Source organism: Bubalus kerabau, chromosome 23 (genome assembly GCF_029407905.1).
Source record: "Bubalus kerabau isolate K-KA32 ecotype Philippines breed swamp buffalo chromosome 23, PCC_UOA_SB_1v2, whole genome shotgun sequence".
NCBI lineage: Eukaryota > Metazoa > Chordata > Mammalia > Artiodactyla > Bovidae > Bubalus > Bubalus kerabau.
Window position 1 is genome coordinate 11,029,925 of NC_073646.1, and position 288,358 is coordinate 11,318,282.

A 288,358-nucleotide genomic window follows, 5' to 3' on the forward strand; every position below is an offset into this window, starting at 1 on the left:
TCATGAGCACTTGCTCCATTCTCAGGGATCCACTGCCATTGTTGGTTGCAGTAGCCAACTTCCGTGTCTGGGCAGTGGGACACGAGCCATGGGAATCGCACACGACTTTGGTTGCTGGTGTGCCCGAGGGTTTCCAGACCTTGTAGGGCGTATACATTCACATCCTCTAAGGGCAGGCCTGTGGCTCTAATTTTCAGCAACTGTCTTACAGCTGCCTGACCTCCCCAAGCTCTCATCTCCTGCACCAGAGGTCACCAGGCTCACTAGACCTGGAGTGAAGTGTCGGGGAGTTTGGGGCCTCTTTTTCTCAGTAACTTTCTTAACTCCTGGGACTTCCCTGGTCATGGAGCTGGATCCCACGTGCCACAACAAAGACCTGGCTTAGCCAAATAAAAGTTAAATTTTTTAAAAAAAGTGCTCCTTTGCACATAACTTTGCTTTGCCTCTTAGCTTACTGTACAACTGAGTGTGTGTCCTCTGGGCAGAAGCGAAGAGAAAGGAATGGGTTTTCCCTCCGGGATGGAAGCAGGGGGTCAGAGCGCTTGCTGGCGCAGCCACTCACCACACTGTGGAGGCGGGTCCACAGGCACGAGGCCCCTGGCACACACGTGGACGTAGGCGGCGGCCAGGGTGCAAGCAGGCTGGCGCTCCTGGGTGCCACAGGTGTCCCGGGCGCACAGGCTGAGGAAGGGTGTTGGGTCCACCTGAAATCCGGCACCTAGAGTCAATGTCCCTGCCCACCGCACCCCGGGGAGTAGCACAGAGGAGAGGCATAGGCTAGATCGGGGTGAGGGCCTCCTCCGTCCCACGGTCCACCTGCTGCATGGCCTCTGCAGCCGCACACTCACCACTCCGAAACAGCTCGCCAGGCTGGAGTGGGGGTCGTGGAAGAAGGCTCGGCAGGTGGGGCTCTGTTCCGGGCATGCCGGCCGAGTCTTCTCCACGGCTCTGCAGTCACCAGCCACCTGGGGGTGTGAACACAAGACTCAGGCCTCCTGCCTGGACCTCTGTCTCATGGGCGGCTCCACTGAGTGCCCCAGCCGCAGGAGGGGACCACCACCCCCTTGGCCTAAGATGGAGAACCTCTGGAGCCCTGGAGATGAGGTTCCTGCGCTGCTCGCGTGCACAGCCAATCCACACGGACGGTTCCCTCTCCACCCCCATCATCCTAGTGATGACACCCAGGCCCGCGGAAGGGCGGGCTGGCCAGTGGCTCACCTGCCAGGCCAGGGCGAACTCCTCCAGGCTCTTGGCCACCGTGCCGTCCGGCAGCATCAGCTCATTGCTGGCCTCATTGTCATTGGTGCCCAGGAGGCCGGCGGACAGGCCTGTGGGACAGGGAAGGCAGGACGGGCCATGAGAGCCTGCTGGCCAGGGTTGGGGGCATGGCCAGACCCTGTGTCCTCCAAGGCTGACCTCCCTAAACACCAGCCCTAGCTGTGAACCTTCCCTCCAGAGGGAGAGGAGAATAAGAATGGTGAGGGAAGCGTCTGTTCCCCTCCCAGGCCCTTCCCTGTCCACTAGCCCTCTTCCGAGTGGCCGGGATGCAAGCTCTTCGGTGTTCCTGGGACGCCCCAACCAGGTCAAGGGGAGAGGGCAGAACATGGGGTCAGAGCCCCGGGCTCAAACCCTGGTGCCGCTGCTCGAGGCTGGGGACATGGGGGTGAGTAAATTAACGTGGGTCACCTGTCCCAGGGGACAACAGTAGGGGGATCAAAGGAGAAGGAGCTGACCATGCAGTGTAGCTCCTAAAACAGTGCAGTGGTCAACCAGCCGGCTGCATCCAGAGTTGTACACCCCTCAGTTTGATCACTGGGTCAGGAAGATACCCCCTGGAGGAAGGCATGGCAACCCACTGCAGTATTCTTGCCTGGAGAATTGAATGGACAGAGGAGCCTGGCGGGCTATAGTCCATAGGGTCACAGAGTCAGACATGACTGAAGCGACCTAGCATGCACGCACTCCCTGAGGTAGGGCCTCTCCTAGCACTGACCGTGATCAGAGCTGGAAGAGATGGGCTTTGCACTTCTTCCAATTCTGGGCTGTTCTGGTATCTGCTCAGGTTGTGAACCCCAAGGACCAGCAGAGGCCCAAGAGCATCCCTGGGCCTCCCACCCTCACCCTCCCAAGGACACGAAGTAACTGCCTGCTGGGATCGGTCAGCCTCAGCCCCGGAAGCTGACTGCACCAACTCAGAGGCTGCCAGCGGGGGCCCAGACCCACCGTGCTGCCAGACGCTCAGAGTCAGGCTGCAGAGGCCGGCGGGGACATCACAGGTGATGGAGACGCCATCCTCACTGGTCAGTTCAATCCTGGGGTCGTCCCTCCTGGTCTTGGCAGGAGGCAGGTCCCTGTCCAGACAGCTCTCCCTGGGCAGGGAGTTGCTGTACAGCCTGTAGGTCTGTGGGCCAGACAGGGGCTAGGACAGGCTCCACAGGGCACACACATGTGGACGTGGCAGGAGGCAGGAAAAGTGGCCGGCGACCTTCCCACCCTGCTCGCCAGGCTCACCTTCAGGCTGGGGTAGAGGGCGAGGATGGTGTGGTTCAGCCCCACGGTCAGCGATGTGAGCCCCGAGCCCGTCCGGGTTAGCATCAGCGAGAATGTGTCGTGAGCAAAGTCCTGGGCCAGCAGCAGGCTGCCACAGTGGTCACCAATGCCCCACACCTGGCCGTCAAATGTCACCATATACCTGGCCCCGGCCACCACGGCGTGGTCTGGAGAGAAGCAACCAGAGGCAGGGTGAGGGGGCCCGCTGCGCCGGCTGCGGGGTGGGGGTGGGGGCCCAGAGCCCACAGGGCAGCCCAGGGTGTCCAGGGCCTGCTCCTTGGCTGGTGTCCTCAGGGGCAGCCCACCTGGGGAGTGGGGTCTGTCTCCAGGAACCCCAGCTTCTAGACAACTTGAGCTCTAGGGATGCCCCGAGGTGAATAGTCTACAGCCAAGTCGGCAACAACAAGGAACCGAGGCGGGGATGCACGTTTTAGCACTGGGGACCCTTGGAAACTCCGGGTGAGAAGCCTGGGCACATGTTACATGATTCCGTTCATACAAAGTTTGTAACAGGCAGATCCACAGATGGAAAGTGGACTGGGATGTAGTTGAGGGATGGGGACAGACAGCTAAGGGATGCAGGGTGTCTTTTGGGGGTGAGGAAGGTTCTATAGTTGACCATGTTGATGGATGCACACCAACCACTGAATCGGACACTTTAAATGGATGACCTGCAGCCTCCCAAGGTGATAGAAATACACAGAAACAAATGGGACCTGATCAAACTTACAAGCTTTTACACAGTCAAGGAAATCATAAATGAAATGAAAAGACAACCTACAGAATGGGAGAAAATGTTTGCAAACCGATGTAACCGACCAGGGCTTAATTTCCAAAATATAAAACAGTTCATACAGCTCAATATAAAAAAAAAACAAAACCCAAACCCAATAGAAAAATGTGCAGAAGTCCTAAATAAACATGTCTCTAAAGAAGAAATAGCCAACAGGCACATGAAAAGATGCCAAACATCATTAATAATTCAGGAAACACAAATCAAAACTACAATGAAACACCATCTCACACTGGCCAGAATGGCTACCATGAAAAACTACCAATAATTGCTGGAGAGGATATGGAGAAAAGGGAACCCTCCTATCCTACACTGTTGGTGGGGATGTGAGCTGATGCAGCCACAGATGGAAAACAGTATGGAGGTTCCTCAGAAAAGTGAAAATAGAATTACCATACGATCCAGCAATCCCACTCCTGGGCATATATCCAGACAGAACTCTAATCCAAAAAGATACATGCAGCCCTGTGTTCATAGCAGCACTGTTCACAAGAGCCGAGACATGAAAGCAACCTAAACGCCCATCAACAGATAAACGAATCAGGAAGATGGGGCGTGTGCATACAGTGGACTACGAGCCATTAAGACGAATGAAATGATGTCACTTGCAGCAACACGGACGGACCTAGAGAGGGTCATCCTGAGCGAAGTCAGACAGAAAGACAGATATATCCTATATGGAGAATTTTTTTAAAAAGTGATGCAAATGAACTTATTTACAAAAGAGAAACAGATTCACAGACTTAGAGAATGAATTCACGGATACCAGAGGGGACGAGTAAGGGGAGGGACAGTTAAGCGAGTTTGGGATGGACATGTATTGGGTTGGCCAAAAGGATCGTTTGGGTTTTTCTGTAAGATGTTACAGAGTGAACTTTCTGGCCAACCCAATACACACCACTATATTTAAAATGGATGACCTACAACAAGGACCTGCTATATAGCACGGGGAGCTCTGCTCAATATTATGTAACAACCTAAATGGGAAAAGAATTTGAAAACGAGTAAGATACACGTATGGGCTTCCCGGGTGGCTCCACGATAAAGAATCCACCTGCCAGTGCAGGAGATGCAGGGTTGATCGCTGGGTCAGGAGGAGCTCCTGGAAAAGGAAATGGCAACCCACTCCAGTACTCTTGCTTGGGAAACCCCATGGACAGATCAGCCTGGTGGGCTGCGGTCCATGGGGTCGCAAAAGAGTCGGACATGACTTTGAGACTAAACAACAAGATACATGTACACATATAACTGAATCACCTTGCTGTCCGCCTGAAACAAACACAACATTGTTAATCAATATACTCCAATATAAACAGTTAAAGACAAATGCCATACATCATGAGCATGTGGAATCCAAAATATGACGCAAATGAACCTGTCTACAAAACAGACGCATGGACACACAGCACAGATTCACTGTTGCCCAGGGGGAGGGGAAGGGGTTGGGATTAGTAGATGCAAACGATTACACGGAGAATAGATCAACAATGTCTGTATGTATAGCATAGGGAGCTATATTCAATATGTATGTATGTACAGCATAGGGAACTACATTCAATATCAATAACCATAAATGAAAAGGAATATTTTAAAAAAGCATATGTATAACTGAGTCACTTTGCTGTACAGCAGAAATTAACACAATATTGTCAATCAGTGACATCCATACTTCAGAAAACAAAAGGATTTACACCAGGTTCCACACCTTTGCCTCCAAACTGAACTAACCACATCATTTTATTTATAAAGATGAATACAAATGGCATTTTTCCATTTGTCTCTCATTTCTTGTCACCCTTGACGGAAGGTCAGAATTTGTTGAATTGTACCCATGGTTCAAAAAAGACCTGGGTAGCAGGTGGATTGTAACCTCACTGAAGCTACGGAAAAGAGACACGTTCACTATTTTAAAAAAAAGTACAAAGGCTCCGTCCCACAGGAGGGAGGTGCCGCTTGGGCCAGGCCCTGCCCTCTTCACAGTGAGCAGAAGGTGTCCTGAGACAGGGCAGTTCTGACCTACCGGGCCAGCAGAGGAGCAGAGGCTTGGGTAGGGAGCAGATAAGAGAAGCCCCGTCTGTCGAACACACACCCGGGCCAGCCCATGATGGCCTCACGAGGAGGGTCCCTCCGTCAGGTGTCAGAGCCGAAGGTCACAGGCCAACCCCAGGTCACACACGTGGAACCCAGGGACCAGGCTATTTCTGGTTGCCCCGCTGCCTGCCAGACAAGTGACCCTGACTCCAGCGGCTCCCACCTGTCTGCATTCCCACCTGTCCTCACCTGTGCGATCACAAGACGCCCCAGGCTACACACCACTCCTTGCCAAGCCCTGCCCACCGACTTGAGACCCTCCCAGGTGCCAAACCCATACACCTGTTACCTCCCAAGTGAGCCACGTTGCCTCTCCGGGTGGCAGAGAGGTGGGACGGCTCACCAGCACACACTCGGAGGAGAGAACGCAGACTCCCAGGCGGTCCCAGCCCCTGGAGCTGTGTCTGCTCCTGGCCCTGCCTCTGGCCCGAAGTCTTGCCTGACAGTCTGGACTCGATTAGTGGCCTTCTGGCTGCAACTGGAGGTCTGTTTTATGCTTTTCCTGCAGAGTTCCCCCCGGAGGGAGCTGGCCTGGTCTTCAGTCACTCGCCATGCCTCCGTGCTGGGCTTCAGGCTCAGGCTGTGACTTTCTGGACAAATGCCTTGGATCCGCAGCCCAGCCCTAGTCCTGTGTGACCCTGGGAAGCCCAGTAACCTCGGCATTCAGCCTGGGAGCAGAAGGGCCCAGCGCCGTGATGCTAGGGTGTCCCTGTACCAGCAGGGGATGGTCCCACTGTCCATCTGTCCCTGCCAGGTCACGCCACTGCATCCCAAAGGGCAGAGGGGCTCCCAGAGAGGACTGCAGGACTTACATCCAGAGGGGGCCCCCAGCAGGCCGCGTTTGAGCCGGTGGTACTCGGCCAGCACGTTAGTCCCATACAGCGCTCGGAGTGGCCGCAGCATCAGCTCTTCCACCAGGTGGCTGGTCACGCGGGCCACATCCAGGGGCTCATCCCCTGCCGGCAGCATCGGCAGCATTACCACCACCTCGCGGTCCCTGGAGGGAGCACAGAGGAGCTGGGAGACCCCAGCACAAAGGCCTCCTGACCCTTCCCAAAGTGCCTGATGGCCCAGGCCTCTGAAAGTCAGCTTGCCTCAGTGGGGTGTCTGGAAGGCAACTCAAACTCAACAGGCCAGAAAGGAGCCCCACACCACCCACTTCCAGCACAGCAGGCTGAACAACAGCCCCAGAAACGCCCAAGCTGCTGAAAGGCTACATCATCTTAGGTGGCCAAAGGGACTTTGTAGGTGTGACCACACAAAAGATTCTGAGATGGGTTAACCATGTGGCCAGTGGAATCACAGTGGACCTTGTAAGAGGCAGGAGGATCAGAGGAAAGATACAAGGATAAAGGTCAGAGGGGAGAAGCTGCTACACTGCAGGCTTTAGAGACGGAGGACGGGCCACGAGCCAAGGAAAGGTGGCCAGTGGAAGCTGGAAAAGGGAAGAACCTGAAATGCATTTTGAAATTCTGACCCCTGGAACCACACGATAATACATCTGTGTTGCATTAAGCCACTGAACTTGTGGTAATTTGCTACAGCAGCCATAGGCAACTGGAAAAACTCTAAGCTGATCCCTGTACCCCAGGCACCCCCCTTACGCCACAGATGAACCCTCCACCCTTTCAGTCATCAAAGCCAAAACCCTTGGAGTCATCCCCAGCTCTTCTCTTTCACCACCTGCATCCAACCTGTCGGCCAGTCCTCCAGGCTTGTTCAGCATCTGACTGCCTCACACTCCTCCACGGCTGCCACTGCCCGGTGCAGCCACCCTCCCATCTTGCCTGGCCCATTCTAAACTGGGCCCCCCACTTCTGTCCCCCGCTTCCTGCCCCCAGTCTTTATTCTCTATATGGGCGCCAGAGGGATCTTACTAAATGAAAGGCAGAGCATGTCCTTCCTCAGCTCAAAACCTCTTGTGTATTCCAGAAGCCCGTTATCTCCCTAACTCCTCCACCCTCCGCTCCAGCTCCCCCGGCTTCCTTCATATTCCTCCGGCAGCAGATGCATTTGCTCCCCCAGGCCTTTGCACCGGCTTTGCCCTCCTCCTGGAACTCTCTTCCCATGGACTACACCCAGCTCACTTCCTCGCCCTTCAAGGCTCAAATGCTGCTTTCTCACTGAAGCCTCTCTCTTTAAAAATGCCCCCATCAGTGTCTTCCCTTGCAGTCCAGTGGTTAAGACTCTGCACTTCCACTGCAGGGGCCGTGGGTTCAATCACTGGTTCGGGAACTCAGATCCTGCATGCTGCACCACTTGGCCAAAATAATAATTCATTAAAAGATTAACGTTAAAAGAATGCCCCCATGTCCTTTTTTTTTCCTGTGGCATTTAGATAACATACTAGCTCAGGGGCTTCCCAGGTGGTACTAATGGTAAAGCACCTGCCTGCCAGTGCAGGAGACGTAAGAGACATGGGTTTGATCCCTGGGTTGGGAAGATCCCCTGGAGAAGGGAATGGCAACCCACTCCAGTATTCTTGTCTGGAAAATTCCATGGACTGAGGAGCCTGGCGGGTCACAGTCCATGGGGTCACAAAGAGTCGTACCCGACTAAGGCGACTTGGCACACGTACTACCTCAAAGGTGGGTAGACTGTGGTCTGTAGCCAAATCCAGCCTGTGTCCTGTTTTTGGACAGCCTACAAGCTAAGAATGGCTTTGACATGTTCAAAGAATTCTTAACAGAAACAAAAGACCAAGGCTACATGAGGGGCCAGCTAGCTACAAAACCTGTACACATCACTCTCAGGCCGTTTACAGGAAGGCTTGCCACCCCCGAGGGGCAGATAACCTGGTCACTGTCTCCCCAGGCAGCCAGGGGAGGGCCAGAACCTGTCCCACTCACCACTGCGTCTGCAGCATCTAAAACCCCACCTGCTCAGAGAGAGCGCTTGTAACATATCTGCAGAATGAAGAACAGACCTCAGTTCTCTGATCTGTAAAATGGGGATGAAAATGCCTCTGGCAGGGAAGTGTATGAGGTGGAAGGTGTGCCTGGCGTGGGGCAGGGCCTCGGAGCGGAACAGTCACCTGGCCGAGAAGCTGTACAGGTCCAACAGGAGTCTGCAGAGCCGCCTCAGTGCCCGTGAGAGCACAGCGTCGGCCCAAGACAGCATCTGGTGGGCGGCCTGGACAGGGTGGGGGCCGCGAGAGCCGTCAGGACCATCCCTGCCTGAGAGGCCGCCTCCCGCCCCTGCGCCCCACCTCACCAGCTCCAGGGCGCCCCCTGTGGCCTCCAGCGCTGCCCCGAGGGGCCCGGACCCCCAGGTGCCCGGTGTCCTGGACACCCAGGCCTGCAGCTGCCGCAGGGCCTCCTCCGCCCGCTCCCGCCACACGTTGTCCAGGGGCTGCACCGTCACCTCCAGGTAGGCGTCCTTCAGCGTGGCCAGGGGCCCTGCAAAGGCAGCCACGGCCCCCCGTGAGGCCTCCTGGGCCTGGTGGCAAGCGCAACACGGCTGGCCGCCTCCCAGGCCCATGCAGGGAAACCAGCCCGCCTCTCCCAGATGACCTGGGCCCCCAGGAAGGAAACAGAGCCTGCAACCTGGAATGAGGTGGTGGCACTAGACACTGTGGACGTCAACCCGGCAGGCCCAAGACTGCCCGTCTGCAAGGCCCGTTCTCCAGGGTGGCCCCTGGCTGGATTCTGGGGGAGTCCTACCATTCCCAGACCTAGTGAGAGGGCCCCCCTGGGCCTGGGGTGCAACAGACAACACGCTGAACACCCCCTGTCCTTCTGTGAGTCTGGGACGTCGGTCTGTGCCAGGCAGGGGCTCCCACCTGACCACCCCGCGATGAGAAGCCTGGGTGCAGAGCCTCTAGCGAGCTCCCTTGGGCAGTTGATGCCTGACACGTGTTGTCACAATCTGAAGCTGGGGGCGGTGAGGGCGTCCTGTGTGCCCCCACTGGGGAATGAGTCTGGGAGCTCGTTGTGTGTGGGGAGTCTCCCTGGAGCCTCCTTGACACCTGTCCCTCCGCGGCCTGGCTCTGTATCTTGGCCCTACGGCTGCGAGTGCAACTCCAAGCTGAGAGCCGAGTCCTAGTGAGTCATCGAGGCCAGGGTGGGCCTGGGATTCTGACTAGACACACAAGCAGGGGTGAGAGGATGCGGAACGGCCAGTCTGGCCCAAGCACCGGCCAATCTCAGGGTGGCCGCCCTGGTGCTGGGCAGGGTCCTGGGGTCCCCCACTGGGCCAGCTGTCAGCCCTGGTGCTCCTGGACCCTGGGAGAGGCTGGAGGGTCCCGGTGTCGCCAGGAGGGCGCTAGGGACAGCAGCCGTCACAACCGGTGTGGCCTCCCTGGTGCTTATCACAGAGCCAGAAACAGGCCCTGGAATCTACAGCAGCGGGCTTCACAGAAATAAAAGCTGTACGCCCTAAAGAATTCAGGCAGAGACTGAGGAAACTCGGGCAGAGGTCCCAGAAGAAATAAGGTGGTGAACATGAGGGATATGAGCTCAGAGACCTACAAGAACGGACGCGGCTGGCTTCCCAGGTGGCTCAGTGGTTAAGAATCTGCCTGCAATGCAGGAGACGCGGGTTCGGTCCTCAGTCGGGGAAGATCCCACATGCCGAGGAGCCTGTGCAGCGCAACTATTGAGCCTGGGAGCCGTAACTACTGAAGACCCCTCAGCTAGAGCCTGTGCTCCGCCACGAGAAGCCTGTGCACCACAGCTAGAGAGCAGCCCCCCGCCCCGCTCGCTGCAACTAGAGAAAAGTCTGCCCCGCAACAAAGACCTAGCACAGCCAAAAACAGAAATAAATCAACAGAATTATTCTTTAAAAAATGGACACTGCTCCCCAAGTCTGAAGGGTGTAGGTCCATGAGAAATAAGGCAGAGGACTCTAAAGTAAGTTGGGGTGCAGGCCCGCTGGAAATCTGGTGGCCTTCCTGCTTGAACCAGGGCCCCAAGCCAAGTGTGAGGGGCCCAGGTCAGGGGTCCTGGGGTCAGGCATGGGTCGGGGGCCCTGGGGTCAGGCGTGGGTCGATCAGGGGCATGGTCACACCCCCTGCCCCTGCACTCACGTTCTAGCTCCTTCCGCAGCTGCTCCAGACCCACCCGCAGCCTCTCCAGGGAGAGCGGCATGTGGAGGGTGAGCGCCCGCCCAGAAGGGCTCAGGCCCCACAGCACGGCCACCGCCCGGCCGCCGTCCTGCACGGCCCCCAGCCCCGCCTGGCACAGCCGCAGAAGCAGGCTGGCCATGCCATCCAGGGCGCCCGCTGGCTGCACCTGGGCGGGGGAAATGGAGGCCAGATCAGCGTGAGGGTCTGGGGCCACCTGTACCCCTCGTGTCCTCAGAAGGGGCCCCAGACAGAGCAGCGACCCCACCCAGCCCCACACTCCCTCCCTTCTCCAGTGACACCCCAAGTGCACTCTACCCACCAGGCGCTGGAACCGTCTCACGTAGGCGTCCAAGCTGTGGATCCTCTCCTCCAGCCCTGCTTGCATCTGGGACCCGAGAGCAGCCACCCTGGACTGCGGACACAGAGGGACAGGCTGGCCCCCCGGGAATGCAGCGGGCAGAAAGCGTTTGATGCCAGCAGCAGGGCTGCGGACCCACGTGCCACGCTACGGGCTGTCTGCCTCCACTTTCCTTGGCTCCGCTGGACTCTGGGAGCCTGGGCCTGTGGCCTTGGGTGGGGCTCAGGTGGGGGTGGTAGGAATGGCCACTCCTCCCCCGCCCCCAGCCATCTCACCTCCAAGTGGCCCAGCAGGGTCCCCTGGCAGCCGCGTGCGGTCAAGCGGAGGCTCTGGTTGGCAGCCTGCAGGGTCAAGCGAACCAGCGGCTGGACGGGCTGCCCTCGGTCCCGGAGCAGAGCCTCCACCTCCGCCGCCTGCCTGTGGGCGCAGGCCCGCAGCAGCACGCTCTCCTCTTGGCTCCCTGGGGCCAGGAAGGGACCTGCTGTTGAGCCCAGGACTAGTCCATCCGCCTCCCAGCTGCCCACTCCTCTGGTACTCCATAGCCTCCTATAGCTCCCTACTTCCCACAGGCAGAGTCTCAATGGCCCTGGGACTTGAGGGCCTCAAACTGAGCTGCCTACGTCAACCTTCAGACCTCCCCCACTCCCAAAGCCTGGTTTCTTCCCCATCCCCACACCCACCTCTGATCCAGATCCAGGTGGCCATGAAGAGCTCCTCTCCTCCTGGCTGGGGAGGCCACAAAGCCCTACCAGGGTTGCCTTTGACTTTTGAGCTCGCAGCACCCCAATTTCTGACTTCTCCTGGGCCAAGTTGAGCCCCACCGAGCCACACCCAGCGCTTCTACTCACCTTCCTCGTGGGCCACCGAGGCTTGGAGGCAGTTCGGGGCCCGAGACACTGACAGCCTCACTTTCTCATCCCCGTTGTCCACGCTTCCCTCCAGCTGGACCAGGCTTTGAGAAGCCGAGGTGGAGACGCGGCCCAGCAGGCCAAGCCACTGAGCTTTGGGGCCATGGAGCTGGGGGAGGGGGCAGGGGCCTGAGTGGGACCTGGCCCCTGCCCTCTGCTGCCCCAGACCTGGGGAGAGGTGGCTGGGGAGACTGAGGTTGAACCTTCTGGGGGAAAGGCAATGCCCACCCCACCCCATACCTTCAGGAGCAAGCGCTGGGTCCCCCTCACCCAACGACCCGGCCACAGGCCTCAGCTCATGCTCATGCACACTTGCTCAGTCATGTCCGACTCTTGCAACCCCATGGACTGTACCCCGCCAGGCTCCTCTGTCCAAGAATTCTCCAGCCAAGAATACTGGAGTGGGTTGCCATGCCCTCCTCCAGAGGATTTTCCCAACCCAGGGATCGAACCTGGGTCTCCCACATTGCAGGCAGATTCTTTATCATCTGAGCCACCAGGGAAGCACAGGGCTCAGAATCCCTACCGACTGCATAAATGCTTATTAAAATCCACATCCAGGGACCTAACTGCGCACGGATACGGCATCCGGATGGCTTAAGAATTCCTGATGCTCAGGCCTTACCCCAGAGATTCTGACCTAACTGACTGGGGGAGGGGCTGGGCCCTGGCATTTCAACATCCCCAGCACCTGGGTGTCTCTCCCGCCCGGTGAGGTTTTCCGTATCTGCAGGAGAACCACTACAAATGTCTCTGCAAGGTCAAGGAGACATTGTGGGTGGTGCCTGGCATAAAGGCCAGGCCACTGAGCAGTTAGTCCCAGCCCCTGTAGCCACCAGCCTGGACGGGTGGTTGGTGCAATCACCAAGTTGCGTCCCACTCTTAGCAACCCCATGGATCGCCAGTGGAACAACTGACTGGAACAACTCATGACATACCGATAAAATAGTTCCGAATGTGTGTGCTCAGTCGCGTCTGACTCCCTCGCGACCTCATGGACTGTATGCAGCCCTCCAGGCTCCTCCATCCATGGGACTACCCAGGCAAGAATACTGGAGTGGGTTGCCTTTTCCTTCTCCAGGGGATCTTCCAGACCCAGAGTGGGGCAAAGTCAGGAAAACCCTCAGCGGCCTAAAGGGAAGGAACCCTGAGGGAGACCCAGCGGGGAGGGGAGGCAACAGGCTGACTGAGATGCATTTGTGGGGGAGGGGAGCCCCCTCAGGCCTGAACTCAGCTGCTCTGTATTCTGGTCCAAATACTGCATCTCCCAAGCGGTGCAGCCCAGAGTAAGTGTGTTACCCCAGTTTCAAAATCTGTAAGATCAGATGTAGAACAGTGGTTCTCAAGATTTATCAGGAATCAGAATTCATGTGTGTGTGTGTGTGTGTGTGTGTGTGTGTGTGTGTGTATTTGTGTGAATGTGTGCAGGAGGTGCATTATAGGTTGAATTGTGTTCCTCAAAAAGATCTGATGGTTCTAACCCCTGGTACCTGTGAACGTGGTCTGTTCTTTGCAGATGAAATAAATTTGCAGTGAAGTCATATAAGGACACCTAAATCCAATGACTGGTGTCCTTATAAGAAGGCCAGGTAGGGACTTCCCTGGTGGTCCAGTGGCTAAGACTCCATGCTCTCAGTGCAGGGGGCCCAGGTTCAATTCCTGGTCAGGGAACTAGATCTCACATACCACAGCTAAGACCCGGTACAGCCAAATAAATAAAATATTAAAAAAAAAAAATACTGGAGTGGATTGCCATTTCCTTCTCCAGGGGTCCCGAGTTCAATCGCTGGTCAGGAAACTAGATCCCACATGCTGCAACTAAGACCCAGCACAGCCAAATAAATAAAAATAAATATTAAAAGAAGAGAAGGCCATGTGCAGACAGAGGCAGAGACTGGGATCATGAAGCAACTCCTGGATTGCTGGCGGCCCCTAGCAGCTGGAAGAGACAAGGAAGGATTCTTTCCTGGGGCTTCTAGAGGAAGCACGGCCCCGCTGACACCTTGATTTTAGCCTTCTAACCTCCAGAACTGTGAAAGAAGAAATCTCTGTCGTGTTAAGGCACTCAGTTGGTGGCTAATTTGTTAGCCCTAGGAATCCAATTCAGGGTGCTCACAAAACATGCCGTTTCCTGAGTCTCCTTCCAGCAGATTTCTGAGTGGGTGGGAGGGGTGGCGCCCAGGAATTCCTGGGAGATTTCACAGCTCGGGCAGTGAGCCTGGTGCGGTGCCGGGGCGGGGGTGTCAGGCGTCGGCAGACCACACCTGGGGTGTTCCTCGTAGATGGCCTCCTGCGTCTGAGCTCCGTCCTAGGCACTGAGTGGCTGGGGCCCCAGCAGCTGGGGTAAGTGCCTGCCCCCCCGAATTTTGTCCCTCTTCTCCATTTGGTGTGAACACCAAACCAGGCTGGGAAAGCCCTCCCCATGCCACAGACCCCGAAATAGAGCAGAGAGGGCATGGGCAAGGGAGAAGCGGTCAAAACCAGCCACCCACGGGCTCGGGATGGAAGCAGAGGGAGCAGCCGCTCCCTGACCACCCACTGCGGGGAGACGTGAACCTTGGGGCACTGGGATTACACATGCGGGGGTGGCTAGCAGCCTGGCTGGCCAACAGAGAAATGAGAGCCAGCCTTGGCAAGCCTCAGACAGGAAAACGCTTCTGAAACCATCACAACTCCTGGGCTCGGAAACAGGGGCTGGGTGAGCTCCAGACACAGAAACGCCTCGTCTAGCTCTGGACACTGGCAGGAAACGCCCATCACATGAGCACTTCCTGTGTGCATGTGCCGTTGAGAGCTCTGTTTCTTTTTTTCCCAACACTTCTGCAGAGGAGGTGGGATTGTTCCCATTTGACAGAGAGGAATACTGAGGCTTGTAAAGGGCAAGTCACAAGGTCAAGGTCAGGGAGACACAGAGATAGGCATATGGCAGAACTGATGGGGCACCTACTCTATACCCATGCTGTGTGGGTGGAGAGGAGGGGTGCCCAGAACCCCACTGACCGCCTTATGAAATATATCTGGCCCCCACTTTCAGGTAAGGAAATGGGGCTCGGAGAGGTCCCTTTCCAATACTGTTTGGCCAGATGAGGGCAGGGCAGGTATTGAACCCTTTCTACCTCCCTGGGCTGCCAGGAAAGGGAGAGATAAGAGAAGACTGAGCCAATAACAGCCAATAATAATAGCAGCTGGAGTTTCCCAGGTGGTGCAGTGGTGAAGAATCCACCTGCCAATGCAAGGGACGCAGGTTCAATCCCTGGGTCAGGAAGATTCCCTGGAGTAGGAAATGGCTACCACTCCAGTATTCTTGTCTGGAAAATTCCATGGACAGAGGAGCCTGGTGAGCTACAGTCCATGAAGTCACAGAGTCAGACATGACTGAGTGAGTGAACAGACACAATATAAGAAGCTAATCCTTAGTGCTGGCTTTGTACCCGGCACTGTTCTAAGCAACGTACACGTCAAGATATTTAATCCCTATGATATTAATCCCATGGGAGGTAGGACAGGTGCAATGATTATCCCCCACTTTACAGGTGAGGAAACTGAGGCACAGAGAGGGGAGGTAAATTGCTAGCTAGGAAGAGGAGGGGCTGGGGTTCAAGCCCAGGAAGTCCAGCCATTGCCTCTTGGTTATGGGAAGGGCTGGTGTTGGGGCAGCAGAGGAGCTGTTTTGTCTTGGTGGCAGAGGGCTGGGGGTCGGGGGTGGGCAGGCTCAGGGGTTCCCACTACAAGTAAGCTCAGGCCCCCTCCGTGTGCCTGTCTGCAGTTCCAATACTGGCCACTAGATGGCAGGGCTGCCCAGCCAGTGGTCGTCCACTGGCCAGACAGGGACAGATGGCCATCAGGGTCTCTTCCTCTGGGGCGGGCAGGCACCTTACCTCCAGCTCCCCAAAGTAGTCACGCGTCCGGGGCCTGCTGTGGTTGCGGAGCATCAGGCTGAGGTGCAGGCCGTGATCTGGGTCTGGGGCGAGGCCCAGCTGGCATCTGGAGTGTAGCAGGAGCTCACCGCTGCCCAGGGTGTGCTCCCCAGAGACTGAGAGTGCCTGGAACAAGAAGGCAGGGATGTTGGTGGTCAGGGAGGCACAGGAGCACAGCTTCCTCTCACTAGGCCCTGGTCCAGGCGACAGCCCCTCACGCCAGGACAGTCACAATAGCCTATCCCAGCCTCCACTCCTGTCCCACTCTATAGCCCCTCCTCCATTTTACCTTAAAAAAAAAAATGCAAATCAGACACTGTCCCCATGCTCAAAGCCTCTGTCTTCCCATTGCACTTGGAGGAGAAGCCGGTCTCCTTGGCGGGTCCTGTGGACGTGCATTATCTTCCTAACCTCACCTCCTTGCCCTCTCTGTAAAAGCCACCCTGTGTTCCTCAAACATCTATAAGCATGCTCTGGCCACAGGGCTTTGTACTGGCTGCTCTCACCGCATTCTGCATTCGTCCCCTCTCCCTGCTTCGTTCTTTCATAGCATTCACTACACCTGTCTTGTTTGTCTTCTTCTACCCATGGGACTCTGAGCTTCGGGAGGGCGGGCACCTGGTCTGTCCCTTTCACCATCCTCGTCCCTGCACCTAGAACAGAGCCTGGCATAAGAAAGACCCACAAATGCTCTCTGAATGGATGGGCAGGTTGGGGGCTGGCAACTTCGGCTCATGGGCCAAATCTGGCTCACTGCCTGTTCTTGTAAATACGTTTTTATTGGGACTGGCCATACCCCTTCATTTACACGTCCTCCACGGTGGCCTTCACGGCAGAATGGCAGACTTGAGTGGCTGCAACAGAGCCCATATGGTCTGCAAGACCTGACATATTTACTGTGACTTCCCTGGTGGCCCAGTGGTTAAGAATCTGCCTGCCAATGCAGAGGACATGGGTTCAGTCCCTGGTCCGGGAAGATCTCAGTTGCCACGGAGAAACTAAACCTGGGCGCCAAAACTACTGAAGCCCTGGTGCCTAGAGCCCATGCTCTGCAACAGGAGAAGCCACCACAGCGAGACGCCCGTGCACCGCACCGAGAGAGTGGCCCCTGCTCGCCGCAACTAGAGGAAGCCCTCACGCGGCAACACAGACAAAGACCAAAGACCCAGCACAAACAAGAGCAAATTTTTTAAATAAATAAAATATTTACTACCCAGCCCTTTGAAGGAAAAGTTTGTGACCCCCGGGACTGTTAGAGAGATGAGAGGGTGTGGGGAACGGGAAATGGGAAGGATGGATGGATGGAAGGATGGATGGAAGGGAGGAGGCTGGAAGATGGGGAGGATGAAGGAATGGATGGGTGAATGGGAAGATGGATTGGAGGGTGGGTAGATGGCTGGCTGGCTGGCTGGCTGGCTGGAAAGATGGGTAAAAGTGGGTGGAGGAAGGCAGGAAAGAACAATCAACTAGCTAACGAACCCAGGGGAATGTTGGGGGATAGGGGTCCCAACCCCTCCCCCTAACAACAATGAAGACAGCAGCTTGGTTTACATGTCGAGCACTTTCCCAGTGCCACATCTTAAATCTCCCCATCACCCCACGTGCTGGAACCAACTAAGTCTCCCATCCCTCAGATGAAACACCAGATACTCAGAGAGGACAGCGCCCTGCCCGGGGCTGCCTGCAGGCCTGTGAGGACCCGTAATGACGGGACCCGGCTCCCTCACTCACACCCCTGCCCTGGGTGGGCACCCTCCTCTCTCTTTACCGCTGGATCCCTGGGCCCTTCCCTGGGGACAGACTCACCGTGGGCAGGTGGCAGAGCCCCAGCCGCAGGGAGTGGCGCACCCAGCGGGCATGGTCTGTCTCCACGTCTCCCCAGAAGCTCTGTGTGGAGCAGGCGGCCCCGAGGACGTGCTCCAGCATGGCCTCTGCATGGATCTTGTCCGGGAGGGATGGCTGGCGCCTCTGGAAGGAAGAAGGCATCTTGGTGTGGGGCCTCATCTCGGAAGAGAGAAGGAGACCCTCATGAGAGGAGAAGAGGTGCCAGGAACCCCATCAGAGCCCCAGGCAGCCCCACAGTGGGCGTTTACACTCCGGGCAGGACCTCTGTTGGGAGACTGAGGGGCTGTGGGCCTAAGGAAACCCAGAAGGGACAAGGGCACTTCCAGGCCAGCTGCCCTCATCTCTCCACGGCCCAGCCCCTGCCCCAGGCTCTGCAGAGCAGCACTCAGTCCATTAGGAGCCCCAGGCAGATGGTGACGCTGGTGAGACCTTGACCCTGACACCTCTGGGAACCTGAGCTCCCCACCTCCCCCCACCCCTCTCTGGCAGCCCACTGGGTTCACCCACTCCTCTGCTCCCCGAGCGCCCGCCTCATGCTGGGCCCCTTGCTTTCCTGACCTCCCAGTGCTTTCATGACATTACAGTCAGGGAAGGATACTTTGTACCCATTTCACAGATGAGAAAACCAAGGTTCGCAGTGGAGAAATGAATTGCCCAGGGCCCCCCAGCACAATGAGCACTTACACCCAGGACCCTAAGGCCCCAGAGTCAGGCACTTTCTGCAGCCGGTGGGGCCACCCAGCTCCCCAGGCCTCACCTCGTAAGTCAGGTTCTGCCGCACCTGGCGTCCGTCCCAAAACAGATCCAGCCACTCGCTGAGCACAGCTGGGGTCTGTGTTAAGGCCCCACAGGCCCTGAGGGCACCCAGGCCCCAGGTGTCCTGGAGCTGACAGGGAAGAGGATGTGGATGTGACTGGGGCACAGGGGGGCAGCACAGGGCCCGGGGTTTGGGGGAGCCCGGTGCCAGGTCGGGAGGGCAGGCAATGCGTACCTGCCCCAGGGAGGCAGCCACGCAACCATCCCAGGAGGTGCTCTGCGTCGAGGACCTGTTGGCCCAGGTGAGCTGCAAGGCCAGCGGCTGCCCTCCGTTCCAGGCAAGCTGCACCTGCGTGGAGACATGGCCAGTGGCAGGTGGACGGGAGAGGTGGGATGGAGGAGAGGCTGAGGTCCCCCCATCTGTGTGTCTTGAATCAGCAGGAGGGGGAAGGTGGAGAAGCTAGTGGTCTCCCTGCCCACCCTCTAGGGGATGGAGGCGGCAAGCAGGAGTTGAGACAGTGACTTCTCTTCTGGCTCATGCCTGTAAGAGCATAGAGCCACGTCCAGACTGCAGACCAGAAGTGTTTACTGGGTGGAAAAATCCCCATTCTCAACACCTAGACTCATCATTTCCCAGGGCAGTAAAATCTGAGCCCCTCACTGGGGCCTGTGGCTTGAAGCCCTAATCCCCAACGTGACAACATCAGGAGGTGTTGGAAGGCGATTAGGGTTAGATGGGGTGGGATGGGGAGGTCATGATGGCATCCATGCTCTGTAAGAAGGACCCCACAGAGCTCTCTCCCCAACTGTGAGGACACAGAGAGAAGGCTTCAGACCAAGAAGAGGGCTCTTACCAGAACCTGACCGTGTTGGCCCCTTGATCTTGGACTTCTAGCCTCTAGTCTGTGGTTTAAGCCACCCAACCTGTGATGTTTTGCTATGGCAGCCCCGAGCTAAGACAGTTGGTCTCCCTGCTCACCGGCTCCCACCCCATCATTTCCTCCGTGCTGGTCTTAACTGCCTCTGGCTCCTCCTGAAGCTCCCAGCCTGTTCCCACCCCAGGGCCTTTGCACTTGCTGCTCCTCCAGCTCGTCTGGGCTCCTCTTCATCCGCGGGTCCTCAGCTGACAAGCCGCCTTCTCCATGAAGCCCTCTCTGACCACCCCATCTAAAGTCCCCTCCCCACCAGACTCCAATGATTCTCTTAGTACCCTCCTTACTTTCTTTATAGGGCTTATCACAACTCTTAATTTTTTATTCATTCATTCTCTTGAGTTTTGGTCTTTTTGCCTGGCACACACTGGCCTACTCTCTCCCATTTCATAGAAAAAAAAAAAAACACCTGAGGCTTAGAGAGGTGCTGAAGACTGCCCAGAGCCTCCCAGTCAGATGCAGAGTCCAAGCTGCCCTATGTGAACCCCTGCAGTGACCAACTAAACCAGCGCGTCCATGATGAACCAGACATGCTCGCGAACTGCTCCTCCCACTAAAATGAGCTTTATCAATGCAGGGTCTATGCCTGCATCTCAACATGACCTGGAACACATTAGGTGCTTAATACAGTCCCAGTGAAGGAATGAATGCATCAAGGCCCCCCTGGGGTTCCAAGCTTCAGGACTCTGTGATTCCAGAGACGTCCTTGTCTCTGATGAACAAACAAGATCCTCCTCCCCTGCACGTGGTCCCAGATGTCCCACCCGTGGCCTCAGCCATGCGGCTCACCCACCCCCAAGAGCCGTCTACCCAGGGCCCTGCGTCTGCTCCCTGCTCACCTGCCGGCTCTGCCTGCCGCCCCTGCTCTCAGCAAGGCCACTGGCCTCGGCCTGCCGCCAGGAGAGGCTGAAGGGGTGAGCCAGGGCCAGGCGGGCGGCCAGCTTGCCCTTCCCCAGCCGCAGAGAGGAGGACAGCGCCACCTGGGGAGGGGACAGGCTGAGCGGGAGGCCTCCTCCAGAGAGGCCCTCCCCACCACTCAGCGCAGGTCACCTCCTTCATCAGGGTCAAGGGAGTGAGGGCTGCTGGCCCACCACTGGGGGAGGCCCTCTGGGAGCTTCAGCCCATTTTTCAGAGGAGTAAGTTGAGGCTTGGAGAGCAGGAGACAGGGACAAGCATATGACGCAGAGGGGACTGGGGGTTAGAGGCATTTCATGGATCTGAATCCCAGCCCTGCCTTTCACCAGCCCCATTCCCCTCTGAGCTCAGTTTCATCTATGAAACGGGGCTGGGGTGCCTGGCACACAAGAGGCCGTTGCTATGCATCAGCCACTGGTCTTCCTGTTATCATCCAGGTGGTGCTGGGACCCAGGCTCCCTCCTCCCCGCCAGTGCTCCTCCCGTGGTCCTTTGGGGACCGGGGCTCAGCCCAGTTGGCCCCATAATGCTCCTGGGCAGGGCAGGGCCCCGAGTGTCCCACTCAGGCCACAAGGTGGGCTTCCCAGATCCCCTTCCAGCCCAACACCTACCTGGTCCTTGCCGTCCCAGCCCACAACCAGGTCATCCTGGTGACGGCGTGTTGAATGCTCGGAGGTCAGGCGGAAGCTGCAGTGCCGTGGCAGGGGCAGGAGCAGCAGGTGGGTGAGCTCCACTGGGCAGGGAGGGGCGTACAGGGAGGGGGGGCATCAACTTGAGGCCAAGAGGGTGCCAGGCACCACTTTGGGGCCACACACGCACGTAATCTGCACAAAATTCAGAAGCTGTCCCCTCACTTGGTCCCCATGCCACTCAACAGTCCATCAGCGTCCCCATGAGAGCCCCATTCCAGGACTTCTGCAAGAAGCCTTGTATCTCCTCCATCAAGAGGTGGAATTTGTTGCCCTGGCCCTGGAACCTGGGCTGGCCTCGTGACTGGCTTGTAGAATTTGGCGAAGTTGACACTGCAAATCCCCAGCTTTGGCCTTAAGGCCTCAGCTCCGTCTGGCTCTCTGGGACCCAAGCCCAGCCATCATGAGATTAAACACAGGCTGGCCGGCCGGACGCTGACACCACACAGAGGAGAGTCTGGATGTTTCAGCAGAGACTGTCCCGGACTAGGCGACAGCCAACCAGCCCGCGAACAAGTAAGAAAGTGCAGCCAAAATCAGCAGCACCACCTATCCAAGTTAGGGCCTGACCCTGATGCATGAGCAAGACCAGAGAGCTGCCCACAGGCTCGTTAGCAGTGATGAATTCTTACTACTGTAAGTCACTGAGTTTGGGGTCATGTGATACACAGCAGTAGCTGACAGATACGCCTTCGGATATCACTCTCGGGCCCCTCACACACATGATTACCCCGGCCACTTTGAATGCTCCACACCCGCCTGGTCACACTCAGCTGCCCTGTGCTCTCGTTCCATCCTGGGGTACAACACAGCTCATTGCTGAGGCCTCACGGCCTCCTTGCCCTCGATTTTCTTCCTTCGTCTCTGAAGCCTGAGTCCAGCTGCCCTGACCTCCGGCACTGTCTGACTCCATCCCATAAGGCCACCAACTGCTCCTGCCTTCCTAGACCCCCCGACTCCGCTGCAGACAAAGACCACCTTTGAACCCTCTTGAAGGGGGCTGTCACTACATGGACGCTGGGGAGCTGTGCCCAGAGACAGTGGCTCTAAGCTGGTTCTCAAGGCGTCATCTGGTCACCAGTCCAGGAGCACTGACCACATGCAGAGCCGCAATCCCTCACTCCCTCTGACCCTGACCCGCTGGTTTCTGCGCTCAGTAACCACACAGCAGGGTCCACAGGCTGCTCAGCTCATCCATGGGCCCCCGAGCGTGCACATACTCACATGCGCACACACGGGCATGCACAACAAACACTGCCTTGACGTGCTGAGAATCCTCTCTTTTTCTCTGCTTTGCAGGGCACACATGTGGCAACCCTGACCCCAGGGAACCCCACTGGGCCACCCAGCAAGCCGTGCCCGCCCCGAGCCAGGGTCTGCACTACGTCTCCCACTTGGCAGGCCAGCAGGTCCGTTTCTGCTCTGTGTACGCAGACTCCTCAAACACAAATTGACAGCCTGTGTGTCTGCATGGCCCTTGGGGATGGGGCTGTTTCCTGGAGGGCCTCAGGGGGTCACAGGTGCCCTTGCTGGGGCCACACTCACCTCCTTTGCCAACCCGCAGTCTGTCAGCCTCAGCTTGCAAGCCCTCGGGGATGCAGGGGGTTGCCACATTTTCCACACGCTAACCTTGCCCTCTTGTCTTATCACACTCAGGATAAACCTCAACTCCTTGTCAGAGGCTGAGACCCTGTGTGTCCTGGCTCCCCTAACGTCTCCCACCTCATCTCCTCCCCTCTGCTCCTCCCGTCAGTCCACTCCAGCCACACTGACCTTGCTGCTATTGTTCCAGCCACAAAACCTATTCCCACCCCAGGGCCTTTGCACCTGCTGTTCCTCCTCTTCCGCCCATGATGATCTCCCCAGAGCTTCACCTTCTTGTCACTCGGGGCTCAGCTTGAAAGTCACCTCCTGAGACAAGCCTTCCCAGACCACCCACCTGGAGGAGCTCCACCCCCTCCATCCCCAAAACCAAACCCTGCTTGTTTTTATAGGCGTTCTCACTCCTGGAGACACTCTGATGTTATCTTGTTCAGTGTGTGTCCCTGCTCAGAGCCCGCATCCCTGAGATCTGGGACCTGGGCCATCCTGCTTCCCAATGGACCCCCAGTGCCTGGGATAAGCGAGCACTCAGTGATGATGCTCTGAGTGAATAGGTGAATGTGTGGCACCTGGGAGACTCACCCTGCAGACCAAGAGTCCCAGCGGGCTTGAGGAAGGGCATGGAGAGGCTCCCATTGAGGCGCCCCTTGAGGGCCACGCCCTGCCCGTCCCACAGCACCACGTGGTGCAGGACTTGGGTGCCACGGGCTCGCTCGTATGAGGTCTGAAGGACCAGCTCCCCAGGAAGGGCGTGGAACTGGGGAAAAAAAAGATGGAGCTGGGTCACTGGGGACCCCAGCTCATGTTCCTGCTGAGGGTAGCAAAGGAGAGAAGCTTTCAGAAAAGGAAAGACAAGAAGCAAAGCTCTAATTGTTTACCGAGCTAGTAGATAACATAACAGAGTGGAGCAAGGGGGTGGAAGGGCTATGACAAACCAGAGGCTGACGCCCCCTGTAAAGAGGACAGCCGCAACTCAGCTCCACTTCCAAGCTGTGTGGCCTTGGGCTAGTTCCCAACCTCTCTGAACCTCAGTTTCCTCGTCTATAAACTGGGGTAAGAATAATAGTGCTGACTTCAGTGAGACAGGGGGAGTGATGTGCTCAGCTCAGGGCTGGACCCATGGACGGTGCCACGAGGGGCTGCTGTGGTTGGTAGAAGGATTTCTCAAACATTGAATGAGCTGGTGTGATGTTCCTGACCCAGGGCTGGGGGTTGGGGGACAAAGATAACCAAGACTGACCGTGGCCCTTCAGGGACTCCAGGCTGGTAGGGAGACAGTCACAGAATTAGGAAATGATGGGGCAAGGTGACAAGAGAAGCCATGGAAGATATTCAAGGGGGAAAGGAACACAGAGGAAGAGGCTGCTTGGCAAAACAGGGAAGGGCATTCTAGGCAGAAGGAACAGCCTGTGCGAAGGCTCAACAAGGGGCACTCTCCCTGCTGTTGGGTGCCACAGGAGGATGGTGGAGGAGACTTTCAGGGGAAGGAAGGGAGTTTACTCTTAAATGTCTCTAAAGCCCATCACCACTGCCCCCATCTTGGTCCAAGACACCATCATTCTTGAGACCCTCAGTTCAGTTCAGTCACTCAGTTGTGTCTGACTCTTTGCAATCTCATGGACTACAGCACACCAGGCCTCCCTGTCCATCACCAACTCCCAGAGTCTACTCAAACTCATGTCCATTGAGTCGGTGATACCATCCAACCATCTCATCCTCTGTCGTCCCCTTCTGCCTCAATCTTTCCCAGCATCAGGGTATTTTCCAATGAGTCATTTCTTCACATCAGGTGGCCAAAGGACTGGAGTTTCAGCTTCAGCATCAGTCCCTCCAATGAATATTCAGGAGTGATTTCCTTTATGATTGACTGGCTTGATTTCCTTACAGTCCAAGGGACTCTCAAGAATCTTCTCCAACACCACAGTTCAAAAGCATCAATTCTTCAGTGCTCAGCTTTCTTTATAGTCCAACTCTCACATCCATACATGACTACTGGAAAAATTATAGCTTTGACTAGACAGACCTTTGTTGGTAATGTCTCTGCCTTTTAGTATGCTGTTTAGGTTGGTCATAGCTTGTCTTCCAAGGAGCAAGAATCTTTTAATTTCATGGCTGCGGTCACCATCCACTTGAGACACTGCTCATGGCTTACTCACAGGTGCCTCTGCTGCCCTCTGTAGGTCACTCACTACACAGCAGCCAGAGGAGTCTGAAAGCACCCTTTGGATCAGGTCCTCAAAGGCCTCCAATTTCAGGGAGGATACAATCCCAACTCCTCTCTGTGGCCTGACGCACCCTGTATGATTAGATTCCCACTCCTGCCTGCTCCTTCCCCCTCACCCACTCTGCTCCAGCACAGTGGCCATTCCTCAAACGTGCCAACGTCATTCCTGCCCCAGGCCCTTTGCACGTCTTATTCCCTCTGCCTGGAAGGCCCTGTCACCAGGTTTCCAAATGGTTAACGCAGGCTAACTCCATTGTCACCTCCTTAGTGGGGCCTTTGCTGGCCACCTAAACAGCTCCCCGGTCATTCCCGCTCACATCACCCCATACTGCAGGCAAGTTCTTCACCATCTGAGCCACCAGGGAAGCCCTTTTCTATAGTAGGTATCAGCATCTGGTATATTTTTCTTATTTGATTTTCTTTTCGTTGTTGATCAGTCTCCCCACTTGTGGTTGTTTCTTAGTCTCCAAGTCGTGTCTGATTCCTGCGTGACCCCAGGGACCATAGCCCACCAGGCTCCTCTGTCCATGGGATTTTTCAGGCAAGAATAGTGGAGCGGGTTGCCATTTCCTTCTGCAGGGGATCTCCCTGACGTGTCTCCTGCCCACGTCGCTGATGCTTTGCAGTCGCAGTCTCCCCACTAGACTACATCCGATGAGAGGATGGACTCATCAGTCTGCTCTAAGCAACATCCCCAGCTTCTGGAACAGTGTCTGGCCTGGCACCTAGTAGATGCTCAGTAAATAACATGAAAGGGAGGGAGAGAGGGAGGGAGGGGGGAAGGGAAGAAGGGACATTGAGACCGGCTGAGAATCCATTCCAGCAAATTTTGCCCACATCAAAGCCCTGCCTTCAGTGGATCCTCCCAAGAAACTGGACAATTCCTCTTTTCTCAATGGGCTGCCCCAGGAACATCTCCCCGTCCCCCCGCCGCCAAGCCTGCCCTGGCCTCCTCCACGCACCTGGGGGAAGGTCTGCTCCAGCTTGATGATGTTGGTAAGGATGTTCTTAGCAGCTGTGAGCCTGGCGCCCATGTGGAAATGATGCTCCTCCACCATCAACACAAATGTGCCCTCGGCTCCACCCTCAGAGTATCGTAGCTGGGTCAGAAGGAAAGCAAGGTGGATTTCCTCAGCCAAGTCTCTGACAGAACATTCAGGAAGGTGCTGGAAGTAGTCTCTGCCTCCCAAAGCCCCCAGACTTAAAGACCCACAGCTCCCTGGATGAGATGCATTGGGATGATGTGAGGTCCAGGGAAGATCCCCTGGAGGAGGGCATGGCAACCCACTCCAGTATTCATGGACAGAGGAAACTGGTGGGCTGCAGTCAATGGGGTCGCAAAGAGTCAAATATGACTGAAGCGACTTAGCACGCATGAGGGTCCTAAGCTCAGGTTAGACCCCCAGGTGTGGCCAGGACAAGCATCTCCCATGCCATTCATGCTCTAACACTGACTTGCAGGTGGCGACCAGCCTGCAGCAGACAGGCATTCTAATTATCACTGTAAATGGGAGGGGGCAGTCTGGAGCAGAGGACGGCACGCAGACGGTGCATCAGACAGGCCGGGACCCAGTTCTGGCTCTTCCAAGCATGGGGTGAGTGACCTCTAGCTAGTTCCGTACCCCCGAGGACTTCACTCTCTAACCAGATAAACTGGGATGATGAAACGCACTGTATTAATGTGTTGATATGGACCCTATGTGAAATCATGTGCTCATTTCCAGGCTGGTTGAAGAGCAGAATCACTCAGGGCACACGCTAGAACTATAGACTCTGGGCCCCCACCTAAGACCTGTAAAAAAGAGAGCCTCTAGAAACTGGGTCAAGAATTGGTATTTCTAAGACCTCTCCAGAAACATCATTAATTTAGTGACTCCCCTGTCAAAAACGTCCAACCTGAATCACACCTTACACAAGCAATCTGACAAATTCAAACAGAGCATTTTTGCAAATGATTGCTTGGACACTGCAAAATCATCCACACGAAAGCTTTCTTTCTTTTTAAAAATTGAACTATAATTGATTTAGAATATTGTGTTAGTTTCAGGTATACAGCTTCAGATTCTTTTCCATCATAGGTTATTATAAGATACTGATTACAGTTCCCTGTGCTATACAGTAAATCCTTGTTGTTCAATACAGGAGTTCTTCTTTAAGGTGGTTAATGATATGAAATGTTTAGGGGGAAGTATATCAGTATCAGGAACTTACTTTGAAATGCATTAAAAATTAAGATGGGTGGAGAGCTGTGTGATAAAGTAAAGTGAAATATGAATGAAAAAATCCAGGTGACAGGTATATGGGTATTCACGAGGAAGGTGTTTGAATCTTTCAGTGTCTGAAAAATATAATAATAAAATGTTAAAGGAAAGAAAAGTAGGTGGTAGGAAGAGAATCGCTAGATGGGGGTCAGTCTTTGCGCCAAATTCAGCTCACTGCCTGCTTTGTAAATAAAGTTTTACTGAAACACAGCCAAGCCCATTTATTTACATATCGTCTACGGCTGCTGTTTTGTTACAATGCAAAATTGAGTAGTGGCAGCAGAGAGAGTATTGGGTATAAAGGCTAAAATATTTATTATCTGGCCTTTTACAGTAAAAGCTTGCAGACCTCTGTCCTAGATGTTAAGAAACTAAAGAGACAGGAGAACTGAATGCCCGGGGTGATCTTGAACTGCACCCCAGATTTAAAACAAACAAAACAGCTCAGAAGGACCTTATTGAGAAAGCAGAATTACTGCTCAACTGGGAATTTTTATGATGAGCTGTATACTCAACAACGACATTATGTCACATGTTAAATTTCCTGAATTTGGTAATTCTACTGTGTTATACAAGAAAATACCCTTGTTATAGGAAACACCAGCTGCAGTATTTATGAGTAAGGACATGCCTCCAGAAACAGCTCAATATTAGTCACAGTACAAAAATATGTGTGTGAATATATACAAGTATATAACCTATGTAAGTATAAATAGAAAGACGTGGCAAGATATTAAGACTTGGTGATATAAGACAAATACCAGGGATGTTCGTACAGCGAGGTGACTGCCGTTAACCCTGCTGGATGATATATCTGAGAGTTGGTAAGAATGGTACAAGTGAACCAGAGTCGCAGATGCAAGAAAGAAACTTACAGTTACCAAGGGAAAGGAGGGATAAACCGGGAGGTTGGGACAGACGTATATGCACTGCCAGAGATGAAATAGGGAACTAGTCAGAACCTACTGTATGGCACAGGGAACTCTACTCAATACTCTGTAGTGACCTTATACGGGAATAAAATCTAAAAAAGACTGAATATATGTATATGTATAACTGATTCACTTTGCTGTACAGCAGAAACTAAATGTGTAAATCAACTATATTCCAATAAAATTAATTTTAAAAAAGAGAGTGAAGAGATCCTGTTGTCATCACAAGATTTTTTTTTTCCCTTTTCTTTTTCTCTCTCTCTCTGAGATAACAGATTTAACTAACTCTTTACAGTCATTTCACAGGAGATGCAAGTCAGATTAATGTGCTGTACACACTAACAGTGCTGTACGTCAATTACATCTTAATAAAACTGGTGGGAAAACCAGTTGGTAAATGGTCACTGCCCTATAGTAGCTTTTCTATAGGTTGGAAATTATTGAAAAGAAATATTGGGGAAAACTAAGAGGTTCCCTGAATGATGGTGAGTGAAGTCTGCAGAGCTCTGAGATTATGTGTGAGGTGCTGGTACGCAGCCTGGCACACAGTAGGTGCTCTATAAACAAAGTCAGCCTGGGCCAAGGCCGGTGGGGGTGCTTTTTACAAAGCTGGGTGGCTGGCAGGATAAGGAAGCGGCCAGCTGGTGTGTGTGTTCACTCATCCACTCATCCATCCATTCATTCATTCCCTGTCTCTCACTAAGCACCTACTATGTGCTGGGCCCTAGGCCAGGTCCTGGGCACAGCTTCCAGGATCTCCTGCTTTGGGGAGGAGAAGCAGACAGGAACAAACAGTGGCAGCACCAAGGGAAGGGGAATCGCGGCTCTCACAGGCCCTCCTGTCCACGCCCAGAGCGGATGCCTGAGACAGCGATATCCCGGGGTTCCAGGTGAACACGGGACTTGCGGATACAGGGCAGGAAGCCATGCAGAGGCTGTGCAAAAGGCAGATGGGGCACCTGGGAGGGGAGGCTGGCTCAGCTCAAAGGCTGCATCATCTGATCCAGTACTCAGAAGCATGCCAGGCTGGGGGGAGGCAGTGCCAGGCACTGGTGGGAGGCAGTGCCAGGCACTGGTGGGCAAGACTCCGCTGGCTCCTGGGGGTTTCATGGGCCCCATTGGGGGCTGCAGGGCTGGCCCAGGAATGTAAACCCAGGCCTGTTTGGGAAACCTGGAGCCAGGGGTTTCTGAGGGTGGCCCAGCAGGGCCTGCTGCAGGCTGGGGGACACATGTGATGTGTTAACACTCCGCAGTGGCGGGGCCAGCCTGCGCGGCCCCCACCCGCCCCGGGCAGGGCATCTGGAACCAGTTAGGGGCTCAGGGGTGGCCGGGACATGGTTACCTTGGCTGAGGTGGAGGCTCTGCTGGGGCAGCGGCCGAGGAGGACGGGGAGGTGATGCCGGCCGGAGAGCTGCAGCTCTTTGCTGGAAGCAAAGAAGGCATGAGAGGCCTGGCTTGAGGGCGCCCTGTGCAGGCCAGGTCGGGACCAAGCCAACTGCCCCAGCAGAGGGCTGGAGACCCAGAAACATGGCAGCAACCCAATGAAGGGCTATTAACATGCCCGGAGGCCTGACAGCCGTGGGCTGCAATGGTCAGGGCTGCAGCGACCCGCGCTTGCATTCCAGCTTGGCCTCCGCCTGGTCCTGGCACGGTGGGCAAGTGCCTCCATCTCCCCTCCAGCACAGGGGCTGGGTGGTACTCAGCGGCAGGTCTTCTGTGGGCCCACCCATGGGGCCTCCTCGCTTTGGACAGCGAGCTTTAAGCCTGGCCCCCTCCTGCAGCCCTGGGCTCACAGCTCCCCCCCTTGCCTCCTCAGGCCTGGCACTCACGGCTCCCCATTGCCACCTGCCCAGGGGCTGCCCTGTCCGGGGGTGCCCCTACACCACGTGTGCCAACCTCAGCACGGCTGACACCGTGGGCCACACCAGTCATCGTTGTGGCCTGACCCGCGCATTACAGGAGGTCTGGCAGTAGCTGTGGCCCCCGCCCGCGAGAAGCCGGTAGACCCCCCTTCCTGGCTGTAACAACCGGACCTTTCCCCAGACACTGCCCAATGCCCCCGGGTGAGAACCGCTGGTCTATATCATTACCAGCAGCTTCCTCATCGCCCTCCATCACCTGGAGCCTGGTGACCCACCTGACTTCACGGCACCCCAGAAGGTTCCCAGACTGAAGAGCCATACTAGTTACTACTATTCAAGGCCTGGGATGCATTTAGCTTGGGAGAATAAGAACTCCTCATTCGTATCCTGAGCCCCAGAGGTCAAAGATGTTTTATTAGCTGTGTGACCTCGGGCAAGTCACTTGGCCTCTCTGAACTTCCCTTGCCACCTCTGTGCAGTGGGGCTGTGGGTCGGGTGCTCAGCTGAGGCCTCTCCCTCACCCATTCCTCTTCCCCTGGGGCCCCCAGAGTGTGGCAAAGCCCTCACCTGAGTGCCTGGTTGTGGCCTTGGATGTTGAGGACCAGGCTGGTTTGAGAATCGCATGTCAGCTGCAGGGAAGAATGCATCTCTTCCTTTTCCCAGAGCTCCCGGAACAAGAGCTGAAGAGGGAACAGGACGGGTTGAGGGTGGGGGGGGGACAGGCTGGGAGGTGGGGTGGGGGGCCTGAGGACCCTCACATTCCTTTCCGCCCACCAGCCTGGCAGGGCAGATGCCCATCAGACTCGGCCCCATCTGCCCACCCTTGGATGGTAAGGACCCCTGGGCAGGCCTGGCCGGCTCTCTCACTGCAGCCCAGGTTGCCAGCCATGGGTCCCCAGTGTCCACCTGTACCCCAGACATCGGCAAAGAGCCGGCATCCTACAGACCTCCCCACCATCCAGGCTAAGGGCAGGGAAAGGGGATTCAGATGAAATGCTGCTCAGCTGTGGATCATGGTGACTCAGACCCTCTGTGGGAAAAGTGACATTCTGGGTCCCTGGACTCCGGGAATTGCCCCTCCTCCCACGGCAGAGGGGAGTGAGGGGCAGGAGGATTGCCGGATAGCCCCAAACAGAAGGCTGGAAAAGAGACTTGGATGTATGTGCTCCATGGCTCATGAGGGAGAGGGAGGGCCCCACTAAGCAAGTTGAGTTCACACCAAGTGATACTGGCCCACTGCATGGGGACTCAGCACAGTTCCTGTCTTAGAGGGTGTGGGGGTGCATCTCAGGGAAGGACCTGGTACCAAGTCTGAGCCCCTGTTTTGATGCCTACTTGCTACATGACCTTGGGCAGGTCACCGAGAGACGGACCTGTGACCCGAGAATGCTGATGACTACAGCGGCCAGCATCACCGGCAGCATCAGAGAGGCAAAGGCTTCTGAAGCATCGGCTCGAGCCACACACCATCCCAGGGGCATCACCGGTACTGACTCGCTCCATCCTCACAACCCTCACATTAACAGTACCAGTATTATCCCCATTTCACAGATGAGGAGACTGAGGGCACAGAGGGGCTAAGGAATCTGCCCAAGGACAGCTAGCAAATGACAGAGCTGGGACTGGCCTCCAGAGATGGCATGCATAACAGCTGTGCTGCTCTGCCTCTTACTGGGTGTTAGGAGATAAGCCAGCGCATATAGGACCCTCAGAACAGTGCCAAGCATGCAGTAGGTTCTGTACAAATGCAAGCTGGGCTTTGATTCTGATTAAAAGGCGGAAGCGTGGAAAGGACACAGGACCAGGAGCTGGAACGCAGGTGCAGGAGCCCATCCACACTGGCCCCATGGCGGGGAGCACCGAGGCCACTGGTTACAATTATCATCATTATTAATAAAGCCTTTGCAAACTGTAAAGTGCTGGACAGACACAAGGCAAGACCATTCGCATCAAGTGTGCACACAGTGGTCCTCTGCCCCTGGGAACAGGATGGGCATTGACAGAATTAGCAGGGGAGTCTGCCCCTGCCTGGGCTGGCCACCCACGCCTCACCTGGCTGGCAAAGGGCAGGCCCAGCCTCCGGAGAAGAGGTGCCGTGTGGCTGACATTCACCACCAGCTCCAGGGGGCCATTCACTGGCCGGGCCACCAGGGCTGCCGCGTCCATGCTGATCCCATCGTCCCCACCTCGGAGGACCACACGGGCCTGCGTCTGGGTCTCTAGGGACAGAGAGTGGCAAAGGCTGCTGGGAAACGGGGTTCATTTCCCTTTCCAGTTTAGGGTCGCACCCTGTGGATACCAGTGAGACTGACCTGGGCGAGCCTTTCACCTCTGAGTCCGTGACAGCATCAGTCGTGAGGCTCCCCCCGTCTTGGCCTGGCCAGCTCCTCCTCACTGGGGTCACCGCTGCTATGACACCTCCTCCGAGCAGCCTCCCCTGACTGCCCCTCTAAAGTACCTCCCAGCCCGTCCTGCTTCCTCCCTCGCCAGAAGGTCAGCTCCATGAGGGCAGGACCTTTATGTATTTCCTTCCCTGCTGTGACCCCAGCACTTAGTACCACCCCAGACACATCACAAGTGCCCAGAACCTAATGAGGGAGTGAACAAGCCAATGATGCTTTTCTCCAGGGTTAATACAAGATCAAATCAATATCAAATGATACTGACCTGCAGCTTGCCTGGCCCAGACAAGGGTCTGCACCCTCCCCCAGCATGTGCGGGCATCTCTTCCAGTCCCCTGCCGCCGAGCTAGGCCACAACTCAGCTCAGCAGACAGAAGAAACTCCTCCACCAAAGGAGATTCTGGGATCTCGCCCAGCCCCATCACCTGGGAGGCCCTCCTTGGCAGACAAGGACAAGCTGGCAACTCTGAGCCTCAGTTTCCTCACCTACAGCGTGGGCATAGGCCACCACCTCAAGAGACATCGCCAAGATGAACTAAGATAACACAAGTGCGTGCTGGGCACACAGTAGGTCTCATGAAGGGTCTGTCTCCTTCCTTTATTATGCAGTGTTCACCCATGTGCACCCACTATGTGTGGGGCACAAGTGGAGAGTGAACACACATCCAAGGGGACTCAGTCCCCTTGTGCCTGGGGAGGTTCCTGATTGTGGGGACACCAAGAATGTTGATGGGCAGAACACGCCCCCTGAGAGATAGCAGTTGGGGGGGTGAGAGGCCACCGTGGCTGAAGGCCAGCACCCCAGGCCTCCTGGCCCGGGAACTGGGGCCGTAGGGGATCATTCCTGGGACACCTGTCCCATCACTGACCCACCACAGCCCTGACAAACCCTTCCTCAGAGCAGTCTGTGAGACAGTCCCCTGTCTGATCCAGGCGCCTGCTCACCCTGCAGGAGGCTGAGAACCAAGGATGGAAGAGTTTGAGGCCAGAAGAGGACCATCCAGGAGACTTGGGGCCATGCAGGGATCCTGATCTCTGCCATCTACACGGGATGGCGGGGGCGGGGGTGGATCAGAGGGTGGCTCTGGAGTCATGCTGCCTGGATTCATCATGAGCCAGCTGTGTGGCACCGGATAAGTGACTCAACCTCTCTGAGCTTCTGTTCCTCCCCTGCAGAACGGGGATGGTGCTACTCACCACTCCCTCATATCTGTTCACTCAACAGATGATTAACTGATCACCTACTATCTGCCACTCTGCAAACAAAGAGTGGAGTGTGGGGTGGATGGAAGGTGGGAAGTGAGAAATAAGAATATTTAAGAAGTGAGTTACACAGCTTGTTAGAACAACAAAGTCTGGGAGAGAGGTGGGGAGAGCTGGAGGGAGAGGTGGGGGTGCAAATAAATAGGGGGAGAGGCAAGGCCTCAATGAGGAGATGACATTTGAGAAGTAGGTGGTGAGGGACTGCTTCCTGGTTTCTCCCACAAGGAGTCATGTGGGGAAGAGCATTCCAGGCAGAGGGAACAGCCTGTGCAAAGGTCCTGAGGCAGGAGTAAGCCTCATGTGTTGGAAGAATATCAAGGAGTGCAATGAGCAGGGGCCAGGAGAGAGGTCAGAGGGTCTGATGACCCAGAGGCCCCACTGGGGGCTTCAAGCGTCCCTTGGTGTGATCGGGGTTGTCGAGCAGACTCACTGAGCTATGTACTGAGAGCTTGCCTCAGTGATGACATACGCGGTAATCACTCAATCAATGCCAGCTCTTGGGACTTCCCTGGTGGCCCAGGGGCTAAGACTCCACAGTCCCAATGCGGGGAGCCTGGGTTTGATCCCTGGTCAGGGAACTAGATCCCACCTGCTGCAACTAAGAGCTCGCATGCTGCGACTAATGATCCCACGTGCCACAGCTAAGACCCAGTGTGGCCAAATAAACAAATAAAAATAAAATTCCTCATTTAAAAAAAAACAAACCAAACAATAACAAAAACACTGACTCTTATTACTGTTACCTTCCCTTCTTCCTCCAGTATGGGTTAAACTATTTCCCCTTAAAAATTATGTTTGAAGCCCTAACTCCCAGGACCTGTGGATGCGCCCTTATTTGGAAATAGGATTGGTGGCTCAGTTGGTAAAGAATCCACCTGCAATGCAGCAGACCCGGGTTCAGTCCCTGGGTCGGGAAGATCCCCTGGAGAAGAAAGTGGCAAGTCATCTTGCCTGGAGAATCCTATGGACAGAGAAGCCTGATGGGATACAGTCCATGGGGTCGCAAGAGTTGGACACAACTTAACGACTAAACCACGAAGCAAGCCAAGGTGAGGTGCCAGGTTGGGATGGGCCGTAATCCAATGGCTAGCATCCTTACAGAAAGAAAGGCAGAGACTCGGGGGCAGAGACCAGGGTTATACAGCTGTAAGTGCAAGAATGCCTGGGGCTACCGGGAGCTGGCAGAGGCCAGTAAGGGTTGAATCCTAAAGACTCTGGAGGGAGCATGGCCCTGACCACACCTGATTTCTGACTTGCGGCCTTTAGAAGTTGGGAGAATAAATTTCTGTTGTTTTAAGCCACCCGTTTTATGGTACGTTGCCTTGGCCACCCTGGGAAGTGAATACCCGCTCCTTTAAGAACCAGGTTCCAAGGCCAAGGGCATCCTGGTTAGCCCTGGAACTCAGGGTCACGCCAGGCCTGAGGCTGGCGGGCAGGTGTCGGTGTAGGGGGGCCGACTCCCGATCCCGGGCAGGGTCCGCCGCCTTACTCTGCATCTGCAGCTCGGCGCCGAGGCGGGCCTCTCCCGGGAACCCCGCCTGCCGCAGGGCCCAGCTGTTGTGCTCGCTCCAACCAGAGAACTCCAGGCGCCCATCGCGGAGACGGCAGCTCACGGAGTAGTTCAGAGATGTGGACCCTGAGGAGACGCGTCCTGAATTCTCAAAGCCAGAGCTGCTGCTGGCAACATCCACGGAGACCTGGAACAACACCCAGGAGACACCGGACCACCCTGAGCAGAGAAAGCCAGCCTGGCCCAGCGAGGACCCGCTCGCCCAAACCCTGGGGTCTTGTACCATCCACACCACTGGGGTGGGAAGAACCAGGGCCCTGAGAGAGCAGGATGGAGGAACAGCTGGGTTACACTTGGCAAACCACACATGTGCTGTTTGGCACTAGAGGGCGGGGAGGTGCCTGCTGAGGAGCGATTGCTCGTGGGTAACAGGGCTCCCATCTGGCGGGGGAGGTGAAAATGCTCTGAATTAGAGAGTAGCTACACAAATTTATCAGTGTACTAAATACCTAAATTGTACAGTTTAAAATAGCTCAGGGGACTTCCCTCAAAGTCCAATGGTTAAGAATTCGCCTTCCAATGCGAAGGGTGAGGGTTCAATCCCTGGCTGGGGAACTAAGATTCTCATGGGCAAAAAACCAAAACATAAAACAGAAGCAATATTGTAAGAAATCCAACAGAGACTTTAGAAAATGGTCCACATAAAAATATCTTTTAACAAAACAAAACAGTTCAAATGGTAAAGATGTATTTCACCCCAACAAAAGTTAATACTTTTTTTTTTTAAAAAAAACCTTTTTCTCAAAAAGTTAAAAATATACAACTGGGAAGACTTTAGACAGGGTGTGAGCTCTCTAGGTCCCCTTACCGCTCACCTGATACACTGGAGCTCTCCACGGGGCCCCAGAGGCTCTGAGTTTGCAAGTTCCCCACCAATGAGCCTGTGAGTTAATCACTGAACCACAACAGCACATTAGCCCTTACGATCAGAACACACAGTGCGTGGCAGCAGGTGGCGAGCAGATTCCTGCTTTAAGTCGCCGGCTCTATAAGGCAGGCAATGGCAACCCACTCCAGTACTCTTGCCTGGCAAATCCCATGGACAGAGGAGCCTGGTAGGCTGTAGTCCATGGGGTCGCTAGGAGTCAGACACGACTGAGCGACTTCACTTTCACTTTTCACTTTCATGCATTGGAGAAGGAAATGGCAACCCACTCCAGTGTTCTTGCCTGGAGAATCCCAGGGACAGGGGAGCCTGGTGGGCTGCCATCTATGGGGTCACACAGAGTCGGACACGACTGAAGCGACTTAGCAGCAGCAGCAGCAGCTATAAAGCGGGAGGTGTCACTCCATCGCTCAACCATGCTGACTGAACACCTACCACTCGCTGGGTCCTGTTAAACCTTCGGAGGCTGCCACACGTGAGACAGAAAGAAATGTCTGAACTGTTACATTACCACATGGAACTTAAACACCAGCAGTGGGAGTCAGGCTGGGACAACACCAAAGGCATCACGTGTCGGATGATGGGAAGTCGATGGAAAAGAGAAAGCTGGGGAGAGGCGAGGAAGGGCATGGCACAGTAAAGCTGCAGCTACAGAGGCCTCTGGTCCCAGTTCCCCCTAACAGTTGGTCTTTGACCCCAGTTCCTGGCACAGAACTCGTACAGCTTTGTAGACTGAGTGATGGGGGTGACAGAAGAATATGACACGGAGCTCATAGGTCCCTTGGAATTTCCTGGGTGATAGGAGAGTCTTTTGTTCTAATGAGGTGATGCTTTAGGGGGTTCCTGGATGAGGGCTTGGCCAATCGAAGTTGATTTCAAGGGTTTGACTACACGGTGGGAAGGATGGACTAGGCATTGTTTGCCAAGATGGAGAAAGACAGGAGGGGCCGCTCTGGGGGGCTGGCCTGTCTGGTTTTGGAACAGCTAAAGTCGGAGGTGCCTTGCCAGGCATCTGAGTGGAGATACAGTGGGCAGGTGGGCCTACTGATCTGGGGTTCAGGGGAGGATGAGACGGGGGACACGGCAGTGCAGATATGCCACTGATATGAGAGACCAGATAAGACCGTGAAGGGAATGTGTATGGACAACGTGGAAAAAGAGGGCTGAGGACGAGCTCTGGTCTGCTGGGAGTGGGGGAGGGGGCTCTAGAGGAGAAGAATGTGTAACAGTCCTGGGGGCGCGGCTGGATGAAGGAAATGAATACTGGAAGTGAAATGTGAAGGGAAAGTCACTCAGTCGTGTCCTACTCTTTGTGACCCCATGGACTGTAGCCCCCCAGGCTCCTCTGTCCATGGGATTCTCCAGGCAAGAATACTGGCTTGGGTGGGGCTTCCCTTCTCGAGGGGATCTTTCCAACCCAGGGATAGAACCCAGGTCTCCCACATTGCAGGCGGATTCTTTACCAGCTGAGCCACCAGGGAAAAATGAGTATCAGCAGCCCCAATTTCCAGATGTAAAGGCTGAGGCTCAGAGGGAGGTCTGAAGCTTGTTCTACCATCCCCTTGTCTCGGAAGTACTTCCAAAAAGGTTTGTTGAATGAATGATTTCCATTATCACTGCCGCTCACCAAGGCTGACCTGAAGGGCCACCCTGTCCTCCACCCACAGCGTCTGCAGTGCAGGCATGCTGTGCTGGAGTCTGCAGCCCAGGGAGATGTGCCCTGGCCACCGAGTGAAGGTCAGCTCCTCGGATACATGTTAGGATGGAAGACGTGGGACCAGGGCCATCAGGCCAGTTCCCAGCCCCACCAAGCCCCCCCTCACTCCGGCAGAGCCCCCACCTCTTTGCCATCCACTCCGACCCGCAGGGTGTGTCTGTAGCTGGGCCCGAGCCTCTCGTTGGTCAGGTACAGCAGGATCTGGGCTGGGAGGGCCAAGGGGTTGGGCTGAGGCAGGTTGTGTGTGAGCAGCAAGTTCACCTCCTGCTGGGTCTATAACAGAGCGAGAAAAACCAAGACTCACGTGAGAGATCACCAAGAGATATTTGCACACCCATGTTCATAGCAGCACTCTTCACAATAGCCAAAGGGTGGAAGCAACCCAAGTGTCCACTGATGGATAAATGGATCAACAAAATATGGGCCATTCATACATACAATGCAATATTATTCAGCCTTAAAAAGGAAGGAAACTCAGTAGAGCTGGGGGTGGGGGCGGGAAATGAGGAGTTGTTGTATTGTGGGTGGTTTCCGTTTTGCAAGATGAAGAGACTTCTGGACACCGATGGTGGTGATGGGTGTACAACCACGTGAGTGTATTTAATGCCACTGAACTGTGCACATGAAAGTGGTTAAGATGGTAAATTTTGTGTGTGTATTATATCACAATGAAGATATTTTTAAAATAGAATCAAAATGTACTTACTTAATTTAATTAATTAAATATACAATAAAAAACTAGACACTGCCCAAATGCTAATGGATAAGATGTTCGAACAGATGAATCGTGATACCAGCACACCATGGAATACTATACAGCAGTGAAAAAGGATACGGACCACGTGAATCCCACAAACGTCATGCTGAATAAAAGGAGGCAGATGCAAAAGTGAGCAGGCTGTGTGCTTTCGTGACCATGACATTAAGAGAGTCAGATGAGCGATGGCTCCTGGGGAGTTAGGAAGGGGAAGGGGAAGCTGAGGGACTTCTCCTCGGAAGTCTCATTCCTCTACTCATGGACCCTGAAGCTCTCATCTGCCAGGGTCCTCTCTGGATCTCAGCTGGTATCCAAATGCTTCTCTCGTCAGGAGCACATGGCCCCGGCATCCCAGGCCATCCTGGTCTGCACCCTCACCTCGGTGGTACTGAGGACAAGCAGCCCCCGTAGTGTGCTGGCATCCACGGTGACCAGCACCTGAGCGTCCACGGCCGTGGAGTTCACCACAATGTAGCCGGAGCTGTTGACTCGGCCTGGGACCCCCAGGGCCTGGAAGGGTTGAAAGAGATGAAAGTAGGGCTTCTTAACTAGGGTGGGTCTCAAGTGGGCATCAGGGGTCCCATGATCTCCCTTGAACTGAAAACAAAATGGGGTGCGGATGTGCCCACATAAGTCTCTACAGGAGATGGTTTGTGACTTGGGTCAGATTTTAGGAGTGCCAGAGGGCCCCACTTCAGTAACCCTGCACTGTCAAACGAGCTTCCTCCGGCCCCCTTTCCAATTCCCCAAACCACAAAGATCGCATCTTTATGCCCAAGCATCCCGTGCTTTTCACACATCCCGTGAAACCAACTGGTGAAGAGCCTTAGAACACTGGCAGCTCTGAAACATGTATTTCCCCTCCTCTCCTCCCCCAACCCCTCCAACTCCCCTGGCCCACAGAACCCAGACACCTGCTCCTGAGAGGCGATGGGAGCCTGCTCAGGAAGCAGGCTGCAAGGCCAGCCCACATGGGCATCTCCCTAGGCTCCGCCCACCAGTGCATCGCCGAGCACAGGGCAGGTCCATCTAATCATGACAGTGGAGGAGGTCACTGCACCCATCTACGATGATGACTCTGAGGCTCCGGGAGGAACAGGGATGTGCTCAAGGCCACCAGGGACAAGGGACAGAACCTTAATTCACAGTCTGGGCTTTCTGGCCTCACAGCTGGCCTTCCAGTACCTAGGACAGCTGCCCCGCTTCACCCGCCTGACACAGCATTTGACCCTATTAACCCTTTCCTCCCCAGTCTTGAGACCCCTTTCTCCCTTGGGGTTCCTCCTCCTCCTGGCTTGTTCTTGGTACCCTTGGCTGTTTCCTTCTCATCTTTCCCAGCTTTGCAACCTGAGTGCTTAGTCTCCACCTACCCCACAGCCATCTCAGCCAGTCTGTGACTTTTTTACGAGTTTTTTTCTTTTTTGATGTGGACCATTTTAAAAATCTTTATTGAATTTGTTACAATTTTGCTTCTGTTTTATGTTTTGGTTTTTGGGCCCTGAGGAATGTGGGATCTTCACCCCCTGGCCAGGGATTGAAACTGCACCCCCTGTATTGGTGTCTTAAGGCGAAGTCTTAACCACTAGACCACCAGGGAAGTCCTCAGTCTGTGGCTTTAAATGTGACCACCAAGAGGAGGAGACCTCCAGTTCAGACCACAGCTGACCTCCTGAGAGCCCTGTCAGATTTAACACATCCAAAAAGGGCCTGTGAGTCAGTGACACCCCCTTCCCAACTCTCCTTCTCCACCCACGTCCTTCCTATCACCAGGAACAGCAGCAGCCCCAGTCCTCTTCTTACACAGTCGCCATCTGGCTCCCCTATTTCTCACACCCACATCTGACTTCTTTCCAATCCTATCTCTCCACCTCCGTGATGGATCCTGAATCCAAGGGTGCTCCCACCCCATGGGCTTTTTATAAAACAGAAGTCAGCAAACGCCTGTCCACCAGCCGCATCCAGCCCGCTGCCTGCTGTAAATAAAGCTTTATTGGAACACAGTCATGCCCATTCACCGCATACTGTCTATGGCACATTGCTCTACAACAGCAGCACTGAGTAGTTACATCAGCGGCTGAATGGCCTGCAAAGTCTAAGATATTTGCTATCTGGACTTTCATAGAGACAGTTTGCTGATCCCAGTCCTAGAGAATGCCCTTCCCTCTCCAGCTCTGCCTCAGGGCCTTTACACTGGCCATGCTCAGAAAATCCTTTCCCCTTGGGACTTCTCTGGTGGTCCAGTTACTAAGACTTCACACCTCAGTGCAAGGGTCCTAGGTACGATTCCTGATCAGGGAACTAGATCTCAAATCCCACAACTAAGAGTTTGCATGCCACATCTAAAGATCCTACATGCCTCAATTAAGACCCCATGCAACCAAATAAATAGAAATAACTATTTTTTAAGAAAAGAGAAACCCTTCTCCCCAGGTACCCACAATCCTACTCTCTCCTCTCCTTCAGGTCTGTGCTTAAATGTCACCCTGTTTGGGGGACCAACCTTGACCGACATACAAAACTGCAGTATCTGCCCTGTTTTTCACGACCCCCTTTCCCACTTTCTCTCTCTCCCTAGCCCTCACCCCTGTGTAATACACTCCACAGTTCGCTGATTTATCCTGGGGTTGCCTGTCTGCCCCAGGGAGGCAGTCATCTCTGCCGTGTTTACAGCTGTATGTCTAGGCTTAGAGGAGGTTCTCCAGTCCTCCAGGGTTCACCCCATCTCTCTCACTTTGGCAGTGGTTAAAAAGGAGGGTTCCCGCCTGGAGACCCTGGTGCTCACCCCTCGCGCTCACCCCTCGCGCTCACCCCCGGCACACATACCTGCAGGCCCTCGCAGGAGCTCTCGGCCACCACCCGCCACTGCAGCCGGCGGTCCAGCTGCAGCTCACCACTGCCGTGAAGCTCGCAGGCCCCCGTGTGCAGCTCCAGGCGCAGCCGGTGCCCGGCCTCCCACCCACACTGGATGGTCAGCGAGGTCTCCGGGGGAAGCGCAGGTGCAGGCAGCGTGGGCCTCAGTTTCGCTTGGAGTGTGGCCTCGGATGGGTGCAGGGTCACCGCCAAGGTCAAGGAAGCAGTCTGGCTGGCCGCTGCAAGGACCCCTGATGCTTCTGCTTCCCCACCCAAGGCCTGCAGGGAGTCGCTGAGCTGTGTCTCTGCTGGGGGGCCCAGGCCCTGCTGGACCCCAGAGAGAGGGGTCAGAGGGTGGTCCCACACCAACGAGTGGCCCAATTCTCCATCTTCAGCCTTCTTCCTCGCCCCCGCTCCTCTCCCATTACAATAACAACAAAACTGCAGCTTCAACCACAACACACAACAGTTGTCCATCAGAGAACACTCAGTACACACACAGTCTCATGCTGAGTGCTTCATCAGAATGTTCTCTTTTCACCCTATTCCAACAACTCTGAGATTAGTAGTTACTAGTCCCCATTTTACAGATGGGAACACTGAGGCTCAACAAGGCAAAGTCATTGCCCAGAATCACATAGCTAATAAGTAGAGGAGCTAAGGTCTGAACCTGATCTGTCTTCAGTCTGTGCTTCACCTCTCTGATGTCCACTAGGATAGTCACTAACCACATGGGGCTGGTTCCATCTAAATTAAAATGAAGTCCGAGTAAGAATTCAGTTTCTCTGTAGCATGAGTAAAATCATCTTAAGCCCTCAGTAGCTCCCTGTGGCTAGTGGCTACTGCCCTGGATAGCAAAGAACATCTCCATCATCATAGAAAGTCCTAGTGGGTAGGCCTGCTTCATCCCATGATGCAGTGCTCTCTTGTGGACCAATCCTGTGTTGCCCTGATTAACAGAGACAGAACATCTGCCGGCACCCAGCCCTACGCTCAGGGATGCTGAGTGGACCAGACCCTGTCCCTACGCCCAGGAAGCTCCATCAGGAGACACAGGGCAGGGGCCTGTGCCACTCAGACAAGGGCACCAGCCCTGTCTGCTGACCTAGACTCCAGCTTCCCCCTTTCCTGAGTCACGGGGTCCCCTTCCCCCAAACATCACAGAACAATCCTCAGACTGTCTCTTGGCTCAGATAGAACCCAGCCTGTGGTTTTTAACAGGTTATGAAACCAAGATGCAACTGTTTCCAACTGTCATGAGAAGAGTTCCTCTCATTCCCTTCCTGCTCTTAAAATTTTACTAAAAAGAGACTCGCATAAATTCTGAGCCTGTGGTCCTCAAGTTCCATGGCGCTGCATGCCTCTAATCTCACCCAGCCTCGATCTCCTCATCTGTCAAATGGGAACATGGGATGAGAGATAAGAGGGGTCAAGTGTCCAACAGGGCTTTGGGGAAATAGTAGCTGGTCTCGGGAAGTCCCTGGAGGGGGTGTCAGCCAGGCTCAGGCCTCAAACTGACAGGAAGCTCCTCTCCAGGCACCTCGCTGGCCTGCTATACACACCTCCAGCAGTGGGCAGCCCGGCTCGGTGGCCAGCGTCCATGTGCTCTCGTTCTCAGTGTGTTGCTCCAGGGCACCAAGCAGCCGGCACGGCCCCATCTGGAGGGACAGGGAGCTGCGGGGGGTGGGGCCAGGCTGGACGGTCAGGCTGATGGCACTCCAGGATGGCAGGCCCAGTTGGCCCAGGAGGGGCAGGGAGTGGGTCAGGTGCCCCAGGACCAAGGTCTGGGGCCCGCAGGTACGGGCCAACTGCAGGTGGGCATCTCCACGGTCACTATGGAAGTCCGTGGTCAGGTCGAACTCGCAGGGGCCCCAGCTTAGGCTGCCCTCGGAGCGCAGGGCCTGCGGGATTCCTGTCGCCTGGAATATAGAGAAAGTGGTTGGATTTCAGGTGAGTGCCAGAAGCCAGGTGGCGCTAATGGTAAAGAACCCGCCTGCCAATGCAGGAGACAGAGATGCGGGTTTGATCCCTGGGTCGGGAAGACCCCCTGGAGGAGGGCATGGAAACCCACCGCAGTATCCTTGCCCAGAGGACCCCATGGACAGAGGAGCCTCGTGGGCTACTGCCCATGGGGTCGCCAAGAGTAGGACACGACTGAAGTGACTCAGCAGAGACACACACACCAGAAGTCAAGGTGGGGGAGCTGGAGACGCGTCTGGGTGGGAAGAGGGCAGCAGTGGCCCCACGGCCTAAACTCTATCAGCACCTCCTTCTGCAAGGTGAGCGATACCAAGGGTACCCCATCGAGAGATGTGGGCTCAAATTCCCGTTCTACCACTAACTCGGTCTCTCCAAATGCACGGACTCAGTTTACCCATCTCTAAAATGGGAGTTGATCATAAGTTGCTGGGAGATGGAAGTAAGTTAATCCTTGTGAATCCAGAGCCAGGCATCCAGAAAGCACTGGCTATTGGAATGAGATCACGAACATCAATGTACACTTGCTGGAGGGCAGAGACTTTAAGCAACCCGCTCCACTGGGGCCTAAGACACACCCAACATGGACGCACAGACCCAAGATGGGAATGAAAGGGTCCCCCCACCTCTCTGGGCCCCAGGGTATCATGGGGGACGAGGGGGTACAAGCAGCCCTTTCCCCTAGGGGGTGAGGATTCAAGGGGCCTCAGAGAGTACTCAGCATTCATATTATTACTCTGCACTAGTCTTATTCTTACTCCTGGATCCTTAACCCCAGGGATGCAGGAAGTGAGATATAAGAACAGAACCAACTTGAACCACAGAAAAGATGCGAACCAGTGTCTCAGGAGGGCCCTTGGCAAAAGAGGAGAAAAATTGAATTCTGGTCCTGTTTTTGGCTCAAAGCTTTACAGTCAATGAGTCCCCCAGTTTAAGTGACAACAGCAAAAGAAAAAAATAGCCCAAAGTTTCCCATGCTGAGTGCAAAGCTGGGCATACAGTAGGTGGTTAATGATTTATAAAGGGAGGTGGGAACCCACACTGACATGTGGGGCAGGGGGCTTACCTCCAGCAGAGGGCAGTGATTCACCAAGGCCAGGGTCCAGTTGTGTGTGACGCTGGCCTCTGATCTGAAGTCCCCACGGGCGGTCAGGGTGCACAGGCCCAGGGCTACCTCCAGCTGGGCCCGGGGGGGTTCATCTCCCTCCACGGACACTCGGATGTGGTTGTTGGAGGGGACTCCCAGTGCCTGAAGTGGAGGCCACGCGTGCTGGAGGCCAGTGTCCAGATGAGCACGGTGGCCGCAGGCTGAGTGGATGTGGGCTCGGGCGAAGGTGTCCCCAGACGATACCTGAGCCACCAGTCTGGCCCCAAAGGTGTGCACCAGGAAGGAGCCGTTCAGCGTCAGCACAGCTGGATTCTGCTGCCAAGAAAGGCCAGGTGAGGGGTCCCTCCAGAACCCCATGAAGTGTGCCCACTGTCCGTTTGTCCACAGGCGGTCACGAAAGCCCTCATCCTCCGGGGGCATCCACCACCTCTCTTCTCTTTGAAGAGCTGAAAACAGCCTCCCGGGGTGGGTGGGGGGGGCGGTCAAGAAATCTAACCATTGAGAGCAGTTTGGGGCCCCTTATGCCCCCGTCGCCTCGGGCTTTCCTGGTGGCTCAGATAGTAAATAATCTGCTTGCAAGGCAGGAGGCCTGGGTTGGATCCCTGACTTGGGAAGATCCCCTGGAGAAGGGCATGGCAACCCACTCCAATATTCTTGCCTGCAGAATCCCATGGACAGAGGAGACTGGCAGGCTACAGTCTATGGGGTCACAAAGAGTCGGACACGACTGAGACTGACAGAAACAAAAAATGCCCCCTCCCCTGAGGTTTCTGTTTTCTCCTCTCTTTTCCACAATAGAGTGCAGGCCTCTCAACCTCTCTGGTCTGGACATGTCCCTCTTAATGCCCCAAATGGAAGTTACTTGTGTCTCTAAGTGGTATATTCTCAGGACCTGGGGTTCTGCAGGGCAAAGTCTGCACCCACAGGACAGAACTAGGAACTGGCCCTCAGCCCCTTCCTGTCACCCAGCACTCTGCCCCAAATGGAAGTCACTGTGCCTCTAAGTGGTATAATTCTCAGGATCTGGGGTTCTGGGGGAGTCTGCACCCCCAAGACAGAACCAGGAGCTGCCCTCAGCCCCTTCCTGTCACCCAGCACTCATCTGTCTGCCTGGGGTGAGGACAGCGCCTCTGGTGATGGGGTGAACACACATATCAGCTCCACCGCGGCCAAATGGAGACCACAAGAGGAGCCACGGAGCTCGGGGTGGCCTCCCATGGGGCCAGGGCATGGTTCTCCTGCTTGGATGTCACTGGCGTGCTCCAGGACTGAGGAATGCCCCCTTTCTAGCCCTTTCCTGGAATTCCAGGCCATGACTCTCAGAGGCAAGTTCCACCCATTCACAGCTCCTGTCCTAACCCTCCTGCGCAGTGAGTCCTTGCAGCAAACACCCTCCCCTCCTGCCGCTGGCTCTGAGTCTTTCTCACACGTGTAGCTATTCATTTCACATGCCCCCAGTCTTACGTTTCCTCTGGGGGGAGGCAGCTCATCTGTCCCTTAAGACCCCTTCAATCCTGCCATCTTGGTTAACCCTCCTGCCATCTAGGCCACTGTGCAACCCTAGGAAGGTGACTTCACCTTCCTAAGCCTCAGTTTCCACATCTGTAAAATGAAATTATGATTTCCTGGTAGCTGAAACCAGGGCAAAAGAGAGGGTACCCAACTGAGATGGCACTTAACGTGCACTGGTCCACTTCCTGCTCGACAGCGTAAGGTAGGGACGTACTGTATACCGCCACCTGCAGTACACAGATGACAAGGCTGAAGCTCAGAGAGGTTAAGGCCTGGCTAAGTCACACGGCAGGTGAGTGGCAGGCGCGGGCAGAAAGCTGTGGTAGTTTGGTTTTTCTGGCCCTTGTGTCTCCCTGTGTCGGGTGAAGCCGCTGCCACTACTCAAGCTGGAGGCATGAAAGCATCACACGCTTTGTGCTCACAGAGGGCACACTGGCAGAAATCGTCCTCCCCAAGGAGGTTCCCTCTACCTGGACAGCCAGGTGGCGAGCCCACAGCACTGGTTCCCAGGGCCCTCAGGCAGTGCCCCAGGTGGGACACCCAGCAGCACCCATTCAGCACCTCCAGATTCGTGTCTCCCCGGTCCCCGAGCAGGTCGGTTCCTTGGGCTGGCTCCTCCAGGGGAACCAGCAGGCAGCCAGGCCAGGCGAGTGTGCACCTCCCCCAGGGCCATGCCCAGGGCTATGCTCACTGGCTGGTACCCGCACAGCCAGCTGGGCTGAGAGCTCTGCTGGGCCAGCCCTACAACCAGCTGTCTGCTCAGCTGCCCACAGGGCAGCCCTGACGGGTCCACTTCACCCACAGCTCTTGGTCCAGGAGACACTGGGCCCCGCTGGAGATGAGGGAGTCCAAGCCCTGCACGTGGGCCTCCCCACCAGGCTTTGCCTTTGAAGGAGATAACCTAACTGTTCACTTGGGCCCTGGCCCGGGAGAGCTCAGAGCTTCATGGGCTGGGCTGAGGCCCAGCCTGGGCAGCATGTGTGCCTGTAAGGCCCATGCTCCGTCTTCCCCGAAAGGCCCAGATATGCCTGTCACCAGCCCAGACCCCCCCACTCCCACCCCCAGGGCAAAGGCTGGCTTGAAACACTTGGATCCTGGGTCCTTGTCACTGTATTTATAGAAGGAACCACCCATCCGCTGTCAGGCTGGGCTGGGAGCCCAGATGCAGGTCCCTGGGGATGCTAAGGGCTTGCAGGAGGGCACTGTGCAGGTCAGCCTGGCAGTGGCCACCAGCCTTCCCTAAGCCATCCAGCAGGAAGGCCTTGGTGCTCAGACTGTGCCTGCCCCTCCCCAGCCTTCCCCGGAGGCAGACCACCATCTATCTCTGCTGCCCTGATGGTGACAGAGACCCTGGTACCTCAAGAAGCCACCCGGCGATGTACCTCCCAGCAAAGCCCTGACAGCTAGGCAGGCATGACGTCTCCTCTGCAGTTGACCTAGGATGGCTAGCGGGGTGGGCAGGGGGCATGTATAGGCATGAGGTATTTTCTCCAACCTTGACCCTGGACAGAGTGTTAAGATCCAATTGACCACATCTCCCCTAGTGAAGGTCTCCCTGGGAAGATAACCCTCAAAGAAAGGTTTGTGCAAAATGAAGTGCTAACCCACAGCATCGTCACAATCGGAAGTAACCAGAGCTCATGTCCTCACAGAGCCTGTGCACCAGGCTCTCACTGGTTCCTCATTGGATCCTCAAGGTAACTGTGGGAAGCAGGCATTATTAACAGTCCCATTTTGCAGATGAGAACACTGAGGCACAGAGAGAGTAAGCAACTGGCCTGAAGTCATGCAACTGGTAAGCGATGAAGCAGCTTGGCTTACGGGCCGCACACCTTGCTCACTCATCCTGCCTCCCGCACACTCTGGATGCCATTTAGCCACACCAGTGATGGGCACAAAGGTGGTTTCCTGTTTTTCGTTCTTGAGACCAATGTAAAAGATAGCTGGCCAGTGTTCCAGGTTTCCCCAAGGGAGGTGCTCAGAACATGAACTGATGGGTGCGAGTCTCAGTGGACCAGATAAACCCAGAGTGTCTCTACTCCACTGCCACTTACAGGGGCAGGGGAGGGAGCATTAACAGGAAGAGAAGATAAGTGGGCAGAAGAGAAGACAGGGTGGGGAGGAAGAAAGGAAGGGAATGTGGATGAATGGGAGGGGAGGGTGGGAGGAAGGGAGAAAGGATGAATGAGAAGAAGGGAGGATGGGAAATTTGGTGCGAGCCTGGGAGGGAAGTTGGGCGGGGCGGGGGTAGGGGGCGGGGCAAGCTGATGGAAACTGGGTAGGTTATTAGAGAAGTTGCAGAGGCAGTGAGTCTGGCTTGGGCCCCACCCACATGCAGACCTAAGGGTTACTTACCTGGAGGCTCACGAGGCTGGGGTGCAGCCCCAGGGTCAGCTCCCGACGGTCACCTGCTCCCCTCCTCTCCTTGGCTCCACCAAGTTCCTCGCCATCCACGCTCACCACCAACCCCGCCTCCAGACTGGGTCCCTCCAGCTGGGCAGAAGCACAGGTGTGGGTGTCCCTCGGACCCACTCCTCCCACGAGACCCCGGGCCTAGCCCTCTCACCCACCTGCAAGTGTCCACGGCCGTCCACGGAGAAGGGGAGGCCCCAGCGCCCGAGGCTGGGCACCGTGTGGTGGAGGCTGGCGCGGAGCTGGCTGCCGGGTGCACTGGTGGCCACGCCCTCCAGGCCAAGGGCCGCGTCCAGCTGACCCCCGGAACTTCGCAGCATCACGCGCACTGAGAAGTTGGAAGCGACGTGGGTGTGTGACAGGAGTATCCCTGCCTCGGAGGAGAGCCCTGGGGGCGAGAGGAACCACAGAGATGGCATGCCCCACGGGAGCCAGAACAGGGTCCCTGACAGCCCGCCTTCTCTCTTGAGGGTCCCCTGAGCCCTCAGGCGAACTCGCCTCCCAGATCCTTCCTAAGACCACAATGGCCACACCTGGCAAGTAATAGGCCCCATGTCCCCTTTGGATTCCTCGCTCCCTAAAGGTAGGGATGGGCTCTTAGGAAGCAGGGGTCTGATCCTGTGCTCTCACCTTGCTGCACCTTCGGGACCCCCCAGGCCCATGGAATTGTCCCCAAGAAGCTAGAGCTGGGGGTGTCTGAGCTATTTCCTAAGTGCGGTGCCAAGAACATCCTGGAAGTCCTGCTAAACCAGGTTTCCAAGCCCAGAAGCTGGACTGGGGGCGGGGAGTCCTGGGAGGAGGGGCAGGTGGCCGGGGCTATCTGCCCTCCAGTTTGGAGGTGTGTCTGTGGCGGTGGTGGTGGTGGTGGTAGCTTAGTTGCTAAGTCGTGTCTGACTCTTTGAGACCCCATGGCCTGTAGCCCGCCAGGCTCCTCTGTCCATGGGATTTCCCAGGCAAGAATACTGGAGTGGATTGCCATTTCCTTCTCCAGGGGATCTTCCTGACCCAGGGATCGAACTCACGTCTCTTGCTTGGCAGACAGATTTGTTACCACTAAGCCACCTGGGGAGCCTGGGTGTGTCTGTACTGGGTTGCAACTGGTGTTCTGGCTGAAAAAGAGCCCAGGGAAGATGGAGGCACTGGGAGAAGGTGGTGGGGGAAGGAAACAGAGCTGGGAGGTGGATTTAGGGACTGGGGGCTCTAAGTCCCTTGGTTGCAGGCCCTGGGAGTCTTCAGGGAAGGAAGCCACTGGGCTCTCTCAGCCCCTCCTACCTGCCTCACTCAAAGCGCTGATGTTGTGACTCAGGCTGCCAGAGAGCTGGCTGTGCCCGGGGTCCCAGGTGCAGACCCCACCCAGAGCCAGGCTGGCCGTGTCAGCACGGAGGCTGGCCTGGCCCCCGAGGCTCCCCGTCTGGGCCTGCAGCCGCCCGCTCAGCCGGAGCTCTCCCGGCAAGGCCTGGCTGCTGTTCTGGGCAAGGATGCAGGTCACACTGTGCATGCTGGTGCTGTTCCCTGCCCTCTCGTGCTTGTCCCGCAAGAGGAATCCCAGCACGGCTGAGTCGGCAGTGACCTTGACAGTACCTGCAAAGGATGGGAAATAGCCTGAAAAAAGAAGGGGGTCAGCCCAGGGCACTGGGCTGCTTTGGGAAGGAAGGAATAGAACCCAGGGGCAGGAAGTTCCTAGATCCATGATGTAATGTTAACTCATGTCAGAAAGAGCATATCTGAGAACAGGACCAAATGAAATCAGCTTCCCCTGCCCCCAGGATGCTCCGAGGACCAAACAACCTAATTCACAAATAAAGCAGCTTTGGATAAAAGCAGTAAGCCTGATAAAGCATGTCTGTTAACACCAGTGCTGCTGAATCCTGCTCGCAAGAGTCACATATCACCATGATGGAATGGCCCCATTTTACAGGCAACAAAACTGAGACCTGGGAATTTTGGAATTTTAGGAAGAAAAAAATTGCTCAGAGGTCTCTTCCACCCACCCGGAGAAAAAGATTCCATACCCTTGACCCAGGCCATACATAAGTCATGCATTAGGGATATTCTCGCTCTTATCAAAACCATTTAGGTTTCCTGACCCCCAACAGTCTCCACCAGGGCCTTAATGTGGTCCAAATGCCCAAGTTCCTTCCTGTCATTCAAGTGACTCAGGGGTCACTACCTCCAGGAAGCTTTCCTTGACCCTTCTGCAGCCACAGGCCTTGTTAAACACCCTCGTTCTATGCTTCCAGACACCGAGCGCATGCTAAACTCTGTCACAGAGTACTTTCCATGCAGAAAGAACTTTCTCACAGAATCTTGCAATCATCTTTTTTACAGATTCTTTACATTGTAGGGCCCTATGTCTCCATGTCCTCTAGGAGGTTAACCTGTGTCCTTATCTGGAAAACATGGATAATCAAGAGTAAAACTTCACTTGATTACTGTGAAGAAAACTGAAATAATGTCCATGGAATAGTATAGAATTCAAGAATAAACCCACCACAGATGCTCAGTTGATTTTCGACAAAAGTGCAAAGTAGAAAAAGGACAGTCCTTTCAAAAAATGTGCTGAATTGACTGGAAGTCCACATGTAAAAAAGCTACCACGAACCTTGCCAAAACCTATACACAAATTAGTTAAAAACTGACCACAGAAGAAAAGGGAACCCCCCCAACACTGTTAGTAAGAATGCAAACTGGTACAGTCAGTAATAGAGAACAGTATGCAGGTCCTTAAAAAAAAAAAGAAAATAGAACTACTATATGATCCACTCTTGAGCATATATCTGGAAAAGATGAAAACTCTAATTTAAAGAGATAAATGTACCCCAATGTTTATAGCAGCATCTAAGGATAGCCAAGATCTGAGGATCCATTCGGAGAAGGCAATGGCAACCCACGCCAGTACTCTTGCCTGGAAAATCCCATGGACAGAGGAGCCTGGTGGGCTGCAGTCCATGGGGTCACTAAGAGTCAGGCACAACTGAGCGACTTCACTTTCACTTTTCACTTGCATTGGAGAAGGAAATGGCAACCCACTCCAGTGTTCTTGCCTGGAGAATCCCAGGGACGGGGGAGCCTGGTGGGCTGCCATCTATGGGGTTGCACAGAGTCGGACACGACTGAAGCGACTTAGCAGCAGCAAGGATCCATTAACAGATGAATGGATAAAGAAGATGTGATACACACACACACATACACACACGATAGAACATTACTCAGCCATAAAAAGAAAATATTGTCATTTGCAGAAACATGGATGGACCTAGAGATTATCATACTAAGTGAAGTAAGTCAGACACAGAAGACACAATTAGAGAAAAGTCCAACAGCAACAAAGACCCAGCACAGCCAATAAATACATAAAATCACTTTTTTTAAAAAAAGACTAGCCATAGGTATTTTCAAAATACATATCTGATAAAGGACTTGTAAATGATTCCCACATTCAATAAGCACCCAAGCAACTCAATGTTTAAAATGAGCAAAAATTTTTTTTGTTTGTTTTTTGGCCATGGCACCATGAGGCATGGGGCTCTTAGCTCCCCAGCGGGATCGACCCTGCACTGGAAGCTCAGAGTCTTAACCTCTGGACCACACGGGAAGTCCCTAAAGTGGGTGAAATGTCTGAACAGACACTTCACCAAAGAAGATTTACAAGTGGCAAATAAGCCTATGAAAAGATGTTCAACAAAATTAGTCATTTGTGTGCTTAGTCGCTCAGTCGTGTCTGACTCTGAGACCCCATGGACTGTGGCCTTCCGTCTCCTCTGTTCATGGGGATTCTCCAGCCAAAAATACTGGAGTGGCTTGCCATGCCCTCCTCCAGGGAACCTTCCTAACCCAGGAATCGAACCAGGGTCTCCTGCACTGCAGGCAGATTCTTTACCAGCTGAGCTACCAGGGAAGAGGGAAATCCAAATTAAAACCAAAATGAGATACAATTACAAATCAATTAGAATGATAAAAATGAAACTCAAAGCCGAAAACTGACAATACAAATTGCTAGCAAAGACGCAGAGCAACTAAGATCCTCACACACTGCTGCTGGGAGTAGAAATGGTACACCAACTCTACAAATAGTCTGGCCATTTCCTATAAATATATACTTGCCATACAACACAACAATCCCATGCCTAGGTATTTACCAAAGAGAAATGAAATCACATGTTCCCACAAAAACCGGTAGACCCACGATGGTTGAAGCTTTATTCATAACTGGATAATTGGGGGCTTCCCTAGTGGCTCAGCTGGTAAAGAATCCACCTGCAATGTAGGAGACCCTGGTTCTATTTCTGGGTCCGGAAGATCCGCTGGAGAAGGACAGGCTACCCACTCCAGTATTCTTGGGCTTCCCTGGTGGCTCAGCTGGCAAAGAATCTGTCTGCAATGTGTGAAACCTGGTTTCAATCCCTGGGTTGGGAAGATTCCCTGGAGAAGGGAATGGCTACCTACTCCAGTATTCTGGCCTGGAGAATTCTATGGACTATATAGTCCATGGGGTCACAAAGAGTTGGACACGAATGAGCGATTTTCACTTGCATTCATAATTGAAAATACTAGAAACAACCCAAATAGCTTTCAGCTGTGAATGGATAAACTGCAGCACTGGGACTTCCTTGGTAGTCCAGCAGTTAAGAATTCTATGCAGGTTCACTCCTGGTTGGAGAACTAAGATCCCACATGCCATGGAACAACTAAGCCCATGTGCCCAACTACTGAGCCCGTGTGCTGCAACCAGAGATACCATATGCTGCATCTAAGACTCAATGCAGTCAAATAAATAAGTAAAATATTTTTAAAGCTGCAGCATATCCACACAATGGAATACTACTTGCCAACAAAAGGGAGAAAACGACTGATACATACAACTTGGCTGAATATCAACCACATTACGTAGGGCAAAAGATGTCATACTCAAAGTTTCCATACGATACGATTCCATTCACTTGACATCTTGGAGTGGCCCAAGCTACAGGGACAGACAACTGGGTGGCTGCCAGGGACTGGGGGTGGGGCAAAGGCTAATGACAGTGAGCAGCAGGAAGGAACTTCTTGGGGAGATGGAATTGTTCTGCATCTGGAATACATTGGTGGGTACACCACCAGTTTATCAGAACTGAAAGGGTTCTTCCCTGTATGTAAATTGTGCCCCAAGAAAGTATACCTCGATAATTGCCTTCTTTGGAAGGCAGAAATAGAGACACAGACGTAGAGAACAAGGTATGGATGCCAAGAGGGGAAATGAGAGGGTGGGATGAACTAGGAGACTGGTATTGGCATATATACACGGCCATGTATAGAACAGGAAACGAATGAGAACCTCCTGTGTAGCACAGGGACCCCTACTCAATGCTCAGTGGCCACCTAAATGGGAAAGAAATCCAAGAAAAGGGGATATATGTATAGGTATAGCTGATTCACTTTGCCGCACAGCAGCAAATAACACAACGTTGCAAAGTTGTTGTTGTTTTTTAAATAAAGCAATATGTGTTAAGATCAGCATGAGAGTCTGTTATCAGCTGCAAATGACAAACTTCAGAAAGATGAAGGGGAGACCACCAGTGTAAATCAAAGTAAACTTGAGAACAGTACCCTGACGTAACTTTCTTGATTTGATTAAGTTTTTTCAAACCTATGTCATACAGTCTTAGGTATTTTATTATGCAATTTGCTTTCTTTAAAAAAAAATCCATTTTAAAAGTCGTTACTGAATTTGTTATAATATTGCTTCTGTATTATGCTTTGCTTTTTTGGCCAGGACGCAAATGGGACCTTAGCTCTCTGACCAGGCATTGAAGCTGCACCCGCCTGCGTTGGAAGGCAAAGTCTTCACCACTAGACTGCCAGGGAAGTCCCTGCAATTTGGTTTTGCCACAATTTAACCAATTAGGAATTAGGAGGGTTGGTGTTAATATTACTCCAAGATGAGAGAATGATTCTATTTCCCCGAGGTTGGTAGAAAAGCAGAGTCTTTAGTTTCTGAAAAACTGGGCCCTGGACAGATGTTCAGCCAGGGCATGATGGGCAAGGATATTTGGGCAAAAAATCCCTTTTTGTGAAATCCTGACTTTTGGAACCTTGCAGTTTCACATAATCAAAAAATAAACACACAAAATTGATAGATTGGAAACTTGAAAATGGAATATAAACAGAAACCAGTGAACCAATTGTATTTCAAATGATTAACAGCATCACACAGGATGAGTTGGAGATCAACGCCAACTAATGTTTAAATACCATGTTTGTATTTATTTTTTTGTGTTGAGTCGCGTCCAACTCTTTGCAGCTTCATGGACTATATACTCCACCAGGCTCCTCTGTGCATGGAAGTTTCCAGACAAGAATACTGGAGTGGGTTGCCATTTCCTACTCCAGGAGATCTTCCTGACCCAGGGATGGAACCCATGTCTAGTACCTCTCCTGCACTGGCAGGCAGATACTTCACCACTAGAACCACCTGACAAGCCCCGTTTGGATTTATACCCTCAGAAGAACTCGAAACAAATACCGAATTCTAGTTAAAAGGCTTTGTTTCCTCAAAGATATAGGTTAGTAATTCTGACTACTTTCTATGTATTCTGGGGCTGAACAAATAACTAAATATATTGTGGATAAGTAGAGCCAGATTTCTTGCTGTTGAAGAGAGGAATAAGAAATATGAAAGGGGGGAAGAAACAGAATGAACTTTTTCATGATGGACTGGAATTAAGAGCATCAGTATGAACTAGTAATTGTAAACTTATATACCTATAGACAGAAAAGATATGTGTGTATGTATGTACACATCCATCTATTTTCTTGGTCTGTTCATTCAGAAGGCCTAGAAAGACTGATAAACACATCTAGATCCCAGATCTTAGTTTTTAAATACTATTTTCGCACAAAAGGAGTCAGGAATCCTTGGAGAAATGGCTTGTTCCATATTAGGGAAAGTATAATGTGAGACTGAGACTTTTTTTGGCCATAAAGGAAGAAGTGGCCAAGGTATGATAGGGATATATCAAAAAGACACAGGAGATTTATCTCCATTAATGGTGGGATGGTGGGGACACTTCAATTGAGTAACCCTCTCAAGGTAACAATTGCATGTTCTGGACAAAATATATGAAACAATCATCTGAAGTGACTAGAGAGTGACAATGGAGGGGAGTTAACACTTGGAGGAAAGGACCAGCGATAGTTGAGCTGCATGTTTTTATTCTTCTTGGTGCCAAGAAGGATGAGCAAAACTCAGACAGAAATCCATGGTCTTACCAATTACAGAATCAGAGAACAGAGTTCAGGGTGATGACAGCAAATGGAAAGTGAAGTGAGAAGTTCCAGAGAGAACCACAGGGGAGAATCCCAAATTCTATGTATGAAGTCTGTCCAAAGCTAATCCTTGAACAAGGGTGGGACAGACTTCTAAGCAGACCTGCTAAGATAAAAGAGTTGAAAATTATTTCGACTGCAGCCCACCAGAAGAAAGACAGAGTCTAGATTTTGAGACCAGCCAAGTTTACTGCATGCTAAAAAAATTTTTTTAAATAATAATACTCTTCAGAGAGAGAGAAAATAATCAGTCTTAACATCACTTAAAATGTCCAGAATACAATCTCAAGTTACTCAATGTACACAGAAATAGTAAAATGTAAATCACATTTAAGAGAAAGGGCAATCAATAGTCAAGGGAGATCAACCTGAAATGATCTTGACACTGGAATTAGCAGACAAAGATTTTAAAACAGCTCTTATAACCATGTTTGAAAATATAAGGAAAATACTCTTGTATTGAATGAAAACCAGAAATAAAAATAACCTAGTGGTGATTCTAGAACTAAAAAATATTAAATCTGTGATTGAAAAAAATTATTGGACAATCTAAAAATTTTTTATTGGGGGGTGTTTGGAGAAGAAAGAGCTAGTGAACTTGAAGATAGACTGATAGATATTTAAAGCAAAGAAAAAAGGACTAAAAAGATCAACAGAGCTTCAGAGATCTGTGGAACAATGCAGAAACTTCTAAAACATGTGCAATTGGAAACCACAGACGAGGACAATGAGAACTGGTCAGAAAGAAATCTTTGAAGAAGCAAATATGAAAGTTTATCCAAATGTGTCAAGAAATATACATTTTAAAAATATACTTTAAGAATTAAGGCAAAATAGGACCTTTTCAAATAAATAAAAATTAAGGAGACTTATCGTCAGCAAGCCAGCCTTCCAAGAAATGCTACAGGTGATTCTTCATACTGAAGAGAAATCATACCAGAAACTGTTAAGTAGAATGTGAAAGAATATACAGAGGCATAGTTGAAAGAGGAATAGATAAGTTAAAACTGAGTTCTAAAAATTCTTAAAATCATCAGAAAGAAGGCAAAAGAAAATAATAACAGAGGAAGAAAAAGTATATGATAAAGTAGAAAACAAAACAGCAAAATAGTAGACATAAATCTAATCATATCAATAATCATGATAAACATAAATCAACTAAATACTATAAAAAAGCAGAGACTGTCAGACTAGATATATAAAGCAAAATTCAACTGTATGTGGGCTATAAGAAACGTACCTTAAATATTAAGGAAGTAAATATGTGGGAAGAAAAAGGATGGAAATATATATATAGTACAAATGCTAAGAAAAAGCAAGAGTGGCAACATTAACATCAGACAAAATAGACTTCGAGACAAAGAACTGTGGGAGAGACAGCAGTCCATTTCCTAAGGATAAACCTGGCCACTAAGAATAATCATCACATATGCTTATACACCTAATACCAGTATGCCATGCACATACATGAAGCAAAAACCAAATGAAACAAGCTAGAGAAACCCACATAGTCAGCAAGTTTACCACCTTTCTCTGCTTGATACAATAACCAGGCAAAAAAATTCAGTAAACGTATATATCAGAACAATACAGCCAAGCATCTTGACTTAACTAACATTTATAGAACATTACACCCAACAACACTACAGAATACAAATTCTTTTTATTGCATAAGATGTGTTCACAAGATAGATATAGACTGGCCTATAAAACAAGTCACAACAAATATTAAAGGACTGATCCTACAGAAGAAATCCTCTGGCCATAACGAAATTAAATATTAAAAAGCTATCTAGAAAAATCTCAAACATTTGGAAATTAAGCAACAGACTTCAAATGCATGGCTGAAAGAAGCAATCATAAGAGAAATCTGAAAATATTTTAAAATAAATGATAATAAAAATACACAACATCAAATTTTGTGGGATGCAGCTAAAGTAATATGTATGGTTTTACATGCTTATATTAGAAAAGGAAAAAGGTCTAAAAGTCAATGGCTTGAGGATCTGCCATAAATAAATCATAAAAAGCACAGCAAAGTAAACCCAAATTAAGTGTAAGAAAGGAAATAATAGAGATAATGTCTGAAGTCAATGGAATTGAAAAGAGACAACAAGAAAAAAATAACAGAACATTTAAAAGAATAACATTTGGTTCTTTGAACAGATAAAAAAAATTGACAAAATCCTAGTTAGACTAATAAGGAAGAGAGAGACGAAACATAATAACGACTGTCAAGAACAAAAGCGAAGGTATCATTATAGATACCTTAAAAAGATTATAATACATATAATAAACCACTACAAATATGGCTGACATCTTAGTTGAGATGGACAAATTCCTTGAAAAACAGAATTTACACAGAATGATAAGGATGAAATAGAAAATACACATAGATTTATAAATCTATTCATTTTCTAAAAAAAAAAATTCCACAAAGAAAATTCCAGATGGCTTCTCTGGTAGCGTCCATCAGACAATTACAGGAATGTTCACACCCATCTTGCACAAGCTCTTTCAGAAAACAGAAGGGAATAAAGTACTTCTCAACTTGTTTTATGAAGTTAGCATACAAAGGGAAAAGATGCTTAACAGGGAAGAAAGTTAGCAGACACCACTTTAACCAAATGATCGAGACTGATGTCACCAAGAGCATAGGGACAAACTCACACCAGGTGGCACCCTGCCAACAAGGCTTTTTTGAAAGTAGCCATGTAAGGAAGCATCCGGCAAAGCCCACATGAGGGATATTCCACAAACCGACTGCCCTGCACCCTTTGAAATGTGATCATGAAAGAGAAAGAAATACAGAAGAACCGATCCGGAATAAGAGACCAAAGAAACAACACAACTAAATGTAAAGCACAATTCAGGATTTTCTTTTACTATAAGGGACATGATTGGGACATCCAGTGAAATCGCAATAAAGTCTGTAGCTAACAGCAATATATAAACGCTAATTGTCTGAGTTAAGAACTGTATTGAAGAATGTACGATAATGTCTTTATTTTTTTGGAAATAAACACAACTATTTAGGGGTGAAGAACTAGTACGTCTGCAGCTTATTAAAACACAGTTCAAGAATTTAAAAAATTTTAGGGACTTCCTTGGCAGTCCAGTGGTTAAAAACTCCATGCTTCCTTTGCAGGGGGTGTGGGTTTGATCCCTGGTTGGGGAACTAAGATCCCGCATGATGTGCAATGTGGCCAAAAATAAAAAAATTTGTATGCAAATACTAATGTTCTATACACACATATACACAGAGGGAGACCGAAAAAGAGAATAAAATGATAAAGCAATTGTGATAAATGTCAATAATTGGTGAAGCCAGGTAAAGACCCTCTGGGATTCTTTGTAATCACTTTTCTTTAAGTCTGAAATCATGTCAAAATAAAAAGTATTCAATGTAGCCACTCTGAAAAACAGTATAATTCAAAAAGCTAAAAATTGAACTACCAAGTGGTCCAGCAAATTCACTTCTGGGTATTTATCTGAAGAAAATGAAAGCATTAATTAGAACAGATATATGCACCCCACTTTCATTGCTAAATGAAATCATTCATTTCTAAATGAAATCTAGAATATATCCTTCATTACTAAAGGAAATCAGTCCTGACTTTTCATTGGAAGGACTGATGCTGAAGCTGAAACTCCAATACTTTGGCCACCTGATGTGAAGAACTGACTCCTTGGAAAACACCCTGATGCTGGGAAAGATCGAAGGCAGGAGGAGAAGGGGACAACAGAGGATGAGATGGCTGGATGGCATCACCAACTCGATGGACATAAGTTTGAGCAAGCTCTGGGAGTTGGTGATGGACAGGGAAGCCTTGCTGCAGTTCATGGGGTCGCAAAGAGTTGGACACGACTGAGTGACTGAACTGAACTGAACCTGCATTGCAGCATTATTTACAATAGCCAAGACATGGAAGCAACCGAAGCGTCCATTGATAGATGAATGGTTAAAGAAGATGCGTATATACATACATAATGGAATACTACTCAATCATGAAAAGAATGACATCTTGCCATTTTCAACAACATAAGGGTATTATGAAGGACAAATACTATATGATTTCACTTATATATAGAATCTTAAATAAGTGAACAAACATAAAACAGAAACAGAGTCAAAGATGCAGAGAATAAGCAGGTGGTTGCCACAGGGGAGGTGGGCCGGGGTAATAGGTAATAGGTAAAGCGATTAAGAGCTACAAGTTTCCAGTTGCAAAATAAATGAGTCATGGGTATAAAATGTACAGAATGGGAAACGTAGCTGATAACTATGTGATATCTTTGTATGGTAACATATCCTAACTAGACTCATCCTGGTGATCAGTTTGAACCATACAGAAGTATCCAGTCACTATATTGTGTAACAGGAACTAAGAGTGTTGTAGGTCAATTACATTTCAAAAACAAACTCATAAAAAATGAGATTATTCAATAAGTAGTGCTGGGAAAATCGGACAGCTACGTGTAAAAGAATGAAAGTAGAACATTGTCTAACACCACATACAAAAATAAACTCAACGTGGATTAAAGACCTAAATATAAGACCAGAAACCATAAAACTCCTAGAGGAAAACATAGGCAGAACACTCTGGCATAAATTGTAGCAATATTTTTTTGAGTCTGTCTCCTAAAGCAAAGGAAATAAAAGCAAAAATAAACAAATGGACTCTAATTAAACTTGAAAGCTTTTGCACAGCAAATGAAACCATCACCAAAACAAAAAGACAATCTACTGAATGGGAGATAATGTTTGTAAATGATATGACCAATAAAAGGTTAATATCCAAAACACATAAACAGCTCACATAATTCAACATCAAGAAAAGACCACACAATCTGAGTAAAAAATGGATAGATGACCTAAGTAGACATTTTTCCAAAAAGGACATGCAGGTTTGCCAATAGGCACATGAAAAGATGCTGGACATCATTAACCATCAGAAAAATGCAAATTAAAACCACAATGGATATCATCTCACATCTGGCAGAATGTCTATCATCAAAATAATAATAATAATAATAAATGTTGGCAAGCATGTGGAGAAAAAGGAACCGTTGTGTACTGCTGATGGAAATGTAAATTGGTGCAGCTGCTATGGAAATCAGTATGAAGGTTTCTCAAAAATTAAAAATAGAACAACCACATGAACTACCAATTCCACTCCTGGGTATATATCCAAAAAGAAAAAAAAAAAGAAAATATTAACTCAAAAAGATATATGTATCCCAATGCTCACAGCAGTGTTATTTACAATGGCCAAGATACGGAAGCAATTCATTCATCAACAGACAAATGCATTAAGAAGACATAATACACACACACACACACACACACACGAATACTACTCAGCCACAAAAAGGAATGAAATTTTGCCATTTCCAACAATACAGATGGACTTGGAGGGTATTATGCCAAGTGAAATAAGTCAGCCAGAGAAAGACAAACACTGTATATCACCTGTATGTGGAATCTAAAAACTAAAACAAACTAGTGAATGTAACAGAAAAGAAAAACAGACTTAGAGATATACAGAACAAACTGGTGGTTACCGGGGGCGGGGGCGGAGAGGGAAGCAGGATGGAGGATTAAGAGGTAAAAGCCATTATGTACAAAGTAAAAAAGCCACAGGGATATATCATGTAACATGGGGAATATAGTCAATATTTTATAATAACTTCAAATGGAGTATAACCCTTAAATTGTGTCACTGTGCTGCTCAACATGTAACTTATATAATATGCTTCAATTTAAAAAAGGTCACATTTATGGTTATCAGAGGTGGGGGATGGGGTATTGGATGAAGGCAATCAAAACGTACACGCTTCTTGGAGGGAATATAAGTTGGTACAGCCACTGTGCAGTTTGGAGCCAGGATGGAGGGTCTTCAAAAAACTAAAAATAGAATTACCATATGATCCAGCAATCCCACTGCTGGGCATATATCCGGACAATACTATAATTCAAAAAGACACATGCACCCCTAAGCTCACAGCAGCACTGTTCACAAGAGCCAAGACATGGGAACAGCCTACATGTCCACTGACGGATGGAGAAAGAAGACGTGGTGCACATACAATGGAATACTGCTCCTTCTGCTAAGTCACTTCAGTCATGTCTGACTCTGTGCGACCCCATGGACGGCAGCCCACTAGGCTCCCCCGTCCCTGGGATTCTCCAGGCAAGAACACTGGAGTGGGTTGCCATTTCCTTCTCCAATGCATGAAAGTGAAAAGTGAAAGTGAAGTCGCTCAGTCGTGTCCGACTCAGCGACCCCATGGACTGCAGCCTTCCAGGCTCCTCCGTCCATGGGATTTTCCAGGCAAGAGTACTGGAGTGGGGTGCCATTGCCTTCTCTGAATGGAATACTACTCAGCCATAAAAAGAACAAAATAACATGGCACCCCACTCCGTACTCTTGCCTGGAAAATCCCATGGACGGAGGAGCCTGGAAGGCTGCAGTCCATGGGGTCGCTAGGAGTCGGACACGTCTGAGCGACTTCTTTCACTTTTCACTTGCATGCATTGGAGAAGGAAATGGCAACCCACTCCAGTGTTCTTGCCTGGAGAATCCCAGGGATGGGGAAGCCTGGTGGGCTGCCGTCTATGGGGTCGCACAGAGTCAGACACAACTGAAGCGACTTAGCAGCAGCAGCAACGTCATCTGCAGCAACACAGATACAACCGGACACTACCATACTAAGTGAAGTAAGTCAGAAAGGGAGAGACAAATACCAAATGATATCACTTATATGTTGTATCTAAAATATGACACACATGAACCTATCCATGAAACAGACATGACTTAGCAACTGAACAACAGCCAAGGCAAAACAGAAAGAGAATCACGGACACAGAGCGTAAGAACAGATCTGTGGTTGTCAGGGGAGGGGGCTGGAAGAGGGATGGAGTGGGACCTTGGGGTTAGCAGAGATGGATATATCATATAACATCATATAATGTTATGTGATTAGTGACAACAATATGTCACTATGTTATATGTTCACTATCCTATGATAAACCATAAGGGAAAGGACATAAGAAAAAGAAGGTATATATAACTGAATCACTTTGCTGTACAGCAGTAATTAACAACATTGTGAATCAACTATAAAACATTTTTTAAAAGGTTCGAACTTCCAGTTATAAGATAAAGAGGTTACATGCATTGGAGAAGGAAATGGCAACCCACTCCCGTGTTCTTGCCTGGAGAATCCCAGGGACAGGGAAGCCTGGTGGGCTGCCGTCTATGGGGCCACACAGAGTCGAACACGACTGAAGCGACTTAGCGGCGGCAGGAATGTAATATGCATGCTCAGTCACTGAGTCCTGTCTGACTCTTTGAGACCCCATGGACTGCAGCCTGCTAGGCTCGCTGTCCATGGGATTTCCCAGGGAAGAATACTGGAGTGGGTTGCCATTTCCTCCCACAGAAGAATGTAATATACAATATGAGAAATATAATTAACATTGCTCTATGTCATATATGAAAATTAAGAGTATAAAATCCTAAGAGTTCTCACCATAAGAAATTTTCTATTTCTTTAATTTTGTGTCTAAATGAGATGATGGATGTTCACTAAACCTACTGTGATTATCATGTCCTAATGTATGTAAGTCAAATCACAATTCTGTACACAAACTAATATCGTGCTACATGACAATTATATTTCAATAAAACGGGAAGAAAAACAAATTGTTAGAGGGACTTCCCTGGTGGTCCAGGGTGAAGAAACTGCCTTCCAGTGCAGGGGATGTGGGTTTGACCCCTGGTTGGTGAACTATTCATTGGAAGGACTGATGCTGAAGCTGAAGCTCCAATACTTTGGCCACATGATTCAAAGAACCGGCTCATTGGAAAAGACCCTGATGCTGGGAAAGATTGAGGGCAGGAGGAAAAAGAGGCGACAGAGGACGAGATGGTTGGATGGCATCACCAACTCAATGGAAATGAGTTTGAGCAAGCTCCAGGCGTTGGTGATGGACAGGGAAGCCTGGCTGCAGTCCATGGGATCACACAGAGTTGGACACGACTGAGTGACTGAACTGAACTGGGGAACTAAGATCCCACATGCTGAGGGGCAACTAAGCCCACGTCCCACAACTATAAAGCCCACATGACATAAATGAAGAGCCGACATGCCACAACAAAGACCTAACACAGCCAAAAAATAAAACAAGTGTTAGAAGGGAACATTGCACTCAGCCCTGCTTCCTGGATATTTCCAATATCCATTAGCATGTTAAGGCTCTGACAAGTCCTGTACAAGGTAGCCTGTTTAGTTTGGTTTTCAATTTTTAAAATGTGTTGCATAATAAAAAAAAAAAGTAAGATGTACAAAGAAATCATGGGATATTCATACAATGGACTACAACGGAGAAATGACATTTGCTACTTGTGACAATATGAATTAATCTCAAAACACAACAAAACCAGTTTGTACTCCACCCTCCAAAAAGAAAATTACTCAGTCCCACATGTCTCATCCAGTCACTCCCTCTGTTTAGTATTTAGACAGCAGAAGATTCATTTTGAAAGTGTTACTCTGAAAGTGTTAGTCTGAAAGTGTTACTTGCTCAGGCGTGTCCAACTCTTTGGTGACTCCAAGGACTAGTCTGCTAGTACCCCTGTGTGTGGAGTTCTCCAGGCAAGAATACTGGAGTGGGTTGCCATTCCCTTCTCTGGTGGATCTTCCCAACACAGGGATCAAACTCCAGTCTCCTGCATTGCAGGCAAATTCTTTACCCTCTGAGCCACCAGGGAAGCCCGAATACTGGAGTAGGTTGTCATTTCCTCCTCCAGGAGATCTTCCTGACCCAGGGTTTGAACCTGCATTTCTGGAGTCTCCTGCACTGGCAGGCAGATTCTGTACTAGCTGAGCCCCCAGTGAAGTCCAAGTTACTACTGCTGACCAAAGAGCATCACGAGTGTGTGTGATGCTGGAACAGCGCATCTGTGGACTTGAGTATGTGTAGGATTTCATCTACATGGAGGATCCACAGAGGGTGCTTGCCCACGATCCCACAGTGCTCCCCGGGCTCTCACCCTCTCTGAGCACCTCCTTCTGCTTCAGCATGCCCACGAGGGTCAGAAGACGGGGCAGGGCTGCCCAGGCGGCCACTGTGTGCCGGGCTTGGCTCCGCAGGGTCAGGACCCGGCCTCCTCTCCGCTCCTCAGAGGCCTTGAGGAAGAGCTGCACTGTGCTCTGGTCCAGCAGGGCTTTGGAAAACAGCCAGATCCTAGGAAGGAAAGTGATGGGGGCGTGGAAAACATCAGCAGCTATCTCTGCAGCAAATGGTGTTTTTCCCCTTCAAGTAAGCCAGTCTGGCCGTACGAATTCCTGAACCCCATGTTCAGACCCATCATGGGATCGCCTTCCTAGGCCCTCAGCCCACAGGGATGCAGTGTAACGGAGGGCTCAGATCACGGGCTTTGAGGTCAGTCAAATGTGAGGTTGAATCCCAGGGCTGCTGCCCACTCACCGTGGGGCCTTGCACAAGGACACAACTCCCTGAACCTCAGTTTCTCCTTCTGTAAAGTGGAGGAAAGCGTGGAACTACTGATGCTGAACCGACATTGCTAGTGAGTTATCCAGTCTATGTTGTTACGGTGGGGACGAGGGACAAACCAGTCCCAGGAAGCCTGCTCTTAAAATTCCTGGAGAATCGGGGCAGGTGACATGGTGCCAATCACCCACATGTGTTTTTTTTTCGTTTGGGTTTTTTTCTTTTCTTGACTCAAGTCACGTAAGGCTTCCCAGGTGGCGCTAGTGGTGAAGAACCTGACTGACAACGCAGGAGCTGCAGAAGACCTGAGTTTGATCCCTCAACAGGGAAGATCCCCTGGAGGAGGGCATGGCAACGCACTCCAGTATTCTTGCCTGGAGAATCCCATGGACAGAGGAGCCTGGCGGGCTATAATCCATGGGGTTGCAAAGAGTCAGACATGACTAAAGTGACTTAGCACACACGAAGCATGTAAGAACTTACTTTCCTGACTAGGGATCGAACCCATGCCCCCTACATTGGAAGTGCAGTCTTAACCACTGGACCATCAGGGAAGTCCCACATGGTATATTCTATATATGACACCATGGGAGATGCTTTCCATGGGAATACCAAGACCAGGGACAAGATCAGCCATGCTTTCCTTGGTGCACACTCACACAGGTGTGTGTGTGTGTGTGTGTGTGTGTGTGTGTGTTTCCCTAAGGAAAGGCACTATTTACAAACAATGCCATTGTTTGGTTTCTTACTTTTCCCTGGCTGCTAGGAAGCTCAGAGTCAAATCATCAGCTCCACTCCAGAAAAAGGCACGCATTTCGTTTACTGATGCCACTTTGATCATCTTCCCATTTTTCCTTCCCTTCAACCTAATTTCCTCATGTATTTTTTTTTTTTTTGAAACCCAGAATAAGAATTGGCAAGCTGTGGGCCAAAACCAGCCCATCTGTATAGTAAATAAAGTTTTATCAGAACTTGGCCACTTGCGTTGATTTACATGTTGTTACGATGCTTTTGTGCTACAATAGCAGAATACCTGCCACAGAGAGCATGTGGCCCGCAGATCCAAAAATATTTACCATCCTGTCCTTTCCTGAAAGTTTGCCAGTTCTTGACCTAGAACAATGTACATTTTCATAATCTACCTCAAACCCTTTGAAGTTTGGGAATAAGGCTTCCCAGGTGGCTAGGCAGTAAAGAACCTGCCTGCCAATGCAGGAGACACGGGTTCAACCTCCGATCCAGGAAGATCCCCTGGAGGAGGAAATGGCAACCCATTCCAATATTCTTGCCTGGGAAATCCCACGGACAGAGGATCCTGGCAGGCTATAGTTCACTGGGACATAAAAGAATCAGACATAACTTAGCAACTTAACAACAATTGTGAATGCTCTTATAACTAAAAAAGAAAGGAAAATAGATCAAAGTGGAAAATTGAATGTCTCCTCCCTTCTGCCCCCTCAAGCCTTAAAATCAAGAATGGCACAGATGGTCCCACCCCATTCAGCGATGGTCCCAGAGGGCACTTCTGGGTGATGATTTCCCATCTCCCAGGACTTCAGCCTTTCAACTTCAGAGGCCCCCTCCCTCCTTGAAGCCGCCTGGGGATGCTCACCTGGCTGGGGCGACCTTGCTGGACAGCTGCAGCTGAACAGCCCTGGGGGCTCTGAGGATCTCCTGGTGTAGGAGGACACTCATACCCCAGCCCCGGGTGTTCCTTCGGCTGTCCTGTCTCGCACTGGCCTCCAGCAGAACCAGCTCCTCGCCAGACACGTGCACAGACAGGGAGCCGTTGACGCTGCGCTCTCTGTAGCGCGCGGCAGCCGCCTGCACCTGCAGGGAAAGAGGACAGCATTCAGAAGCAGGGGTGTTGGGGGTTCTTCCCTGATGCTCCAGTAGTTAAGAATCCACCTTGCAATGCAGGGGACAAACTAAGATCCCACATGCCACAGAGCAACTTAGCGTGCGAGCCACAACTATTGAGCCCTTGCAGCTCAAGTAGAGGATCCTCGTGTTGCAAAGAAAGATCTCCCATGACACAAGGAAGACACCACGTGCCACAACTAAGACCCAACACAGCCACGTAATAAATAAATACATACTTTTATAAAACAGTAAAAGTGAAAGCGTTAGTCACTTGGTCATGTCCGAGTCTCTGCGACCCTATAGACGGTAGTCTGCCAGGTTCCTCTGTCCATGGGATTCTCCAGGCAAGAATACTGGATGGGGAAGCCATTCCCTTCTCCAGAAGATCTTCTCAACCCAGGGATCAAACCTGGGATCTGCCTGCATTACAGGCAGATGCTTTACCATCTGAGCCACCAGGGGAATCCCTCTTTTTTAAAAGATACTATTAAAAAAAAAAAGCAGAGGAGGGACAGGAAGAGTCTGTGGGAGCTGGGTATGCAGGAGGGCCTCTTCTTCCAGGAAGTCCTCCCGAGTCACTCCAGCACTGAGCATCACCAAACACAGTGGACAGCAAATACTCAGGAAGAGAAATAAGACAGAGGGAAGAACAGGGGGAAGCCTGCCCTGACCCCAGCTCCTTGCACAGGAACAGGATCACCTTGTCCTTCCCACTACCTATGAGGTGGGATTTCTGTCTTACAAATGGAGAAAGTGAGGCTCAGAGACTCACATATTCAACCTGGGCCTGCCTGGCTCTAAAACTCATGCTTGTGCCTGAAATAGGGTTGCTACGGGGAGCAGAAGACCCCTGAGCAATTCAGTTACAAAAAAGGATGCTCACAGTGCTCCTTGGGGCCCAGAGAACCCCTAGAAGCTCTGGAGGTCAAAGGGGAGAATGTCTGGTGCATAAGGAGAGGCCACACTTGGGGTGAGTTCTCTGGTGGCTCAGAGGGTAAAGCGTCTGCCTGCAAGGCAGGAGACCTGCATTCGATTTCTGGGTTGGGAAGATCCCCTGGAGAAGGCAATCGCAACCCACTCCAGTATTCTTGCCTGGAAAATCCCATGGACAGAGGAGCCTGGTGCAGGCTACAGTCCATGGGGTCACAAAGAGTCGAACACGACTGAACGACTTCACTTTTGCATCTGGGGTGAGGTTGGAGCAAAGGCCTGGCCAGGCCCCCAGGGTGATGTGGGGAAGAGTAGGGTGTGAGCGGCAAGGCCCACTCTTCCACCAGCTCTGTAGGATCTGAAGCCTACTTCCTGATCTGGGCCTTGGTTCCCCCACTACAGGGTAGAAACTGGCCCAGCCCAGTCTGCACGTTACAGTCGCATGGGGAGCTTTTACAAGTATGCCTGGCCCCTCGCTACCTGAATTGATAGACAGCAGTGTATCCCATGCAATGCAACAGTATTCAGTGATAAAAGGAAATGAGCTATTAAGCCGTGAAAAGACACAAAGGAATTGTAACAGCACATTCTAAATGAAACAAACCAACCTTTCAGTTCAAGGCTACAAACTGAATGATTCCAACTGTATGATGTTCCAGGGGAAAAGGTAAAACTAAAAATACAGAAAATGGTAACGGGTGGCCAGAGGGTAAGAGAGAGGGAAGGAGGAACGGAGGGATCGCAGAGGATCTTTAGGGCAGTGAAACTACTGTGTATGACGTAGTGAAAGCTGATTTATGACATTATGCACTTGGCAAAGCGCACAGAATGTATGGTGCAAAGAGAGAACCTTAACGTAAATGATGCACTTTAGTTCATAATGAATTAATATTGGTCCCTCCATTTTAACACATGTACCACACGAAGGCAAGATGTTTGGCTTATTTTTTAAACATTCTCCTTTTATCTATTTATTTTTTTATTTTGGCCAAGCCATGCAGCATGCAGGATCTCAGACCCCGGCCAGGGATTGAACCAGCACCCCACAGCAGTGGAAGCACAGTCTACCACTGGACCCCCAGGGAAGTCCCACAAGATGTCGATAAGTGGGAAAACCGTGTGGAGAATAGGGGTCTGTGAGAACTCTCCGTACTTTCTGCTCAATTTTCCTGTAAACCTAAAACTGCTGTAAAAACTGAGATTTATTAATTTTTTAAAAGAGTGCCTGGGATGCCCTAACCAATCAACTCAGCATCTCCAGGCTGCAGTCCAGGTATGTTCTGTTAATAAAACTGCCCCCACCTGCTTCTAACGTGCAGCTGAGGCTGGGAACTTCCAGGGTACACCGTGTCTTCTCTGATTGACTCTGTGGGCCCGAGAGGTCTTGTGGAGCATGCATTCTCAACAGGGGCAATATTGCTTTAAATGCATAATTGGTTCTTGTGAGGGGGCTTTGGTTAAAAAAAATAACTTCTTATACAAGGCACAGATATGCATCCGCACACAACAGAAAAACAGGACATGTGTGGACTTAAATTTTCATAGAGCGGACGATTAGGGGAAAAGTGTCTAACAAGCCTCCTTGGTCGGGGATGCAGTAATTAAATTAGGTTGAGAAACATCAGTGAAGGGATACCTGATGTTTTGAGGGGGATGGGTTTAAGAAGGCTGGGTTCCTGCCACCCAGGCCCAGCCCTCATTCAAACACAGAGATAATGTGAGCAAAGGCTCCTGCTGTTTTAAAAAGTAATAATATACTCAATACTCTTAATGGCCTATATGGGAAAAAAACATTAAAAAATAGTGGAGATATATATACATATATGAAGTGAAAGTCGCTCATTCGTATCCAACTCTTTGCAACCCCATGGACTATACAGTCCACAGAATTCTCCAGGCCAGAATACTGGAGTGGGTAGCTGTTCCCTTCTCCAGGGGATCTTCCCAACCCATATGTATAACTAAATCACTTTGCTGTACATCTGAAACTAATACAACATTGTAAATCAACTATACTCTAATTTTTAAAAAAGTAATAATAAAGCCTGAATCCATTAGGTGACCCAGCACTCAAGGTTCCAGCAGGACTCCTCCTCCCTCTCCATGAGTGCTGGGGCCACACTGGGCTCCACGTCCAGACTGCCTGGGTGCCCATCCAAGACCCTCCACTTATGCGCTCCATGACCTTGCACAGCGCACATCACCTCTCTGTGCCTCAGAGTCTCATCTGTGACATGCCGATCAGCAGCACCACGAGGCATCCCCAAGATGATCCACGTCAAGGGCTGAGACCAGAGCCTGGCACACGGCAAACATTCCAGGGCCATCAGCTCCCGTTATAACTGACTTCAGTGATGGCACATTTTCCAGTCTGACAGGTGCCATGATTTTATACATCTCAAAAGTGAAAAGGCTGCTGATGAGACAATGAACCAGTGTGGGTCTGAAGACACATCCTGATTTCAGAGATACCAACACATGCGAAAACACACCTCTGAGACCGATCAGCTTCCATTCTTCAGAGCCCTTCTGGGGCTCCCCTCAAGTTGTCAAAACCCACAGGCACAGGACTGAGGCCACAGCAGGCATTTAAAAATTGCTATCAAATTCTGGTCCTCATCGTAGTGGGGGTTACCCACCTACACCTCCATGTCCCCAGCCCGCAGCCTAATTCCTGTGTACACGGCATACTCTCAAAGTAACCAAGGTGGGGGGCTTTCTATGGAGCTGGGCCTGGGGGAGCAAAGCACAGCCCTCCCACCTGCACGCCTCTCCCTGCCTCTTCCTTTCCCTGGAGAATGAAACCCTATGTGTTTCTACCCCACACTGGGCAAAATAATCTGGGATCTAAAAAGCCATTCTGAAGGCTCATACAGTTTCTTCCAGACCCAACCACAGGGCAGGGTTTTGAGGACAATTCTGCCTCTCTCCATTTTCAAGGGTGAAATGTGATCCTTTCACCCTCCAGGGAGCTGAAAACCCTTCTTGCCTGGGCAATCACTTCCAAATGACGGATTTGGAAATCTCCTTCCCATCTGTTCTTGATTCTGGAGGGGCTGTCTGGCTAAGCTTAGCATCGTGGTGTGACCCTCCCCCTGCTCCCTCCCCTCCATCCTCCCTTCCTTCCGCCCCATCTCCCAGCAAGCTGGCTGCTCAAAGACAACACTTGGCAGGTAACTGAGGTCATCCCGAAGAGACCACCATCTGTACCTGCAAGTCTGGAGGAAACATGGGTCCACGGGGACGTCTGAGCTGGAAGGAAACCACCGAATGGGAGTCAGATCCGTTCAGCTGGACCGAGACCTGTTGGGAGGGGGAAATAGAGAAGGGGTGAGGGGGTCAGAGGGAGCAAAGAGTGAGATGCAGAACCCAAGAAGGCGGCTGGCTGGGCACTGAGGAGGGACAGGTCATCCCAGAGATGTCCCAAACCCAGGCCCCACAGCAGACGCCTGAAGCCACCATCCTTTCAGGACAGTTCTCAGCCTAAATCTTATGGAGACTGCCTTACCTGGAAGCTTGAGAAGTGAGGCCCCAGACACGGGGCTGAGAGGACAGCTCTCGGACTGCAGACCACATCCTCCCCCTGCCACGGTGTCTGCTCATGCCTCCTGTGTTCACGGATGCCATTTATTTGACCCTGACTATGAACCAGGCACTGGGAAGCTGGTTTTACAATCATCATCTTATTCAATCATCACCCCTGCTCTCACAGGCTGGTATTACTATCCTTCTTCACAGGAGGAAAAACTGATGCTCAGCGAGGTTGAATAATTTACCCAAGGTCACACAGCAAGTCGACAGTGGAGCTAGGATTTGAACCTGAAAGCTCCTTGGAGATGGGAACAGAAACAGTCATCCGTGCAGTCCCAGTACATCGTACAGAGCCTGGCATGCAGCAGAGACACTATCTATATATGGTGAATTAATGAATATACCCACAGTGGCTGCTATATATTCACCAAAATGCACTTCCTTTCCCTCTAGGACATATGGCTAAACTACATTTCCCAGCCTCCCTTGCAGCTGGGTGGGGGTCAAGTGATGAGTTCCCACCAGTGGAATTAGTTATGCGCCTGACCAATGAAAACCTCTTACAAAATTCTCACTCTCTTTCTCCTCATCTAGCCAGCTGGGGCAGAGCCACAGGGTGGTGGGAGCCTGGGTCCCTGAGTGACTGTGTGGAGTAGACCCACAACGAACTGTGACATGACTGCAGAATAAACTTTCACAGTAAAGCAAACTCTTGTCACAGTGGTGCACCCTGATTCATCATATGCACGCTGCCCAAATAAAGCCTGTGCTATCAGCTTGCCAGGGCCACCTTGCCACCTCCCATACAGGACACCCACATGCTAACATTAAATCCCCTCCTCCCTCAGCTAGGAGGCAGAACTCAGTCTTCTGACCTGGGACGTGACGTTGCGGTTGATGGTAGCTCGTGCATCCACACCACAGTCAAATGCTCCCTTGTGACTCTGTCTGAAGACAATGTCCCCATCCACATTCAGGGCTTGGGGAAACCTCAGCTAGGAAAGAACAGACAGGACCTTTCACTCTCGCCAACAGTCGAGCTCTGCTTGGAGGTCACCAACCAGCATTTGCCCAGCCCAGGGATGGGTACCTGGAAGGAGTGAGCCACGTCCAGGGCCAGGTTATGCCAGACTTCACCATGCCGCGATCTGTCATGGTGCAGAGCCTTCAGGTGCAGCAAGACTTTCTGGTTGACTTTCAGAGTGGCCTCGACACCTCTGTTCTTAGCCTGTACAAGAACCGACGGCCCTGAGAGAGGGGACTCCCCATCTCTGAGTGCCTGCAGAGGCCACCCTCGGAACCCAGCAATCAAAGTGGTCCCAAGATTGATGGGTGAAAGCAGTCTACACTGCGCCACTCACAGGAAAGAAAGCGGGGCAGGTACACGGGGGGGGGTCTCTGATGTGTATGGTAAACTCCAGCGCCCACAGGTGGGGCGAGCAGGGTAGGCTTGAGGGCCTGTGTCTCATTCACAAGGGTGATTGTTCTAGTCACTGCTGAAGTTGTAACACTCAGCATGGCGCAGGTGCATAGTAGGTGCTCAACAATTATCTAGATGAATGCAGAATCGCTAGTTGTAGTTATAGCCTGAAACCCCAAGGCCAATGCCATGCGAAGTAGAAGAATGTTTAATTTCTGGCAGGCAGAAAAATACCCACCTTCCCCCAAATGTCCATGTCCTGAACCCTGAACTCTGGGAATCTGTTACCTTACAGGGCAAAAGAGATTTTATAATTAAGGATCTTGAGATGGGCAGATTATCCTGGATTATCCAATGAGCTGATCACAAGGCTTCTTTGGTTTGTATTGGTTTTTTTTTTTTTTTTTTGTCAAATAGCACGTGAGATCTTAGTTCCCTGACCAGGTATTGAACCTGTGCCCTCTGCAGTGAAAACATGGAGTCTTAACCATTGGACTTCCCGGGAAGCCTCAAGGATTCATATAAGAGGGAGACAAGAGAGTCACAGTCAGATAGAGGAAGATGCTACTCTGCTACCTTTGAAAACAGAGAAAGGGACCATAAATCAAGACACATGGGTGGTTTTTAGAAGTTAGAAAAAGCAAAAAAAAAAAAAAAAAAAAGGATTCTCCCCTGGAACTTCTAGAAAGAATGCAATCCTGGAAACATGTTGATTTCAGCCAAGTGAAACCCATTTTTTATTTCAGATCTCAAGAAATGTAAGATAAATTTGCTGTGTTAAGCTGCTAAGTTTGTGGCAATTTATTATAGCAGCAACAGGAAATACATACACAGAGTTAATCACTTATTCACTCAACAACCATTTCGCTTCTGCCACATGCTAAGTACAAACAGCAGGCTGCCATCTTTTCCCACCTGTGCTGACTGAGAAGTTAAAAAATGTCTTGCCACTAGAATTTTATCATTGGTGAACGTCTCTCAAAGAATACACAGCTTTATTTCAGAGCCAGGATGGAGGAGGAAGAAACAAAGGTCCAAGAGAAGTGAAAAATGTGTGTCATTAAACAAAGATATGGTTTTAAAACCCTGGAGAAGGAAATGGCACCCTACTCCAGTATTCTTGCCTGGAAAATCCCATGGACAGAGGAGCCTGGTGGGCTACAGTCCATGGGGTCGCAAAGAGTTGGACACGACTGAGTACACAAGGTTTTAGAAAGAACAGTCAAATTAAATTAAATTAAAGGATCCCCACCTACTTGGTTCTAGCCTGTTGGTGTCAGGTGGGGTTTCAGGCCCAGTGGGTCAGATCTTCCAATTTTTTATAATTAGAAGCAGAGATCTGGGTTTTATTCCAAATCTTCTGATTTAAATGTTGACACTTTTTTTCCTTTAATTTAAATGCTAAGCAGGCCAAACAAAACACATCTGCAGGCTGGATTTGGCCCATTCGCCATTTTGCAATCTCCGGTTTAGAAAACAGGACACACCCCTGGGAAACATTTGTGCAGGTGTTCTGGGCCGTCATCTTGCCCATGGCTTCCCCTCAGGACCTCCAACTCCCAAACCCGGGGGCTGCTCACGGCCCAGTTTGACAGGCAGGGGAGTGAGGCCCCAGAAACACAGGTCTCTCTCCATGTACAGCAGCTGGCCCTGCTCCAGCCCCAGACCTGTGGATATCCCCAAGGGAGAAACCACCACTGTCTTCCTTCTCCAGGGCCCGGCACACAGGAGATGCTCAATACATGCTTGCTGGAGAATAGGATCATCTCTTGGAGCGTCTTTTCCTAGAGGGGTCAGGAAGGAGACTTGGATGAGGGCCTATAGCCATGTTGTAAGTACTCGAGATTGTACCCAAGTACAATCTTGGAAGGACTGATGCTGCAGCTGAAACTCCAATACTTTGGCCACCTGATGCAAAAGCTCACTCACTAAAAAGATGCTGATGCTGGGAAATACTGAAGGCAAAAGGAGAAGGGGGTGATAGAGGATGAAATGGTTGGATGGCATCACTGACTCAATGGACATGAGTTTGAGTAAACTCCAGGAGACAGTGAAGGACAGAGGAGCCTGGCGTGCTGCTGTCCATGGGGTCACAAAGAGTCAGCCATGACTTAGCAACTGCACAACAAGTACTCAAGAAAGATCACTGTACTCCATTTCGATCCTCATAACACTGCGTAAGAGATGAGGGTTGCTGTCTCCACTGCACAGAAGAGGAAACTGAGATCCAGAGACACAAGATGACTTGCTAAGGGCACAGAGGCAAAAACAAGTTTCACTCCTAGAAGACAAATGCCAAGACCCTCTAAGTCAGGGGTTAAAAACTACAGACTGGGGGAAAAAAAAAAAAAAACTGGCCAGCTTGATTTTGCAAATCAAGTTGTTTCAGCTACTATAACAGAAATGCCACAGACTGTGTGACTCAAACACCAGAAATTTTACATCTCACAGTTCTGGAGACTGGAAGTCCAAAACCAAGGTGCCAGCATGGACGAGTTCTGGTGAGAAACCTCTTGCTGGTTTGCAGATGGCTATTTTCTCATTGTGTCTTCAGATGGTGGAGAGAAAGCTCAGCTCTGATCCTCTTTTTGGAAGGACACTAATCTTATCATTAAGATTAATCACTTCATGGCAAATAGATGGGAAAAAACGGAAACAGTGACAGACTTTATTTTCTTGGGCTCCAAAATCACTGCACACAGTGACTACAGCCATAAAATTAAAAGATACTAGTTCCTTAGAAGAAAGCTGTATGACAAACCTAGACAGTGTATTAAAAAGCAGAGACATCACTTTGCCAACAAATGTCCGTATAGTTAAAGGTATGGTTTTTCAAGTAGTCATGTATGGATGTGATAGTCGGACCATAAAGAAGGCTGAGAACAGAAGAACTGATGCTTTCAAACTGTGGTGCTAGAGAAGACCCTTGAGGGTCTCTTGGACTACAAGTAGATCAAACCAGTCCATCTTAGAAATCAAACCTGAATATTCATTGGAAGGACTGATGCTGAAGCCCCAATACTTTGGCCACCTGATGCAAAGAGCCGACTCATTGGAAAAACCCTGATGCTGGGAAAGATTGAAGGCAGGAGAAGGGGGGCAACAGAGGATGAGACTGCTGGATGGCATCACCAACTCAATGGACATGAGACTGAGCAAACTCTGGGAGATAGTGAAGGAAGGGAAACTTGGTGGGCTGCAGTCCATGGGATGGCAAAGAGTCGGACATGACTGAGAGCTGAGCAACTGAACAACAATCTTATTATAAGGGCTCCACCCTCACGACCTTGATTACCCAAAGCCCGCACTTCCAAATGCCATCACATTAGAGCTTCAACATATGAATCTGGGGAGGGGGGTGGGTACACAAACATTCAGCCCACAGCAAACGTTTTATCAGAACACAGTTGTGCCCACTCATTTGTGTGTTTCCTACAATGTGAGCTACAAAGGCAGAGATGAGTAGTTGCAACACTGCCTGTATGACCTGCAAAGGCTACAATAGTTACCATCTGGTCCTTCAGAGAAAAACTTGATCAACCCCTGCTCTAAATGAGGTATGTAATGCATTCTTCTTTCTTTTTTTAAAATTGTGGTCACACCACGCAGAATGTGGAACTTCCCCAACCAGGAATTGAACCTGTGCCCCCTGCACTGGAAGCACAGAGTCTTAACCACTGGATCGCCAGGGGAGTCCTAGAATGGGCTTTCAACGGCACCAGGCCAACAGCTGTTCATTTAAGCACTGACTGTGCGCCAGGCCTTGCGGCTCTCAGGATAAAAAAGCAGACAAGTCCCAATCACGGTCTCGGACTAGCACAGGGTCCGGGCTGGGGTCTTTCTCCCAAGGGAACAGGTGAGGGTTTTTAAGTAAGGGGGCGACAATGACTATGCTGGCGTGTTGAAAAACTCCCTCGGGCTCTCAAGTAGATTGAATTAGGGAGACAGCAGAACAGAAAACTCAGGCCGGAATTCTCCGTTTGCTTCGTCCAGCTGAGAGAAGATGGCAACCTGAACCGGGGACCACTGGGGTGAAAAGAGCTCTGGGATCCTCACTTACCACGTGCCGATTCCACAAAACCACGCACCCGTCCAAGCTCCTGGGGATGGCCCTGCCGTCGTACGGGTGGGTCAGGCCCGCGCAGACCTGGGAGGGACAACCACACACATGCACACGTGTGTGCACACACACACACAGATGGGTCAGAGGCAGATGGAAGCCCCTCCCCGTTGAACCCTGGAGTCCACTCACATAGGGGTGCCCGGCCTGGTAGCCCAGGACCACGGTCTGCAGGGTCTCCTCCTGGGCACCGAGGACCACCCTGGTCTCCAGGGAGTAACGCTGGTGCCGCCTGTCGGCCGTGAAGGTCTCCTGCAGGAGGATGCGCTGCGGGAGGGGCACAGTCCAGGGGTGCCTGGCGTGGAGAGTGGGGAACAGGCCGAAGCCATTAAAGCGGCTGGCACGGTCAGAGGACATCTGTGCCCCAGGAGCCTGTCACTGTCTTGCAGAGTTGAGACTTTGTTACAGGGGACTAGCTTGGTGGTCCAGTGGTTAAGAATCCACCTTCCAAAGCATGGGATGTGGGTTTGATCCCTGGTCAGGAAACTAAGATCCCACACGCTGCGTAGCAACTAAGCCCTCACATTCCAACTGCTGAGCCGGCGTGCCACAACTAGAGAGAAGCTCGAGCAACGCAACTAGAGAAGCCTGCGCACTGCAACCAAGATCCTGTGTGCCTAGCTAAGACCTGAGGCAGCCAAATAAATGTTTTTTTAAAAAAGACTTTGTCTATGTGCATGCATGCGAAGTCCCTTCAGTCGTGTCTGACTCTTTGCAACCCTATGGACTGTGGCCTGCCAGGCACCTCTGTCCATGGGATTCTCCAGGCAAGAATACTGGAGCGGATTGCCATTTCCCTTCTCCAGGGGATCTTCCGGACCCAGGGATGAAACCCAGGTCTCCTGCATCTCCTGTACTGCAGGCAGATTCTTTACCATCTGAGCCACCAGGGAAAACCTGGCACACAGTAGGTGCTCAATAAATATAAATGAGATTAAAAAATGGATAAGACATTGGCAAATGCAGTGGCTGTTAGTTTTGGGTTACTGCTGCTGTTCTGACAGTAGAAGGACCCCCAGCTGGTCAGCACACAGCCTGGACTTCAGGCTGGGTCTTCTGACTCCAACCCCGTGCTGTTCACCCCCCAACAAAGAACAGGCTTTTCAACCAGCTGTGCCTCCAGGAACTGAAATGGTTCCCCCAGAGCAGCTTTCAGCCTGGGGTGATGAGACTGTTTTCTGTGCCCACCTCGGCACACTAATGAAAGGGGGTGAGGGACGTGGGGGCTTTCAGGGAGGGGGCTCGTCTCCGAGCTCTGGGTTCTGTCTGGGCCCCTCCAGGCCACATGGCACACCCCACTCCCTGGTGACCCTCCACGCTGGAGAACAGGAGACCCGGGCAAGCACCACACCTCAGGGGAAGCAGCCCAGGGGAAGGGGCCACACATACAGAAGGGAGAAGGTTCCCTGCTTCCGGTACAAGCTCCTGTCTTGAACCAGCTCCTCCAGTACGCCCTCCAGCTGCAGGCCCTCAGGATGGCCCCTGGCACCGGTCCCCAGAGCCGTCAGCGATACATGACTCTTCCATGGCTGCAATGAGGACCAGGCTGATGTGGAGGGATGCCCGGAGGGTCCAAGCTGCGAAACATCCTGCCCTGGGGGTCTCCAGGGGCAGCCCCCACTGCCCATTCATCACCCCAGGAATGACCACCGAGAAGGGCTGATCAAATGGGCTTCAGCCTCCACACCATCAGACCTCAAGGTTGCACAGGCACACTGCTATGGCCAGAGCTCTCCAGGGGCCCAGCAGGGATGAAGCACTTGGATGTCCAGTACCAGGTGGCCGACCTTTGCTCTGGGGTCAGCACTAGTATGGCTGGGGTCCCTTTTATAGATGAAGAAACTGAGGCTTGGGGAGGCTTATAGGCCAAACTAGTAGCCTTCCCCATCCCAGATATGTGATTCAGGGTCTCTCGATGGCAAAGTCTCCAGCACAGGCCACCTGGACCCCTACCTGCTCCGTGTGCCTATAGGCTGCCGTTAGGTTCAGCTCCCGATGGGGGCCCTTCAACCAGCAGTGCAGGATCTTACGGTCTCGGCTGTTCTCAGCATGAATCTCGCTCTGCACCGCTTCGCTCCAGGCTGATTCTATTTCACTCCGGCTGCTAAAGAGGCTCTGTGCCAAGGCTGTCACCGTGGAAACCTGCAATGAGGATGAAGAGGCTGACCAAAGCCTTTGCACACCCGATTTCCTCCTCTTGGGAGTCCCTTTCTCTCAGTCCCACTTGGTGAACTCCTACTCATCCTTCAAAACCCCTCCAATGCCACCTCTGAAGGGCACACAAGAGGACAGAGGGGTAGCCTTCTCTCCCTGCATTACCTTCATGGTTTTCAGAGCCATGGGAGGAGCTAGGTGTTCTTTGGGCTTGTACTGGGGCTGGGGGAAGAAGAACTCTTTAGCCTTGTGCTGGGCTGTGTACCCAGCCCATTGCCCTTGGCACAAGCCCCTCTAGGAACACCAAGCCCCTCTAGGAGCAACAAGGCTCTGCCTTGTGCCCTGCTGGCCTCTGTCCCTTGTTCGTACAGCTCCCTCAGGGGACTCATGAGGAGAGGTAATGGGGCCAAGACGGAGTTTGGGAATTACCAAACCTGCCAAATACCGTAACTACCCAAGACCTTACCCCATGCATCACTGACCTCAGGTCACCCCCAGAACCTACGGGCCCCATTTCAGCAAATGGCACCTGCTTCTACACAACTTTGTTGCTGTTCAGTCACTCAGTTGTGTCCGACTCTTTGTGACCCCACGGACTGCAGCACACCAGGTTTCTCTGTCCTACACTATCTCCTGAAGCTTGCTCAAACTCATGTCCATCGAGTCAGTGATGCCATCCAACCATCCCATCCTCTGGTGCCCCTTCTCCTCCTGCCTTCAATCCTTCCCAGCATCAGGGTGTTTTCCAATGAGTCAGCTCTTCGAATCAGGTGGCCAAAGGACTGGAGCTTCAGCTTCAGCATCAGTCCTTCCAATGAATATTCAGGGTTGATTTCCTTTAGGATGGACTGCTTTGATCTCCTTGCTGTCCAAAAGACTCTCAGAGAGTCTTCTCCAGCACCGCAGTTTGAAAGCATCAACTAGGCACTCAGCCTTCTTTATGGTCCAACTCTCACATCTGTACACGACTACTCGAAAAACCATAGCTATACAACTGCTTGAGCTAAAAACTTAGGGTCATTTGTCTCTTCCTCACTTCCCCAAACCAATCCATAAGCAAGTCAGTCATCTACACCTTCAAGTAAGTTCTGCAATCTGACCACCTGCCTCTGCTGTCTTCTCCCAGGCCAGGCCACCATCACGCCCCTGGGCTGGGTCACCTGCAGGAGCGGGATGGCCAACCCCTCCTTGCATCCTGCCCTGGCTTTATCTGTCACATAGCTGCCCTCTCGAGGTCCCTAACCTTGCCAGGAGTCACTTGCTCCTTCTGAGTCCACCCTGGTGCCACCTGGCCCCTGCCTCGAGGGGAGCATGCTGTCCCCAGACATGTCCACCAAGCTGCCTCCTCCTGAGCCCAAGTGAGGCCTGGACCACCCCTCCCCTATGTCCAACACAGGGAGAGGCTTGATGTACCGGGTTCCCACGTGTGACACCATGGAAGTCCTTCTCTGGTTGCTTTCCTTCCAAACTCTGCTATGCTGCTTCACTCGGCAGGCGGTATAAAACTGACTTCCATCCTCAAAGTTATCATTCTGCGTTTTGGCAAAAGCCTCCTATCTATTTGTTTCCAAGGTACCAGCTCAACCTACTTTCATATTTTACTGTATCAGCTGCTAAGCAAGAACATGAGACATTGAGGTTTATTTTGCGGTCCACTCTCCCAAATTCCCTTGGCAACTAACTCTGAAGAGTGTCAATACTGAGTGAGCCAGACCTCACGCATCTGGGACTCAGTATGGAAAACCCCCGAACCTCAGTTTTAACCCTTTGCTCACAAGATTTAAACCACAAGACATCAGCCTCCCTGGCCGCTGGTGAAGGGGGTGGGCAGGGGGGCGTGGCTGAGCATGCGCACCCGGAGGTAAGTGGTAGCCGGGGTGTAGACGTGGATCTTGCCCTGCTTCTGGAGGCCCTGGCCCCTGCAGGCCACGTTCATCACCAAATTCTTGAGGGTCCAGGCCTTGCCCAGAGTCAGCTCCAACACAGCCTGGAACATGGCTCGGTTAGGCCAGTACAGCCTGTGAGCCGTGGAGACCATCAGCCAGGGACTATTCAGGTTCAAGGCTCCTGCAACAGGCAGAGAACAAGAAACTAGTTATCTCCAGGGCAAGAAGGGGGCTTCTGGCAGGCAGCAAGAGACCCCTGTAAAGTCATCACGGTCACTGCAGAGCACATCTCATGACTGGGGATAGAACATAAGGGAACCTTCTAGAATGACTCTAATGCTCTGAATTTTGACAGGAGCTCAGGTTTCACAGATCTGTGCACCTGTCAAAACTCATCAACTGGTACCCGGGAGATGTTGGCATTTCACCTTAGTGAACGATACCATACTGAAATGTCGAGGGGTGAGATGGACCATGGTTTACAACTTAATTTGACCTGTTACCAACAAATAAGACAGATGGCTAAGTGGACAGATAGGTAACAAGAGAGGTGGAGTAAAATGTTAATAGTAGAATCCACACTGAGAATATGTAGGTGTTCACTGCAGCACTCTTTGCACTTTTCTGTATGTTTGAAATGTTTTCAGGAAGATATGTTAGAAAAAATGCTAGGAAAGTTGGAGAGGGGGCACTGGACTGAGGTGATCAAGAGCGTGGCCTTTACTCTTGCAAGCTATGTGACCTCTTTGAGCCTGTGCTTCCCTCATCTGTAAAATGGGTACAATAGTACCAATCACTGTGTCTTGGGACAGAGAAAGCATCTACTCGGAAGAGTAAAGATCAGTCATCACCATCATCAAAAAGTTGACATTCTACATAGCACGTTGCCCTTCCACAAGGAACTAAAACCAGTCACTGGACCCCTCTCATACTTTGTAATAAATCTCCCACTCGCTCAGGGGCTAATTCAGTAAATATTGCTCCAGACTCTTGGAACTTGGCAGTGAACAGGAGGCATAGTTGCTGCCTTGATGGAACTCGCGGTCTGGGGGCAGTGGTGGGGGAGAAATCTTGAATAAACATATAATGAGACCTGTGCTGTGCTGTGCTTAGTTGCTCAGTCCTGTCGGACTCTTTGCGACCTCATGGACTGTAGCCCGCCAGGCTCCTCTTTCCGAGGGGATTCTCCAGGCAAGAATACTGGAGTGGGTTGCCATGCCCTCCTCCAGGGGATCTTCCCAACCCAGGGGTCGAACCCAGGTCTCTTGCCTTGCAGGCATATTGTTTACCGTCTGAGCCACCAGGGAAGACCAACCTAGGAGGAAAATGCTGAGTGCTAGGAAGGAAAAGAAAGAGGGAGTTAGACCAAGGTCAGGAGGATCAGTGAAGACTCCCATGAACAGGACCATTGAGCTCAACCCTGAATGAGAGGCAGTGGAGTCTGTCAAAGAGAGGGAGTGCTCCCCCACCTCCTAGTGGAGACAGAAGATTCACTATGTGGGGAAACTGAGGCTGAGAGGCCAGGATTCAGGGGGGCCCAGCACAGCAAGGGTAGAGGGCGAGCTGCCAAGTTGAGAGCAGGGCGATATTGAGTAGAGTGTAGTCAGGTGCCCTGACCTGAGGTACCAGTTCCACAGGAGATGGGGAGATTGCTCCACAGAAGAACAGAGTGACTGAAAAAAAATGGTCCACAGATATGGGGCCCAGGGTCCTCAGGGAGAGCCAGGACCCCACCCGACAGGGAAGTCCATCAGTCAACAAGAGCACCCCCACTCATACGTACATCAGTTCAGTCGCTCAGTCGTGTCTGACTCTTTGTGACCCCATGAATTGCAGCACACCAGGCCTCCCTGTCCATCACCAACTCCCGGAGTTCACTCAAACTCACATCAATTTACATACATATATACAAATGAAATACTACTCAGCCATGAGAAAGAATGAAATAATTCCATTTGCAGCTACATGAATGCAACTAGAGATTATCACCCTAAATGAAGCAAGTGAGAAAGATAAATACCATGTAATATTACTTAGACATGGAATCTAAAATATGACACAAATGACCTGATCTATGAAAAAGACTCATAGACGTAGAGAACAGACTTATAGTTAACAAGGGGAGGGATGGATTGGGAGTTTGGGATTAACAGATGGAAACTATTATATATGGAATGGATAAACAACAAGATCCTATGGTATAGCACAGGGAATAATATTCAATATCCTATGATAAGCCATAATGGAAAAGAATAGAAAAATTGTATATATATATAAAACAGGATCACTTTGCTGTACAGCAGAAATTAATAGAACATTGTAACTCAACCATACTTCAACAAAATGATTTTTTTCTTAAAGAGCACACACACTCTCCCCCTCCCACAGAGCCTCCTTCCAAACAAGTTCCAAGTTACTGACTCTTAAACAAAAGCACATACCCTACTCTTACCTGGCATGTGGGGAAAGCTACTAAAAGGAACTTCAGAAACATAAAGAAAAAAGAAACTCAGGGGGAACAGATCAAAGCCCCTCAATTCTATAACTTACGTTCACAGAGAAGATAATGCATTCATGAAGAACTTGCAGGAACACAAAACTGCTCTTGGGAATACAAGCTAAACAAAACTAAAAAGGTCAGCAGGAGGGCCGGTGGACGAAGCAGGGGAAATCAGCCCTCAGAACAGAACAAGAGGACAAAGAGATGGAACAAACGAGAGAAAAGAGAAAGTCAGAGGTTTAGTTTCTGAGGACCAACATCTATCTGACCAACAGGAATTCCAGAACACAGAAAGAAATTACCAAAGAAACTGTACAACAAAACTCCCAAGACCCAAATGGTGGGTCTCCACATTGCAGGGTTATATGCCAAGTCCTTAGCACAGTGAATGAAGATAGATACAAACCAAGGCTCATCATCATAAGATTTAAAGATATGAGGAATAAGGGCTTCCCTCATAGCTCAGTTGGTAAAGAATCTGCCTGCAATGCAGGAGACCTCAGTTCTATTCCTGGGTCAGGAAGATCCACTGGAGAAGGGAAAGGCTGCCCACTCCAGTATTCTGACCTGGAGAATTCCATGGACTAGTCTATGGGGTGGCAAAGAGTCAGACATGACTGAGCTACTTTCACTTTCAGGAATAAAGAGAAGCTCCTAAAAGCTTCCAGAGAGAGACAAAAGGGTCACAGACAAAGGATGATGGATCAGAAATAGCACCAGACCTCTCAACTGATTCACATAGACAGTGGAGCGATGTCTTTGAAATCTCAAAGGGCAATCATTTCCAACCTAGAGTTCTCTATTCAGCCAAATCAAATGAAGACAGTTAAAACATTCAGGGTTTCAAAATGTTTACATCCTGTTACAGGCTGAATTGTGTCAACCCCGGGTACCTCAAAATGTGACCTTATTTGGGAATGGGGTCATTGCAGATAAAATTAGTTAAGATGAGATCATACCAGAGTCCCAGGTGGCTCAGTGATGGAAGATCCCCTGGAGGAGGAAATGGCACCCCACTGCAGTATCCTTTCCTGAAAAATCCCATGGACAGAGGAGCCTGGTGGGCTATAGTCCATAGGGTCACAAAGAGTTGGACACACTGAGGGTTCACAGACACTCAACGGCATAGGGGAGGCCCGAAGTCTGACATGACTGGTGTCTTTATATGAAGAGAGAAGTTTACACACACACACACACACAGAACCATGTAACAACAGAGGCAGAGACTGTTGTTGTTGTTTAGTCACTAAGTCATGTCCGATTCTTTGCGACCCCATGGACTGTAGCCCACCAGGCTCTCTGTCCATGGGGGTTTTCAGCCAAGAATACTGCAGTTGGGAAGTTGGGTTGCCATTTCCTTCTCCAGGGGATCTTCCCAACCCACAGATCGAACTTGTGTCTCCTGCAGGCAGAGATTAGAGCAATGTAACTCTAATGTAACTCATTGTACCAACCAAGGAACATCAAGCACTAAGAGCCACCACCAGAAGCTAGGAAGAGGCAGGAAGGATTCGACCCAGGGTCACAAAGAGAACATGGCCCTACTGACACCTCATTTTCAGAATTCTAGTCTTGGAGACTATAAGAGAATAAATTTGTTGTTTTAAGCCACCCAGCTTGTGGTAATTGGTTAACACAGCCCTAGCTAACGAATACACTTTCCATGTATCCTCTCTCAAGAAGCTACTGGAGGATGTGCTCCATTGGAACAAAAGAGTAAAGCAAGAACGAACATGAGTGCAGAGTAAAGCAAGAACGAACATGAGTGCAAGAAGCAGGGACTGTGGCCCAGAGAAGTGGAAGGCACTCCCTGAATGATGGTGGGGGGATGCCCCAGGACACAGCTGGTCTATCCTGGAGCAGCAGTGGTTCCAGGAAGTGTCGACAAGAAAACTATGAGAACCAATCGAAGCTGACATGTAATCTGAAGTGTGTGACCCTCTGGAGAAGAGTTTTGCACTGTTGCTAAAAATTCTAGGAATAATCATAGGAGGAAAATAGAAAATTAATCAAACAGGAGGGAAAGGCTATTATAGCTCCAGGAAAAACGAAAAGTTAGAATTCTAGTATACCACGTGTCTCAGCTGTGAGGGACACAATTATATCAACACTGAATATTAAGAAACTGTAACTGTTTGGGGGGAAGAGAGGGAAATACATATTTTAAAAGGGATGGTGCAAGTTAAATTCTCATCCTCTATAATAAGAAATACATGGAGAATAAAAACGCCTAAAAGAGAAAAAGCAAGAAGTAAGTGTGATTAACAGATGGAAGGTCTGATAAGAAATAGTAAAAAGAATTTACAGTGATTGCCATTTCAAGAAAAATTTGGGATAGGAAGACATGAAGCAGAAAATGACTGTTTGTTATAACTTTAACTTTAAAAAAATTTTCAACTGTACATAAATACAGAGACTATGATGAGATTCCCATGTAACATTCACCCACCTTCAACAATTTCCATGTCATAGTCTAATTCACTTTTCAAACTATGTATTTCTTCAATAAAAAAAATTAATTCAAAGATAAACTATGGTACATCCATCTTTTTAAAGGGGAGACAGTGTTCCAAGGAGAAGAAATAGCAAGTGCAAAGGCCCTGAGGTATGTCTGGGGAACAGAAAGAGGCCAGTAGGGTTGCAGGGTGATGGGCATGGGGAGAGTAGGGTGAGATAAGGTCGGAGAAGTAGGCAAGGCCCTGTAATGTAGAGCTGTTAGTAAGGGTAAGAAACCGGGATGTGTGTGTGTGTTTCCTGCAACACATTAAAGCCCTGAGTCTGGAGATAGCCAGGCAGAGCAAAGGGAAGGCTGTTGCAGACAGTGGGCACGACTTGAGTGAAGACCACTAGCCAAGGACATCCCGTAGAGGCCACTCACCTTCCCACTTCCACAGGGTGGCCCGGGACGTGTCCTTCCACTGCAAGCCCGCCACGAAGGGCAGCCGCCCGTTGTACTGCACCTTCAGGTGTGTGCTCGTCTCCACATGGGGATGGCGGAGGCTCAGGTGGTGCAGCTGCATTCGGTAATCCACCTGCCTCTCCAGCACCTGCAGCACAAACTGGAGACCCACACCCACGACGCTAATCAGATCTGGTGCTAACCACGAGGCTGCTTCCAACCTAGAACATTCCACTGGCTCTCCACTGCAGCCTGAGCTCCCTGGCTACCAGGAACTGCCCCAGCCCACCCCCAAAAGAAACCCTGCACCCCTTAGCAGTCACTCCTCATTGCCTCCTTCCCATACACTCCAGAAACCTACCTTCTGTTTCTATTAATTTACCTCTTCTGGACATTTCTTACAAATAGAGTCATATAGTATGTGGCCTTTGGTGTCAGGCTTCTTTAACACGGCATGATGCTTTCAAGGTTCATCCACGTTGTAGCATGTGTCAGAATTTCATTTTTTTTCTATTTAAATTCTACTTATTTTAATTGGAGGATAATTACTTTACAATGTTGTGCTGGTTTGTCATACATCAACATGAATCAGCCATAGATACACATACGTCTCCTCTCCCTTGAACCTTCTTCCCACCTCCAAATCCATTCCACCCCAGAACTTCATTCTTATTACTGAATGATATTCTATTGTATGGATAAATATATTTGTCAACTTATTCACTGATGAACATTTGGGTTGTTTCTGCTTTGGGGTTATTATGAATAAAGCTGGTATAAATGTTCACGTACAAGTTTTGTGTGGATATAAGTTTTCAATTCTCCTGAGTACCTAGGGGTAGAATTGTTGGGTCATACAGTAACTCTGTGTTTAATATTTTAAAGAAACATAAAACTCTTTTTTTCTAAACAATCACACCATTTTATGATGCCACCAATATGAGTCTTAATTTCACGAACACTTGTTAGTTTCTTTCTTTTTTCATTTCAGCTATTCTAATGGTGGGCTGGCTTCCCAGATGATGCTAGTGGCCAAAGAATCAAGCTGCCAATGCAGAAGACTCAAGAGACGTGGGTTCAATGCCTGGGTCGAGATCCCTTGGAGTAGGAAACAGCACCCCACTCCAGTCTTCTTGCCCAGAAAATTCCATGGACAGAGGAGCTACACTCCATGGGGCTAAAAAGAGTCAGACACAACCGAGCAATTGAGTGCCCCCTGCTAATGGTAGCATCTCTCTGCGGTTTTGATTCTAATTTCTCTAATGACTAATTCGCTTAAGCAACTTTTCACATATCTATTGGCCACTTGTGTACCTTCTTTGGAGAAATATCTATTCAAATCCTTTGTTGTTTTCATGTTGAGTTGTAAGTGTTTTTTATCTATTCTGGATACAAAGCCTCTATCAGATATACGATTTGCAGATGTTTTCTTCCATTCTGTGGGTTGTTACTTCACTTTCGTGACAGTGTTCTTTGAAGACAAATTTGGGGGGGGGGGTTTCTGTTGTTTTTTAAATTTTTATTTACTTATTTTTGGCTGCACTGGGTCTTCGTTATAGCCTGTGGGCCTCTGTAGTTGTGGCACGTGGGCTTAGCTGCCCTGCGGCAAATGGGATCGTATTTCCCTGATCAGGGATTGAACCCCCATCCCCTGCATTGAAAGATGGATTCTTAACCACTGGACCTTCAAGGAACTGCCAGGTTTTTAAGTTTGATGAAATCCAGTGTATTTTTGTTGTTATACTGTTGGGGTTGTATCTCAGAAATCCAAGGTAATAAAGATTTCCTCTTACATTTTTTTCCTAAGAGTTTCATATCTCTTGTATTTAGGTCTATAACCTATTTGAGTTAGTTTTTATGTACGATATGAAGTAAGTGTCCAACTTTATATTCTTAAACATGACTATTCAGTTGTCCCACACCATTTGTTGAAAAGATTGTTCTTTCCCCTCTACAATTACCTTGGCACCCTTGTCGAAGATCAACTAACTGTTAAGTACAAGGGCTTATTTTTGAATTCCAGGTTCTATTCTATTGGTCTGTATCTCTATCCTTATGCCACTACCATAATACTCTTAATTACTGTAACTTTGTAGAGAGTTTTGAAATTGGGAAGAGTGAATCCTCCAAGTTTGTTCTTTTTCAAGACTGTCTTACCTACCCTGGGTCCCTTGAAATTCCCTATGAATTTTAGGATCAGCTATTAAAAAGATAGTGCAGGTTTTGATAGGGAGAGAAAGAGATTGTTGAATCTGCAGATCAATTTAGGAAGTCTTGTAAACTTCACATTAAATATTTCAATTCAAGTACATGAGATACCCTCCCATTTATTTGGGTTTTCTTTAGTTTTTTTAATTTATTTATTTTAATTGGAGGTTAATTACTTTACAATATTGTGGTGGTTCTTGCCATGCATTCGCATAAATCAGCCATGGGCGTACATGTGTTCCCCATGCTGAACCCCCCTCCCACCCGCCTCCCCCTCCTTTAGTTTCTTTCAACAATGTTTTGTAGTTTTTGAGAGTATTCATTTCATATTCTTTTGTTAAATTTATTCCTAAGTATTATTCTTTTTACGCTAGTGTAAATGAAATTATTTTAATTTCTCAGGTTTTTCATTGCTAGTGTAGAGAAACACAACTAATTTTTGTATATTAATTCTATATCCTGCAACTTTGAAAAACTCATTTATGAGCACTAATAGACTTTTTTTTTTTTTTTTGGTGAGTTCATTCAGTTCATTTGCTCAGTTGTGTCTGACTCTGTGAGACTCCATGGACTGCAGCACACCAGGCTTCCCTGTCCATCACCCACTCCCAGAGCTTACTCAAACTCATGTCCATTGAGTCCGTGATGCCATCCAACCATCCCATCCTATGTTATCCCCTTCTCCTCCTGCCTTCAGTCTTTCCCAGCATCAGGGTCTTTGCTAGTGAGCCAGTTCTTTGCATCAGGTGGCCAAAATATTGGAGTTTCAGCTTCAGCATCAGTCCTTCCAATGAATATTCAGGAATGATCTCCTTTAGGATAGACTGGTTTGATCTCCTTGCAAGGGACTCTCAAGAATCTACTCCAACACCACAGTTCAAAAGCATCAATTCTTCGGCGCTCAGCTTTCTTTGTAGTCCAACTCTCACATCCATACATGACTACTGGAAAAACCACAGCTTTAACTAGATGGACCTTTGTTGGCAAAGTAATGTCTCTGCTTTTTAATATGCTGTCTAGGTTGATCATAGCTTTCTTTCCAAGGAGCAAGCGTCTTTTAATTTCATGGCTGCAGTCACCATCTGCAGTGATTTTGGAGCCCCCCCCCCAAATAAAGTCTCTCACCGTTTCCATTGTTTCCCTTCTATTTGCCATGAAGTGAGGGGACCGGATGCCATGATCTTCGTTTTCTGAATGCTGAGTTTTAAGCCAACTTTTTCACTCTCCTCTTTCACTTTCATCAAGAGTCTCTTTAGTTTCTCTTTGCTTTCTGCCATAAGGGTGGTGTCATCTGCATATCTGAGGTTATTGATATTTCTCCCGGCAATCAATTCCAGCTTGTGCTTCATCCAGCCCAGCATTTCGCATGATGCACTCTGCATAAAAGTTAAATAAGCAGGGTGACAATATGCAGCCTTGACGTACTCCTTTCCCGATTTGGAACCAGTCTGTTGTTTCATGTCCAGTCCTAACTGTTGCTTCTTGACCTGCATACAGATTTCTCAAGAGGCAGGTCAGGTGGTCTGGTATTCCCATCTCTTTCAGAATTTTCCACAATTCGTTGTGATCCACACAGTCAAAGGCTTTGGTGTAGTCAGTAAGGCAGAAATAGATGTTCCTCTGGAACTCTCTTGCTTTTTCTATGATCCAATGGAGTTGGCAATTTGATCTCTGGTTCCTCTGCCTTTTCTAACAGAAGCAGAAGATATTAAGAAGAGGTAGCAAGAATACACAGAAGAACTGTACAAAAAAGATCTTCACGACCCAGATAATCATGATGGTTACATATTGTCACCATAATCACTCACCTAGAGCCAGACATCCTGGAATGCGAAGTCAAGTGGTCCTTAGGAAGCATCACTATGAACAAAGCTAGTGTTCTCTGCCAGCTTGAACATCTGGAAGTTCTTGGTTCATGTACTGTTGAAGCCTGGCTTGGAGAATTTTGAGCATTACTTTACTAGCGTGTGAGATGAGTGCAATTGTGCGGTAGTTTGAGCATTCTTTGGCATTGCCTTTCTTTGGGATTGGAATGAAAACTGACCTTTTCCAGTCCTGTGGCCACTGCTGAGTTTTCCAAATTTGCTGGCATGTTGAGTGCAGCACTTTCACAGCATCATCTTTTAGGATTTGGAATAGCTCAACTGGAATTCCATCACCTCCACCAGCTTTGTTTGTAGTGATGCTTCCTAAGGCCCATTTGACTTCACATTCCAGGATGTCTGGCTTTAGGTGAGTGATCACACCATCGTGGTTATCTGGGTCATGAAGCTCTTTTTTGTATAGTTCTTTTGTGTATTCTTGCCACCTCTTCTTAATATCTTCTGCTTCTGTTAAGGTCCATACCATTTCTGTTCTTTATTGTGCCCATCTTTGCATGAAATGTTCCCTTGGTATCTGTAATTTTCTTGAAGAAATCTCTAGTCTTTCCCATTCTATTGTTTTCCTCTATTTCCTTGCATTGATCACTGAGGAAGGTGAGTTCATTAGGGTCTTCTATTAATATATACAAGATTGGGCTTCCCAGGTGGCGCTAGTGATAAAGAATCCACCTGCCAATGCAGGAGTCACAAGAGACATGGGTTCGATCCCTGGGTAGGGAAGATCCCCTGGAGAAGGAAATGGCAACCCACTGTAGTATTCTTGCCTGGAAAATTCCATGGACAGAGGAGCCTGGTGGGCTACAGTCCACGGGGTTGCAGAGTCAGGCATTACTGAGCGACTGACTACAACACATGTACAAGATCATGTCATCTGTAAATAGAAATAATTTTACTTATTTTCCAATCTAAATGCCTTTCTTTACTCTTTTCTTTTTTATTTCTTTTTGGCCTAAATGTCCTAGATAGAACCTCCAGTATAATGTTAAAAAGAAGTGGTGAAAAGTAGACATCGTATCTTTTCCCTGATCTTAGGGGGAAAGCATTTAGCCTCTCACCATTAAGTATGACGTTAGCTGTGGGTTTGTCACAAAAGGCCTTTATCAGGTTGAGGAAGTGCCCTTCCACTGCTAGACTGCTGGGGTGTTGTGCCAGATACTTTTCTGCATCTTTTGAAATGATCGTGTGGCTTTTGTCCTTCATTCTATTAACATGATATATTACATTGATGGATATTCAAATGTTAAGCCAATCTTGCATTCCTGGGATAAATCTTACTTGGTCATATTGTGTAATTCTTTTTATAGATTGCTCAGTGGAGTTTTGGTAGTGTTTTCTTGAGGATTTTGCATCTGTATTTATAAGAGATAATGGTCTCTAGTTTTTCTTATGATGTTTTTGTCTCATTTGGGCATCAGAATAATACTGGTTGCATAGAATGAACTGGGAAGTGTTTTCTCTTGACTGATCATTTAGTCAATTATTTTATAGTAAATTAGTTCTGGCACAATCCGGTCCAGTCAAGAGGTGAAAAGCCTGAGGCAGACTGGACTTTGAATCCCAGTTCTGCCATAAAGTAGCTGAGAGACCTCATACAAGTCTGTTACACCATTTCTCTTCTATAAAGTGAGAACAAATAATACTTGCCGCACAAGGGTTAAATGAGATAATACAAAGCTCCTGACACATGGTCTGGTGATACTTTATGACTCATCATTGACCACTCTGCCTTTCCCTCTTCTACTCACTGTCAGCTTCTTAAAGATAAAGATTACTTTATTGATTCTTGTCTCCCCAGAACCTCACATGGCATCTGCCATACTTTGGAAGGCTTGCAGAAATGCTGCCATAAATCTCTTAATCACTTCACTAAAACCCTGGGGGCCAGATGTTTTCTAGAAATAAGAAACTTTTCCAATTTAGAACATTAATATGATGTATAAACTGCAATTATATATAGAACTCCTACCAACCAAAAGCCAAGTATACTAATTTTTTCCAAATGTCAAACAATATGAAAAATCAGTTCATAGAAAGGGTAATACAATGGTAGAATAAATACACAAAACAGTGTCTCCCAGCCTTAAGTCATCAGGAAATGCAAATTCAAACAACGCGATACCGTTTCCACCCACGTCAGCAATATTTTTCAGGTGCTAAAAGTACTGGGGAGAAATGGAAATTGCTCCTGTTGGGCATGGCTGGGAGGCAGGTGATGGGTCTAGACATTTTGGAGGGCAAATTGACATAAAGCCAGCAAATGAAAAAGGCCCAAATTTCCAGAAATTCTACATTGTGACATCTGCCCCAGAGACCCCCGACACATGTGCCCAGGGAGGCAAGCCCAAAGATGTTCAGGAATGCACTCTTAGAAACCACCAAGAGGGAAACGGCCTAATAAAATGCAGGACAGAAGCATATGCAACATGATGCAGGTATTTGAAAAAGATGGAGTGGACTTCTATAAGACAACAAGGGACGTCCTCTAAGATCCACTGCTAAAGAAAGCACAGCATGACGTCCCAAACAAAACTAAGTGTGCGTAACAGGGTCACAGAGCAAATATGTAGAGAAAGGTCTCCTTTCCAGGGATGCAGACCATAATTATGGCTTTCTCCAGGCAGCTGAGGAGGGGACCAGGAACTGGGATGATAACTGTGAAAGGGAATTTGAGCCTTATTTTAAATGTTGTATTTTTTTTAACAAGAATTTATTCAAGGAGTATTGGTATCATTTAAAATCAGCTTAATACTTAGGAATGAAGTTAAGCAGGGAGGCACTGAAAGCTACAAAACTGCTGAAATTAGAAATTAGAAAAGACAAATAAATGGAAAGGCATCCTCTGTTTGTAGACTGGAAGACTTAATATAGCTAAGATTCAACAATCTGTAGACTAACAATCTAAGTCTAACAATCTATAGACTTAATGCAAGCCTTATCAAAATCTCAATGGTATTTTTTTTTTTTTTGGTAGAAATAGAAAAGTCCATCTTAAAATCCATATTGAATCTCAAGGGAACTCCAAATAGCCAAAACAATTTTGAAAAAGAAGAACACAATGGGAGGTCTCACGAAGCTACAATAATCAAAACAGTATTTTGTGACCTAAAAGACAGACATACAACCCAATGGAATAAAATAGATTGCCCAGAAATCAGCTCACACATTTACGGTTGGGGGATAGGACAAGCTTTTCAACAAATGGTGCTGGAAAAACTGGGTATTTGATGCAAAAGAAAGAAGTTGGACCCTTATCTTACGCCATACACAGAGTTTAGCTCAAAATGGATCAAAGACCTAACTATAAAACTCTTAGAAGAAAACACGTGATTGAAAAGCTTCATGAGACTGGATTTGGCAATTGATTTATTGAACATGACACCTAAAACACAGGCAACAAAAGTGAAAATAAACATGCTGAACTATGTAAAAATTAAACCCTTTTGTGCAACAAAGATTGCTATTTATAGAGTGAAAAGGCAACCCATGGAATGGGAGAAAATATTTGCAAACCATACATCTGATAAGGGTTTAGTATCCAGGATACATTAAGAACTACAGCAACAACAACAAAATAAACAAAAACGACCTGATTCAAAAGGACTAAAGGATTTGAAAAGACATTTCTCTAAAGATGATAATTAAACAGCTAATAAGTCCATGAAAAGATGCTCAACATCATCAATCACTAGGGAAATGCAAATCTAATCTATGAGACCCTCACACCCATTAAGATGACTACCATTAAAAAAAAAAACAAAGCCCAGAAAGAAGCATTGGTGAGGATGTGGAGGACCTGGAATCCTTGTACATGGATGGTAGGGTGGTAAAATGGTGCAACTGCTATGGAAATCACTATGACAGTTTCTCAAAATGTTAAAAGTAGGATTATTGCATGATCCAGAAATTCTACTTCAGGGTATATACCCCCAAAGATTGGAAAGCAGGGACTCAAATAGGTATTTGAAGCCAAGTGTCCACTGATGGAATGAATGGATCAGCAAAATGGGGTCCATCCATACAATGGAATTTCATTCAGACTTATAAACCTTGAGGACATTATGCTTAGCGAAACAGGCCAGTCACGACAAGGCAGATACTATAGGATCCCACTTACATGAGGTACCTAGAGTCGTAAAATTCAGAGAGACAGTTAATAGAATGGTGGTTGCCAGGGGCTGGGGGAGAGGGGTGGAAAGATACTACTTAATGGGTCCAGAGTTTCAGTTCTATAAGATGAAAAAGATGGACCATGGTAACGGCCACACAACAATATGAATGAGCTTAACACTGCTGAATTGTACACCTAAAAATGGTGGACATGGTCAATTTCATGTTGTGTGTGTGTGTTAGTCTCTCAGTGGTGTCCAACTCTTTGCGACCCCATGGACTGTAGCTCACCAGGCTCCTCTGTCCATGGAATTCTCCAGGCAAGAATACTGGAGTGGGTTGCCATTTCCTTCTCCAGGGGATCTTCCTAGTCCAGATATCGAAACAGGGTCTCCTGCACTGCAGGCAGATTCTTTACCATCTGAGCCACCAGGGAAGCCTTTATGTAATGTATATTTGACCACAGAAGGAGGCCTGGTATGCTGCGATTCATGGGGTCGCAAAGAGTCGGACACGACTGAGCGACTGAACTGAACTGAAACATTTTAAAAAAACAACTGAAAAAGAAACTCAGAAAGATAACATGTGCCTTGTAAGAGCATGTTCAGAGGCTAGGCTCTCAAGTTACTCCTGATTTTCCAAAAAGAGCACACCTTCCAGGAAACCCTGCAAGTGAACCATTTCCAAAATGCATTTTTACAGCTGGAAATCTGCATTTCCCAAGCCCCCTTGCAAACCGCCGCAAGGCACACCAGCAAATGTTTAACTTCCCCAGGGACACGGGGGCCGGAGATGCCAAAGGGAAGATCTCTGGGCCTGAGTTTTAGCTCCTGCGTCCGTGTAACTGAGAACCTGCTGCCATGTGCATGCTGAGCTCCAGGGACCGGCCCTGCGGGGGTGCGACTCACCTCCAGGAAGTGACTGCTCAGGGCTGGGCCCGAGTCATTCTGGAAGGTGTGGAGGATGCGGAGGCGCCTCCTGTTGCGGCTGTCATCCCAGTGCTTCCCGTAGCTCGCCTCCAGCTCCCAGCGCAGGTGGCTCGAGCCTTCGTCGTGCTGCAGCTGGACCTGGGGACACACCCGCCCAGGGAGACCCCCGAGGAAGCCTTGTGTACCCAGTCCTGAGTCTCCTCGCTGCCACCCATCCCGAGATGCAAGGCTTGCTTATTTGGGGAGAGAATTCTGTAATAGGTGTGGATTTTTTTTTTTTTTTTTGCACTGATTTTGATTTTATAAAATTTTGCATTCGAATATGATTTACTTTCATGACTATATTTCTGGCACCCTCTATCCCGAGGTAAGAAACTAGAAGGCCCCAACCCAAGCCTTATCCATGCCCTGATAAGGAGTAGAAAGAGCCAGTCCACCATGGGAAGATGACTCCTGATCTTCATATGAGCCCAAGACCTCCCCCTGCTCCACTCTCCCACAGCAGCCTCTGGTTCCCTGGACTGAATCTACAAGGATCAGGGTTCCCCACCTGGGGGCTCCTGGCACCCTTCTGCTTCCTCCTGCCTCTGAACCACAGGTTGAGGTAACACAGGCTCATCCATTCATTCAATTATTGGACACATTTTCCCTCAGCTACCAGGTAAGCGCTTCACTGCGCACTAGATAGCCAGGAAGGAAGGAGCCAGAAGCCCCGCCTTTGTGGAAGCAGTAGGTCAGAGGGAGAGGCAAACTGGAAACAAAGTAAATTAACCAAGAAATAGCCACTTCTCCCTTTGGCTTGCCCCTCATCACTTTGGTGAACTGCCAGTTCCTTAAGCCCTCCATTTGCCCTTCAGACCCAGATCTTTGCACTTACTGTTCCCTCTGGCTATAGCACACTTCCATGGGAACAGAACTATCTCACTTTTTTACTTAAAAAGTAAAATACATTTCCACCAAAGAAGCCTTTCCTGCAGCCCCGTCCAAATTAGACTCCCCTGTGTTCGTTCAGTCTCTGCCCTGTTTATCATCCATGGCATTTATAATTCACTTGATTTGGTCCATGTCTCTTGCTCTCTGGCCCCGCACCCAGCAATGGGATGACAGAGACCAGGGGCTGCCCTGAGCACAGCTCTCCCCCAGGGTTGGGCATAGAGCAGGTGTTCAATAAACACCAGCTGAACCAGAGGGGAGATGAGACCCAAGTTCCAATCTGTGATCCATCCCCATACATGACCTTGAGCAACTGAGCTCTCTGAGGCTGGGTTCAGGGTGCTCACCCACCACTTCCCTGACCCTGGGGGCTCTCTCCAGACCCCCTCAACTGGCTCAAGCACCCACCTTGTGACTGAAAGCTGGGATCTGCGTGCAGTGGAGTTTGTGGTTCAGCTCCAGCTTGTAGGCGGCCTCTGAGCCGCTCTCTGCCCACAGCTTCTGGCTGGTGCTGCACTCCTGAGCCAGCTGCTTGGCCTGACCTGTGCGGGGCAACCCAGAGACCCTTGCCCTTCCTCTGCCAGGCAGCCCTCCATCCTCATTCTGAGCAGAGGAGCATCCGGCACAGCCCTGCTTCAGTCAGCCCTCTGGAGCTGCCTCAACTAACGTCACTCATTGGAATCTGCCAACTGGAGGTTTTAAGAGACTGATTTATGCCCAACCCCAACACACTCAGGGCTTCCCAGGTGGCTCAGACGGTAAAGAATCCACCTGCAATGCGGGAGACCTGGGCTCAGTGCCTGGGTTGGGAAGATCCCCTGGAGAAGGGCATGGCAACCCACTCCAATATCCTTGCCTAGAGAATCTCCATGGAAAAAGGAGCCTGGTGGGCTACACTTTATGGGGCCACAAAGAGTCAGACACGAATGAGCAACTAAGCAATGCACCAATACACATACTCAGAGTTTTTCTTGTTTTAACGGGCAGGGACTTAGCTCCATTCAAAACTAATAGAGTGACTCTTTAGCTAAGGAGCTATACGGTAAGGCCAAAACACCCCAGGTGACATCGGCACCTAAGCCCTCGGAGCCACCGCCCCAGGAAAGGGCACAAGTCCAGCCACTCCCCAGCTCGCCCCCCACCAGCACACAGGCATACCCCGGAGGCCATACTTGATCCTCAGGTAGCTGGTCCAGAGGTGGCCCAGCCGCTGCAGCTGGCCCAGGGCACGCAGCCCCACAAGCCCCGGCACAAAGAGCTCACCACCCAGGGACACCACCTGCAGCCCGTCCTTCACCTTCTTCTCCAGCAGCGCTGTGGGGAGAGCGGGTGGAGAGAGGGCAGGTACAGTGTGGTCATGAGCCGTGCCCCAGGGACTGGCCCTCAACCCCAGGGTGCCAGGTGAGGAAAGGATGGGGGAGCAGCCCAGGGGGTCCTGGTAGAACCAATGTCTGAGTCTCTACCAAGGACCGTTGACATCAGGGCCGCTGATAGCATTTTCACTGTCCAGCTGGCAACCCCAAAAATCACTTTTGTGGGTTCAGACCAAAAGGTTTTAAATAAAGTAGAATAAGACAAAACGGGATCAGACAGATAAGAAATGACAGTGTGTCAAGGGTCGTTAGGTAAATTTCACTTTCTGAAACTTGTTTCTGCTACACATGTAGCCTGATCACAGGAATAGCCATGATGGTTAAGACTATCACAAATACACAGGCCAGCTGGTCACCAGGGCCAGCCACTCACATCACTCCCTCAGAATTTCCCAGAACACCCCACGAGGAGCACCGCTGGGAGGGCTCCACGCCAGCTTCAGCACCAGGGCCGGCGCCTGGTCAGGTGGGTGGGTATCCAGGCCAGGTTGTGTATTCAAGATCCAAACAGCGCCCCATGCAATTTGGGTCAAAAATGCAAAACGTGTTTTTACATATCCTGTAATACGTCATGTGGGTCGGAACCCAGACAGTCCAAAAGGTGCTGGTTTATGGTTCATGGGGCCAGTTGAGCACATTGGGGACCGAGGCAGAGGCTGCAAGCAGATATAAGGTCTGGGTTTTCCTTAAGTGGAATGTGAATATTGGGAGTTGGGGTGATGGCAACTACGAGTGGGGTACTCAGCCCTCCCCTCCTCTCCCGAAGCCTGGTCACTAAGGAAAGGTGGCAGGGAGGGCCACCACCCTCCTCCTACCTGACACGCGGGCCTCATCACCCAGCAAGTTGCTCAGTGACACAGAGAAGGCCAACCGGCTGCCTGCCTGCCAGCTGAGGTTTCCGGCGAGGACCACAGGGCTGCCCGATGTCACCAGTTTGACCTCCAGCTGGGCCTCAAACCGCTGGGCCTCGCCGCCCACTGCTGGCCACAGGTTGCTCCGGCCCTGGAAAGGTCCCAGATCACTTGTGGGGACGGGCTCGGCTAACAGGCCCCACCCTGACCGCAAGAACCAGGACTGGACAGAGGGCAGGAGATGGAGCCAGGTTAATGTGCTTCTGGGCTGATCCTTCTCAAATTTCTTACGAAATTGCTTACAATAGGTAAGTGAAAATGAAAGTGTCAGTCACTCAGTCATGTCCAACTCTTTGCGACCACATAAACTGTAGCCCGCCAGGCTCCTCTGTCCATGGGATTCTCCAGGCAAGAATACTGGAGTGGGTTGCCATTTCTTCCCCCAGGGCATCTTCCTGACCCAGGGATCAAACCCAGGTCTCCCACTTTACAGGCAGATTCTTTACCTTCTGAGCCGCCAGGGAATGGGTAATCCCTATTCAAATTCAGACAAAGTATGAATGAGTCTTCCTCCCTGCCCCCCTTTCAATCTGTCAGGGACTCTTGGCCAGCTCTCCCTGCAGAATATTCTGGAATCTAACCACTTTGGCCACCTCCACCACTGCCCCGGCCTGAGCCTGCTCATCACGCCTGTGTTGCTGTGAGAACCTTCTCCCCGCTCTCCTGGCTCCTGCCCTGGTGGCCAGGGGGAGCACTTCCACGCGCGGGAGATGATGCCATGCCTATCTTGCTCGGGCTAAAAGCCAAAGTCCTTGCAAAGGTCAACAAGGTCCAGTGGTCAAGAATCCACCTCCTGATGCAGGGGACATGGGCTCGATCCTGTCGGGGAACTAAGATCCCACATGTTGCGGGGCCACTAAGCACATGAGCCACAACTCGAGAGCCCACACACTGCAACTAAGACCCGATGCAGCTGAATAAACAAACACACAAATAAATATTTAAAAAAAAAAAAAAAACAACAATAAGCCAGACTAGCTCTGGAAGTCAGCCACACAGCCCTGGCCAGACAAAGCAAACAGCACAAGGGAGGACCCCAGCAGGTAAGACACAGATGACCCCAAACATACTCCATGTCTCCACGATTGAGGTTTGTCCAGAGAACCCATAGCAGCTGCAGCTATCAACTTTGATGGCTGTGCCGACTGTAGACCCATCCTACAGACCTCTCTGCTGGCTGCCAGCTGATCTGATTATCCAAAAGATGAAACAACGGCCTCACTGTTCCCAGACTGTCCGCTGCTTTATGCTGTTGTTCAGTCACTCAGCCGTGTCCAACTCTTTGTGACCCCATGGACTGCCGCACGCCAGGCTTCCCCAGGCTTTACTGTCTCCTGGAGCTTGCTCAGACTCATGTCCATCGAATCGGTGATGCCATCCAACCATCTCCTCCTCTGTTGTCCCCTTCTCCTCCTGCCCTCAATCCTTTCCAACATCAGGGTCTTCTATCTCTTGTAAATCCTGTTTTTGCCTTTGTTCCTTGACAACAGTCACAAATCAGTGTCCTCTGATTACTCTTTGGCAAAGCCTTACATGGTCTCTCCTCTTACTTTCCGTCCCTTCTCCTATGCTGGTCCAACCACACGGGGCCTCAGGCTGTGCTTCTGAAACCCTGTGCACATTCCTGCCCCAGGACCTTTGTACGTGCTGTGCCCTTTACCTGCAATACCCTTCCCCCAGAGACTCACATAGCTCTCTTCTGCACATTCTTTATGTCTTTGCTAAAGGTTATCTCCTCAGTCAGGCTTACCCTGTAAGCCTATTTAAAACTGAAGGGATTTTCCTGGCAGTCCAGTGGCTAAGACCCCATGCTCCCAATGCTGGGGGCCCAGGTTCAATCCCTGGTCAGGGAACAAGATCCTACATGCCACAACTAAGAGTCAGTGCAGCCAAATGATTAAATAAAAAACTGAAGCCAACTTTCAGACCCTTTTTCTCATAGTCCAGACCCCTGTATCTAGCTCATCAATTCCCTTTTCGTACAGTGCTTACATTCACCTAGCATCACAATTTGCTTATGTATTTTATGATCTCTCCCATTCTCTTCCAAAAGGAGAGAATTCTGTATGCCTATCTCTTCCACTGAGCTGTCTTCCTGGCATACTGTAGGTACTTAATAAGCAGCTACTGAATAAATGAATAAAGACAATGAAAAATATAAGTTTCATTCCCCTTCCTGGTCTCACAGCCTCCCTCAAAGGCAACCACCGTGCCTGCATCTGTGCATCTTCCAGAGACAGTGTGGGCCTACAGATATGAGTCTGTCTCTGTGTACTTGTGTGTACATGTGTACATACATGTGTATATACACGTGTGTACACACGTGTGTACATGTGTACTCAATCACACACACACGCTGCCTCTTGCTCTGCACAAAAATAGACACAGACTCTCCACTCTGCTCCACGTCTCTCACTTCATGGCGTGTCTTGCTAATGCTTCTCTCTGGTCTGTATCAGAAGCTGCTCGGTAGTTAGCTGTAGCTTTTACAAAGTGCGGCCCGTGCATAGCATGATTATAGAATTTCTCATCCAAACCAGGACACTTATCAGTTAAAGAGACCACTAATCAGGGACTTCCCTGGTGGTCTAGTGGCTAAGATTCCACACTCCCAATGTAGGGGGTCCTGGGTCGGGGAACTAGGTTCCCATATGCTGCAACTAAAGATCTCACAAGCCACAGGAGAGATCGGAGATCCCATGTGCACCAACTAAGACTCAGTGCAGCCAAATAAATAAATATATTTTTTAAAAAAGAGAGAGAGAATCAGTAATCACAGCTGAGCTGGATCAATAGCAACCTGGGACTTAGGGATGCTCTATCATTGCACAGGGGAGAGGGCACTGACATCTAACACTCTCCACGCTGTCCTTAAAGCCCACAAACTCTCAGTTGACTTGAGCCCAGCCTTTCTGCTTTGTATTCCTGAGTTCATCTGCCTTAGCTTCCTCATTTCCTGCAGGCTTACCAAGAAGACTAAAACAGAGACCCAGGGTCAAAGACATATGTGTCCCCTGCCCATCCTAGAAAAGGCTTTGGAAAGTTCTGAAGCTCCAGGTGTTACCAGGATCGTGATGAGTCTGAGGCAGCTAGAACTGTAGTTTCTCTAAAGGCCAATGCTTCCAGGCCTGCAGGACAGCCCTCTGGAGAGGGGCAGGCAATTAGCACTCGTGTGCTTAGCAAAGCAGAATTGCTTCAGGGCTCCTGGGAGCTCTGAAATGATGCGTAGTCTCAGCCAGCAGGCAGCTGGGGTTCTAAGAGGAAGATGCTCTCCCCTGACACTTGGTCTTCGCACCCAGACAGGAAGCAGATTTGGGAGCTCAGAGTGTGTTCATGCTGCAAAAATTCCAACCCTGGCTTTAATTTTCAACTCGGACCTCTCTGAGAATCCACTGGAGACAGATATAGAACCAGACTCATGGCCAAAGGGGCCCAGAGGTCCTGCTTGGCAGGAGCAAGTCTCCAGCTGCTCATTTTATCCTTTTTGGAGTCACAGACCTGCTTGAGCATTGGCTGGAAAGTCTAAACCCTCTCCCCAGAAGGAGAACAGACACAAAACTTCTGCACAATTGCAGGGGCTTCAGAGGATCCACTGAGTCCCATTTAGGTCCTCCAGGTTGAAAACTTTAAAAAGTACCTATAGGGCTTCCTTGGTGGCTCAGTAGTCAAGAATCCACCCACCAATGCAAGGGACACAGGTTTGATTTCCAGTCTGGGAAGAACCCACATGTGGTGAAGCAAATCAGTAGCAAGCCACAACTACGGAGCCTGTGCTCTAGGGCCCGGGAGCCACAAGAGAAGTCCCCACACTGCAAATAGAGAGTAGTCCCTGCTCCCCGCAACTAGAGAAAAGATCACACAGCTACAAAGGGCCGGCACAGTCAAAAATAAATAAATAGATGTTTTTTTAAAAACTGAAAGGTTTTTCAAATCTATAATATTATGAGCCGAACTGTGCTTCCCTCCAAAGCTAACCCCCAGGACTTGTGAATGTGACCATACTGGTAAACAGGATCTTTGCAGATGAAGGCAGGATGAGGTCATTTGTGTGGACCTTAATCCAGCCTGGGAAACTTACAAAAAGAGAGATTTGGGCATAGATGCCTACAGAGGGCAGACAATGAGGAGACAAGGCGGAAGACAGCCACTTAAAAGCCAAGGAATCCCCAAGGCTACTAGAAACCAGGAGAGAAGCATGGATTAGAGCCTTAGCAGGAACCAACTCTGCCAGCATGTTGATTTTGAACTTCTAGCCTCCAGAACTATGAGAAAATTTCCATTGTTTAAGCCCCCTAAAATTCAGGGTACTTTGATAGAGCAGCCCTGGAAAACTCACACAGATTTCTCCGTGTGTGCCTTGATATTTCTTCTGGAAATCTAGGGAGTAGCACTCTTTGACTTATTATTTTATACCTTTGTCTACACTGAATTTTTAAAAGCATGCTCCTGTGTTACTATTACCAATTTTTGACATCGATGGTGGTAAGATCTGAACCCATTTTTGTTTTCATACTAGATGGTCCTAGTAGGTGGATAGAGAAGAACAGCTAAAGCACGAGAGAGACTTCCCTGGTGGTCCAGTGGTTAAGAATCTGCCTACCAATGCAGGGGATTTGGGTTCGATCCCTGGTCAGGAAACTAGATTCTATATGCCTTAGGGCAACTGAACCCACACACCACAACTGAAAGGTCCTGCATGCCACAGTGAAGGTCCCATGTGATGCAACTAAGTCCTGATAAATCAATAAAGATTTTTTAAAAATCCACCTTCCAATGCAGGGGACATGGGTTCGATCCCTGGTCAGGGAACTAAGATCCCACATGCCACAGGGCAACTAAGCCCACGCCCTACAACTACTGAGTCCATGCATCGCAGCAAAAGATCCCATATGCTGCAGCAAAGACCTCTCATGCCACAACTAAGACTCGATGCAATTCAACAAATTAATTAATAAATTGAAAAAGAAACAAAAAACACCAAAGGAGGTGGTGATGAGTAAGCAGGGATTGGGACCGGAAGTGTCCTGGGAGGTGGCAGGTGTCAACAGCAGGGGTTTGAAGATGGGGTGCAAACCTTGATGTAGTAGACGTCCCTTTCATCCAGGATCAACTCCAGGTGACCCATGCGGGCCCTCTGGACAGTCTCGATCTTTCCTGGGAGACAACATGAGAGTTTAGAGACCAGGGTTCAACATCCTGGATCCACCCCTGCCTTCGCTGGGGGATGTCCTCCTGGCTTCCTAGTCTCTGAGCCCCGGGGTCCTTGTCCATTAAACAGGGCTCTATGTAGTGCCAACCTCAGAAGGTGGCTGAGGAGTCCACAGCGAGTGGGCTGTATCTGGCCCATGGATCTGGCCTGTGGCCGGGGGCAGAGTGACAGGGGGACCACTGTCTTTACCATCAAGCTCGATTCTCTTCTTGGGATGGAGCAGCTTGAGACGGAACTTCCCCTGAGGCCAGCTGTAGCTGATGTCCACCCCGACGTCCCTGGGCACTTCCGATCCGGGCGTGCCCATGAAGATGTGAGCTGAGGCTTCTTGAGGGAGCCAGCAGTCCTTCTGTAAACATGGCAGAGTCCTCAAGACCAAGAACCCATCCAGGTCCCCCCACCTGAAAAAAAACTGAGTTCCGGGCCTCCCCCGTTGCTCAGTGGTAAAGAATTTGCCTGCCAACATAGAAGACACAGGTTCCATCCCTGGTCCAGGAAGATCCCACAGTCTGCAGAGCAACTGGGACCGTGCGCCTCAACTACTGAGCCTGTGCTCTGGGGCCCGGGAACTGCAGCTCCTGAGGCTACATGCAGAAACTACTGAAGCCCAAACACTCTAGAGCCCATGATCCGAAACAAGAGAAGCCACTGCAGTGAGGAGCCCAAGCTCTCACACTAGCCGCAACTAGAGAAAAGCAATGAAGACCCCAAAATAAATAAATGTGTGTTTCCAAAAAAACCCCAAAACCTGAGTTCTTATGGTCATTCTTGTTCTTGAAAGACAAGAACCCTAAAACCAGGAGTCTGGGGCTGTGCATCCTGGAGGAGAGTCCTACAGGACAACTCAGGACCACAGGAACAGGCTCTCAGTTTATATGGCCGACAACTAGGGGAGCAGCTGCAACACACACCTGCCTGGACCCCCCTGGGCCCCTTCACCAGCTCAGCGTGCTCATCTCCCAGCTTTTGTGTGCTTTGCTTTTTAAAAAAAAAAAACAAAAACAAATGTTTTATTTTGTATTGGGGTGTAACTGATTAACAATGTTGCAACAGTATCAGGTGGAGAATGAAGGGGCTCAGCCATACATATACACGTATCCATCTCCCCCAGACTCCCCTCCCATCCAGGCTGCCACATGACATTGAGCAGAGTTCCCCGTGCTGTACGGCAGATCCCTGTTGGGTGTCCATGTTAAATGTAGCTGTTTGTACATGTCCATCCCTAACTCCCTAACTATCCCTTGCCCCATCCTTCCCGCTGGCAACCATAAGCTTCTTCTCAGCCTGTGAGTCTGTTTCTGTTTTGTAAGTAAGTTCATTTGTATAACTTCTTTTTGGATTCCGCATATAAGGGATGTCACATGATATTTCTCCTTCTCTGACTTACTTCGCTCAGTATGACACTCTCTAGGTCCACCCATGTTGCTGCAAAGGGCATTACTTCATTCTTTTTATGAATGGCTGAGTAATAGTCCATTATGTATATGTACCACATCTTTATCCATTCCTCTGTTGATGGACATTTAGGTTGCTTCCATGTCTTTGCTATTGTAAACAGTGATGCAGTGAACACTGGGGTCTGTGTTCTTTGCTCCTAATCCCAGGCACCTGTGACCTCCAGAACATTCCCTCCAGCAAAGGAGGGAAAAACATCTAGCTCCTTAGCCCCCAGGGGACCAAACTCTGCAACATAAGTCCTGCTCCAGGGCTGACCAGGGATCAGGCTGACGCTGCCACCTCACCTGCCATCACCCTTGCTCAGCTTCTTTCCTGTCCCCACGCTCTTACTGGGTCCTCCTGGAGTCTTTTCTTCATCCATCACTTTTACCCAAATCCTTGGTTCTGGTGAAAATGCAGCTTAACGCATGAGCCCTCTTTAATATCCTGCACCATCGTACATTTACCCAGAACCAATTAACATTCACTGCTGTGTGCGAGGCACCGTTACAGGCACAGGGGGTGCAGCCGAGTGTTATACACAAAGTCCTGCCCTCCTGGCAGCCACACTCACAGGACCTCCAGACACAGAAGGAAGTGAGACGGCAGCTGGTGGCCGTGAGTGCTCTGCTGACAAACTCGGAGTCAGGGGTCATTGTTCTGGACCGGGTGGTCAGGGGAGGGAAGTTGTTTCTGAGGAAGGGGCATTTGATGAGACCAGGAGGCAGCAAGGCACAGAGTCAAGTGGATGTCTAGAAAAGAGTGTTCCAGGCAGAGGAAATCACCAATGCAAAGGCCCTGGGGCAGCAATGTGCTTGGCATTTAATTAAAAGGAGGTCAGTGTGTCTGGAGAGCGGTGAACCTGGTCAAAAAGCGGGGAGATGGGGAGGAGAGGCCGGCACGGCTGGATCATTGAAAGCCTGTAGGTCAGGGCGCTCGGCTCCTACTCAGAGATAAGGAGCCACTGCAGAGTCCTGAGCAGAGGACGGACACAATCCTTTAGGGATTTTGGAAGGTCTGGCTGGCTGCTGGTGGAAAACACATGGGAAGGAGACAAGAGTGGGAACTGGGAGGTCAGATAGGAGGCTGTTGAGTGTCTGTTCTGTGCCAGGTGCTGGGGACCCAGGAGTGAGAAAGGCACTGGATCTGTTCCCAGGAACTGAGTGACCAGTGGGGAAGACAGATCTTAATTAACCAGCTTCAGTAATGAACACAAATATGACTGAAAGGGAAGGAACACAGTCCCCTTAGAGCACATAACAAATGAACATGGCCATTTCAGGGCAATCAGGGCAGGCTTCCCTGAGGAGGTGACCTCTTGAATGGAGCTACGAAGGTTGATTCAGAGTTAACAAGCCAACAAGCCAGAGACAGAGGAGCCCATGTGCAAGGGTCCTGAGGCAGGAGGGGAACTACAAGCCCAGCCCAACAGCTCCAGGGAGGAGGCCCCCGTCCTTATGAGTGATGCTCAAGGCTGACCCCTGAGTAGAAGACCTAGGGAGGCCCTGAATCCAGTTGAGAAAGAAGAAGGTTCCCTAGGGCCTACCTGGGGGTGGAGGGTGTAGGCAGCTTCCAGCAGATACTGTTGGAGCCCGCGGTCCTGCTTCTTCAGCGACACGGCTGCGAACACAGGCACCGAGAGCAGGGAGGGCTGGTCGGGCGCCGGCCAGCGCACCTCAGTGCAGACCTGCCATCCCCAGGTGTGGGCTGCTGTGGGAAAGGGAGCAGGCACCACCAATCAGGAGAGAGCTGAGGGCTCCGGGCCGGGCCACGGACGCTCCCATCAGCAAAGAAAGAGTACCTCCACATTCTTCGGAGAAACAGTATCATTTAGTCATTAATCATAGCAGGTGGTGGTGTGTAGACCAGGCTTTCTCAGCTTTGGCACTCTCAACCCGTGGCCTGGATAATTCCTTGTTGTGGGGGACTACCCTGGGCTTGACCCACTAGATGCCTTTAGCACCTCTCACACCAGTCTGACAACTAGCGATGTCAACAGACATTGCCAACTGTCCCCCGGCAAGGGTAGGGTCAAAATCACCCCTGGTTCAGGACCCCTCGTGTAGACTATCAGAATATCCGGCAGTAAGATGTAGGACGCAGGCTCTGGAGCAAGAAAGCCTGGATCCACATTCCCGTTCTGCCATTGCCCAGCTGTGTGACTTTGGGCAAGTTACCTAACATCTCTGTGCTTTGGTGTTTCTCATCTGTCCATGGGGACTGATAATAGATCCAGCCCCATGCTGTAGCTGGGAGGATTTACAGCTCAGTGAGTGTTCAGGACACTGTTTAGCCTAAAGGAGTAACTTAAGTAGGCTCCTCCCCCACTTTACCCTCCAGATGATTGCAAGATCTGCAACTGATCTACCTCCTTCTCTTCCTTCTCAATTTTGTTGCCTTTGACCTGCTGTTATCATCAAAGAGTTTTCTTGCTATTAAAATATGAAGTTCAGGACTTCCCTGGTAGTCCAGTGGTCAAGAATCCACCTGCCAATGCGGTGGACACAGGTTTGATCCCTGGGGCAGGAAGATCCCACATGCCATGGGGCAACTAAGCCCGAACGCCACAGCTACTGACCCCCTGTGCTGCAGCTGCTGAGCCTCTGCCCGGGGCCCGCCCTCTGCAACGAGAGAAGCCGCCACAGTGAGAAGCCCATGCACCACAGGAGACAGTCGTCCCCACTCTCCGCAGCTGACAAAAGCCTGCATGCAGCAGTGAAGACCCAGCGCAGCCAAAAATACACACATATAAACATACGTAAAAAAGGAAATGCAAAAAATCTACTAAAAAATGCCCTTCTTTACAGACTTCAAAAGTTAACGGGATATCTCGGTATTTTACTAAACCAGGAGTTGGCAAACATTTTCAAGTAAATGGCCAGATGGTAAATACTTGAGGTTTTGCTGGTCACACAACCGTGACCGCAATTTGCTGTTACTCAGCTCTGCTGTTGTTGAAGAAAGGCCGCAGACAACGGGGAGTGGCTCTGCACCAAGAAACCTTCATTTCTGGGCACTGGACTATGAATTTCACTAATTTCTCACATGTTCTGAAATAGTCTTCTTTTGATTATTTTTTCACTGTTTGGAAATGTAAAAGTCTATACTTAGCTCAAAGGCTGTCATAATAAGCCATTCTCCTACTGTTGGATATTTGAGTTGCCACCTTTTTTTTCTTTGCTCTGTAAATACTGATGTAACAAACATCTCTGTGCATTCGGCACTTTTAAAGCTATTTTGGCTTATTTTCATAAGGTATAGGGAGGGCTTCCCACGTGGTGCTAGTGGTAAGGAACCCACCTGCCAATGCAGGAGATACAAAAGACGTGGGTTCAATCCCTCAATAGGGAAGATCCCCTGGAGAAGGAAATGGCAACCCACTCCAGTATTCTTGCTTGGAAAATTCCATGGACAGAGGAGCCTGGCGGGCTACAGTCCGTGAGGCCACAAAGAGTCGGACACGACTGAGTAACTTAACACACAGAGTCTAGACACAGCATCACTGAGTTAAAGGGCATAAGTACTTTCTGGGCAGAAGATAACTCTGGAATCTGGAGCTGTTATCTTACCCCTCAGCCCCCCAGACACCCATCCTGGGACAATGACACGGAGGGCCTGCTGGTACCCACCTTCCTTACTGGTACAGGACTGGGCCTTGGAAGGGCTGGGAATGTGATTGAGGCTCCTCACACCATCCCCAGTGACGAGATACAGCTGAGAGCTGGGTGGGAAGGGAGGAAGTGCCAGGTGACTCACTGCATTCATCCATAAACCCACCAGGGCGAGGCACTGCGGCAGGTCCCACCAGGAACCGGACAGGCCCTTGGGGCACCAGCACGCTGGTGGGGGAGTCAGTCCATGAACACAGGGGGTGACAAGCGCTATGAAAAACCTAAATTATGGGATGGCATGGGCATAGCATCCATCTTGGGGATACAGCGAGGCATTGGTTAGTTGGGGGGTTTGGAGGGGATACTCTGCAGAGGTAATATATGGTCAGAGAATCAAAGGATGAGAAGGAGCTGGCATCCCAGAGGGAATGGCAGGTGCAAAGGCCCTGGGGTGAGAATAAAGGGGGCTCTTTAGGACCACCGACAAAAGGGTGGTGAGGGGGTCAGAATGGCGGGGAGGGAGTGAGGGGGGGCAGTAGTGGCAGGAGACTGGTGAGGGAGTGGGCAGGGCCTCCATCGGGCAGGGAAAGCATGCTAGCTGGGTTATCCTGGATGCAAGCAAGGGATTTTAAATAGGGGAGGGGGAGCGTGATAGGATTTAATTGACAAGTAAAAGGAGACCCCACTGGCTGCTGCCCGGAGAGGGTCAGGTGGGCAACAGGGCCTCCAGCAAGGGAAAGGAGGAGGTGGGGGTGGGGGCAGTCTGGCTTCTCCTGTTTCCTCTGAATTCACTGTTCTCTAAGTATCACCTCTCCAGGAGGCTGGGGAAGAGCAGACCCCAGGAGGGACCCCCGGAAAGATCTGAGCACTGTGGGAGTCCCCACCTCCCAGTCTCCTTCAGCCCCTGTCACATACACACCCACCCTACCCTGACACACACACATACACACACACACACGATACACCTCACTCACTGACATGGGCAAATTATCTCACAAACACACCCACAGACATGCAATCACATACACAGACTCAAAGGCACACCCGTAGGCACACACACTCAGACACAGGCATGCACACTCTCACAGACACCCACACTCACACCAGTGCCCACCCTGCCTCACACACAGACATATTCACGGGCTCCCTCCCCGGGTTCGGGAACCCACCTGAAGTGGAACAGCTCCATGCCCTCCTCTGGTGTATTCAGATGCACCCTGAGGTCTTGGCCCTTCCTCGCCTGGATCCCACCATCCAGGCTGGCGGTTCCGCGGACACCAGTCACCCACCTCAGCCCGGCCTGCCCCAGGGCACCCACTGTGCCCATCTGTGCAGAGATCTGGAGCAGCACGCTACGGAAGAAGCACACGGCTGCAGCCTATGGCCCCAGGCAATGGCCAAACCAGTGCCAACCCACACACCACCCACGAACCCCCTGTCAGCTTCACTCCATGGTCCTGAGTCAGAGCGGCCCCTCCGCTGTGGCCATCACTGACCACACACTCCATGTGGGCCACTCTATACCTTGCCATCGAACCCTCACCATCATTAGCCCCATTTAACAGACAGACAAACCGAGGCTCACAGAGGTGACACCACCTGCATGAGTTCCACAGTTGGGACATGGAACAGCCAGTCTGGAGCCCTGGTTGTCAGAGCCCAAGCCCAAGGTCTCTATGCCCAACAAAAGGTAGCATAGGACACCCACATTCCCCACACTGGACCCAGAAACGAAAGGCAGGTCAGCTTAGTGACTGGGAGAGTCGCCCAGCAGGCCTGGGACAGGTGAGCATTGTTCTGCTCAAAATCCTTGATGCCATGTGGCCAAGGGTCAGCTGTGCACTCATTGTGAGTCTCAATTTCCTTAACCCTTAATGGAAATAAGAAAAGTGTCCTCCTTGTGTGTGGCCATGTGGGTTCCTGTACCTTAAATGCTCTTCCCTCTCCCTCTCCTCCCACCCTCTCCCCCAAGAGGCAGAGGGAAGAGTGGGGCTGAGACACAAACTGTGAAGCCCAGCTGCTGTGCTACCTTGGGCACGGGGGCTGTACCTTGCTGAGCCTCAGTCTTCTCATCTGTAAAGTGGGCACAACTGCCCAGGATCTCCTTAGTCTCTTGGCACAAAAAACACTCGATCTACAGTAGTTGGTAGTCAGCAGAGCAGGGCTCCCGCCTCAGCCCATGCTGATGCCCCAGCTCTCTGCAGGGGGAGGCCCTGATCCACCTATCTCCCCCAGATCTGAAGAGCCAGTTACCTGGGCTTGACGTAACCATTCACAGAGAAATCTGAGCGCTGCTGGAAGTCGGCTGTCCCTCGGACCCGGATGCTGACGGCAGCCGAGACATTGAGGGTCAACCGGGCTGGGAGGCCAGACATGGTGGGAAAGGTGAGCTCCTCCATCACCAGGTTCAGCCTCCGGTTCGCCTGCACCTCCTGGCCCTGCAGTCGGAGAACAGTACAGTGCACGTGACCCCCTCACTTGCCCCTCACAACCCTCAGACAGAACCTTATCATTGTCCTCAGTTTCCAGATGAGAAAACAGAGCCCCCAAACAGATAAAAATAACCCAGCGGAGCCCACGTAGCTAGAAACCAGCAGAACTGGGGTTTGAACCAAGACAGTTTACTGCAGGTCATAGTCAGAGGTCAGGCATCCAGGCCCACCCAGGGTGTGGGCCCTGCTTGCACACCTGGCACAGAGCACTTAGTAAGTGCCAGGGACACTCCACTTTGCTGCATTTTTACTGCACTGAGTCATTTGATTCAACCACTCTATGAAGTAGATATTATTACTACTATTCTATCATGCCCATTTCACAGATGCAGAAACTGAGGTCATGGTAAATTCAACAATACGCCCAAGGCTGTAAGTGGTGCGGCCAATTTTTGACCTTGGGCAGTCTGGTTCCAAATTTCATGCTCTTGAGTTTGAAAGTACTTTAGTATTCCCCCAAAGCATCAAAGGAAACATCATCAGGTCAGACAGCAGGGATGGGCCAAGCCCAGCCTGAGGTACCTTCAGGAGTTTGATGGCAAGCTCAGCCAGGTTCAGGGACTGGCGCGTCACGTGGCTCCCCATCGCCCCACAGTTGACAAAGCTCAACTCATGCCCGAACACCTTCATGCTTAGCTGACACTTCAGCGCCTGCCGCTCCCCGCGACTCCGGGCCACCTGTGACCAGGAACAGGTCTGGCTTAGCCAGGCAAGGCCCCTGGACCTTGGGAGGGGGAAGGGGCAGCTGGAGAGAAAGGTCAAGGGCTTGTGGGGTTCAGAACAGGACTTGCAAAACTCATGGTCCACAGGCAGAACCTACAGATATATTTTCTTAGACCTGCACAGTCTACCCAACACCCAGTGCAATGTGTGTGTGTAAATAATAGAGGCTTTTAAAGATCCAGGCTGAATATGATCCAGCAATATAGCCAGACAAAACTGCATTTCAAAAACATAGATGCACCCCAGTGTCCATCAGCAGAGTAATGGAGAGGTGGTACAATGGAATACTACTCAGCCATTAAAAAGAATGAAATAATGCCCTTTGCAGCAACATGGATGAACCTAAAGATTGTTATACTGAGTGAAGTAGGTCAGACAGAGAAAGACAAATATCATATGATATCACCTACATGTGGAATCCAGAAAAATGATACTAAAATGAACTTATTTACAAAGCAGAAATAGAGTCACAGATATAGAAAACAAATTTATGGCTACCAGAGGGGAAAGGGGGTGGATAAACTGGGAGATTGAGATTGACACATACACACTACTACATATAAAATAGATAATAAGTAACTATATAGCACAGGAAACTCTACTCAATACTCTGTTAATAACCTATACATGAAAATAATCTAAAAAAGAGTAGATATACATATATGGGGGTTTCCCTGGTGGCTCAGCTGGTAAAGAATCTACCTGCAGTGTGGGAGACCTGGGTTCAATCCCTGGGTTGGGAAGATCCCCTGGAGGAGGGCATGGAAACCCACTCCAGTATTCTTGCCTGGAGAATCCCCATGGACAGAGAAGCCTGGAAGGTTTCAGTCCATGGGGTCTCACAGAGTGGGACACGACTGAGCAACGAAGCTCAGCACATACATACATGGAAAACTGAGTCACTTTGCTGTAAACCTGAAACTAACACTATATTGTAAGTCAACTGTGAAAGTGAAAGTCACTCAGTCGTGTCCGACTCTTTGCGACCCCATGAACTATATATAGTCCATGGAATTCTCCAGGCCAGAATATTGGAGTGGGTAGCCTTTCCCTTCTCCAGGGGATCTTCCCAACCCAGGGATTGAACCCAGGTCTCCCACATGGCAGGCAGATTCTTTACCAGCTGAGCCACAACTATACTTCAATAAAAATATTTAGAAAAAGTTGCAAAGCTAGTACAGAGAGCTCCCATGTACAGCTCACCCTGTTTCCTCCACTGTTAGCATCTTACACGACCAAGACGCACAGTGAAAACGAGGAAACCAACACCAACATGCTTTTAACTAAACTCCAGACTTTATTCGGATTTCACCAGTTTTTCCATTCCACCCTCTTTCTGTCCCAGGATTCAATCCAGTACCACATGGTGTTTGGTATCATGTCTCTTCAGTCTTCTCTGGTCTGTGACAGTTTCTTGGTCTTTATTTTTCAGGCAGTATGTATTTTTTTTTATTTCTACTATTTAAAACCTGGGAGATTTTATATAAAATCCAGATACCCAGCTCCTCAAAAAAAGAGAAATATTGGCCTGTCTCCCACTGCCTCCCAGTCTCCCCCTCCCCGAAAGGGCAACAGGCATTCAGAACTGAGCGGCGGCTGCCAATGAGCCGAGGCCTGAGCTACAAGCCTCTCTACCACGGTCCCCACCATGCCCTTCTGTCTCTCCAGCACTCAGGCCAAGGACTACTGTCACTCATCACTGAAGAAGTGAAGTCGCTCAGTCGTGCCCGACTCTTTGTGATCCCATGGACAGTAGCCTGCACCAGGCTCCTCCATCCATGGGATTTTCTAGGCAAGAGTACTGGAGTGGGTTGCCGTTTCCTTCTCCAGGGAATCTTCCCAACCCAGGGATCGAACCCAGGTCCTCCTGCATTGTAGACAGACGCTTTACCGTCTGAGCCACCAGGGAAGTCCCAGTCATCACTGCACTTGTGCAAAATATATCTTGCAAAGTGAATATATATCAAAAGCGAGAAGACAGGACTTCCCTGGTGGCACAGTGGTTAGGAATCCGCCTGCCAAGGCAGGGAACACAAGTTCAACCACTGGTCCAGGAAGATTTCACATGTCACGGAGCAACTAAGCTGAAGCGCCACAAGTACTGAGCCCATACGCTGCAACTCCTGAAGCTCGCGCACCTAGAACCTGTGCTCCGCAACAAGAGAAGCCACTGCAGTGAGAAGGCCGAGCACCGCCATGAAGAGTAGCCCCCACTCGCCACAACCAGAGAAAGACCGTGCATACTAACAAAGACCCAGAGCAGCCAAAAGTTAATTAACTGATTAAAAAAAAAAGAAGCCTAAATTAAAAAAAGGCCTTAAAAAAGTGAGAGAAAATAACAGACCAATTGTGTTATTCTAAGAAATTGTGGGATTGTGATTCTAAGAAAAAACATTTATATCCAACCCACAGCCCTCATTCAAGTTACTTACTGGCTTCAGACTTAGTCCAAGAGGCTGTTGATGGCAGGGACCATTCCCTGATCATCTTTGTGTTCCTGGGCTGTGTGTGGGTCACAGCTGATGGTTAGTGAGTGAACAGGTGAGGAAATGCCTCAGCCACCACCTTGATCACCCCCAGATGTACATGGAAATGACATTTATAAGACCAAAAGGGGACTAACAACCTCAGTGTCCATTGGTGGGGAAAAGGTTATGTAAAGTAAGGTCCCCACCCACAGAATGGGTATTAAAATGTTTACATACAGTAAGTTTTCAGTAAGAAAAATACTCAAATACTAGTATCAAGTGGGAAACCAGAGGAAGCACACACACACACACACCCCTTGCCCAGCAAGTCCACTACTGTGCACACATGGAGCAAATGTATGCACACACATTCACCACAGAGACATGCACAAGAACGCACTGCCTGTAAGCCAGAAACTGGCCTTAAAGATGGATAAGGAAACTGTCAACAGTAAATGGATAGCCCATCAAAAGTAGCTGGATAAAGAAATTGTGGTCTGTTCACACCATGGAGTGCTATACAGCAAGGACAATGAGCAAGCTGTAAGCACCCACAGCAACACAGATTGATCTCACAAACATACTTTAAGCAAAAGAAGTCAGACACAAAAAAGAGGATGTGGACGGCTTTATTCACAATCATCGTAAGATGGGAGCAGCCCGAAAGTCCATGAGTGGGTAAAGGGACATGCAAAACATGGTTCATCCATACAATGAATAGTAGTATCCAGCCTTAAGAAGGAATGAGGCACAAAATCAGACACATAGGTCAATGGAACACGTTAGAGAGCCCAGAAATAAACTCATACACCTAAGATCAATTAATCTATGATAAAGGACACAAGAATATACATTGGGGAAAAGACAGTCTCTTTAGCAAGTGGTGCTGGGAAAGCTGTACAGCCGTTTGTAAATCAATGAAGTTAGAGCGCATTCTCACATCATACACAAGAATAAACTTAAAGACTTAAACATAAGACATGACACCATAAAACTCCTAGAATATAGGCAAAACATTCTCTGACATAAATTGTAGCAATGTTTTCTTAGGTCAGTCTCCCAAGGCAAAAGAAATAAAAGGGAAAATAAACAGGACCTGACCACACTTAGAGGAGAAGGCGATGGCACCCACTCCAGTACTCTTGCCTGGAAAATCCCATGGATGGAGGAGCCTGGTGGGCTGCTGTCTATGGCGTCGCACAGAGTCGGACACGACTGAAGCAACTTAGCAGCAGCAGCAGCAACCAAACTTAGAAGCTTTTGCACAGCAAAAGAAACCATAAACAAAAAAAGATAGCCTATAGACCGAGAGAAAATATTTGCAGATGATGCAATTGACAAAAGAGTAATTTCCAAAATATATAAATAGTTCACACAGCTCAGTATCAGAACAACCTAGTCATAAAACGGGCAGAAGACCTAAAGAGACACTTCTCCAAAGAAGACATACAGATGGCCGACAGGCTCAATATCACTAATTATTAGAGAAATGCAAACCAAAAGCACTTCACACCGTGCACCTTAATGTTTATAGCAGCAACAGCCAAGAATATGGAAGCAATCTAAGTGTCTATTGAGAGATAAATGGATAAAGAAGATGAGAGATACACACGATGGAATAGTGCTCGGCCATAAAAAAGAATGAAATAATGTCATCTGCGGCAATGTGGATGGACCTAGAGATGATCACACTAAGTCAAGTCAGACAAAGACAAACATCGCATGATATTACTTATATGTAGAATCTAAAAAATGATATAAATGAACGTATTTACAAAACAGAAAGAGACCCACAGACATAGAGAACAAACTTATGGTTACCAAAGGGCAAAGGGGGTGGGGAGGGATAAATTAGGAATTTGGGATTAACATATACACAGTACTATATATAAAACAGATAAACAACAGGACTTACTGTACGAAAGTGAAAGTGAAGTCACTCAGTTGTTTCTGACTCTTTCCAACCCTATGGACTATAGCCCACCAGGCTCCTCTGTCCATGGAATTCTCCAGGCAAGAATACTGGAGTAGGCTGCATTTCCTTCTCCAGGGGATCTTCCTGAAACAGGGATCGAACCCAGGTCTCCTGCACTGCTAGCAGATTCTTTACCAGCTGAGCCACGAGGGAAGCTCCTAAATTTTGTATTTTTTGGTTGCACCACGAGGCATGTGGAATCTTAGCTTCCTAACCAGGGACTGAACCCTCATCCCCTGCAGTGGAAACATGGAGTCTTAAGCACTGTACCACTGCAGGGAAGTTCATGAAGTTCATTCAGGGAAGGTGCTATAGAGCACAGAGAAATATACTCAATATCTTAAAAGAATCCGAGAAAGTGCATATGTATCCACACACACACATGTATAAATGAATCACTTTGCTGTACACCAGAAACCATCACATAATAAATCAACTATACTTCAATTAAGAAAGGAATTATTTGTGGGATAGAAAAAAAGAATGAAGTACTGATACATGCTATGACACAAATGAACCTCAAAAACATGCTCGGTGAAAGAAGCCAGACACAAAAGGCCACACATTGTATGATTCTGTTTATAAGAAATGTCCAGAATAGATAAATCCATCGAGACAGAAAGCACATTCATGGCTGGCAGGGCTGGGAAATGAGGGTATGGCGCGTGACCACTAACGGAGGTGGGGTCTCCTTGGGGTGATGAAAATGTTTTCTACTAGACAGACGTGTTGGCTGCACAATGCTGTGAATGTGTCACGTGTCACTGAATTGTATATTTTTAAACGGCTAACTTTATGTTATGTGAATGTCATCTTATTTTTTCTCCCAAAAGAGTACATGTAAATGATTCCATTTACATAAAGTTCACAAAAGGAACTAGATGTGACTTCTACTATCAACCAGATTGAAGTAACGGGGACTGGATTTACCGCTCCGTGTGGAGCAACTCGAAACTCAGATGAAACAGATTAAACAAAAGTTCCCAAGACATTAGACACCATCAGGTAATGCGAGATGATGAACCCAAGAGACAGGAAATAGCAAGGTGAGCCTCAGCTCCCCGCCTGGAGGGAGTTCAGGCTGAGGGGCTGGGAGGGGAACAGAGTGGGGCAGGGCAGACGCTTGGAGTTACGGATCTGGGAGCCTAGGGAGACCAAGGTGACTGGACATTGCAGGGCAGAGTACAAGAGGGGAAAGAGTTGCGCAGAGAACTCTGGAAGTCTCCAGAGAGTTCCAAGAATCTCTGTAACACTGCTTTAGGCAAAGACTTCTTAGATGTTAACACCCAAAACACTACACATAAAAGAAATGGATAAACCTGTCTTTATCCAAATCAAGAATGTCTGCTCTTTAAAAGACACTGTTGGGACTTCCCTGGGGGTCCAGGGGTTAAGAATCTGCCTTCCAACTCAGGGGACATGGGTTTGATCCCTGGTTGAGAAACTGAGATACACATGCTGTGGGGTAACTAACCACACACACCACAACCAAGAGAAGCCCCCAACTGCAACTACCGAGCCCATGCACTCTAGAGCCCGGCGCCACAACTTGAGGAGCCTGCACGCCACAGGGAAGGCCCAGCATGTCCAGAAAAAGACACCATTAAGGGAATGGAAAGACCATGCCACACACTGTGAGGAAATACTTGCAAGTCACACAGCTAATAAAAGCCTTGTGTTCTGAATAGATCAAGAATGTTCGAAACTTGCTCTTAAGAAACCAACCCAATTTTTTTTAAAAAGGACAAAATATTTGAACATACACTTCACCAAAGACACATGGATGACAAATAAGCACATGAAAAGATGCTCAACATTAGCAGCACTAGGGAATAAAGCCATGAGATACTACTGCACACTATTAGAATGGCTAAAATTAAAAAGTCTAATCCTACCAAGTGTTGGCGAGGATGTGGAAGACTTAGACCTCTCATATACTGCTGGTGGGGATGCAAAATAGTACAACCACTTTGCAAAACAATTTAGCTATCTCTTAAAAAATTAAACATATGATCCAGCCATCCCATCCTTCAATATTTACCCGAAACCTGAAAACATATGTTTATATGAAGATTTGTAATGGTAAGTCAATCCAGTATCTTGCCTGGAAAACCCCATGGATAGAGGAGCCTGGCAGGCTACAGTCCATGGGGTTGCAAGAGTTGGACACAACTTAGCAACTAAACCACCACCCCGTACATAAATGTGCATAGCAGCCCTACTTGTAACAACCCCCAAACCGGAAATAACGCAAACGTTCATCAACAGGTGAATACGTAGTAAACAGACTGCGGTCCATCCCTACAATGGAACACTACTTGACCATAGGAAGAAATAAACTATTAGTACACCCTGCACGATGGATGAATCTCAAAATAATTACACTGAATAGAGGAAGTGAGGCCAGAAAGCAGCACATGCTTTAAAGACAAAAGTATATGCTGCATGATTCCATTTACGCAACATTCCAGAAAATGCAAACTCATCTATTGTGACAGAAAGAGCATATCACAATAGGGGGGCAGGGGTGGAGCAGGAAGAAGGGATTAAGGAGCACTAAGAAACCTTTGGGGGTGATGGATATGTTGATTTAGTCGATGATGGTTTCATGGTGTATTGCTGCTGTTTCTCAGTCACAAAATCACGTCTAACTCTGCAACCCCGTGGACTGTAGCCCGCTGGGATCTTCTGTCCATGGGATTTCCCAGGCAACAATACTAGAGTGGGTCACCATTCCCTCCTCCAGGGCATCTTCCTGACCCAGGGAAGGAAGCCTTGTCCCCTGCATTGGCAGGCAGATTCTTTACCACTGAGCCATCAGTGAAGCCCCTTCACGGTATTTACATATGTCAAAACTTGTCAATCAGTATGTGTCAACACTTTAAACACATACCATTTATTGTAGGGCAATTACACCTCAACAAAGCTGATTTTTAACGTTACTCAGTGCTATTAGGAGTCAGAACAGTGGTTGCTTACCTCTGGTTATGGGTGAGTAAACCAGAATAGAGAGGCAGAAGGGTGCCTCTGGGGAGCTTATGAGGGTCTGGGTGCTGGTTACAAGATGTTTCACTGATGGAAACACACTTCCAAGGTGGGTACTTTTCTATGTATGTGATATATCAAATGGTTTTTCAAAAGAAGGCAGGCTAGCAGCTCCCTGCTGAGATCTGACCAGCAATTTGCTTCTGTAAGGGGGTAGGGGTGGGAGGGCAGGGTCAGAGTTCATGGACACCTGGGTCCCCCAGTCCCAAAGCCCAAGCTGGCACCTGACAGGAGGGAGGGTGAAATGAGTTGGGCACAGGCACTTCCCTTACCTTCTGCTGCAAGTCTCTCATCTTTCTGGACCTTTCTCCTGTACAGGCGGGGTCGGCCGGCTGCAGTGTGGGCCCTGGCTCTGCCTCTGGGGGCTCCTTCGCCTGGGCTTGTCTCTCCTCTTCCTGCCCCCAGAATGACTTGGGGCCAAACAGCCTGTGGGCCATTTCCTCGGCATTTTCCAGCCGGAGCCCCAACTGGGAAGGAAAGTCAGGGGCTTAGGGAACAGTAACTTGGTTATAATAGTAACCAAGAGCTGTAGGGTTGGGAGCTTGAACAGGGGGCTCCAGGCTCCCTAGGGCCCATCCAGGCCCAAATGTCGAGAGATAAAATCTCAGCTCCACATCTGCTTGGCAAATGCCACACAGCAAGAATTCCGACCAATTCTTTGAGGCCTGGTTCAAATGTCACCACCTCTGGGACGCCATCCCTGAATTCCCATATTACCGGCTCCATACATCTCCCCTCCCCACCCCCAACCAAATTTATTACCCCTTCCTCTGAGTGTCAAGCACAATACTCCAAGGTCACACTCAGACTAATTTGTGTGTCTCCCTGCAAGATTTTGAGCTCCATGAGAGCAGGGACCTGTGTCTCATTCACCAAGTGCACTCAATGCCTGATGAGATGGTTAATTCTGTGTCTACATGACTGGGCTATAGGGTGCCCAGATATTTGGTCCAGTGTTATTACATATGTTTCTGTGAGAGCGTTTTTGGATGAGTTTAACATTTAGATCAGTGGCCTGAGTCGAGCAGATTGCCCTCCATAATGTGGGTGAGCCTCATCTAATCAGTTGAAGGCCTGAATGAAACAAAGGGCTAACCTTCCTCCAAATAAGAGGGTGTTCCTCCTGCCTGACTGTCTTCAGACTGGGACATTGACTTTTCCTGCCTTCGGACGGGAAGTACACCATCAGTTCCCCTGGGTCTCCCAGCTCTGCTGACTGTAGATCTCTGGGACCTGTCAGCCTCTATAACCCTGTTGGTTCTACTTTTCTGGAGAACCCTAACAGATGACCTGACTGATTCTCAAAATCTGATGGATGAATTAATGAGCCCTTCCTTCATCTACCTATCCATCTACCCATGTGTTCACTCATTCTTACATCCTTTCCTTCCGACCTCTCATCTAGCTGTCTATGACAGCATTTTTAGAGAAATTACCAGAAGTTCAGCCCTTGGCAGATCTAAGCTCAGGTGCCCAGCAGGCAAAGTTTGGATGGTAAGTCCCCAGTTCTCCATAAATTAGAAAGCGCTGGGATAGGGCACAGAGAGCCCTTCCTCAGACAAGCTCCAGGGACCTGGGGGAAGAGATGGAAGGGCCCCAAGGTGTTATATTACTTCAAAGCTTGCTGGGCACATGACCTCAGAGATCATCCCTTTTCCATTGCTTCCGCTTACAAATCATTTTCCACATTCAAATTGCATTGTCACTCTCCAACTTGAAACCCTTCCTCAACATGGTCCTGCTCCCTCCCTGAGCTCCCATCTTAACATTCTCCTCCTGTTCTATAATCTATTTCTGTTCCTTAAACACACCAAGCCCTCTCTCTCATCTCAGGAATGTTGCACACACTGCCCTCTCTCCCCCTGGAAGGTTCTTACCTCGGTTTTTCACACTACTGCTCCCACTCATCCTTCAGATCTCTAAACTCACTACTTAAAGTTGCCATTGTTTTATGAAAGTGTCTACTCATTTCTTATGTGTCTACCTCTCTGGGCTGTGAGCACCAAGAAGGCAGGAATTACATCTCTTGATCATCATCATATTCTCTGAGCCCAGCACACAGCATAGTTCCTGGCACATGTTAGGTAGAAGATGGATACTGTGCAGTTGATGATAGGTTCATGGACAGATGGATAGAAGGGTGGATAGATCAGTGGAAGAACAGATGAAGAGAAGGGAGGGTGGGGAGACTGACAGACAGATGTATGGATGGGCGGAAGGGTAGATGAATAAATAGTGGATGAGAGAGTAGACGAAGAGATAGTAGGGGTATGTGAATGAATAGATGGATGAGGATAGAAGCATGGATGGAAAGATGGATGGATACAAATGTATAAACATATGGAAGAGCATGTGGACAGATGAGTAGGTATGTAGTATTAATAAATAGGCGGATAGATGGGTGGATGACTGAGAATAAATAGATGATCGGATCAGAGTGTAAATGGAGAGACAGGTGGGAAGGTACATAAATGGACTGGTGGATGAGAAGGATGAATGGATGACTGTATGGATGGGGTGATGGATAGGTGGATGGATAGCTAAGTGGGTGCATAGATAGATAGGTGGGTGGATGGGTGTATGACTGGTAAGATAAATGAGTAGGTGAGAGGGTAGATGGAGAGAGATGGGAGGTACATAGATGGATGAGACAGAGGGAGAGAAGGAGGGATATGGGGGTCATAGACGTATGGATTTATGTATGGGTCAGTAGGCTGGATGAATAGACGGGTGGATAGGCAGATAAATGGGTGGGTGGAGGTTGGGGGCTGGGAGTAGATCAACAGATAACAAGTGAGGGATGGAAAGATGGATGGATGGGATGATTTCTGGCCCCAAGCCCAGGAGACACCTTGAAGAGGCTGAAACAAGGCCCCCTCTTACCTCCAGGAGGTTGAAGGCATGACCAAGAGCATGGATGGTCAGGTTGGCTGTGGCAGAACGGGGGAGGAAGGAGGCTGGAGAAAAGAGAAGGGTCCCCTCCAGGTTGGCTCCCAGGCTGCCTGATGCTGGAAGAGAGAGAAAGGATCAGTGCCCACCATGCTACTCACAGGGCAGGAGCTGACAGCCAAGGGGCTGGAGACAGGGCTAGACACACGGTGCATCCTCTCAGCCAGGACAGGAAGCTCAGAAGTAAGCCTTATCAAGGGCAGAGAGAAGGTCACGAATGTACCCACATCTGCTGATAGGTGGGGGGCAGCCAGAGCACCCCACCCTGCCCCCCAGCTTTCCAAGTAGCTGAGGGGGGTTGGATACTTAACCTAGAATGGGGTCTTTTTTTGATTCTGTTTAATTACAAGGAAGCAGTTGTCTCTGATTGATGCTAATCTCCCTTTTAACCCAGGGAAAAGCAGTTCTCACCGCCCTCAGCAGGCAAGAACCCGTGAGAATCCAACAACAGTGTTTCATGGTCACCGCATCTCTTTTTAGGACAACCCTATTTTTAGAATTAAACTAATCTTCTGCTAATAGTAGCAATAAGAGGTTTTCTTTTAGCATACCAGTAAGTTTAAAAGAACTAGTTTAGAGAAAAGACGGAAGTACTATTTTATTGAATGCTATGACATGGCTCATATTTAACTATTTTTTACCTCTTCCGACAAAAATGCCAGGTTGCTATGAGGATACAGGAAAAAAAAAAAAAAATCAAGCAGATGGCATATGACTATCTGGACATTTAGCAACAGACATGGCCTCAGCCTTATCCACATGTCCTCCGGAGTCAGAACTCCCGGGTAGCCAAGCTTTTGTGGTCCCCAAGGAGGACAGCGCTGGCCAGAGATGCCCATACCTGAGCGGAAGGTGACGTCAGAGTAGGACGAGTGTTTCCACACCTCTGGATGGAACTCCCGGCTAAGAATGTCTTGAGGGACAGCTTCCCGGAGGCTCTGTTTCAAGGGGTCGTCCGTCTCCAACAGCTGCAGGAGGTGACTCCACACAAAGGAGCCCACTGGAGTCCAGTCGCAGCCAGTGGGGAGGGGAGGGGAGGGGAGGGCGATGAGGGAGGGCCCACAGCTGACACAGTACAGAGAAAAGACCCCCAGCCTCCCGCTCCAGGTCCTGCTATTTCTACCCACCAGGGGCTTCTCAGGAGCCTAGCTACTGAGAACCACGTCCTTTTTGTAGATAAACAGCACACAGAAGCGCCTTAATGGAACTTGGAAATCTAGGCTGCGCAGGGCATTCTGATGCACTTTCCTGAAGGAAAAGGGAGCCCACTGGAGTCCAGTGGGGACTGGACTGGTTTGAGAGTGTGGGGAAAGCCCTGGTTTGAAAGTCAGACCTGAGCCTGCATTCCGGTTCCACCACTCATGAGCTGTGTGACCTTGGGCTGGTCACTCCACTTCTCTGAGCCTTAGTTGCCTCATTGGTAAAATGAACTATAATGACCCATCTCCCAGGGCAGTTTGCACAGATCAGTCAAGGGCAGAATCTGGACCTAAAGGACTGAGTATCTTTTAGGGTTGGGAAAGGGTAAACATGCAATCCGTGATGGGGACCCTCCGAGGCTCTCTGGAGAGTTAAAAATGAAATGAGTGCACCGAGTGGAAGGAGTCCAACAGAGGATATTATTCTAATTGGGAACACCAACCCCCTTGCTCATCCCAGGCTCTCAGAATGCCCAGCAGGGGGCTTCTAGAACAATCCACCATGAAACAGAGGTGAGAATGTTTTTGTTCCCATCAGGCAACACACAAGCCTGATACCCCAGGGTCTCTACTAAGGCTGCCCCTTGGCTGACCCCCTCTGAGGGGCTTGGCCCAGTGGTCTATTGGTATAGAACAGCCCCACCCATCCCATCCCACCCTAGAAACTGCCAACAACAAACTGTGGCTTCGAGTAGCACCATTTCTTTCCCTTTGGGGGCTGGGGAGGCGTCATTTCTTTAGAAAGTAGTTTAGCAGCAGCATATCAGACTTTTAAACGTGTGTGCACACCTTTATGTTGGCTGAGTGTGTGTGTGCTAAGTCATTTCCATCATGTCCAACTCTTTAAGACCCTAGGAACTGTAGCTTGACAGGCTCCTCTGTCCATGTGGATTCTCCAAGCAAGAATATTGGAGTAGGTTGCATTTCCTCCTCCACAGGATCTTCCCAACCCAGGGATCAAACCCACATCTCTTAACGTCTCCTGCGTTGGCAGCTGGGCTCTTTACCACTAGCGCCACCTGGGAAGCCTTTTATGTTGGCTACTTCTGGGAAATTATCCTCCGGCTAGATTAGCAAAAGGGTCTGAAGGGGGATGGACAGAGAGATTCATTTTGGTTGCTGTTTCTCATGGCAAAAGACCAGAAAAAAAAAAAAATCTAAATGCCCATCACTGGGGACTGGTAAAGCGGACTATGGTTTAAGCTCCTAGTGGAGCATCCCGCAGCTGCAGCTAAGAGCCCAAGTGCCCTGATGTGGAAAGAGCTCCAGTACACACTGAAGGCAGAGACAAGGGGCACAACAGTGTGTGCACCATGATCCTGAGTTGCTGCTGCTGTTACGGTGATAACACATCCATGTTCATACACGCGCTACATGTTCTGATGGGACACACAAGAGAATGGTCAAAGTCAGTGCCTTCAGGAAACAGGACTCAGGGATCAGGAGGGAAGGAAGGTGGCCTTTAACTTTCCACTTACTTCTTGCTGTCTGCTTTGAAATTTTGGCTGCATAATCATAGCAGAGAATGAGATAGCTGCATGGCATAATTGACTTGATGGACATGAGTTTGAGCAAACTCTGGGAGACGGTGAAGGACAGGGAAGCCTGGCACGCTGCCATCCATGGGGTCGCAAAGAGTGGGACACAACTGAATGACTGAACAACAACAATAACAGCAGTAGTGATAATAACATTGACAGTTAACAGCTATGCATACAGCACTTACAATGTTCTAAATGCCTTCTTGTATTCATTTTATGCTTCCTTTATGACGAAGGTACTGTTATTACCCCCATTTCACAGTTGGAGAGATGGAGGCTCACAAAGGTTTGGTCATTTGCCCAAAGGCACACAGGTAGGAAGTGGCTGAGCTGGGACCTGAACCCAGTCAGGCAGTCCCCAGGCTCTCAACTCACTGTGAATTATGTCAAATCACTGTGCACTAGGAAAAAACTTCAAAAATTACAGTCCCCAGGCTCTCAACTCACTGTGAATTATGTCAAATCACTGTGCACTAGGAAAAAACTTCAAAAATTAGCTAAGCCTATTTTATGAAGTTCTACCTGTTTAAAAGGAACTCTGACCCCACAAGGGGTCTGAGATTTGCAGACACTGTCCCTGGTCTGCCTCGAGTCTCTCCTCCCCTCCTCTCTCCTTTAGGTGGTGTGCCATGACCTGGCCAAAGCTAGAAAGGAGCTCAGCGACTGTCACCCCATTGTACAGATGAGGAAACTGAGGATCAGAGAGAAGCAACTTCTGGGTTGTTCAATTGCCACCGGGGTAAGGAGGGCATGTGAGGCTACTTGCCCTGATGGCGCGGCAAAAGAAGGGGAACAGAAAGGGATGGGAAGACACCTGAGGGATGGAGGCAGAGTGCTCTGGAAACCCCGCACCCATCAGGTGGCACCCAGGCCAGCCCCTGCCCCCCACCTGCAGCTGCTCACCCTGGGTGGACTGCTCTCCGGACTGGGTACGCCACACCTGGGCAAACACCTCCTCTCCCGGGCACCTCATCAGGGCCAGGTAGGCATTGATGCGGATCTCAGAATCCTCCTCGGCGTTTTGGTACAGGCTGGAGAGCACGGATCGCTGCCTCGGGCAAAGGGAAAGCCATCACCCAGAGCCCACCCACCCCCACCTGAGAGCGCCATGTCCCCTTGTCTGCCCTGGCTCCAGCAGGAGTCCCGCTGCCTTGACCCGGCTCTCCCAAAGTCTCCACTGCTCCCAGACTCTCACCTGTGGCCCGACTGTGGGACGTGGGAGTTTGCCCAGTCACTGCTAATACCTAACTTCCCAGAACCCCACCCCAGAGCCTTAACAACTTCTATAGGTAACAATGGTAAGGACTTCCCAGGTGGTGCCAGTGGTAAAGAATCAAACTGCCAATGCAGGAGATGACACGTAGGTTCGATCCCTGGGTGAGAAAGATCCCCCGGAAAAAGAAATGGCAACCCACTCTAGTATTCTTGTCTGAGAAATCCCATGGACAGAGGAGCCTGGTGGGCTACAGTCCATGGGGTCACAGAGTCAGACATGACTTAGCGACTGAGCACCATGCAGACAATGGGTAAACAGGCAGGTGTGGCTACATTCCAAGAAAACATCATCTGTGAAACATCTATGAAAACACCATAGCAGCAGACTCACAGGAGGTATTCCCTCTACAGATACTCCCCTTGCCCCCCTTCCTAAGCAAGCCACTTACCGTACCCTGCGATTCCCTCCCTCAGCACCTGCTGGTTCCCTTCACGGCACAGCCATCCGCCCATCCACTCATGCAGCAATATTAACGGAGCACCTATCATGTGCCCAGCCAGGTGCAAGGGAACAGCTGTGAGCAAGACAAACCCCGCTCTGTCCATCCGAAGCTTACATTCTGGTGCAGAGAGACAGATAGTAAAGCAGAATATACAGTACATTGCTGCATGCTAAGGCACTTCAGTAGTGTCTGACTCTTTGCAGTCCTATGGATTGTATCCCTCCAGGCTGCTCTGTCCATGGGATTCTCCACGCAAGAATACTAGAGCAGGTTGCCATGCCCACTTCCAGGAGATCTTCCTGACTCAGAGATTGAACCCATGTGTCTTGCATCTCCTGCACTGGCAGACGGGTTCTTTACCACTAGTGCCACCTGGTAAGCCCATAACTGCTAAAAAGGGGGAAATAGAATAGGGAAGCTGGAGGCCTGGGGGAGCTTGAAAAGGTCAGTTGCAGGTGAAAGGAAGCCAAGGAAGACCCCCTACAGTAAAGTGGTTTCTAAGTAAAAACCTTCTGTAGATAAAGGACTAAAGCCTAGGGAAATACAGAGGAAAGGCATTCCAAGAAAGGAGAAGAGCATGTGTAAATGGCCTGAGGCAGAAGTGAGCCCTGGAGGCAGCATGGCTGGGCAAGAGTAGCGGGGGTGAGGGAAGCAGGAAATGAAGCCAAGAGGTGCTCGTGGGTCAGTGGTCAGATCACTGGAAGGACTTTGACTAAATGAGGCAGGAGCCACTAGTCCAAGAATCAGCAAACTGCCTGCAAAGGGAAAGATGGTTAATTTTTTTGCCTTTGCAAAACATACAGTTGCTCTTGGAACTACTCAGCTCCACAATTGTAGCAAGAAAGCAGCCCAGACTACACGTCAATGAACAGGCAGTGTTCATTGTGTTGCTGTGTTCCAACAACACTTTACCTACAAGAACTGGCAATAAGCTGGATGTCGACCAAGGACCTTGCTGACCCCTGAACCAGCGGTTTGCAGCACTGATGGTTTGTGTGTGGCGTGTTTGTAATCACTCGCTTACTTGGGTATTCGATGAATACATGCCCCCCCACCCCAGATACAGGCTCTATGAGAGCAGAGACCTGGGCACCTGTTCACGCCAGTGCCCAGCACATAGTAGGTGCTCAGTAAATGTGATGAATGAATGAGCAAGCGAAGACGTGCATTAACAGTGGTTCAAGACCCACTCTTGCCCAATGCCAAGCCCAGTGAAATAACTCCCAGGCACTCACATCCGCAGAGCAGGGAACCCTCCGGAAGGCCTGGATGGCCCCCAGCCGGATCTCAGGGGGGCAGCTCCCCAGGGAGGCACAAGCGCTCAGCTTGGGGGTGAGAGCCGTGGCTGCCCGGCCAGCGTTGCCAATGGCCTTCAGCACGAACAGGAGCTGAAACAAGATGACGGTGGGGCCTTGAGGCTGGTGGTGGAGCCCAGCCCACCCGCCCAGTCTACAGCTCGCCTGCTTGGCAGGGACCCCCTCAAGGGCCCATGCCCAGGGTGTGGGCTGTCCTCACCTGATCAGCGTCTGAGGGCTCCCGGAAGGTGCAGTTGGCACCCACGGCATCTCCCAGGATACTCACGAGGGAGCTGACACCAGACAACTGCTCACAGGGCCCGTCCAGAGACACACACAGGTTGTGCACCAGAGCTGAGATGCCCAGGAAGGCGCTGGAGCTGGCCCCCGGAGTCTGCAGCAGAGGCTGGGGACAGAAACCAGCCCCCACCCCAGCCAAGAAGCCTGGTAAGGGGTCTTTCACAGGCCTCCCCATGGGACGTTTCCTAAAAATACAGATGCACCCCTCCCCGACTCCTGAGGGTGTAAATAATTTGCCTGTGGGGGACCTGCAAGGAGCATTTCTTAAAATACCCCAGGGGGCTCCTCTGGTGGCTCAGGAGTAAAGAATTTGCCTGCCGATGCAGAGAGACCCAGGTTCGATCCCTGGTCCAGGAAGATTCCACATGCCATGGGACAACTAAGCCCAAGCACCACAAAGACTGAGCCTGTGCTCTAGAGCCTGGGAACTGTAACTACTGAAGCCTGTGCCCCGCAGAGCCCGTGCTCCACAACAAGAGCAGCCGCAGCAATGAGACCACGCCCACAACTAGAGCAGCCCGGCTCGCCGCACCTGGAGAAAAGCCCACGCGGCGCTGAAGACCCAGCACAGCCAACATTAAATAAACCAATAAAATTATTTTTTTTAATGCCCCAGAAGACCTTTTCTGTGCATCCAGGATGGACAACAGTATCTCAGGCTGACAGGGGACACTTGGCCAGGCTGGAGACAGCGTAAGCTGTCACAACTGGGGGTCAGTGTGTTCTTGTGATGGTATGAGAGAACAAATACAGTCCAGAGAGGCACAAGCTCTGGGCTAGCAGGATGAGAAACGGCAGGAGCCAGGCAAGCGAAGAGCCTGGACTCCAACAGCCCAGGGACCCACCTGCTCTGCTCCCTGTGTGTCCCTGGCAAGTGGCCACAGCCGCGACACCAGTGTGTACATAACACTTAGCCCACATCAGAACGCCTATCAGTCTGCACCATCCCAAGGCAGAGAAAGCACCTTGCCTGAGGTCGTGCTGGTAAGGGACTAGGCTGGGTTCTAAAGCGGGGTAGGGGTGGTATCGCGCACCCGAGTCTGCGCTTTAAGTCCCCCACCCCCCACACTTCTGCACTTCTGCTGAGCAAACAGAGGAGAGAGAGAAAGGAAAGAAGGGGACGCCCAACCCCGCCCGGCACTGGCTGAGTCCCCGCGGGCCCTGCAGGGCACTGCTGTCTGTGTGGCCACCGTGTCACCTGTTAGGCTGTGAGCAATGCCCCTTGGGCCCAGTCCTAGCCTGGCTCTGACTCAGTGCCCAGTTCCCTGTTGAACGGAGCCAACCACACAGCCTGCATGGACTGGCCCTACTGTAAACGCAGGTATCAGGGGCGGGGGGGACAGGGGTGAGTGCTCCCCACGCTCCACCTGGACAGTTAGTCAAGAGTCCGACCAGCATGAGGGACTGAGAGATCCTGCTGGAGACCCCTCCCCCGCATCAGCCAGCCCAGGGGTCTCCCATACACTCCCCACTGGTGGCCTCTGAATCCTGGCCCCCTGTCAATCTGGGAGGGCAGAGTGAGGAGTGACAAGTGAGCCTGCCCCCTGGTGGGTGAGGACACACCCCCCGAGTGAGGACACGCCCCCAGGTGAATGAGGACACGCCCCACGGTCCAAGAAAAAGGCACAGCAGCTGCATCACCTGGGCCAGCTGCCCAGCCTCCCAGGGCCTCAGTTTCCTCATCTGTAAAATGGGAGGGATAAAAGCACCTACATCATAGAGGCATCATGGGGGTTAAATAGGACCTCCTTGGGTTGTTAAAAATCCCTAGCCTAGTTTCACACGCTTTCTTAATCCTGAGACTCATTAAATACGCTTGATTACAAGAACAATAGCAGCTCTAAACTGCTGGGTCTCCCCACGAGGCATCCAGAGAAGTGCTTTACATTCAGCATCTCATTTCTCACCACGAGCCCAAGAGGCAAATACTGTTCGATCTCCATCTTATAGATCAGAAAAACGGGCTCAGATAGATCAGGATCACGCAGCTGGCTGGGACACTGCTGAGACTCAAACCCCGTTTCTCTGATCTGCCTCCACTGGCCCCACCAGGCAGAGGCACAAACCCTGGAGGACAGCAGGTCCCCCGTCCCTCCCTGCTGCATCCAATCAGCAGCGGAGCAGGGGCGGGGCCACATGGGTGGGGGCAGGGCACAGTGCTCACCAGCAGCGCGCGGACCATAGCATCTGTGGGCTCCGGGATGAAGGCCAGCGACCAGAGCCACGCCTCTGTCTCGTCTGCCTCCACCTCCCCAGACATGATGAGCTCTGCCATGAGGCCCACGCAGGCCTCGGTGCCACAGGAGGGCAGGGCATCCACCAGCGGCTGCCTGACATGGAGAGAGGCCCAGGGAACCTCACGATGGCGGCCTACACGCCCAAGTGTCCTCCAGGATGCCTCCCTCATGTAGCCTCCGGTCATCTGGGAGCAATCAGAGGCTCAGAGAGGTAAGGCAGGGACGTGTCCATGTTCACACACCCAGAAAGGGGCTGAGCCAGACCCAGGCAGCCTGGTGGGGATTCTGTGCTCTTAGGGCCCCGGAGACACCAGCAGCCCTGTCTGAAAGTTAGTCGGTCAGTCGTATCTGACTCTGTACAACCCCACGGACGGTAGCCCACCAGGCTCCTCTGTCCATGGCATTCTCTGGGCAAGAACTCTGGAGTGGGTTGCCAATCACCTTCTCCAGGGGATCTTCACAACCCAAGTATTGAACCCCAATCTCCTGCATTGCAGGTAGATTCTTTACCCTCTGACCTGCCAAGGAAGCCCAATCTAAACCCTGGCAATTCAGCCCACTCTGGAGACACAGCAGTTTGGGGCGATGTGAGTCCCTGCCCACTGCTGTCCCAAAACCAACCACACTCACCTCATAGGACAAGAATCCCTTGCAAAGAACAGGAGTCAACAACTGTCAGGTGGCCCCGCGTTAAACAGAAGCCCCTCATTAAACCTCTAATGCTCTCAGCCCAACATCACAATCTTTCCTTTTTCTTTTTTTGAAATTACAGAAAGGTTGGTATGTTCAGGAAAGGTTTTGAACCTTTGCACAGTGATGAGTCTACATGGGGAGATGATGGCTGAATGTGGGTGGGTGCCTCAATTACAGTAGAAATGCGAGGCTCCCAGGGATGGGTCACACAGGCAGCAGGGTACACAGGGTGGAGCGGATTGGGCCCTCCACCTTATCAACCCTGATGAGTGACATCCACGGCCACAGAGGGCCAGGCATCCCACCCACCCTCGACTTGCACACACCATCTGCCCATAAACAGTCTCTGGCCTCAGTTTATTCATCTATAAAATGGGAATGCTCATGACTGGGCCAGCTCCAAGATGATCATGAGGCCTCAGGAACACAAGCCTCTTCCTCTGGAGATATCCCACCTGCCCTTCCCATCTCTCACCCTTGTATTTCCTCTCTTTCCCTTATAGATTTGGGCCCAGGAAAACCAGGCTCTGGGCAGACATGGAGGAGGAGGTGAGGGCAAGAGAAATCTCTCAAGAGTATCAGTCGTCTTGGAAACTTCTAGATTTGGGGATGATCTCCCCACCTCCCTGACTCCTAACATCTAGGTAGACAAGCGAGACACAGGGACTTGTGGGAATATCCCAAGTGACAAGTAGGGTGAGTCACCAAGGGAATAGGGAACTCCACATGGAGACTCAGAGGCCCCTCCCTACAGCAAAGACAGCTAATATGTGCCCAAGTATCACTTATATTTAAGACCCTAAGAATTTGATGGATAAGCACAGGCCACCTGGGTTCAAATCTAAACTCGGCAAGTTTGGGCAAGTTTCCTAACTGCTCTGTGCCTTGGTTTCCTTTTACAACTGTTACATAGGAATAAAACCACCTACCTCATGGGGTCATTGTGAGGATTAAATGAGTGAACACAGATAAAAGGCTTGGACGGTATCTGTGTGTTATTAGCTATTAAGTTTGGTCGTCGTTCAAATAGACATGTGATAATGTTGATTCACGGGCTTCCCTGGTGGCTCAGACTGTCTGAAGAATCTGCCTGCAGTGCAGGAGACCTGAGTTTGCTCCCTGGGTTTAGAAGATCCAGTGAAGAAGGGAATGGCTACCCACTCCAGTATTTTTGCCTGCAGAATCCCCATGGCAGATGAATGGATAAGAAAGCTGTGGTACATATACACAATGGAGTATTACTCAGCCATTAAAAGGAATACATTTGAATCAGTTCTAATAATTTGAATCAGTTGGATGAAACTGGAGCCTATTATACAGAGTGAAGTAAATCAGAAAGAAAAATACCAATACAGTATACTAACGCATATATATGGAATTTAGAAAGATGGTAACGACAACCCTGTATGTGAGACAGCAAAAGAGACACAGATGTATAGAACCGTCTTTTGGACTCTGTGGGGGGGGGGGGGGGCAGATAATTTGGAAGAATGGCATTAAAACATGTATAATATCATATAAGAAACGAATCACCAGTCCAGGTTTGATGCAGGATACAGGAGCTTGGGGCTGGTGCACTGGGATGACCCAGAGGGATGGTATGGGGAGGGAGGTGGGAGGGGGGCTCAGGATGGGGAACACGTGTACACCATGGCGCATGCATGTTGATGTATGGCAAAACCAATACAATACTGTAAAAAAAAAAAAAAAGAATCCCCATGGACAGAGGAGCCTGGTGGGCTACCATCCATGGGGTCACAAAGAGTCAGACATGACTGAACGATTAACACACTGGTGGCACAGTGGTAAAGAATCCGCCTGTAATGCAGGAGATGCAGGTTCAATCCCTGGGTCGGGAAGACCTCCTGGACAAAGAAATGGCAACCCACTCCAGCATTCTTGCCTGGGAAATCCCATGGACAGAGTAGCCTGGTGGGCTAAGATGGGGTCTCAAAGAATCAGACACAACTTAGCAACTAAACAACAATGTTGATATGGTGGGCGGCAGTGGGTTGGGTGGATTTCTTTCTTATTTCTGAGTCAATAAAGTATTTTTCAGGTCTCAAGATCTGAGAGCCTTTGAAAAGCTCACAGACCTGAAATCTGAATCTTGTGGGCCTAGTGAACAGCTGAACTTGGGAAAGGAGCTACAGGTTTCCCCCTCGACCCTCTACAGTCCTCTGCCCCTGGAGGCAGGACCTCAGAACTTCCCCTCCACCCTTGGGGCCTCTCTATACCCCTTGCTGGCCCCACATCAGCAGGGTGTGGGCGTGGATCCCAGCCCTGCTCAGCACCCCCCACTCCCAGCAGAAGGGAACCCAAGGCGCATTGGAATGCTAATTCCGGCTCCCTGCCAGAGGCACCCTGTGTGGGGAGGGAACAATGCCTGTCTTTATCCCCGCCAGGCCCCGAAGCCTCCAGTCTCCCCAGCCTCCAGTCTCCAGCCCCCGTGGGAACCTCCAAGCTCCCCGCTTAATCGTCTTCTTGGCAGATGTCCCCAGACTGAAGGACAAGTCAGGAATTAGATAACATATCACAGGGATGAGCTGAAATGCCACTACCATCTCTCGATGGCGACCTAGGACAGCAGCAAGATTATCCAGCCCCACCAGGACCCCCCAGCCAACTCCTGGCCCAGCCCCTTACCAGTTGTCTCGGCATTTAAAAGAAAGTCCCCAGAGTTCCATGAGCTCATCCGCAGAGAGGCCTCGGAGCTCAGACACCAAAGTCAGGAACAGTTCTGTGGCCTGGAAATCAGAGGGGGCAGCGTGAGAGACTCGAACCCCAAAGGTCACCTCATCCATCCCCCTGTCTCCAGATGTGCTTAGTCACTCAGTTGTGTGCGACTCTTTGCAACACCATGGACTGTAGCCCCCCAGGCTCCTCTGTCCATGCGACTCTCTGGGTGAGAATACTGGAGTGGTCACCATTCCCTTCTCCAGGGGATCTTCCCAACACAGGGATCGAACCCATGTCTCCTGCATTGCAGGCAGATTCTTTACCAGCTGAGCCATCAACATGGCTCCAAAGAACATGGGAACTCCAGTATCTCCCAAGCTTCACAGACCTAAAGAGATGAGGCTGCTCATGTGGGTTTCTTTCCACTGAATCCTAAGCTCCTGGCACATAGGCTGGCCCATTTTTATTTTTTAGTTTAACAAACATTTATTGGGCACCTACTATGTGCCAGGGACATGGGCCAGGGACATGGGGGTGAAAAGGAGAGATGGCGTGTATATTCGTGGACTTTATGCTCTAATAAAAGCCCAGTGACTGAGTGGGAAAGAATCCACCTGCAATGCAGGAGACTTGCAGGAGACGGGGTTTCGATCGCTGGGCCAGGAAGATCCCCTGGAGAAGGATATGACAACCCACTCCAGTATTCCTGCCTGGGAAATCCCATGGACAGAGATGCCCGACGGTCTACAGTCAACAGGGTCGCAAAGGAGTCAGACACAACTGAGCAACTAAACAACACGTTACAATGATCGTAATTATTGTAATGAGTCCTACCATATTTCACAAAGTGTCTGATATTTCCAACTAAAGAAAATATGTGAACGTTTTTCAGAATTATGAACAGTGATGGCTAATCGGCAGGGGTTTGCAGCTTTCGCCCCTTGTCTACAGGTCTGACCAACACAGTCACCAAGTCTCCAAACACTCGAGGAAATAAAGGACTCTATTCAGAGCCCACACCTCTCAGAGTTTCAGGAGATAGTGGGTTTGGGATGCTGGCCCCACATCCTGCCTTCCCTCCCCCGTGCCCCCTCAGTCTCAGATTTGTTGCCTCAGCCCAAACCCAAAGCCATAGAAAGAGTGATGAGGTTCCTGGCTTCCTGCTGGGTTTGGTCAAGGCCAAGAGCGAGTCCTCACCCCACCCAGCCGGGGGTCCACGGCTGCAGGGACGGGCTTGCGTCACTCAGGCCTCCTCTGCTCTCAGCGGCTGGGACTGAGTTCTGTGCACACAGCTTGACTTCAGCCGGACGCAAACAGGAAACAGGCCTCATGGGCCAACCCTCCCACCAGAGTGTCTGCCCCCAGGGTAGGCAGCATCCCGATTGTGTGACTTTTGCTGGCGGAGCTGGTGTGGGTGTGGTCACTTCAGTCATGTCCGACTCTGTGACTATGGACTGTAGCCCGCCAGGCTTCTCTGTCCATGGGATTCTCCAGGCAAGAATGCTGGAGTGGGTTGCCATGCCCTCTTCAGCAACATCGATGCACAACAGTAATAACGACGACAATGGATGCTTTGCGTGGAGCCTCCACTGTGGGCCAGGCACTGTTCTAGGCACGTTACAGACACTTCATTTGATCTTGACCCTACGAGGGGCCATGACTCTCCTCACTTAACAGAGCACTTAAGTCAGGTGACAGCGGCCACAGGGCTACTAAGTGGCAGAGCTGAGACTTGAACCCATGCTCTTAACCAGCATCCTGTACTCAAGGCCCTGGAGAGGGGAGATAAAAAGCCCCGACTGACCGTTTCCGTGGTATCAGTACTCCCACTGTGGCCATTACCAGCAGCCCAGGTGCCATCACTGAACGCGGACGTGCGGTCACTGTAGAGAAGCAAGCCATCGCGGCTTGTTTCTAAGCCACAGTGGATGCCAGTGACCACCAGCGCAAGATAAAAATGTAGTGAAATAACTAGCAGACGATGATAATGAGTACTCATTACCTTCATTTTGAATATGATTCATTTTCAGTGTAAATGGGTCTAACAATCTTTTGTTTAATCGGAGTATTGTTGCTTCCCTGGTGGCTCAGAGGGTAAAGAATCCACCTGCAATGCAGGAGACCTGGGTTCAATCCCTGGGTTGGGAAGATTCCCCTAGAGGAGGGCATGGCAATCCCCTCCAAGATTCTTGCCTGGAGAATCCCCATGGACAGAGGAGCCTGGCAGGCTACAGTTCATGGGGGTCGCAGAGTCAGACACAACTGAAGCGAGTTAGCTCCAGCACCCGTCTAGGTCACCACAGAGCACCGATAAAGTTCCCTGTGCTATACAGCAGGTTCTCATTAGAGTATAACTTCATCTTTGGTGATGTCTGCTTAGCAACCAACCTGTAGGATGTCCAGAGGCTAACCATCAGCTCTGGCAAGTCAGTACAAGCCAGCCTGGCACACCACCATCCACGCTTGGCTGTACAGAGTCGGTGTTGAGTCAGTGTCTGTGAGGTGGGTGCTCTGAGTACCCCAGAATGGTGGTCAGGAGCTGTGCCCTCCTCAGGCGTCCTCCCTGGCAGCCTGGGGACGTGGCGGGCACTGACCCGCCCACCTTCTCTCCCCATCCTCTCCTTCACTCCACCAGGCTCTTGGCCACCCCAGGCCTCTGCCCCTCACATCGAAATCCCCGGGACCTCTCTGCAGAGGGTCAGGCTGGGGAATTTGCTCTATTGAGTCCCAAGCCCTGGTTTTGTTTCCAAACTGAAAAACCCATCTTGTCTCCTGCCCACCAACAATGGGGTGGGGCAGAGGCATTCCCAGCCGAAGCCCACGGGCCATCCCCCTGGTAACCGGCGGGCCCTCTCCTGGGGAGAGGGATGCGAAGCACTGCTTGATGTGCACTCAGGCATCCCCAAGAAGCTATTTTCAGGAACAAAGTCCTCAGCAATTCACCCCAGCCCAGGGGACCTCCCTGGTGGGAACAATTTGCTTCCTTGTTAGCGCTATAAAGACAGGACAGCCGCCCCGCGCCCTCTGGGGCCACTGCTGCCAGGCTGCAGGAGGGGAGACAGGCCCGCGACATGCCTGGCCCTGAGCTGCCTCTGCTGGGGAAATGCCCAGTCAGGGGGCCGGGGCTGAGGCTCTGGGGCCAGATGGAAGGAGGCAGGTTGGAACACAGGAGGCAGAGCCGTGGTTCTCAGTGGGGTTGAGCGAGCTCCCCAGGGGACTCGGGTGACACGTGGAGACACTGGGTTATCGTGACAGGGATGGAGGTGATGCTGACACTGGCGGGTAGAGGTCAGGGAGGCGGCTAAACATCCGACAGTGCACAGGGCGCCCCAGGGGGCCAGGAGTGCCAGGGCGCCCGGGCAAACAGCCAGTTCTGTCACCCTCTAGCCTCAGGCTTGGAGCACCACCTCGCAGGGCTGTGGGCCCTCTCCTTGGGGCTGCTCTCTGACTCCTCTCTGACCCCCACAGAGCCCCCCAGATCAGGGGTTCCAGAGAGCAATGAGCTGGGGCCTTGGCTCCCAGACCCCGAAACAGTGAAGAGCCAGCTGCAAGCGTGTCTCTGCTACGTACACGCAAAATGTACAGTGTGTGTGTGTATCTGAGTCTTCAATACATACATACATATAGTCTATATTTACTGACTACACGTTCAATGTATTTTATACAAATTCAATATATTCCATTTTTTTGGCCACCGTGCAGCTTGTGGAATCTTAGTTCCCCAATCAGGGATCGAATTCAGGTCCTCAGCAGTGAAAGTGCAGAGTCTTAAGCGCTGGACTGCCAGGGGAGTCTCAGTATATTCTTGTGTGTGTATTCGTTGTTGCTTAGTCACTAAGTCATGTCTGATTCTTTTGTGACCCCGTGGACTACAGCCCACCAGACTCTTCTCTCCATGGGATTATCCTGGCAAGAATACTGGAGTGGGTTGCCATTTCTTCCTCCAGATTGTGTATGTGGGTGGGGTGGGTATGTGGCGGGGGGTGTGTGTGTTGCCATCTCTTCCTCCAGATTGTGTGTGTATGTGGGTGGGTGTGTGTGTGTGTGTCCTGAGAGATCTGTAGGACAGGCCAGGTCCCGAAGGTTGGTCTGGGGGCCCTAAAGGCCCATGTGCCCGCAGACAGGCCGATGAGAAGGAGGCCTCCTCCAGGCTCCTCTCCAGTCAGCCCTAGGTCAAGGTTTGCACACACCTGCTAGAGTTCTTCCTTTTGCTTTCACAGCCAGGCACAGCTGTGCAGTGCATAACCTGCCCAACAGTACCCAGCATCTCTAATATTGAATATTCTACCAAGTGGACCTGAAAGGATCTGGTAGGAAGAGGAAGGTATCCCAGGGCCCCAGGCAGACCCTGGCCTGGGGCTGGAGAAGCCACTTACCTCAAAGCTTGTGGCCCGAGCCAGGCACAGCCTCCTCACTGATGCAGCCCCTGCGGCCACCGTGGCTTGGGATGGGGTCTCCTCCCACTCGTACAACAAGCTGCTCGGGGTTAAGTCTCCACCATCTGAATCTGAGGTGAGACGTTCTTAGCAGGGATGACCACATGGGGGGAAATGTCAGAGTGAGTAGAAGGACCCCTGGGAGCCACTCCCACACCCTGCCAAGACTCCCTCCAGTATGTTTCTGGCAACAGGGGAGGGGAACACACACAAGAAAATCATGCCAGCGTTCCTGCTGAAGCAAAAGACGGGAAACAGTCCATGCGCCCATCAGTAAGGGATGGGCCCAGTGAGGTGACCCCCAAACCCTCTGGGTATTGCCAGAGGAAACATGGAAACCTCCTCCATGGAATGGGAGATTATTCAGCAAGAAAAAGAAATGAAACTTTGACACATGCTACAACACGATGAACCTTGGGAAGATAGGTTCATCCCATAGGATAAACCTATGGGGAGTGAAAGAAGCCAGTTATGAAAGGTCACATACTATCTCATTCTACTTATACAAACTGTCCAGAATGGAAAAATCTAGCAGTAGAAAGTAGATTAGTGGTTGCCAGGAATTGGGGGAACAGGAGGTGATGGCCAATGGGTGCAGGGTTTCTTCTGGGGTGACGAAAATGTCATAAAGTTGATTCTGATGATGGATAGGCAACTCCGACTTTTAGAAGCCACTGAATTATTCACTTTAAATGCATGAACTACACAGTATGTGAATTACATCTCAATTACACCTGTTTAAAAAAAAAAGATGAAAAGCTCATTCAACTCAATGGTCAACCAACAGGCAGGTCCTGAAACTAGATGCCCCAGTCATGGCCAGTGTCTGTGTTTGAGGGAGCCTCGGGGGGCAGGTCAGCCTAGGATCTCAGCCTGTGCTCCATGGAACCAAACGGAATGCTGGGAAGACCCAGGGCTTCAGTCCCCATCTGCTGGGTTCTCCCTGGGGTGGTGCAGGCAGCGAGCCTGTTCTCTGAGACAAACCTGATTATCCATCAGGGCTGTGGAAAAGACCCCACGGGTCCAAGTCCCAGCTCTGTCTCTCATTAGCTCTGTGACTTCAGACACGTCATTTTTACTTCTTGGACACAGCTTCCTTCAGTGAAATAAATATAACTAAAAACAACAGTAACTTCCTAATGGGGTCATGAGGAGAATTAAATTAAATAATCCACATAAAGCACTCAGCACAGATACTGGCCCACAGTAAATCCTTCCAAACTGTCAGCAGTAAGAATTAACCATCCTTATTTCCTGATTCAGGGAGACAGCCATTTTTTTCACCGCAGAAAAAATATATATCTCTTTCCCTCAGATGCATGCCTTGCTTTGTTTCTTTCTGTACAAAAATCATAGAAGGGAACCATGCTCCAGGGGATGCTCTATGTTGGCAGGAACTTTCCAGAAAATCAGGAAACCTGAGTCAGCTCGCCCCCAAAATGGTCACATTGAAGGGTCATCAGGCGTAAGGTCGATTCTCCCACAAAAGTTGGGAACCAGAAGATGCCATCTCCACTGAGAACGACCCAGAGAGGAAGCCAAGACCAAGCCTGAGAGCCATGTGAGCTGACAGAAACTTCCAGAAAAAGAGGCCGACCCTGACAATGGCCACTTTCAGAAGGTGTTCAAGGGTGTCCAGACAGGGACACAGCAGTGGAGCCTCTGCTTGCTGGAGCCCCTCTGGTCAGAGGAGACTGGGAGGTTCACCTAAGGGTCCAGGGGCCACCCCCCACCCCTGCCCCCATCACCTGTGACAGCTGGGTCCAGGGGTACCTCCTGCAGCAGGGAGAGCGAGGAAAAGGTCCACATCAGTGCAGCACTTGCCTCCCTGGAGAGGGGCCCTGCGGTGTCCAGCTGCGTGCAGGAGGCCTCCCGCAGCACGCCGGCCTGCAAACTCTGGATGCAGGTTAGACGGGAGGCCAGGCCGGACTGCTGGACCATGTGGGGAAGAGGCGGAGGCTCAGGCCAGGCCTTGGGAGTGAGGGAACCCCCCGGAACCCCCAAATTGGTAGCAACAGCCAAGGCTGGGGGAAGCCCACTGGGGACTACCTTGGAGCTTCAGGATCCCCCTCCCCATGGACAGAGGTGGGAGACCAAGGGAGGCAAGAAAGAGCAGTCAGAAGTCACCCCAAGGGGAGGAAGGATAAAGCCTCAATTGGAAAATGAAGAAAGCCGGCATCTGCAGTCCTGCAGCCGCTTCTAGATGCTGAGACTCTGTATTAGTTATGTTAATAGTGATCACCTCCTATCCTTATATAGATGCCTACTGTTTACACTGTGGTGTTGGAGAAGACTCTTGAGAGTCCCTTGGACTGCAAGGAGATCCAACCAGTCCATTCTGAAGGAGATCAGCCCTGGGTGTTCTTTGGAAGGACTGATGCTAAAGCTGAAACCCCAATACTTTGGCCACCTCATGTGAACAGTTGACTCATTGGAAAAGACTCTGATGCTGGGAGGGATTGGGGGCAGGAGGAAAAGGGGACAACAGAGGATGAGATGGCTGGATGGCATCACCGACTTGATGGACATGAGTTTTAGTGAACTCCGGGAGTTGGTGATGGACAGGGAGGCCTGGTGTGCTATGGTCCATGGGGTCGCAAAGAGTTGGACACGACTGAGCGACTGAACTGAACTGTTTACACAACACTTTCATCTGCAGGGAACCGTGGAGGAGAGAGAAGGAGATGGGGAGAAGAGGGAAGGGGAAGTCGGGGGTGGGGGGGGGGCGGGCGCTAGGCGCTGTGGGGAGAGGAGGATGAGAGATGAGGAAGTGGGGGAGGGAAAGGACAGAGCCTGGGAAGGAGGAGAAGAGAACAGGGAGTGGGCCAAAAAGGAAGGACAGGGTAGGGGCGAGCCCCGCTCTCACCTCCTCGGTGGCGGGCAGGGCCTGCGAGCGCAGGGAGGCGCGCACCCTGCGCAGGGAGCACCGCGCCAGGGCCTTGGTTTTGTGCAGCCTGCTTCCGAGTTGCTGGTACGTGGTGGGACACCTGCCCAGGATGTCCACCTGGGCGAGCGGGACCCAGTCAGCGCCCTGCTCCCCGTCACTCCATCACCCACCCCGCTCTCGAGACTCAGAACTCACCTCCTCCACGGTGTGGGGGTCGCGGACACCCGGATGACCCTGCAAGAGGCTCAGCACCGCCCGCTTCACGTTCAGGGCCCAGCGCGGCTCGGCTCGTCGGGGGCACAGGCGGACCACGCGCCCCGCTTGCAGGACGAAGCGCAGCGGCTCCCGGCCCAGGACAGCGCTGCGCGGGGGTGGGCGTCAGGGGGGGCCGGCCCATCTAAGGCCCCAGGGCACCTCTTCTCTGCTACCGCAACCTTGCCCCTCCAGCGTGGGCCCCTCCTATAGGTCAGTCCCGTAGGAAGCACGCAGCTATCCCCACACCCCGCCCAAATGGCCTGGCTTCCTAACTCAGCTCAGCTCTCCAGCCAGGTCTCAGCGAAACCACACACAAGACAGCCAAGTCTATGCTTGAAGCTACTCCCAGCCTTGTCACCACCTGAATAAAATGGGTGAACCCAGCTTGAAAAAAAAGAAAAAGCTGAACTTCCCAGGGCGTCCTGCATTGCAAAACTTCTCATTTTCCCAGCGCATTCACGTTATATAGGAAGGAACCTGAGGCTCCGAGCGGTAAGGTGACTTGTTCAGGGCCACAGCTGGGATCCGAACCCAGGCAGGATGGCTCCGGAGTCACAGGTCTCAGACACCCTGAGCTGAAAGTTGTGGAGCCCTGCACCAAGGTCACAGGATAAAAATCTCTGGAACTGACCAAACCCCATAGCAACTGTTGCCATGAGCCTCCAGATCTAACCCTGACCCCCTATTAAGTAAAATACCCAGCCTATTACCCACTCTATAGCATCCTAACCAATGACATAATGCCACTCTTCAAGTAGGAATTTTCTCTGTCTTGAGGCTCTAAAAAAGTGGCTGCTCGCCTGCAAAAGGGTTCGGCTCTCCCTTGAGCCAGCCTGCTGTTCTATCAGGGTCTCCCACTCTACCAAACTTTATTCTCCTCTCATTCTGCTTGGTGTCTGGAAATTCTTTTCCAACCCACACACGGACCATGGCAGAAGTGACTTAGGCTCCAGCACTGTAGGAGGAGGAAACAAGGCCCAGAGAGGGAGAGCGACCGGAGAGGATCACACAGCAAGTCTGGGAGGACCTGGGTCCAGAATTTAGCCCAGTGCCCTTCCCGTTGCCCCTCACCTGACACAGACCAGGAGCCTGTGTCTGGTATGGTTAGGGTTATATGCCTGGTGAGGGAGAAGACAGGGTTGGGGGCGAGGGCTTGGGGAGTACTCCTCTTTGTGTGGGGAGCGTTGAAGAGGGAGGTGCCCCGTAATGAAGGGGAAACTGGCAAAGCCCCAAACCCCACCGGGCAGCCAGCAAGCAGAACCTTGGGGGACACAAGTGTCCCTACTGAACTTTCCCGGGGAGGTCATTGCCCCCTCTCCAGCTCCACGTGGAGTCTGCCCCCACCCTCCCACCCACCGTGGCAGCCCCAAGGGCCTCAGGCCTCAAGAGAAATGCTAATGGCTCCCGCCCCTTCTGGAATAACTAGTGTCAGTCTGGTCTCTCCAGGAGCTGACAGCCCTTCGCACTGACTTAGCATTTCTGATGAGACTCCCCAGGGACAATAGCCCTGCCTGCCCCCTCGGAGAGGACCCCCCTAAGCTTTTCAGTGGGGATCCATTTGCCCCTGGCAGCTCCCCCATCCCTGTATCCCTGCACAAAGGCTTTATTATTTTTTTTTAACAAATGAATTTGCAATCAAAAAGGAAGAGGAATCTGCGGAGATGGGCTTGTCTTCAGACTGGCGGCTGGACTGAGCTTTGTGGCCAGGAAGCCACTGTCAGGAGTCCCTGGGAAACACGCCAAGGGAGAATTCCAGGCTTGGCTGGGTCACCAAGGGGAGCTTGGCTTGGGAAGGGAGAAAGAAGCTATGGGTCTCCAGGGAAAACCCCCATCTCAGCAGGGGGGAGGAGGAGAAGGGCAGGCCTCAATGGGTGCCAGTGTCTTCCAGAATGTTCTTAAGGATGAAGCCCAGAGGGTGCTGGGAAGACATAAAATCTGGACATGCTGAGAGTGACAGCCAGGAAAATATGGGGCGAGAGTTCCTTCCTCCAGATAAGGGAAGGCCATCTGAAGCTCTTTGGAGCCACTCAAGGCTCCCACATCACAACAACCCCCAGTGGTCCTCATCAATGACCTGGGTGTTTACAAGGTCAAAACAAAGATGGAATCCTCTTTGAACTTCAATCTAAAACGGCCTTTCTCTGCTGTAAGGGGGTTACCCTAATTGGATTTTTTCAATACAATCTGGTACACCCAGTGGCCGTCGGAAAAGGGAGCCGGGCTCATGTATGCAGCCCCATGGGGAGCAAGGCCCAGTGTCTTACCTCAAATTCTCCGACTGCTTCAGAACTACCACCTTGGACCCCAGGATGGATGTCAGCTGGAAGTGCTGGAGCTGAAGCAGGATGCACTGAGTTGGTGACCTCTCCTGGGATATTCCAGGACCACACCAGCGCCCCCTCCCCCACCTAAAGTAGTTCTGGGCCCCCTCGTGATTCATGCTGGTGAGGGAGGGGTAGGCAGGGAGATCTGCCCCTTGAGCAGAAGGTTCTAATGTGAGGTGGTAGATGTTGAATATCTCCAGGGTAAATAATTTAAACAGTCAGGCCCCTCTGTTCCCCACTCACTGTACAGAAAGTTCTCATTAGCTTCTTCCTCATTGCAGGTGGATTCTTTACCAGCTGAGCCACCAGGGAAGCCCAAGAATACTGGAGCGGGTAGCCTATCCCTTTCTTCAGGGAATTTTCCCGACCCAGGGCTTGAACCTGGGTGTCCTGCATTGCAGGCAGATTCTTTACCAGCTGAGCTACCAGGGAAGCCCCATTAGCTTCTCATTTTTCCCCACAAGGCCCTGGAAGTTTGACTGAGAGATTCATATGGCTACACAGTATAAACAAAAATAAGCTAGGATTGCAAAGCAAACAAAAAATGCTCTGTCATCATGAATAAAAGACTTGGATGTCCCCAGATCGCCATGGTTTCACACATGTGTGTACTTATTGCTAAAAAAGATGGACTCTCTAAAGATGAAAAATAAAATCACCCCTAAAACCTGCATCCCGGGCTTCCCTGGTGGCTTAGTGCTAAAGAATCCGCCTGCCAATGCAGGAGATGTGGGTTTGATCCCTAGGTCAGGAAGATTCCATATGCTATGGAGCAACTAAGCCTGTGCACCGCAACTATTGAGCCTGTGCTCTAGAGCCTGGGAATAGCAACTACTGAAGCCTGAGCACCTTGAGCCCGTGCTTTGCAACAAAGAAGCCACTGAAATGAGAAGCCTGCACACCGCAACTAGACCATAGCCCTTTAGTCACAACTAAGGAGAAGCCCAGGCAGCAACAAAGAACTAGAACAGCCAAAAACAAAACAATTTTTAAAAACCCTGCATCCCTAAGCTGACTGATTTCACTTTTATTATTATTAGAGCAGTTTTAGGTTCATAGCAATACTGAGAGGAAGGTGCAGAAATTTCCCATGTACCCCCTGACTTCCGCATTATCAACATCCCCCACCAGAGTGGGACATTAAGTCACAACTGCTGACCCTATACTAATACATAACCATCACCCAAAGCCCCTAATAAAAATGAGGGTTCCTTGGTGTCGTACATTCTATGGGTTTAGACAAACGTATGATGACATGTGTCTGTCATTATAGTATCACATAGTTTCTTTGCCCCGTGATTTCACGTTTTCAGAGTAACTAATCCTGGGCTTCCCTAGTGGTCCAGAGAGTGTGACTCCACCTTGCAATGCAGGGGACACCGGTTCGATCCCTGGTCTAGGAAGATCACACGTGTCGTGCAGCAACTAAGCCTGTGTTCCACAACTACTGAGCCCAGAGCCCATGCTTAGACTCCAAGAGCAGCAACTACTGACGCCCACGTGCCTTAGAGCCCGAGCTCTGAAATGAGAGAAGCTGAGGCAATGAGAAACCCAAGCACTGCAGCTAGAGAGAGCCCACTCGCGATGACAAAGACCCAGCATAGCCAATAAATAAACTATATATATGTCATTTAAGGGGCACAGCGCTTCTGCTTAGGATGATGAAAACATTCTAGGGGTGGAGCGTGGTGATGGTTACACGACAGGAGTATACATATTGCTATTGAAACACTTGAAATTATCAATTTTATATTATGTATATTTTACCATGATCAAAAAAAAATCAAAATAAAAAATAAGAAGAAACCGGGCACAAAAGAGAACTTCCTGCATAACTCCATTAAAGAGAGGTTCAAAGATGAACAAAACTAATCCATGGTGCTGGAACTCAGGGGAGCCTTTAGGAGAAGGGACTGGAAGAGAGAAAGAGGGAGGTTATGGGAGTTTCTTGATCTGGAGGTGGCTACACAGGAGTGTTCAATCTGTAAAATTCATTGTCCTGAATACTTACGTTCACCCTTTTCCTACAAAAATATACTTAATGGATTGCCTCCTAAGTGGCTGTAAATTTTCCATTTATGACACAATTTTTATTTTGCCACACTGTGTGGCTTTTGGGATCTTAGTTCCCTGACAAGGGGTCAAACCTGTGCCCCCCCTGCAGTGGAAGCATGGCGTCCTAGATACTGGACTGCCAGAGAATTCACTGTGCCACGAGTCTCTGAAATGAGCCCCTTCTTTCTACCCTTGTCAACATTTAACAGTATCCATTTTTTTTAACGCTAAAAAAACAAACAAACAAACAAAATTGCAGCAGTACATAATTTGTCTTGTGAAGACTGTGGAAAAAACAACCCCTACAGTTTTGATGGACTTTAAAGGACAGCAAAGTGGCAATTCTGACCGAAACCAATACTTGGATAGTTTAAGAAGTCAGAGGCAGCTCAGAGCCACCTCACAAAAGACTCCATCCTGTGGTCTACATGAAAACATAACAAAGCAGTCTTGAGAAACTCTCATCAGCAAGCACTCCAGTCAGTTCAAAAACCCCTTACAAATGGGACATGAGACTTCAGTGGAAACTAGGCAGCCATTTATGCAGAGTGGGAAGGTTTGTCCAGGAAACACATGAGCGTCATCAGAAAGAGACCAGAGAATAGTCAGGCATGTCCGCTTGCAGGAACATGAGAAAGCTTCAGGAAAATCTTGATGAAAAAGATTTTCATCACTACAGCCACTAAGAGAATCTAGCTCATAATTCCACTTTGACCTAACCCAGTACCACCACTGTCCACAAAGGCAGACCTCTTTCTACAGTGCTCCACTTAATTGCACTTCCCAGAAACTGCTTTTTTTTTTTTTTTTTTTTTTTTACAAATTGAATGTTTGTGGCAACCCTGCATTGAGCAAGTCTTTCAGTTTTTCCAAGAGCATTTTTTCATTTCATGTCTGTGTTACATTTTAGTGGTTTTAACAATATTTCAAACTTTTTCATTATATCTGTTAGCATGGTCTATGATCAGTGATCTTTAATCTTACTACAACTCCCTGAATGCTCAGATGATAACTGTCTTCAGCAATAAAGTATTTTTTAATTATGTATTTTTATAGACATGTTATTGCACACTTAATAAACTACAATTTAGTACAAACGTAACTTTGATATACACTGGGAAACGAAAAAATTAGTGTGACTCGCTTTATTTCAATATTTGTTTTATTTCAGTGACCTAGAATCAAACCTGCGATCTCTCTGTGGTATGCCTGTACAGAGATGCCCAGGGCAGGCCTGGAGTCCCCAACTGGGTCTGGGCTGTCCATCATAGTCTGCTCCTTTGCTTACAAAGCCTTGATTTGGTTTGATTTTGCTCACCCCTGGGACCTACAATTTCCCAATTGTGACCCTCCATTTATGGTTTTTCCAGTAGTCATGTATGGATGTGAGAGTTGGACCATAAAGAAAGCTGAATGCCAAAGAATTGATGCTTTTGAACTGTGGTGTTGGAGAAGACTCTTGGGAGTCCCTTGGACTGCAAGGAGATCAAGCCAGGCAATCCTAAAGGAAATTAGTCCTGAATATTCATTGGAAGGACTAATGCTGAAGCTGAAGCTCCAATACTTTGGCCACCTGATGCAAAGAACTGACTCATTAGAAAAGACCCTGATGCTGGGAAAGATTGAAGGCAGGAGAAGGAGACAACAGAGGACGAGATGGTTGGCTGGCATCACCGACTCAGTGGACATAAGTTTGAGCAAACTCCAGGAGATGGTGAAGGACAGGGAAGTCTGGTGTGCTGCAGTCCATGGGTCGCAAAGAGTTGGACACAACTTAGCAACTGAACCAAACTGAACTGATTCTCCCAAGGACATAGCTTGATCTCATCCTGTGGCTATACCTGCTCCAAGGAATACCCTTCACTCCTTCTTTAATCTCTACTCCTCCCAACACTGGATCTACCCTGGCACCCTCTACAACCAAAATGGTGCCACATTCCCATGTTACTCTAGCACCCTCACTTGAATTTGATTTCAGGTGCTATGGCTTCCCTATGGCCCTCCCCCATGTCAACATGACCCCCTGGTTACTCAGTGATACTCACCTGTAAGGCCATCTGGCAAGGGCCAAGCACATCAAGGGTGACCAAGCCTTGCAGACCAAGGCCACTCCCCTCCACCTGGGCCCCCTGCAGGCTGGTGCTGGTGTTAGTGGAAAAGTGATAGATGTATCTGGTGCCCACGGGGAGGTAAGGATCAGCTGACCCTGGAGGGCAGAGAGAGGGCACACAGTGTCACCTTGACAATCTGACACCTTCTGAGACTCAGCTCCAGTTGGACTACTTAGGCATCCTAACTGTCACCTTCCCCTCTCATCCGGCCTGTGAGCTTCCTGCTCCCAGCTCAGGGGAAGGCTGCAGACCCCAAGAGAGTGAAGAAGAAAACGAAGATAATCACAAGGAGTGCTTAATCAATGTTACCTAGTGTTTCGCGTGCTAGGCCCTCTTCTAAGGGTTTTCTACACTCAAGTTTCTCAGCCTCCATGGTATCAGTATTTTGATATCATATAATTCTGTTGTGGGGGCTGTTCTGTGCATTATAGGATGCTCAACAGCATCTCCAGATGCCAGTGGCACGCCCCAGTTGGGACAAGCAAAACTGTCTCCAGACTTTGCAAAATGTCCCTGGTAGATACCGTCATCCTGGTTGTGAACCACTGATCTATTTTACATTAGCTTTTGGAAGCCTCATAACAACTTTGAAGTGGGTACTCTTATTTTCTCCATCTTACAGAATTGGAAACCAAGGCTCAGAGAGGTTAACTAACTTACCCAAGGTTGCAGAGCTGGAATCCAAACCTTGGCTGTCTGATGATTCCTCACCTACTGCCTTGGTGGATATCAGCAGGGACGGGGGGTGGGTTGGATAGAGTTCCCTGATCTTTACAGAACACAGAGCAGCAGAACTGGCTAGTCTGGAGGTATTGGAGATACTGGGGATGTGGGGGAGGTACTCTGGGGTAGATCGGATCTAGAGAGCAGAGAGTTTGTGATTCCCGAAACTTCTATCTAGACCACAGACCAATTGTGAAACACCATTAAAGTATTAATTATGACAGCTCATCCTTCTCCTGGGCTTTGAAATTGAATGAACACATTCATGTTCATTTCTTTGTGCTCAAAATATAACCACATCTCACATTCCGAAAATGCTTCCTTCTAAGCCATTTGCCTCCAGTTTCTCTCATCTACTCCACCCCAAGATGCAAATAGAATCACTTGGCTAAAGATTTTACTCCACCTGAGGACCGCAGAGTATGAGGGAAAGCCCCAGGGCTTTAGGGCTGGGATGGTTTAAGGACATTTTAACCTGAGTGTGTGATTTGCTTCTCTAAATGCTGACGACTGGGTGGCCTTTGCAAAACCAGTCTTGCTCTTCCCCACTGGTCTCCCTGGGAATGTGGCTGAGGCCCTCAGGGGTTGTCCCTAATTAGACCTGCCATGATCAGCTTCGCCTCCCCAAACCCCTGCCACACCCTGTCTTGAGTTCACAAGAAGTGTGATAAGGTCTCCGGAGAGACTCACCTGTGCAGGAAGTCATGCAGGAGGCCGCCTGCCCCACCAGCGAGTCTGGCATTTCTGAAATCACAAATCAGATGGAATCAGGGCAAGGCCAGGAGGAGACATGCAACAGCCCCCTCCCATGGGCCGCTGACCTGCTCTGGAAAGAGGACATTAAAGGGGCCAGGGGGACAAAAAGAGATAATTCCTGCTCTCCTCTCTCGCGTGGATCCAGGAGTAACCTCCGTGCGCCCTCCAGCCGCCCCACTCTTCCCCATCTTGGGTACTAATACCAGTGTCCTCCTACTGCTCGAGCTGGCAACCTGGAAGCTGTGCTTCCCCTTCCCTCTTATCATCACCCCAAGCCCCACGTGTCGGCAAGTGCTGCCAATTCCATCAGGTCTCCAGCCCCTCTTCCCTCGTCAGCTCATCCCTCCTTCCCTCCATCCACCTCTCTGTGGACCCCTCCCTCCCTCCAACCATCTGTCTGTCTGTCCCTCCCTCTATCCACCCATTCATCCCTCCTGTCATTCATCTATCCGTCGGTCTCTCTCTGTCCATCTTTCTATCCATCTATCCATCCCTCTCTCCCTTACTCCATCCTTCTCTCTCTCCATTCACGTCTCGATCCCCACAGCCATCGCTCCAGGCAAAGCCTCATCTTCTCTCACCTAGACCACGGCAGTAGCCTTCCAACTGTTCCGTGTCCACAGTTCATTCCCAACAGTTACAGCCATGTTTTAAAGCCCTTAATCTAATCGCATCACTCCCTGCGTAAGAGCTCCTAAGTCTCTCCCCAACCACCCCAACCCACATGCATTCATAATAAAATCCTTCCCAAGCCAGCCGGCCTCTGTCTGCCCCTTTGGCCATATCTCACCCCACTCGACCTCCAGCCATGCTGCTCCTTCTCCAGCTCAAGGCCTTTACACATACCGTTCCCTCTGGTCTCAACACTCTTCCTCCAGTTCTCACACCCTACGCTCCTTCAGACCCCAGCGTGAGCATGTCTCCCTGTCCAGAGTAAACCCCCCCTTGTCAGTCCCTATCTTAACATCCTATTCTCTTCACAATGCTTATAAAAATGCTAATGACTTCAGTATCTTGGTCATCTTCATCAAAACTGTATCCCTGAGTGCCTGGTTCCCAGTCGATACTGGAATGAATAAATGAATGAATACATGTAGCATACAGCACTTATCATGTGCCAAGTGCTGTTCCAAACAAGTTATATATTCAGCGCCTTCAATCCTGACAGTTGCCTGTCGTGAGTGCGATTATTACTCCCATTTCACGGAGGCCCAGAGACTGAGACACAGTTAGTAGAGGAGCCAAGGTTTGGACCCAGGCATCCTGAGTCCACAGCCTTAACCACTACATTGTTACAAAGGAATAAGTGAGTGAATAAAGGAATGGGTGAACCAAAAAAGGCAAGCCCGGAAGACTTTGGCAATGAAGGATGGTATCTGGCTCAGCTCCCTGGTCGATCTCATAATACCTCATTCACCCACCATCTAAGCTGCAGGACAATGAGGGTATGAGCAGAAAAGCCAGGGACCTCCTCAGGCTGCCAAGGATGCTCTGCTGGGGACCCTCAGACCTCTTCCCTGGCCCGTCTTCTCTCCACCCGCCCATCCCAACCCTCACCTGAAGACTCCCCATTTCCACCTACTCCTCATTGTCCTTCCTTCCAGCCACATACCTGGCATTTCCTGGACATCATCCATATCCTTTCAGAACAGCCTTAGCCAGGGGTCCATCTGCAGCCATTTTCATAGAATGACTTTCCAGTAAGAGCATTTGTATTCTCAAAACCACCCTACTGTGCCTCAACTGGTAATCATGACATGTGCCAGCCTGTTTTTAATCCCTTAAGAAAAATATAGTTTCCCAAAATGGGGGCAAAGTATATTTTATGCCATTTCATTTAAACCTTTGCAATAATAGAAAACAGTAGGGTATTTGGCAGAGTTTTTGCTTCCCTGAATGTTTTGGCTCATCCAACAAAATACTCTTTGCATTAAAGTAGAATATCAATGGATAAAATCACATTTCAAAGATATTTAACTCAATCAATTTCCCTGCCAACTTGCCTTCAGCTCTTTGATCACTTGAACCCTGGGCTCCAAATTAAACATGTTCGTGCATAACCATTAAACTCCCAGTTGTGCACAGATCCAGCATTCAGCTTCTTTGTTCCACCGATAACCTCTGCATCGGCTTTTTCTGCCCAGCTACGCCAAGAGCAGTGATGCCTGCAAGCCCGGGTCTACCACGAGCTCCCAGGAAGAAGGGGTGTTCGGAGAGCATTCTGCTTGAACAAAGTCTGTTTCCCTTCCATTTTTCAAGCACTTACAAAGACATATCTAAAGCTTTAAAAAAAAAGTTTCTGAAGAACAAAGACCATTCAATTATCCTACTAAAAGTATCAACCAAGAAGGGGGAAATGTTGAAAATGGGGGAGTGATAAATCTTCCCATCACTTCTAGGGAGAGACTGGAAATGGACTGAAATTGATGTCATCTCTACCACTCAGGAATGAAATCGAGCCTCATTTCAGCTTTCTCAGAGGTCAAGTCTGATTCCCATTCATTTATTTACCCAGCCAGCACAGACTCACTAGGCACCAACTGTGTGAGAGGCAAATAGGGGAAAATACAATGAGTAAAACAGTTGTGACGGGACCTGCACTGACTGGGAAGTATCTGCCAGCCACATGTGGCTAGTGGACATCCGAAATGTAGCTGGTGCTATGAAGAAGCCTTTCGTTTTATGTAATTTTAATAAAATTTAAAACCTATGCTCAAGTCAGTTATCGGAAAACTTTTTAATAAATTTTTTTAATGTTTTAATTGGAAGATTATTGCTTTCCAACTTTGTGTTGGCTTTTGCCATACTCCAGTGTGAATCAGCCGTGGGTATACACATGACCCCTCTCTCTTGAACCTCCCACTCCCCGTGGAAAACTTTAAAAGATGTTTGAAATGACTCAGTATGTGAAAGAATTGGGGGTGGGGATTTGAGCTAATTTTTATTAAATGATGGAATCGTCGTTCTCCACAAAGCACATTATATAAAACAAAGTGATATAGTACTATGATGGAGAAGGCAATGGCAACCCACTCCAGTACTCTTGCCTGGAAACTCCCACGGACAGAGGAGCCTGGTAGGCTGCAGTCCATGGGGTCGCTAGAGTCGGACACAACTGAGCGACTTCACTTTCACTTTTCACTTTTATGCATTGGAGAAGGAAATGGCAACCCACTCCAGTGTTCTTGCCTGGAGAATCCCAGGGACGGGGAAGCCTGGTGGGCTACCGTCTATGGGGTCGCACAGAGTCGGACACGACTGAAGCGACTTAGCAGCAGCAGCAGCATAGTACTATGATATAAGCCTAGTGTTTTCAAGAATTCCTTGCATGTTTAGCCCCACTCTTGCCTTATCACATTCTACAGAATACACCATAAATAGTCTTGCTTCATGTCCAAATTTACCTTGTTTAATAAAATCTGAGGATCCATGCCTTGACTTTAACCCCTACTTCTGTCTTACCCAGAATGGTTGAGATAACTGTTTCATATCTCCCATCTTTACTGTCTCAAATAAGTACTTCTCCACTCAATACTAAAACCTCATCATGCCCCACTCCCAAAGTCAAAAGCATAATGACTTCATTCATCTCTTTCAACTCAACATTTTAAGATATCTAATAAGAGAGCAAGCATTTGCAATGAATATTTAACATTCAAATGTTCTAAGTATAAAGGACACACTGGATTTCGAAGAACAGAAAATAAAACTCATTAATAATTTCTATATTGATTACATTTTCTAATGATATTTTAGATATTTTGGGTCAAGTACAATAACTGGCCACCTGATGCGATGAGCTGACTCATTGCAAAAGACTCTGATGCTGGGAATGATTGAAGGCAAAAGGAGAAGCGGGCAGCAGAGGATGATGAGATGGTTGGACGGCATCACTGACTCAATGGACATGAATTTGAGCAAATTCCGGGAGACAAGAAGGACAGGGAAGCCTGGTGTGCTGCAGTCCATGGGGTAAAAAAGAGTCAGACATGACTTAGCGACTGAACAACAATTACAATATACTTTTACATTAATTTCAGGGCTTCCCTGGTGATCCTAGTGGTTAGGAATCCACCTGCCAATGCAAAGGAGACAGGTTGGATCCCTGGTCCATGAAGATTCCGCATGTTGTGGGATAACTAAACCCACACATCACAACTACTGAGCCAGTGCCCTGCAACAAGAGACGCCTCTGCTAGGACAATGGACGCTTACATATGTATGGCTGAGTCCCTTTGCTGTTCACCTGAAATGACTTCCACAACATTGCTAATCAGCTAAACCCAGTACAAAATTAAAAGTTGTTTGTTTTTTTTAAAAAGCCCCCACTCACAACCTGAAAAAGCCCATGCGCAGCAATGAATATCAGGGCAACCAAAATAAAATTTTAAAAATGCTTTAAAATTTTACCTTCTAACACTTTTTAAATGTGGCTACTTGAACATTTAAAATTACATATTGGCTTGCACTGTATTTTTAGTGGATAGCGCTGTCTTATACCTTCCTGCAATATACAGACAACAAATTAAAGTTCATTTCACATTGTTACCGTGCAGACTGCTAAGCATCCTTGCACACAGGCTTGGGGAGCCTAGAAGTCAGCGTTTCCTCACTCAGGATTTCAAATCTGGACTCTGGATTCCAGAGGATGTTGGTGGAAGATGGGAGTGAGAGAGAGACGAGAGACCCACTTGTAATCTCTCCTTCCTTCTCCCCCCATGAAAGGTAAAACCAAGAATGTGCAGAAGGACCGGTAAACTGGCTATAAAAACACCATCCCAAGTGGATTTGGGCTGCCGCCCCTTCGCCCCAACAGAATAGGATTGAGCAACTTTACTTACTCCCTGCAGTCGCTGGCACGAGCACCCAGAACAGGACCAGACCAAGGAAGCCCAGGAGCGCTGGCATTGCCGCTGGCCCAAGGGAGCCCCACGCCACCAGCCTTTCTCTGCAGGGCAACTCCAAACAGTCCAGAAAGGAGCCTTCTCTCCCAAAGGAGAGGGTTCAGCTTCAATCCACTCTCCCAGCAAGCAGGGGATGGGAAGGGGAGGAGGGGGCTTCCAGGGCAAAGACCCAGCCAATCAGAAGCCTCTAAAAAAGTTCTTAGCCCCAGGAGGGAGGGAGGAAGGGGGTGCTTCTGATCAGTGAGGGGGAAAAAAATCCCTTTTCTGTCTAGGAAAAAAAGAAAAAGATTTGCCTCTTCAAGTCTTGTAAATAGAGCTCTTGGGGCAGAAGGCAGTGTAGCATAGTTGGCCCTTTTTTGTGTGTGGTCTAATGGATAGAACATAACATTTATCATTTTAGCCATTTGAAAGTGGTAATTTGGTGGCATTGAGTACATTCATGACATTATGCAACCATCACCACCATATTGAGTTCTGAGGTCTGATTTGGGGTTTGTTATTCCCAGTACTTAGTTAGGGTGGGCAAAGTAAACAGAAGGGCCAGCCTAGCCTCAGAAATGGCTCTCCACAGCTGAGGGGTCTTATTTCCATGCTTCAGGCCCAAGGCCTCCCTCCTGCACACATGAGGACCACCAGCACAGAAGCACGGCAAGTCTTCTGGGAAGCCTGAGGGTCCACTCACACATACTCCCAGGCTCCCTGCCATCCACCGGCACCCCCTGGTTTTTGGGCTGCAGGCAGCCGAGCTCCTCAGCTACCACCTCTTTCAGCCCCTGCAGGTCTCATGGACTAGCCCCTCCTCTTATGCACCTGCTTCCACAATAAGTGTGCTTTCCTTTTTTTTTTTTTTCTTTTTTGGCTGCAACTCATGACATGCGACATGCAGGGAACTTCCCTAACCAGGGATCGAACACATGTCCCCTGCAGTGGAAGTACAGAGTCTTAACCACTAGACCACCAGGGAAGCCCCACATGTGCCTTTTTACAAACCCCTTTGAGATGGGTGGCAGAATGGTAAAGAATCCGTCTGCCAGTGCAGGAGACGCAGGTTTGATCCCTGGGTTGGGAAGATCCCCTGGAGAAGGAAATGGCAAACCACTCTAGTATTCTTGCCTGGAAAATCCCATGGACAGAGGAGCCTGGCCGGCTACGGTCCATGGGGTCGCAAAGAGACATGACTGAGCACACGTGCATTGAGATAGGTCATACAATTCTCCCATTGAAAGTACACAATTCAGTAGTTCTGGTACACCCACAGGCTTGTATAACCAATACCAGCACCGATTTTAGAACATTTTCATCACCGTGAAAGATACTCCCACCCTCCCCAAGCAGTCATTCTTCATTTCCGTCACCCCAGTCCCTGGTCCCCAGTGGTCTGCTTCCTGTCTCCATGGATTTGCCTCTTTGGGACACTTCCTAGAAATGGAATCATTCAACTCGTGGCATGTTATGTCTGGCTTCTTTCACTGGGCACCACATTTTCAAGGTTCAGCCATGTACTAGCCTCTGTGTTTCATTCCTTTTTATAGCTGAATATTGTTCCATCGAGTGGGTAAAGCACATTTGTTTGTTCATTCACCTCTTAACAGTTAAATGTAGCTTTCTTAAATGAACACCAACTTGACTGACACGTTATGTTCTATGGAAATAACCAATTATGCTTTTAGACTTGGGCCATTTTCTCTTTTAAATTTTATTTATTTATGGCTGTGCTGGACCCTTGTGGCTGTGGGGGCTTTTCCCTGGCTGCAGTGAGCAGGGGCTCCTCTCTAGTTGTGGTGTGCGGGCTTCTCTTGTTGCAGAACACAGGCTCTAGGTGCACAGGCTTCAGGAGCTGCCACTCACAGGCTACAGAGCACAGACTCAACAGTTGCGGTGCACGGGCTTAGCTGCTGTGAGGAATGTGGGATCTTCCTGGACCAGGGATCGAACCCATGTCCCCTGCATTGGCAGGCGGATTCTGTACCACTGAGCCACCAGGGAAGCCCGAGTCATTTTCTTTTATATTTTGAAACCAGTAATTTCACCTTCCCTTCCTGCAGCTCAAGTACTTGTACTGCGTGAGCACAGAAACTCCCAACACACAGGGCTGAAGACGGCAATGGCCACTCAGCTTACAGCTGCCTGGGGCCCCACGATGCGTTATGGGCAGGGGGTGCTACTAAATACTGTGAGAAAAAGCAGGAAACGATATCCGACTGGGCTGGCCTGGATGAGCTAAAATTCTTGAAGGGAAATGAGATGCACACGCAAAACACATGAAATGTACTAAGGAGAACCCTAGTCAGGGAATCACTGGGAACAGCTTATGGAGGAGAGATTTCTCAGGACTTTGAAGACTTGATAGTAATATTGTTAGAAAACTATATACTTGTGACTGGGTGAGAAATAAGTCCTGGAACCTAATACACAGTACAGTGTTTACAGACAACAAAATGCTATTGTAAATACTGAACTTGCTAAGAGTCTAGATCTGAATTTTCCCCAACACTATAAGAAATACATTATATATGATGCTAAGGCTACAATAGCAACAATATTGCAGTATAAATGTATCAAACTAATGGGTCACATGCCTTAAGCTCATCCAATGTCAAGTGGCAAACATATCTCAATTTTTTAAAAACCTGTACAGGTACAAGGCAAAACACTCACTGAACATTAACTCATTCAGTCAAACCTTCCCACCGCCCACCCCCACCACCAACAACCCACCAGGTTGAACTAGCAGCATCCCATTGTACAAACAAAAAGAGGAGACACAGAGAGGTTAAGTCACTTGCCCAAAGTCACACAGCTTCTGAGGATTTTAACCCAGGGTTGCTCCAGGGTCCCTAAGCTTTTAACTTGGGCAGCTTTGCTCAGTGGTTGTCACTTTCTCCATCTTCTCCTCCAAGAGACTCTGGTCTCTGCCCACATGTCTAGATTCCTTCCCCTTTCACAGTCAGGAATCTGGAAGAAAACCTTACAGGGACTTCCCTGGTGGTCCAGTGGTTAAGATTCTGTGCTACCAATACAGGGGGTCTAGGTTCCATCCTTGGTCAGGGAACTAGACCCCACGTGCCTCAACAAGAGTTTGCTTGTTTGCAGCAACTAAAGATCCTGAGTGCGGTAACTACGACCTGGTGCAGCCAAGCAAATACAGATTACTTTTTTAAAAAGCAAAGTTAAAAAAGAACGGTTCAACTTTCCATATGGTGTTTCTCAGTTAACATAACAGCATCACAGTAGAGGCCTGGAAAACGAGAACCACTGGTGTGGGGGGCGGCTCTCCTGCTTCCTCTCCCCAGGACATTCTGATGACCATTTGGGTTTGCCATCACCCAGGCTACTGGAATTGACCAGGGTAGGGCTCCCAGCATCTCTGGCCTCGCTTCCCCATGTCCATCATTACCGGACAAAAACCTGATGCACTGGTTGGATGGAGCACCAGGATTCAAGGATCTGATTCACAATCAGCCTCTCCTAGCCAACACTTCCTACCTCCTCATCCTCCCACCAAAAACTAAGCTACTTCCTCCTTGAAAGAATTTGCAGGATTGGGGTGGCAAAGAACTGGAGGAAAGCTTCTAGTACTGAAATAAGGCAGAGGATAAAATAAGGCCCATCACTCCCAAGTCAGAGCTACCAAAAATAAGAAGCCTGCTTTTTAAACCACTGTGGATGGTGACTGCAGCCATTAAATTAAAAGACACTTGCTCCTTGGAAGAAAATCAATGACAAACCTAGACAGCATATTAAAAAGCAGAGACATTACTTTGCCTACAAAGGTCTGTCTAGTCAAAGCTATGGTTTCTCCAGTAGTCATGTATGGATGTGAGAGTTGGACCATAAAGAAAGCTGAGTGCCTAAGAACTGATGCTTTTGAACCATAGTGTTGGAGAAGACTTTTGAGAGTCCCTTGGACTGCAAGGAGATCCAACCAGTCCATTCTAAAGGAAATCAACCCTGAATATTCATTGGAAGGACTGATGCTGAAACTAGACCTCCAATCCTTTGGCCACCTGATGCGAAGAGCCGACTCATTGGAAAAGACCCTGATGCTAGGAAAGATCGAAGGCAGGAGGAAAAGGGGACGGTTGAAGATGGTTGGATGGCATCACCGACTCAGTGGACATGAGTTTGAGCAACCTCCGGGAGACAGTGATGGACAGGAAGCCTGGCATGCTGCAGTTCATGGGGTCACAAAGAGTCGGACACAACTGAGCCACTGAACAACAAAGACAGCCTGATTTTATAGAGCTGACAGGAGACGCCGCACTGTAGAGAACTGACCGGTAGGGGGTGCAGTGAGCTCTTCTTACGTGGGTAAAGACTTTTATAGGCGATGTACCCTTTATAAACACTTCAGCCATGTTTCCCCAAGACGTTATTTTTCACTTCATGGCAAAATCGACAGGAAGGCGTAGAGATTTCCCAAATACCCCTGCCTTCACGCATGCCTAGCCTTCCCCACTGTCAATATCCCCCATCAGAAAGGTACATTTGTTACCACCGATGAACCTTTGATGACAGATCATTATCACCTAAAGTTCGTTGTTTACCTTAGGGTTCACTGGGTGCTGAAAATTCTATGGGTTTGGACACATGTATGATGACATATATCCACCATTATAGTATCACATCACTGCCCTAAAAATCTGTAATCTGCCTGATCATCCCTCTTTCCCCGAGTCCCTGGTAACCACTAATGTTTTTACTGTCTCCATAGTTTTGCCTTCTCCAAAATGCCATGTAACTGGCATTGCACAGTACATAGCCTACTACTGGCTTCTTTCATGTAGCAATATGCATTTAAGTTCCCTCCATGTCTTCTTCATGGCTTGATAGCTCAATTCTCTTTCGAGGTGAATCCTATTTCATTGTCTAGATGTACCACAGTTTATATCACCTACTGAAGGATACCTTGGTTGCTCCTAAATGTTAACAATTACACTATAAACACCCATGTGGAGATTTCTGTGTGGATATAAGTTTTCAGTTCACTTGGGTAAATAGTAATATGATCCAGTAAATTGCTGGATCATATGGTGAGACTATAATTAATTTTGTAAGAAATCACTGCACTGTTTTCCAAAGTAGCTGTACTGGGAGTTTGCTGGTTGCCTAATGGTTACGATTCTGGGCTTTTACTGCCTTGGCCTGAGTTCAATTCCTGGCTGGGGAACTAAGATTCCACATGCTACACCGCACATCCTAAATAAACAAACATGTAATGGTATTCATCATTGTTTTAACTTTCATTTCCCTGATGACATATGATGCAAAGCATCTTTTCATATGCTTATTTGCCATCTGTACACGTTCTTTAGCGAGGTGTCTGTTAAGGTCTTTGTCCCACACTTTAATTGTTTCTTATTGTTGTTTCAGGGGTTCTTTAGATATGTTAGGGTAATAGTCCTTGATCAGATGTACTTTTTGCAAATATTTTCTCCCAGTCTGTAACTGATCTTCTCATTCTCTTGACAGTGTCTTTTCAAGGCAGACATTTTATATTTTACTTAAAGTCCAGCTTATCAATTTTTTTTCTTCCATAGATCGTGTCTTTGGTGTTAAATCTAAAAAGTCATCATCAAAGCCCAGGTCATCTAGATTTTTTCTAAGAGTTTTATCATTGTGACTTACATTTACATCTGTGATCCATTTTGAGCTAATAGGTGTGATGTCTATGTCTAGTTTTTTTGTGGGTTTTTTTTTGGCAAGTGTTCCAGCACCATTTATTAAAAAGACTGTTGTTGTTCCATTTTATTGCCTTTGCACCTTTGCCAAAGATTAATTGACTATATTTATGAGGGCCTGTTTCTGGGTTCTGCTGATCTATCTAATACCAGTATCACACTCTTGAATTCTATAGCTTTATTGTAAGTCTTGAAATCAAGTAGTGTCAATCTTCCCACTTTTTCTCCTCCAATATTGTATTAGCTACTCTGGGTCTTTTGCAACTGCATATTGCCTGGCAGGCTACGGTCCATGAGGTCACAAGAGTCAGACACATTTGAGTACACATAATATAAATGGTATCGATTTTAATTTCAAATTCCACATGTTCATTGCTAGTAGATAGGAAAGCAGTTGGCTGCTGTGTATTAAACTTTTTAATCTTTTGTCCAGGCTGCATGGCACATGGGATCTTAGTTCCCCAATCAGGGATTGAACCCACGCCCCCAACACTGCCAATATACAGTCCTCACCACTGGACCACCAAAGAAGTCCCTGCTGTTGCTGCTGCTGCTAAGTCGCTTCAGTCATGTCCGACCCCATAGACGGCAGCCCACCAGGCTCCCCCGCCCCTGGGATTCTCCAGGCAAAAATACTGGAGCGAGTTGACATTTCCTTCTCCAATGCATGAAAGTGAAAAGTGAAAGTGAAGCCGCTCAGTCGTGTCCGACTCTTAGCGACCCCATGGACTGCAGCCTACCAGGCTTCTCTGTCCACGGGATTTTCCATGCAAGAGTACTGGAGTGGGGTGCCATTGCCTTCTCCGATTCTGAAACTATTAAGCAATCATAGCAAGATTGCAGGATGCAAGATTAATATACAATAGGGACTTCTTTGTATATTAATCTTGCATCCTGCAATCTTGCTATAATTGCTTAATAGTTTCAGATTTCTTTTTGGTTGTTATTTTCACATTTTCTATATAGGTGATCATGTCATCTGTGAAGAAAGATAGTTTTATTTCTTCCTTGTATATCCTTCGCTTATATTTTTTAATTACCTAGGACTGTCAATAAGATGTTGAGGAGTAGTGAAAAGAGATGTCCTTGTCTTGCACCTGATCTCAGGGGGAAAGCCTGGATTGCTAGATTTGATTTGCTAATATTTTGCTGATTTTTTTTTTTTGCATCTAGATATTGTTTTATAATTTTCCTTTTAGTGTCTTTGTCTGATTTTCGTAGGGTAAAGCTGGCCTCCTAGAATTCATTAGGAATTATTCCCTCTGCTATCTTCTGAAAGAGAATGTAGAAAATTGGTGTAATTTCTTCTTTAAATGTTTGGTAGAATTCATCAGTGAACCCACTTGGTCTGGTAATTTCTGTGCTGGAAGGTTATGAATTCTTGACTCAATTTCTGTAAAAGATATGTGTGTTTAGATTGTTTATTCTCTCATGTGTGGGCTTTGGCAGACTATGTCTTCCAAGGAATTGGTCCATTTCATCTAGTTTATTAGATCTGTGGGCATAGAGTTGTTTCTATTCCTTGACTATCTTTTTAACGTCCATGGGATCTGTAAAGATGTCTCATCCCTCATTTATGCTGTTAGCAATTTGTGTCCTTTCTCTTTTTCCTTAGTTAACCTGGCTAGAGGCTTGTCAACTTGACTTACCTTTTCTAGGAACTAGATTTCGGATCTGTTGATTCGCTCTGGTTTCCTGTCCCAACTTTATTGGTTTCTGCTCTGATTTTTATCCCTTCTTTTCTTCTGCTTTCTACAATCTGCTCTTCTTTCTCTAGTTTCCTCAGGAAGAAGTTTGTTGACCTTAGATATTTCTCCTCTCACATTTGCATTCAGTGTTATAAATCCCCCTGTAAGCACTTCTTGCATTGAATCCCACACATTTTGACAAGCTGCATTTTCATGTAGCTCACAATACTTAAAACTTTCTCTTGAGACTCCCTTTTTGGCTCATGTGTTATTTAGAAGTCTGTGTTTCAGTCTCCAGGTATTTGAGGATTTTTCTAGCGGTTTTTCTGATGTTGATTTAGAGTTTGATTCCATTGTGATCTGAGACCAGACACTGTGTGACTTCTATTTTCTGCCGTATCTTTTGTCTTCAAAGTAAAGACTGCTCCACATTGATTACTAATGTGATTGGAAACACCGGGGTTGGTGGGGAGGGGTAGCCCATCTCTTTACTTTTTCATTTAGCTGTGTGATCTTAGAAAGGTCACCTGACCTCTCTGGACTCATTTATTCATTGGCAAAATGAAGGGGTTGTAAATTACTGTTCGGGTGTCCTCTGGCTCCATATTACGTTCAAGTGGAAAAGAGAGGGGCCCGAAAGGAGCCAAGTACACGTGGGAATTACCGTATGATGAAAACAGCAGTACAAATAGTTAGAGAACTTAATGGACCGAGTGTACGAGCATCCTACTCACGGAAAACAATGCAGAAATACATTTTTATCAAACTAGAGACGCTTGACCTCAGCCATAAAAGAAATACAAAATAAAGCTACCAGGGGAGTTTCTCCAAAAGTCAAACATACCCCTGCTGTTTGACCCACCCACTCTGTTCTGAGATAATTAACCAACAGTAAAGAAAGCATAGGTCCATGCAAAGACTTGGACACGGATATTCATAACAGCTTTGCTTGTAAAGCTCAAAACTGCAAACAACCCAAATGTCCATCAGTAGGTGAATGAATAAACTCAGTGTAGTAAATCCACACAACGAAACACTATTCAGTCATAAAGAGAAACAAGCTATTGGTATATACACGGATATAGATGAACCTAAAAATAATTATTCTGAAAGATGCTGGAGCGGGGAGAACTGTGTCTCCATTTACACGAAATACTAGAAACTGAAAATTTGGAAAGCGAGTCACTGGTTGCATGGAAAGAGGAATTTACATCACAAAGAATGAGGAAATTTGTGGGTAATGAGTGTTTTCCTGATCTTGATTGTGATCATGGTTCTACTGGCATAAACATGTCAAAATGTACCACATTGTTCTCTTTAAATATGTATGGTTTGCTGTATGTCAATTATACCTCAGTAAAACTTCCTAAGTCTACCAGGTGATATCCTGTTCTTCTGCCAGATAGACCAAGATAAAGCACTGTGATAAATGGCTACACTGTGGGGAAGCAAGCATCCCATGTACTACAGCAGGGCGGAAATGAGCACAAGCTTTGAGGAGGAAAGGAAAGTTATGACCAACCTAGACAGCATATTAAACAGCAGAGACATTACTTTGCCAACAAAGGTCTGTCTAGTCAAGGCTATGGTTTTTCCAGTGGTCATGTATGGATGTCAGAGTTGGACTGTGAAGAAAGCTGAGTGCTGTAGAATTGATGCTTTTGAACTGTGGTGTTGGAGAAGACTCTTCAGAGTCCCTTGGACTGCAAGGAGAGCCAACCAGTCCATTCTAAAGGAGATCAGTCCTGGGTGTTCATTGGAAGGACTGATGCTGAGGCTGAAACTCCAATACTTTGGCCACCTCATGCGAAAAGTTGACTCATTGGAAAAGACTCTGATGCTGGGAGGGATTGGGGGCAGGAGGAGAAGGGGATGACAGAGGATGAGCTGGCTGGATGGCATCACCGACTCAATGGACATGAGTTTGAGTTAACTCTGGGAGCCGGTGATAGACAGGGAGGCCTGGCATGCTGCAGTCCATGGGGTCACAAAGAGTCGGACACAACTGAGCAACTGAACTGAAATGAAAATTTAATTGAGAGCCCCTTGGACAGCAAGGAGATCAAACTACACAATCCTAAAGGAAATCAACCCTGAATATTCATCACAAGGACTAATGCTGAAGCTCCAATTGGCCACCTGATGTGAAGAGCTGACTCATTGGAAAAGACCCTGATGCTGGGAAAGGTTGAGGGCAGGAGAAGGGGGCAACAGAGGATGAGGTGGCTGGATGGCATCACCAACTCCATGGACGAGTTTGAGCCAACTCCAGGAGACAGTGAAGGACGGGTAAGCCTGACGTGCTACAGTCCATAGCGTCCCCAAGAGTCAGACACGACTTAGTGACTAAACAAGGAAATTTAAATACACTGACTTTTGACCCAAATCTACAAAAGATACTTTTTTTTTTTAATTACCTAGTTTCCTATTACTGCTATAACACATTACCAGCAGTTCAGTGGCTTAAAACAACACCCATTTATGATCTCCAAGTCTTGGAGGACAGAAGAGCAACAAGTGCAACAACATTTCAGCTGCTTCAAACCTCACAGGCTGAGATCAAGGTGTTACTTTTTCCTGGTGGATCCTTCCAGGGAATTATACACGTTGCCAAGCAAAGCCACATGTTCTTTCTTCCTTCTGTCCCATCTTTTAAGGTATAATGGTGACCTAAAACATGCAACACTGTGCCTATTTTTTTTAACAAAACATCACAGATTTGACTTGTTCTTTTCTACAGCTGCATACTACTTCAGTGTTCTTAGACGTGCCATTTATTAATCCACCAAGGGCTGTGTTCTTTCCTGGAGGCTCTAGGGATTGTTGATGAAAAATTAGTCATTCTAAGAAAGAAATGGACAATTTTATTTGAGCAAACCCAGGAAGCGCATCTCAGAAAGCTCTGAGACTATTATCCCCATTAGAAGTCAAAGCATAGTTATATAATATTTTTGAGACAGAGGACTGTACATCAGAAGACATTATTGACAGTTTATATAATCTAGATCGAAGCATCATTGTAGTAGGTCATGTGACCCCTTACAAGCTCAAGAAGAAATGTTATCTTTTAGGGAATTGTCATGCTTATGCTGGGAGAATGTTGCTCTTCATGGTTGAGCAGGTATTCCTGCTGAGAAATGGAGTATTTCCTGCCATTTCAGTAAACAAGGACGTCACAGTCATTAGTGATTCCAGCCCTCCAAAGTGAATTTCTGAGCCCCAGTGGCATCCAGAAAGAAAAATCTCTGTGATCCTGAAGTCTTTAGGCTGCCACCACTCCCTACAGTGAGCAAGGAACTAAGGATATGAAAAATCACAGGATACTGTCCCCAGATGGCTGAGATGCATATGGAAGAAATGATTTCAGTTGAACCCAGACTCTTGCATCTTCCCATACATAGAAAAGCACTAAATTCCTTGAGATACCTAGTTTTCGTTAACTAACAAAAATCTTTTGATGCTTAGACTACCCGCCCTTTGCTGCAAACTTCTATATAACCTGACTCCTCCACTGCCCTTCCTATTCCCTTCTCAGAGCAATTATCTCAGGGTTAGTTGAGATGCGGTCCCCTGGGCTTGAAGTCCTAAAATTTTCCACCAAATAAAACAACTCTCAGCTTTCAGATGGCATCTGTTTTTTCAGGCGACATGCTAATAGAAGAAGTTTTGTTGATTTGTTACTGAGTCCAAGCTCACTGCTCTCGCCGCATGACAGGCCAATGAGTCCGGAAGACGAAGTGTTGAGGCAAGGAAGAGACTTTAATCGGGGGGTAGGCAGACCTAGAAGATGGCAAGCTAGTGCCTCAAAATAACCATTTTATTGGGGTCTGGATGCCAGGTTCTTTTATAGATCAGAGATGAGGGGAAGTGAGGAAGCAAAGTAAAGAGGCCATTAATCTTGCAAACATCTCCTAGAATGGCAAACCTCAGGCATGGGATGTGTTAATGTCTTCCTTCCTGCCATCTACACGTGGACAGGGTTCTGAATAAAGGCACTTGTGTTTAACAGTCAGGCAGAGGGGCAGAATTTTCTGAGGCAAACCATTCTGTATGATTATAACAACAAAAGCAACAAAAGGCAAGTCAAAGAAACAGTTCCAACATGGAGTCAGAATTGGCTTCCTCCCTGCAACAGGAAAAGATGCTGATGCTGGGAAAGACTGAAGGCAGGAGAAGGGGATGACCAAGGATGAGATAGTTGGATGGCATCACCAACTCAATGGACATGAGTGTGAGCAAGCTCCGGAAGTTGCTGACGGACAGGGAGGCCTGGCATGCTGCAGGGCTTGGGGTCACAAAGAGTCAGACACGACTGAGTGACTGAACTGCAACAGATTCATAATGCAGATACACAATGCACAGAGGGCCAAAGGGAGACCAAAGAACAGGAGAGAAATTTTTATGTTTCAAGTTTTCTTGCCATAAAGTATGAATTTTATTTCACAGGATGAATCTGCTTCCAAGCTCATCCAGGTTGTTGCGGCACACGGTTCCTTGCAGTTGTGGGACTGAGGTGTCCATTTCCAGTTGGAAGCCTGACTTTGCTCCCAGAGCCTGCCCACTTTCCTTTTCAGGACTTCCTCATGGTCCCTTGTGTGCTTTGAGTATTTCCTTCCATTACATCTTTCTACCTCCAGCCAGAGAAAGTTATCTGCTCACGTGATAGACGGGGAGTATTTGTTTCCTATGGTTGCTATGATAATAAATTACCAGAAACAGTGACCTACGAGCATTGGCATTTATTCTCTTACTGTTCTGGAGATCAGATGTCTGACAAGGATCTATCTTCCTGGGCTAAAATCAAGATGCTGTCCGGACTGATTTCTTCTGGAGGCTGTGAGGGGAGAGAATCTATTTCCTTGCCTTTACCACCTTCTGGAGGCTTCCTACACTCTCTGGCTTGTGGCCCCTTCTTTCATCTTAAGATCCATCACTTCAGTCTCTGCTTCAGTCCTGGTACACCTGCTCCTCCAATTCTGACGTCTCCCTCTTTCAAGGACCACTGTGATGACAGGGGGTCCACCAGGATCATCCGGGAACCCCATCTCAAGGTTCTTACCTGTTGACTCCTGCCCCTAAGGCCACAGGTATGAGGCCTTGGGAGGTCAGAATGTGAATATATTTGGGGGTCATTCTTCAGTTTCCCTGGACGCTTCCCTCATAACTCAGTAAAGAATCCACCTGCAATGCAGGAGACCCTGGTTCGATTCCTGGGTCAGGAAGATCCCCTGGAGAAGGGATAGGCTACCCACTCCAGTATTGTTGGGCTTCCCTTGTGGCTCACCTGGCAAAGAATCTGACCACAATGCGGGAGACCTGGGTCGATCCCTGGGTTGGGAAGATCCCCTGGAGAAGGGAAAGGCTACCCACTCCAGTGTTCTGGGCCTGGAGAATTCCATGGACTGTATAGTCCACGGGGTCACAAAGAGTCAGACACGACTAAGCGACATTCACTCCCTTCAGTTTACCACCTTGAAACCACCCAGATAATCCAGGATAATCTCCCTGTATTAAAGCCCCAAAACTTAACCCCATCTGCAAAGTCCTCTGGCCTTGGGCCATAAGATTCTCACAGGCTCCAGGGTTTTGTGTGTGGACATCTTCGGGGCCACCTGACCACCACTGTACTTGCTCGAGGGAAAAACAGTAAATCTGCTACCTGAGACCTGGGCTCACCTCTTAGTGGGTGTCAGGCCAAACGACACAAGAAAGCCAAAGATCAAGAGAAGGGAGGATTCATTACTTTTTCAAGTAAGGAGAATAGCAGTCATCTTTCCCAAAGCTGTGTCTCCTGAACAGCAAAATTGGAGTAGTTTTAAGTTAAGAGTACATGCATATTCATGAAGGGGCTTGGGCAAAGGAAAATTCAGCATAGTGTTGGGACCAAGGTCAACAGAGTCCAAGCTTTAGTTGATTGAAATCAGGAAAGTTGACCCCATCATCCCACCCTCCACCTAGGTGGGAGCCTTAGTTTCTATAGAATTCAAAGACGTAGCAGACTGTTACGTACATCCCTTGAGGAGGAAGTGGGATTCCATTTTATTGCTAAACTACTGTTTTTTGACTGCTTTTTCTTTGCTCCTGCATTTCTTCACCTCAAGAACATTAATTACTGAGTCCTGTTCAAGGGCAAGCCTTGTGGCCAGGCCTAGATCGCAAGATGGCTTTAGGCTAAAAATGGCTTCTTTTTTGTCAAGAAAGTCCTGCCTGGTTCCCTTTCTCTGAAGACTTCCTATCTGCTTACAAATCCACAAGCTCATTCCCAGCATCAGTGTCTGTGATAGCCCAAGGCTAGAGGCCACCACCCTGTCCTATGTACAGGTCAGGTGAATTACACAAAGAAATACATCCACACAATGGAGTAATGTGTAACTTTAGGGAAAAAATGGGCCAGATTTGTAATATTTTGTTAAAGAAAGAAAAACAAAAATAACAACAAAAAGATGCAGGGTATTGCAGGTTTTATGCCAGGACTGTATGTTAAAAGATAGAAGAGAGAAAACACACTTGTTAATGTATAGAACTCTCTGGAAGGACCCCGCAGGAACTGGTAAGAGTGGTTTCATCTGAGGAAAACAACGGAATAAGGCACCAGAGTTGTGAAGGAAAGCCCATTGGTCACTTAATGAAACTGTGCAACTCACACTGGGACTTGAACCCACTGTCTTTTAATTGAGATTGCACACCTCTCCTCATCTTCTCTGGTGGTTGGGTGGTAAAGAATCTGCCTGCAATACAGGAGACCTGAGTTCAATCCCTCGGTCCGAAAGATCCCCTGGAGGAGGGCATGGCATCCCACTCTAGTATTCCTGCCTGGAGAATTCCATGGACAGAGGAGCCTGGTGGGCTTCAGTCCATGGGGTTGCAGAGAGTCGGACACAAGTGAATGACTAACATTTTCACCTGGTCTCAGGACTTCATGAAGTTCAGGTTCTTTATGTCTCATGGCAAAGAGAATTCAATGAGAGACAAAGTGATAGAAGCGAATTTATTTAGAGACATATACATTCCATAGATAGAGTGTGGGCCATCTCAGAAGGTGAAAGGCCATGAAATACGGGGTGGTTAGGTTTTATGAGCTAGGTAACTCATAGGCTAATGAGTGGGAGGATTCCAGGAACTGGGCTACCTCCCAATTTTGTCCTTTGATGGTCAACCTTGGAACTGTCATGGGGCTGGTGGGTGGGTGTCACTTAGCTCATGCTAATGTATTACAATGAGTGTATAATGAGGTCAAGATCTACTGGGAGTCGAATCATCCACCATTTTGGACTTAATTGGTTCTAACCAGTTTGTCACGTCATCCTTTTAAAGGTTACGCCCTGCCCACCTCTCTCCTGTTTCCGTGCCATTTGAACTTTGTTCTGGGGCATATGTTTATTTTAAAATAGTTTATAAGTGAAAGGGTCAAGAAGTCTGGATGTAATACTGGCAGCTTGTGAAGGCTCCTCTGTCCATGGGATTCTCCAGGCAAGAATACTGAAGTTGGGTTGCCATTTCCTACTCCAGGGGATCTTCCCATCCCAGGGATCGAACTCTCGTCTCTTGTATCTCCTGCATTGGCAGGAGGATTCTTTACCAACTGAGCTGCCAGGGAAGCCCCAAATTACTCCTTTAATATACTTCTTACCTAGGACCGCTATTACAATAGAGAAGAACAAATCTGACCCCATACTGGATCTGTTTCTTTAACCTTTGTATTCTGTTGCCTTTGCTACAAGTTAATCATGAAAGGAATGTTGCCTAGAAGCTTCAATTATAAATTTAGAGGCCCATCTCTGGGAACCCTGCCTTCCATAGAATGAGCCTTAAGCTAAAATAACTTTGTTTATCTTAAAGGAAACATCTTGACCTGGCCCACCTGTGAAGGACTGTAGGAGAAAAAAAGGAGCCTCCAGAATCTCCACAGAACGAGGATTTGACGCCCCGTCCCCACTCCCTATTAGCAGAAAAGCCTGAATTCTGTCTCAGGGAAGACGGTTTGGAGGGGCCACTGGTTCACCATCCTCAGTCTGCTGGCTTTCCAGATAAGTCGCTATTCCTTGCTCAACAACTCATCTCTCGATTTCTTGCCCTGTCGTGCCCTGAATTTCTCCACCCTGAACTCCCCTCCAGGGCAGCCGCAGTGGCTGGTGATCAACAACATTCTTTATTTAATGAAATGACGTGACAGGCAGGTGGTTTTTTTTTTTTTTCTGTCTACAAACATTTTACAGTATGACAACCCTGCTGACACCCAGAGTCTAGACTTCTAGGCTCTGGGTTTAGGATTCCCCATCCCCTACCCCACCGGCCCCCACCAAGTTCCTGCTTTGCTTTTCCCAGAGCACTTTTAAAAATAACCACTTAGGGCTTCCCTGGTGGCTCAGTGGTAAAGAATCCACCTGCCAATGCAGGCGACATGGGTTGGATCCCTGATCCAGGAAGATCCCACTTGCCTCGGAGCAACTAAGACCATGTACCACAACTACTAAAGCCCATGTGCCCTAGAGGTTAGACTGCACGACAAGAGAAGCCACCCCAATGAGAAGACCGCATGCTGCAACCAGAGAAAAGCCTGAGCAGCAACGAACACCCCAGCACAGCCAAAAATAAATTAAAAAGAAAAAAGGAAGAAACACTTAACCTAAGTCAGATAAACACACCTGGCTTACTTTAACCTTTCTCTGCAGTCTTATGCACTGTGGTTTCAGATGTGCAATAATTTGTACAATGGTTTATTCCCAAGTGTGCCTTAAGCAGAACAACTTTTTTTTCTATATAGTTCTTTGCCTTAAAAAAGTATGTAATTGAAATTTAAGCAAACTTCTATTTTGTATATTGGTAAACTACAAAGTTAAAAAATGAACATTTTGTGGTGTTTGTATTTTGCATACTCAAGGTGAGAACTGTTTTAAATAAACCTATAGTATTTTATCTGAAAATACTTAAAAGTACATTTTTATTTACTTAAAAGTAAATAAAAATAATCAATCAATAAATAAAAATAACAAAAAATAAAATAGAAATAACCAAAAATAAATAAATAAATAAAAACATAAATAAATAAAAATAACCACTTAGAGTTATTTAACCACTTAGAGCCTGGGAAAAGTGAGTGACCTCTGCCCCAGCCACAGGTCAGGAACCATAGAGGTGCTCACTTTCTATCTCCTGCTCGCTGTGACCTGGGGTAGAGCACTGTCCTTCCCCATGAGAAATGGAATATTTCCCGCCATATCAGTAAACAGGGGATGCTGCAGTCATCAGTGATTGCAGCCACCACCAACGGTGACCCCTGAGAAGACAGGGAAAGAAGCCCGCCATCTAATAGCCGTCAGACTGCAGCCAGTCCCTACCGTGAGTCCTAAGGAAACCCAGGATGTGAAAACAGGATACTGGCCCCAGATACGAGATGTATACCAAAGGAATGATTTCAGTGAGCCCAGACTCCTGCATCTACCCATACACAGAAAAGCTCTAAGTTCCTTAAAATACCTGGTTTTCCTTTAATTAGCAATACTCTTTTGACATTCAGTCTACCCGCCTTTTGTTGCAAAAAAAATTTGTTTTTTTGCTTCCCTGGGATTTTTTTAAATTTATTTTTTAATTGAATGCTGCAAATCTTCTATATAACCTGGCTCCCCCACCACTTTGCCTCCTCAAAGCAGTTCTCTCACGGTTACTTGAGATGCTGCCTCCCAGGCTTGGAGACCTAAAAATTCCCGCCAAATAAAACATAATTCTCAACTTTTAGGCCATGAATATTTTTTAAGTCGACACCCAGCTGATTGCAAAGCAGCCTACCTCCACTGTTTCTGCAGATAATACATTTGTGACTTTATTTCATTTGCGCAAATGTATGGAAACTATACCTTTAATCAAAACAACCCTGGGTTTTCTCCCCAGAGTGGGAGCTTGGGCCTATTTCAGATAGTCATAGTCCGCATATTCTAAATTTAATACACCAGCTCCACCCCTCCCCACCCCCAGACACCACTTCACAATCAAAGATCCAATCCCCCTTCCATCTGATGTTAGGAGCCCAGCTTCAGCTGGGAGTGAGCGAGCTGAGCTGCCTGGTCAAGCAACCAGCCAGCCCCAAATGAAAGGAGTTAAACTTTGCATCACTTCCTACAGCCAATAAAGCACTGACTTGCCCCCTGGGAACCAGCACCCTGGGAGGGATCAGCCCAGATGTGAGGCTTTTCTCACTTACTGAGGGAGCCCCCCCAAAAAGTCTATGGCAGTTTATGGACCCTGAGCTGGTGAGGGGAGGGGAGGGGAGTGGATGCTCTGAGTCCAGTGGGGTCATAGCAGGGGCACCCGAGGCAGGCCCCTGCCCTCGACCCCAGATAAAGAGGAGGAATGCAGGCGTGCAGAGCAGCCTGGAGGGTCTGGGCCTGGTCTGCAGTTCCCCTCAGAGACTGCAATTCATTGGCTGTCACCAAACACGCCAGGGAGCACAGCTCCTCTCCATCCTCCCCCAGGGATGGGGTTGGGGTGCTGTCAGGTAGGGACTTTGTCATTACTTGACCAGGCCTGAAAAAAATTTACACTTGGGCTTCTCGAGGACCCAGAGTCCTCAGCCCAGGGTCTGCTGAAGGAGACTGCTCAACATTCTTACTTAGCCTTGGAACAAAGGCATCCACCCCTTGGGTTTGCCCAGCACAGCCCCGCTTCACACCCGTTGCCTGGTATAATCATAAACAACAGCCCCTTTCACCCTCCAAAGTTCCAAGCTCGGCTTGCCACCATAATAAAAGACTTTTCACTGACAAATGGCGCCCAGCTAATTCTTTCTTGAACAGCCGCTACAATGAGTAGTCGTTTTAGACCCATAAATTCCTTAGAAAACAGTAGGCATCACAGAAGAACGGATAAACGAGATGTGGTATATCCACACAAGGGAAGATTATCTGACCATCCAAAGGAACGCAGTACCAGCACGTGCCACAAGGATAAACCTCAGAAATGTGCTAAGAGAAAAGCCAGATGCAAAAACCCACATACTATACAATCCCACTGAGTCTATGGACATGAGTTTGAGCATACTCCAGGAGATAGTGAAGGACAGGAAACCCTGGTGTGCTGCAGTCCATGGGGTGCAATGAGTTGGACACAACTGAGCAAGTACAGGAATACAAGTGTACAATTACAAGCATAAGAAAAGTCCAGAATGGGCCAATCTGTAGAGACAACATAGCTTAGTGGTTGGTTAGGTCTAGGAGTGGGTGAGTGTCTTTCAGGGGTAAGAGAAATGTTAAGACAGATTGTGGTGATACTTGCAAAATTCTGTGAATATGCTTAAAAAAAAAAACTGAATTGCACACTTTAAGAGGGTGGATAACATGGTATGTAAATTACATCTCAATAAAGCTGTTACCAAAAGCATACAAACAAGTTCTTACCCAGAAGCCCCCCGTCAGTAGCTGTTTGCAGAAAAGACTCTCCAGTGGCGTCTGAGCACGTCTCTGTATTTGGCAGACGGGTCCTCCCAGAACCTTCTCCCCCATCACCTGCTACTCAGAGACCCATCAGCCATTGCACCAGCGTCTCAGCTTTCTATTAACCTGGTCCCAACCTCCATCGCCTCCAAACAGACACACCTGCCTGGTATTCCATTCACAACAGCTGCGAGCTAATAAGTGAGCTCAGTGAGGAGCTCAAGCATTTATTTGTTTCTGCTTTCAGGGGATGGGCTCCATTAATCATGACCCAAAGAAAAAATGCTTTGCCTCGGGCCAGTGAATGTAAAAGAGTCACTGTAAAGGCGGCATTCACGGGCCAGGCAGGGAGGGAGGCGACCCCCATGGCCCACCTATGAAAAGAACGTGGGGGCTTTCAGATGAATGCAGAGGTGGCTCCATCCTCATGTAAGCCGAGTGGGCTGACGCAGGCCATGCCTGAAAGCAGATGGCTGGGAGGGAACCCAGGTGGCCGGTTCTTGTTTAGTTCAGTCCAGCAGTCCCCAACCTCCAGGATATAATACCCGATGCTCTGAGGTGGCGCTGACATAATAATACTAGAAATAAAGTGCACAGTGGCTTCCTTGGTGGCTCAGATGGTAAAGAATCTGACTGCAACGCAGGAGACTCAGATTCAATATCTGGGTCAGGCAGATTCCCTGGAGAAGGGAATGACAACCCACTCGTCTTCTTCCTGGAGAATTCCATGGACAGAAGAGGCTGGCAGGCTACAGTCCTTGGGGTCGCAAAGAATCTAATACAACACACGTGAAATGCACAGTAAAGGTGCATCCTGAAACCATCCTCCCCACTCCCCGGTCAGTGGAAAATTGTCTTCCATAAAACTTGTCCCTAGTACCAAAAAGTTTGGGACTGCTGGTTTAGTCTACCTGCTAGGTTATTCTGACCCTGTTTATCAAAGCTGGAAACTGCCTGGTCCTGAGACTCCTGTGTTAGGGGAAACAGACTGAAGCCACTCATCCTGGCCAGGCACCATAGTATTATAACTATTTGCATGAGTTACTTTACGACAGGAGAACCTAGTAAGGAACACAGAACTAATGAGCCACCACCAACCGGAAGAGATCCGGAAAGGACAAAAGGAGACACCACGTGTCTTACCACCTCCTTCTCGCCGGTATCCATCTTGGTTGAGCAACGCGTGCCCCACCAGGAAGGACCCTGAGTCAGAGTGATTGACCAAAGACAACCGAGGAACTAATTCCATTACCATAAAACCCGAGACTGCAAGCCACATGGCAGAGCAGTTCTCCTGGGTTCCCACACCCTCCTGCTCTCTGCCCGGGCTTCCCCTTCCCAATAAAGTCTCTTGCTTTGTCAGCACATGTGTCTCCTCGGACAACTTATGTCAGAATATTAGACAAGAGCCCACTCTTAGGCCCTGGAAGCGGTCCCCCTTCCTGCAACACTTGAACGCCAAGCCTGTGTCCTGAAGGATTTCCTTGCTCACCCAGGAGCTTGCCTCTGATACCCTAAGAGAGCCAGCCCGTGGAATGTTCCAGCATGTTCTGGCATGTTCCAGAGCCTTCCCTTGAATCTGTGCATTTCCCAGCACAGACTTTTAGAACTGGAAGGATCAGCCTGCATCTTTTTAGAGAAGAGAGGAACTCAGCCCAGGAAGTTGAAATGATACACCTCAGCCGTACAGCAGGTTGCACGTGGCTCAGTGACAGTTCTGGATGGAGCTGCTTTCAGTTCTTCTGCTTCGCAAATTCAACAAGCTCATATGGCATACTTACTGTAACCCTGCACTGTACCAGTTCCAAAGACAGCAGTACTGAGGTTCAGCCCTCAAATTCTATCCTTGCTTTAAAAATATTACTTAAATACATGTTATGTTTCTTATTACACTGAATGGTCATGACCTCATTTACAGATCCAATTTATGCTGCATTCACGAATTCAGTCCAGTCCCTTCCTACCAACTATCACTTTATACAAATTGGCACTTTTTTTAAAAAATTGGGATGAAACCTTTCTAACATAAAATTAGCTATTGTAAGCCAGTGGGAGTTTGCTGTATGACTCAGGGAACCCAAAATGGGTGCTCTGTGAAAACCAAGAGGGATGGGAGGCGGGTATAAGAGGGAGGGGGCATGTGTATACCCATGACCAATTCATGTTATGTATGGCAAAAATTGTCACAATACTGTAATTATCCTACAATTAAAAATAAGACTTAAAAAAATTAGCTGTTGTAAAGTGAACAAGTCAATGGCATTTAGTACATTTCATGATGTACAACCACCCCCTCTATCTAGTTCCAGAATATTTTCATCACTCCCAAAGGAGACCCCATGTCTTTTAAGTACTCTCCCTCCTCACCTGCGGAGAAGGCAATAGCACCCCACTCCAGTACTCTTGCCTGGAAAATCCCATGGACGGAGGAGCCTGGTGGGCTGCAGTCCATGGGGTCACTAAGAGTCAGACACGACTGAGCGACTTCCCTTTCATTTTTCACTTTCATGCATTGGAGAAGGAAATGGCAACCCACTGTTCTTGCCTGGAGAATTCCAGGGACGGGGGAGCCTGGTGGGCTGCCGTCTATGGGGTCACAGAGTCAGACATGACTGAAGCGACTTAGAAGCAGCAGCAGCAGCAGCAGCAGCAGCTCTTCACCTGCAACCAATCTGTGCTCAGTCTCTACGAAGTTACCTATTCTGGACATTTCATACCAATGGACTCATATAGGACTTGGCCTTTGTGACTGGCGTCTTTCACTGAGTGCCGCATTGTCAAGGTTCGTCCACATGGTAGCAGGAGTCTGTGCTCTGTTCCTTTTGATGGAAATGTTTTTTTTAATTTTTTAAATTTGATTATTTATTTGGCTGCACCAATCTTGGTTGTGGCACATGGGATCTTTTCTGTTGTGGCATGAACACTCTTAGTCGTGGCATGTGAGATCTAGTTCCCTGACCAGGGATCAAACCCCAGCCCCCTGCATTAGGAGTGTGGAGTCTTAGCCACTGGACATCAGGGGAGTCTTGGAAATGGGCATATTTTATGTTTTAAAGACAGGTGCAACCCACTCCAGTATTCTTGCCAGAAAAATCCCATGGACAGAGCCTGGTGGGCTACAGCCCAAGAGGTCACAGAGAGTCAGACACGACTGAGCAACTGAGCACTCACGTGGACAGTGAAGGACACCCCACCTCCCAAACACAGGAAACGTTGGATTCAGCCCATGTGCTTAGCCCAGGGGGCTCTTAGTGGGGTGATTCTGTCCCCGTGGGAACACTAAGAAACATCTGGAGTTTTTGGTTGTCACGACTGGGGCATGTGCTTCTGGTATCTGGTGAGTAGGGGTCAGGGATGCTCCTCAACATCCAACAAGGCACAGGACAGCCCCCACCCAAGATCTGGACCCAGACACCAATAGTGCCGAGAGTGGGCCCCTCCCTTGGGCTGACTTTAGTTCCTCCTCTCGGGCTGATCTGGCCCCAGGCCATATGGAGCAGCATTTCTTAAACTCACCTACCCTTAGGAACCAGCTGGGTGCTTTTATATAAAAATACATATTCCTGGGGCCCTTCCCAGGCCTTCTGAATCCAAATCTCTGAGCAAAAGCCCCAGAAATCTATATTTAAAAAGACCAAGGTATATTTTATTAATAGTATCAGAAGTCCTCACTGAGCTGTGGGTCGCTCAGCAGCTTATTCTGTGTCTCTGTTATTATTTTATCTGTAAACTGGTGAAGATGTTTTCTTCCATCTGGAAGAGTTCTTGTCTTGGCGAAGGCTATAGAAGTGTTCTACACAAGATAACTTTATCATAACATGTAAAACAATCCTAAAATGATGCAAGGAAAGTGAAGTCACTCAGTCGTGTCCAACTCTTTGCGACCCCATGGATTGTAGCCCTACCAGGCTCCTCTGGCAAGAATACTGGAGTGGGTTGCCATTTCCTTCTCCAGGAGATCTTCCCAACCCAGGGACTGAACCCAGGTCTCCCACATTGTAGGCAGATGCTTTAACGTCTGAGCCCCCAGGGAGTCCAAATGATGAAGTTCTTACCTAAACTCCCCAAGACCAAGGAGGCTGTCTCCTTGCACATTGTTGCTGTTATTCAGTGGCTAAGTCGTGTTCTACGCTGAGGACCATGGCCCGTCAGGCTCCTCTGTCCATCGGATTTCCCAGGCAAGAATACTGGAGTGGCTTGCCATTTCCTTCTCCAGGGGACTCCTCCCGAACTAAGGATCCAAGCCGAATCTCCTTCATTGGCAGGCTAATTATTTACTACTGAACCACCTGGGAAGACCTCCCTGCACATTACACGCTCAGTAAACCTTTACTGAAAGAAGGGAGGCAAGATTGACTCTATCCCATAAACAGTAGACCAGGGCCTTTGACCTGTATCCACATGTAGACTTCCCTGGGCCCCTCTGTCCTTAAAACTATTCCTATATTGAAAGGTATATTTTAAGGCTGCATTGATAGGAAGAGCAATATAGTCCAGGTTAGAGTCATTATTATATGTTCATTATTATTTTATTCAGGCTTTTCCCTCCTAGTAAAAAATTTTAGGGCTTCCCTGGTGGCTAAAGAATCCACCTGCCAATTCAGGAGATACAGGTTTGATTTCTGGTCCAGGAAGATCCCAAATGCTACAGAGCAACAAAGCTCGTGTACCACAACTATTGAGCCTGCGCTCCAGATCCTGGGGTCTGCAGTACTGCCCACGAACTGCAACCACTGACGTCTGCACACCCTAGAGCCTGTGCTCCCAACAAGAGGCCACCGCAATGAGCAGCCCCTCCCCGCTCTCGGCAGCTAGAGAAAAGCCCACACAGCAACAAACCCCCAGCATGGCCAAAAATAAATAAATACAGTTTAAAAAATATTTTAAAAATCGTACATTTCCCCGAGCCCCTAACAATATCAAATGCCCCAGGTGCCCAGTAGGGAAGTCGGCCCCACCCTGGGAGGTTCTGATCCAGTTGGTCTGGAGTGTGGCCAGACCACACAGGTTTGTAAAGGCTCCCCCAGCCCAGGCTGAGTGCGATGGGCAGACCTGGTCCTGCAGTGGAGGGTTCAGGAAGTCTTTCTCAAGCAGAGTCACCTGTCTACCATGGGGAGTGACTGACAAGGTCAGGGAGGCCAGGCATGTTCACGCCCATGCCGTATTGCAAGTAGTTTACGTGTAGGAAGTGGAAAAACCACTGTTCTCACCTTCTCAGTCCCTGAGATCAGCAAGGTGACAGCCATTCCCTGCTGGGTTGGTTGGCCTGAAGTCCTTGGAGGCCTCGCAAGCTCGGGGACTGAAGGGAAACCCGGAGGGAATGCAGCTCTGAGTAGCTCTGTCACTTCTCTCTCCCTGCAAGTGTGCACGCACGCACGCACACACACACACACAGAACCACTCACGGTGACTACAGAGAAACACACATCACAGACACCTAGAACTACCCCTCCGCAAACATCCACCAACACACACACATACACACACAAGTCCAGACCCCAGGCACCCTCACAGGGACTACACACACACACACCAATGAAGCCCAGACACACACATACACACACACACGCACACACACTGACGAAGCCCAGACACACACACCAATGAAGCCCAGACACACACATACACACACACACGCACACACACTGATGAAGCCCAGACACACACAGACACACACACACACACACAGACACACACAAGTCCAGACCCCCATGCACTCTCACAGAGACTACACACACACACACACACACACTGATGAAGCCCAGACACACACACACACTGATGAAGCCCAGACACACACACACACACACACACACACACCGATGAAGCCCAGACACACACACACACACCGCGATGAAGCCCAGACACACACACACACGCACACACACTGACGAAGCCCAGACACACACACACACGCACACACACTGACGAAGCCCAGACACACACACACACACACACACCCCGATGAAACCCAGACACACACACACACGCACACACACTGATGAAGCCCAGACACACACATACACACACAAGTCCAGACCCCCATGCACTCTCACAGAGACTACACACACACACACACACACACATTGATGAAGCCCAGACACACACACACACACACTGATGAAGCCCAGATACACACACACACACACACACACCGATGAAGCCCAGACACACACACACACACCGCGATGAAGCCCAGACACACACACACACGCACACACACTGACGAAGCCCAGACACACACACACACGCACACACACTGACGAAGCCCAGACACACACACACACACACACACACACCCCGATGAAACCCAGACACACACACACACGCACACACACTGACGAAGCCCAGACACACACACACACACGCACACACACTGACGAAGCCCAGACACACACACACACACATACACACACCCAGAGCTCATCTACAACTTTAGGACAGACAGCAGGAAGAAGATGAAATGAGGAAGAAAATACCTAGTTAGAAAAACCACAAAGCAGGAAAAAGTAAACCAATACAACCACAGCTTATGTGTGGAATCTATAAAGTAAACAAAAGAATATAACAAAATGGAAACACTGACAGACACAGAGAGCAAACCAATGGTTAGTAGTTCGGAGAAGGAAGTGGGGAGGGACAAGATGGGGTGGGGGATTAAGAGGCACCAACTACTAAATATAAAACAAATAAGCTACAAGGATATGCTGGACAGCACAGGAATATAGCCCACATTTTATAATCATGCAATTTATTGAACCACGGTTATACAACTGAAACTAACTCTAAGTAACTATGTGTATGTGCATTCAGTCAGTTGTGTCTGACTCTTTGCAACCCCACGGACTGTAGCCCACCAGGCTCTTCTGTCCAGGGGATTTTCCAGGCAAGAGTACTGGAGTGGGTTGCCATTTCCTACTCCAGGGGATCTCCTGGACCCAGGGATTGAACGCACGTCTCTTATGTCTCCTGCATTGGCAAGCAGATTCTTTATCACTAGCACCACCTGGGAAGCCCAAATTCACTATACTTCCTTTAAAAAAAAAAAAAAAAAAAGGCCCTCAGTGAAACTAGGGAAAGTGTCTCTAAATCACATCATTGCGGGCAGCAGTGATCAGATTCCACTGATGAAACCGATGAGTTCAGAGTCCCCACCCCTATCCCACCCCCAACACCCCTCCCCGACACTCACCCCCAGCTGCTGGGAGCTCCCTGCTTGTGTAAGGGTTTCAAGTTCAAGCATGTGCAGAAAGGGGAGACCTCAACCCACCACCCCTCCATCAGGCTTATGATAAGGGTTTTTATTTTCCTCCCACTTTAATTTTAGACATGAACAAGAAATGCAGATTATGGCTTAGAAAATAACCTTAAAGAGTTGTTAGGGTTCTTACTTCCCCAGTTCTCTCTGCTGGGACAGCTCCCACCCCTCCCACGCCCAGAACCAAGCAAAAGTAACATCCCCACTGAAAGCAAAAAAGTAGTGCAAGTGTTAAGTCACTCAGTCATGTCCGACTCTTTGCAACCCTATGGCCTGTAGCTCGCCAGGCTCCTCTGTCCATGGGATTCTACAGGCAAGAATGCTAGAGTGGGTAACCATTCCCTTCTCCAGGGGATCTTAATCCAGCAATCAAACCCGTCTCCTGAAGTGCAGGTGGATTCTTAAACATCTGAGCCACCAGGGAAACCCTAGAACTGATTGTCAAGTGTTTCTCACTTTCCCTTTTCTCCACCAGACTCTTATTGAGGATACTCGGGTTCGAGGGGACCGTGGGCAGGCGCCTGGGAGAACCCTGTGGCCCTCTGGGCCAACGGGACATTTTCTACTGACCACACTTGGCCAGAATCCACCCACTTACTCGAAGCCGGCCTTGCTCTTCCTGGTATCAAGGGGAAATCCGGAGACAGGAGCTAGAGAAAATGGTTAGGTTTCATTCTTCCAAAGAAAATGGAAGGCATCCAGCGATTCTACCCAGAGAGGGAGACAGAGCAAATGAAATCACGCAAAGACACAGAACAGAAATGAACTTTCCTAACACAGCTTTCAGACTCCTCTGGCACTGAAACATAAAGGCTGCCCCCTGGGCAGAAGAAAACATCAGAATGACTGGATAATTTGAGAGGATGAGGTGCCCTTCCCCCACAAGTAAAATCACTACAGTCGGCTATTTTCCTCCACTTTTCCCTCCTGGTTTGTAACAGGTTGGAAGTGTTAGGTTTTCTTATTTGATGTCTCTCTCTCCCCCTCTACCATCAGTTCCATGAGGCAGAGGTCAGTGCTCCCACCCCGCCCTTTACTGTTTCCCGTGCTGGGCACACAGGTAAACAAAGAATCAACAGTTGAACCTCTCAGAGGCCACACAGGGAGCCGAGATACACCGTCCACCCCTCCTCCTTTTTCAGGCTCAGTGGGAGTGCGGCAGGCGGTAGATGGGTCCCCCCAGGGTAAAGCGGTGGGAGATTCACACGCCGTGGTCCGAAACTCCAAGATGAGACTAGCTGGACAATTACGGGAGAAGGCTAGGCCCTGTCCAGATCACATAAGTCTCTTTCCTGAAGTCAGGAGACCTTCCCAATCACACATACACAGAAAGGCTCCTTGGAGACCAAAGGGGAGTTGTGTCAAGGGACGTTCCACCCAGAGGCCTTTTAGGTCGGATCCATCTTTGTTAAGAGATGCATGCGCACACATGGGAGGATCCTGAGATATAGAAAATATGGGGAGTGAGCCAGGCAAACCAAAATGATTAACCAAAGAAAACCCGGAAGAAATACCCCATAAAAGTGATTCAAGCTGCCACGAGGGCACAAGTCTCGCCCCCCAAGTCCGCTCATGTGCCATCTACATGTACTGCACTTGTTTCTCCCCTCTTAATAAATACTTTACTTTGCTCACTACTTCCTGTCTTTTCTGCAGGAGCCAGGGCCCTTGTCGCTGATCACCAACCAGGTGCTTTCACCACAGCAACCTGGCCTGTCTCTGGCTGGGAAGCCAAGCCTCGCTGCAAGCTGAGGCCTCCCGAGATCACGAGTGCCAGAGGACCGAGTGGGGTTCAGGTCAGCTGAGGATTCGGGGCAGGCCAGCCCAGGGCGCAGGTCTTCTTGCTCCAAGTCCAGCTCTGTCGCTACCAGGCTGCTCCAAACAGTTCACGCTGAAGGACAGAGCAGAATTCTCCAGGCCAGAGCAGTTCCAAATGGTAGTATAATCCAGAAGCGGCTTTACGAAGCCATTGGGGGAATTCCCCAGTGGGCCAATGGCTAAGACTTTGCGCTTCCAATGCAGGAGACCTGGGTTCGATCCCTGGTCAGGGAGATCCCATATGCTGCAACTAGAGTTCACACACCACAAGCAAAGATCCTGAGTGCTGCGACTAAGACTCTGAGGCAGCCAAATAAATAAATAAATATTAAAAAAAAAAAAACTTAAAAAAGAAGCTCTCAGGCAGTTGCTCAAGAAGTTAAAGTGAACTACCATGTGACCCAGCAATTCCAACCCAAAGAGAACTGAAAACATATACCCACACAGAAAACTGCCAATAAATGTTCACAGCGGGCTTATTCACAATCACCAAAATGTGATACAGAGACAAACAAAATGCAGCATACCCCTACGATGGAGTATTATTCAGCCACTGGAAGGAACGAAGCCCTGAGTACATGCTACAGTGTGGATGAACTTTGAAAACGTGACACTCTGTTAAAGAAACCAGATGCGCATGGTCATGCAGTGTGATTGTGTCTATATGAAGTATCCAGAATAGGTAATTCCAGAGAAACAGAAGCAAATGGGCGGTTGCCCAGTGCTGGGGCAGGAGGAGTGACGAGACACTGCTTAATGGGTACGGAGTTTTACGTTGGGCTGATAGAAATGCTTTGGAACTCGATATAAAGGTGGTGGGTTGCCCAACACTGTGCCTGCACCAGGCGTCACTGAATTATACACTTTAATGTTACATGACTGGAGGTTTTGATTAACATATACACACTATTATACATAAAATAGATCATCAACAAACCCACTGTATAGCTCTACTCAATACTCTGTAAGAGCCTGTATGGGAAAAGGCTCTAATTCTTTGTCAGATCAGACATATGCGTATGTATAACTGCATCACTTTGCTGTATGCCGGACGCTATCACAACGATCGTTGTACACAACAATATACACAACTATATTGTGTTGTACACAACTATTGTAACACAACTAACTGTAAAGCAACTATTCTCCAATGTAAAATTTTTTTTAAATGTTACATGAATTTTAGCCTAAAGGAAACAATAAAAAAGCCCCCAGAAAATGGTACCGAAGAACCTATTTGCAGGGCACGAACAGAGACACAGACATAGAGAAGAGACACAGAGGGGGAAGGAGCAGGTGAGACGAGCTGAGAGAGCAACACGGACATATGTACACCATCGCGTGTGAAATAGACAGCTATCAGGAAGCAACTGTATAGCTCAGGGGTCTCAGCTCGGTGCTCTGTGACGTCCTAGAGGGGTGGGATGTGCTGTTGGGAGAGAGGTTCAAGAGGGAGGGGATACATGTATACTTATAGCTGATTCAAGTTACTGCCAACAGCAACCAACACAACACTGTAAACCAATTATCCTCCCATTAAACATAAATTTGAAACAACAGCAACAAAAAGCCAGGGAAGTGTTGGCAGGCAGGGCAGTGCTGGGTCGAGGCTCACGCTTTCCAGGCAGGGGTATCTGGCATCCAAGCTGTACAATTCCTCGGATACAGCAGAAGTCAATTGATGATACATGGATACGTACGGCTGAGCCCCTCTGCTGTTCACCTGAAACTATCACAACATTGTTAATTGGCTCTACCACTAATACAAAACAGTTTTTAAAAAATGATACATGAAAACCACAGACGTGCTAAACTAGAGGTTCCCAGGTGTTGCCCTTGGCACTCACTTTGCACTGTGACTCCCCCCCGTAACAGAGCATCTTCCCAGGACAGACCACTCCATGTCCTCTGCCTGCCTCTTGTCTGTAGAGAAACTTTAGCCAAGGAATAAATTTAATCAGAGAAGTGAGAAAATGCAGACACACAAGAAGAGTCAAGCAACACAAAATAGCAGTAGTGAAGCCATTAAACAAGTCAAGGGCCTTTAGTTTCTCAAGGGCTATCGGTAATATTCTGAGCCATACCCTTTGAGATGTTTTGCAGACCCTAAAACCCCCACGGGGTGAAAGAAGTTAACTGCAGGATGACCAGACAGCAGCGATGAGATAAGCTGCTCCAAATTACAAAACTCTGAGAGCTGGCCTCAAGCAAACGCTAGCAAATTGACCCTGGAATTTTGTACCTAAAGCAATCACGATGATGCTCATCAGGCCAGGGCACCACCAGTTTCAAGGTGATTGTGGGAATGGACTACTGTTCTGCATATAGCTCCGCCCCCTACCTGTGCCTCCCTGAAACTCCCGTTTCAAAGTTCTTGCCCCGATCAACAGCGGGGAGTTGGGTTCTTCTTGAGCAGCAAGCAGCTAAACCTAAACCCAGTAATACTCTCACACATACACAGCTATATAAACACAGGTTTTACAATCCTGTGTTCTCTGAAGACACTGACACGGCGCACACGAGCTACACTGAGTTTGCCCACTTGAGAGACCAGGTACGAGGAGATCACTGAGACAGGGCAGTAAGAATAGTGGAAGTGCTGGGACTTCCCTGGGTAAATGATCCAGCGGTTAAGATTCCATGCTTCCATTGCCAGGAGCGAGGGTTCCATCCCTGACTGGGGAACTAGGACCCTGCAGGCTGTGAGGCACAGCCCCAAAATCCAACCAAACGAACAACAAATGAAGAGATATTATCTGAATAATAAAGAAATGAGCTGCCAAGAGAACCTGAAATGCATGTTCTTAAGTGAAAAAGGCCGCTCTGAGAAGGCTGATTCCCATGTGTATGTTTCCAGCTCTACGACAATCTGGGAGAGGCAAAGCTATACAGCCAGTAAGAACAGTGGCTGGGGGCTAGGGGAGGCGGGCAGGAACAGGAAAGTTTTTAGGGAGTAAAATCACTCTGTATGATCCTGAGATGGTGGATACAGGTCATTCTACATTTGTCCAAACACAGAGAACATACAACAGCAAGAGTGACCCTGATGCCCGCGACGGATGCCGGATGGTGATCACGTATCAGTGTAGGTTCATCAATTGTAACAAACGTGGGGGATGTTGAGAATGGGGGAGGCTATGCATGGGGCAGGGAGTACATGAGAAATCTCTGCATCTTCAGCTCAATTTTGCTACGAACCTAAAACTGCTCTAAAAAAATAACCTGAAAGAGTAAAAAAATTTTAAAAAAAGGTATTTATATGTGTGAACACTTTTCCTCAAACTGCAGAGAACCGTCACAAAACAGTTAAATGCACTCGACTGCACACTTGGCCATGAACTTTTTTCTTTCTTTTTTTTCCCAGTCTTTCCAAGCCTCAGATTCTTGTTTCTTTAACATTCTTCAGACTTAAGAAAAAAAAAAAGAAACCTCCGGGTTTCTCTCTTTCATCGCCCTTGCTGGATCTACTTTCAATTCACTCGTGCGCCCATGAAAAACAGACGACTCATTGTAAACATCTGAGTCATAAATACAGGAGATAACTTTAATAGGATCCAAAATGCAAATCAGAATTTTGTAAGTAAAATTCCAACGTCTACACTTACTCCTACACAGAGATCTTGGAGCCCAGAAAGTTAAAGCAGGACTTTAATATCCCAAACACGGAAGGCTGTCGCTGGGGAGAAAACCGAAGCCAAGTTTGTGTGTGAGTGTATGAAGCCACATTTTATAAATAGTTCAGGGCCCCATAGAAGTGTTCTCGGTAGCAACTGCGGAGCCAGTTGTCCCAGAGAAAACATTTTCATGGGTAATGCTGCGGTCGGCCAGGAATGAGTCACGTGCTCTAAGCTGGCTAAAACAGATGCAATAAACTGATTTCTTTTTGTTAATACGACACAAACCCAAACTTGCATGTACAAGGCCTAGATGGACTCAAGGTATACAAACAAGATATACAGCCATTCAGGGTTTGAAATTCATACAAATTCTTCTTTGAGGTCCAAGTAGATATAAAATAAAGCTCTTGCAATAATTGAATGTGATGCAGTGCTTCCAACAGATTCCCAAGTCCCCAACAAACAGGGCAGCACAAAACAGTCTTTTAATTTGTTAAAAATATACAAATAAGCCTGTACTTAGAACGATAAAATGGAATGTCTACTGAACACTCCAAGCGCCAGGCATCTGATGTTATTTTTCAAGTTCTGCAGACTATATATGTTACAGTCCTTGAAATAGGGCTGTTGTTTTGAAGATTTTGAAGACTCTGCATATGTAATGGATAACAGTTTGAGACAATTTATATGCCACCATCTGAGCAAAACTGCTAAATATGCATGGCCTTCAATTTTGTCAAGAGAAAGAAAAATACGCTCGTGATTGGGGTGAGTGGCAATTTTTCAAAACCAGAAGTTAGGGTTTAAATTGATAAAGTCGTACGGCAATAACACGATTTACCGTCACCTTCCAAAATGAAGTTTTATCACCAGGTAGGAAAAGAGGGGATGACATTCATAGTCCTGACGAGTTACAATGCCCTCCTTCTAGCATCTCACATCTACCCCGATCAATTAACAAAGCATGTTTTGTTCAGAGCATGAATGAGAACAGCTTCCTTCTGTGCATCTTATTAAAACTTGAAAGCTACGGCTTGCTGCCACTGATGATGTTTACTGGGTTCCAACGGCCTCATGTTCAAATCTGACTCACTAGCCATCCACCCAACTCACCATCAGTCATGTTGACATCGCAGGATATTCAGCCTGTCTGAAGTTTTCTATCATGAAGGACTTTGTACTGTTATGGAACAAATAAAGGCTCTTTGTAACAACAGCTGGAAACACAACATAAGACCTTTCTTCACATGGCAAGAATTGATAAATAGTTCACGGAGTGAACCAAAGACTTTATTTTTGAAAAGCAGAGAACAAAGTACTATGAAGTATATCTATAGTCATTGCAAAAATAATTACTGGAAGTTTCAAAACATTAAATGAATAAGCTGAATCAATGGGTTATGACTATAGTTTTCACCCAATATACAGATTTTTGATCAATGTCTAGGCTTTGATTTCTACACAGTATTATTCACATGCATTCCTTGTGCCTATTCATTATCAAAACGGGGACTCTTGAAAGTCGAGCCCGGCTTTGTCTTGATTTCAAAGATGACACAGCAGCGAAGATGACTTGCTGCTTCAGTCCTAGGAATCATGTCTTCCGATGTTATACAAACAAACTGTATTTCTGAAAAATAAAATCCAGACTTCAGAGGCCTTTGAAACAGTCGGGTCCCCACGCTTTTCAGCACCATGGTACCCAGACGTGCTCAAACGTGCTTTGTCTTTCCAAACATCCACTAGGAACCCCAAAAGGGTCCAACTTTAATGAGTTCCATTATAGAGGTTTCTAGGAAACACACTAAATCCACGAAAAGGCAGTGGATGAAATTATCCATTACTTTTCCTGTTAAGGCAAAAAAAAAATAAGTAAGTGTGCATTGGCAAATAGGAAAACGATACCAGTCATAAGGTTATGGAAAATGGTTCTGTAAGTCCCTTCTTTCAAAATTATGCTCAAAGGTGTTTAAGACCAAAAGGAGGTCACAAAAAGTGTTAATATAAAAAACAATCACTCTACCAGAAAAAAGCCCTTCGCGGAAAGTGGCTGAGGATCTGCTCCCAAGGAGGCAGATCAGTGATAAGATCCAGCCTTCTATTTCTAGCCTGCGTTTATGACCTCATGGCTATGTGGGTGTGAATAACCCCTGCTTGTACTTAGAGACAAATTAAGAAATTAAAGTGAACTCATGTGCTATTTAAAAGCCTGCAGCTACAGAATCTGAGAGCCAAGCCCTTAGTCTATAAGGTTGTTGTCATCAGAAGTGGAAACAGATGGCTATGGTGGTAGGCACTAAAGGTTGGTTCAGCCGTACTGGGGCCAGAACAGTTTCAAAATAAGGCAGTCTGGGGCTTCTGATTTGGAGACCACTGAGAGAAAGGCCCACTGAGGCAAGAATAGAAGCCAGCCAGTGGCAAATCACCAGAAGATACTCAGACGGGACAATGATCACAGTAAGATGGAATGACTTGGGGTCACGGTCAGGGGGAGGAGGGAGACAGAAAACCCTGGACCCAGCACTCAAGGAGAATGTCTTTGCATGTCTGTGCATGACTCCAAGCAGTCATTTCTGGGGTTTGGAGGTGTGTGATTTTTGCGATATTTTCCCCCCAAAAGAAGACACGAAGGTGGAGCCCCTGGAGACACAAGACCACCAAGGTAGAGCCTTCACCAGGAGCAGGGGCTGGGTGAAGAGTCGGAGAGGCCTTCCTGCAGCACACGGCTCCCTTCAGGTCTGGCTGAGTCCTACAAACGCTTGTAGGTGCCCAGGAGAGCTTTGCAGTTGGGACAGTGGTGGTCCACGTCCTGCAGGGCGTCCACACAGAAAGGGATGAAGCAGCAGCCTGCGATGCACCTGGAACAAAACAGGCGACACACACGGCATGTTACTGTGATCTGGATGGCAGCCATCAAACAGATACATGCGTGCGTGCTCAAGCTGTGTCCAACTCTGCGACCCCATGGACTGTAGCCCACCAGGCTTCTCTGGCCATGGGATTGTCCAGGCAAGAATATTGGAGCGGGTTACCATGCCCTTCTCCAGGGGGTCTTCCTAACTCAGGGATCAAACCCATGTCTCCTGGGTCCCTTGCATTGGCAGGGGGATTCCTTACCACTGAACCGCCTGGGAAGATATGTCAGAGTCCTAACCCCTGGAACATATGAATGTGATCTTATTTGGAAAAATGGGTCTTTGCAGATGTAATTAAGGATCTCAAGATAGGATCTTCCTTAATCATGTGGGGTGGGCTCCTTAAGCTCAAAGACTGGGGTCCTGATAAGAGAAGAAGACACACAGAAATACAGAGAGGTGAGACTTCCCCGGTGGTGCAGTGGATAAGAATCTGCCTACCAATGCAGGGGACACGGGTTCCAACCCTGGTCAGGCGAAGATTCCATATGCCGTGGGGCGACTAAGCCCCAGCGCCTAGAGCCAGTGCCCCGCAGAGAAGCCACCACCATGAGAAGCCTGAGAGTCACAACGAAGTAGCAGCCTTCGCTCACCGCAACTAGGGAAAGCCTGTGTGCAGCAACAAAGACCCCGTGCAGCCAAAAATAAAATTAACTAATTAATAAGAAAACTCTATCATACTAAATATTCAAAAGAAGAAAGAAATACAGAGAGAGAGACAAAGCCCATGGAAAGACAGAGGCAGAGACAAGAGAGATATAGCCACAGCCCAGAACACCTGGACTTCCAGAAGCTGGAAGAGGCAAGGATAGATTCTGCCCTTAGAGCCTTCCAAAGGAGCGTGGTATCTTGATTTTGGACTTCTGGCTTCCAGAACGCTAAGTCCCTTCAGTCGGGCCCCACTGTATGAGACCCTAAGGACTGTAGCCTACGAGGCTCCTCTGTCCATGGGATTCTCCAGGCAAGAATACTGGAGCAGGTTGCCATGCCCTCCTCTAGGGGATCTTCCCAATCCAGGGATTGAACCCACGTCTCTTACATCTCTGGCATTGGCAGGTGGGTTCTTTACCACTAGCGCCACCTGGGAACCTTCCAGAATGGTGAGAGAAAACAATTCCTTTTGTTTGGAGCCGTCAGGTTTATGGTAATTTGTTACGGCAGCTCCAACTCTCACCAAGGCTGTCAACAACAGACTGTCCTGGGCGTATTATCAACTCTTCGGTCATTGGGGCATCTTTCAAAGTCTTAGATTGCAATCGGCAGACTTCTCTTACAAAGGGCCAGGGAGTACGTGTTTCAGGCTACACGGATCTTATTCTGTCGCTGAAGCGTGAAAGCAGCCACAGATAATCTGTTCATAAAGGGCGTGACATGTTCCAATAAAACTTACAAGGGGCTGGATTTGGCCCCTGGACTGTAGTTTGCTGACTCCTGTCTTGGACTGCTTGTTTTTCCATACAGAGAAGCTGCTTCTCACAGCAGCAACCAAATAAAGTCCCACAAATTATGTCCTTTAACCTACATAAGCCATCATCGGCACACATAGGAAGGACCTCTCGGCAGGAAGGACCTTCCTACAGCCTGAGGTGTAAGAAGAAAGATATTCGGTCTTTGTCTCTGGTTCTTGGCACAGAGCTCCAAGACTCTTGGAATTTCCTGAGTGATGGAGTTGCATCTTCATATTCACAAGGAATCGCTTTCCATCACACCTGAGTGTATGCTACAGAGGGTGTCTGGGGTGGGTCTCTAGACAGGCTCAGGATGGGCTGGTCACCAGAAAGACTAAGTCACTAGAGGCTTACAACTCTCAGCCCCAACCACAGACCTCTGGGGTGGAATAGGGGTTGAGGGGTGAGGGGCTGAGGACTAGGTTATAAAAGCTCTTGAACAACTGTATTTGGAGAGCTTCTGGGTTGGTGGACACATTTATGTCCCAGAAGGTGGCTACATCCCAGCTCCACAGGGACAGAAGCTCTCAGGACCCATCTGGACCTCGCCCTGTTACCCCCTCATCTGGCTCTCCATTTGTCTCCTGTATAATAAGCCGGTAAATGCAAGTCAGACTAGTGCCATTCTGAGTTCTGTGAGCCATTCTAGCGTATTATCAAACCTGAAGAGCAACTAGCAGGATCCCTGACTGGTCCGAAGGACCGGGGATCCAGGACTTTTGACTGGCATCTGAAGTCGGGGGCCAGCTGTGGGAGTGAGCCTTTAAGCTGTGGGGGTCTGTACTGAACTCCAGGTCATTAGTGTCTGAATTGAATGGAATCACTGGACACCCACCTGGTGCTGGAGCATTGGCTGGTGTCAGAAGACACCCCACAGCCTTATACCCAAAGTTGGCCAAAAACACAGTTTAAAAAAAAAAAAAAAAATCAGCATTTTACAGGAAGCCACTGGTTTATATAAAGCATGATCCGAAAGTAACCCGATGAGGAAACAATCTCATGAATGGAATTTCCTATTGCCTAAGCTTACCTGGGTTCACATAAGGGCAGAGATAAGCCTAACCTCTGGCTCCAAGGGTCAATGCACACACACTCACCAAGTTTATCCTCAACAAACCCCGCCACCCTCAAGGGAGGCATTAGCACTCCCAGTTTACAGATGAGGAAACTGGAGCACAGGGAGGCGAAGTCACCTGCCCACAGCCACACAGCAGTGAGAAGCAGGACCTGAGAACACGCTACTGCACATAAGGAAGAAAAAGGAGGAAGGGACACAAAAAGCTGCCTCCATTCGAAAGCCAGGGGCCGATATGGGATAAACTTTTCCATTTTGTCCTTCCCTGATTTCAAAGACAAAGTCAGTTTCAACAGGAACGTCCAAAAGATGATGAACCTCTATGCCGCATTTTCAGTATCCTTTCTTCCCCACTCTATACAAGTCCTCAAGGAAGTCAATTAAGCTCTTAGGGGCTTTGAGCCTCTCTTTGAAATTAGGAAGAGAACTATCACTCCTTCTCTTTTTTAGGTCACAAGCAGAAAATGAGGAAACAGCCAAGCAAGGCTTCTGAAAAGAAACACGCAAAGCCCGCTTCCTTCAAGGAACAGAACGGAGCGCCTGAGGTTTGCCGAGTGACTCACACAACCAGGAATATGGAGGCTGCCTGCCTTTGTTTGGGGGAAAAAAAAAATTACGTGTTGCTTCCTCAAATTTCTCCCAGGACAGAAAGTATTATCTCTTTCAACATAATACCCTCGGTTCAGACATAAATATTTACACACTCCCCTTGTGGAGGCAGCAGAAAGCTACTGGGGGTCATAAAAGGATAAGAAGTTTTGAAGAGACGACTATAAAGTATTTTAATGTACACATTGTTTAAAGCTTCTCTCCGAATCAAACAAACATTATTACTTAGATCATGAAATTCTAGAAGAAAAAGAAATCCCCAAGGGTATCGTCCTGCACAGATGCACCCGGCTGCCTCTCCTGTCGCGACACGCAGGGAGTGGTCTGAGAACAAATGACAGGTGAGCAGCCCCTAGGCCCTGATAGGATCGAGGGCAGGAGTCCCCAGCTGTGCACAATTTCTGGGTTGTAACAACGGGGGCAGGGGAGCTACTGGCATCCAGTGGGGAGAGACCAGAGATGCGAGCTCAACATTCTACAGGGCACACCCCGTAATGGAGAAGAAATCCTGGAGGAGAGGAATTCGGCAGCGCTCAGGGTCTGAGTGGACCCCAGACTTACCCCAGCAGGCACAGGCTCCCGCAGGAGAGCCAGGTGAGGGCGCCTGCGTTGTATGACAGCTGCGTCACAATCATCTTGTTGCAGGAAGGACAACACATCTGGACCGGGCGGTCATAAAAGGAGATGGGCTGCTGCACGTACACCGTCTGCACGGCAACTGATGGGGGGAACAGAACACACCGGCCAATCAGGAAACGAGGGAGACATCCGTTACGTGCGAACCAAGAGGGGCAGGGTCTCGACAGATATCTGCACATCCGTGTTCAGGGCAGCACTGTTCACAAGAACCAAGAGGTAGAAGTGACCCAAATGTCCATCCGTGAATGACTGGATGCACAAAATGTGGTCCATTCATTCAGTGGAATATTACTCAGCCTTAAAAAAGGAAGGATATTCTGACACATTTTACAACGTGGATGGACCTTGAGGGCATTAGGCTAAGCGAAATAAGCCAGTCACAAAAAGACCAATACCCTATGAGTCCACATATAGGAGCCAACCAGAGTAGCCGAATTCACAGAGATAAAAAGAATGGGGACTTCCCTGGCAGTCCAGTGGTTAAGACTTCACCTTCAATGCAGGGGGTGCAGGTTCGATCCCTGGTCGGGGAGCAAAGATCTCACATGCCTTGAGGCCAAATAATCAAAACATAAAACAGAAGCAATATTTTAACGAATTCAATAAAGGTTTTTTAAATGGTCCACATTTAAAAAAAAAAAAAGGCGTAATGGTGGGTGCCAGGGCTGGGGGATAAGAGGGATTACAGCAACCATTTAATGGGTATAGAGTTTGTTTTGTAAAATGTAAAGAGTTCCAGAGATGTGAGGTGGTAGGGATTGCACAAAAATAGGAACATACTTAATGCCACTGAACCGTGCACTGAAATGCTTCAGGCAATCAATTTTATGTGTATTTTACCAAAACAAATTGGGGACTGGGTTAGGAGGAGAAAGATGACAAAAAGAGAAAACAGTGGCAGACTTGAGAATTTTCATTTGAGGGGCTCTTGAAACCTCCACACACAAGATGGCAGGGGGGAGTGGGGGGAGGACTCTGTTTCTGGGGAGACTTGGCCCAGTTCCACCAGGCTTCAAACTCGACCATCTCTGGACTCAAGTGGGGAGCTAACAGAATGCAGATTCCTGGGCCCGGCCCTCAAGATGGTCTGATTCAGCAGGTCTGGGGCAGGGTCCCCAAACCAATTTTTAAGCTTTTGAGTGGTTCTATGAAGGTGGTCTGCACATGGTAATTTCAGAAACAGTGATGTGATGGGTTTTGGCCTCAATTTTCTTCATCCATAGATTAGTGGTTGCCAGGGGTTAGGAGCAGGGGGGTTGAGGGGGTGACTGCTAACGGGAATGGGGTTTCTTTCTGGGGTGATGGAAACGTTCTGGAATGAGTGCTGATGGTTGCACAGCTCTGTGAATATGCTAAAACCACTGAACTGTATACTTTAAGAGAGTGAACTTTATGATATGGGAATTCTATCTCAATAAAGCTGTTATTGAAAAAATGCAGTAAGAGCCGTCGCTGGGATTAAATGGGACAAAGATGGTAAAGAACCTCATCCTGTGCTGGTACACAGTGAATCCTCCGTACACAAGCCTTCGTTTCACATGGGCTCCTTAACTAGCTCCAACGTCCAGAGATGAGGCTGGCACTTACCAAGCCAGGGAATACTGACCAGTTCTTTAAAGTCAGAGGACCATGTTGATACACGCTAGGGGTATATGACGTCACGCTAAAAAGAGAAAATGACGTGGACAACATCCACAAGCATCAGAAGAGCACCAAAGGTGATGGAAATCACGAAGCCCTCAGGGCTTAGTGTGTTCCTTTTGATTTTTGGCCAAGTTGTTGAAGCTCATAGTTCTGTCAAAGTAACTTCCTTCTGTTCTTTTTAATGTTGTTGAAATGCCACTTCTGTGATCTTTGTGTTAGGGGACATTACCACCCAGAGCTAACCAGACTTACTTTTCCTAGAAAGACCTATTAATAGAAAGCTCCTGCACACACACCATCCCCTGCAGAGGAACAGTTCAGTTCAGTTCAGTTCAGTCCCTCAGTCCTGTCTGACTCTCTGCGACCCCATGAATCGCAGCACGCCAGGCCTCCTTGTCCATCACCAACTCCTGGAGTTCACCCAAACTCATGTCCATCGAGTCGGTGATGCCATCCAGCCATCTCATCCTCTGTCGTCCCCTTCTTCTCCTGCCCCCAATTTCTCCCAGCATCAGAGTCTTTTCCAATGAGTCAGCTCTTTGCATGAGGTGGCCAAAGTATTGGAGTTTCAGCTTCAGCATCATTCCTTCCAAAGAACACCCAGGACTGATCTCCTTTAGAATGGACTGGTTGGATCTCCTTGCAGTCCAAGGGACTCTCAAGAGTCTTCTCCAACACCACAGTTCAAAAGCATCAATTCTTCGGCGTTCAGCTTTCTTCACAGTCCAACTTTCACATCCATACATGACCACTGGAAAAACCTTGACTAGACGGGCCTTTGTTGGTAGAGGAGCAGTATTAAAGCACAATTTAGCACTAAGGTAAATTTTAATAAGTTTTTTGGGGCTGCAAGAATGAGTTACTTATTGATCAGAGCAGGATCTATAAAATAGTCTAAAGCCTTGTTATCTTCCATTTGGAGAAGTCAAAGTCACTTCAGCACGACTTTTTTTATTTTTTGGCAATGCAACATGTGAGATCTTAGTTCCCTGACCAGGAATCAAACCTGAATCCCCTGTACTGGGAGCACAGTGTCTTAACCACTGGACCACCAGGGAAGGCCCCCAATTGACAGTTCATGTTTATCCCAGGATTACTCATAGAGCTTTATTTAACCTTAACAGTCCCTGGTTGTAGGTACTTGATGAGCCCCATTTTACAGATGGGGAAAACTGAGGCACAAGGAGGCTGATGAACCCAGGCAGGCTGATGCCGGGGCCCACTCTCTGAGCTGCTTACACTGCATCAGCAACATACCTGAGTGCATCTGAGCAGCAGGAAGTAACAAAGGGAAAGGTCATGAAGAAAGTGCTGGAAGGCACGGAAGTGGCCTGCACTCATGATGAGCTGGGGGTGGGCTGTAGCCTACCCATTCCTCGATCGCTGCATTCTCTCCCTCTCCTATTCCACCCCTAGCCTCAGGGCAAGGGTTCTCCAGACAAACCTCAGCAGCAAGGGCGAGAGCCTCGCAAATCAAGCTCCCATTCCCACATTTTTCTGGGATAGTTGGTCATCCCCCTGTGATGAACACCAGAGGACTAGCTGATGTCCAATCTGGGAAAGCTCATGAACCATGCCTTATATTATGGAAAAGCCAAGAGGCTCCCTGACGTGGAACCCAAAACTAGATGTGAAATTTCAGAACAGGGAAAGCTGACTGACTGCCTAGATTTGGGCAGAGTCGCTTTGGTGGCTCTCCTTTTAAAAAAAAAAAAGTATTTTTATCAATTTGAAAGTAAAAGTGGTAGTCACTCATGTCTGACTATGACCCCATGGATGGTAGCCCACTAGGCTCCTCTGTCCATGGAATTCTCCAGGCAAGAATACTGGAGTGGGTTGCCATTCCCTTCTCCAGGGGATCTTCCCGACCCAGGGATCGAACCTGTGCCCTCTGCAGTAGAAGGGAAGGGGGCCGGCAAGTTGTACGTACGTACTTGCATTGGCATTGGGGACAGGCACTGGCTGGGTGTAGTAGGCAGGTGGGTTCATCCCCTTCCCATCCGGGCCCGTCATGAGCCCCGTGTTCGGCCCAGGCGTGGGTGCTGGAGGTGTGGGGTAGTAACTGTTGACGGCCACCGTCTCTTCATAGGATGGGGGTGCGGTCGGCACCGCGGAGGGCCCAGCGGCCGCCTGGTAGGATCCTGGAACAGACATTTTACCTAAAGCAAAACCAGAAGACACCAGATCAGCAACTCCATGGACATCCCCGCCCCCGTCCCGTCTCTTCATTTCTACCCTCAGTCTTTCATTTTCTTCCTGATAAACAGATGATCAGGAAATGACCAGTATCCAGCCTTGTTCAAAAGCCACAAAAGGAATGACCATCAGCCCTTCCAGACCCAGGAAGGACCACCTTAACAAGAGATTCCCTATGTAAAGCTAAAAGGTAGAGCACTTCCCTGGTGGTCCAGGGGTTAAGACTCTGCACTTCTCCTGCAGGGGGCACGTGTTTGATCCCTGGTCAGGGAACTAAGATCCCACATGCTGACCAAAAAAAAAAAATGATTGCCTTGGGTACTGCACATCCTTTGCATTTTCATTGAAATAAATAAATAAAAGGTAGATAATAACAAGAGAAAAATCACCCAAAACTAGAAATTTACCAGGGGAGGGGCTTCCCTGGTGGCTCAGTGGTAAAAAATCTGCCTAAGACGGGAAGATCTCACATGCCTCAAAGCAACAAAGCCAATGCACCACTATTGAGCCTGTACTCTAGACCTCGTGCACTGCAGCTACTGAAGCCCGCAGGCCCCAGAGCCTGCGCTCCGCAACAAGAGAAGCCACTGCAATGAGAAGCCCATGTACCGCGACTAGAGAGTAGCCCACCGCCCCCTCCCCATCGCCACAACTAGAGAAAATCCGGAGCAGCAACGAAGACAAAAGTAAATTAAATTACGGAAAAAAGAGAGAGAGGGAGAAAAAATCCCCAAGGCAAACATCAGCCAAATGTGAGCAGAAGCTTTTTCACACTTGAAACCATCACCTAACCACAATCTCACATCTAATGTTTTTTCTTTCGTCGCTTTCTTTCATTAATCGCTGCAACTTTTACTCAGTTTCAGGGGACAGAAAAAACAAAGGCCTTCAAAGCCCAACTACAAACTATGGCAAAAGGAATACTGAGCAAAACAAGCCAGATGCCAAGAAATGCATGCCACGTAATGCTAGATACCTGAAGTCCAGAAAGGAACCCTGGGGCTAGAAGTCAAGAAAGTGATTAATTTGGGAAGGGGAAGTGGAGTCTAGAAGCAGGGGAAGGGGGTTAGTCATGTTCTCTTTCTTCATCTGGGGTGGTTACATAGGAATGTCCACTTTGTGAAAACTAGAGTTGTACAATTATGTGCCCTTTTTTTGTATATATGTTAGAGGTTTTTATTTCACTCCTTACCATGCATTCATTAAGTTATTCTGGGGAGTATTTGTAGCTTTTAATATATCTGATTACAATCGACAGCCTAAGTAATAGGAAAAATATTCTTTAATATGGTATGTTGTTGCTGTTGTTTTAGTCGCTAAGTCGTGTCCATCGCTTTTGCAACCCCATGGACTGCAGCCTGCCAGGCTCCCCCATCCCTGGGATTCTCCAGGCAAGAACACTGGAATGGGTTGCCATTTCCTTCTCCAATATGTTATAGTTTTTTTTAAAAGTAAACACACAGGCACACACACACCAAGCAGTTCACATTTTGACAAACGAGAATCAGAGCACATATTTCCTTTTGTGAGGGCAAAGAAAAGTCTTTTTTTTTCCCCCGCAGAGCTGATGCCTGCCTAGAATTACATGGCCTGGACCCGGGGCGTGTTCCTGTCTGCGGTCCCATGCTCGGCCGCCCCCGGGGCCGCTGGAGAAGGACACAGTGCCGTCCTTTGTCTGGTTCTGCTTTCCAGTGGGGCAGGGCTAAGGCTGAGTTAGAAGATCCATTCAAACCTGTCTCAGGAGAAACGAGGCCCCGAGCTCTGAGGGCGGTGAGCCACGGGCTGGGGGCTTGGCTGGCCTGGCGCTGCTTCCCACGCACCCTGCCTCTTCTTCTAGAACCCGTGGGAAGCAGAGGCAACCATTCATTCTGCCACAGGGAAAGGGGGAGACTCCTTCAAGGACACTCTGCTTTTCAGCCCAGCCCGAAAGAGGAGATTTCTCTGGGGGAAGAGATGAAAGGGCTTTCAAAGTGGAAAGAGAGGCATGGGAAAATGAACGTGCAGAAAAATCAATCAGTAAAGCCAGACAGGTCGGGGCTGGGTTCTAGAAAATTTTGAAAGTCCTATGGAGATGTTTGGACCTTATTCTATAAGCCTGGACTGTCCAAGGGAACTTTCTGGAATGGGGGAAATGGTCTCTATGTGGGCTGTCCATTATAGTCGCCAGCAACCACACAAGGCTGGCTGAACACTTGAAATGTGACCGAGGAACAGAATGGCTAAAATTATATTTAAGTGATTTAAATTTAAAATAGAATATGGGGGTGGGGTGGGTGGCGGGGGTGTTCCCTGGAGGCTCGGTGGTAAAGAATCAGCCTGCCAACGCAGGAGAAACAGTTCGATCCCTGATCTGGGAGGATCCCACATGCCTCGGAGCAAGTAGGCCCATGGGCCTCAACTGTTGAGCCTGTGCTCTAGAGTCTGGGAGCCGCAGTTACTGAAGCCCTCGTGCCTACAGCCTGTGCTCCACAAGAGAAGCCCGTGCACGCCATGAAGAGTAGCCCTTGCTCGCCACAGCTAGAGAAAGCCTGCACACAGCAACGAAGAGCCAGAACATCCAAAAAATAAACAAACCTTAAAAAAAGAAAATCGAAATAGGATACAGGGAACTCCCTGGCAGTCCAGTAGTTAGGACTCTCTATACTTTCACTGCTGACAGCCCAGCTTCAATCCCTAGCTGGGGAACTAAGATTCCCACAAGCTGTGCAGCGAAGTCAGAACAACAAAAACAAAAACAAAAGGATACACGATTCATTCATCAGAACACTTTTTTGTAAGTCTGGGATGCCTTGGGTATGTGAATCTACTTTTTCAACAGCAAACTGAAGGAACTCTGAATCAAGATCAAATGTTTCTGATAAAATTTTAGCATCCAATTTGGGATGTGATGTAAATGTAAAATACACCCTGGATGTCAAAACATTTAAAAAATGTTAATGGCTGAGCACCGAAGAATTGATGCTTTTGAACTGTGGTGTTGGAGAAGACTCTTGAGAGTCCCTTGGACTGCAAGGAGATCCAACCAGTCCATTCTGAAGGAGATCAGCCCTGGGATTTCTTTGGAAGGAATGATGCTAAAAGCTGAAACTCCAGTACTTTGGCCACCTCATGCGAAGAGTTGACTCATTGGAAAAGACTCTGATGCTGGGAGGGATTGGGGGCAGGAGGAGGAGGGGACGACAGAGGATGAGATGGTTGGATGGCATCACTGACTTGATGGACGTGAGTCTGAGTGAACTCCGGGACTTGGTGATGGACAGGGAGGCCTGGTGTGCTGTGATTCATGGGGTCGCAAAGAGTCGGACAGGACTGAGGGACTGAACTGAACTGAACTGAATGTGAAATATCTCATTCATAATTTTTTTATATGTCTCCACATCAAAATGCCTGGAAAATCTATACTATTGCCTGGAAAATCCCATAGACAGAGGAGCCTGGTAGGCTACAGTCCATGGGGTCGCTAAGACTTGGACACGACTGAGCGACTTCACTTCACTTCTCACATCAAAATGATATTTTTAGATAGCCAGAATTAATATGTTGGTAAAGTTCATTTTGGGCTCCCCAGGTGGTAAAGAATCCACCTGCCAATGCAGGACACACAAGAGACTTGGGTTTGATCACTGATCGGGAAGATCCCCTGGAGCAGGAAATGACAGCCCACTCCAGTATTCTTGCCTGGAAAATCCCATGGACAGAGGACCCTGGTGGGCTACAGTCCATGGGGTCACAAACAGTCGTACACGATTTAGCGTGCATGCTTTTTAAAGTTCATTTCACCTGTTTCTTTTTACTTTTCAAAATGTGGTTGTGTTCATCGCTCTCAGTCATGTCCAACTCTTTGCCACCCAGTGGATTGTAGCCCGCCAGGCTCCTCTATCCATGGAATTCTCCAGGCAAGAATACCGGAGTGAGTTGCCATTTCCTTCTCCAGGGGACCTTCCCAACCCAAGGACTGAACCCAGATCTCCCACACTGCAGGTGGATTCTTAAATGTGGCTACTAAACAATTTTGACAGAGAAGGCAATGGCAACCCACTCCAGTACTCTTGCCTAGAAAATCCCATGGGCGGAGGAGCCTGGTAGGCTGCAGTCCATGGGGTCGCTAGGCGTCGGACACGACTGAGCGACGTCACTTTCACGCATTGGAGAAGGAAATGGCAACCCGCTCCAGTGTTCTTGCCTGGAGAATCCCAGGGACGGGGGAGCCTGGTGGGCTGCTGTCTATGGGGTCGCACAGAGTCGGACACGACTGAAGCGACTTAGCAGCAGCAGCAGTAGCAAAAAATTTTGAATTGCCTACATGGCTCTCTTTCTGGTCCTATGGGACAGTGATGGGAGCCACGGAAGGTTCTAGAAGAAAGGTTCACCCTAGACAGGGCAAAGGAAGCAGAAGGTCTGTAAGAGAAACAAGAAACACAGTTCCGAAGGCCCCTATGTGTGGGTGGGGCTGGGGGTCTACAGTACAGGAGGAGTTAACTATAAGGACCACAGGACATCTCTGCAAAAACAGGTTTAGGGTTTAAAACCAAGACAGACTGTGAAAAGCGGTTAAAGTTCATAATTGTGTCAATTTCCTCTGGTACCCAGAAACAGAAGAAGTGGGCGGGGAAGCTGGCCACAGACCTCAGCCCCAGGACACGCCTCTACCAGGGTCACCTCCGAAGTCGCCTACTGGCCCCTCCAGGCTGTCCCCCGCCAGCCGCACCCCACGGCCCCTATCTGTGGACTGGGCTGGAGGAGACCCAGCTGGGAGAACACAGTCGCCTGGGGCTTCCAGGTAATTTACATCTGTGCTGACCGTCAAGGACTCACTGTCCCTTCCTGTCTCAGGAAAGGCAGCCCCCGGAGCTGCCCGCGCCACTTATTATGAAAAATGAGTCATATTTAAAACACCACAAGAGCAGAAAGCATCTCAGGGGTGGGGGTGGGGGGTCCAGAAAATCTAAAACACAGTTGCAAGCAGAGTGCTTTGTGAGGGGAAAGGGCTTCCCTGGTGGCTCAAATGATAAAGACTCTGCCTGCGATGCAGGAGACCTGGGTTCAGTCCCTGGGTCCGGAAGATCCCCTGGAGAAGGAAATGGCAACCCACACCAGTATTCTTGCCTGGAAAATTCCATGGACAGAGGAGCCCAGTGGGTTACAGTCTATGGGGTAGCAAAGAGTTGGACACGACTGAGCGATTGCCTCTCTCCTCCGAAAGGAAAGAAACTCGGCCGGGAATTGTGAACTGTGCTGTTGAAGCAGAACATACAGGAGTGAGAAAGCTGGGGGGAGGCGGGGTTCTTTCCAAGACATCTCAAGGAAGGAAGGCCCTGGGTTTCTGTTCTGGAAATGAACACCCACCCACCCTTGCCCCCTTTTATTAGCCGTCATCAGCTTCCTTGTAGTCACGTCCTATTTTCTGGAACTTTAGGACACTGTCTCTTGGGAACACGGCTTTTGGATCAAACAGCCACATAAACACGCTCATAATTCTGAAAAGAACAAGAGCCAACAGCCTAGAATGGGTTGTGTGTGTGTGTGTGTTTTTTAAGAAAAAAACATAACCAGCTGCTTCAAAAGCTTTCTAAATAAATTCCACAGCCTGCTTTCTTCCCCAAGGCCCCAGGCCAGGAAATGCCACTTCAGTGAGTCCCCATTTTTTTTTTGCCCCCCTCTCGCCATCCCCCATTTCTTTTTAATTTGATTTCCCCCAAGATCAGGAGGCCCACCAAGCCACCCACTTAACCACCCTTCCAGAATGGGTGGTTCTTCAACTGGCCTCCATCCGCTCCTCCTTTCCCCCACAATGTGAAACGCTTAAGGGCAGACGGACATTCAGACACAGACAGACACATGGGGACACATGGAGACACCCTCCACTGCCAGCAGAGAACACGTTATGGCTCCCGAGCACAATTCCATGGAAGACATGTGGGACAAACTAGAAACCACAGGAAAGCAGCTCTGAGTTTAACAAAACGGCAAAGCCGCAGCTCTGCCACGAAAAAAGCACAGCCTTGAGAACCCTTTGGTTGCCCCCGGGGTGGCTTGGGTACAGGCCTCTGCAGAACTCAGGTTGCCATAGTTACGGGGAGCTTTGTGGGGGAAATAAAGGAACAAACAAGGGGGTCTCCCTCCTCCCTCCCCAGTAGTTTAACTTTGTCATTAAGCCCCTGAGAGTGGCTTTTCTCGACTGTCCATTTAAAAGGACACATTGAAGGGGACTCTCCACCCACCTTCCACCTGCCCCCACAGGAATCAGGGAAATGTTAAGGGCTGGAGATTTCTCTTCTCACCATCTCAGAATGACTCTTTTATTTAGCTCCTTCCAAATCCAGAGAGAGGCATTTCAAACTCATTTTTTAAACATGGAAAATGTGACTGGGGCTGGCCTCCCGGGCACGCGACCCGTGTAGTCCCACGGGACCCTATGGGCACAAGGGCCTGCCAAGCTCAGTTGAATGCGGCCGCCATCCTGAAATTCCAAATACTTCTTGAACCAGGGGCCCTGCCTTTCCACGCTGCACTGGGGCCGAATGTTATGTAGCTGAATGCAACCACTGGTTATAAAAAAGAGGCATTTCTGAGGCACGAAGAGATGCATTCCTGGAGCAAGAAGAACTAGGACTGACCTCGGAAATTGGCCCGCGACCAGCTGCACCAACCTGGCCCCCATTTTCTCATCCACAAATATGCCTATTGGAAGTCTGGGGTCCCTAACTGAAAACATCCCTTGTTCCAAGTCTCAGCGATTTGCTGGGTGGGTGAAAGTTACTCTCTTAAATGGTCAGGGAGGGTTATACCGCTATTTATTCCTGGGCCTACAGAAGTGAGTCTGGGACTAGCTCATTCATTGAACCCAGTTCAGAGCAGGACTTCCCAACCTTGCTTTCATTACAGCTGTCTCCCCTCTTTTCCTCTCCCCCTTCCTCAAGGGAAAAAAAAAAAATTATATTCAAATTCAATTAATGAATTTGAATATAATTTAATTTCCACCTAACAAGAGAAATTAAATACTAAGAAATAAGACTTGGTTGGGCAGGGTTGCGTTTTGGAGGGCCACACATCACTGTGATATCTAAGATTTTTTTTGCCCCCTCTCCCCTCCCCTAAGAACTGATTTTTCCCCATGGGTCCTCACTGAGAACCCACTATTTGGAAAGAGGTATTAATATTTGAGTATCCCCAATCACCCACATTTATTCATTGAGTCCTTCTGATATGTGACCCCTCTTTCTTGGTGTCATAAATGCAATTGTCCGAACTCATTCCTTTTACCGACCAAGTCCTAGGGTCCTTGACATCCGCATGTTCTTTTCCAGGCAGGCCCAGCCCTCTTGCAACTTCAATCTCATGAGCCATGAGAAAGGGAGGTAGATGGAGTAAGGGGGGATCAGCCTAGGGGACACTTCCTTCTGCTGTACGGGGGCCAAGCAGGGCTGGGCTCGCTGGCGTCCGCTTCCTCCTACACGGGTCACTCCTCTGGGTCTTGAATCTGCTGGGTCCTCACCCCAGGAAGAAGGTAAAGGGTGCTCAGGGGTTGCAGATAAGCAGCCTTATTTTGGCATCTTTGAATACAGAGGTCCTACTTGGCTGAGCAGTATCTACTACTCATACCCCAACCACCCCAGATTCACAACTGCATTAAGATGAACCATAACGGGCTCTTACTTTACTGCAAGGGGCCCTGTAATTCACACCCTTAACTGCCATCATCCCATCCCCACAACAGTGAGTCAGGAATGAAAAATTACAATACCATCAACCTGTTTTACAAATGAAAAAACCAGGTAACATACAAGGGAACTCCCATAGTTATCAACTGCTTTCTCAATGGAAACTCTACAAACCAGAAGCGAATGGCACGAAATATTTAAAGTGATGAAAGAAAATAAATTACAACCAAGAATACTCTACTCAGCAACTCTCGTTCAGAGTTGATGGAGAAATCAAAAGCTTTACAGACAAGCAAAAGTTAAGAGAGTTTAGCACCAACAAACCAGCTTTACAACAAATACTAAAGAAACTTCTCTAGGCAAGCAACACAAGAGAAGGAAAAAACCTACAAAAAATAAACCCAAAACACTTAAGAAAATGGTAATAGGATCATACATGTCGATCATCACCTTAAATGTAAATGGATTAAATGCACCAACCAGAAGAGACTGGTGGGATGGATACAAAAACAAGACCCATATATACCCTGTCTAAAAGAGACCCACCGCAGACCTAGGGACACTTACAGATGAAAAGTAAGAGGATGGGAGAAGGTATTCCATGCAAATAGAAATCAAAAGAAAGTTGGACCAGCAATACTCATTATCAGACAAAATAGACTTCAATACAAATGAAAAAACTGGGCACCCAGAGAGGTTGAGCATCTTGTCCAAAGTCACACAGACGAAATGGCAGGGTTGGGGTTAAAACCCATGCCCCTTTGGACTCTGGAGCTCTTTAGAACTCACCAAAATACCTCCCAGGCTGGGAGATCCAGACACAATCAGCAACTCATAACACCTCAAAGAAATGTGAAAGGAAAATCAATTGAACCCAAGGTGACAGGTCACCTCTTTTTTTCTCTACCTCCCTCACACTTCTGAAGATTAATTTCCAGACTCTCACACCACATACCCAAGACAAGATTCTAAAATACACCTGCCCATTTATGGACTCTGGGGCTTCCCAGATGGCGCAGTTGGTAAAGAATCCACCTGTCAATGCAGGAGGTGCTGGAGACATGGGTTTGATTCCTGAGTGGGGAAGATCTCCTGGGGGAAGAAATGGCAACCCACTCCAGTATTCTTGCCTGGAAAAGCCCCTGGACAGAAGAGCCTGGCGGGCTACAGTCCATGTCGCAAAGAGTCGGACATGACTTAAGTGACTGAACAACAGCAACAACAAATTAAGGACTCCCAACTAATTTTGTCACCGAGGACTTACAATTCAAAATGATCTGCTTCTTTAATGATGATCAGGGGTCCAGGAGTCACTGATCAACCTACGGTAGATATCCACAGAGCAATTCCTGCTCTTTTTGGAGGAGCCAAGCAATGGGGATTCCCTGGTGGCTCAGCCGGTAAAGAATCCGCCTGCAATGCAGGAAACCTGGGTTCAATCCCTGGGTTGGGAAGACCCCTGGAGAAGGGAACAGCTACCCACTCCAGTATTCTGGCCTGGAGAATTCCATGGACTGTATAGTCCATGGAGTTGCAAACAGTCAGACATGATTCAGCGATTTTCACTTTCACTTTCGGGCTTCCCTGGTGGCTCAGCAGTTAAGAATCCACCTGCAATGCAGGAAATGCAGGTTCGATCCCTGGGTCAGGAATATCCCGTGGAGGAGAGAATGGAAACCCACTCCACTATTTTTGCCTGGAGAATCCCATGAACAGAGAAGCCTGGCGGGCTATGACCCATAGGGTCCCAAAGAGTTGGACATGACTGAAGAGACTTAGAGCAGCAGCAATGAAGAGGTGATCTCAGAATTCTGAGATGCCACATCTGTTTAATTTTTATTTTTTGGCCATGCCATGCAGCATGTGGGATCTTAGCTCCCCGGCCAGGGATCGAACCCACACCACCTGCAGTGAGGGCACGGAGTCTTAACCACTGGGCCAGCAGGGAGGTCCTGTGAGACTCCACGTCTGTTTAAAAAACCGTGTGGAGCTGGGATACCTCTACCGCCTGCTGCAGCTCCCAGGGAAGGAAGAGCAAATGCCACGCCATCTGAGTCTCAGATTGGGCTTTTTAATATCCCCTCTGTTGAAAGACAGGAGGAAAAAGCCCTCAAAATCCTGGAGAGAAGCCATGCCGACGGGCACAGCCATCTTCTCTCCTTGAGCTGTGATTAATGAATTGATCCTGAAACCTCAAGACCCAAGAAAAAACTCCAAGTCACTTTCAGCACCAGATTTTTTTCCTAAAAATACTTGGCCTAAACAGAATTCCCCGAAACACCCCAGTGGAGCTCACTCAAGCTCTGGGAGTCAACTTACTCTGTCTGTGACTGGACAGGTGCTCAGTGAAGGGCATGGGGGCCCAGCCTGACAGTGTTTGCCTGGAATCCTAAATTCAGAAGCAGGGGCTGGACTTTTAGGAAGCCTAGAGATGGTCAGCCGACCAGCTCGGTCACTGATATGGCAGTTCCAAAACATCGCTGGGATGAACCTCAAAAACATGACTTTGAGAGAAGTCAGACTCGAAATCATTGTGTGATTCCATCCATTTATACAAAATGTCCAGGATAGGTAAATCCAGACAGAAAACCAACTAGGGGTACAGGGGTTGGGGGAGCCGAGCAAGGGTGCTGGGAGGGAACCGGTACAGGGTTTCTTTTGAGGGTGATGAAAATGTTCTGGAGCTGGGATGGTTGCACAGCGCTGTGAATGGACTGCATGCCGCTGAACTGTACACGTTCAAATGGTGAATTTTAATGTCTGGTGAACGTGAGGAACAACAACAACTTTAAAAAAAAAGAAAAGGCAGTGCTAGCAGAATTTCCTGGCAGCCCACTGGTTAGAATGTGGTGCTTCCAATGCAGGGAGCATGGGTTCCATCCCTGATCAGAGAAGTAGGATCCCACAAGCCATGAAGCAAAAACTAAAAAAAAAGTAAAAAGAAAGAAAAGACACAGTGCTAGAAATCTCTACAGTCTCCATATTACAAGCCAAGGCCTGTAATTTAAGCTCCAATCCACTGGCCTTAGTTCAGCCATCCAGTGGCTCATTTACTTAAGAGAGACCACTGGGGTCTTTCAGAGAGCTGCCAATGTGCCCCCTGGTTAAGGTGACCAAAGGTCCTGGCTCGCCCAGGGGTTCTCAGGACACGCTGCACTGCTACTCCGCACCCTGCCCCTCTCACTTCACCTCCCACCACGGATGCAAATCTTTGACGTGTCTGCAGCCTTGCTTGGATGGCCCCAAACGAGCCCAGAACATGCTCTTTCCTCTTTGCCCCCTCTCACCCCCCTGCCGGTTTCCTTCCTTCCCCACAGGTCTGCAAATTCCTCTCACCCACCATATCCTTGTTCGCCTGTCACCTCCTCCAAGAGGTGATCTCTGGCCTTCCCAGGGAAGAACTAATTTCTCCCAAACCTCTCTACACGGTGCAGAAATCAGTGGTGCATGGTCTGAAGCCAGATGGCCTGTGGTCAGTCACCTTTGAGTTCCCTGGAGCATGACTTTGGTGCCTCAGTTTTCCCATCTGTGAAATGGGCACACTCACAGTTTCTTCCTCACGAGGCTCTTAGGAGGATTAAATGAATCCACTTGTGACAGGGATGCAGGGCAATGAGAGACATGCATGCCCTTAGCAAGTGCTAGCTGTCATTACACATATTGCTCTGTTCTACTGGTCACAGGGATTGAAATTTATTAACATCTGCATTCCCAGCGCTCAGAACTAAGCTCAAAACATGATGGGTGCTTCACAAGGTGACCCAATGACCCAGTTCACCCAGGATGGAGCAGTTTCCCTGGATACAGGAGCTTTGGTACTTAAACTGGGAAAGTCCCAGGCAAACCAGAACAAGTTGGTCACCCCAATATTCCCATATATATTTGGAGATGATACCTATGCATAAGAAGGACACCAAAATCCATCTTGGATGGCATCCAGATTTGGAAGTAAACATAAATGGAAGGAACTTAACCTTAAGAGCTTCAACTTAGAATCTAACCAAAATAAAGCTTTTTAAATAGAAAGATGTTAAAAGATTCTGATGCTGGGAGAGAGTGAAAGCAAAAGAAGGGGGCGGCAAAGGATGAGATGTTTAGATAGCATCACTGACTCAATGGACATGCATTTACACAAACTCCGAGAGATAGTGAAGGACGGGGAGCCTGGCAGGCTGCAGTCCACGGGGTTGCAAAGAGTCGGACAGGACCTAGCGACTGAACAATGATAGATAGGAAGATATCACTAACAACAGACCTCAGTAATAGATGGCCCTCACCGTTCAGTTCAAGGTAGCGTGATGGCCAGATCTGATTTGAGCATCAGCAAATATGCTCCAGAACTGGAATCGCTTAATTGGTCTGGAATCCTTTGTTTCCTCCAGAGTTCTTTGGAGAGAGTGATACTTCTTCTCAACAGGGCACCCTGTGATGTCAAGGCATAAGATCAAGATGTGGGCAGAAAGAACTTGAAAAGGGAAGCAAACACCAACAAGATAAAAACAGAAAGAAAAAAAAAAAAGCCACACCCTCCAAACTTCAAGATTAGTTGATTTTTTTCTCTTCAATGTAAGTTTCATCTTGGGGCTCTGGTGAAGGGGTGCACATGGATTCTGTCAACAACCACTCCTAGTTCTGGTTGGGATTTCAAAAGAGAGTGAGGAGGGGGTGCTTCCCTCGGCTCCACCATCCATCCAAGATCTGGACTCCGAACAGGCGCCTCGCTGCCACCAGCCCAAACTCAGTAATACCTGTCACTCCACATTCATCACCTGGTCCCTGGTGTGGCTCCGAAGCCACTTCATCTAACCCAGATGGTGTGTCATGCATTCTCCAGAAATGACAGTCTTTCATCATGGGTGTCAAGAAAATTCAGAGACTCTAATGACCTTCTACCCTGAGACACCTTAACATCAGCAACTGCTGCTGATGTGCATGGACAGGAAGAAGGGGGACAGAGTTCACACTTCTGCAGGCACCTCCACCCTCAGTGCTTTAGAACCAGCAAGGATGGGAGGGGGGAGCTTGGCAGAAACTAGGGGCTTTAAGGAGCCTTGGGTGATTTTCTTCCTTTCCAACTCCAATCCTTTCTGGTGAAATGACCGACAGGCAAGCAGGGTCCAAAAACAAAGGAGACGGAGGACAGAGAGGTGATTCCTGATGCTGAGTAAATTCTCCCTGGGCAATTGCAGAAGACACGCGGGCTTGATCACCGACTCCAATCAGGACCTGACCTGGTGGAGAAGCGTTGCCACTGAGCTCAGAGATGTTAGAGATGGGATGTGTGTGCCTGGTACCTGATACCGCCGTGTGTGGGGTTTTCAGAAACACCTGTGAGGGTCCTGTTATTTACAAGCGTGGCTGGGTACCACCCATCTCTAAGAGGTCAGAGGGAATGACGTGGACCACAACCTGCATACCCAACAATGATCTGGGGAAAAGAGAAGACATGGAAGAATGTGAGCAGGTGCGGGCACATAGAGGGGAACAGAAAGGGCCCAAAGAAAGTTAAGACCATAGGATTTTTTTTTTTTTTTTTGATGATAGGATTTTTAATACAAGTCAAATATTTAAGAGCAAAAACCTGGAGGGCTTCTCTGGTGGCTCGGTGGTAAAGAATTCACCTACCAAATGCAGGAGACACGGGTTCGATCCCTGGTCCAGGAAGATCCCTCGTGTGGAACAACTAAACCCATGTGCTGCAACTTCTTAGCCTGTGTCTACAGCCCGGGAGCCACAACTACTGAGCCCATGCCCCTAGAGTAGCCCCCGCTCCCCACAACTAGAGAAAAGCCCGAGTAGCAAACAAAGACCCAGCACAGCCAAAAAGAAAGAAAGAAAGAAGCATACAACCTCAGTTCAAAATGCAGCTCTTGTCACTTCTAGGCTGTGTGAACGTGTTTCATTTCTCCATGCCTCGGTCTCTTCATCAGGAAAATGGAATTATAATCGGACCCCCACCTTCACAGGGTTGCATGTGCTCAGAACACTGGGCACTTGGGTCATTACAAAAGCATTAGATTTAACTACTTACAGGGAGGCGGAATCAAGTCCAGAGAGGGGGAGGTCGCTTGCTCGCAGCGACACAGACCGGCAGAAGGCAGAACGCAGATCCCTTCACACCACACTCGCCCCTTCTCAGGCTGCTGCCTTCACGCCTTTACTTGTTTGTCCAAACCGCCTACACTTTGCTCCTCCCACCCTCACCCGCACTGGGGAGACAGAGTAACGCCCTCTAAAGTTCTCCACATCCTCATCACAGAAGGCTCATTCCTGGCAGCTCAGACGACAAAGAATCCACCTGCAATGCAGGAGACCTGGGTTCAGTCCCTGGGTTGGGAAGATCTCCTGGAGAAGGGAATGGCAACCCACTCCAGTATTCTTGCCTGGAAAATTCCATGGGCAGAGGAGCCTGGCGGGCTACAGTCCATGGGGTCCCAGAGTTGGACACGATTGAGCAACTCACACTTTCACTTTCAATTCCCAGAATATGTGGTTCTTTTTTTTTGTTAATACTTATTTTTATCTTTTAAAGATTTTTTTTTTTAAATGTGGACTTTTTTTTTTAAGTTTTTATTTACTTTGATACAATATGTTGTTCAGTCACTTAAGTCGTGTGCCACTCTTTGCAACCCCATGGACTGCAGCATGCCAGGCTTCCCTGACCTTCACCATCTCCCAGAGCTTGCTCAAACTCACGTCCATTGAGTCGGGGATGCCATCCAATATAGTTTCTGTTTTATGTTTTGGGTTTTGGCCTGGAGACATGTGGGATCTTAGCTCCCCATCCAGGGATCAAACCTGCACCTCCTGAATTGAAAGACGAAGTCTTAACCACAGGACTGTCAGGGAAGTTCCAGAACACGTTGCCTTAAATGGCAAAAGGGACTTTGCAGCTGTCATGAGGTTAAGGCCCTTGAGATGAAGAGATGATTCAAGTGGCCCCAAGACAACGACAATGGTCCTTAGAAGACGGAGGCAGGAGGGCCTCAAAGACAGAAGAGGCCCTATTGGCTTTGAAATAGGCTCAGGGAGCTATGGACCAAGATACATAGGTGTTTGTTAGTTGGTTTTTCCAGTAGTCATGTGCAGATGTGAGAGTTGGACTATAAAGAGGGCTGAGAACAGAAAAATTGATGCTTTTGAACGTCGGTGCTGGAGGAGACTCTTGAGAGTCCCTTGGACAGAAGATCAAACCAGTCCATCCTAAAGGAAATCAGTCCTGAATATTCATTGGAAGGACTGATGCTGAAGCTGAAGCTCCAATACTCTGGCCACCTAATGTGAAGAGCTGACTCATTGGAAAAGACCCTGATGCTGGGAAAGATTGAGGGCAGGAGGAGAAGGGGACAAAAGAGGATGAGATGGCTGGATGGCATCACCAACTCAATGGACATAAATCTGAGAAAATTCCGGGTAATAATGAAGGACAAGTGAGCCTGGTGTGCTGTAGTCCATGGGGTACCAAAGAGTCAGACACGACTGAGCGACCGAACAACAAAATAAAGAAGCTAGAAGGGCCAGGAGATGGATTCTCTTTTGCCGAGAGCCTCCAGGAGAGCAGCGCCTGGAGTCTCACCCAGTGACACCCTTTGTGGACTCCTGACCTCCAGACTGTATGATAACATGTTATTTCAGCTACTAGGCTTGTAATCTCTTACAGTAGGCAGAGCAAACAAACCTGTCCACTCCTAGCTGGGTTGCCCAATTCCCACCAGCCCTGAGGACTTCCAAGGGGTCTCTCCCACTCCCACAGCAGTGCCCCCCAGCAGAGACCTGAGCCCCTCAGCCTCCCACCCTAGCTCCCAGGCATCTGTCCGCCCACCCTCAGCTCAGCAGGAACCCTTCTCTGGGCTCAACCTGTACTTAAAGCCCACGAGAATGGCCACCCCACCACGCCCTGCCACATGCCAGGGACGCTGCTCCAGCAATAACCCCTTCTGCCAGCCCTGCCCTCTCAGCCGGCTCCTCTCCTGATCTCAGGCTTGCTTGTGCTTAGTCAGTCATGTCTGATTTTTTTGCGACCCCATGGACTGCAGTCCACCAGGCTCCTCTGTCCACGGGATTCTCCAGGCAAGAATATTGGAGTGGGTTGCCATGCCCTCCTCCAGGGGATATTCCTGACCCAGGGATCGAATCCATGTCTCCGGTGTCTCCTGCATTGGCAGGCAGGTTCTTTAACACAAGTACCACCTGGGAAGCCCCTCCTAATCTCTAAGCTTGTTCAAATTGTTCCTCATTAAAAGGTAAAAACAGGGCTTCCCTGGTGGCTCGGTGGTAAAGAATCCACCTGCCAATGCAGGAGACACAGGTTCGATCCCTGAACCAGGGAGATCCCACATGCCATGGAGCAATAAGTCCGTGCGCCCCAACTACTGATCCTGTGCTCTAGAGCCCGGGAGCCACAACTGCTGACGCCCGTGCACGCTGGATAAGAGCCTGGGCTCCTCAACAAGAGAAGCCACTGCAATGAGAAGCCCGCGCGCCACAGCTAGAGAGTAGCCCCCGCTCTCCGAAACTAGATAAAGCCCAAGCAGCAACAAAGACCCGGCAGGGCCATAAATAAATAAATGTTTTACATAAGAAAGGTAAAAATAAAAGCCCCCGCTACCCCAGCCTGCATCCTCAGCCCCTCTGCCTGCGAGCTTCTCTTCCACGTCCTCGGATTCACCTGGGACCACCAATCTCCTTCCACCCTCGGCCATGACCCCTCCAAGCCCACTTCCCATTTCCTGTCCTCGACTCCCAAGGCTGCTGGCACCTTCTCTGGAAGGACTTCCTCACTAGCCTGGCCTTGCACCTCCATCTTCTTCCAGGTCAGCCCTTCCATGGAAGGACCCCAGGGACTTGGGGGTCTGCACGCAACCCCGAGAGCCCCCTCAACTCCTCAACCCCACATCTGCCATCTTCACCTTTAGCAAAGGGCAAACTGTTTGAACACAGAGATGGCCTCTCCCCCAGGCCTGATGGGGAGGTAAACTGAGTCTCACACTGTGGAAGCACCTACCAAAATGTAACACGCAGGAGTCCTTTAACCCAGAGATTCCTCCTCTAGGTATGTGCATCGGAGCTGACGCCATGCGTTGAGGCAGTGACAAATGCTGAGCACACAGAGGTAACCCACTGCCTTGTTGCTAGAAACCACCTAATTGTCCATCAGCAGAGAACTGGGTAGACCAGTTATGCTCCACCCACAGAGGTGAATGGCATACGACCATCAAGACTGAACGAGGAACTTCATGTGTGGAAACACAGATATTCCTGCAATATTAACAGATCACTGCGTGAAAAAAAGCCCAAATGGTGTCTATCATCTCAGGCCATCACTGGTATACAAGGAAGAAGGATACACATTTCCTTATAAAATAGGCATGAAATGTCTCCAAATGGATACACAAGGAAGTAATACAGTAACCGGAAATTCTCTGGCAGTGCAGAGGTTAGGACTCAGCGCTTTCACCGAACCACCCAACCTAAAGGGGGGGTGGGGGGAGAAACAGATAACAGTGGCTGCCTGTAAAAGGAGGAGGGAGGTACACTGGGGAATGTAGCTGGATGAATGCTTTTCACTCTTAGACTCGGTCTTTTGTATACTGAGCCACAGCAATACTACATAGTCAAAAAATTAAGAAATTATTTAAGTTAAATATAATGATAACATAATAAATGTGTAGTTCTATGTTCTATGATCTATTCTTTATAATTTGTATTAATTATAACATACTTATAATTAAATGCTTTAAAATTAAATTTTAAATATAAAAACTTTTTTTTTTTTTAATAGGGACAAAGAGCCTCTTCTGCAAACCCCATATCTGCCCTTCCCAGGTTGGTCTCTCACATCCTCCCACTTCTGGGTGAAATGACATCATCGGTCCTTGGTCCCATGACTGGTGTTTCATGCCCATCAGCTGGCCTTCGGCCCCTCCCTAAGGGTTCGCAGACAGATTTTCAAGTTACTGATTACTTCTCTTTGGTGAGAAGACATGCACACCACCGCTTCCTCTATCTCAGTCCCAAATCTGTACCAACATCCTATCGGCCACAGCAACTCTTCTCTTTGCGTTTTGCACTGTGGTCTATTTTTCATGCAGGAAGTTCTAAAAGCTGACGACGGATGTGGGATTGTGAGCAGGGTGGCGTGGGCCCTCCCTCACTGGCCTTAAGGAACCCATTTGAGGAGGGAAAGTGAACCAGCCTGGGAAGACATGGGAGCAGACACAAAGGGGAAACTGAGCCCAGATTCTAAGGCAAGCGGAAGGTCTGAGACAAGAGAAGGATGCGGGCAAGGGAAATAGGAGGGGGATGCAGAGGCAGGCACACCCGTGTTCCCTGGGGAAGTGACAGAGGTTGGCCAGGAGGGTGGGGCCAGGTTACGGGAGCCTTTGCAGCATCAAGAGTCCAGCCCTGGGACTTCCTGGCAGTCCAATGGTTAAGACTCCACGATTTCACTGCAGGGGGTGTGGGTTCAATCCGTGGTCAGGGAACTAACATCCCCGCACGTTGCACAACCAAAATAAAACAAACAAAAAATAAGCCTGGTCCAGGCGAGGTGGGGACGGGACCGAATCTTTCAGGGAGGGACCCCGCCACCCAAGCAGGTTCTGTTTCAATAACCAGCAGCCCAAAAGCGACTTCAAAAACCCCCTCCAAGTCTGCAACTCCTGCCAAGGATAATTCAGATTCTAAAAATAAGCCTCAAAACCTAGAATACCAGGAGAAAGCAGCCACAGCAAAAGCCACCCAACAAGTCCCTGTCAGTATAAACACACATCAAAGGCCCAAAGGCCCATCGCCAAGGGCTTCTCTCCCCAGATCACAGAATCAACACGACAAAAACTCCAGGCTCGTAACTCCTGGTGTTGCTATCGTCTGACCATCTGACCGAGGCCCTTTTTCAGTATCCCTCCCCTGAAAGTCTCTTAATCATTTTCTAAAATGATCCCCTAGTTCTCTCTGCCTCCTTAAGAGTCTGCAAAAAAAGGATAAGAAAACGCTCACCTCGGAGTCTTGTGGTTCTGTGACACCCCAGGCTGCGCAGAACCCCCATCCCATCCCCCCATTGCTGTTTCAAGGCTTCTGAAGGCTCCCCGTGGGTAAGAACTCGGTGTAAAGTAAGAGCTACTAGCTTCCCTGGGAGCCTCCCATAAGGAAAGTCAACAAGCTGGGCATTTGTCTTGATGATAACTATCTGCGTTACTTGGGCGGCTCCTATTTGCTTATTTCCTCAATTCTGGCCATATTCCAGATGACTGTGGGTTTTATAACTGTCATGTCTTTGAGAATTATAAAACAGTGTTTCCTTCAGCGAGACTTCAGGTGAAGACAGGGTGGTAAGCATTAACCTCCCGCAGTCTTTTCAGCCATCCCCTGGCCTATCTGTAACAATCCCAGCCCTGGATGATGTTCACCTCCCTCATCGGTCCTAATTGCTTCCTGTCTGCAAATTAGATTCTGTTTCCCTAACTGGCCCGCATCACACCCCTCTGGGGAAGGGCTGGGATCCTTGTTTCTCTGGATTCTCCCTCCACAGAGCTTTGAGGAAAGCGATGCACAGACCACCTCCTAGCCAGAGATTTCATGCGCATAGATGGCATATATAGCCCATATACGATGGGGCAATCTATGGCGTAAGCTCAAAGAGTGTATTGGCAGGGCGTAGTTTTTCCAGTTTGACATACAGCATTGTATACGTTTGGGGGGCTTCCCAGGTGACTAAAGTGGTAAAGAATCCACCTGCCAACACAAGAGACATGGGTTCATTCCCAGAGTTGGGAAGCTCTCTGGAGAAGGAAATGGCCAGCCACCCTAGTACTCTTGCCTGGGAAATCCCAAAGACAGAGGAGCCTGGCGGGCTACAGTCCCTGGGGTCACAAAGAGTTGGACACCGACTTAGCAACTGAACAGCAACAACTGTGTAAGTTTTAGGTGTACAACATAATGATTTCCCTTACACGTCATGAAATGATTACAAGGAGTTTACTGAACCGCCACCCTCTTGTAGTCTCAACGCCAAAGGAAGAGAAAAAAATTCTTTGCATGAGAACTCTGATTTACTCTCTTAATAAGTTTCATGAATAATGTATAGTATGTTCATTATCTTTATTATGAATTTACATTCTGATTACTTACTTAGAAAACTAGAGAAGTATGTATTTTTTATGCTTTTTACTTTTTTAAACTTATTATTTTATACTGGAGTATAGCTGAGTAACAATATTGTGATAGTTTCTGGTGGACAGCAAAGGAATTCAGCCACACAGATGCAGGTATCCATTCTTCCCCAAACTCCTCTGCCATCCAGGCTGCCACATAACATTGAGCAGAGGAGTATGTATTTTTTAAATACAGAAAAGACAAATTTGCTTAAAGAATTCCAAATGTGTAGAAGCACCCTCCCTCTAAGTGAAAGTGAAGTCTCTTCTGTTATGTCCAACTCTTTGTGACCCCTTGGGCTGTACCCTACCAGGCTCCTCTGTCCATGGGATTTTCCAGGCAAGAGTACTGGAGTGGGTTGCCATTTCCTTCTCCAGGGGATCTTCCTGACTCGGGGACCAAACCCAGGTCTCCCGAATTGTAGATAGATGCTTTACCACCTGAGCCACCAGGGAAACCCAAAACCATAGGTTTGACTAGATGGACATTCGTCCCTCTACTTTGTCAGCCAAGTAATGTCTCTGCTTTTTAATATGCTCCGCAAGGCATGTTGGATCTTAGCCCCCAGTGTGTTAGTTGTTCAGTTGTGTCTGACTTTTTGCAACCCCACGGACTGCAGCCCACCAGGCTCCTCTGTCTATGGAATTTTCCAGGCAGGAATACTGGAGTGGATTGCCATTCCCTTCTCTAGAGGATCTTCCAGACCCCGGGATCGAATCCCGGTCTCCTGCATTGCAGGCAGATTCTTTACCGTTTGAGCTACAGGGAAGTCTCTTCTCCCTCTAAGAGATAGAGCTTAGTCTTGACCCTTCCTCTCCTGGGTGAGGCCTTCTCTGATAGCTCAGTTGGTAAAGAATCTGCCTGCAATGCAGGAGACCTCGGTTTTCGATTCCTGGGTCTGGAAGATCCGCTGGAGAAGGGATAGTCTACCCACTCCAGTATTCTTGGGCTTCCCAGGTGGCTCAGCTGGTAAGGAATCTGCCTGCAATGCGGGAGGCCTGGTTTCGATCCCTGCGTTGGGAAGATCCCCTGGAGGAAGGAAAGGTTAATGGTCTACGAAAAGAGGCAAAAGAGGAACTCTGCTACGGGGAAAGCTGGCAGCGGCGATGTTGGGTATCATGTTGTACCCCCTTGTGAAGTGAAGAGCCCTTCATCTCTGTGGCCTTCTCCCCCAAAATCGGTAACCCCAGTAGAATCACGAGACAAACATCAGACCAACCCAATGTGAGGGAAATTCTACAAAATCTTTGCCCATTACTGCTTAGAAACAGCCATGAAAAACAAGGAAAGATTGAGGAGACAGGAGGTGACTTGGTGATGGTGTGATTAAATGCAGCGTGGTACCCTGGATGGGGTCTGGGGACAGAAAAAGGGACATTAGCAGAAACGTCAAACAATGTCTGGAGGGTAGACGACAGTGAGGTGCCAGCGCTCGTTTCCGAGTTTCACACGAGTCCTGCAGTGATGATGTAAGATGTTCACAGATGAGGGAAGACGTTCACAGCGGGGAAACTAGGGGAGGGGCGGATGGAAAACTCCTTGCACTAACTGCTACTTTCTGGCAAATCTAAAATTAAACTATCAGATGGAGGTTTCCCTGGGGGTTCACTGGCTAAGGTTCCCAAAGCAGAGGGCCCCAGGTCAGGGAACTAGATCCCGCATGCAATAACTAAGATCCCACACAGCCAAATAAATAAATATTTAAAAAAAAAAACAACCAAAAGCATACAAGTTCAGTTTTTAAAGATAAAACAGGGCTTCCGTGGTAATCCAGTGGTTAAGAATCTGAATGCCAATGCAAGGGACACAGGTTCAATACCTGGTCCGGGTAGATCCCACGTTCCTCAGGACAACTAAGTTCTTGCGCCACAACTACAGAAACCTGCACGCCTGCCTGGAGCCCATGCTTCACAGCAAGAGAAGCTACCGCCATGAGAAGCCCACGTACGCAACTGAAGAGTAGCTCCCGCTCGCTGCAACTAGAGAAAAGTCTGCCCAGCAACGAAGACCCAGCGCAGCCAAAAACAAATAAATACGTCTTTTTTTTTAATTAAAAAAAAAATCAAGCTGCCATTAAAAAGAAGTTTAAGGTTTAATTTACTTTTTTTTTTTTTTTTTAAAGAAAGTTTTATTTCCCCTCAGGTATTTCGGTTAAATGGGAAGGATTAAGTGGAGGCCGGGGTGATGATCAGGGTTTCTAGTATTTCTCTCTGACCGATTACTAGATAGGTACACAGGTAGATAGATAGATGATTACCAATTACCAGATAGATACACAGGTAGATAGGCAGACAAATAGACACACAGATACCCCCATTTTAGGTGAATAAGCCTTAAAGTTTAATTAATCTCCTCCCAGCATTTGCTCACTGATGCCTGGCCACAAATAGGCGATAGGTTAGGTGGCCACAGGTAGGTGATAAACTTCTAAAAATACATCCTCCTGATGTGTATAGAACAGTTTTCTGGATTTAGGTATTAGATCAACACACAAAAGGGCAAGGCCTTCAGAGAGAAGATAAGGCAGCTTTTTCACCACCAACTTAATCCTCAGTTCTTTCAGGAAGAGAAAGGGGAAGATTATTCCATTCCGTTCCCTGCCCCCACAGTCCAGGCCCCAGAAAAGAATACAGGCATTAGAAAATTGACCCCAGGGAAAAAGACATTCCTGTGCAAAAAAGGACACACACGCATGCAAATTGTCGGGCCTCCTAAGAAAATAGCCCAGTTTGTACACAAGGTGGAGAACCAGCGGAGGAGGTCAAAGAGAGCTGGTCTTTCACGGTCTCTGGAGAAAACTATTCTTTACAATCTATTAGGAGGAAGAATTTAGACAAAAAGGGAAACTGGGATCTCCAACTCTCTTCGGGAGAGGAAGTGAGAAATTACACTAAGGTTCTTAGGCCAACAAACCCCAAATAAATTCAGTCTACCTCCGTTAAAAATACAGAAGCTCACAGGGAAAGATTTCAGAGACGTGTTTTCACATTCCATCTTCCGAATTCAGTTTCTTTCGCCAGGCAAAGATAAAGTGACCACAATCTGAGAGTCAGGTTCAAATATGGCTTAAGTACAAATTACAGTGATTTGTGGAATGGAAAATGCTTCCACTGGGGAGCTGAGCTGCGCCCCCAGAATCAAAGGGAAACAATTCCCCCCCTGGATTCCTGGTGAAACCACATCCCCAGTTTCCACATGAATGACAGTTTTTGATGAAACAGCACAATGAGAACATTAATAGGACTGCATCAGGAGACAAAATTATACGTACCCTGATTACAACTTCATAAAAAAACAGGCACCATGACAAGAAGCCTCCAAATAAGGAAAACTGATGCTAGCTGTTTCATTCACAGGCTGAGATTATACCAGATACTCTTCGTTATCTTTCATGCTTTCTGTAATATTGTTATTTTTTATATAACTTTAAAAAATACCAATGCAGCCTTTATGAATAATCTCCCTGGACTCAAGGATAGGGTGAGTCAATGCTAAGCTCTTACATTTACCCCAGGAACACTGTCAATTCTAAAACTCCATGAGAGGAAATTCCCTGGCAGTCCAGTGGTCAGGATTTCCTCCTTGCTTTCACTGCAGGGGGCATGGGTTAGATCTCCCAAAATAAATAAATTTTTTTTTTAAAAGAAAAGAAAAAACCCCCATGAGCTAAATAGCTTAAATTCTTCACCATTATTTTCCCTGACGTTAACACCCACGAAGAGGAAATTCGGATCTTGGTGAATTAACTTCCTACCTACTAGGTAAACAGGGAATTGCCACTGAGACACCCGTGATATTTACTTTCTCCTGTCCAGGCCCTAAGTCTTATGAAAGTACACACAGTTCTTCTACAGAAATAATCTGCAGTCAAAAGACAACTTCACTGGCTACAAAAGTGTTATCCCGACTGCCCTGAGCTCCAGTGTAGGTGCAAACAATAAGATGAAATTGTGAGGACCCAGGAAATACCACTTAGAGCTCAAATAACCCCGATAAGTAAACACCAGTTCAGAACTGGCCATGGTTGGGAGGCAAGGGGAACAGGCTCCAAAGACAGGGACGTAGGTATGGAAGTACAGCAGAGTTAAGGAAGGCTATTTGCTTGGTGAGACGGACCACCTTGCCCAATGAGCTACTTTCACTGCAGTAAAAGCACAAACAGAAGACAAGTCACAGTGTCAAGACTCGAGGACTCCGAGTCATGGAACTCATTTTTCCCCCACCATCACTGTAGCTGGGGTTGATTCCTTTTCAGTGGGAGAATTTTAAGTCCTTGATGGGCATGCTCCCATTCTCAGAGTGGCACCATAGCACTGCCAGTCGTGGGTAAAAACAAGGAAGCATGCCCTGTCTATCTCCTTGAAAATGAACTTGGGCTGGAAATGCCTTCCAGTTCCTTTGCTCTCAGTGGCTTCCCTTTTACTGTCCTCAACTATGGGCTGGCCTGCACTTCCTCCAAAGCTTTGCTGAGCCTCTTCTGCTCATTTGGAATACATGTACCTTCTGTGACATGTATTCTCAGGTCTCTGCTTTCCTATGAAATTTTCCCTGACTCATAGCTCACTCCTTTCCATTTCTTTCAATCCTTCCCGAGTTAAGGGGATTGCTGAGCACTGACTATCCACTGTGTTTTTTTCCACTTTCCACCTGCAGCATAAACCCCTCAGAACCTAGAGCCATTTCTTCTGTGTCCTTTACAAGGCTAGAGTAGCATTTTATTTCCCCACAACCATCCAGTAAAAGCGACTAAAGGAACAAAGGAAAGTTTACTCACTAGAGACAGTGAAATGACTTCAATCTAGTATTTAGAGACTTAAGAAATTGATCCTCCATCTCAGATCAATCAGTGAGTCACTTAATCCACAAAAACACTATAATGAGGACACTTTCACAAATGTGAATAAAAGCATCTATTATTCATGCCTTCAAGAAACAGGAAAGGGGGAAGATGGGCCCCTCCCATCGTAGATCTACAATAGATGTTTCTTGGAAAGTCTGGGGCACCTTTAAACCCCAGTGCAAGGACTGGTTGAGAGGTAAGCCAGGAGCAGCATGGGTATTATTCTACGCCAGGTAGAGCAAGTCACCTGCTTGCAGGCCTACAAATCAACTTCGATAAAACCAAACACGCTGGTAGAGTCCCAGATACCAGCTCACGCTGGACACGGTATCCAGGTGAGTCTCACTGTAAGAGTCAATCAGAGATGACTGGGGGGTGGGTGGGTAAGAAGATAAGGGAGGCAGTCAAGCACACACTAATGCAAACCACAACGTTCCTTAAAAGGGCCCCAAGGGAACTGCAGGGCCAACCTGCGTTCCAGACAGTCCTTGAACCAGCACCAGCTCACCCAGCCAAGGGTTTACTCCCCTTGGGAAGACGGGTGGGCGAGTTTTATCCTGATGCACTAAGATGGGAAGGCCCTGTGCCTTCCAGAAACTGGATTTCCCAGCCACCAAAGCTCAGTCCGACATGCAATGACATCAGCCCCACTTATCGGAAGCACAAAAGCCAGAAAACTAATCAAAGACCAGCTGGCCTGATCCCTGGAATGCACAGCCGGTCCAGAATACCCCATTTCCCCATCACCTCCTGTCCTGACCTTGATGGAAGGGTTTCTGGCACAACAATGACCCCACTGCCCAGATCACAGTGACCTGGAAACTAAAGAGAAAGAGGCCACCTACCTAGCTGGGCGTGGAGGGCCAATGTCCACCTCGCCATCCTGTGCCACTGGCATGTATCTGGCAGCGGCAGTGGACGGGGTCCCGGCCCACCCCTGCGCTCACAGAGTGCCTACCTTACCCGCCCCCCCACACCCCCTCCCCGCGAGGGCTCTAGCCAGGGCTCTGGCTCCCTTTGCTCTGTGTCCCGAATTTTCATCTCTCGTGGGCTCCCTAGGCCCGCCGGTGTCCGCTGAAAGCGGTCCTGAATACTATGGGGAACCCCCTGGAGCGGGGGATGGCGGGGAAAAGCAGATATCGTGGACCCCAGAAGTCGAATTTCTGGGACCGGCGTCGGAAATCTGTTGGGCTTTTTTTGTTTGGTTGGTTGGTTTTGTTTCTAAATCGCCGGGCGATAATGAGTCTGGAAACTTCAACTTTGAGAGAGCAGCCACAAAGCGAGACAAGACTTCCTTGAAAAGCCTCGGGGTGTCCTCTCCCGGGGTGGAGGCCCCCGTGAGCAACACGGGGCGCGCTTTCAGGTGGGGGCGAGATGACCCCACCGCGCGCGATCCGCGGGCGATCGGCTCACTTCGGGGAGCAGGAACAGCCTGGACTGCGGCGGGAACAAGCGCCAAGAGACTGGAAGCCCGGCCTCGCCGGCCCCGCGCGGAAGATCACGGCGGGACTCCGACGCCCTCCAACCACCTCGAACCCCGGGGACCCGCCAGGATTCCGGGACACGGCCACCACTCCCGCGGAGTCCCGAGCGGGTGCTCGCGCCGCACCGACCCCGCTCTCCACCCACCACCAGCTCGAAGCTCCGCGGATCAGCACCCCGGTCGCTGCCTCCTCCCCGTCGGCGACCCTAGCCCGCGCCCCCGCCGCCAGCCAACGCGCACCTCACTCACCGCCGCGCGCGCCGCCAGTCGAGCCGGGAGGTCTGAGCAGACGGAGCTGGCGGGCGGACTGGCTGGAAGGCGGCCGGGAGGAGAGCCCGAAGGCGGGGGGCGGGGGCTGGACCGGCCGGGGCGGGGCGCTCCGGCTCCCGCTTCCGGCTAGTCCCCGCCTTTACGAGCCGCATTGACCCGATCCTCTCCACTCGCCGGGGGCCGCCTCCCGCAAGCTAGAAACCCCACCAAGGGCCTGCGACCCTCTGGCTTCTGCCCTTCCCCTCCACCGCTCCGATCTCCCGCTACCCTCGGAACACCCCCTTGACACCCCCAGACCCTGCTCATTCCCTGGAACCCCCCAGTTTCAGCCCAGACCCCACTCTCCCCATCCTGGTGGGGAGAGTGTCTCCCCTTTCTGGTTCTGCTCCTGCTCGTGGATCCCCGCCACGTGCCCGCACAACCTTGAACTCCCCTCCTGATTTTCATTCCCTTTCTGTTCTCCCCTGCGCCCCTGGGTCCCCATCTTCAGCATTTGTTCTCCTTCCCGGTTCTCAGACAATACTGATCACCTCCAGATCCCTTGCCAAGGCATCCAGCGCTCCCTGCCCTCCGGAAGTCGGCCCTTTTCTCCCCATACCTCAATTCTGTGCATTCAGATGCACCCAGGCAACCCAAGAAAACCCATGTGCCTTTGGGTATGTGCCCACTTTCTCTGGCCTCAGTCTCCTGTCTGTAACATGGGCACAACAGTACCTGTCTCATAAGATCTACAGAGATTTAGCTGAACAATGCAAGCAAAGCGTTTAGCACAGATTGTGCTAAATTAAACCTATCCTAGCTGCTAACTCGGAGAAGGCAATGGCACCCCACTCCAGTACTCTTGCCTGGAAAATCCCATGGACGGAGAAGCCTGGTAGGCTGCAGTCCATGGGGTCGCTAAGAGTCGGACATGACTAAGCTACTTCACTTTCATTTTTCACTTTCATGCATAGGAGAAGGAAATGGCAACCCTCTCCAGTGTTCTTGCCTGGAGAATCCCAGGGACAGTGGAGCCTGATGGGCTGCCGTCTCTGGGGTTGCACAGAGTCGTACACGACTGAAGCGACTTAGCAGCAGCAGCAGCAGCAGCTACTGCTAACTATTGGACTGGTCAAAAAGTTCATTCAGGTTTTCCCTAAGATGAAACAGAAAAACCCAAATGAATTTTTTGGCCAACCCAATACTTTGCATGCCCCCAGGGTGTCCCGTGGCCCCTAGGTACTTTCTCACTCAATCACTGAAAGCTCTGGAAATGAGTAACTACTATTTCAGTTCAGTTCAGCCACTCAGTCGTGTCCGACTCTTTGCGACCCCATGAATCGCAGTACGCCAGGCCTCCCTGTCCATCACCAACTCCCAGAGTTCACTCAAACTCACGTCCATCGAGTCGGTGATGCCATCCAGTCATCTCATCCTCTGTCGTCCCCTTCTCCTCCTGCCCCCACTATTTCAACATCCATCAACTCACTGCCCCTCAACAGGTGCTGCATCTCTGATAAGAGCCTCTATTATCCTGCTATAATAATAACACCAGCCCTGATCCTACTAGCAAGGCCCCCTGGAAAGGCATTACAGGGCATTGATGATGGCATGGCTTTGAGGCGAGAATCCTCTATCCATGGGATTCTCTAAGCAAGAATACTGGAGTGGGTTGCCATTCCCTTCTCCAGGGGATCTTCCTGACCCAGGGATTGAACCCAGGTCTCCCATGTTGCAAGCAGATTCTTTACCATTTGAGCCACCAGGGAAGCCCCAAATACAGAGTCCTGGAGAATGGGCGGAACCCTATTGTGGCTACCTAGAGAAATGCTACTGGGGCAGAGAGCCTAAGAGCCCCCTGTGGATTCATAGACTTGGATTCCAGAGCTCTTCTGGAGGTGGAACCTCTCCCCACCCTCCAACTTCACACTGAGACCCAGGCAGAGAGTGACTTGTCCAAGGTCTTACAGCAAACTGTCCCCCTTCTTCCCTGCCCAAAGGTCTCACCACCTTTCACCAAGCGGACCCAAATACTAGCAGCCATGGACATATTACTCAGTTAAAGGAGGGTAATTCAAATTCCTTCCCAGCATGAGAAATTGCCAGGTATATGTTATTAGTGATGCCAATCTTTTCTTGTTTTAAAACTCTAGAGGAAAAAAATATATACACATAACATAAAATAATAATAATAAAAACTATAGAGGGACTTCCCTGGCAGCCCAATGGTGGTTGGGACTCTGCACTTACAATGTTGGGGGTGCAGGTTTGATCTCTGGTCAGGGAACTAGGATCCCACACGCTATGCAACAAAAACAAAACCAAAAATAAACAAAGAGATATAAACCCACACATATGTGGGCAATGGGTTTTTGAGAAAGATCTTGAGACCATTTCATGGTAAGAGAGTCTTTGGAGCAAGTGGTGCTGGGGCAACTGCATATTCACACGCAAGAGAGTAAAGCTGGATCCCTACCTCACACCATATCAAAAAATGAATTCAAGATGGAAAAACTGTAATACTCTTAGAAGGAAACAAAAGTGTGAATTCTGTGATCTTGGATTAGGCAATGGTTTCTTAAATATGACATCAAAAGCTTAAGCAACAAAAAGAAAAAATAGATAAATTTAACTTCATCAAAATTGAAAAGTTTTTGTGCATGGAAGGACACTACTGGTATACTTTGGGTTTATTAAGAGTTCAGCTTCAGGTCACCGCAAGAAAGTAAAAATTGCAATAAAGTGACACACAAATTTTTTAGCTTCCCAGTGAATATTAAATATATATTAACACTGTACTATAGTCTATTGTGTGCAACAGCATTATGTCTTTTTAAAAGTACATATCTTAATTTTTAAAATACTTTATTGCTAAAAATTTCTAACCATCATCTGAGTCTTCAGAGAGTCTTAGTAGTAATATCAAAGATCACAGATCACCATAACAAATATAATAGTAATGAAAAAGTTTGAAAGATTTAAGGAATTACCAAGATGTGACAGAGAGATAGACACAAAGTAAGCAAATTCTGTTGAGAAAATGACTTCAATAGACTTGCTTAGCAAAGTTGCCACAAACCTTCAAGGTCTAAAAAAAACCTTGCTATATCTACAAAGTGCAATTTGCACTTTATTTATAAAGCAAAACAGCATAAAACAAGGTATGCCTATATCAAGAGAGTGAAAAGACAATCCACAGAATGGGAGAAAATATTTCCAAATCATGTAATCAGGATCTAGTATCCAGATTTTGTAAAGCACCCTTACAAATCAACAACAAAAAGACATCAACTCAGTTTTTTAATTAGGCATTGGGATGGTGGAAAAGTCCCAGAGAAACGCAAGACTATGAATACGTAGAGCACAGAGAAATTTTAGGCAGTGAAAATACTCTGTATGATAGTATGATGGATGTATGCATGTGTGCTCAGTCGCTCAGTTGTGTCTGACTTTCTGTGGATATATGTCATTATATTTGAGGATATTTTTGGATACATGTTCTTGTATTTGTGGATATTTGTGGATATATGTCATTATATTTGTCCAAACCCTTAGAATGTACCCCCTGGAGGAGGAAATTGCAACCCACTCCAGTATCCTTGCCTGGAAAATTCCATGGACGGAGGAGCCTGGCAGGCTACAGTTCAAGGGGTCGCAAAGTCGGACATGACTGAGTGACTTCACTTAGAATGTACAACAGCAAGAGGGGACACTGGGGGTCCCCAGTGACTCAGTGGTTAAGAATCCACCTGCCAGTGCAGGAATCGCAGGTTCGATCCCTGATCTAGGAAGATCCCACATGCCGCAGAGCTACTGAGCCTGTGCACGACAACTACTGAGCCTCTGCTCTGGAGCCCAGGAACCACGCCGCAACTGCTGAAATCCACGTGCCCCACAGCCTGTGCTCCGCAACAAGAGAAACCACCCCAATGAGAAGCCCTGCACACTGCAAGAAAGGGTAGCCCCGACACGCCACGATTAGAGAAAAGCCTGAGCAGCAATGAAGTCCCAGCATGGCCAAAAATGAATAAGATAAAATTGTATATATATGGGCTTTCCTGGTGGCTCAGATGGTAAAGAATCCACCTGCAATGTGGGAGACCTGGGTTAGATTCCCTGGTTGGAACGATCCCCTGGAGGAGGGCACGGCAACCCACTCCAGCATTCTGGCCTAGAGAATCCCCATGGACAGAGGAGCCTGGCGGGCAACAGGGGTTGCCAGTCCAGTGGGGTTGCAAAGAGTCTGACACGACTGAGCGACTAAGGGCACACACACACACACATATATTTATGTGTGTATATGCTATGTTGTGCTTAGTCATGTCTGACTCTGTGCAACCCCGTGGACTGTAGCTGGTCAGGCTCCTCTGTCCGTGAGGATTCTCCAGGCCAGAATACTGGAGTGGGTTCCCAGGCCCTCCTCTAGGATGTGTGTGCGTATGTATATTCCTGCATGTCTCAGAGCAACGAAGCTTGTGTGCCGCAGCTACTGAGCCCTCGAGCCACAACAAAAGATCCCTGTGTACCTCGACTAAGACCTGACACAGTCAAATACATAAATAAACAAAGATATTAAGGACTTCCCTGGTGGTCCAGTGGTTGAGAATCTGCCTGCCAATGCAGGGGACCCAGGTTCCATCCCTGGTCCTGGAAGATACCACATGCCACAGGGCAACTAAGCCCATGCAGCACAACTACATACATACCCGTGCTCTAGAGCCCACAAGCTATAACTACTGAGCCTGGGTGCCACAGCTGCTGAAGCCCATACACCGCGGAGCTGGGGCTCTGCAACAAGAGATGCCACCACGGTGAGAACCTGTGCACCACGACTAGAGAGTAAGCCTGGCGTGCCGCAACTAGAGAAAGCCCACGCTCAGCAACAAAGACCTCACGGCCCACAATAAAACAGATAAATAAAATGTTAAAAAATAATAATACATATATATATATATATATATAAACGTGAACCCTAATATAAACTATGGATTTGGGTGATGATGAGATGTCAGTGTAAGTTCATCAATTGTAACAAATGCACTGTTATCAACCAGGGTCCTTGGACTTCCCTAGTCAATAGAAATTGATTAAGAGGCCAGATGAGAACTTCTGGCAAGACTTTATCAGGGCTTCTGCTGCAGCAGGAGGGATGGAAAACAAGTAACAGATTCCCTTGCTCCTCTCCAAGGGGAGCTGGTTCCTGAAATGGAGGGAGGGTAGGGGTGGGTCCAGAGGTCGAGCTGGAGGGTGGTTTAGGTGGTTTGTGCACCCTTAGGTGGTGGTGTACACCCGGCGTATGCATAATACCCTGTTTTTAATCCCCTCTTCAGAACCCTGGTGGTTCAGATGGTAAAGAATCTGCCTGCAATGTGGGAGACCTGGGTTCGATCCCTGGGTTGGGAAGATCCCCTGGAGAAGGAAACGGCAACCCACTCCAATATCCTGGCCTGGAGAATTCCACGGACAGAGGAGCCTGGCAGGCTACAGTCCATGGGGTTGCAAAGAGTTGGATGCAACTGAGCGACTTCCACTTTCAGAAGTGGTAGTTGGGTGTTTTCGATCTTTTAGCTGTGGCTTCTGGGCTCTAGAGCACAGGTTCAATACTTGTGGTGCACGGGCTTAGTTGCTCCACAGCATGTGGGATCTTCCCAGATCAGGGATCAAACTTGTGTCTCCTGCGTTGGCAGGCAGATTCCTTACCACTGAGCCACCAGGGAAGCTCCTAAAACTGCTTTTTAAAAATAGCCTTTTTTTTTTTTTTTTTTTTAAGTTCTGGAGATGGAGAGTGATGATATTGTGAACATACTTAATGCCACTGAACTGTACACTTGAAAATGGTTGAAATGATAAATTTTACATTATGTATATTTTACCGCACGCAAATTTAAGTTAAACAAAACACTGGCAAAAGATTTGAATAGCCATTTCTACAAAGAAGATATACAAACGCCAACAAGCACATGAAAAGATGCTCAACATCATTAGTCATCGTGGAAATGCAAATCAAAACCACAGCGAGAAATCACTTCATACCCACTATGGTGGTCATAAAAAAAAAAAATTTTAATGGAAAATAAACAAGTGTTGGGGAGCATGTGAAGAAATGGAAACTTTCACACATTGCTGGTAGGACTATAAAATGGTGCAACCACTGTTCTACCTCTAGGTGTATACACAAAAGGATTGAAAACAGGTTTCCAAACAAAAATTTGTGCAGGAATGTTCATAGCATTATTCCAAATAATCAAAAGATGGAAATAACCTAAATGTCCATTAACTGATGCACAGATAAACCAAATGTGGTATATCCTTATGATGGAATATTATTTGATCATAAGAAGGAGGGAAATGCTAACATTTGCTATAGTTTGGACAGACCCTGAAAACCTGCTGCTAAGTGAAAGAAGCCAGACGCGAAAGGTCACATGGTATATGATTCCACGTATCAAATTTCAAGAACAGGAAGACTCTGTAGATATAGAAAACTGATTAGTGGTTGCCAGGGGCAGGAAGGAGAGGGGAGATAGGTATGCGATTTCTTTTGGGAGGGGCTAAAAATGTTCTGGAAGCTAATCATGGTGATGGTTGCACAACATGCTGAATTGTGAAGTTTACTGAATTGTAGAGTTTGTGAAAGTGTTAGTCAAAGAGTCGTGTCCGACTCTTTGTGACCCCAGGACTATAGCCTGCCAGGCTCCTCTGTCTGTGGAATTCTCCGGGCAAGAATACTGGAGTGAGTAGTCATTCCCTTCTCCAATGGGATCTTCTGAATTGTAGAGTTTAACATGGTGAAAATGTTAAATCTTATGTGAATTTATGGCAATTTTTAAAAAGTAAACCAGGCATCTCATGTATGCTCTGTTAGGACATAGCAGAGGCGGGATTCACGTTTATACTCATTTCTGTGACTGTTTCTCTTCCCACTGAAGACTTTGCAGTTGGTGCTCTAACCCTAAAGGGCCCAGAGAAAGATCTGGGAAGTAGACACATAGAAGCCAACACCCCTGGCATCACATGAACCGGACAGAGATGCGGGGACTTCCTGTGGGTGTTTTCTGAAATTTCAACAGCCAGGGGAGAAAAACGGGTTGCCTAAAAGAATGTAGGATATAATCCTATATTGTGTTCAAAAGGAAAAAAAACTATACACACATACACCTGGGAAAAAACTCTTCACGCTTTTTCAAGGATAAAAAAACGCTGTGACATGGCAGGAATGGCATGTAACTCACATGAATGTATCAGAAATCTAAAGTTAAAAATGCCAGAGATTGTAGAGCAAGATGTCCTTTGTTTATGGTTTGGGGTTATTGATTTAATTTTGTCTTTTGTTTTCTTATCCAAATGCTTGCCCATACAAGAATGAGATTATCTGGATGGGAGATAGGATAAACCTAGATCCTATGATTAAATTGTCTGGGATTTTAACCAAATAACCATACATCCCTGCATGATAAATAATTCTGATTAATTTTATCACTAACTAATAAAAGCACACACACACACAAAACATTGTGCTAAGGACTTCCCTGGCAGTCCAGCGGTTAAGACTCTGCACTTCCAGTGCAGGGGGCACGGTTCAATCCCTGGTCAGGGAACTAAGATCCTGCCACAGAGTGAAATTAAAAAAAAAAGAAAAAGAACAAGATAAATAGTTGTCTCTAAGTGAGGAGAATAATTAGGGATTTTTCTTCTGCTTTTCTACTTTCCACTTCTAACATTTTTAAGAACAAACAGCAATTGCTGGTTTTGAAAAACGAATTTTCAAAAAAAGAACCCAGCTGCCAGAAGCCGCCTCCACTGGCTGACCTGTGTTATTCATAACAATGAGTTCTGGTGACTAATGTTTCTACAACACCTTTTTCACTTTCAAAACATGTTTCCCACATACACACACATCACACGATTCATCCTCACAAAAGGCCCGAGCAGCCAAGATTTTTCCTGCTGAGTTACAAAGGTGGGGAAACCGAGGCTGGGGACATGAGAGGCCTTCCTTGTGCCCAGAGCCTGGCTCTCTGCCCTTGGCTGGGTTCTGGCCCTGGATATGCCCTTTGCTTCTGCTGCTGCCAAGATGGAGCTGAAATGGGGTGAATTCAGGGGCAGAGAGAGGCCTTAGTGGAATTGCCAGCTGTAGCAAATAAAAACACAAGACGCCCAGTTAAATTTGAATTTCAGATAAACAGCAAGTAATATCCCGAATGTTGCAGACTTGTGATATATTATCAGCCTTGCCCAAGACATACTTGAGCTAAAAAAAAAAAAAATTACTCATTGTTTGTCTGAAATTCACATTTAACTGGGCGTTCTCTATTCTGTCTGCCTGGTCGGTAGGCCTTTGGCCAAAGCGATGTTACCTACAGACAGTGGCCAACGTGGAGGCTGGGCTGAGTTAAACCAACCCCATAATTATGCGGGCCAGCCTTTGCCCTCAAGGTGTGGGAACAAGCCCCGAACTAGCCAGGCCTCTGTCTCCACCAGGCCCCAGAGAAGCAGCAGGTGGGGCTTTTCCTGGTCTGTCCAGAGGCAGACCTTGGTGACCTCCTTGGTGGAGGTTGGGGGGCCCATTAACTGCAGGGGAAAGAGTGTCCTCAGGAGGAGAGGCCTGATCCCCCCAATAACATCACCTGAATGACATGCTGTACGCCTGAGGTTCTATTTAACAAGACACCCCCTCACTGCACGGGCTTCCTAGGTGGCTCAGTGCTAAAGAGTCTGCCTGCAAATGCAAGAGACAGGGGTTCGATCCCTGGGTGGGAAAGATCCCCTGGAGGAGGAAATGGCAACCCACTCCAGTATTCTTGCCCGGAGAATTCCATGGACAGAGGAGCTTGGCGGGCTACAGTCCATGGTGTTGCAAACAGCCAGACACGACTTAGCGACTAAACACCACCACCTGGACCACAGCAATGGTTCAAGGATGTGGAATGAACCCCCAGTGCCTGAGGAGGAGGAGGACAGACACTAACGCTGCCCCCACGGGGTCCTGGACACGGGACCCTTTTACATCCATTATCTCCTTTTCTCTCTCTTTTTTAAAAAAAATATTCATTTTTGACTGCGCCGGGTCTTGGTTGCTGCACGTGGGCTTTTTCTCTAGTTGTAGCGAGTAGGGGGCTACTCTCTAGTCGCGGTGCTCGGGCTTCTCACTGCGATGGCCCTCCCGCTGCAGACCACGGGCTCCAGGGCACGCTTAGGGCTTCAGTAGTTGTGGCGCAGGGGTCCAGTCAGGTGGGATCCTCCCGGACCAGGGATCGAATCCGAGTCCCCCGCCTTGGCAGGTGGATTCTCAGCTACTGGACCACCAGGGAAGTCCCTATCTCCTTTTCTCTTTACAAAAACCCTCCTGTGTTACAGATGAGGCATCGGAGGCCCAGAGAGATTAAGTAACAAGCCCCAAGTCACACAGCAAGAAGGTGCCTGGAGATGGGATTTGAACCAAGTCCAGCAGACTCCAGAGGCTGTCACACAGCCTTCTCACTCCCTCAGCTGCTGTGATCCGGGTGCCAAGACTGTCACAGGGGCCTCAAGCTGGGATCACAAAGCCGAAGGCAAGGTCCCAACTCCCCTGGAGTTCTGGCTGGGAGCAGGAGATAGATAATAAATCAATAATGAGTACCCTGTGACTCTGCAGTCATCCCTGGCGCTTTCTAATTGTTGCAGCTTCCAGGAAACAAATGTCTTCATGGCACAGAAGAGCTTCGTTCTCTGGGATCCGTTCCAACAGCCCTGCAGGGGGAGAAGGGGCGGTGCGGGTGGAGCACGAATCCCAGAATCATCTTTATTTAAAGATAGTATGCCCAACAGCCCTGTGAGGGCAGTCTTATCATGTAAGGACGAGGGTGATCATCACTTTACAGACGAGGCCCAGAGACTTCAAGGGAGTCACCAAAAGTCACACAGCAATGGTAGCAGCAGCAAGTTGAACCCAGGCTACCTGTCTCCATGTCCCTGTTTAGTCACCTCGCCACGGAGAGCTTCTTGGAGCTTACAGCCTTCTAGATCACCCAGACCTGTATCTTTTAGGCTGTTGAACCTCAGAGACTTTCCCTCCACTGTAGCCTCCCATAGAAATGCAATCCACAAAAGAGAAATAAGCAGTTCTGTGTGGGTTGAAGCAAAATCCAGCCCTCCCCTGTCAGAAGGGGAACAGCTAATTTCCCCTGCTCCCTGCACAACCCCCAGCCAAGGTCCCCATGAAAGTTCCTCTGCTCCCTTGGAGCCCTCTGCCACTTTCCCTTCATTTTCCTGAATGTAGATGTAATTGATAAATAACATTACATTAGTTTCAGGTGTACAACATAACGATTCCATAGTTGTACATATTGCAAAGTGATCGCCACAATAAGTCTAGTTAACATCTGTCACCATGTATAATTACGTATCTCTTCTTCATTGTGATGAGAACTTTTAAGATCTACTGTCCTGGCAATTTTCAATATCCGATACTGTATTATTACTAACTATAGTCACCATGCTATACATGACCTCCCCAGGACCTATTTATAACTGGAAGTTTGTACCTTTTGAGCACCTTCGAATGACCATCATCTCATTTCACACACACCCCAGCCCCACCTTCTGGCAACCATCCATCTCTTCCCTTTTTCTCTGAGTTTGGTGATTTTTTTTCCTTCAAGTTCAACGTGTGAGTGAGATCTTCCAATTCTCGTCTTTCTCAGTCTGACTTATATCACCAAGGCCCCGTCTTCCCAGGTGCCCCAACACCAGTGCCACTTTCCCACTCAACCTGAAGAAACTCCCTCACTTGGGGTTGAGTGAGTTTCTGCCCACTCAACCCCAAGTGAGTGAGTTTCTGGCACACCACAGCTTGGACTGATCCTGCATTTTCTGGAATTTGAACCTGAATGCGAGTGTTTGTCCATCGGTTCAAGGCTGGTTTCTCTTTTGGCTGGAAGGAGAAGCGCAGGTTGGGGGCTGTGACCGTGAGTCCAGGAAACTTGGAATTGCCCAACCGCCAGAGGGTCAGACCAGGGCTTGTGGGTGGGAGATGGGCAGTCGGGCCCCCTCTGTTTGAGGAAATGGATGGCGCCTTGAAGTCATCCAGATGTGAAGCCCGAGGCCTGGGCTCCAGTCCCCTTCTCGGCTCCCTCTAAGTGGCAGGACCTCAGTCAACCCATCCCCCTTCCAGACTCTCTGTTTTCTCCACTGTCCCAACATCGCCCAGTGAGGCCATAGCAGAGATGAACTCGTGAAAAGAAACAGCGTGGCTGGCACCACGCCTGGCACACAGGAAGCTCCAGACGTTCATAGCTGCTATTATCCCTGAGTTACTGCTGCTGTTGTTTTTAATCAAAGTCTAGTTGATTTACAATGTTGTGTTAATTTTCGCTGTACAGCAAAGTGATTCAGTGACACGCATATATTCATTCTTTTTCATATTTGTCTCCACTATGGTTTATCACAGGATGTTGAATATAGTTCCCTATATATACAGTAGGAGCTTGTTTATCTCTTCTATACATAATAGTTTGCATCTGCTAATCTTAAACTTGTCGCTGTTGTTTTTAGGCTCCCCTTCCACAAAAACCAAGTCCCCACAAAGCCTATGAGCCCTTTGTTTCTGGACTTACAATTTTGATCCGCTAGAAAAAAGTGAAAAGAAAGTAATGTCTCCACCTCCATGAAAAGAAAGTAATGTCACCCAAGCAATATACTCATGACCCATCCTGAGTTCCTGACTCAGTTTCCCCACAGTCCAGAGAGGTGTCCAGCCCTCCCTAAGGCCTCCAGAGCCCCATATGATCTAACCCTCCCTTCTTCTCTGCCCTCATCTTCAAACACTCTCAATCTCACTCACTCCACTTTAGTCACACACCTGCTGTTCCAGCATCACCCTGCCTCAGGGCCTTTGCACTGGCTGTTTCTCTCTGCCGGGACCACTGGCACCCAGGTATCAACATGACTTGCTCTCTCCTTCAAGTGTTTGCCTAAGTGTTACCTTCTCAACCAGGCAACTCTGGCCGCCCTCTCTGAAATTACAGCCGCTCTTTCACCCTCTTAACCCCACCCCCACTTTTCTGTAACACTTGTGTTAGTCACTCAGTCGTGTCCGACTCTTTGTGACCCGACGGATTGTAGCCCGCCAGGCTTCTCTGTCCATGGGATTCTCCAGGCAAGACTACTGGAGTGGATTGCCATTCCCTTCTCCATCCGTAACACTTACTAGCTTCTAATTAATGACATCGTTTTATTATTCTGGGGCTTCCTTGATGACTCAGAGGTAAAGAATCCACACACCAATGCAGGAGACACAGGTTTGATCCCAGGATCTGGACGATCCCCTGGAGGAGGAAAATGGCAACCCACTCCAGTGTTCTTGCCTGGGAAATCCCATGGACAGAGGAGTCTGGCCGGCTACAGTCCATGGGGTCACAAAAAGTTGGACATGACTCAGCGACTAAACAACAACATTTATTATTCCACATCTGATTGTGTGCAGTTCATGGATGTCTCTCACATGCCTAGCGCAAGCCTCACACTGGAATAAAGAGAAGGCAATCTGGAGGGGATGTAGGGAGCACCTTGACATCCCTGACACCCCAACTTCCCCTTTCTGTACCCCAGGCCCCAAGCACATGCAACCCTAAAGCCCTAACCTGCGAATATCATCAGGAGCATTTCCAGAAAAAAGACGAATCACACTACTTCCCCTTCTACCTACCCACCCTTAGAGATGGAGGTTGTCTCCTCCACCACCACTAACCCCACACTTCCCAGGCCACCATCCCCTCCTCCACCTTCTTGAGCCACTGAAAGGAGACATTGAAACATGGAGCAAACATTTGCAAACCCCTCTGCCCCCACCCCCCAGCCTCTAAGATTTCTTCTCCCTCCTTAGCTAGTCAAGAGCCAGGGCTAAATGTTCATTACCAGAACTTCTGCACTCTGAACTAAAAGTATCCTCTGTTTAAAACTTTTTTTAAAAAAAACAAAATTGTGATCATTTACTACATGCCAGATCCAATAGGAGCACTTGTACATCCGTCATCTCATTTAATCTTTACAACAACCCATCTTTCTTAATAATAACAATAATAATAAATGCATAGCCAGGCATCAGCCTAACTCATTTAATCCTCGCCAGAACCCTAGGAAGTAGGCACTATTATTCTCCCCACTTTACATATGAGGAAATTGAGACACAGAGAGGTTATATAGCTTGCCCAAGGTCACACAGCGGGTTAGTGTGAAGCCATGATCAAAATCCAGACAGGTTCTTTCTAAAGACCCTGGAGATCCAGTGGTTAAGACTCCGTGCTTCCATTGCAGGGGGCACAGTTTTCACCCCTGGTCGGGCAACTAAGATGCTACCTGCCATGCGGCTGTGGTCAAAATAAATAAATGAAATTCATGTGCTTACCCATTCTTCTATCTTGTTTCCCTGAGCAGAAGTTCTAAACCCCATTTTATAAATGATGAAGCAACCAAGACCCAAGGTTTTTCCCACTTGTGTCAGAACCAGGATCTGAACCTAAGCTAGAACTACAAATAAAGTGCTAAGTCGCTTCAGTCGTGTCTGACTCTTTGTGGCCCTATGGACTGTAGCCCACCAGGCAACTCTGTCCATGGGATTCTCCAGGCAAGAATACTGGAGTAGGTTGCCGTGCCCTTGTCGGGGGGATCTTCCCAACACAGGCATCGAACCTGTGTCTCTTCCATGTCCTGCCTTGGCAGGCAGCTCTTAACCTCTAGCACCTGAGAAAGTGCCCATTCTAATTCATTGCAGCTGTGGGGTCCCAGTCCAGCTCGTATTCACGAGTGCACGGAGCCCGTTTTGACCCCCCTGGGAAATAACCCACCACATCACACAACAGAGAAGGCTCAAGGACTTCAGACCGAAAGGCCATTGACATGGAAGACCTTTGAAATCAGGGTTGAGGAGGGTCCCCTCCTCCACAGCTGTCAAGGGACAAAAGAGGAAAGGAAGAGAAAGAAGAAGTGACTTGGGAACCATCTCATTCTAAAACCCACATGTGTATTTCTCAATATGGTAAGCAGGGTGTGACATGAAACAAACAAAATCCTGCGTGGTCATTGGGTATAGAGGTCCTCTGTGCCCCTAGATGCACAACTCAACGTACCCGCCCCCACCCCAGGTTATTATCAGCAGCCATCATGCTTGCTCCCCGCCCTGCGGATCCCATGCTGGGAATCGCCGCCCCGACGGCCTCAGAGCTGGGCGTTTCCCCCACCCCCCAAACCTCGCTGGTGGCAGCCCAGTGTGGAAACAACGCAAACGGCCGTTAAGAAGGAGATGGACAAACAGCAAAAAACCACTCAAGTGTTTTCCTCTGCTGCCATTAAGAAGGAAGAAAACAGCCCTGTGTGTCCATTTATGGAAAGCGGGTTGCAGTATCCTTGTAGTGCAAAAAGCAACTAGTAGAATGGGGAGTCGAGAATAATGATGCTGTGCGTTAGGAACAACTACAGCAGGACTTTCGCACCTAGCGGCGGGACATGAAACCATGGGACTGGGTTAAGAACAGCCACCTTTCTTTTCTAAAGGAAATGGGATAGAATGGAGTAGACGGTCTAGAATAACACAGAACAGAAGACAACCCCGCTGGCATTCCTCATAACAAGTATCGTTTCATCAGACTTCTAGCTATTGTCCAGTGTCCCTGGGTAATGTGTTACAATGCAAAGTCTATTTTTTCACTGTGGCTTGTAGCTAAAAATAGTTTGAAAACCCTGGATATGGAACCTATCTAAAAGGAAAGACACAAACAGCCAAGAGGGGTTTCCCTCGGAAGGGAAGAGGGAGGCAGGCGGGGGGCTTTGTTTTATACAATTCTATACTATTTGGTTCTTTCTTTTTTAAACAATGAGCGTGCATTGCTTTTGCAATAAAATAAAGACCTTTTTAAACCTTTCAGTAAAAATAAACATTCCTGCCTCAGTCTCCAGGAAAGAGGCTGTGCAGTTTGAGCTGTCAACAAGTTTTTTTGATGTGAAAAAGACCAAAACCCTGCCCCGAAGGGCTCTGCCTCCCAGTGGGCTACAAAGGCCTCCCTGGCTTTTTTCCACCCATCTTGCTCCAGAAAGCCACAGGATCATCCAAAAAGGAAACACGCCTTAAGATGTCAGTCTCCATTTTCGAAAATGGAACAGGCGCACCAGTTTTAAGGCTGGATTGGTGGGCAGAGCCCTGGGGGTGGGGCTGCCAACTGGGGAGCGGGGCTGGAAACCCCCTCGCCACACGCAGGCTGGTTTTCCTGCCATTTAGAGCAATAGGACAATATCACAGACCATTAGGAAAATCAACAGACCCCCACCACCACCAGCCTCGCCCACCAGCCTCATATTAATAGTGTTCAGTTCAGTTCATCTAAGTATTTTCTATGTTGATGAAGAGCTCTTCTAACTCCTTCTAAACACCTACTTAAGAATCCACAAGGGGGTCAACATACATGTTGACATCTGTGACAAATGTGGTGGCAGCAGGTATCACCGGGCACTCAGTCTCTCTTTCCTTGTTTTACAATCGGTTCCTTTTGAGCAATTTCCCAGACGTGTGATCACTGGAAAGGAAAGCGTAGACTTTCCAGGCCCCTGAAAAACCCTCTGCCAAACTGCTTTCTGAAAAGGCTGAGACCCACACCTTTTTAAGGAACTGCAGGCTTGGGTGATTAAGTCACTACCACCTCTGACTTCTGACGTGAAACATCTGTGACCCAGGCGCCCTGTGTCAGGAAGAGAGAGCCCTGTAGGAAAGAGAGAGACTTCCTCTTCCTCTGTGGGAACCGGCCAGGGCCTGAGCCACAGTGGAGGGGGCCGGCCCTCAGAGGACTCGAAGGGCAGGGTGGGCATCCTTTCGTCTCCTTCCCCAGTGGAAACCTGGAACCCAGACCCTCAGCATCCCAGGGCTGGGAGGATGGACTGTATCGTAGGCTGTGACCATGAGCGATGTGGTCCCGACCGTGTTCTGCTGGTGGCTTAGTCAGGTCGGGCTCTCAGGAGAATGCTGCAGACGAGACGGCTTGCAAACAACCCACGTTTGGCTCTCACCGTTCTGATAGGTGGTAGTAGATTTCGGTGTCTGTGGAGAGCCCATCTCCTGGGTCATAGACAACTGTCTTCTCTCAGCATTCTCACATGGTGGGAGGGTCAGGGAAGCTCTCTGGGGTCTCTTTTATTCATTTTTAAATAATTAAAATTTTTTTTTTTTTACTTTTGGCTGTGCTGGGTCTTTGTTGCTGTGCAAGGTTTTCTGTAGTTGCGGCGAGTTGTGCACACTTCACCCAGTGGTGGCTTCTCCTGTTAAGGAGTACGGACTCGTGGGCGCACAGGCTCAATAGTTGTGGCACACGGACTTAGTTGCTCAGAGCCATGTGGAATCTTCCCGGATAAGGCATCGAACCTGTGTCTCCAGCACTGGTAGGCTTCATCATCATGATGACCTACTCACGTCTCAAAGGCCCTTCTTCCTAACACTCTCACATTGGAGGTTAGGCTTCAACATATGAATTTTTTTTTAAGTTTTTTCTTTCTGGCAGCACGACATGGCTTGTGGGACTTCAGCTGCCCCACCAGGGATTGAACCCCGCATCCTGGGCACTGAAAGCCGAGTCCTAACCACTGGACCACTGGGGAATTCCCATCAACCCATGAATTTGAAGGGGACACAAACCTTCAGTCCTGGGAAAATGCTGAGCAGGGAAGACAAGGCCTGTGGTTTGTCCAGACGGGGCAGACGGATGAATGGGGATACAGACTTGTGTCGGTTCTGCCTTCAGGGGCCCCCAAAACCCTCATAAGGCCTGGGGTTCCTCGTAGCTGAAAGCTGCGGCTTCCTGCTTCTAGGCAAGACCCTTGCATGCCTTCTTTAAGGCTTGGCAGGTGTTCGCCCTGTGCCCACCTCCTTCCTGGGGTATGGAGCCCTCCCCAGTCCCGTGTTGGACAGAGGGGATTGAGGACAAGAAAGAAAAAAGAAGGGTCTGTCGGAGTCGCCAGCGGCGTGCTTATTCTGAGACCTTCAGCGGGTTACTTAGTTTTCTCACAACCACACCAGGCCAGCGGCACCACGGTCCCCACCGAAGCCCATCACTGGCTGCCCACTTGGGATCAAGACCACACTCTTGGGACTTCCCTGGCTGTCCAGTGGTTAGGACTTTGCCTTCCATTTCAGGGGGTGTGGGTTCCAGCCCTGGTCGGGGAGCTAAGGACAGCTGTGGTTGTCTCCGGCTCATCTGGATCAATGCGGGGTGTGTAATTATCCATGGGATTAAGGCATGCCATTCTGTGAAACTCATTATGGACCATTACAAACACCTTCCTCGTCATCGACTTGCAGTCCATCTGATACTGTCTATGTAACCCCACAGCAATGACCTCCCTCTGCCACTGGATTTTTTTTTTTAAATAAGCTTTCAAAAAAGAATAATTTTAGGGAATTACCTGACCGTCCAGTGGTTAGGACTCTGCACTTTCACTGCCAAGGGTCCAGGCTTGATCCCTGGTTGGGGAACTAAGATCCCGCAAGCCATGTGATACAGTCCATAAAACACACACACACACACACACACATTTAAAACGAATAATTTTAGTTTTACAGACTGGATTGTTTCAAAGCAAATCCCTGACATCACATGGCATCTGTAAACACCCCAGGTTGAGTGTCTAAAAGATGAGGACTCTTTTGAAAAGGATAACCAGAAAACTGCAATGTGCCTCTTGCAAAATGAACTTTATGAATTTCATTCCATGTCATCCAGTCTGGGTTTATATTTCCCTGACAGTCTCATAAATGTTTTTAAAGGAATCTGATTTGTTCGAAACAGGATCCTGTTCACAGTCTTCAAGAGTTGGCACTCAGCTCGTCTGGCACATAGTAGGTGCTCAGTAAACACTTGCTGGGTGGCCAGACATGGGGGGAAAAGTAATCAAAACAACACACATTGGTAGAGTACTTCTCAAGCTGGGCCCCACGGATGTTCTCATCCTGCTAACCCTGGTGGCCATGCCAAGAGGTGATGTCTTTTGTTGTCCCATTGTACAAAGGACAAAAACGAGGCACAGAGAGGTCAAGTGACTTGTCTGAGGCCACAGAGCAAGGATAAAGCAGTGAAGCCGGCATGGGGCACTAGCGAACTGCGCCAGGTGCTACACTTTACCTGACAACAGCCCTCAACCTGCAGGCAAGGAAATTGCTGGGCAAGGTTGGCCTCACACACACCCAACTGTCCCCCTGGCAGCGTGAAGACAGATGGGCACTTGGCACAGTTTTCTGGGCCAAGAGTTAATCCCCTCTCCACACTCACACCATCAGTGCCCTGCAGAGGGACTCCTGACCTACTTTCCCTCCTTCAGGAGGACCTCCTTTGGGCCCCAGAGGGAGGAGCCAAGTCATCTCAGGTTGCCCTGACCCTGTTTGGTCATTCAATAAATATATATTGATCATTGTTAGCTGCCAGCCATTGTGGCAGGCCCAGGAGAACAAATAATGCCCAAGATCAAGTTTAAGTCCAGTGGGAAAACAGACCTTCCAAATACTTTTATAACAGTCAATGGAAAAAAGGCATATGGAAAGGATGTAGAAGCTCCAGGTGCATCTGGGTAGGGTGGTCAGGGAGGGCTTCCTGGAGGAGGTGAGACCAAGGCTAATGAATGTAAACTCCTGAAGCTAGTGGCAGAGTTCTTTTTCTTTCCCTTTGGTATTGATGCAGTTTATTCTGAACTTGGTGGTATTATTTTTTTTAATTGAAGTATAGTTGATTTACAATGTTTCAAGTTACAGCAAACTGATTCAGTTATATATTTATTCTATACTTATATTTATTCTTTTTCATATATTTTATATTAAGATTGAAGGCAGGAGGAAAAGGGGATGACAAAGGATGAGACAGTTGGATGGCATCACTGACTCGATGGACATGAGTTTGAGCTAGCTCCAGGAGTTGGTGATGGAGCCAACTCCCAGAGCCAAGCTCAGGGAAGCCTGGCGTGCTGCAGTCCATGGGGCTGCAAAGAGTCAGACATGACTGAGTGGAATGAACTGAACTGGTATTCTTTTTCAGATTCTTTACCATTATAGGTTATTATAAGATACTGAGTATAGTTCCCTGTGCTACACAGTACACGCATGCTCAGTTGCCAAGTCCTGTCTGATGTTGCGACCTCATGAACTGTAACCCTCCAGGTTTCCATGCCCATGGGATTTCCCAGGCAAGAATACTGGAGTGGGTTGCCATTTCCTCTTCCAGGGGATCTTCCTTACCCAAGGATCAAACCCCGGGATTGAAGGAGGCAGACCACAGAGTCTGAGAACTCTATGTTGGGGCGGTTTATTAAGGGTTGGAGTCACAAAGACCCAAGGGTGGGACTTTTCGTCTGATTTGTTCACTGCTTTAACCCCAGTGCCCAGAAAAGGGGTTGGTCAACAGTAAGCTTTCAGTGGTTGATTTATGACTGAATGAATGAAACAATTAATGAATCAATCAATCAATGAGTTACTGATGAGTTAATGAATGAGTGATTGAATCAGTGAATGAGTGAGCAAATTTATGAATGAGTGAGTAACTGAGTCACGAGTGAATGAGTGAGTGAAGGCATCTGTGTTCTGAATGCTGACTCTGTGGAGTGGCTGGGGAGGGAGGTGGATACAAAGAAGAAATTACTGCTCCCTGGGGGGTAGGAAATCCAACAAAGGCCTCTTAAAGGGGCTGATGATCAAGTCAAATCTTAGGATATGAGTGAGGCAGACAGGGAGGGAGAGCATTCCAGGTGGAGGGCACTGTACGGGCAAAGGCCTGGCAGTCTGACAATCACCTGGGGTTCAGAATTACTGGGAGGTAGGATGGAGGTGGTTTGTAGAAAAGAGATTGGTGGTAAGTCAGGGATGGGCCCCCAGGCTCTGGGACCAAGCCTCTGAAGGCCACCCTTAAGTGATGAGGAGTCAGAAATTTTAAGCAGAAAAACAGTGGGATCGGACCTGATTGTATCTAGCTGTAGGATTTCCCTAGCCAAAACCTTTCACCCTTTCACTGCCTTCCAGAGCAGGACTGAAGCCCAAACACGTAATTCCCACTCCCAAGGCTGAATCTTTCATTACTTATTAAAAAAAAAAATGCAGGTGTTTCAAAATATTTACCCAGCACCATCTGGGACACAGAAATAGTTGAACTGTTTACTTCTGCCAGGCCTGGGGTCAGCCTTCGTTATATACTATCTCACTTCATTCTCCCAACAGCTCTGTAAGGTAAGTACATTTGGGCCCCATTTTATGAATGAGGAAAGTGAGCTCAGAGAGGTTTAGAGAATGGCCATAGTCACACAACTACTTGGGAGTCACTCCAGAGCCCAGGCAGTCTGGCTCCTGAGCCCCTGTTGCCATCCCTGTAACTGCCTAAAGTGTTGGCCCTGGTTTCTGCCTTCGATTTGGGAAAGTAAACCTCCACCCTCAGGACAGGCACTCCAGGAAAGGCTGCCTTTGCCCAGCTGGCCTCAGCTTTACATCACCGCCTGCTTTGGAGAATATGACAGTCACTATTGTGTTCCCTAGGGGCTTCCCAGGTGGCTCAGTGATAAAGAATCCGCCTGCCAATGCAGGAGATGTGGGTTTGATCCTTGGGGTCGGGAAGATCCCCTGGAGAAAAAAATGGCTACCCACTCCAATATTCTTGCCTGGGAAATCCCATGGCTGGAGGAACCTGGTGGGCCACAGTCCGTGGGATCAGTGACTTAGCGACTAAACAACAACAATTGAGTTCCCCTTGGGGCTGTTGTTGAGGATAGTGCTGTGAGCCCCAGCATGCTGCTGTGTCCCCTAGATAAAGAGAAAAGCCCTGGGTTCTTCAGGCCCAGGAAAGCCAGACTCCTCTTTAACTCTTGTTTTCAGCCAGACTTCCCGTGAACTCGTAATTTGTTTTCACCTTTGAAACAGTGATCAATCTTAAAATTGATCCTATTTCCTCTCTTTGCTTTGGCTGCTAGGAAACTCAGACCAAATGTACATCCCAGCTCTGGAAGGTTACTTCAACATGAGTGTTGTTTTTTTTTTTAATTTTCCTTCCCTCCTATTTTTTTTTTAAAGTTTGCACATTAGAAAAAAATTTCATTGCTCTGTTGATATCCTTGTTAGTTACTTCTCATTCATTTTGGCAAGAGGCGAGCTTACAGATAAATACATACATACATGAAAAATGAATGAGTAACAATACTATCATGAAATCAGGGTTTCTCAACTTTGGCGACATTAATATTTGGAGCTGGCTCATTCACTGTCGTGGGGGGCCGTCCTGTGCCCTGTAGGGTGTTTAGCAGTATCCCTGGCCTCTCCCCATCAGACAGCAACCCCCCAGCCCCTCAGCATTCTGACAACCAAAGGTGTTCATTGTAAGATGTCCCCAGGGGACAAACTCACCCAGTTAAGAACTTCTGCTCTAGCTTGCACTCCTTAAAAGTAGGATGGCAGCTACTTTTACTTAAAAAGTGGCAGCTGGCAGGGTGAGAAGAGTTGGCATAAGGGATGAACAAACACCCACCCCACCACCCATCTCCAAGCTTTCTGCCCCTAAAGCTCTTACCATCTCAAGCCTCATGGCAGCCCCATAGAGACATAATTAGATCCCCACTTTACAGATGAAGGCACTGGGGTCCAGAGAGGCTGAGCACGTGGACCAAGGCCACACAGCACACGGGCGACAGCACAGGGAGGGGCAGGGAGTGGCCACTGCAAGACAGTGGACGCAAGCTGGGTTCTGCACTCAGGCTGGACTAGGCAGCTGGGGTCCCAGGTGGGGGAATCTGAGCATGAAAATGCCCACAGGTGGGCATCTGAACAGCTTACTTAAGACTGGGGGACTCATGAGAGAACCGAAAACACGTATGTGAATGTTTGTAACAGCACTGTTCACAATAATCCAAAGGTGGAAACAACCTGCATGGCCATCCGCAAACGAAGGGAGAAACATGGTCTACTCACACAAATGGAATATTATTCAGCCCTAATAGGAATGAAGGCTGCTTCATGCTATGACATGAATGAGTCTTGAAAACATCATGGCCAGTGAAAAGAGCCAAACACAAAAGGTCACATAATGTATGATTTTGTTGATGTGAAATGTCCAGAATAAGCAAGATCAGATCAGATCGGATCAGTCGCTCAGTCATGTCCGACTCTTTGCGACCTCATGAATTGCAGCACGCCAGGCCTCCCTGTCCATCACCAACTCCCGGAGTTCACTCAGACTCACGTCCATCGAGTCAGTGATGCCATCCAGCCATCCCATCCTCTGTTGTCCCCTTCTCCTCTTGCCCCCAATCCCTCCCAGCATCACAGTCTTTTCCAATGAGTCAACTCTTCACATGAGGTGGCCAAAGTACTGGAGTTTCAGCTTTAGCATCACTCCTTCCAAAGAAATCCCAGGGCTGATCTTCTGTAGAATGGACTGGTTGGATCTCCTTGCAGTCCAAGGGACTCTCAAGAGTCTTCTCCAACACCACAGTTCAAAAGCATCAATTCTACGGTGCTCAGCCTTCTTCACAGTCCAGAATAAGCAAAGCCGGAGACATAAAGTAGATTTGTGGTTGCTCAGGGGTAGGGGGTAGGGGGTGGGGGAAGTGGGAGGTAGTAGCTAAAGGGGGCAGGGTTTCCTCCCCAGATGATGAAAATGTTCTAAAACCGTGATGGTTGCACAACTCTCTGTGTACTAAAAGTCATTTAACTGTACGCTTTCAGTGGGTGAATCGGGACTTCCCTGGTGGTCCAGTGGTTAAGAATCCGCCTCCTAATGCAGGGGACAAAGGTTTGATCCCTGATCTGGGAAGATCCCATGTGCCACGGGGCAGCTAAGCCCGTGTGCCATGCTACTGCGCTCCAGATTCCCTGAGCCACGACTACTGAAGCCTGCATGCTTAGAGCCTGTGCTCTGCAACGAGGAGCAGCCCCCACTCACCACAACTAGAGAAAGCCCGCACACAGCAATGAAGACCCAGTGCAGCCAAATAAATAAATACATGGGTGAATTGTTTGGTATGTGAATGATATCTCAATAAAACTGTTAGAAAATAAAATAAAGACTGAGTCGGGGGATACTCCCAAGGCAGAGAATTCAGGCTTTAGGAGTGTTGGCTGTGCTACTGCCTGGCTGCATGACCATGGACAAATCACTTCACCTCCCAGAGCCTCAGTTTCCTTATCTGTTAAATGGGTACATCCACAGTCCCACCCCACCCCACCCCCCCCCCGCCCCTGCATCTGCCAGGGTTCAAGGGAAGTTGAAGGAGCTAAAGCATGCAGCCCAGAGCCGGCCATTTGAGAGCACTATAAACGTTAGTCACTGGACATTAGACTCTGGATGTGTCTCCCTGGCAACCCACTTCTCATTCATACTCCAGAAACCTCGAGAGCATCCATTCCAGGAATGGGACAATTCTTGGAATCAAAATCATGTAGGCTTTCCTGCCCTGGAAAAAACAAAAGTGCTCACTGTTGTCCTGGCCCCCAGTCCTAAAATCGGGCCGGCCTTCTTTCCCTAGACCCAAAGGGCCCAGTCTATCACTTATAGCTCCAGGAGACCAAAGGACCCCAGTGGTCTGCAAAGAGGTCCACATGGCCCCCATCACCTGGGGCCCTCGAACCTGCACTCCACTCCCTGTAGTCCCCACTGCTGCTGGTGGCTTTGAGGATCTCAGGAAAGTCAAAGAGAAGCTGGCACTGACCCTGAAAAATAATGGGATGGGATGGGGTGAGGGGACTCCCCAAAGAAGCAAATGTGTGTGGGGGGCTTATCCCTGTACAGTGGCTCCTCAGAAACCTGTCCCTAGGGGAAAACAGAGGATCTCTATCAACATGGCCTGGGGAAAAAAGTCTGTACTCTTTTCGGACCTGCCCCCATAGGCTCCAGGCCAAGAAAGTGCACAGCAGCATCTATTACATTTCTAAAATTATGCCTAGGTCTGGGGGGGGCAGGGTGGCCAGGGCTAGGAGCGGGAAAGGATGTGGTAGGCGGGCAGGCAGGCAGGAAACCTTTAATCCAGTGCCTTGTGCCCCGCTTGCACATTGGGCAGCGGGAAGGGAGTGCCCCTTCAGCAGATGCTAGGTCGGTCCCAAGAATCAAAAGCCCTTCTGTGCACAGCCTGGGTGCTCAACCGTTTTTCAACATTGCTGCACTGCCTTCCTGGATGGTTTGAGTTTTCTTTGGATAGAGGCAGTTGGGGGGAAAGGGATGATGTCTTTGGGCCACCCAGTTTGAGAAGTAAATGAGAAAAAGAAAATTGCTGGTGGTCAAAATCTAGAAGTGAGAACAGGGTTGCTGCAGACAGTCATGCAAGCTGTGCACTGCACAACTGCTGAGGCGCCTTTCCTCAAACAGAGAGTCATGCCGTGTGTATACCCATTCGGGGTCACCCATTATGTGCCAGAAGGAGAACCACCTGGCTCAGGTGACCAGGGCCTTATTCTTGGATGGAGCTGGGGGGATGGGAATCAGTGGCCAGTTTGTATGTGGGGGACACAGCAAGACCTCATTACAATGGCAGTCCTGATCGAAATACTTAGACACTCCCCATACAGATAATTAAATCTAACAGGGTCGTGGAGGAAGGAGAAGTCAAGGGAGTAAGAGCTCCCAAATTTGTGGGCTCTCCTACCTCCCAGATATGATTGCCAGAGAAAAAGAGAGGATACCCAGTTAAATTTGAAGGTCAGATAAACAATGAATACATAATATCCCCAGGGCTAAGATCAAACAAAGAAACAAACAATGAAATCTTTTTAGCATAAGTATGCCCCAAACATTGCATGGGATATACCTACACTAAAGAAATCACCGGTTAGTTCTCCGTCAGTCAAATTTAACTAGGCATCTCTATTTTTCTTTGCTAACTCTAGCAATCCTGCCCTCAGAGGGCATGTCTGTAAAAGCTCTTTGCCACCCACCATTGCCTGGAAATAGCTATTAAACCAGCAGCTAATCAGGAGCAAACTTCCCCCAGGCCTTTTGTCTGCTGAGCAGGATGGGAAGTAAGAGAGCACTCCCCTGCTCCTACACATGTGCGCGCATGCGCACACACACACACACGCGTTGGTGTCATCGCAAAGGCAGCTTCCTCTCCTGGGAGCTCTGAAATTGCCACCTGGCCTGGGTAAGAGGTTTCTCTGCAGGTGGGTGCCCAGCACGGCCACATGTCTGTGGGGAAGATGGAAACCCAGCCTTGGAGCCTGAGGATCTCAGAGCACTGCCCACACAGCCGAAACTGGAAGAGTGTATCTTGCACAAGGCCAGTGCGGTAAGTCAGACGCGGTGACTCTGGGAACTGGGTGGCCTTGGACTCTGGTGTCCTCTCATTCATTGGAGCTAGGGTTGCCCAGGGGTCAGCCTAGCAGGGGGCGGTGCTCAGGTCAGTGGGGAGGCTCCTCCCTAGCCGTCCCCTTGGGTTTTCCAGAAGGCAGGTAGAGAATGAGGGAGGTAGGGCCATAGGCAACCCCCAGGAGGTTTCTATGGGAAGAGCTGGCTAACCTCTTGTGGGGCCACCTGTGGTAAGAACTGACTACACGTGACCAGTGCATGGTGGCACCAACCCAGCTGGCAGGACTCTCATGGGCACAGGAAACCTGCACAGAAAGTTACCCAAGGCCCAGGCAGGACAGACCTGGATCAGGAACCCAGAAGAGCCCTAGCAAGTAACAGGAAGGGTCTCACCAGCTTCCCATTTCCCCCTCCAGCTTAGAACTGGCGACCAACTTCTCCACCCATGCGCCCCACTCCTCTGTCTGTCTGAGCCCCTGGGAAGGGTGGGGAGGTGAGGAGGAGCTAAAGTGCCCCAGGTATGAGTCAGCCCTGTTTGGGAGCAGTTCCACCCTCCCTGGTGGCTCAGATGGTAAAGAATCCACCTGCAATGTGGGAGACCTGGGTTTGATCCCTGGGTTGGGAAGATTCCCTGGAGGAGGACATGGCAACCCACTCCAGTATTCTTGCCTGGAGAATCCCCATGGACAGAGGAACCTGGCAGGCTACACAGTCCATGGGGTCACAAAGAATCAGACACGAATGAGCAACTAAGCACAGCACAGCAACGTGCCTACTCACAAAAAAAGGAGGATTAAAAGAGAAACAGAAAAGCTCCGATGTCTTTCCTTTGAGAACCAGTGTCAATTAAGATCTCTCTTGAGAACTGTCTTTGGACCATGGATCACCCGTGGATTCCCTGGTGGTTCAGCGGTAAAGAATCTGCCTGCCAAAGCAGTAGACGTAGGTTTGATCCCTAAGGATTATCCCCTGGAGAAGGAACTGGCAACCCACTCCAGTATTCTTGACTGGGAAATCCCATGAACAGAGGAGCCTGGTGGGCTACAGTCCATGGGGTCGCAAAGAGTCAGACACGACTGAGCAAGTAACACTTTCACTTCCATCTTCCTAGCCCAGAGGTCATCGGACACCATTTGGGAGGCTCCCTGTGGCTTCCAGAGACTTTCGAGAGTCCTTCTCCTTCATCCCAGAATCCTGTTCCCTGGAGAGGCACAGAGGCACTTGGTCGTTGCAAAAGCTGCCCTGTGTGGTGGCATAACTAGGGCAGAGATGCCTTCTTCCCACAAGAGGGCCAACCAAATGAGTTCTTTTTTTATTTTTAATATTTTTATTTATTTATGTGTTTATTTGGTTGTATCGGGTCTTAGTTGCAGCATGTGGGATCTAGTTCCCTGACCAGGGATCGAACCCAGGCCCTTCGCATTGGGAGTGCAGAGTCTTAGCCACCAGATCACCAGGGAAATCCGCAACCGAATTCTTGACTCTTGTTTTTGATTCCGCTTCTGATCCTTGTGGGGTGGAAAGAGGAAAGGTGCTCACAAGGGCAGAGGCCAGAGCTGCTCTGTCACCAGGGACTCTCCCAATGCAGCCAGATGCAGGTCCCCAGGGCTGCTTTCTTCTGGGTAATGTGGTCACAGTTGGGTTCGAGGGGTCAGACCGTATTGTCCTGCCTGTTTAGATTTGCGCGGTCACAAAGAGTCGGACATGACTAATCACGCATGCATGCATTGCAAAGGCAGAGTAACATTCTCCCCTCCAACTACCAACTCCTGGAGGGCAGGGACCCTGCTGATTCAGCATGGATGGACTCCTGGGAGAGCCCCCAGAGGGAGCAGGCAGTCAGGGAAGGCTTCCTGGAGGAAGCGGCACTGGTTGAAGCCAGAGTTCGCTGCAGGGAGGAGCAGGAAGGACACTGTCTTACAGAAACAGTGAGATGGAAGGTGTGGTACATGGACAGACTGAGCAGACAGGTAACCCTGGGCAGCTCTGGCTGGTGGAACCGGAGCATGGGGTGGGGAATGGGGAGCCAGAGGAACGGCCGAACAGAGAGAGCGTTCGAGAAAGCAGGATTCAGATTCAAGACAGCCAGCCTTTCCCTGACTCCTGGTGCCCGATGACTGGGTAAAGCCACTTCACTTGCTAAACCTCAGTTTCTTCATCTCTAACGCTGGGAAAGATTGACGGCAGGAGGAGAAGGGGACGACAGATGAAACGGTTGGTTTGGCATCATCAACTCAATGGACATGAATTTGAGCAAACTCTGGGAGATGATGGACAGGGAAGCCTGGTGTGCTGCACCCCAAGGAGTCGCAAAGAGTTGGACATGACTGAGCGACTGAACAATAAGATGGAAGCAATGGCAGTGATGAACATCGCCGCTCTGGGTCTGCCAGGCCCTGGGGTCTGCATTTACCTGCACGCCTCACTCATTCCCATGACACCCCTAGAAAACAGGGGGCACCTTTATCCCCATTGTACAGATGGGGTGGTTGAGGCTTATGAAGGTTCAGGAAGATGTCCTGGGTTCCAAGGTTCAGGATTTGAACCCAGATCCCAGGATTTGAAGCCCAGGCTCGAACTGCCCCTAGGAAGGAGCAGGAGGGATGCTGCTTGGAATGTGAACACAGTTGTCTCTCTCTTTTTTCCCTCCCTGGGGTGGCCATAGCAGTTAGCACAAACTGAGTGGCTTCGAAAAAAATAATTGGGGCTTCCCTGGTGGTCCAGTGGTTAAGAATCCACCTTGCGATGCAGGGGACACAAGTTCGATCCCTGGCCCAGGAGGATCCAACATGCCTCAGGGCAACTAAGCCCACGTGCCACCAAGACTTTGAAGCCCACTTGCTCTAGAAACCATGCTCCCCAGCAAGAGAAGCCGCCGCAGTGAGAGGCCCACACACCGCCTCTCCAGGGTAGCCCCTGCTTGCTGCAACTAGGGAAAGCCCACACGCAGCAACGAAGACCCAGCGAAGCCAAAAATAAATAAATATAATTTTAAAAATCGGACATTTATTTATTCTCTCTCAGTCTTGGAGCCCAGAAGTCTGAAATCAAAGTGCTGGCAGTGTTGGTCCCTTCTAGAGGCTCGGCGGGGGGAGAACCTTCTTCCTGCCCCTCTCCCAGCTTCTGGGGGCTTCCAATTGATGAAGCTCAGGACACTGTACCCCAAAATACTGTACCCCAGCATGCTGAATACCTCAAGCAGAAGCAGAAAGATTGCCCTGACCTTGTCCTTCTTCCCTGAAACAGGAGAATAAAATTCCCATGGGAGAGGTGGCCTCCCTGTACCAGGAGGAAGAGAGACTTTCTTATCACCAGGGGCAGGGAACTGGGGGTCGTGAAATCTGAAAAAGGTTTGTTCATTTTACCTTTTTCCTAGTTATTTCTCCACTTCCCACCCCAAACCCAAACCCCTTTGTCTTCCCCGTTCTTCACAAATTTACTTGTTTCTTTGTCTCAAAGGTACAAAATCTTCCTGTTTTGATCACTTCTGGTCTGTATTCTCTTGTAAAGACTCCTCTATACAAGCAAAAATTCAGTCAAGCGTGTTTCCTTCTCTCCTGTTCATCTTTGTCAGTTCAACTTCCACACCTAGCCAGGGACCCTAAGAGGGTTGAGAAAAACTTTTTCCTCCTTACCTGGCAGTCCTGGAGTGTTCTTGGCTTGTGGCTGCATCGCTCTAATCTCTGCCTCCATCATCATTGTATCTGCATCCTCTCTTCATCTTATAAGGACGCTTGTCATTGGATTTGGGGCCCCCACCTGTATAATCCAGGATGCTCTTGAGAGTCTTTTTTTTATGATTTTTTTTTTTTCTTTTTCTGCAAGCACGCAGCTTGCAGGATCTCAGTTTCCTGATCAGAGATTGAACCCAGGCCATGGCAGTGAAAGCACAAAGTCCTTTACCACTGGACCCCTAGGGAATTCCCTCAAGGGTCTTAATTACATCTGCAAAGATCCCATTCACATCTGGGCAGAGATCTCTTTGGGAGAAGGGGCTCCATTCAACCCCCTCCACTCTCCCCATCTCTGGTAGGGAGGACTGACCAGAGCAGACAAGACTCCAGAGGCTCCATGAGCAAATCACACATTCAAAGGGAGGGGCTTTGCAGTGAAAAGTTTACTTTCTGGTGGCTCCTCTGAAGCCTTGCTTCCTTCTAGAGCCTCACTGTCTGACGAGGGAGTAGCCAACCCCACTTGGCTGCTAAAACTTGAAATGTGGCCAGTCCAAATGGAGCCGTAGTGCATTGCCCAACACATGCCAGAATCCAAAGACTTTACATGGAAAAAGGCATATAAAATATCTCATTCATAACTTCTTATATCGATTACATGTTCTAATAATAACATTTTAGGGGGCTTCCCTGGTGGTCTAGTAGTTAAGAATCCGTCTACCAATGCAGGGGACACAGGTTCGATTCCTGGTCCAGGAAGATTCCACATGCTGTGGAAGCGACTAAGCCTGAGGGCCACAAACACTGAGCCCACGCGCTGCAACAAGAGAAGCCATCGTAATGAGTAGCTCCTGCTCCCCACAGCTAGAGAGAGCCTGTGCATAGCCACAAAAGCCTAGTGCAGTCAAAATAAATATATAAAAAAAATCTTTCTAATAAATAAATAAAATAACATTTTGGATAGACTGGGTTAAAATATACATTACTCTTATTAAGTTCATTCATTTTATTGTTTTAAATTGCAGTAAAATTCATGTATCATAAAATCAACCATTTTACATTAAACAATTCACTGGCTTTTAGTGCATTCACCGTGGTGTCCGACCATCACCACTACCTGGTTCTGGAACATTCCTATCACCCCAAGTACCCTGATGAATAGATGAAACCTCCTTTATGTTGGATTCAGGATAGCAAGAAGGGGGAGCTCTCACACCCTCTCACACGTTGCTATCAGCAGACTCCAAACAGGAAGAGATGTACCTTGCATCTCCAACAGAAAGAAAGTTGTTACTTTACTACCCCAGGAGGAAAAAGGAAGATTTCCTCCTTGCCCGGCAACTGCCCAGCCAATGAGAGGCTGCAAAAACTCAGCCAATGAAACGCCACTACACTTAGAACTCCCAGCTTCCTCCAATGAGCTCTTTGTTTATCATAGCCCCGCCCAACTCTCCTTTCTCTCCTATAAATAATGGTCCTGTCTTTGTGTCTCTGGAGTTAGTTACAGTTTTGGTTATAGGTTACAAGCTGTAACATGCTTGTCCTGAATTGCAATTCTCTGCTATTCCTCAATAAACCCATTTGCTGGTTAAAAACAAAACCCAGAAACCGGTTTTAGTTTTAGTCAACAACCAATTAGCAGTCACTCCCCTCTCTCCCCAGCCCTTGGCCACCACTGACTTGGCCATTAGTCTCTATGGAGTTCCCTAGTCTAGACACAGCAGGGACTTCAGTGGCTACTTTATACCAGTGGATGCTTGGCTTCCAGGACCTCATAGAGTGGTACCAGTTGGGGCCAGGCCCACCCCCACCCCTACCCCCACCTGGGCAGCTCAGCCCTGGCACAAAGTGGATGCTCAATAAACATAGATGCTGGGAGAAAGAAGGAACAGGGATCCCAGAAAGAGAAGCAACTCTGGGATCCCCATTCTGCCCTGCAGTCTGAATGGCCTGGGCAGCAACTCAGTCAAAAAGTAGAGATGTGTGTGTGTGTGTGTGTGTTATAATAAAATATATGTACATATATATATTTTTATAGATACCAAATATATCTATTTGGTCTTTGCCCCATTCCTGGCACAGAGCCCCTAAAATCCTTGGAATTTCCTGAATGATAAGAGCGTCTTTTGTTTGTTAATGGGAACTCCAGGGACTGGGGCTAAAAAGCTTCAGGAGGGGAGCTGGTAGCCAGAAAAAACAGCCAAGTGCCTAGAGAATGGGAACTTTCAGTCCCATCTACTGGGAAAAAACGCTGAAGATTGAGTTCAGTCACCAGCGACTGACGATTTAATCACTTGTGCCTGTGTACTCAAACCTCAATTTTAAAAATACCCTAAATAATGGGGTTCTGGGGGCTTCTGGCTTGGTAAACACATCTATGTGCCGGGAGGGTGGCACACCCCCAGCTCCAAGGGGTCAGAGGTCCCTGTGCTCAGGACCCTTCAGACCCTGTGTCTCACATCATCTTCATCTGGCGGTTCACCTGCCTCCTTATGATAAACGGTAATACGTAGTAGTAAGGACAGCTCTTTCCTGAGTTCCGCGAGCCCTTCTAGCAAATGATCAAACTGAATGGGGGGCATTGTGAGAACCCTCAAATCTCTAGGTGGTGGGACAGACGTGCAGGTAACCTGGGGACCCCATTTATGGCTGGGGTCTGAAGCGGGGACTGTCTTGTGGGACTGAGCCCTTAACCTGTGGGGTCTAATTCTAGTTGTGGAGTCTAATAAGTGGCACAAGTTAGTGTCAGAACTGAATTGCTGGGACTTCCTGGTGGTAAAGGATCCGCCTGCCTGGTGGTTAAGGATCCACCTGCCAACACAGGGGACGGAGGTTGGATCCCTGGTCCAGGAAGATCTCATAGGCTGCTGGGGCAACTAAGCCTGTGCGCCAGAACTACTGAGCCTGCACCCTGCAAGTACTGAAGCCCACGCATCTACAGCCCATGCTCTACAACCAGAGAAGCCAGCACAAAGAGAAGCCTGTGCCTGCGGCTAGAGATAGCCCCGATCGCTGAAACCAGAGAAAGCCTGCATGCCCCAACGAAGACACTGTGCAGGCAAATAAATAAATATTAAAAAAAAAAAAAAAAAAAAGAATTGAATTGCAGGACACTCAATTGAAATGGGAGAATCAGTGTGTTTGAGGGGTTCCTCTGGGCTTTGTTGCATGGATGGGCTGACAGCAAGATAACTTTGTTGCTGGTAGTAAACATGAGTAATGCCTTTGCTTCCCGAGAGATAGGGTATTTCTGGGGGGCCCCCCAGGGTACTTGTGAGGATGGGTGAGAGGATGTGGGCTGAGAGCCGGCCACCATCCTGGGCTCAGAGGAAGGAGTTCTAAGGTGTTACCAGGTGAAAGCCAATGCTCCAAGGGCTCTGCTCACCACATGACTGACAGGGCTTTGCTCTGTGGGTGCGAGGCTGCCAACACAGCGCCCATCAGGGACCAGGCCAGTCACAGAAACAGGAGGAGTGAGCAGACTGTAACTATAAACATGGGGCATTCTTAGCTTTTTACTCTATTTGTGAAGGTGATTTAGGCAGAGGGATAGTTCTCGTCTATAAGAAAATCAAAACAAGGTGAAAAGACAACCCTCAGAATGGGAGAAAATAATAGCAAATGAAGCAACTGACAAAGGATTAATTTCCAAAATACACAAGCAGCTTATACAAGTCAATACCAGAAAAACAAACAACCCAATCAAAAAGTGGGGAAAAGACCTAAACAGACATTTCTCCAAAGAAGACATACAGATGGCTAACAAACACATGAAAAGATGCTCAACATGGCTCATTATTAGAAAAACGCAAATCAAAACCACAGTGAAATATCATCTTACACCAGTCAGAATGGCCATCATCAAAAAGTCTACAAACAGTAAATGTTGGAGAGGGTGTGGAGAAAACGGAACCCTCTTGCACTGTTGGCGGGAATGTAAATTGATACAGCCACTATGGAAGATGGTATGGAGATTCCTTAAAAATCTAGGAATAAAACCACCATATGACCCAACAATTCCACTACTAGGCATATAAGAGGAAACCAAAATTGAAAAAGACACATGTACCCCAATGTTCATTGCAGCACTATTTACAATAACTAGAACATGGAAGCAACCTAGATATCCATCGACAGATGAATGGATAAAGAAGATGTGGTACATATATGAATGTGAAAGTTACTCAGTTGTGTCCAACTCTTTGAGACTCCATGGACTCCAGGTTCCTCCGTCCATGGAATTGTCCAGGCCAGAATAGTGGAGTGGGTAGCCATTCCCTTCTCCAGGGAATCTTCCCAACCTAGGTCTCCCGCATTGCAGGTGAATTCTTTACTGTCTGAGCCACCAGGGAAGCCCAAGAATACTGGAGTGGGTAGCCTAGCCCTTCTCCAGGGGATCTTCCCAACTCAGGAATAGAACCAGGGTCTCCTGCATACAGGCAGATTCTTTACCAGCTGAGCTACCAGGGAAGGCATATATAAACAACAGAATATTATTCAGCCATAAAAAGGAACACATTTGAGTCAGTTCTAATGAGGTGGATGAACCTAGAGCCTATTATACAGGGTGAAGTAAGTCAGAAAGAGAAATCAAATAATGCATTCTAATGCATATATGTGGAATCTAGAAAAACGGAACTGATGAAATTATTTGCAGGGCAGCAGTGGAGACGCAGACATAGAGAACAGACTCTGGACACGGCGGGGGGGTGGGGGAGGTGGGCAGGGATGGGAAGAGGAAGGACAGGGCGGGATGTATGGAGAGAGTGACATAGAAATTTAAAATACCATATGTAATTTAGATAGCCAATGGGAATTTGCTGTATGACTGGAACCTCAAACTGGGGATCTGTAACAACCTAGAGTGGTGGGATGGGGAGGGAGGTGGGAGGGAGGTTCAGGAGGGAGGGGACATATATATACCTTTGGCTGATTCCATAGGTAGTGGCTTCCCTCATAGCTCAGTCGGTAGAAGAATCTGTCTACAGTGCAGGAGACCGGGGTTCAATTCCTGGGTCGGGAAGATCCCTGGAGAAGGAAATGGTGACCCACTCCAGTATTCTTGCCTGGAGAATCCCACGGACAGAGGAACCTGGCGGGCTACAGCTCATGGGGTCGCAAAGAGTCAGGCACGACTTAACAACTAAACCACCATGGCCGATTCATGTTGATGTTTGGCAGAAACCAACACAATTCTGTAGAGCAGTTATCCTTCAATTAAAAAAATAAATACATTTTAACAAATAGAAAATAAATAAATACAAAAAAAAGGGGGGGGAACAGCATCACGATGTGGTTCGAGGTTCTCCCCGGGATCGCCTTCACGGGCGTGGGCTTGTTCATCCTGGGGAATGGCCACTGCGGGCATCCACAGGTTCAGTAACAGGGCGAGGGAAAAAGGGTTGCCCATTATTCATATCAGTGGTATTTGACGGAAAGAGACAGGTGGGTCTCTGGAGTAAACCGTGACTATGTGTCAAAGGGTTTGGAGAACATTGATTAAGCAAACGTTTTCCTGATTGATGAAAAACAATTCAGTCATGCTCTTCTATCCCTGCTAGGAGATTATGCAGCGTATTGTGTAGCATGCAGAGTATTTTGTAGTGTGTAATAAAAAGAAAAAAGAAAAAAACATCAGCAGTACAAGTGTCAGCTACAAATTGGCACTTGCCATCTACATCGACAAGGATTAAATCACGAGCTGCGGCAGCTACTGATTCTCAACACCCTCTGAAAGGAGTTCAAGGTGAAGAGCAGAAATGAGGCACTCTGGACTCAGGGAAAAACTTGGCAGGATAGGTCTTCAGACAGATATTTTCAGCAGCTGATTTTATGAGTCCAATTCTTATATCTCCTACCTGGAAAAGCACTAAAATCCTTCTCGGTGATGACTGCTCCTTGTTCTGCAAAAGTGCGTGCTTGACTGCATGTACTCCCCCTTCACTAGCATCGCATCTATACGGTCTCTCCCCCTACTTCTTTGGAGCAGTTTCTCAGAGCTTACCTGAGGTGCTGTCTCCCTGGCTATAGTCCTCATTTTGTCCCCAAACAAAACTTAACTTGAAACTCTCACATTGTGTATTCTTTTTTAAGTTGACACAAGCATGACAGCCTCCTGTCAGGGAGATAGAGACAGAGAGCAGAGGGCCCATGGCAAGCAGGAGGGCAGGGCCATCTAAAGGATGCTACAGAGCATTGCCATTAGTGCATACAATGCTTCTCCATCCAGGACTTTCTTTTTTAAAATCTATTCATTTATTTTTGGCTGCTGAAACTAGAGAAAGCCTGCACACACGAGCAAAGACCCTGGGCAGCCAAATAAATATATATTTAAAAAAAAATTGAATTACGGGACACCCAATTGAAGTGGGAGAATTAGTGTGTTTGAGTGGTTTTTTTTTTAATCTATTTATTTTTGGTTGCATTGGGTGTTCATTACTGCATGCAGGCTTTCTCTAGTTGTGGCAAGGGGGGCTACCCTCTAGCTGTGGTGTGCTGGCTTCTCATTATGGTGGCTTCTCTGGTTGCAGAGCACGGGTTCTAGGGCATGTAGGCTTCACTAGTTGAGGCTCGAGGGCTTAGCTGTGCCCACCGCATGTGGAGTCTTCCCCGGACCAGGGATCAAACCATGTCCCCTGCGTTGGCAAGCGGATTCTTAACCACTGGATCAACAGGAAAGTCCCATTTGTGACTTTCTAACTAAGCTTTTTTCTTGGTCCAACTGGCAGTGCCAGGGAGCTAATACCCCAAGGACAGGCGCTGGCAGGAGACACCCCAGTTCCCTGGCCCCTCGGGCAGCATGACTCCCAGATGTGCCCAGAGGCACTGAACCCCAGCTGCCCACAGCCAGCATCCTGAGCTACCTCCTTCCCACCCCCGCCCTGTTCCCCACCCAGCGCTTCTCGGGATCCCCTCCCTAATAAGCTTTTTGCACTCGAGCCTGCTTCTGGGGCAATCAAAATTAAGATAAGGGCCCACGTCAGGGACTGGCTGTTCCTCCGCTGCAGCCCGTGTTTGCTGGATAGGAAGGCAAACCCTGTATCACTAGACATTGCCATTTTTTTTCCCAAAGAGAAACCAGGATCCAGACTTTCCTGTGAAACCTTCCGAGTTTTCATAGCCAGTTCAAATTAAAACAATACAGAACAAAGTAAAACAGAACAAAACACAACGTGTCTGCGAGCCGGCCCTGACCCTCGACCGGCCGGGTCAGAGCTGTTGGTGGCGGGTGGAGGGCCCCCGAAAGCTGTGAGCAGCAGGAAGCCTTGGTCAGAGGGGCTTCTTGGCAACCTGCTTTGGTGGCTGGGGGGTGGGGGGGGTGGGGACCATCGGAGGAGGGCCTCGGTGGGCCGGGCAGTATGGCCTGTTTACAAGACCCCAGCTGGAAGCATCTGGAAGGCCCTGCGTGGCCGCCCGCGGGCCGGCAATAGACCCAGAATAAACAATCAGCCCGAATGCTTTTCTAAACACGCAGACCCGGAGCCGCCAGAGGCCTCCCCAGGCTCGCCAGGGTGGGGTGCGGTCCCGGGATCACTCCGCCTGCCCGACATCTAAGCTCAGGCCCAGGAAAAACAAGCTTGGGGAGCGGGGGTCGGGGGAGGGGAGGTGCGGGCAGCGCCGGAGTGCCCCCAGGAGAAGGCAGTCGTTTGAGAGCCAAGTCTAGACCCCCACACTTGAGAACTTCTTTTTAATTCCGTGCAGACGGAGGAGGCCGTCTTTATAGATTTCCATCTCCTGCACTGCACCACCAACCCCCCCCCCCCACCGCCCCCGCCTCTTTCCTCTTGCAGAGAAAACAAAACGGGTGTCTCTCGAGATTGTTTTTGCCCCATTTCACATGGTTTATTTAAAGCAATCGCTTTTCGCCTGCCTTCTCAGAATTTAAGTTAAGAATACAGGGTGTCAAGAGTACAGGCGGGTGATGTAAAATTTGGGTTCTGTGAGTTTATTGTTCTACAACCAGCGAAAGCCATCCACGCCTGTTCTAAATTGTTTAGTGCTTTTAGTAGATTTTAAGTTGGAACTGTGTTCCGTCAGGGAGAGGGGAAGAAACATTCCTGAAAGCAGACCTCTAGTGGGCCCCCTAGGAGCCCCATGTTTCATATATCATAGCACATTTAATCCTCATCATGATCCAAATAAGCTGTATAGCATTGTCAGATTACAATATCTCTTGGTTACAAGGGATAGAAACTTACATCAAAGAGGCTTTACATGATTGGAATGACTGTGGGAAGGACTTCAGGCATGGCTGGATCCAGGAGTCCCAATGCTGCCATGAGACTCTCGCTCGCTCTCTCCATCTCTTGGCTCTTCTGTCCACTGTCACTGTTTCCTTCTCGGCCTTTCTCTTAAGATTGTAAAGATGGTCCCCAGCAGTTCCAAGCTTCCAGTCACCAAGCAACCCTGCTGGACAGAGTTTCCCAAGAATTTCAGCAGAAGTCCTATGACTGAATCTCATGGGTCCAGCTCACTGGGTCACATGCCAATCACTGTGGCTAGGGTGATAGAGTTCATAAGCACAGGCCCACACTGGGAGTTTGAGAGGGTCAGTGCACTAAAATACAGGTAGGAATAGGGGTAGTTACTGTGCCCATTTTGAATGGGTAGACAGTGGGCATTCAAAAATAACAATCCATGGGATTTCCCTCTTGGTCCAGTGGCTAAGACTCTGTCCTCTCAATGCAGAAGGCCCAGGTTCAATCCCTGGTCAGGGAACTAGATTCGACATGCCCCAACTCAGAGTTTGCATGTTGCAACTGAAAGATCCTACATGCCACAAAGAAACGTGAAGATCCTTCCTGCTGCAACTCCCAGAACAGCTGAATAAATGAATATTAAAAAATAAAATAACAGAAGCCAACCACAGCAAGGGGAGAAAAACAGGTGAATCCTGTGGCATCAGCAGGGCTGTCGGGACAGTTGCACAGGTTGTACGCAACACATTTCTGGGGCGCTCCGTTTACATTCAGGGTTGTGCATTTATATTTTTATCATAGTACATTTCCAACAGTGGCAGTTTAATGTCTCACAATTGAAAACACAGGTTGAAAAGAAAAACAAAACCATCAAGAGGTGGATTCTATTTCCTCACCCCTCAAATCTGGGCTGGCCTTGTGACTTGCTTTGACCAGTAGAACACAGCAGAAGTGATGCTGTGAATTTTGAGGCTGACACTTACATTCTCTTGGAAGAGGAGGTCCTTTGGGAGGATAAGAAGTCACATGAAGGAAACCAAGATGCCCTGGCTGCCCAGCTTTGGAGGACCTGGGGAGGTAGGACAGACAGATGGAGCAAACTTTGCGGTCAGCTCATTTACGCTGCCTAGAGGAAAAAATGGCAACCCACTCTGGTATTCTTACCTGGAAAATTCCATGTACAGAGGACTCTGGCAGGCTGCAGTCTGTGGGGTCACAAAGAATCAGACATGACTGAGCATGCTCACATGCAAGCACCCACACACGCATGCATGCATTTAAGCTGGGAACTCAGTTTCCCAGAATCCCTTCTCTATATTATTCCAGGTTTGTTGTTCAGTTGCTCAGTCGTGTCTGACTCTTTGCGACCCCATGGAATGCAGCACGACAGGCTTCCCTCCATCTCCTGGAGTTTGCTCTAAGTCATGTCCATTGAGTCAGTGATGCCATCTAAACATCTCATCCTCTGTTGCCCCCTTATCCTCCTGCCCTAAATCTTTCCCAGCATCAAGGCCTTTTCCAGTGAGTCAGCTCTTTGCATTAGGTGGCTGAAGTATTGGAGCTTCAGCTTCAGCATCAGTCCTTCCAGTGAATATTCAGGGTTCATTTCCTTTAGGATTGACTGGTTTGATCGCCTTGCTGTCCAGGGGACTCTAAAAGAGTCTTCTCCAGCACCACAGTTCAAAAGCATCAATTCTTCGGCTCTCACCCTTCTTTCTGGTCCAACTTTCACATCTGTACATGACTACTGGAAAAAACCATAGCTTTGACTATATAGATCTTTGTTGACAAAGTGATGTCTCTGCTTTTTAATACGCTGTCTAGGTTGGTCATAGCTTTTCTTCCAAGGAGCAAGCATCTTTTAATTTCACGGCTGCAGTCACTGTCCACAGTGATTTTGGAGCCCAAGAAAATAAAGTCTGTCACTGTTTCCATTTTTCTCCCATCTATTCGCCATGAAGTGATGAGTTCCAGGTTAGAATTAGCCAAAAGGGGAATGTGAAACAAAGTGGCGGATGAGGCCCTCTGAAAGTCCGTGTGGTCATATACAATGACAGTGTCTCCTGGGATGACTTACACAGAAGCACAGACACACTAGGGGCTTCCCTGGTGGCTCAGCAGTAAAGAATCCGCCTGCCAATGCAGGAGACGCGGGTTCAATTCCTGGATCGAGAAGATCCCCTGGAGAAGGAAATGGCAACCCACTCCAGTATCCTTGCCTGGGAAATCCCACAGACAGAGAAGCCTAGCGAGCTACAGTCCATAGGGTCACAAAGAGTCAAGACATGACATAGGGACTAACCAACACCACCACCTCAATTTATTGTGTTTTGCTTTATTGTGATTCACAGAGATTGCAGGGTTTTGCTGTTTTTAACAAAGGTTTACATCAAGCAAGTTTATTGGCACCATTTTACCAATGGCATTCACTCCCTCAGAGTCTCTGTGTCATGTTTTTGTACTTCTTGCCATATTTCACACTTTTTCATGATCATTTTATTTGTTATGGTGACCTGTGATCAGTGATCTTTGATGTTACTACTATGACCAACTCAAGACTCAGAAGATGGTTAGCATCTTTCAGCAGCAAGTATTTTAAAACTAAGGTATCTATCTTGTTTTATTTAACATAATGCTATTTTCATGCATACTTAATAGACTACAATGTGATATAAACATAACTTTCATATATACTGGGAAATTTTAAAATTCAGAATTCAGTTCAGTCGCTCAGTCATGTCCAACTCTTTGTGGCCCCAGGGACTGCAGCACGCCAGGCTTCCCTGTCCATCACCAACTCCTGGAGATTGCTCGAACTCATGTCCATCGAGTCGGTGATGCCATCCAACCATCTCATCCTCTGTCGTCCCCTTCTCCTCCTGCCCTTAATCTTTCCCAGCATCAGGGTCTTTTCCAATGAGTCAGTTCTTCGCATCAGGTGGCCAAAGTATTGGTGTTTCAGTTTCAGCATCAGTCCTTCCAATGAATATTCAGGACTGATTCCCTTCAGGATTGACTGATTTGATCTCCTTGCAGCCCAAGGGACTCTCAAGAGTCCTCGCTTTATTGTAGTGTTTGCTTTATTGGCATTTGGTCTGAAACTAAACCCACAAAATCGCTGAGGGATGCCTGTAGTTTCATCCAAATCCTTGTTTCAGAGCCTGCTTTTGGAAGAACCAAGTCTTGGGAGGCCTAAGTGCCCCTGTGTTGTGTGCTGAAGGAACCCAATGACAGAGCTCTGAGCAGAAAGAAATAAACCTTTCCTTCTAACCTTTCATTCATTCATTCAACAAACAGTCAACAGGTTCCTGCTACGTTCAAGCACTGGAGGCACTAGAGGCCAGAACTTGGGGGCATTTGAGCTGGTGCAAACTGGAGCCACAAATATGAGCATATCACCCACTCTTTCAGAGCTTCGTTTAATCGTCACTATGTCCTATGAGGCAGGAAATGTCATGGTCCTTATTTTTCAGATGAGGAAATGGAGGCACAGAGAGGCTGAGTAACTTGCCCAAGGTCACACAGCTAATCAGTAGCAGAGCCAGGATTCAAGCCCAGGAGTCACTTCCTCAGAAGTTCTAGAGACTGGGCTGATTAAGGAAAGTCCTGGAATTTAGGACTTGAGGCTTCCCTGGTAGCTCAGCAGCAGAGAATCTGCCTGCCAAGGTAGGAGATCCAGGTTTGATCCCTGAGTGGGGAAGATCCCCTGGAGAAGGAAATGGCAATACACTCCAGTATTCTTGCTCGGAGAATTCATGGACAGACGAGCCTGGTGGGCTACAGTCTGTGGGGTCACAAAGAGTCAGACACAATTTAGTGACTAAACAAACAAGAATTTAGGATTTACTCCCCCAAATGGTATGAGTCAGTTCCATAATACTTGTAAGAAAAATCTCATTAGTTTGCTTTTCTAAGTCTGATGAAATTTAGATCTGATTCCCCTTGCCAGGGGGCAGGCTTTTGCCATTCTGAAGCTTGTTTCCACAAACAGTTCTCACAAGCCTCTCCTGGATAGCCTGGTTCCATCCCCCTAAGGCCCCAGGTGTACACAATATCTCTTCCTTTTACTGCCAAATCTTCCCTTCCTAGCCACACCCCAGGTTCCTGAGTACTGAGCAAGGCTGGCCACAGTGCTTGCTTCAGTAATGAGCATGTGACTTAAGCTGAGCCAAAAAGACTCCAGCCTAAGAGGAAAGCTTCACTAGGCTGGTGAGATGAAACCCTGGGGCTGTGATGCACCATCTTTGCCAGCCAATGGAGAGAGCCCACTGAAGAATTAGGCAAGCATGGCCAAGAGACACAGACAGATCCCCAACCACCTGCCTGAGCCCCTGGATCAAGCCATGCCTGAAGCTGTTGCTCTCCTGAATTTCCAGGGAGACAAAATATGTTCTGCTTCAGTGTAAGTTAATTTCAGTCAGAGTCTGTAATTTGCAGCTAGATGAAGCCTGACTATGTACTAGACTTAAAAAAAAAAAAAAAAAACAAAAAAAAAAAACATGGCTTTTTGATTCTCTACTGCTGCTGCTGCTGCTGCTAAGTCGCTTGAGTCGTGTCCGACTCTGTGTGACCCCATAGACAGCAGCCCACCAGGTTCCCCCGTCCCTGGGATTCTCTAGGCAAGAACACTGGAGTGGGTTGCCATTTCCTTCTCCAATGCATGAAAGTGAAAAGTGAAAGTGAAAGTAAAGTCGTGTCCGACTCTTAGCAACCCCATGGACTGCGGCCCACCAGGCTCCTCCGTCCATGGCAAACACCACCCTTTAGAAAGCAAAGACCTTAAGGATCCTTGAGAGGGGGTGAAGGGAGGGAAAATATTTCTCATTCTTCTGTGATGACTCAATAGCTAAAATAAGCTCTGGTTCATTTCTCAAGCAGGTTATCCTGCCTGACAATCATTACTCATCCCAGCCCTAACCAGCCTTGAGGTTGGTGTGGCTACAGAGACCTCTAAGGCTCCCTAGGTTTTCCATGTTCCTCTGAGAAGACTGTGTCACTGCACCCTTCACCTCCAGCTCAGAGTCCTGGGAGTTGGACTTTTCTAGCACACCAAGAAAACATCTTACCAAATGCCCAGCCAAATCAACACCCAATAAATACTGGCAATGCACAAGAGGACCTTGGAAATCTCGCCTCTATAAAAGTGTCCAGAGAAGCTGTTCTTGCCTCGTCTTACCAAGTGCTGGGCCAGCTTAGCTGGTAAAGAACGCACCTGCCAATGCAGGAGACACAAGAGATGCAGGTTCAATACTGGGTTGGGAAGATCCCCTGGAGGAGGGCATGGCAACCCACTCCAGTATTCTTGCCTGGAGAATTCCAAGGACAGAGGAGCCTGGCAGGCTACAGTCCATGGGGTCGCAAAGTGTGAACGACTAACACTTTCACTTTTGAGAATCAAGAAGCGGGGTCAGCAAGGGGGCAGAGGAGGACTCTCTGGCTGAGCCAAAGAGGCAAGACTCTTTCTGGAAGGACTGAGGGAGTATGGGAAGATTCTAAGTTGGGGAAATCAGACACAACCTCATTTTAGGTTAGGTTCCCTAGAAACAGAGCCTGAGATGGGGATTTGGGTGAACGTGGCTTTTTGAGGGGGAGGTTCTCAGAAGGGGGGCGGTGTCAGTCCCTCCGGGCTGTGTGTGGAGCAGCGGGTAGCAGGGCGGGGGTGACGGCTGTGAGTCACTGGCCGCCAAAGCTCACAGCAGCTGGCACACAGAGGATCTGGGCAGCCCCTTCCTTCCTTCTCGGGACCACCCATCTGCCTTCGGGGAAGAAACTAGCCAACGGCTGCAGCTGGCAGGAATGGGGGTTCACCAGTGACGGCACAGCTCAGCGGTTGAGTGCCCAGAGCTTTGCGGGCTGGCAGAGCTGGGATGAATCCTGGTGCCCGGATGCCTCAGGCACCCATCTGGAGCTGCAGAGGTGCCCGGCTCCCAGGATGAGGGTGAGTGAAACGTGATCACGTGTTAGGGCCCCTCCATCCGAAGCCCAGCCTGTAGTGCCTGCATGTGCATGTTAAGTCCCTTCAGTCGTGTCCGGCTCTCTGTGACCCCATGGACTGTAGCCCACCAGGCTCCTCTGTCCGTGGGATTCTTCAGGCAAGAATACTTGGAGTGGGCTCATTGGATTTAGTTCAGTTCAGTCGCTCAGTCGTGTCCGACTCTTTGTGACCCCATGGACTGCAGCATGCCAGGCTTCCCTGTCCATCACCAACTCCCAGAGTTTACTCAAACTCATGTCCATTGAGTCGGTGATGCCATCCAACCATCTCATCCTCTATCATCCCCTTCTCCTCCTGCCCTCAATCTTTCGCAGCATCAGGGTCTTTTCCAATGAGTCAGCTCTTCGCATCAGGTTGCCAAAGTATTGGAGTTTCAGCTTTAGCATCAGTCCTTCCAATGAATACTCGGGACTGGTCTCTTTTATGATGGACTGGTTGGATCTCCTTGCAGTCCACGAGACTCTCAAGAGTCTTCTCCAACACCACAGTTCAAAAGCATCACTTCTTTGGCATTCAGCTTTCTTTATAGTCCAACTCTCACATCCCTACATGACTACTGGAAAAACCATAGCTTTGACTAGATGGACTTTTGTTGGGAAAAGCAATGTCTCTGCTTTTTAATATGCTGTCTAGGTTGGTCATAACTTTCCTTCCAAGGAGTAAGCATCTTTTAATTTCATGGCTACAGTCACCATCTGCAGGGATTTTGGAGCCCCCTAAAATAAAGTCTGTCACTGTTTCCCCATCTATTTGCCATGAAGTGATGGGACCAGATGCCATGATCTTAGTTTTCTGAATGTTGAGCTTTAAGCCAACTTTTGCACTCTCCTCTTTAGGGCCCATCCTAAATCCAGGATGGTCTCATCTCAAGAGCCCCAATTTGATGACATCGGCAAAGACCTTCTTTTGAAATAAGGTCACATTCACAGGTACCACGGTTAGGACGCATCTTTAGGGGAATTACTATCAACCTACTGGCAGTGCAGTGAGAGAGCAAGAATAAGCCATCAGCTGCCGCCACTCCATGGGGCTGAGAAAGATGAGGATTGCCTGCCCAGGGAGAGGAGATGGGGAGGCTCAGAGATCAGCAGGGACAAAGGGGCCACCAGGCTTCACTCCCCACTGGAAACCCCATTTATAGAGGAGGAAGCAGCCAGGGAGGTTGCAGCGCCACGGAGGTCCCACTCGGGACAAGCAGCCACGTCTGACCCCGCGGCCCCCGGAGCCTCTCGTATCCCCGGCCATGTCTCTGGACCTTCTCGGCCCAGCATCCGGGAGCATGGGGTCCCTGGGGCCGGCCTGGGGGATGAGGGGGGCTGGTCGAGCCAGACCAGGGAGGCTGGCCAGACTCCAGGTACAAGGCAGACGCCGCCCAGGCCCTGCTTTCGGTTCTGCAAAGGCCACCGGCTCTGCTCCCTCGAGGTCACAGAGTCCGCCCCCCACCACCGCCCACCTGGGTGACCACGCTGGGGGTCAGAGTTTTCCATGCGTCTCCCCCGCCCTCCCCACAAAGCCTGAATGCCTAGAATTCTGCAGGAATTCCCACAGCGGCCCTCCCACCCTGGGTCCCCAGTGAAGGAAACAAAGGCCCTCTGGGGTGTGGGGCTAGAGTACAGGGAGGCCCAGGGCAGTCTCTGGGAATCCCATTCCTGGAGATTCACTCTTAGACAGGAAAGGACGGAGCCAGAATAAACCCTCCTGGGGCCACCACGGCAGGCTGTCAGCCCATGTCACACGTGCACACGGAGTTGTGTATCCGTCTCCACACCCTGCTCCACACACACACAAAACCACAGACACCCCCACACACGTGCCTGACCACACAGGCAGGCACGCAGGCATCCCCCTCCCCAATGCTGAGATGGGACACAAGAGGATGCCACGTTCCCAGAGGGCATCCATCCTTATGGATAAGGGGAACCCGGGACCGAGTACACAGGAGCTGGTGTAGTCTAGGGGCTGACTTCAAGCACACCAAGCCTGGGTTCAAAGCCTAGCACTGCGACCCACCACTGCAAGTCACTCAACCCCTCTGTGTCTGTTTCCTCATCTGATTATTGAGATACTATTCATTCCCACCTCAAAGGGCTGTTTCTTTGGGGCGGCAGGAGGCCATGCTGCTCCGCTGTCCAACCAGGGATTAAACCCGTGGTACCTGCATTGGGAGCATGGAGTCTTAATCACTGGGCCACCAGGGAAGTCCTTCAAAGGGCTATTGGCAAGACTAACTCATGGAACATGTAAGCACTCAGAAACCTGTTCACAGGAAGGACCATACAGATGTCAGCTATGATTACGATATGCTGATTTTTTTAAAACATGCACAATGTAAGAGTTGACAGTTAAGTTTTATTGGGGGCAAAATGAGGGCTGCAGCTTGGCAGACAGCAGTTCAGATAGCTCTGAGAGACTGCTCCAAGGAGGCGAGGGGTTGTTGTTCAGTCGCTAAGTCATGTCTGACTCTTTGCAACCCCATGCACTGCAGCACGCCAGGTCTCCCTGTCCATCACCGACTCCCAGAGCTTGTTCAAACTCATGTCCATCAAGTCGGTGATGCCATGAAACCATCTCATGCTCTGCCACCCCCTTCTCCTCCCACCTTCAATCTTCCCCAGCATCAGGGCATTTTCCAGTGAGTCGGCTCTTCACATCAGGTGGACAAAGTATTGGAGCTTCAGCTTCAGCATCAGTCCTCCCAGTGAATATTCAGGATTGATCTTTAGGATTGACTGCTTTCATCTCCTTGCAGTCCAAGGGACTCTCAAGAGTCTTCTCCAGCACCACAGTTTGAAAGCATCAATTCTTTGACACTCAGCCTTCTTTAGAGAGACACTCAACCCCAAACAAAAACTCACATGCAAAGAGACACACAGACATACAGACTGGTTTCTGTCTGTCTGACCTAACACCTTGCCCTGCCCAGGGTATGGGATCAGGACTCCCAGCAGTCTGTGGGACTGAGCCCTAAACCTGTGGGATTTGATTCCCAACTCCAGGTAAGTAGTGTCAGAATCGAATTAAATTATAGGATACCCAATTGGTGTCCAGAGAATTGGAGAATTGGCTGGTGAGGAGGAAAAAAATTCACATATTTGGTATCAGAAGTGTTATGAGTAGATAGTTTTATCTTTATGAGGGTATTGTGAGGATGAAATGAGACAATGCATATAACAAGAGCTCAGAAAGAATTTGCCATGGGTAGCATTTGCCTTAACATGGTAACAGCATGATTTATTTGGGTTTTATGAAATAAGAACTGAGTAGCAGTCCTCAAATTCAGAGTACCCATAGACTGAGATAGGAGAAAAATTACAGTTTTGTTCTCACTAGCCTGTAACTGAAATTTAGTGTCTGTCTTCAATTCCAGATGTAGCAACATCCATGGACCTATGACTTCATCACCAAGAAGAGCCACAGATATCTTCATATCCCAAGACTGTCATATGTATATATGACACAGCTAGCTTCTTTTGTAACTTGTAGGGGGGTGGCGGTTGCATTGGAAAAGACTCTTCTGAATGTTTGTGGATGTGATCAGTCATGTCTGACTCTCTGTGGCCCCATGGGCTATAGCCCAACAGTCTCCTCTGTCCATGGAATTTCCCAGGCAAGAATACTGGGGCAAGTTCCAGGGATTGAACCCACATCTCTTGCGTCTCCTGCATTGGCAGGTGGATTCTTTACCATTACATCACCTGGGAAGACCGATGTTAGGATGTTAGCAAGTTATTCTGAAATTTATCCAAAAAAAAAAAAAAAGGCTATATAGAGTTATAAATGGATGGAGAGATAGAGAGATGAAGAGATAAACAGATGGAGAAAGGGATGAAGGAAGGAATGGATGGATGGATATAACAAAACATTATCTGGGTGATCAGTATGGGGTATTCTCTGCACAAATCTTTCAACTTTTCTATATGTTTGAACATTTTCACAATAAAATGTTGGGGGAAAGATTTCTAAAAGAGAGAAAAGGATGAACCCGAGAAAGACAAAGACATTCACAGTCTGAGCAAAGAAAGATACATCTTAAAGCTCATGTTTATCATTGAGTCCTTTTATCAAAGTCAAATTATACAGGGAAGAAAATGAAGAAAAGAAATGTAAGGACTTCCCTGGTGCTGGTAGTACAGTGGATAAGAATCTACCTGCCAAAACAGGGAACATGGGCTCGGTCATGGGTCTGGAAGATTCTACATGCTGCGGAGCAACTATGAAGCCAACACTACTGAGCTCGCACCGTAGAGCCTGTGCTCTGCAGCGAGAGAACCACTGCAAAGAGAAGCCTGAGCACAGCAGCTAGGAACAGCCCCAGCGCCCCGCAGCTAGAGGAAGACTCGGCTAGCAATGAAGACCCAGTGCAGCCATACAGAAAGAAAGAAGTGTAAAATGCAGGCACACACTGCAAGTCTTAGTAACTGCACATTAAGGCGGGAAAAAATCACATTTTCCCTAGAAGAAAAGTTCAATGTCTAGGCTGTATTGCCAACACGATGCCCACAGGCTGCCTGTGGCACCGAGCCGTTGAAATATGGCTGGTCAGATCCAAGATGTGCTGTAAAATATATACCTGATTTTGAAGACTTCGTATCAGAAAAAGGGGGGGCAGGGAGAGAGAGGATGGAAAATAGCTCTGGAATATTTATAAATACTGATTACATGTTGAAATGTTAATACTTTGGATATATTGAATTAAATAAAATATAGCTAAAACTAATTTCCCGATTCTTTTTACTTTTTTAAAAGTGCAGCTACAAGAAAATTAAGATGACATATGCGGCTACATTAGTTATGTTTCTGCTGGGTAAGTCAGGTCTACAGGAAGTGCCCACTGAGAAAATTCTGACTTTACCAAGACACATGCATTTCTCTTATGCTTCTAGAATTATTTTTTTCTTTCACTGGCCAACTAGACATGGATATATACCAGAAAAAAAAAATTCACTGGCTGACTAGACATGGATATGCCACGAAGGGCGTAATTGTTTCCCTTTGCTTATCTTTGGCAGAGTACCTGCTTTTTCCATTTTTCTTGTGGTTCATACCTCTGGGAAAAAATGATGTCAAATTAGTGTTTAAGACATTTGGAAGTAAAATAAAATCTTTATATAATAAAAATATTTTTAGAAGAAATATCCAGTCTTAAGTCAACAGAAATAAATCCAGAAATAAATTCAATACAAAACATAATTTTGGAAGGGATGTCTGAACCCCACAAGAGTCCCCAGGAACTGGGGTGTCCCAGCTGGGTCCCTGCCCTCCCCTCCTTTGAGAATCACGTGGTTTCTGACCAGGATTTTCCTGTTTCCAGATGACTCTGCCCCAAGAAGACAGTCATCAGGAAAGCATGAGGCCCATGTGACAGTCGCCTGACCCTTCTGTATAGGCCGTGGCACCAGCCCTGACTGGGGCAGGCATGAGGTCTGGTCACTCTGGGTTCTGCTCCAGAGTAAAGAGACCTGGAGAAGGGTCTGCCAGAGTAGACAGCAGCTCCGTCCTCCAGCCAGAGTGTGGCATCTAGCTACGTCAGGGTCCATGCCCCCTGGACACCTACCCCAAAGGCAGCCTGGGCAGGGGATGCCTGGGAGGTGGGACCAGGCTGGCCCACCTGTCAGTATCATCAGCAACTTACTGCGAGGTCCTTGCTGAGCTGGCTCTCTGATGTTGCTCACCTCTCCAGGCTTGAGCCCTTCTCTTCCTTGTTAACATATTTTGAGCATGTTCCAGGTGCTGGCGCCAAAGCTCATCTCATTTCATTCCTAGGCGCCCTTCAGGGAGGAGCTGTCATTACGTTTCCTAACTCGCTGATAAGAAGACGAAAGCACAGAGAGGCTGAGTGGTCCAAAGTCACACAGCTCAGGACCCACATGCTTGGCAACCACTCTGTGCTGCCTCTTTGAAGAAGAGCCAGAAACTCAAGTGCTCCATTTCAATAAAGCAGTTCTTACCAGGGAGGTGTCACACTGCTCACCAGTGCCTCTGCCCAGGAGAGCTGCTCCTCCCTCAGGTGCCCCACATCCTCAGGGCGTCACCTCCCACCAGTCATCCAGCCAGACGCTCCAGTCTAGCAGCCAGTGCTTCCTCCGCAGTCCTAGGCGTCTCTGACGTCTGCTGCTTTCTCTCCAACCCCTCCCCTCACTACCAACTTGCGTCACCTGCTGCAAGTCACTTGGCCTCTCTATGCTTCAGTTTCCCCATCTGTAAAATGAGGATATTGATAGGCCTATCTCATAGAATCATTTGAGATCAAAGTGATTTTTTTTTTTTTAATTTTTGGCTGCACCAAGGCTTAGTCGTGGCATGTGGGATCTAGTCCTCTGACCAGGGATGGAACTGGGGCCCCCTGCTTTGGGAGCGAAGAGTCTTAGCCACTGGATCACTGGGGAAGTCCCCAATGTGATTTTTTTAGCTTTAATTTTTATTTCTTTATTTTGGCCCCATCAAATGGCTTGTGGGATCTCAGTTCCTGGACCAGGGACTGAACTTGGGCCATGGCAGTGAAAGCCCAAATCTTAACCACTAGGCCACCAGGGAGCTCCCAAAGTGATTTTTTTTTTTCATTAAAACACACACACATATATACATTTTAACATATATATATATATATGTATGTATGTATCAGGGCATACCATAGCCCTGGCACACAGTAAGAGGTCAACGCCATTTAATATCATAATGAGCATCTGCATCCAGAGCCCAGCACAGCGGACAGGACTGCAGATGTCTGGGAGGTCAGAGATGGTTTCCTGGGCAGATTCGATCATGCCCCGCCCTAGCTGGAGGTCCTGTGGTGCGATCCCCAGGAGCCTGAGCATGAAGCACAAACTCCTTGGGCCGTCTCAGGGGCCCCAGCTCTGGTCACCTACCCGGTCCTGCCCACACCCTCCCCCGTCCCGGCCCCAGCATGGAGTTCCACCCCCATGGGCCCCCGCAGTTTGTCAGTTCATACCTGCTTGTCTGTTGCCTGTCCCCCCACTGGAATGCCCCAGCTGTGAGGGCCAGGACCTCACCAGGTGCCCACAGCTGGGTCTCCCGGCAGGTACGCCTGGCTGGTGCTTCAACACACATTTGTGGAATGACTGAATGCGGGAATCAGTGAAGGAAAAAATGGATCTCTTCCGGCACTTGTTCTACAGCCTGGGAAACTGAAGTGGAGATGCGGTGACATCACAGGTCAGATACACGGTGGGTGGCGGAGCCAGATTGGGGTTATTATTATGAAATATCTCATGAGGACAAAGGGGCCACATGCCAGCAGACAGAGCTCTGGATGACTTCCTCTCTGATGTGCCACCAGTCCTGGTGACACAGGCGACTGGAGGTTCCACAAATCACTGCCCTTCATCACGACTACAGTCCCCCCTGAGCACTGGGGTAGGGGCCAGCTGAAAGGTCTTTTCATCCAATGCTGGGATGGGGGGGTGGTCAGGATGGTCCCTCTGGTAGGATCCTCCACGGGATGGGAAATCATATCCTAATGGCTGAGTCATAGCCAAGGGGTGGAATGGCATCACTGGCAAGCATGATCCATGACATCCATCCCAAACTCATCCCGGCCCTTTGCTCCAATCCACAGAGCTTGGCTGTATGCACATCGGCTCACTGGGAAGATACTGCAGAGGAGGAAGGAAGAAGCAAACCCAGAGAGGAGAGAGCCGGCTTGGGGTGGGCAGCCTGACCAGTGTCCCGAGGGAGAGAACCAGGTCTTGATACCCAGGCCCATGAAGCGCCTATTGTCCTGAGTCCTCACTTGCACCCTCATGAAACGGGCAGAACTGTTATCTCCATCTCACCCTCATGAAACGGGCAGAAGTGTTATCTCTGAGCAGGGCTCAGAGAGGTTGAGGGCTTTGCCCAGGGTCACGCAGCCAGCCAAGAATTACCCTGGGGCTGAAACTCCTGGGCCTCCCCTGCAGCATTCCAGATGATCCCAATCTACACTCCAGCCCATGCCAAGTGTTTAACATGTTGCTGCCTTTAATTATTTTTTACAAGAAACTCACAAGCCCCATTTTACAGAGGAGGAAACTGAGGCTTATATAAGGGAGACCATTTACCCAGAGTCCACAGCCAGTGGAGTGGGATTTGAACCCAGTGCACCTTCAGGGCCCACGGGCTTACCTCTGCACCTGCTGCCTCCTCCATCATCGCCTCTTGGCTTCTGCACAGTTGGGCAGGAGCAGGCGGGTTGACCCACACTCAGTCAAGGACATGGGGCTGCAGCCACCCCCCCCACCTTCCCAGGCCTCTGGCTCCCCCAGCACCTGTGTACCTCGTCACTCTGTTCTCATGCACGACCTCCTGCCTTGGCCCTGCCTGACCCCCCATCCCCAGAAGCCCCTTTGAAAGAGTGATCGGAGCTGGAATGAGGGACTGAGGCTGAGGGATGGGCAGACAGCCAGCCTGGAGGCAGGCGGGGACACAGCCAAGGGACCCAGACAACCATGGCGAGCTTGAGAAAGCAGATGATGTACATGCGAAATGCTGAAGTCTGATGTGAGCAAGGCAGATAGAGAAATCTGAGTTAACTGTGGACCAAAAGAGAAAGAGAAACGCCGCTTCTCACCAGCCTAACACGGCCCCCTGGAGGCCAAGTGTGTGACCTTTAAAGAAATACTCTGAAAACTGGATTTGGCTCAGCTGAAAGTTTTGGAATCCTTCCCCCACCCCTCCACCATAGCTTTATCAAGATGTAATTCACATACCAAGGAATTCCCCAGTGGTCCAGAGGTTAACACTCCATGCTTCCACTGCAGGGGGCAGGGGTTTGATCCCTGGTTGGGGAACTAAGATCCCACTGTGTGGCCAAATTTTTTTTTTTTTAACTCACGTATCATACAGTTCACCCATTTAAAGTGAACATTTCAATAATTTTTAGTATATTCAAAGTTGTACAACCATCACACAGTCAATTTTAGAACATTTTCATAAGCTCAGACAGAAACTCTGCACCCTTTACTATCACTTTCCTGTTCCTCATTCTGCTCCCCACAGCCTCAGTTCAGCTCATTTCAGTCACTCAGCCGTGTCCAACTCTTTGCAACCCCCTGGACTGCAGCACACCAGACCTCCCTGTCCATCACCAACTCCCAGAGTTTACTCAAACTCATGTTCATCCAGTCGGTGATGCCATCCAACCATCTCATCCTCTGTCATCCCCTTCTCTTCCTGCCTTCAATCTTTCCCAGCATCAGGGTCTTTTCCAATGAATCAGTTCTTCTCATCAGGTGGCCAAAGGATTGGAGTTCCAGCTTCAGCATCAGTACTTCCAAAGAATATTCAGAACTGATTTCCTTTAAAATTGACTGGTTTGATCTCCTTGCAGTCCAAGGGGACCCCCTAATCTTTCTGTCTCTACAGATTTGCCTATGTTGGACGTTTCCTGTGAGTGGTATCTTGTATATTAGGGCCTCTCGTCTCTTTAGGGTCAGGGTGTCAAGGTTCACCCACATTGTAGCACATATCAGTACTTCAGTTCTTGGGGAGGGGGATGAATTAGGAGTTTAGGATTAACATGTACACACCACTATATATAAAATAGATAACCAGCAAGGACCTGAAGGGACAAAATAGGTGATTAATTAGTTAATCCCACTAGGTAACTGTAAGTAGAAAAATATGGGCGACCCCTGTAAAGTTAATGATTACTCGAGAAAGCAGGTTTGCTTAACCACAAAACCAAGCGGGCTTGCTTATCAACAAAACCATGAAACAGAAGCCCAAGACAAGCACCCAAAACAATAAAACAGTGGTGGCATGAGACCCACATCCTGGGCAGTGAGCTCAATAATTTAATGGTCCCTGGGACACGCTTACTGCACACACAGAAGAAAACAATAATTTGTGGGCCCAGCTTGACCATGTAGGGACAAGAAAACTCCTTTGTCCAAATTGGAGGAAGAGTTGATGATGGCACCATGATGTTTACTCGAGAAAGACAAAGAGGGTCTTCTCCCCCTCCCCACTTTTCCTTTGATTATAAAACTGTACCCAGTAAGTCCTCAGGGCGTGGCACTTCTCGCCCACCCGCATGAAAGCCTCGCGAGCTATTCTAATAAGTCACTTCTTATTTCCCACTTTGCTCTCGCTGAATTCTTCTCTGCAGTGAGACACAAAGGACGGGGTACCAGAGCTCTTCAGAGCCCCCCTGAAATGACACCGATCGGTTCCAATATCAGTACCTCATTCCTTGGGGAGGCGGATAAATTGGGAGTTGGGGATTAATACATACACACCACCATATATAAAATAGATAACCAACAGGGATCTACCGTACAGCACTGGGAACTGTACTCAACATCTTGTAATAACCTACAACGCAAAAGAAACTGAAAAAGAACAGACACGTACATGCATGCCTGACTCACCTTGCTGTTCCCCTGACACTAACACAATACTCTAAATCAGCTATGCTTCAATTTCAAAACATACTTTATTTCTTTGTATTGACCAGTAACATTTCATGGTACAGATACCCCGCGTTTTGTTTGTCAACTCATCCAGCTGCCAAGACAACTCGGTTGGTCCCTCCATTTGGTATGATGAATAATCCGCGATGAACATCCCTGTATGGATTTCTGTGTGTTTCTGCTTCTCTTGGGTCCACGCCTAGGAGCAGAAGTGCTGGGTCATATGGGAAAGAACCCTGGGGTCTTCATCCACATTTGGAGATCCTTGATAAACACGTGGGCAAGAAACTCTAAGAATAATCCCAGGACACACAGGCTTCTCACATGCCAGACCCTGTTCTCTAGTCACTCACCGCAGCTTCACAACAACCGACTCGTGAGGCACTAGTATTATCTCAATGGTGCAAAGACACTGGGGCACAACTCTGGCTGGCTCCCGACACCCTGCTCTTAACACTAGACCAGAGCAAGATTTCTATGGGTGATGAAACGGTGACAGAACAGGGCAAGGCCACCTGGGAGTCACACCCCGAGAACGTGGGGCTGTGGCTTCCTCTCCCTCGCTGAGTTGACCCCAAGGGACGAGCGCCTCACCAGGGAGAAGCCCACTGAGCACCCTCAGGCCTTGCTGCACCCCTCCAGGGTGAGATTTTTTTTTTTTTAATATTTATTTACTTGGCTGTACCAGGTCTTAGTTGCAGCACATGGGATTTTTTTTTTTTTTTTAGCTGATGTACACGGGATCATTAGTTGCAGCATGTGGGGTCTAATTCCCTGACCAGGGATCGAACCAAGGCCCCCTACATTGGGAGCATGCAGTCTTAGCCACTCGACCATCAGGGAAGTTCCCTGGATGAAACCTTTTTTTTTTTGGACTGTACTGGGTCTTCATTACAGAACTTACACAGGACTGGGGAAACAGACTCTTGGAGGGCAGAAACAAAACCTTGTGTGCACCAGAACTCCAGAGGAAGGAGAACTGACCCCACAAGAGACTGACGCAGACTTGCCTGTGAGTGTCCAGGAGTCTCAAGTGGAGGCGTGGGTCAACAGTGGCCTGCTGCAGGGTCAGGGGCATTGAATACAACAGTGTATGCACAAGACCTTTTGAAGAAGTTGGCCATTATCTTCATCACCCCTACCATAGTTTGCTCTCAGGTCAAACAACAGGGAGGGAACACAGCCCTGTCCATCAGCAGAAAACTGGATTAAAGATTTACTGAGCATGAAAACATCAATAGCCGCAGATATGCAGATGATAACACCCTTATGGCAGAAAGTGAAGAGGAAGTGAAGAGCCTCTTGATGAAAGTGAAAGAGGAGAGTGAAAAGGTTGGCTTAAAGCCTAACATTCAAAAAACGAAGATCATGGCATGAGGTCCCATCACTTCATGGCAAATAGATGGGGAAACAATGGAAACAGTGACAGACTTTATTTTCTTGGGCTCCAAAATCACCACAGACAGTGACTGCAAAGTGAAAGTGAAAATGAAAGTGAAGTTGCTCAGTCATGTCCCACTCTTTACGACCCCATAGACTGTAGCCCACCAGGTTCCTCCATTCATGGAATTTTCCAGGCAAGAATACTGGAGTGGGTTGCCATTCCCTTCTCCAGGGGATCTTCCTGACCCAGGGATCAAACCCAGGTCTCTCGAATTGCAGGCAGATGCTTTACTGTCTGAGCCACCAAGGAACTGCAGACATGAAATTAAAAGATGCCTGCTCCTTGGAAGAAAACCTATGACAAACCTAGACAGCATATTAAAAAACAGAGACTTTACTTTGCCAACAAAGTTCCATCTAGTCAAAGTTATGGTTTTTCCAGGAGTCATATACAGATGTGAGAGTTGAACCATAAAGAAAGCTGAGTGCTGAAGAACTGATGCTTTAGAACTAAGGTGCTGGAGAAGACTCTTGAGAGTCCCTTGGACTGCAAGATCAAACCAGTCAATCCTAAAGGAAATCAGTCCTGAATATTCACTGGAAAGACTGATGCTGAAACTAAAGCTCCAATACTTTGGCCACCTGATGTGAAGAACTGACTCATTGGAAAAGACCCTGATGCTGGGAAAGATTGAAGACAGGAGGAGAAGGGGACGACAAAGGATGAGATGGTTGGATAGCATCACTGACTCGATGGACATGAGTTTGAGCAAGCTCCAGAAGTTGGTGATGGACAGGGAGGCCTGATGTGCTGCAGTCCATAGGGTCACAAAGAGTCAGACATGACTGAGCAACTGAACTGGACTGAGCATGGCCATGCCCATCAGAACAAGACCCAGTTTCCCCCCCAGTCAGTCTCTCCCATCAGGAAGCTTCCAGAAGCCTCTTATCCTTATTCATCAGAGGGCAGACTTAATGAAAACCACAATCACAGAAAATTAACCAACTGATCACATGGACCACAGCCTTGTCTAACTCCATGAAACTATGAGCCAAGCCATGTAGGGCCAACCAAGATAGACGGGTCACAGTGGAGAGTTCTGACAAAACGTGGTCTACTGGAGAAGGGAATGACAAACCACTTCAGTATTCTTGCCTTGAGAACCCCATGAACAGCATGAAAGGCAAAAAAAAAATAGGACACTTAAAGATGAATTCCCCAGGTCAGTAGGTGCCCAATATGCTACTGGAGAAGAGGGAGAAATAACTCCAGAAAGAATGAAGAGACAGAGCCAAAGTGAAAATAACACTCAGTTGTGGATGTGACTGGTGGGGGAAGAAAAGTCCGATACTATAAAGAACAATACTGCATAGGAACCTGGAATGTTAGGTCCATGAATCAAGGCAAACTGGAAGTGATCAAACAGGAGATGGCAAGAGTGAACGTTGATATTCTAGGAATTAGCAAACTAAGATGGACTGGAATGGGTGAATTTAACTCAGATGACCATTAGATCTACTACTGTGGGCAGGAATCCCTTAGAAGAAATGGAGTAGCCCTCAGAGTCAACAAAAGAGTCCAAAATGCAGTACTTGGGTGCAATCAAAAACAACGGAATGATCTCTGCTCATTTCCGAGGCAAACCATTCAATATCCCAGTAATCCAAATCTATGCCCCAACCACTAATGCCAAAGAAGCTGAAGCTGAACGGTTCTATGAAGGCCTACAAGACCTTCTAGAACTAACACCAAAAAAATATGTCCTTTTCATCATAGGGGACTGGAATGCAAAAGTAGGAAGTCAAGAGATACCTGGAGTAACAGGCAAGTTTGGCCTTGGAGTACAAAATGAAGCAGGCAAAGGCTAACAGAGTTTTGCCAAGAGAACACACTGATCATAGCAAACACCCTCTTCCAACAACACAAGAGAAGACTCTACACATGGACATCACTAGATGGACAATTCTGAAATCAGATTCCAAAGATGCAGAAGCTCTATACAGACAGCAAAAACAAGACCAGAAGCTGACTACGGCTCAGATCATGAACTCTATTGCAAAATTCAGACTTGAAATTGAAGAAAGTAGGGAAAACCACTAGGTCATTCAGGTACGACCTAAATCAAATCCCTTACAATTATACAGTGGAAGTGACAAATAGATTCAAGGGATGAGATCTGACAGAGTGCCTGAAGAACTATAGACGGAGGTTCATGACATTGTACAGGAGGCGGTGATCAAGACCATCCCCAAGAAAAAGAAATGCAAAAAGGCAAAATGGTTTTCTGAGGAGGCCTTACAAATAACTGTGAAAAGAAGACAAAGGAGAGAAGGAAAGATATGCCCATCTGAATGCAGAGTTCCAAAGAATAGCGAGGAGATATAAGAAAGCTTTCCTCAGTGATCGTGTAAAGAAATAGAGGAAAACAATAGAATGGGAAAGACTAGAGATCTCTTCAAGAAAATGAGAGATAACAAGGGAACATTTCATGCTAAGAAGAGCACAATCAAGGACAGAAATGGTATGGACCTAGCAGCAGCAGAAGATACTAAGAAGAAGTGGCAGGGATACACAGAACTACACAAAAAAGCTCTTAATGACCTGGACAACCATGATGGTGTGATCACTCACCTAGAGTCAGACATGCTGGAATGCAAAGTCAAGTGGGCCTTAGGAAGCATCACTATGAACAAAGCTAGTGGATATGATGGAATTCCAGCTGAGCTATTTCAAATCCTAAAAGATGATACTGTGAAAGTGCTGCACTCAATAAGCCAGCATATTTGGAAAACTCAGCAGTGGTCACAGAACCGGAAAATGTCAATTTTCATACTAATCCCAAAGAAAGGCAATGCCAAAGAATGCTCAAACTACTGCACAACTGCACTCATCTCACACGCCAGCAAAGTAAAGCTCAAAATTCTCCAAGCCAGGCTTCAACACACATGAACCGAGAACTACCAGATGTTCAAGCTGGGTTTAGAAAAGGCAGAGGAACCAGAGATCAAATTGCCAACATCCGTTGGACCATAGAAAAAGCAAGAGAGCTCCAGAAAAACATCTACTTCTGCTTTATTAACTCACAAGGTGAAACAGCACTGTAAAAAGGCTGAAGTAAAACCAGAGCTGCATTTTTGCTCACAAACTGATAATGATATCAGTTTGCAGCCTGGAATTATAAGTGGAAGCCCCTGGAAATTTGAAGTCTTATGCAAGGAGTGAATGCACTGTCCAGGACCCTTTCCCAACTGGTACTCCAGATTACTGTTAACAAGGGACAGCGCTGTTTAATTCTGGATGCCGCTGGGCCCCATTTGATGATGTATGTGCAGTTACTCCTGTTGTTTTTATTTCTTTTCTTTTAATGAGTGTATATTGAAATCAAGTCAGATAATCTTCTATAAAGAATTGAAATTGTATGTCATGAGTGGAGTGGTTTCTCTGGCTAACAAATCTTTCAAAACTAAAACTAAAACTTTTTAAACACCAGGACCAGGCGGCACTAGTGGTAAAGAATCTGCCTGCCAGTGCAGGAGACGCAAGAGATGCAGGTTCAATCCCTGGGTTGGGAAAATCCAGGAGTGGAACCCACTCCAGTATTCTTGCCTGGAGAATCCCATGGACAGAGGAGTCTGGTGGGCTATAGTCCACGGGGATGCCAAAGAGTTAGACACAGCTGAGCCACTGAGCACACACAGTCTCAGTTTTGAAGGTGAAGGTGCAAGGCCTGGGAAACCCCTTGGTCCCAGGTGGGCGGGACAGCTGGTCACCCTACTGGCCCAGAAGCCCCATCAACTGCCAGCCCTGCCACCCATCACTGCCACCCCCCAGCACCTTACACTACAAGTCACATTCCAGCTTTTGCTCAGCATCTCGTATTCTCAGCTGTGGTTTTCTTTTACCATTTCTCACTTTACCCTCATTCTCCAGGCCCAATTTCTCATGGGTCTTTGGCAAAATAAGGAATATACAGAGTTTGAATTCCTTATTAATCTGGACTTACTCTGTTTCAACTCTTGTCCATTCTGAGATGAAGACCTTCCTTCTGTTATGGACCCCCTTTCTTTTATGAAACAATGGGGGAGTGGAAGTGATTGTGAGATTTTTAATGTCTTCATTAATCAAAATTAAAAATTAGTCATCTTGGCTTCCTTGGTGGTCTAGTGGTTAAGATTTTGCACTTCTATGGCAGGGGACGTGGGTCCGATCCTGGATTAGGGATGTTCCCCAGGCCACCAGGTCCATGTGGCAAAAGAAAAAAAATAAAATAAAATAACAGCCAACTCATGTCCCTCCTTAAATTTTAAAAATCAACTTTAAATTTTAGTTTCAGACTCAGAGAAAAATTGTGAAAGTGACACAGAGAACTCATATCCAGCTTCCCCTGTTATTAACATTAATACATTTTTACTTACTAAAGTCTGTGCTTTATTCTAATTTCCTTAAAGTCTTGATCTGTTCCAGAAGCCCACATTACATGTAGGTTGGGACACCACATTATATGTAGGTTGCTCTGGGCTATGACAATTCCTCAGACTTTCCTGAGTTTTTGATCACCTTGATTCTTTCCAGGAATAACTGTCAAGTCCCTCAACCGGGGTTTGCCTGATTGTCTCCTCATGACTTCTCTGTCCACTCAGTAGTTAAGACTCCCTGCTTCCACTGCAGGGGGCACAGCTTAGATCTCTAGCTGGGGAACTAAGATCCTGCAAGCTCCACGCCTCACCTTCCAAAAAAAAGAAGAATGCAGTCTGTGTTTTGGGAGGAAGACCATAGAGGTGAAAGGGCATTGTTAACACAATCATGTCAAGGGTACATGCCCTCAATATGACTTATCACTGTTGGTGGTGACCTTGAACACCTGGCTGATTGAGATGAATTATCTGGAATTCTTTTGTGTGTGAAATTCATCTCTCTGATATTTTTTGTTCAGTCACTCGGTTGTGTACAACTCTTTGCAACCCCATGAACTGCAGCATGCCAGACTTCCCTGTCCTTCACTATCTCCCAGAGTTTGCTCAAACTCACGTCCATTAAATTGGTGATGCCATCCAACCATCTTATCCTCTGCCATCCCCTTCTCCTCCTGCCTTCAATCTTTCCCAGTATCAGAGTCTTTTCCAGTGAGTCAGCTCTCTGCATCAGGTGGCCAAAGTATTGAAGCTTCAGCTTCACCATTAGTTCTGTCAATGAACATTCAGGGTTGATTTTCTTTAGGACTGACTGGATTGATCTCCCTGCTATCCAAGGAACTCTCAAGAGTCTTCTCCAACACCACAGTTCAAAAGTATCAGTTCTTCAGCACTCAGCCCTCTTTATGGTCCAACTATCACATCCATATATAACTACTGGAAAAACCATACCTTTGACTAGACAGACCTTTGTTCCAAAGTGATATCTCTGCTTTTTAATACGCTGTCTAGGTTTGTCATAGTTTTTCTTCCAAGGAGCAAGCATCTTTTAATTTCATGGATGCAGTCACCGTCCACAGTGATTTTGGAGGCTGAGAAAATAAAGTCTGTCACTGTTTCCCTTTTACCCCATTTATTTGCCAGGAAGTGATGGGACCAGATGCCATAATCTTCATTTTCTGACTGTTGAGTTTTAAGCCAACTTTTTCACTCTCCTCTTTCACTTTCATCAAGAGGCTCTTTAGTTCCTCTTCACTTTCTGCCATAAGGGTGGTGTCATCTGCATATCTGAGATTATTGATATTTCTTCCAGAAATCTTGATTCCAGCTTGAGCTTCAACCAGCCTGGCATTCCGAATGATGAACTCTGTATATAAGTTAAATAAGCAAGGTGACAATATACAGCCTTGACATACTCTTTTCCCAATTTTGAACCAGTCCCTTGTTCCATGTCCCATTCTAACTGTTGCTTCTTGACCTGCATACAGATTTCTCAAGAGACAGGTAAGGTGATCTGGTATTCCCATCTCTTTAAGAATTTTCAGTTTGTTATGATCTACAGTCAAAGGCTTTGGCAGAGGCAATGAAGCAGAAGTAGATTTTTTCTGGAATTCTCTTGCTTTTTCTATGGTCCAACAGATGTTGGCAATTTGATCTCTGGTTCCTCTGCCTTTTCTAAATCCAACTTGTACATCTGGAAGTTCTCAGTTTACATACTGTTGAGGGCCGGCTTGAAGGATTTTGAGTATTACTTTACTAGCATGTGAGATGAGTGCAATTGTGCAGTAGTATGAACATTCTTTGATACTGCCCTTCTTTGGGATTGGAATGAAAACTGACCTTTTTCAGTCCTGTGGCCACTGTTGAGTTTTCCAAATTTGCTGGCATATTAAGTACAGCACTTTAACAACATCATCTTTAAGGATTTGAAATAGCTCAGCTGGAATTCCATCACCTCCACTAGCTTTGTTCGTAGTGATGCTTCCTAAGGCCCACCTGACTTCACATTCCAGGATGTTTGGCTCTAGGTGAGTGATCACACCATCGTGGTTGTCCAGGTCATTGGGAGCTTTTTTACACAGTTCTGTGTATTCCTGCCACCTCTTCTTAATACCTTCTGCTTCTGTTAAGTCCATACCATTTCTGTCCTTTATTGTGTCCATCTTTGCATGAAATGTTCCCTTGGTATCTCTCATTTTCTTGAAGAGATCTCTAGTCTTTCCCATTCTATTGTTTTCCTCTATCCAGAGCCCTAATTCTGGCTTCACCACTGCATACTGTAACTGGCCCAAGGGGATTTGCCAGAGACAGAGCCCTCTGTGTGCCAGGCCTGTGTGGGTAATTTTTATTTCACACAAGAGGCAGCTTTCTCAAAAAATGGGGTTCAGTCTCCCCAATTTACAGACGAGGCTGAGAGAGTGGCGTGGAGCCCTGGGTCACACGCTGTTGAGTGGTAGCTTCAGGGTTTGAACCCACTGGCTTCTCACCACCCTTCCCACCCCTGCCCTGGGCTCACTAAACCTAATTGCTGACGAGCAGGAAGAAACCCAGGCCACAGAGCGGGGCACTTATACCAGTCTTGATCCCTTTCCTCTACCCTGGGGTCCCACACACCAATGAGAGCCATGCCAGGCAAGAACCTTCAGCGGCTGCCGCCCTGGAAACCCTTAGTTAGAAAACGGAAAAGGGAGGAGATGAACCACAGGATGCCCGGGCTTGAAGCGTGCCTGCCACCTGGTGTCGCCCCTCCGTCACCGCCCTTTCTATACAAGGCCTCCCGGGCGCCCACCCACTGGGAGAAGCCTGGAAGTGTCTTTCCGGGAGTCTTGGCTCACTCCGTGGACCACATCCTGAGGCTCGTCTCCATCACTCTCCGGCCTGCTGCTGCTGCTGCTAAGTCGCGTCAGTCGTGTTCGACTGTGAGCAACCCTATAGACGGCAGCCTACCAGGCTTCGCCGTCCTTGGGCTAGCAGAACTGAATTGGGTATCGGTGAAACAGGGGGTCCCTACTCCTAAGGGAAAGTCTGGGGGTCCCGGACCCCACTCTTGACCTCCAAGCTCCCTCTGGTGCTCTCAGATCTGGGAAACGCAGTTCAGGTTTCCAAGCGGGAGCAGTGGACTAGGCAGTATCCTGAGACGCTGATTCACCCCTTGGGAGACCCTTTCCTGCTCTCTGGTCGTGGGGTCCCTCCTCTGTAAACAGCGGGTAAGAGCTGACTCGCCAGCCCAGGCGGCCCAGTCCGCCGGCAACCCGGATGCCGCTGGCCCGGTCGCCCGTGACCACAGCGCCCCCTTCTGGCTGGGTGCCTCTAGGCCTCGGGGGCACGTCCCCTGCTCTCTGTCTCCCCCTGCAGATCATTCCTGGAAGGGCAACACGGTTGAAAGCCACCCAGAAAGAGACCAGAATTAGGTTTCTAAAGGGGCACTCCGGGGTTTCCATTCTGGCTCTACCAACTGCTAATGGAGCCTCAATGTGCCACTGAACCCCTCAAAACTTAATCCAATGCTTTGTCATTTATAAAAGACATACAAACAGGTGAGGAGGACATCCATGCCTCTCTGTGGTAACATTTGCCCAGGAAATTATTTGCTCCAGCCTTGTCCACTCAGCGTCCTCAATGCTGAATGTCCACCACCCATCCCTGCCCCGGCTGGACCCTCAGCCTCGCTCCTGAATCACTGCTTAGGCCTCCCAGTGGCCTCCAGGCTCCACTTTAATCACCCTCCCAATGGCAGCCAGGGTTCTCTTTCTAAAAAATACAGATCTCATGAGTCACTCTCCTGCTTGCCATAGTCAGAGGTCCTCTGTAAGCCTCAGGATAAAGTCACACCCTCCACGGTATTCAAAACCTCCTCCCTCATACCCATCAGAATGGCTATTAACAAAAAGACAAGAGATAACAAGTGCTGGTGAAGGACAGGGAAGCCTGGCGTGCTGCAGTCCATGGGGTCGCAAAGAGTCGGACATGACTGAGCGACTGAACAATGAGTACTGGCGAGGGTGTGGAGGAAAGGGAACTCTGGTGCCTAGAGTGGGAATGCAACTAGGTGCAGCCACTATGGAAAACAGTAGGGAGGTGCCTCAAAATATTAGAAATACCCTCCATGAAGTTGCTCAGTTGTGTCCGACTCTTTGCGACCCCATGGACTGCAGCCCACCAGGCTCCCCCATCCGTGGGATTTTCTAGGCAAGAATACTGGAGTGGGTTGCCATTTCTTTCTCCCGGGGATCTTCCCGACCCGGAGATCGAACCTGGGTCTTCCGCATTGTGGGCAGACGCTTTACCGTCTGAGCCACCAGAAATACCCTATGATCCATCAATTCCACTCCTGGGTATATATCCTACGGAAATAAACCACTATCTAAAAAAGATATCTGCATGTTCACTGCAGAGTTACTTACAATAGTGATACAGAAACAAGCTAAGTGTCCACTGATGGATGAATGGATAGAGAAAATGTGGTTATCTATGTACAATGGAATATTATTCAGCCATAAAAAAGAATGAAACCTTGCCATTTATTACAACATGGATGGACCTTGAGGATATTATGCTAAGCAAAATAAGTCAGACAAAGAAAAAAAAAATGGTATGATCTCACTTTATATGTGGAATCTAAAAAAGCCAAATGATACAGGAAACAGATTGGTGATTGCCAGAGGCCAGGGGGTAGGGATGGGGAGGCATGAAATGGGGGAAGGGGGTCAAAAGCCACAAAGTTCCAGTCATGAGATAAATAAGTCCTGTGAATATAATGCACAGCACTGGTGATTGCAGTTAACAATCATGTACTATTATGTGTTTGGAAGTTGCTAAGAGGGGAGATCTTTAAGGTTCTCATCACAAGAAAAAAAAAACTGTGCAAGGTAATGAATGTTAACTAAACTTGTTGTGATGTCATTTTACAGTATATACACATATTAAATCATCATTGCATACCTGAAACTATACATTTTTTGTCAACTGTATCACACACACACACAAAAAGCCTTTTAGACCTGGATCCTGTCTTGTCTCTGACCCAATCATGTACCATTTCTTTTTGCATCCCAGGCTCCTGCATACCATCCCCTGGGACCTTCTGCACCCCTCACCTTATGGCAATTCCTGCATTTGGGCCTTAGTGTATATTCTTCTTGCTGCTGGAAAACCTTGCCTGTATCTCTGTTTACTATTTGTCATTCAGGATACAGCTCAACTGTCTCCACCACTGAAGTCTTCCTTTCTTCCTTCCCACTCACTGCCCTGCCCAGAGAAGAATGGGTTCTTCCTTCCCCTTGTCCTTCAGGTGTCTGCTCAGGGTCCACCTCCTCCAGGAAGCCATCCCTGTCCACTCCACACCCGCAAGGTCCTGAGTTGGGATAGTGTGCCTTTGGTCTGTTTCTTCCTGGGGACTGAGCTCTGTGAGGTTGGAGGCCGTGTCTGAGTACTGGGGTATCTCTGGTACCCAGCCAGGGCCCAGCATGGAGGAAGAAGTCAGCTGGGGTTTGGTGAACAGATGAATGAATACATGAATGAATGAATGATGATCTGAACAAGCAACTTAGAGCTGGTGATCACAAGGAAGACTTCCTGAGTGCTACTCAGAGGACCCCTTGGCTTCCTGGGAGGGGGAAAAGGCTTTGCTCTCAGACAGATCTTGGCTCCTTTGACCCCATCTAAGCTTCAGTGTCTCCACAGGCAAACTTGGGAAAATAGTAAACCATTACCCGAGTGGTTATAAGGATTGACTGGGGTCACACTGCTATTGATGCTACTAGCCTCAACCACGAGAGTCTGAAGTTGAAGTTCGCAGGCCCTTTAGGCGTTGGCCTCACGACAGCGTTTCTAGGAGGAAGCATCCAGGACACACAGTGCTCAAGGGCTCCAAGGGCCGCCCCCACCACCGGCCGTAACTCTTCTAGCTGAACCCCAGGCAGGCTTTTCCAGAGGCTGGGCTTTAGCCTCCCTCAGCCTTTTAGGGTCT

At 48.9% G+C, this 288,358-nt stretch overlaps 2 protein-coding genes and 1 pseudogene across 4 annotated transcripts; 1 reads left to right on the forward strand and 2 right to left on the reverse strand.

Moving 5' to 3' along the window:
• Nucleotides 1–533: 533 nt before the first annotated feature.
• Nucleotides 534–154,651, reverse strand: LOC129638166 (uncharacterized). The gene is made up of 73 exons (XM_055562730.1): nt 154,585–154,651; nt 149,678–149,731; nt 148,199–148,359; nt 144,039–144,109; nt 141,715–141,880; nt 141,499–141,636; nt 140,366–140,561; nt 138,573–138,697; nt 134,164–134,264; nt 130,752–130,917; nt 128,508–128,693; nt 128,228–128,380; nt 126,178–126,322; nt 123,376–123,534; nt 122,469–122,593; nt 119,858–120,052; nt 111,897–112,052; nt 111,136–111,320; nt 110,052–110,234; nt 108,901–108,992; nt 106,818–106,981; nt 104,024–104,183; nt 103,700–103,779; nt 98,530–98,716; nt 97,500–97,655; nt 96,750–96,883; nt 95,388–95,546; nt 86,261–86,441; nt 80,852–81,063; nt 78,796–78,984; nt 78,232–78,371; nt 76,975–77,137; nt 76,783–76,869; nt 72,393–72,530; nt 72,178–72,297; nt 70,982–71,074; nt 66,591–66,808; nt 64,518–64,711; nt 49,426–49,734; nt 48,312–48,541; nt 48,097–48,234; nt 44,473–44,544; nt 44,188–44,370; nt 42,707–43,063; nt 41,118–41,471; nt 38,673–38,804; nt 37,644–37,810; nt 37,458–37,518; nt 35,226–35,315; nt 34,854–35,061; nt 31,752–31,918; nt 30,267–30,379; nt 29,180–29,261; nt 25,607–25,744; nt 23,003–23,177; nt 20,741–20,862; nt 20,055–20,195; nt 18,519–18,632; nt 18,285–18,413; nt 17,489–17,650; nt 15,644–15,808; nt 11,706–11,874; nt 11,133–11,317; nt 10,819–10,911; nt 10,461–10,665; nt 8,648–8,832; nt 8,469–8,566; nt 6,247–6,431; nt 2,512–2,717; nt 2,224–2,401; nt 1,219–1,328; nt 849–965; nt 534–704 (listed from the first exon to the last, which is right to left on the reverse strand). Exons 1-73 carry the CDS (start codon nt 154,649–154,651, stop codon nt 534–536), a joined length of 11,310 nt encoding a protein of 3,769 aa, XP_055418705.1.
• A 32,741-nt stretch (nt 154,652–187,392) lies between these two features.
• LITAF (lipopolysaccharide induced TNF factor) lies at nt 187,393–223,122 on the reverse strand. Of its 3 annotated transcripts, none has more exons than XM_055561707.1 (4): nt 223,048–223,122; nt 196,400–196,624; nt 192,744–192,900; nt 187,393–188,993 (listed from the first exon to the last, which is right to left on the reverse strand). In XM_055561707.1, exons 2-4 carry the CDS (start codon nt 196,617–196,619, stop codon nt 188,885–188,887), a joined length of 486 nt encoding a protein of 161 aa, XP_055417682.1. In that variant the 5' UTR covers nt 196,620–196,624; nt 223,048–223,122; the 3' UTR covers nt 187,393–188,884. The 3 variants fall into 3 exon arrangements, with proteins under 3 accessions (XP_055417682.1, XP_055417683.1, XP_055417681.1); XM_055561708.1 differs by having other exon boundaries at nt 223,039–223,122; XM_055561706.1 differs by lacking the exon at nt 223,048–223,122 and adding an exon at nt 215,321–215,458.
• A 34,160-nt stretch (nt 223,123–257,282) lies between these two features.
• LOC129637482 (NADH dehydrogenase [ubiquinone] 1 alpha subcomplex subunit 1-like) lies at nt 257,283–257,495 on the forward strand (annotated as a pseudogene).
• The last annotated feature ends 30,863 nt before the right edge of the window (nt 257,496–288,358 follow it).

Coding starts and splice junctions, on each gene's coding strand:
- LOC129638166 (XM_055562730.1), bottom strand. CDS start 154,651: ATGCCAGCGCTCCTGGGCTTCCTTGGTCTGGTCCTGTTCTGGGTGCTC. Junction 111,321..111,896: donor TTGCCATCAAACTCCTGAAG/GTACCTCAGGCT, acceptor CTCCGACTGCAG/GGCCAGGAGGTGCAGGCGAA. Junction 78,985..80,851: donor CGGCTACCACTTACCTCCGG/GTGCGCATGCTC, acceptor TCCTCATTGCAG/GTTTCCACGGTGACAGCCTT.
- LITAF (XM_055561706.1), bottom strand. CDS start 215,369: ATGGGGGTTCTGCGCAGCCTGGGGTGTCACAGAACCACAAGACTCCGA. Junction 192,901..196,399: donor TGTCCCCAATGCCAATGCAA/GTACGTACGTAC, acceptor TCCCCCCATCAG/TTGCCGTGCAGACGGTGTAC. Junction 188,994..192,743: donor GGGAGCCTGTGCCTGCTGGG/GTAAGTCTGGGG, acceptor GTTTTGTTCCAG/GTGCATCGCAGGCTGCTGCT.